The following is a 288358-nucleotide window of genomic DNA, read 5'->3' on the forward strand; positions in this document are numbered from 1 at the left end:
ATAGGAGTAATGCCCCAAACATCACTATGAATAATATCGAAGCATTTTTCAGCTCAACTACCATGTTAGGAAAAGATAGAGTTTTGCTTTTTCCAAGTTTACAAGCAGTACAATCAAAAGACATGCTGTAAGAAGAGAACTGATCTTTATTGCCCAAAAAACCATGCTTCACTAAATGAGACAAAACAAGAGAGTTAGGATTGCCTAGGCATTTATGCCAAACCTCACTCTCTGATTTGTTGCAGCAGTACAAGCCAAAGACAATAGGCTTGGAAGAGTAAAATGCAGAGGAAACAATCTTCCAACTTTAGGCCCCTTCGCGATCATTTTCCCCGACACTTGATCCTGAACCTGACAACCATTTCGAGAAAAATGCACATCACAGTTGTTATCAACCAATTGACCAACTAAAATCAAACTAGTAGAGAGTCCAGGTGACACAAACACATTGCGGAAAGGTGAACTAAGATCTCCAATAGCAGTAATAGGAAGATTACTTCCATTAGCAATTTGAATGTGTTGTGTACACCGTTATAGGACCGAACATTGTGCAGAAAATCAGAACAGCCAGTCATGTGATTTGATGCTCCAGAATCAACAAACCAAGGATGAGAAATTGTCTTACCGTTACCTTGAAGTCCCAATGCTGAAAAGGCTGAGATAATCATCTGTTGCACCATCTTTGGGGTAAGAACAACTTGGTTAGGACCTGCTGATGTGTCTGCAGCAGATGTGATTCTTGCGGACTGATCCACAGAAGCAGAAACTGACCGCAGCTTGAAAAGCATTGGCTCGGCGATTCTAAGGTTGCGTAGGAAACTCCTTAATGATGTGCCCGGACTGCTTACAGTAAGTGCAGAATTTCTTGTTGCAGTTGCGAGCAATATGGCCGAATTCCTTGTAGCAATAGCACTGGACCTTGTCCTTGCCCTTTCCCTTCCCTTGAGCAGCATATGCAACATTCACAACATCTGAGGACAGCTTCTCTTGTGCCATAACAGCCTGGGTAAGAGTCTGTTGCTCCTCACGAAGCAATTCACCAAGACACACATCCAAAGAGGGAACATGATCTCTGTTTAATAGCGCAGCCCTAGTAACTTCAAATTCTGGCCTAAGTTTCATCAAAAATTGATCATGTTTGCTGGTTGCATGAACCTCTTGAATAGCGGACAAGGCTTCTTTTGGCACCTTAGCATGAATGATTCCGGTATACTCGTTCCACAGATTAAGAAAACTAGAATAATACTCCTGAATGGAAAGATTACCTTGGCTATAATTTGCAATCTCCAACTCCAACTGAAACCGCCTTGCATTGTTGTCTTGGTTGTAGATGCGCTTCAAATAATCCCACATCTCCTTGGCGGTGCTAAAGGACCGCAGATTGTTCACCATATGCGGCTCAATGGACCCCAAAATCCAAGAAATAATCCGAGCATCCTTGGTCTCCCATTGAGCAAATTCCTTAGCATTAGTTGGTGCTTTCGAAGAGCCATCAATATGATCCCAAAGCTCCCTGCCTTTGATAAACATCTTGAACTGAAACTCCTAAGCAAAGTAGTTCTTCCCAGTGAAACGAACACAAAAGGCTTATGTAGACATTATGACCAAAAGAAAGAACACCAGAAAAAGAACTCCAAGAAAGCTAGAAACCAGAAAACTAGAGAACTAGAAGACATAAAGCTGTACCGAGACTCAGAAATCTAGAACACCGAGAGCCCCTTGGACTAAAACTAGAGAAAACCGAAAGAAGAAAGCGTTAATGACCAAATTCAGAACATAGGCTCTGATACCATGTCAAATTGACTGAATAATCTCTCATCTCTGTGAGAATCTCATTAAATAGAAAAACCGTGCAGAGAAGTTAGCTATAGACAGCTGTACATTACAAGGAAATTAGCTATAATACATAGCAACTAGTTATAGATAACTATACATAATAAATCTGCCAATTAGTTCTGCTAGCTAAATTAGGAAGACTAAGCTATACATAATTAATAGAAATAACAAAGGAAATGAGTAGATTGTGGAAATAAAGGTAATTAGATTTGCTATGGAAACCATATGTAAATAGGATCCTGCAGATCCTATTAACAGTAACTGACATAATGAGTGCTGGTGATTTTCAGGCCAGGGATTTGGGGAAATTAGGGTAGATTGGTCTTTATTCATCCTTGAGTACATGTGGAAGTGATGTCCTCCTCTGTATCTAACTAATGCCCCATTTTTAAGAAACTCATGTATAAGGTCACTCTGTTCCTTTGAAATCAATTCAGGATACATTGATGGACTTGGAGATGCTGTTGAACAGGGCCCCGTAAAGGCTGTTGGAGTCTCAAACTACAGCAGTAATTGCTTCACTTTAGCTTGTCTTCGGTAACTTTTTCTACAAGAAAATGTGTGCTTCTATGATAACATAATGAATCTGGTTTTTTATACAGTCCAGAAAAGCATCTTCGAGATGCTTATAATCAACTCAGAAAGAGGGGAATTCCACGAGCTTCAAACCAAGTAAATTACAGTCTCATATACAGGAATCCTGAGGAAAATGGTGTGAAGGCTGATTGTGATGAGCTGGGGATCACTTTAATTCCATATTCTCCTATTGCTCAAGGCATGATTCATATATTTGGAGTTTCTTATATTGCACACCTTATTTTACAATATTATAAACCAGTTGAACTTATTTCATTGGCTTTGACGCCTATCTTGAAGTAGGCCGTGCATGAAATGTATGCAGGGCTCGAAAATGGAGGAGATTATATCTTTGAAGGGAGTAGTGAGGAGATTATAGTATGATTCATGTTTCATGAAGAAGCTATATACTGTTTTTTGAGAAAAAAAGGAAATAACTTGCCAAGGAAAAATATTCCGACACTTGGGCATGAAGTTACCAAATATTACTAACTTTCATGCAGGTGTCAAGCAGTAGTCCAATCCCTATCACTTAACATGAATCGGAACCTTAGTGCAGCACTATGTAAAAGATGATAGAGTTTATTTATGCAAGGCCGAAACAAGACTTATAGTTTTCCCACATCCTGCAGGCTAAAGTAAAACTTCATACAGTCGTCTGCTTCTCATCAGAAATGAAAAGCGTCTGTTAGCAGGACAGGTATTTCTTCTTCTTCTTCTTCTTCTTCTTTTCACAGGTAGCTCTGAACTGGTTGACATGTCAGGAGAATGTTGTGCCCATCCCTGGAGCCAAAAATGAGGAACAGGCTAAGGAGTTTGTTGTTGCTCTTGGGTGGAGGCTCACAGATCAAGAGGTTGCGCAGCTTCACTCGCTAGCATCTAAATCCAGACAAGCTGTTGGATTACCTCTTGATAAATTGTAATTTGACAGTTATAAGAACATGGTATGATTCCAGAAAACCATATGAAATATCTTGTCCTGTGCATCATTGCTTATGTATCACTCCAATGAAACAACCATGACATGAAATAATAGATTCCAAAAATTGCATAAATTTACAAATGAAAGGACACTACTTGTGCTGAGCTGGTCTATTGCTTGTATGGTAGCCAGGTCTGAAACTATAAATCTTAGTTACATACTTGTTACCATCATAGAAATATTCAATTTCGGGGTTTCTGCTCTCCAGTGCATCGTGGTTATGTTAATAGTTTCTTCCCTTAACCTGATAATCTGTATCAATTGCCGCAAATTGAATATGATCAGCAGCAGAATGTGAGGTCTAAAGGATTAGGAATCACATACAATTTTAAAGGATCACTAGTTTACTTCATGACCAACATAGTTGTTGAGTAAAAATTTAGTATGAAAATGATGCTGGAATTCAGCTCAACACAATCCTTGCAGAATTTAAAATGCCATGCCCTTTGACCTTCATCTACACTTTAATTACCTGAATTCTTGTCACCATGCAGCAGTATCTTTGGCTGTGATGGGCACTGCAAATAAAAGCAGTAGTGAGCATTGTGCTAAGCCCTGTGGTCCCAGCACTGTGGATAAGAAGTGAGAACAAGATCAAATGAATCTAGGCCGCAGTTTTGACCCGGCACTATCTTTTGCAGCATTTGTTAGTAGAACACATCGTATTCAGGATGTGAACCTGCGATCGATAGTGATATGATATTGTTACTTAGGTTTTCTGCAAGCCTTACGGAATGGTATGGTTTGCCGACCGGTATGCAGCCACATACCAGATGACCATAACTATTATGGGGTCTTTAAACCGAAGTCCCAATCAAGGTCGACCATCGAAGATTAATAACTAGCCAGTCTAGATCATTAGCAGAAACTTCTGACTATGAGATCTTATTGGTTATGTGAACCTCAGCAAACTCTTATCCATTTGTACCGGTTGCAAAAGGATCATGATTAGTTCAAACGCTTGGTCTTTTATCAGCATGAAAAAAATAAAAGGTTTCAAAAGCTTGGCCATTTTGTCTAGTGCCCCAATTTGACTTGTTTAGTGGCTCAGAATTTCAATCTATGAAGGCTGCAATTCTCATTTCCAGTCAGCAAGGGGGGGGGGGGGGGGGGTTGTACAAGATCTGAGTCAAAGCAAGTAGGAACCCAATCAGTTCTTTCTTAGGTTGGCATGACTTTGTTTGGGCCTAGACTAGCATTGGGTAATTACATTGTATGATTATGTAGTGAACTGAGTGATGAAATAGTGGGATAGGTTTTCCCTTGCCTTCCATGCAGAGTTAATTGCACCTCTTTCAATTTAGAATCAAACACTAACATTTTTTTTTTGGTTCAAGATCCATCTGTTGGCTAGGTTCTTCCCTCTGTTTGCCCAACTAAAGCCAGTTTTATATGGCAATTCAGAGGTTTTGTAATGTTATTTAACTAGGTTAGCAAGCATTTTGGTGATGGAAAATATTGGATACCCATTGACCTTGATTTGTTAGATCATAATCAGCTTCTTGATAATGTGTTGACCGTAAGTTAAGAGAAAGATCTTGCACAAGTTCTTTCCTTCTCTCAAGATCACAAAAATCAGTTAAATGGCATCTCAAATACTATATAATCTTCTCCCTCCTGCTTTCGATCTCACATGCATTACGTATATTTACGTATGACCACTACAAAAATTAACATTTAGAATAAGCTATTCAAATTCTTAATTAAAAAAATTCATGATGGAAGATTTTAATCAGCCGACCCTAACTAGTTTGGAATGAAGGCTTAGTTGAGTTGAGCTGTATGGAGGACTTCGATCTCTTATATTACGTCAATGTCCGAAAAAGAAAGTTCCAAAGAAAGTGAAAAAATTTTATTTGCGCGGCCAATCATAACAAACTAAATACGAAAAGAAACTAATTAAAAAGGGACTTCCTATCTCTCCCCTTTGTCCTCTGCAAGAAGAATCCACTCGGCACCTTCTTATCTCATGAAACTATACTCGATGCATCAGGTCTACCTTTCTCCAAAAGGCCTAATATTCCTGGCAAATTCTTTCCTCTTCCTCTTTATAGACTTGGAGGAGGAAAAAATTGAATTCCAAAACAGTAGGAATCAACTTGGGATCAACTTGTATGTGCAAAGTAGCTGGATGATATGGAAAGAAAGGAATGCCAGAGTCTTCCTGAACAATCAGAATCACAGGAAATTTGTCTTGAAAATGTTGTTGAGCTATTCAAGTCCTGGTCAGTATTTGCAGAGGACAAAACCAGAAAGCGTTTTGATCAAATTTGGCCCAGAATCCGCACCTTGTCAGGTATATAACATTGTAATGCTCTTTGCTTCCCCCAGTTTTGATTTACAAGTTGTGACCTTGCTCATCTTAACAATTTTGGGTGGACTAATCCTCTTTTTCCTTTTTTTTTTTAAAAAAAAATGTCAAGGTCAGCAATGATGTTGTGGATCACCACTGAGTAGGATCAAGACAGTATTTATCATCTCATTCAAGCACATCTCCATTTCAAATTAGGGCATCAGCCAGAGCAAATTTTTTAACCAATCCATAGCTTAACACTATGGTCCAAATTGGGAAGCAAGCTTGACCTCTGTGTCAAAATTCTAGTGCTGCTCAAACAAATTTTAAGGCTGAACCTTGCAATATCTCAACACATCAAAAGAAAACTTTGGATTATCATAGATGCAAGCTAGATGCGTGACACCTGCACCTTGAATGCCTTGGATTATGTGATTCATGTCCTTGTAGCCTCCAAGCCTCAACCCCTCTCATATTTCTCACAAGTGAAACCTAATCCCTCTCATTGTATGCAAGTGGATGTAGCAGCTGTGGGACCTGTTAATACTGCTATTTTGGAAAATGCTCCAAGAAAACAACAAACTTGTAGTAAATAGATGCATGAGACGAGTTAATCCAATGAGAACATGCACGTCATATGAAACTCATACAGCATTCCTTCTATGGGGTCAAATCCGGATTGGTAATTTATTGCCTAAACCGCCTACCCAACCGACGGTCAATCTATTTTAAGCGGGTTCAAGTTTAGCATAAATAGGTTCAAGTCGTACAAGGTTGACTTGCTGGACTCGTTTAACAACAGGCCGGTTTCGGTTTGGATCTTTAACCTATTTAATAGGTTATGACCCATTTAATAATCAGGTCATGTCATAACTTGAAGAGTCGTTTAAAACTTGTTTAATGCATTTGAACCCCATTTAACCCATACAATACTGGCTTAATTTGTTTAAGTTATTTAACTTTTCAACACACTTATTAAATGGACTGTAGGTTAGGTCGGATTTACCGGTTTAGTCAAGTTCGAGTTTGAATTTTTGACCCATTTGATAAATGTTTTGGTTTGGATTGGATTGACAGATTTTTTGATCCGATCTGCATCCGACCCGATATACTCGACCCCACCCAATTCAATTGCCACTCCTAGGTTAGATTATGCTAATTTATGATGATTTGAAATCTAGCCAGACTTGGCCCAAATTTACTTCATTGACAAGGAGAGAAAATGACTATAAGAGCACAAGTTGCTTTCTATGCCACCAATTTGCCTCAACAAAGAGAAGGGAAAGAGGATAGAGGGGGATTTTTTCTTTTTTGGTTCAAAAGAGTTTAAGATTACTTATTAAAAGAATAAAATATTTTGTAAATATAATCTTACAAATATAGCTTATTATATGTATATGTACTATTTGAAAATTGCTATTTGTATATATACCTATCAAATCATGTTGCTTTAGCATGGATACCCTCCCATTAAACCTTTGCCTAATGATGTTACTTATTAACTACTTTACAATGACTTTATTACCCATTTGTATTAATAACTCTAATATATATATATATATATATATATATATATATATATATATATATATATATATATACAACTCTATTCAATACAAACTAAATATTAATTTTTAGAAGTCTTAACATAAAAAGATAATAGTATCAAATGACACTCTAAAAAGTTATTTATTAATGATTAATCAAAATTAATGGAAGGGGCTTCCATGCAAAAGCAAGATGATTTGTACATATCTAAATGATGAGTTTTCTAAGGCAAATACATAATATGTTTTATTTGCAAAATGAAATATAAAATAATATTTAAATATATTATTTTATTCTTTCTCAAAGCAAAGATTATATATATAGATAGATTATATATATATATATCACTTCTCCATTTATTCCTTTTGTAGCCATGAGAAAGCACTAACTAATGCTAAATTTAAAATAATTACATACTCAGTTAAATTAAATCTCCTTCCTAATAAAGAGTAAACATGTTATATAACGGTTTCTCTTAGAAAATGTTATAATGATTCTTATAGGACATCCCCTCCTTTTAGCTAAATTATTCCCTAGTTCTTTTATATAGATGCTATCTTCTGTTGGATAGAAAGAGAGAGAATGAACAAGAAAGGCATCTAAAGAAAATGACACAAGAAAATAAATTATAAAATTTTGAATAAGAAATTATATAAGTGATTTGTGTAAAATATAGTTTCTTGATAATTACGGTCTAAGCTTTTTACGCAAGGAAGTGACGTGACGGTGCAGGACATATACAACAACATGCTTTTAATATATGAAGATGCATAGTCATGCAATCAAGTCATAAAGGATATGTCTAAAATTATTTGACTATAATGGGATGGTCCAAAATTTCTTATGGCTTGATAATCATGTTTTAAGCCCAATAATTTAAAACTAGTACTTTCTTTTGGGTTAGACATAACTATGCATTGCTAATTGAATCAGTCTATACCATCTATGCAAGTCTTCTTTAGTATAAGAAAGCTTTTAAATAAGGAGATTAACCAAGTTTAATTTAGTGTTTGAATAATAGTTTTAACTATGGCATATATCTTAGAAAATGTTTTGAACCATATTAAAATTCTTACATAGAACCAAAGAGGGAAAGATGAACTGGACTTGCTCTAGTGGCCGCACTTCCTAGCAACTAAAAGTTCTAGATTTGAATCTTGGATGGTCCATCTTTTAAGAATTCAAACTTTGATAATTAGTGTACTAGGAAAAATAAAAGAACTGACAGAGAAACTAGTTGATTTATATAATATCTTCTCATGCTTTACATTCCATTTAGGATCAAAATTGTAAAAATAATGTTCATTGACTATTCAAAATAAAATTATCTAATTAATTTTAGCAGCAATTCTAGTAAAATTATGTTGATTTTAAATCAATATAATTTGAAGTGTACATATTATTTCAAAATTTTATTTTAATTTAAATAAATTGTTATTATTGTTGGGTTTGCATGATGCACATGAGAAAGTGCATGACTAACTTATATTTTTTTTATTACAATGTGATTTGACAAATGCACTCAATTATACAACTTATTGACTAATTGATTTATGTACAAAGAAAGAGACAGTAAAAAGTGAACCAAAGAGCTATAAATATTTTGAAAAAAATGGAGGTTGAAGGGTTTCTTCGGTCAGGGAGGTGGGCGGGCACGTACACTCGAGTAGTGTTTGATTGAGGGGTCGAAAAAGGCTCAAACCAAGCCACCAAGGTCGTAGCCTAATGGTAAGGGGGCGATAATTCTGTCCAAGTTGCCCGGGTTCGAAACGCACAGGCGTCGATTAAATTCGGGAACCGGATGCCCCACGCCCGATTGGTTCGTTGGCGGTTATGCTTTCCTTCCACCTGTAGCTTGGTAGTGCCAGGTGTGACGTACTCACCTTCGGATGGGGAGGGCGTGAGTAAAACGGTGTCCACCCGTATTAAACATTCTCCAGGCGGGGCGAGGGCTCAGTGCGTGGGGGCTGCTACGCGGGGGTGGGCTGGTCCTTTCCTCCCCCTACCTTTATTCTTTTAGCAACAAAAAAAAAAAAGAGGCTCAAACCAAACACAACTATACAATATTTCTGGTCACACAAGCCTTGCAATTGAATGAAATTTTCTTTAGATTGTAAATAACTTAAGAACATGCTCATGGTGAAACAAAACATAACACAAACAACACAACACCATAAATGAAGGGACAAATGTCTAGATGAATAGGTGGAGACTTCTCAAGTTTTAGTTGTCCCACCATGAAATTGCTAATAACCATACTAGTCGAAGTTATGCAATATTAGATGAGGCTAGTTCGTGACATTGTGTGAATAAGAGCTACTTGCATTAATGTTGTTTCAATATGCAATATTTATATGGATAAAAGTTGATCGTTAGATCTTATCATTCTTTTCTGAATATTACTAGGCATGCGTCATACAACAAAATCAAAGCGATACACACTGTTCTGGCAAGAGGGATATGTTGGTGGCTTGGTTCCATGCGATTAATGCTATGATCAATGTAGCTTGCACCATAGAGTATTTTCATAAAAAATTAAAAAGAACACTATTTAGAGATGAGTTCCTTTCCTTTTTTTAGAATGAGAAGGGATGGACCCTAAGGGTGGCAAATGAGATTGGCCGGGTCAAACGCATGTTGGATTGAAGGTAGGTTAGATTGGGTACTTATCAACAAAAATCCAACTCATTTATAAAATAGGTTGAAAATCTATGACCTCTTTATTAAGCAGATAACTTAACATGACAAGACAAATCCAGTTAAATAGGTTTTAAATAAATTAAATAGGTTGTATATGATTTAAACAAGTTATATGAGTCTTAAATGGGTCGGATCATAATTGTATTATAATTGTATCGGTCTATCACAACTATCAAGCAGGTTAAAATAAGTTAAAATCGCTCAGAATTTTAAATCTGAAACCAACCTATTTGGTAGATAGATCAAGTCAGGTCATTTATAACTCAATGATGTCAATTAAAATGTCGTTTATCTCAAGAGCCATGCCAAGGCTAAGCAATAAAGCATCATGAATGACTCTTGTGGAGCTTAGATATATTGGTGGTCAAGCACAACCATGTGGTGGTACCTAATTCATGAATGCTCAAAGAGCTCAAATGATTGTAATGATAGAATGAATCATTGCAATAGCTATCTCAAACATTCACCAAAAATAATATAGGAGAAATATCAAGATGAAACTATTTCTAACTTGTTCATTGCCCAGTAATCCTTCCGACACAAGTTGATCACGGCTATCAAAAGTCAAATGTCATAGATATGGTCGAAAACAAAACCTATGCAAGAACAGTCCATATCTGGAATTTGAATGTAGAATCTATAACATTATAGCATCATCTAATAGTGGTTACTGTGTAGCCAGACTTTTTTAGATGGTAGGAACTCTATCTTCATATCTACTTTGAATATGAGTCAACTTATGAGTAATTTGACAGCAATTGGGGTATAGTATCTTATCCAATGGCACGGAACTTACCATCAAACATACTATTATGTCTAAAACACCTCAAAGCCATGATAACAAAAGTCTTAGCATTGAAGCAATTTGATACTATTAGTGGATATGCTCGAAGCCCGGGAAATACTTTATAGTTATTTTATTTATTTGTTTCTACAATAATTATAACATTTCAAAAAAGAAGAGAGTATACTTGTTTTATTTTCTGCATTATAAGATTTTGTCGATCCTGCCAAGTCTATCAAAGTATTATCGAGCACCATAAGTTATGTTACTCGCAAGCTAATATCAAATCAAAACCCATTTAACTCGGTCTGGTTGCAAAATAGACTGGTAGGTCGGTTCATAATTGTCACACTTAATAGAACCTAAGTCTCCTACATCAGCACAAGATTTTTTTTAATTCTCTTATAAGAATATGGGATCTAACTATCTATTCATTGCTGCTCATGTTTCAAAGTAAGATATTTTATTATAGTAAAATACCAAGCAGCAGAGCTAATAGTTACTGCTCACCACAAGATTTTATCAACAGTTAATTTGCCTCCTCCTTGCATTGAAGAATATTTTATGAGAATAAAATATACATAATGAGATGATAGATGATGTACATGAGATTTAGATCCTCTGCAACAGAGCTCACATTGTACTGCTCCTGTGCTTCCCACTCCAAAGAGTGCGTGCAAGAGTTGACAAATTTGGCCGTTTCTTTTTCCGACCTTGCCGTTCTCCGTACGTAGACGTTGGGGTGGCGCTACTGTCAATGACGTTACTAATTATTTAACTCATTATTTCACTTTTCTCTTAATTTGGAAAGAAAAGCATTGAGCTTGGCTGCTGGCACGTCATGTATTCAAATTCTATAATAATAGGAGAAAAGTGAAGTAAATCATTCATAATGAAACAGGTAGCCACAACATTGCTTTTCTTTCTTCTTTTTTTAAGTTATAGGATGGTGGTCATAGCATTGGTCTGCCTATGGCATTATATTTTGTGCCAAAAGAATTTATTAGGTCTTTCTCTTTTTAAATTTTATGCAATATTTTACAGAGGGCAAGAAGACAGCATTGCTCTTGAAGATAAGGATTTCATCTTTAGATAACTTTCTAATATCTAGGCAAAGAATCCTACGAAACGTTCAATGCTCTTGCAAGCATTGGAGTTGCATCTTTCGTGCAAAAGAAGAATTCATCTTTTTTTTTTTATTTCGATCCACCATTGGATCGTTCACTACTCATCTTAAGGTCTGTGTAGATAGATGAATAATGGCATTTGGAATGCCTTTGAGATATGTTCAATGGATGATCAAATGGCGAATGGGCATGATGGAAGGTGAATCCTTCTTTCATGCGAAGGATATAGCTGCTCATGATAAGCTTAGTATTTTCTTGCGTCAGTTTGGTCAAAGGATCTTGCTGTTATTGTGGGGCTCATCTCAACAACAAGCTTGCTGGAATTGATTCCATCCAAAAATTAGCTAAGCTCAAGCCACATCTCATGCCTTGGCTTGTCACGAGATAAGCCAAAAAACCCCAAACAAAGCTGGGGTCAAGTTCAAGCTCAACCTAACCAACTTCCCCCACAAAATAACCCTAATCCAAAGCTCAACCTGTTTGTTGCTTTAACATATGGTAACACTCCTTTCATATGATTAATCTCAGCTTTGACTCAATTCATTTACAGTCCTAATTGCAGCACTCCTTGGCGAGGGAAAGCATTCTCATTTGCAAAAAATTTTCAACTCCATCAAATATTCCCCCATCCAAAATCTGTGTCATATGGTATACATGCTTTTAAGCCTCACCTCTATGCACTTAACTCATGAGAAAGGATAGTATTTGATAGATGACTGATCATATAAACATATAAATACTACTTAGCAATAAGTATCCCTCAGCACAAATACAGTTCTATCAGTAATTGATGCCCAGTGAGATGTAGAATAGAGACACATCACCAATTCAAGGACTATTTGATAGTTGTCACTCCATCAGTTGATTAAAAAGAAATATTAGTGCAGCTTTGTCATTAGTTAGCTAAATATCATGGCTAATTCAAGAGGAAGAGAAGTATGTTACAAATGGTTGTGACATCAGCATGCAATATGATATTAAACACACAAGATAGCTAATTTAAATCATAGTTTAATGCATGGTTGTACTTCAAGAGGAAAGAGAAATTTTTTGACTGATGGCACCAATTAAATTTTAAGGATTGATATTCTCATGAGAACTTTAATCATGTGCATGGGTAAAAGAGCCCTTATTTTTTATGATCCATGTTTTTTCTTCCTCCAACACTCTAGAGATAAAGAAAGAGTCAGTTGTAATGCATCCATTGAAGAAACCATGTTTATCAAGATATTCTAAACGTAGCTTAGGGGTTCGAAAGCAGCATGGTGACACCCCCTTGAGTTAAATGCACAATGGGAGAATTTTTTTTCTTAATATGGTTCTCAACACATAAGTTGCTTAGTTAAAGCCATATATAGTGATATCGTATCATTATACTTTATTTTATTAAAACACACGTGGGACTAGAATTTCAAGGAATTTCGATTTTAATGTGATCATCTTTCTAAAGAACCATCACATGACATTAAATATAATTATTAATTAATTTCAGATTAGTCAATCAAACAATAGAGTCATATCGTGAATTGAGGCTTATCTTAATGATCATATGCATCCATATAGTAAATCAAGGTTCTAAGTTTGAGTCTTAGATATGCATCTCTAAGTATTTAGACTTGAATAATTATGATGCAGACGGGTCACCCTCCCTTCTCTTTAAAGAAAATAATTCAATCCAGATCTATTTCAATTCTTGGCTGAGGCTCAAAATTTGAAAACCAAAAATCAATAATAATTTTTAAACCAAATGTATACAAAGTGGATATAAAATCAGATCTCACTAAATATAAAGTAATAAGACCTAAGTTGAATCAAATGTAAACATATTTACTCAAACCTATCCCAAGACAAACTTGCCAACAAAGAGGCTATTTGGATCCAGATGCAAAATACTTTAAATTTAAAACATTTTGGAATAAGTTGATAGATAGGACTCGAAAAAATTATTCACCAACTATTGGGTTGGTTAAATAATTTACATAAAAAAAAAAAAAGCCAACAACAACAAAGACCCAGTAAAGACGGCGGCAATGATCTTACATAAGTAAGAAATGTAAGTGGGTCCGGGCAATCTAAACTATATCAAACCCAATGCAATCTATTAGTCATAGCTAAAATTGAGACAAGGGGATGAGGGAAAGAGTTTTTTTTTTTTTTTTTAAGAGAGTGAACTAAATTTTATCTTATCTTGTTTGCTTCTAATTTCACAACTCGATTTACAATTTTTTGGCTATACTCTATAATATGGATAGTATTTATCAAATTATAGATTAAAACTTGCAGATAATGTTTCTTTAATAATTATTATTCATCTGATAGCACGCAGATAACACCATAAATATGGCATGTTACATGATATGACAATGATGTCATGGTCTCTTCCCAAATCCGAATACGAGTGTCGTTTAAGATCCAGAGGCTCACCGCAAAAACTAACCCCACACGCTCTTGGACCTTCAAAGCAAAGAGCTGGACGGAGACAGCAGCAGGAGGGAAATCTATTCCATTTTTATTTCATGGTCTCCACCCCCTATTCTCAAAAGCTGAGGAACAGCATAACACAAGAGTTGGAAGAGAAAGGAAGCACCTTGGAGAAAGGAAGGTTGGTCTTCTTTTGTTACCTCTCATCATTGTAGCCTTTCGTCTGCCTTTGCCGCATCTTTTCTCCTTCCTGTCCAGAGAAAAGAGTCTTTTTTTCCCCCTCTTTGAACAACTTTTTTTTGGTTAAACTTGTTTTCTTGAATGCGATTTTTTTTCACTCATATGAACTTTTTATATAATCATATGATGCTCCTTTCGACTTTCTAATTGTTTTTGACTATATGTTTGGAAAGTCCTATTTTTCATAGTTTTGGCACCTGTGTTCCTTCCTTGTTTCACTGTTGTTGTTTTGGTTTTTTATTAATAAAGGTCGATCTAATTACATGGCATGGAATCAATTTCATGTTATCGAATGATTGAGTTTGAGTACTTCTTTGAGGTGAAGTTGGATCACTTCTTCTGCATTTTTTCTCTTCTTCATAATATTGAAACCAAAAAAAAAAAAAACTTCGACTTATTTTGGTAAATATTGGGATTCTTCAAGTCTTGGGTTCCTTGTATTCTTCCGTTACTTGTGCTTGGGGAAAATTTTCTTGTCCTTTTTCTTCTCATATCATGATGTGGTGGCTTATTTGGGGACCCTTCCTTCTGCTCTGTTGTCACTTGCCCTCTGTGCTTACCCTTTGCCTCAGTTTTAGTTGGCCTTTTGGTGGCTTCTTTGGCGATTTCTGCTTTTTTAGTTGCGGAAGTTCTGTCCTCTTTTGGGCCTTTGTTTGGAATTCGTAGCTCTCAGCTGCTGAATTTCTCACACTGTCAACTTTTTCTATGTTTTCTGTGTGCTATGACTGATTTATATAGACATCATCTAGGATAACTGACTAGAAGCTGAGCTCTTTTTCTTGCAGTATTGAATCAAGCCATAATTTAATTATCTTTTTCTATGAGATTTAAGTTGTTATTTCTAGTTTTATTTATTTTTAGAGGCTACTCGGTCTTCATAATTCATAAAAATCTTCAAGTTCTTCTTCGGAAGATGCGTAGGTCACTGGAATTAGCTCCTGATCATAAGTTGTTCTTTAACTTTTGCCTTGCATGTCTGGGTCTCTGCTCTTTTCCCTGTGCTTACATGTGCTAAATAGTTGAACTTTTGCTTCAGTATGCATCACTTTGATCTTTGAGTATTAGTTATACTACTGTTGGTTTGGGTTCTGACATACTTTTGCCTCCTTTTCTATGCGAAAAGGAAGCTAACAGTTGCGCGATGAATCAATATGTTCCTGCTTGGAATTTGGAAAATAACTCCACATCTTTTAGTGGTCTTCCTGCGACAAATCAGAGAAAACCTATCAGGTCGGTATCTGCTCCCTCTCCTTCCTTTTTTCAGTTATGTATAAATCTTATGTGAGCAAATCATTGCTCATATTGGTAGTATATAAGCTTCTTCTCAAAAATCGATAGTATATAAGCTAGTGTGTATAATTCGATGTTTTCAAACTTATTACAGTTCAGACAATGAGCTTATAGAGCTCTTGTGGCAAGATGGGCATGTAATCATGCACAGTCAGACTCATCGGAGATCTAAACAAGCTCAGAGAGCTGAACCAGCACCGAAATGTGGGGGGGCTCTTGAGAATTCGAGCTGCGTAATTCGAGAAGATGAAACTGCATCATGGTTCCAATACCCTCTTGATGATTCACCGGAGAAAGAGTTCTGCTCGGAATTCTTCTGTGAAACTCCAATTGCAGATGCCATTGGTGCCAATAAGATGAGCAGGGACGCCACCGCAGAGGGAGAGAGATCCATAAAATTTGGTGCAAATGATGAAACAAGTGTTTTCTCTGGATCTGATCCAAAGCAATCCAATATACGTTTCCAGGAAAACACAATGCCACCTCCTAAATCACATGCTATTTCTTCTACCCAGCAAGCTCCTCGATTTGGACATAGCAATCTCAGAAACTTTCCACACTTCTCAAGGCCACTGAAGGCTGATTCGGGCTTGTTAAACGGTCGGCTGGGGAAGGAATTTGAGAAGGGGATTCAGGTAGGTGCGGGAGAGTCCTCGATGATGACAATTGGATCAAGAATCTCTGGGAGCAACCAGACTCAGACTCTAGCTGATCCCTGCCATACTATGAGCAGTGATGTGGCAGGTGTTATTGCAACAGGCTCAAAGGAGGATGCTCAGAGGACATCATTATCTGAGAGAGTGCAAACACACACACATGAAGCTACTGTTACTTCATCATCTGGTTGTAGCTTTGGAAGAACAGGACAGCAGACAGCCAGCAATCAGAGCCACAAAAGAAAGGGAAGAGATGTAGAGGAATCCGAATGCCAAAGCGAGGTACTCTACTTTTTGTTTTCCCTGGTCCTTTTCTTTAAATTTTTCAATGCGTTCCACCTGGCATCCCTAAAACATTGACAGCATTGAGACATTTAAAATTTGCAGGAGGCTGAGTATGAGTCTGGTGAGGCAAACAAGCCTGCTCAGCAGTCTACATCTACACGAAGAAGCCGTGCTGCCGAAGTCCATAATCTCTCAGAGAGGGTAAGAGTTGATTATTAGCCTCTTATTCTTGCATTCTGATTCATAACTTATGTTCCTACTGCATCATGCAGAGAAGAAGGGACAGAATAAATGAAAAGATGAAGGCATTGCAAGAGCTCATACCTCATTGCAACAAGGTACGATATTCATGTTTCTCGGTTTTTTTTGCAGATAATCCTAAGCATTTCATTATCTTACTAGGATTCTGTAGCCATTTTTCTGAAATTTTGCTCCGTGAATTGTAAGCCTCAGCTACTTTATTCTCAGGAACATTGCACATACTCATGATGTAATCAATTTTGTGATAGTAGATGGAGGATAAATTCTCTCTATGCCGACTTCAGCATATTCTGCTGTACTTTATTTTTATGTGTCTGCGAACTTTACGAGCTCGCACCAATGCTGATCGTATGGTAAATTTGTAAACTTTCAGACAGACAAAGCATCAATGCTAGATGAGGCAATTGAGTACTTGAAGTCCCTTCAACTGCAAGTTCAGGTCCTTAAGATACATTATACCTTATCATATGAACACCAATGCTGATTATACCTTATCACATTATCAACACTATCATTCTATTAGATCTGATCTCTATATATTGATCATCGCCCGTGTCCCAGATAATGTGGATGGGAAGCGGCATGGGACCAATGATGTTTCCTGGTGTCCAACAATACATGTCACGTATGGGTATGGGAGTTGGTCATGCTTCTATGCCCTCTATGCATGGTCCAGTCCAACTACCACAAGTTCCATTTGTCAATCAGTCGATAGCTTCAGCTTCAACAGCAAACCAGAGACCACCGTGCCCATCTCCAGCCTTGAATGCAGTGAACTTTCCAAATCAGATGCAGAATGTCCATCCTCCTGAAATGTACGCCCGATACCTTGGCTTGCATCACATGCAACCACCTTCTCAGGTGAGGCTTTCTCATATGCTCATCTCTCGTACCTTTGTTTCTTTCTCTTTGCTGAGAGAGTACCAGCATGATCTCATGTAGGCAATGAATCTTTATACAACAGCTGCACCGAGCAGCAGCATCATTCCAACTGCTGGAGAAGTTCCTTCTGAGAATAATCAAAATTACAAATCTGGTAAGCTAGTGCATGGCTGATGAGTTCAGTGTCACAGTTAATGAGTTTGGTGCACTAAAATTTTTTGAAAATATTAAATAGTAATGAGGACCTCAGTCTGTGGGAGGACAATATGTAATCGCCTTTTGTGATCTAATAATGGAACTGATGTTATACTTTCATTTACTTTGACCTATAACTGACCTATAATTTATGGAGTTAATATCTTGTCCACTACCAAGTATGGTATAGATAAATAAGAACTGGGCTGGTGCTAGAATTTATTATCATCAATGAGTTCGGACCGTTGGTGGATTCTTCCATGTTCATATCGCAAAATGTCAAGTTCATATAGCTTCACCATCATGTATTCCTTTCAGTGTCTCCAGTCTATTTCTTCCAGCGAAATCTATGAATCATCCAAGCAATTTAGTCACCATCTAATTTTTTTTCATATCCTTTTTTTTTCTTTTCTTTTCTTAATGTTGACAGGATGAATCAGATAGTTCAAATTTACAGGGTCCCTCCAGTACCCCTCAAGTCAATTCACGTACCACAGCATTGTGGCTTCTTCTAATGTTGCTGCAGCCGATCTGATCAGACAGTGTGAAGTGGATTGCCACCTTGTATACTCCCCTGCTGTTGGCCTAATAGATATTCTTATTACTATATGGAGGCCAATTATTAGTAAATGCCAAGGGAATACTAAAATCTGACCATTTTGAGTTGATCTCAAACTCAAGCTAATGGCATAGTGATTGTATCGATCTCATGTGATCTCATAATTTTTCTCTCTTTTTTTCTGTTTTTTTTTTTTGCATCCAGATAGATAATAGTCCATCTTGTTCGCTGATCACTGTAATCAGCAGCTGTAAATACATGGTCACCGTTCCACTATTTCTTTTAATGTACGAGCATCGCCAATTCCTCACATCCAGCTCTTCGTGCTTTCTTTTTGAAAGTGCAGTTCTGATTAAGTCGATTTGAAAGATCAATAGTCCGACAGTTGTGTAAACTTGTAACTGAACATTAGAAGTTAGAGCTATTAGTTTTAGAATCTCTTGTATAAGTGACCTGGGTGATCCCTTATCAATCAGACCCCTCCTTCAGGAGGAGGTTTGAAGTCCAAGTACTGGGGGTTGGTGCATCTCCAAGTATCTGAATCTAGATAATTTATCTTGAATGGAGTTCATCCTTTCTCTCAAAAATAAATAAATAAATAAATAAAAATAAAATACCAGAACAAAACTATTAACACTTGGACAATCCTCATCAACATCCTCATGGATTACATTCCAGGCATGGCGTAAATCCCTCTCAGTGTTCCATTCTCTTGCACGATGATTGCCAAGGAGGCCAGTTTATGTGGAACCCTGTCAGTGCTTAACTGATCCACTTAATCACAGCATAATTCTTCATCATACAATCATAAGTTGCTGAGATGAACATGTTGGGAATTTAAATACATGAGTTGTCGTTCAGATTTTTTTTTCTCTCTTACGTTTGGATTCCTTTAAAGATGTGGATTGGTTTGTCGCACTGGGACAAAGATTATAAGGGATACATACATATTTTTTTTTCCTATGTTTGCTATAAGGACCATATTTATCATTTCATGGAACTGTAGTGATAATCCTTTGGAATTTCCATTTTAAGTAGGGGTACAGAAATTTCTGAATTCTTATCTTCTTTGTTAGCTTTCTTCATGATCTCTATTGGAAAGAAAACATATGATCTCCTGATTTGAAAATTTTAATGTATAGTACCATATGTTTTCCTTTAAGCTAGTGCTGCCATAGTGGGAGGGACTTTCTTTCTCCTGATCATTTAAAATGTCATCAGATATCTGCAGGCATTTGCTAGTATCTATTCAAACTCCTGACCTTGTTCTGGTTATGTTGTAGGGGTTTGGAGTGTCTGCTGTCATATGACCAAGTAGGCAAAGTACTTACGGCAGGATTTATATTGGCCATCTATGGGACCGTCCATAGATACATTATCTGTCAAATCCCATCCTACCCACCTAAGATTCCCACCAACCACTTACCTTTTATGGAAAGAAACAGGATTCAAAAGATGAAACTGATCATCTCTCCTTTTATGAAAAATATTTATCTGCTCTAATGCTAAGCCTCAGAAGTTCACCATGTTGGTGCTGATGTGAAATCAGTGGGACCATGCAAGCTCTGATGTCTCAGGCTAGAGAATCAAGTAGCAAGTTTCTTTGTGGTGGCTTGGACACTCAGAATGTTTTGGAGGTCCCACTGAGAATCTGACCCTCAGCAACAGCCATCCATGTGTGGGGCTGTGGACAGCTCTCCTTGGCCTTGTTCTCTTCTACTCTCCTTGGAGTTTGAAGCTTGAAAGAGACTAGTGCCATTGGTAGGCCCTACTGCAAACATGGCCACTGCTTATGGCTCACATCTTTCTGAGCTTCCCCACTATCCACAAGTTGGATCCAGTGTGCCAATTGGCCCTCTTCAGTTTTTTCTATTACTCTTTCGCTGTCTAAATCTGCCTTCAGTGTTTACATATGATCTTGCTTCAGAGTTCAGAATTCTCCTTTATGCCGAGCCCCCTGCGAACAACCATAGCTGTGAAATTATTCTCCTGAGGTCTCCATGTATTAGTTTTTAACTAATTGTCTGTGGCGACCCAGCATCGACCCCTGATATCTTTGTTTATTCTTCCCTAATCATAGATTTTATGCTAACTGCCAGAATATTCTATTGTTTCTTGGTATAAAAAATGATGCTTGCTTGTATTAAATTCAAGATTTGCCAAAAATCTAGTGATGCAATTGGAGACAATCAATGGCAAGCGCATGCTATGCGGTTGCTTGCAATCACTGTCAGTCAACATCTCGTAAGAATGGAATTGGATGCAGTCTGGTTACATTTATAAAAAGGTGATGACTACAAGCTCCAAGTGCATGCATCTTTATGGCATATCACAATGACAGCCTTTCAGGGACCACATCCATGTCAAAGTTTCTTATCCCTGGACCATTAACTATCTACTTGTACTCATCTCTAACGAGTCGGTGAATAAGTTTAACGATCATATGATCATGAACCTTGAGAGTACAATGAAATGAATCACCAAGCATTTCATGTGAAGGTAGTTGTAAAAAAAGATAATTTAAATATTTGAGCAAGTGGATACAAGTGGGGTGATAAAGGAGGACTATTTATTTCCATACTTCCATTGATGGTCGATTTTCTCAGAGCTGAAGAACTCCGTTGTTACGTCTTGATGTTGATGTTTGAAGGATGATCTAAACTTATTCTGCTCGATCATTGGTGGAATATCAAGTTTGCCTCTTTGTTTTACAGACAACTGATGGTATTCTGTTCCCCTCTTGTAATTCGATCTTGCTGTAAATTAATTCTGTAAACTTTCTTACTTCAATAAAAGCCAGGCGGCTTTTGCCACCCGTTTTAATCCAAAAAAAAAGTATAAGTGGAATGATAAGAGATGAAAAAGTAGCTTCTCTTGGCATGTCATCAGTCTCATAAAAATAAGTAGAAGGATAAGATTACTGGTGATGTGCTTCATCCATCTTCAGTCAAAAGCCTGAAGTCTTTTGCTTTGGGCTGTTCTGGGATCTCAACCTCTGTTGCAGCCGGGGCTGTTCCGGGATCTTCCCTTGGCCCTGATGAGAGACAAAGTGGATGGAGATCTTCCTCCATGTCATTTCATCATTCAGTGCTTTCTCATGCATGGCATCACAGAACCGATCATGGCTGACATGACCAGGTTGGTGAGGGGGGGGGGGGGAAAAAACGTTGCTTTTAGAAGTAGGCTGTCAGCTTTCATTAAAATGTGGAGCAAAAAACTGGGAAAGAAATTTGTAACAGTGATATGAACATTAAGATATCATCTCATGCATGGAGATCCCTCAGATGGTGTATTTAGAAGGCATTTAAGTAGAAATCAGATTATTAGAAAAGGAAGGAAAAATAAATAATTAATAATTTGTAGTGTTATAAGGGGCATGGTGTTTCAGGAACTCATTAATCATAGGGTAGTATAGTATTAACTATGTTTGACCGAAGGTTATTATGTTTATAAGTCATTATCCAGCCAGGACTCTCATCCATCCCTTTACAAGGGGCTGCAAATATGCCCCCAAGTGGTGTCACAATATAATCTTCTCTCTATTTTTTGTGTGAAATGTGGTATTTGAGCTGCAACCAAGGTTGGGAAATTTGTTAACTGATCAGGCTGATCAACAAGCAAAATCCGAGCTTTCATTTATTTTTGCAAGTCAAAAGTGCTTGATTGCATTTAGTTTATGAGTCAGTCGAGCTTGGCTGGTTTTCGGAATGAACAAACTTGATCAAGACTATCATCAAACTGAGCCTTTTTTACTCGACTTCCATTACAAATATACTCTTTTCTAAGTACATACACCTCTTACCCACGCACTATTAGTAAAAAAATTTGTAAAACAATAAAAAGATAATTGCACCAGTGCACCCTTCTATGTGTGATGATCCTTTGTTATTACCCCATGTTAGTTTCATGGACTATGAGTGTGGAATGGGGTGGCAGTCAGATCAGATCGGATACAGGTTAAATTAAATGTAGGTTAGATCAAAAAAATTCGTCAACCTAAATCTGACCTATTTATTAAACAAGTTAAAAATTCAGATCTGAATTCAACCTATTTATTAAACAAGTAATCTGATCCGACTTGCATAACTCATTTATTAAACAGATCAAGTCAGGTTAAACGGATTAAGCAGGTTAAGTGGATTTTTAATGATTAAATAGATTTAAATAGGTTAAATAGGTTGGATAGTTCAGGTTAAACAGGATAGAACTAAGTTAAATAGATCTTAAACTGATTTATTGGGTCAGGTTATGACCTAACTTAATTATTAAAAGGGTCAAAATAGGTTAAGCATGTCAAAGATCTAAATCTGAACCTAAGCAATTTAATAAATAGATCTAGATGGGTTAATCTATTCATAATCTAAATGTAACAACTCAGGACCTCATCCAAAAATACTAGCCGGAAGGTAATATTTGGGTTTCTTGATTTTGTATAAGTACCCAAAATCTACCTAGCAAATAACCGATGTGGGACACGCCCGCACGGGTCCTCATATATTCTCCCGTTTAAGCTCTAATGTCCTCGTCAGGCTAAGGGTTTAAATTCATTCAAATCTAATCATAAATATCATGATCAGCCCGTGGTCAATCCCAATGAATCGATACTGCAGTATCCTTTAGTCCACATAGGTTATGGGCCAAGTCTACTCTAATAACATTTGTCACAACTCAGGACCTCATCCAAAATGCTTAGCCGGAAGGTATTATTTGGGTTGCTTGATTCTGTATAAGTACCTAAGATATACCTAACGAACACCGAATCTATTTATGTCAAATCCGATTCTATTTAAAATTGATTGTTCGTGGGTTGGGTTGATCGTTGGGTTATAAATTGCCGCACGAATATCATGTTCTGTACTAACTGATGCGAACAAAAGCATGGAGATATTTTCGTCTGTCTTTAGCCGTAACAACATTCATGTCAGTGTCTCATGTCGGCATATGTCTCATGTCGGCATAGGTCGGCAGTACAGATGGTAACCTTTAAAGGTATCTCAACCGGTCATAAATACAACAACAGTCAAAACCAAATGGCATAAAAGTATGGCCATGGAAGAAAAGGGGGAAAAACAGACATGCCCATGAAGCAACCAAAACACCATAATATACAAATATTTATCTCTCTTTCAAGAATGATGCATGTATGACAATGCAGTAGCAACTTATATCGTGATCATGCTCTCAAAAACTTGTATATTGATCAAATCACTCTCACAAATTTTTCGTATCCAGAATGAAAGTTTCTTGCATCACTTGTCTTGTACGAAAATAGGTTTGATATCTTTTTTCTTCTCATAAAGTCTCCTAATGATCATATACCACATGCTTGGGGCCAAATCTTATCTTTGTTAAAAGTTAGACTAATCTAGGGGTAATGGAGGAGAATTACCCCATTGCAGCATTTTTCTTTTTGTGAATTGAAGCCAATGGCTGCCTGCTCAGCTTATTCAATCAATTTATGAGAATACTCTGGTAGAAGTAATTTGATCAATTGATTAGACTCTTCTAGTGGAAGTAAGCCATGAAGTTCCTCCCCTAACACTACCTAGAAATAGTTGGGAAATTTGCTCTAGCTTCATAGTATCAGTTGACTAATGAGCCTTAGCTCCCTCGCAGCTTTGGGATAGGTCTACCATGGCACGTTAGACCATGCTAAATTTATTTCTTGATAGCTACAAAACAAACATTAATATGTTTGTGAGTGTGGAGGAAGGTTTTGGACCATTACTATGGCCCGACCAATTTATAAAAAAAGAAAAAAAAATCCAAAAACAAGTACTCTTATTTTTTATGTAAACTAGAATATGGCACATACAATGCACATGGTTGATTCCAAAGCACGTTACAAATTCAATCTTGACCATTTGTTCCGGTGATTATAAAATTCAAAAAATATATATATATATATATATATATGATTTATTTAGAAAAATATAAAAGAAAAAAGAAATGCTCAATATTATATCACATGACCATGTAATTCCATCTCGCCCACCCTTTTTACTATTTCATATTATGTATTATGTACTCTCTCTTTTTCAATGCACAACAACAGCAGCAGCAGCAGCAGCAGCAGCAAACTATCTATGTTGTAAAATTTAATAAAAAAAACTCTTTGTTTTGACCACCTACATAATTTTTGTGTTGCACTAAGAACAAAAGAAAAGAAGGGTACAATAAGAGAAGAGGATGATGCTGTATTATAGAATTTTAAAAAAAAAGGTTATTTGAAGACAAAGGCAAAGAGGATGAAGAAAAGGAGGTGAATACATACAAAGGAGTTTGAGGTCAAGCATTCAACCCTGAAACCCTGTGGTCTTGGCAAATGGTTGCCCATTCAAGCAATAGGCCAAGATTGTGACCGGGGATTTTGGAGGCATTGAGGAAACCAAATTCGAACTTGCTAGAGCGATAATAATAGATTGCTGGCACTACAATCCAGCCTTAGATTTTGGCATCGTATGAAGTCCGCCGCCTAAAACATGTCATAAAAACTATATACTTGTTGGAGTTTCAAGAGTGATCATTGGGCATATGCTTTTAGAACAAAATGTTTTCGCATTGCTTCATGTCATTAAGAAATCGAAATGAACAAGGAACAAATAAAATAGTAGCAAGAGCAACAAGATAGATAACGCTCCTCAAATATCTCTAGGCCCTCCAAATCTTAGCGAAGGCGAGATTTAATGCTAGGTCCTTGATCCAACTTTCAAGGACTTGACCTTAATTTCTTCTCAATATTTTTAAAATATTTTCAAAGTCTTATAATCTCCTCGCATCTCAAAACTTAAGGTTTCAACAATGTTAATGTTTTTGACAAACAATGATCAATGGCCAATAATAATGATAATGGACCTCATCCAAAATCTTGTGTATCGTTACTGTGGAAATAATAATTAGGATATCTAAAGTCAATGGAGTTTTGTCCAAAGGTCAGTGTGTGATTCACTTCAGTGTGGCTCAACCATTAAACAAAGGCCCAAAACCAGCACCACTATATTCATCATGTTAGGAATCTCAAAAATATTTTCACTAATTCCACTGAATGAGACAACTCTACAACATATTTGTGATACTAAACAACATGATGGTTTACTTTCCTTAAAAATTCAATGTTGTTTTACCAAAAAAAGAAAAAAAAAAGAAATTTAATGCAAAATAGAACAGAAAATAGTATATAATATTCAAGTAAACAACATATCATATTACATCATGATAAATGACATTTCTAACAGCCTGTTAAGAGATTTCGCATGCTGAAGAGCTCCTATAGCTAGGTTTCAAGTGGAATGGATATTTCTGGCTAATAGCTTGACCCAGCCCATTAACACAACTAAACATCGTACAGCAAGTAAGACTTCCACAAACAAGCATTTTTCAACATACTATTGTAACTTCAAATTTTTTCTAAATTTTTTTCATAGCATGTTAATTTCTTATTTCTTAAAAGGAATCACACTACCATGTTGTGTATGTCCAAGCTTAAGTAAAACATGCAAGTGATGGTTTTGGATAGTTTCACTTATTTTCATGGTTCAAGTTGCTATAAAATCTCTGTATGTGGAAGATCATTAGTTGTTCCTGCCAACAAATCATTTGGCCACCTTTAGGAAAATTATGATGACAGAATATTGTTGCCATCATTCTTGACATCCAAATTCTACAAGAAAGTTTCAGTGGGAGAGAAAAGCTTGTGCAATTGATAATGAGGTACAAATTTTATATCATGGTGAAGAAAAGCATTCATACTTCTGTTTTATGTAAAACACAATTCTCATACTGCACCAAACAATATTCCAAGCTCCTCTGTGTCAATGTCCATCAGAACATGTGATGATCTGATGCAGTGCTAATACTTTGATATCAAATTGAGATTCATGAATAACAAAACCATGTCCCAAACTCATCCCAAGGGCAAGCAGGAGAGATACCAACCAATCAAGGTAACAGTTGTTGTGATGCATGGGAGCTTAAATAAGCAAGTGTTGTTTTTGAATGGATTTCAATGTGAGATGATGCCATTGGACTATCATATGGTCCATGAGCATCACCCTAGACCCTAGGGATGGTAGGATATTGGCATGATCATCTAAAGACTTTCCAATGAGATGTGCTAGGATGGTCAAATTGGGTGTGAATGTTACGTTGCTATAGCCCATGGGTCCACTACCAGAAAACACGCGTATAGTGACGGAAATTAGTGACGGACCGTTATCAGTCACTATTGTGACGGATTAGTGACCGACAGAAATTTGGTCACCGTGGTATAAACTTAGTGACAGATTAGTGACAGACCGGTCACAGAATGCACGGGTAGGATGGGCGCCAAAACTTAGTGACCATCATAGTGACAGGATATCTGTCAGCAAAATAATAACCGAAATTGCAACGAGACAGTGACAAATTCAGCCATCACAAATATCGTAACCCAAGTGTTTATAAATTTTTAAAAAATTATTTTTGGCAGTGACGGGTGTTTGACAAAAATTTCCGTCACCAAATTTAATTTTTAATTCTAAAAATATTAAAAATATTATTTTTGAGTAATTTTAAATTTAAAAAAAATAAAAGGAGGAAAATCCAAAATGAAACTAAGTGTGCCCGCCGTTCCGCCCAAATTCTTTCGATAACCTAAATTCGGCCATGATCCATTTGCACCCCTACTGCTACTTTCATGCAATGGGATTGGATTTTGGAAGAAGGTGTGGGATTTTTTTTTTGTCCTCGTGAGTGGGGAGCTGGGAGACATTAAGTTCCGTCCAATCAGCTTTATAGATAAAAAATAGTTTCATATGAAATTTGGCTTGCAGACCGACTTACCCAGTCCCGATTTGGAGCCAATTCGAAGCACTTCCCTATCAGCCCGGTCAGTATAACACATTGGCGTCGCCTGATTGGAGGTTTAGGGATTTTAGCATCGCGGCTTCCCCTTTCTTCTCCCCTCTCCTCTCCTCCACCTCCGCCCTCTCCTCTCCGGCTCCCCCTTGCCGACCATTCCTGCCTACCCGTCGACAGCGACCACGGCTACATCACGCCCCCCGATCGGCCGATCCAACTCTCACTCGGGACAAGATCATCGCGATTACATCACCCCGTCAACGCCCCCCTCCTTCTTGCTTGCCGGCAAGGGTTTTCAGAACCCACATTTGGTTCTTCCCGGAGCGAGGTAATCCCTAACCTCGTTTCCTTTTACCCCATTATAACAAAATAAAAGAAACGAAGAAGAGGAAGAGGAAGGGGGAAGGAACCTACCGAGGGTCTCCGCCTGTGGATCCGGCGCCGCGCTTGATCGCCGCCGTGGCCGCAGTTGTCGACAGCCGCCTAGGTTCTTCTTTTCCTCCTTGAGGGTTCTTTCCTTCCCCTGCTGCAGGTAGGCAAGGCAGAGAGGGTTATTCCTCCCCCTCTGCTGCGGTAGTCCTTTTTCAACTTCTCTATCTGGAAGGGGAAAAAAGAGACAGAGTGACATTGGTTTGTGCTATGTATCTGATCTGATCTATTGTTGGAAAAAATAGAGTGCACGCAAATGGAAAAACAACTACCATGGCTACCAAGATATCATGCTCCTTCAGATCATCGAGAAGATTAACATGCACTAGAATGGTATCATTTCTTGAGCTTGCAAAGGTTTTTATTGCAAGTATAGAAGGTTTTATTGGATTTTTTTGAAAAAAAAGCCTCAGGAGTCTAGGGTGTAAATGATCCGAGCACAACGGAGCTAGGTTCAACTGAAGATTGACTCAGTTTGTAATTAGGGAGTTCAAGCCATATCATTTAGTTTCAGGATGAGCTTGAGATGTTCATGAACAACTCATTTGAGAGATCTAATGCGATCTTGAGATCTTTCAAGATATCCATTTTATAGTTTGACCTAATAATTTTGATTGTGTTTAATCTTGTAGTTGAAATATACTCCATTCCATATAATTTATGTTAACTTAACAAATATAAAAGAGTCACATATTAGTATTTTAAAGTAAATTAAGCTGAGCTAGTTTAACTCTAGCTCAACTAATTTGGTAATTGAGAGAGCTGAATTTTAGTCAAATTTTGAGATGAATGAAGCTGGCTTATGAACAGATTGCTTGTTTGATCGCCCTAATCGGATTGGGTCTTTCGTTTACACTACAAGTAAACTTGGAATTTAGTCAACTATATTAAATCACCAATATTTAATTAATCACTTGTGTCTTGATACTTAGTACGCTCGTGGATGGGTTGTTACAACTCATATAAGAGACTATATTTCGATGGTTGATTGCTCATATTAACTATATAAGAGAATTTATTGGGAAAAAGGGAGTTATTTACATAGATAACCATTGGGCAACCATCCAAGAGGGAGTTAACGAGACAAGAAGAAAGAGAGTTTCATTCACTCTCTAATGTATTGGAGACAAAATGACACTACTACCAAGCATTGTTTCCCTACCTGATATTGCATATCCTATAGAGCACTTGGTCCGGCAATTCTCTTAGAATTTTAAGAACCAAAATCTTTCTTAGTAGCGCCGAATTTTTTAACTATTAATAGCCATAGCCATAATTCCATCCATGGAGCAAAAGTTTAACCTACAAAGATTTAATTTGCTCACACATGAAAGTCGAGTGGCCCATAAAGTAGAGATTCGACTTGCTCATACATGAAGGTCCATAACTCATAAAATGGAGATTCAACCTGCTCTAAAGTTTAAGTGACTTTAAAAAGTTGATATTTGATGTCTTTCTACCTTCAAAGAAGCAGTTCTAGTCTTTCTTTTACATTAGGTTCAAGTGACAAAAGTTTGTAAATTATTAATATTCAACAAGCGATGAAATTCATTTTTTATCTCATTTTCATCTTTTTAGTTATTGATGAATTAAAAGTTATCGCTCAAAAGATAATGAGTTTGGATCCACTTCCATCAGCCACGTTTAAAATCTTGGTAAGATAATAGTGGCTGAAAATGATGGCAAAAAGTTTTAAAAGGATAAAATTATGATTCTACCTCCTCTACTTTAAGCAATTTGCACTCACACCTCCTCTGGTTTAAAACTTTTTAATTGAAGTCCTTCCAATTTGCGCATAGATCTAATTTGGTCTAGTCATTCGTCTCCATTAACATGATTTGAAGAAGTGGTGTCTTGTAAGTATCACATGATGAGGTCCTTAAGGTCTAAAATATCCTTACAATCTTTCTCACCATCCCTCACTACTCCCACATTCATGTAGCCTCTTTCCATTACAAATCCTTACCTATATTATCACTTCTGTTGCTACTCAAAATCCGGCCTGACGGGCTGGCGAGCTAATGAGTGATGTTGCTCTACTCGGTTGGGCTGGAGAAGCGTTGCACCATGTAGGGTTTGATCTGCAACTAGAGAAAACGACTAGGGGGTCATCAGAAATGTGTTTAGTTGGGGACCCTCAAATAGAGTTTTAAGAGAAAATAGAAGAAATGAAAGAGAGATAGTAAATGAAAGCATGATATGAAGATTTCTAATACTGGGTGATCTCAATGCTTGATATTTATAGAGGAGAGGCACCAATCTGTGCGGTCAGGATCGCAGAATTTGCGAATTAGCAGCTAAGCTCTATCCTTATCTATCGATCTGGGCGGTTATCACCTTCCTTTTCAGAAACGTCGAGACTACGCTAAGTTGTAACCGATTACACTGTTATTGTGCTAATCATTTGGAGATTTAATTGGCTGTGATTCCATGAGACACATGCCATTGTCTGATCAGTAAGCTGAGCTAGTAAGTGAGATTTTAGAGGATGGTGAATTCGAGTCATATCACTTGCCCCCCACTCTCGAGATCAAACTATGTTTGCTCAGGTCAGGCTAAAAAACTAGCTCAATCATTCATCAAGTGAGCCAGCTAAGTCAAATCGAGTTGTAAAATTAGCCCAGGATGCTTTTGGACGCTGCATTCGATGACCAGCGCAATTTCTGTGGCGCTGATTCCTTTCTTGAAGCATCATGCATACGGGTGGAAATTTTGTCTCTACAACCACTTCTTCTCAAAGCTCTAATAAGGATCAATCCATGGGAGCTGGCAATACCAAGCTTATACATGGCAGCTGATGAACGAGTGATCAAATGGACGCTGGGATCGCGACCATTTAGAGCTCTATTTAAGGGATGAAAACCTTAGTCGGATTTTTCCCTATTTAGTGAGTGCTCTTCCTTCTCCTAGTGGTTTTCGTCCGATGGAGGCTTCGATTCCTCTTCCTTTCCTTTTTCTGATGTTCTTCTGTTAGTTGCTCCTTCCAGCACACCTCCATAGGATGGCTCCTTCTTTCCTACACCTTCATCTCACTTGACTGTCATTGCTATTTCATCCAATAGTGATCTCCCCACCAATTGGTCAACCCATGCGGCTTCATCTCAATGTTCCAAGGCTTTGACGGCACCAAACCGGAGGCCTCCTTCGATCACATCACTGAGGAGTGATTTTTGGACCATGATAACCTAGATCGATTCTGGGTCAGCTATCATGTTCCAACCAGCTTCTCCCTCAAGTTGCTTGGGGCTAAAGAGAGGGTGAATTGCTGCTACCATGCTCAAATCAGCTTTTATGAGGAGATTCTAACGGCTGGTTTGAGGCTTCCTCTCCCTCCCTTCATAGTTTTTCTTCCCAATATTTTTTGGGTGGTACCTGCACAAGTGGTCCCTAATCCATAGTGGATTATCATTAGCTTTTTCTCCTTTTTGGTTGTGCATACTATTCAACCTATGGTAGATACATACTCAAGAAGCATCCTACCGAGCAGGGTTGGTGGTACATCTCAGCTCAGATGGTGTTCTGACTGATCCCAGATGGTCTTTCTTAAAAGTGCATGGCTGGAAGAGCCTCTTTGTTTTTGTGTTGTCAGAGCAACAAATTCTGGAATCCTTGCGCAGCATCAAGGCTCCTCCTATTTAGGAGTTGTTGACCAAGCAGACTCTAGTCAATGCCGAGCAGAGTACTGCTTAACCTCAAGGTAAGAATCTCTCCATCTTTATGATTGTCTGAGCTGTTACTTTCTATGACTTCATTTTTGTTCCTACAGATATGGTGGATAAGTCGATGGTGAGAACATCACCCGACGCAAGGTGGCACTGGAGGGCGCATCATCATCGTCCGCCAAGAAGCCCCATGGCGCTTCTCCTCTCGCTCGGTGGCTACGATCTCTTTGACCCCTTATGCTAATCAAGCTCCATCTAGAGCCTCCCAAGTAGACCCCAAGTTTGAGATCCTATCACCTCCTCGGCCTATTCCTTCTAAGACATTGAGGCCTCCCCCACGCTCCGTTCCCGAGGAGGAGGTCCACCACCCCAACTGGACCATGAAGTCTTTTGTCTCAGCTCTAACGGACCCTCTGGTAGCACACTCGAGAGATGGAGCAAGAGCAGAATGAGATGAAGAGGAAGATAACCGAGCTAGATGCACAGCTAAAGGCCGCCACCATGGAGCTAAAGGGCTTACAAGCGTAGTGAAAGGCAGCTTAGGTTCGAGTCACCAAGATTAAGAAAGAGTAGCAGGCGGCCGAGCAGCGAGTGGCTTCTATCGAATCCACTATGCAGGAGTATAAGACCTTCGCAGCAGCGGAGCCTTGCTTCAAACTCCATCGACTCCTACCTATACAACTTTACAACTGTCGGGACCAAGTGGTGAAGCTCGTGCCCGAGTATGACTTTAGTTCCCTTACTCTGCCCAAGGATGACTAGGAGGAGAACGCTAATGAACAAGAGGAAGATGAGACCGAGGATGCAGAAAAGGAGGGTACTGCTAGGCAGGTGTAGCGGCGTGAAGGCACCCTGTATCCATTGCCAATCTTCCTTAGTTAGCCGAGGTCCCTCCATCATGTTTTGAGGAGTAGGGCTTCGTGTACATCTTCTTCTTGTCCTTCTTCGAAGTTATTGGCTCCATAGAACTTAGCTCAGGTGGATCTTTTTAGTATACTTGTATTGCTCGATTACCAGCTGCTTTTGTCCTGTAATTTTTTGGAATCATAAATAAAAGTATGTATGTTTGTACCTTTATTTGTTTGCAATGATCATTTGGTGGGTTTAAGTTATATAGTTCACTTCTATGTGCCTTAGTTAAGCTTAGATCATACTGCCTTGGCAAGTCGTTACCTAGTCATCTCGTAGATCATTTGGATCGATATGTCGAAGACCGAGGCAGGGGCCGTCCGCGAAGAGCCAGGGCCCCACATTCTCAGCACTGCCATGCCAAGGTTTACACTTTGATTTTGTGAGCGTAGGCATGTAGATTGGAAGTTCTTGTAGGTTTGGCTCCCGGTAGGATGTATATTTGTAGGTTAGAGTTGCAAGCTCTATCAATTATTGATGAGACTTTTTAGCATTCTAAGATCGGAGATCAAAGGTCCTCTAGGTTCCCGCCTGAACCTGATGAGCTTAGGGGATTGAGATTGGCATGTCTAGGAGTAGATTCCTGGAGGTGTTTGTGGTCAACTCGGACCTTTGTCCCATGCTCATCTTTGCCTCTCAATTGGTGGGTCGTGCCCACTCCATCGTCACTTGTAGCTCGGCTTCTTACCCTGGTGCCTTCTTTCCCTACCCAAAGAGATGGGTTGTTTGCCTTGTCGGATCTTCAATCAATTAGATTTTTGGATAGCTAATCGTCCGGGTGATCAAGCCGAGCACGCTTCCTTCATCCAAGCCTAGGTCTTTCATCGGCTCTTGGTCGATAGCAAGCCCATGGCCTCTTAGGAGGCTTGCCTGATCTGTGGCACTCGAGTGCAGCACTATCAGTGGTCATTGCGAGACTCATTCGATATTTCATTCGTGGTCAGCAGTGGTCAACACTCCTCGACAGACAAGCTAGGTCCACGAGGATAAAAGATTAGTAGCCTCTAGAAAGCTTACCTGATTTGTAGTGCTAGAGTATGGTGTCATCGATGGTCTTTGCAAGACTCGCCCGACATTTCATCTGTGGTCAGCAATCTGTAACAAACTTGTCAGGCCCATGGCAATAATAGATCGGTGGCATCTAAAAAGCTTGCCTGATCTGTGGCACTCAAATGCGGCGCCATCGGTGGTCTTTAAGAGACTCACCCGATATTTTTTCTACGATCAGTGACCCTCGACAGATTAACCAGGCCCACAAGGATAACAAATCGATGGCATCTAGAAAGCTTGTCTTTGCAAGACTTTACGACCCTTGGTAGATTTGCCAGGTCCATGGGGATAACAATTGGTGGTCGGTAGGAGATGCATCCGATCAGTCATTTTTGGGGATTTTTTGGTCAGCGATCAATGCATCCGATCTGCAACACTTGGCTATTTTTGGAGCACTAAAACAAGCTTCATTCATCATTAGTAATAAAGGAGTACAGAGTTCAAAATTATAACTCTTACTGATGACATGCTCAGAGGTTATCAGAGTTTCATGCCTGAGGTACTAAAGTTCCATCAAGTTGCTTGAATCGGTAAGTGCCAAGTTGTTGATGACTTCCTTGATCCTGTATGTTCCTTCCTACTTAGCTGCAAGTTTTCTGTGATCACCTGTTGAGTCATCTCAGCTTTTCTAAGGATGAGATCCCCTAACGAAAGAGTTTTGTCTTAACTCAGGAGTTGTAGTACCGAGCTACATGTTGTTGATAAGTAGCCATATGTACTCGAGCTCATATTCTTGCTTCTTCCAGTAAGTCCAAGACGACACAGAGATCCTCAAAATTTGCCTACCCGTCGTACAACTCTACTCGATAAGATGGGAGGCTGATCTCCACAAGAATAACATTTTCAATGCCGAAAGAGAAGTTGAAAGGGGTTTTTCCAATCAGAATTTGGTGAGTAATATGATAGGCCCAAAGAACCCCCGAGCATCTCATCTACCCAAAGGCCTTTGGCTCGATCAAGCTTGGTCTTTAGATCCAGCAAAATAAAGCAGTTAATTTACCTCCGCTTCTTTATTGGCTTGAAGATGACCCATCAAGATGAACTAGTGGTCAATATCGAGTTTGGAGCAAAATTCTTTCAACCAGGTATTGTCGAACTGTCAGTCGTTGTCGGTGATAAGAATTTAGAGAATTCCGAACCAATAAATTATGGACTTTCAAACAAAACTCCGAGCATTCTCCTCGGTGATTTGAGCTAGAGGTTCTGCTTCGACCCAATTTGTGAAGCAATCAACGGCAATGATGAAGAATTTCCACTGCCCTGAGGCATGCAGGAAAAGGCCAAGAATGTTCATTCCCCACTAGACAAATGGCCAAAAGACGCTAATCGAAGTTAACTCTACGGCCGATTGGTGCTGGATATTGCATGTCTCTGGCGCTACTCGCAATTTCTTACGAACTGAGCAACGTCTTTCTACAACATTGGCAAATAATACCTCTGTCTCAGCACTTTATATGCCAAAATTTTGCCCCCAAATTTCTGCAGATGCCTTTAAAGACTTCTCGAAGGGCATACTCGTGCCCATGCTTGATTTGTTTAGGCTTCTTGGATCAGATTCTTCTATTGAAGAAATGGCATTTTGACGGAACTATGAAAACCAAGTCTTTCTAAAGGAAACTATACTTAAAAAAAAAACTTGTTCTTTATGCTGACATTTTAATTTATTTTTTTTCAAATCATCATCTTGCTCACTGTATCTTAACTATATGCTCATTTAGCTTTCAGACATAGATGCTTTGTGAACGCGACACCTTAAACAACCAGCTGTTGAAGCCTTTAAGTATTAATCTATCTTCCAATGGTAATTATCTAGAGATGGGTGCGGTCAAGTAGTTAACAGCATATAGAATCAACAAGCAAACTTAATAAAAGACAAAAGTGTGAAGCTGTAATTGTATTATGAGGAAGAGGCGACAAGCGATCTTACCAACTCTGGTATTGGCGCTTTTAAGGATCCAGAAATGTGGATGCATTTTTTCCGAGCAGAAAGAAAGACAGCGAGAGTGACTTTGGTCAAAGATCCTCGACTGGAACCAAGGTCCGCTCACCCCAATGCCCTGAACCCACATTAAAAGCATCCCCTCTTCCTCCACATGATGCTATTGCTCTGGGCGAAACCCCAATGCGCTATTGGGAAGATAAGAAGGGCTCGTCGAATCAAATTTTAAAAAGGAGGCGGTGAGCGGAACATCATCTTCCGTTCCATCAACTTTTCCAACTTTCCCATGTCCCAAAAATGCCTGCAAACAATCTTATCGCCTCCGCATACGGCCAAACAGAACAGCGAACAGCGTTAGCTGAATAATTACAGGCTACTATTCAACTTTTTATTTTTTTTCTCGGCTCCTAATTTCTCAATTTTTATTTATACGTAAGATAATTTTTTTGGCTTTAAAAAGACACCGACTTTACTTTCCAATTATGGGATGGGGGTACATAACTCCCTTCAAAAAATTTGTTCGTACTTAGATATCGAGGAGGTGGTGAAATGGGCCCATAGAAAAGACAAAAGAGCTATAGTGTATGTGTATAAAATTTATTTAGTTGATGGAAAAAGTTCTATCCTATTAAAATATGTTAAAAAAATTGATGCATGTATGATATCTGAAAAATATTTTTTATGTATTTGTTTGATAATCAAAAAGTAGCATAAAAATATATTTCAAGAATAATATATATTTAATTACACATCCACTTTTCTCAAAAAGTTATATAAAAAATCTATTATGCCATTAGGAAAGAAACCACCACCAGAGAAAAACATCACATACATAATTTTTAAAGTCAGATAAACAGCAGAAGATCAAAATATATTTTAATAGCTATTTTTTACTTTAATACTTGTCTCACTATTAAAATTACTATAATTCATAATATATATTTAAATATTTAAAAATAGCTATTAAAAATATTTATTAGGTTTAATTTTTTAACTAATAGCTAAACAACTACTTTATATTATAAAATTTTTAAATACTTATTAATAAATTTTTATATTATCAGAATTTTTATCAGTTTAAACTAACTATAAAATATTTAATAAAAAAATCAATATGGCTTAAAGATATTTTTAGAAATAAAATTTACTATAATTCCTAAAGTGATTTTTTCATATTTCCATATCGACTTTTGTTTCCATGAAATATAAAAAACATATTTCAATAAAAAAACTTTCTCTAATCAAATATGAAATATTTTTTTTATTTTTTTTGATTCACCACATTTATTTTCCCCTACAAGCAGATTTACTCTACAGGGAGTTGGCATGCGATGGGGACCGATCCTCTCACGAGACTGGCGAAGGCTTGTAAACACTTTAAAGCATGCCATCAAATACATTCCCCTAGAAGTCAGTTCCTGGTCCTGGATGTCATTGCCACACCAACAGCCCAGAATGATGTACAGGTACTGTCACAGTACATTCCGGCTCCCCCAGAAACTTGATTTCCTCCCAATTAACGAAATCAACGAGCATTAGATTATCGCAAGCTCTTGAATAAGGCCGATCGTGATTTGTGTGTGTGTGTGTGTGAGGACAAAGGTCTAGCGTTCTTGGCTATCATCAACTCTATTTCTCTCTCTGAGCATCACTATCGAAAACCAGGCATCCGAATTCTCACCGGCCAAGAACTCAGAAGACGCCAAAACAAAAGTTAAAAAAATAGTAAAAAGGAATCATGCTGGGTAAAGTAGGTAGCTTCAGGCTTTAAGTAAAGCCTGCCACCTGGCAGAAGCTAAGATTAGAAAAGATCATAAAAGCGAATCGCAACCATCAGATTTCACGTCCTCTTCCTCAATTTCGTTACTCCCACCACCACCAGCTTTGGTTCGATCTTTGATGTGACCTGAGAATCAATGATTTATTAACACCTCCACATCAATCCAGGAGCACCAAAACCGTTGTAAGTAATAATTTATTAGCCCCGTCTCAGACTCGCGTGCAAACAAAAACACGACAAAACTAATAAAATTATAAAAAAAAAAAGAGAAGACGCACCGGCGCATTTTAGCGGAGGGAACACCGGCCGGGACCATGCGGTCCATCACATGGGAACAGTTGTACCGTGGAAGAGGGCATTCGCGGCCGACGCTATCGTACGCATCTACGGAGGACTCTACCCAACAGCAGACAACGGGAGAACAAAAAACGTGGGACCCAGAGGCTATCGTGCACCGCCTCAGGGCGCATCTTAGCCGCACCTTAGTCACAAACCACCGAGTTTTTTCAATTCACATCGATCAAAACCCGAAGCGGAATTCATAAGAAAAAAAAAGACAAAAAAAACACTACAATATGCACGTACGTCTGTAGGCAAACACAAACGCGCACCAGAAATTTTTGGAAAAGAAGAAGAAGAAGAAGCAAGCTAATAGAATGTAAGAACAGTTGATCAAGTTTTTTCTTGTCAATTTTTTCACCAATTTTTAGGGGTTACCTTCCCTGCCGCGATCCCTCCCTCTCCTTCTTCTGTGGAGAGAAGAGCTGGCCGAAGCCGAACTTGGCCGAGCCACGAAGGGAGCAAACGGGGACGTTGAGCACTGGAGTTACCCTCACGTTGGCCGAGTAGGACCTCTCCATGCCCCGGTACTTGATCCTCGGGCCGCCATTGAAGCTACTTGGGCTGCTCGAGCTCCGCTCTAATCCCTGGAAGACCACCTTCCCGGATGCGTTCATCCGCGGGCTATCCACCGACGCCCCACTGGCCGCAGGCTCCGGCGGCCGGCGGACAGGGCTCCGGCCGATCCTCGCCGGCCGGTAGCCCTCCGGAACGGCGGATCTCGGCCTGGAGACCCGCACCCGGGGCGGGTTCCGGCCGAGGGAGAGAGGGATCTGGGAGGGCTTGTCGGCGTCGAGGGAGAGGCGGGGAAGGTCCTCGTGGTCGAGGCCGGAGGAGGATGAAGAAGAGGAGAGAGAGAGTCGGGAGGAAATGGAGACAGACTCGGTGTCGGAGGAGTCGCGGAGGAGAGGAAGGCTCAGAGAGGAGTCGGTGGAAGAGCATTTGGGATTCATGTTTCGGTGGAGGAAATGCCGGAGAGATTTAGCGTTGGGGTTCTTGGAAGAGGCGGTGGCACAAACGGCCTTCTGGGACTCCGGCTTGGGGCTCTGCTGCCTCTTGAGGCCGAGCAGCTCCCTCCAACGGCTGGAGCACCGCGGCGCCTTGGGGGACTCGGCGACGAAGGCATCCGATCCGAGTACGTCCACCGCTCTCCGCGGCGCCGCTGCCGCCTCCAGCGAGCGGATCCCGTCCGGGACCGCCGCCGCCGGAAGCGGAGCCGTGGCCAGCTGCAGAGGGACCAGCTTCCCGTTGGAGAAGAGCTCGTCGGCAGGGAGCATGGCCACAGGATCGTCGAGGCGGAACTCGAAGTCGGCGAGATCCTTGCTGGCGGCCTCCAGATCCGGCGTCTCCGCTTCCGGCTTCTCGGAGGCGATCGCCGGGGTGGCATCGTCGGCGAGGTCGCGGCTGAAGGAGACCCTAGGGCTGAGCCAGCCGTAGGAGGGGCATGCAGGGGAGCAGTCGAGGAAGGGCTCCGGCGACATTCCGGAGTTGTTCACGCAGGCGGAGGCCATCATCGGCGGTCATGAAGCGGAAGAGCTCGGACGGAGTCCGGCAAGGGGCGGCCGATTTTTCGATCGGCAACGAGGAAACTGGGAGGTGGGGAAGACAGGGACGGGATTTGGATTAAGATCGAGTCCAGGTTTCTATTAGGCAGAGAGAAGGTGGAGGACGGGGCGGAAACGAAGGGGTTTGGCGTGCCGGTTCTCCAATAAATAACCATCCTTCTGGGGATACGTACAAGAAACAGAGGACCACGTGGACGCCGACGTGGCTCTGAGACCTGATCGCTTTAAAGTTGTCCAGGTCACCAGATATAATGCTACCTACCCATTGTCCATGGAATTTTGATAAAATTTACAGCTCCTATGACGGAATATACCAAACCAAGGAAGCAGCATCATTTTCATTTGCTGGCCCTGAAGAGTCAAAGGGAAACAAAATTGATAGATCAATTGGTGTCTTCTCCAAGCCATATTGGTTTGGTACCCTTGAAGTATCAAAAGAGAGCATTTAATTGTTGTCTTACTGAATTTAAGGGTACATATAGGTGTTCATTGGAGGCAATATAGTTATGCATGGGTGCATATTCACAGGGTGTGGATGGTTGGTGAGGTTACAATGCCAATATATGAATTTGGCCATTTCGGAAATATCTTTTTCTACTTTTGCTACAGATAATTGTCACAAGAATTCTTTGAGCATTATAATTCTTTTGCTGCGCCTCCTTTCCTTGAGTAGGCTAGTTTCTTTGTAGTTACTATAGCCAATGGCTTGGAGTCACACATAGAGTCTATTTGAATTTTGATACAATGTTGGATTCACAATTCTACAAGATTTGTAGATTAGATTGCCTATTTGAGCATGGCTCTATCAACCAAACACCTTTTAGCCTTAAACCTGCGGAAAGAAAAAAAAAACCTCCCATAATCCAAAGGATAAACTTTGGGCATGCCCTAAAAAGATACAATCTAGATGGGCTAACAAGCCCAATTCCTAGAAAATTATCAGCCCAATCTATAGTAAGATGCAAGCAAGGCCTTAATGGTTAACAAACCTTCCAAGAATTTGCGAAATAATATTAAAAATTGTCGGTTATATAAGCCAAGGAACCAGATTATCGGTAATACCCCAATTCATCCCTACTAAAACTACCTACTGCATTTGCACTAAGAAGAAAAAGGCCGACATGTTGGTTTATTTGATTACATATATTACCTGGTAAAAGCAATGTTAGGTGCCGATACAACATGATTTACCGACTGATTTGGATTGCTGGTACTTTGGCCAGTTGGCTTTAGGTGAATTGGTTGGCATTTCCCTTTACATGGAAGAATATCTCGGTTTGAACACCAGTGGCATCCTCTATAGAGGGAAAAACCCTAACTTTATACACTCAAGTGGTAGTTGCAAAGCTTACATCTGTTATATAAGAATTTAGCATGAAACAGTTAAAATAAATGTAAGTAACCATTTTCATTAGAAAGAGCAACTTGATTCATAAAGAGAGTGGCACATGATGCTGGGCATAGAGTAGATTATAATAATGTTATAATCTTATAGTACCTATACTTGTTTTATGCCATAGATTTGACTATTGTGCACTTCCTTGTTGGCACATTCATCAAAAGATTTAATTGATTAATATCTTTGTCATTGAGGTTGTTACGTTCATATTTGATGTTCGTTCACATGCTATAAAGAATGATAACATGAGTATAGTGGAGCATAGATAGCCCAAAATTATAGGAGTAATATCTAACACTTGGCAGCTGAGAGAGAAGGCTAGGGCTAAAGTGGAAACACCACCTTTGATTCTTCAAAGTTGACCATGTAAGACTTGAATAACCACAATATTATGCTTTGCAAGATATTTGATGTATCTTGCATCAACATGGAACCACCGAAGGCCCAAAAAGTAAAATTAAATATCAATTTTGTTGTGTCAAGCTAAATAAAAGTTAAAGTGAAAAGGATACCACATCAAATATTCAATGAAAATTGTCTTATAAAAATTTTACCAGTAGTGCTTTCTGATAATATATCATGTGCTTAGATGACAGATCTGTGCAAAATTTACATTTTATGGATATATGTAAAGTTTCTTTATAAAGTTGTATAAATTATATTATACACTTATTTCTTGCAAGGGTATTTGGCAAAAATAACCAACGAATTTTAAATTTTGGTAGTATCAACTCAAGTTATTTAGTATTTGCAGAAACAATTGTTCCACCTTTCTCAGACCAAAATGTCCCTCGCTATGTCAACCCACTTTTCCTTCACACTAGAGAGGGAATACGATCAACGAAAAATTGTGACCTATATAAATTAACTACGGTTAAAAAGATAGCTTAACAGGAAAGAAAGTGAGAGAGAGAAAATCTTATTCTCTCTCACCATCACTACTGCCCACCACCATCTGCCATCCAATCACCATCCACTTCTACCAGTAATCTCAACTATCATTCACCATAGTTGGTGCTCTCTACCTTCTTCTACCAGCACCATTGATGTCCACCATCACCTCCAATCATCATCACTACCCACCATCATCAAAGATCTCCATTAACGCCCACCACTGCCAACGATCTTCACCACAAGCCACCATCACATACGATCTCCAATCTCTATGACTAGTTACTTTCGTCAACAATCTCTACCACCACCCACTATCACAAACAATCTCTACTATAGTCACCACCATCAATGATCTCCATCATCGCCACTATTGACGATATTCTCTATCATTACTCACCATCGACAATGATATCCACCATTACCCACCATTGACAATGTTTTCTAATATTATCCACCAATGATAATAATTTTCACCACCACCCCGTTGAAAATGATCTCTACAATCATCCACCATCACTAGTGATCTTTACCATCGTCTATTACCACTATTAGTCACCACTACTTACCACTGCCAATGATCTTCACCACTGGTCACAACCATCGACGATAGCCAGTGGATGCTCTTCATTGGAGATGACGCATATATTTTAACAAGTGATGTTATAAATAAAAAGTAGAAATCTATAGATTGATAGTAGGTTGATCAAATAGATAAAGTGTATTAAGGTAAGCAGATCAAGGCTTGAGTAAAAGGACTTAAAATTTCCAATAAAATGCAAACATTGAAAAAAAAAATACTAAGGGGAAGTAACAACTCAAAGGTAGAGAAATAATAGTAAAAAGATTGTTTACATAGAAGAATTATAATTGAATTCACTAACAAGTATTCTCTAGAGTGGGATGGCTATCATGCTGAAAAATGGGATGAGCTTATAAGAGTATGGGAGGCAAAACCTTCTCGACACTTAGTTATTGATCTCGTCCAAGGTAAAATAAGATGCTATGATGGATATCGTTAAACAAATTTATGGATGCAAAATCCTCTCTATGCTCATTGTGGTTTATAAGAAAGGCGTAGGAAATTTGTCCAATGTAAGATAATCAAATGTCCATGCGTGTTGAGTGTGAGAAAACAAATGAAGCATTCTTTCCCTTCTATGATGCAAATTAATAGTTATTCAATAACCCCTATTGTTGGTTTCTTGTCTTGCTAACTCCCTTCTTAGTAGTTCTCAATAGTTACCTGCATGAATGACTCCCTCTTATCTTGATAACTTTCTCGAAAAATTAATCCAGCAATTATCTAACCACATATGATTTTTGATATAAGTGACAAGTGGCCAAATATAGCTTCCTCAAATGTTATACACATAATTAATCAAAACTCAATTAGCCTCGCCATTTTAACCATTTATCATAGCTAGTTGATGACCAATTAATTTTAGGGTGTAAACGTAAAGACAAGTTAAAAACTACTAATACACATGTATTAAACTAAAAATCCGTTTTTGGAGATATTGATTTTTTTGGTGAAATATATAAAATATCTAGCAAGCAGTATTTTTTTATCATCAAAAATAAAAAAAGAAAACTAAGATATTTAAAAACTAAAAATTAGATATGTTTAAATGTATTCACCACCTATTTAAAATGTATGCACCACTAATCTAGCATGTTCTTGGGTTATCCTATTCAAATATGTGTACACCTTTTATAACATGTGCATTCATTGTTTATAATATATACTTGTAAATTTTTAATATTTATAATTTATGCATTAGTTATCATCATTTATTGATTTCATTACTTATTTAAAGCATATTCATCACCAATTTAAAATCTACAAACCAATAAATATTATGTGCATCATCTATTCAAATATTTGCATCATCTTTCTAAAGCACGTGTAAGGAATTCTAGTACATCGATTGTTTAAGATGTATACATAATCAATTTGATATATGTGTATCAATTGTCATCTAATATCTACATCACCTTTTAGAATACATGCATCAGTTATCTCCATCATTACCATCAATAGTTATGGATAGTATTGCAGATCATCAATAGTGGTGAATAGTAGTGGATATAGTTGCTGGTGGTGGGTGATGATGGCGATCGTCTGTATTGATAAATATCACTAGTTGTGGTGGGTGATCAACAATCTAGGATTATGGTAGGAGATGGTAAAGAATTTTGGAACATTGGACTATAATGGAGGTCATCCACTCTCCACTATGCTTGAATATATATCCATTTTTCTAAAAAAATGAATATTTCTTTACAAGATTTTCACTTCCATATATGTGCATTGATAGCATATAATATGTGCATTACTGTGATAAAATATGCACATCATCTCCAATTGTAATCGCTCATTCCATACTATCAGTGGTGGTAGGTGATGGTGGAGATTTGTCAGTAGTAATCGATAGTGATGGATATCGTCAGTAGTGGCGGTGGTGGAATATCATTGAAGGTGGATAATGGTGAAGATTGTCGTTAGTAGTGGGTGAAGTTAGAGATTGTCAATGATAATGGGTAGTGATGAAAACTATCGTTTGTGGTAAGCAATGTTAGAGATTATCAAGGATAGTGGATAAATAGTGGCCGATCATCGTTAGTGGTAGATGATGGTGGAGATCGTTGATGATGGTGGATGTAGATGAGATAGTTGGTGATGTTAAAAATTGTTAACAATGGCAGATAAAAGTGGAGATCATTATTGATGGTGTTTACTAGTGGTTGTAGCCGATGATGGAGATTAGTGGCCATGGTGGCTAGTGGACATCACTGTAGTGGTGGTCGGTGTTTGATTCCTCAATAATGGTGGGTGGTAATGGCAATTGGAGATGGTCGTGAATGATGGTCGGCATCAACAATAGTGATATGAAGGTAGGGATGCTTGTAGCGGATGATGATAGGGATCATTGGTGATGGTGGGTAGTAGTGGGATGGCCAGAGTGAAGATGTTCTCTTCTTCTCTCACTTTATTCTCTATTAAATTATTTTTCTCCAATTTATTTTATATTCATCCTATTTTTTTCATCACATTTCCTTTCTATCCTTAGAATGAAGTAAAGAATAGCAAAATATATCTTGATCTAGAAAAATAAAAAATGAATGTTGCCACTCAAAACCCAGTCCAACAAGTGGACGAGTTGATGGGCGAGTTGCTCTACTTGATTGAGATGGAGGAGCATAGCACAGCACTAGAATGGTTCTGCAACCATAAAAGACTATCAAAGGATCGTCACAAAGTGTCCAACTAGGCAACCTCCAATATTTAAGTCAGCACAGTTTAGAGAGGAAACATGAGAAATAAAAGAGAGAGAAGTAAAAGAGTAAGGTATTCGGATTTCTCTTCATACCTGAGGGATCGCATGCCAAGAATTTATAGAGAAGAAAATGCATATATGCATAGTTAGGATCACGTGATTCATAGACGACAGTTGAGCTCTTTTCATATCCATTAATTGGAGCAGTTAGAATATTCCTTTTCAAAAGTGTCATGATCGAGTGCTTTCCTTCTCTGCTAACCTAGTCGGTTATGGTATTCCTTTTTAGGCACATGGAGATCACACCGAGTTGTAACTGATCATGCTGATTGTTTGGATATTTGATTGGCTGTTGATTTTGTTGGATATGTGTTGTGGTTTGGTTGATAGACTAAACTATCAAGCAAGATTTTAGGGATAAGGTGTAAGAGGTTTTGAATTTGAAATTTGAAACGGTTGTGAACCGTTTCTCCCCATTTAAACTCATTTAAAGCCATCCTAAATGCAATACAAATGTTGGGCTCCAACGTTGATCCAGATGGGAGAGAGAGGAGAGCTCTCTCACACTCATTAATTCCTTCTCTTCACATCCGTTAGAGGGCTTTTTTCCTTCTACGGTTTTCCTTGCTTTTTCTGATTTTTTCTAGTTTTTTCAAGCGGTGAGGGGAGAAGACAAGGGGGTTATCTTGTGGTTGGCCTCCTCTTCGCCGATCACTCTTCATCTTTTGGCTTTGAATCAGTTTTGTACGAGCATACAGAAAAATCCCTGCGGAGTTCAAGAGATTTTGTAGTATTGTGCACGTCTACAAAATCAACGGTCCGTTGTATCTTGGGAAGGGATCGCCAGAATCCGGTGCATATAAGGAGGCGAATCTCTTTCAAAGACAGTGACTACATGCCTCGGACCGATCTACAGGTATTATCTATTTTATTTTGGATCTAAAGAAAACGACATCAAAGAGGTACGCATTGGAATCAGTTGTTTCAGTGATATTAAATTATTTAAGTTTTATTTGAGTTCTTTGAGTTGATTACTACAACATTTTTGAAAGAGATTCGTTTCCGAAACACAAAGATGGACAAAGTTAAGAACTCATTAAACGATATCCTGAAACCCGAGTCATCCGATGGAAAGAATTTTGTTAGATGGCAAACAAAGATGGAGTCTTGGTTGGACACATTAGATTTATTTTATGTGGTTTCAAACAATCCTTCAACTAAGGACCCAATGGATCATGAACCCGGCAGATCAGCTGCTAAATACAAATTTGATAAAGATGATCGTTTGTGTAAGAGTTTGATACTTAGTTCACTAAATGATAACTTGTACGACATCTACTCTAGAGCTGAGGGTACAGCTAAGACATTGTGGGATGAACTTGAGTCGAAATATGGTAAAGAAACTGAATCAGAAGAAAAGTTCATCATAGGAGAATATTTTTCTTACAAAATGGTAGATCAAAAATCAGTAATTGATCAAGCACATGAAGTCCAGAATATAGTGGCGAAGATCGTCGCAATGGGAATTTCTATAGATGAGAGAATTCAGGCGGCAGCCCTTATAGAAAAGCTTCCATCTTCCTGGACAAATTTTAAAGTCTCTTTGAAGCATAAGAGACACACCCTCTCTTTGGATCAAGTACTTGTGTCCCTTCAAATAGAAGAAAAACACAGGAATAACCATAAACAGGACTTGGGTATTGACTCAGAAGTTAATGCAAAAGCAAACTTAGTAGAAACGAAGAAAACTAACTTCTGGAGAAATAAACCCAAGAAACACTTTGAGAAGCCAAAACCAAAGATTCAAAAGGAACAGAGCAAGAGAACATGTTATGTCTGTGGTAAACCAGGACACTTTGCCAAACAGTGTAGACATAGAAAGGACAAGGTCAAGGGGCAAGGTGACAAAGTGACTCCTCAGGCAAACATGATAACCAGTTCTGGCTCTGCTGGAACCGAGGACAGGTTAGTGATCTCAAAACTTGAGTTAAATCTGGCCTACAATCCAACCGAATGGTGGATTGATACAGGAGCTACTGTCCATATATGTTCTGATATTTCCTCTTTTTCTTTCTACCAGGAGGTTAAAGGGAGAACTGTGACCATGGGCAACTCCAGTGTTGCACAAGTGATTGGAGAAGGAGAAGTAAAATTGAAATTCACATCTGGAAAAATTATTACTCTCCACAACGTGCAACATGTGCCAGATGTTCGCAAGAATCTTGTTAGTGGTTTTCTTTTGAGTCAATTAGGATTTAAATTAGTGTTTGAATCAAATAAGGTTGTAATTACCAAAGGTGGGACATTTATAGGGAGGGGTTATATTGCTGATGGGTTATTTAAATTGAGTGTATTACCATGCAACAATATGAATAAAAATGTTTCTTCTTCACTTGTTATGCATATTGACTCTTTAGAGATGTGGCATAGTAGACTTGGACACGTGAATAACAATACTCTCAAAAGAATGATGAATTTAGATTTAATTCCTAAATATAATTTAGAGAAGAACAAAAAATGTGAAATTTGTGTTCAAGCTAAACAACCTAGGAAACCATTTAAATCAACAAGTAGAAGTTCTAACCTACTGGATTTAATACATAGTGACATTTGCGAAATGAGCGGTATTTTGACGAGAGGAGGAAAAAGATACTTTATTACCTTTATAGATGACATGTCAAAATACTGCTATGTATATTTAATAAAAACTAAGGATGAAGCCTTAGAAAAATTTAAAATTTATAAATCAGAGGTTGAAAATCAAACCCAGAAAACAATAAAAAGACTCAGGTCAGATAGAGGAGGAGAATATAGTTCAATAGAATTTGGAAAATTCTGTGAGGAACATGGGATTATACATGAGACTACTGCCCCTTATTCTCCTCAGTCAAATGGAGTTGCTGAAAGAAAAAATAGAACTTTTCTTGACATGATTAACTCAATGCTTACTAGTTCTGGTCTTTCCAACAATTTGTGGGGTGAAGCTCTAATTTCAGCATGTAAAATACTTAATCGTATACCATTTAAAGATAACCAGAAAACACCATATGAGTTATGGTGGGGTAGAAAACCTAGTCTAAAATATTTTAAAGTTTGGGGTTGCCTTGCAAAAGTTAAAATTAACTCTAGCAAGATGACTAAACTGTCTCCTAAGACTTTCGATGCAGCTTTCATAGGATACGCGGAAAATAGTAACGCATACCGATTCTTAGTAGTACGATCAGATGTACCTGACATTACACCGAACACTATTAAAGAATCGAATGATGCAGTATTTTTTGAGAATGTGTTTTCTATGAAAGAAAAGAGAAAGTTAGAAATAGGAGAATCCTCTAAATCACAAAATGATAACACTGAAATAGAACCCCAAGTTGAACTTAGAAGGAGCAAGAGACCTAGAATAGAGAAAAACCTAGGAGATGACTTCTACACATTCCTTGTTGAAGATGAACCTTTGACTTATGCTGAAGCAATGAAATCTAGTGATGCACCTCTATGGGAGGAAGCCATTAAAAGTGAGATGGAATCAATCCTTTCACACAATACATGGGTGTTAACCGACTTACCTCCAGGGTCTAGACCACTAGGATGCAAATGGGTCTTTAAAAGGAAACAAAATCCTGATGGATCCATTGAAAAATACAAAGCTAGATTAGTTGCTAAAGGTTTTAGTCAAAGAGAAGGAATGGACTATTTTGACACTTATTCTCCAGTCACTAGGATAACTACAATTCGAGTGCTTATAGCATTGGCGGCATCTTATAAACTTGAAATCCATCAGATGGATGTGAAAACAGCCTTTCTTAATGGCGAGTTAGATGAAGAAATTTATATGGAGCAGCCAGAAGGTTTTGTAGTTCCTGGTCAAGAGAATAAAGTGTGTAAGCTAGTCAAATCCTTATATGGATTAAAACAAGCTCCTAGACAGTGGCATGAAAAGTTTGACCAAGTCATTTTATCATATGGCTTTAATATTTGTGACTTCGATAAATGTGTATATTGGAAAATATTTGATAGGTCTATTATTATCCTATGTTTATACGTAGATGACATTTTAATTTTTGGTAGTGAACATGTCACAATTTTTGAAGTGAAGAAATACTTAAGTGATAATTTTGACATGAAAGATCTAGGATTAGCTAAAGTAATCTTAGGAATCAAAATTAGAAAGACACAAAATGAGATTGTTCTAAGTCAATCTCACTATGTTGAAAAAGTGTTAAAAAAATTTGGGTACGAAAATTATAAGCCAGTTAGCACCCCATATGATCCTAGCATAAAATTAAAGAAAAATAGTGGGGATAGTGTTTCCCAATTAAGGTATTCTCAATTAATTGGAAGTCTTATGTATTTATCTAACTGTACAAGACCAGATATCTCCTATGCTATAGGAAGACTAAGTAGATACACTAGTAATCCCGATAAAACACATTGGAATGCAATAGAAAGGCTTCTTAAATATTTGAAGGGTACCATTAACTACGGGATATACTATTCTGGTTTTCCTACTGTACTAGAAGGGCATAGTGATGCTAACTGGATTTCTGATTCCGAAGACACAAAGGCCACTAGTGGATTTGTCTTTACACTAGGTGGTGGTGCAGTCGCTTGGAAATCTTCCAAGCAGACCTTGATTACTAGATCCACCATGGAGGCTGAGATGGTAGCCTTAGAGTTAGCTGGTGGAGAAGCAGATTGGCTTAGGGGTCTGTTATCAGATATCCCCATGATGGATAAGCCTATTCCTGCTATTCTAATTAACTGTGATAATCAGGCGACTATAGCAAAAGTGAAAAGTAAAAATCACAACTCGAAGTCGTCTAGGCATATTGAGCTTCGATATAAAATTTTAAGGAAGCTCACCTCTACTGGAGTTATAACTTTAAGTTATATTAAATCAGTGGAGAACTTGGCAGATCATCTGACCAAGGGCTTGTCGAGAGGACAAGTTCAATATGCTTCGAGGGGGATGGGTTTAAAGCCTATTTTTGAGTCACCGTCAGCGGCAACCCAACCTATCTGACTGGAGATCCCAAGATGTAGGTTCAATGGGACAAACAAGCTGACTGAGTGGTTGGTAGGAGCACCAGATTTAAAGTGAACTCAGTTCACTACCCATCTCTATGGAGCAGGTGCTCAACTGCACTAGACAGGAGGATGGCGTAATGCCTTAATGATATCAAGGCTATTATAGCAAGGTATAGAGTTGCAGTATACCCTTGGAGATATCACCGATGTGAGTGTGACTGTGGGGCCGCAGTCAAATAGAGAATTAAGGCTTGTTCTCTAAGAGACACTCTCAAAACAAGATACCTGCGCACGGCCGTAATGCGCTACCCCGATGGAACTCACATGTAGGGTCAACTCTTAGTTGTTCAGTATTTTAAAATCTATATATAAAGTCCAAGTTCAAGACTTTGTTCACTTCGGACCGGTGTGGATGGCAAAATACCAACTAGATGAAGGTTCAAGTCCGAAAGACACCTTTCATCGAAAGCTAAGTGTACTGAATGCTCGTACTTTGAATTTTTCAAAATTTTGACATTTTCAAAATTATCTCATTTTTTTTTTCGAAATTTCAAAATGGTGGGGAATGTAAGAGGTTTTGAATTTGAAATTTGAAATGGTTGTGAACCGTTTCTCCCCATTTAAACTCATTTAAAGCCATCCTAAATGCAATACAAACGTTGGGCTCCAACGTTGATCCAGATGGGAGAGAGAGGAGAGCTCTCTCACACTCATTAATTCCTTCTCTTCACATCCGTTAGAGGGCTTTTTTCCTTCTACGGTTTTCCTTGCTTTTTCTGATTTTTTCTAGTTTTTTCAAGCGGTGAGGGGAGAAGACAAGGGGGTTATCTTGTGGTTGGCCTCCTCTTCGCCGATCACTCTTCATCTTTTGGCTTTGAATCAGTTTTGTACGAGCATACAGAAAAATCCCTGCGGAGTTCAAGAGATTTTGTAGTACTGTGCACGTCTACAAAATCAATGGTCCGTTGTATCTTGGGAAGGGATCGCCAGAATCCGCTGCATATAAGGAGGCGAATCTCTTTCAAAGACAGTGACTACATGCCTCGGACCGATCTACAGGTATTATCTATTTTATTTTGGATCTAAAGAAAACGACATCAAAGAGGTACGCATTGGAATCAGTTGTTTCAGTGATATTAAATTATTTAAGTTTTATTTGAGTTCTTTGAGTTGATTACTACAACATAAGGAATCTAAATCATATTACTTGCCCCCCATTTCTAAGCACCCAGGAGGTCATTTCTTGGGGCAATGATTGGTGTGTTGCACTGAGCTATCCTGATGATCGGGTTTGCATGGCAATAGTTTGTTGGTTCAGGCATTGCATCCCTCAAATTGTCTTCATCAGAGTTCGCACTTGCTAGACAAACAGATTAAACTATTTGGGCATTACTGATTCAAGAGCCAATTGTGGAGTCAGAGATCGTTAAATGCTAGGTTGGGAGTTATTAGACTTTTACTATGGTTGGTTAGTGAAATGGTGATTATTCCGTCAGCACTTTATCTCTCTTGGATCTCTAGAAAAACCTCAAAAGAAGATGACTATTCCTCTTTCAATAATCTATTGCTTCTCAAAATCTGACTCGACGAGTGTACGAACTGACGGGCGAGTTGCTCTGCTCAATTGAACTGGAGGAACACAGCATGACGCAAAAGTTGATCTGCAGCCACAGAAGATGATCAAGGGATTGCCGGAATATATCCAGTTGGGGATACTTCGATATTTAAGTCAAGTAAAGTTTTGAGAGAAAATAGAAGAGATAAAAAAGAGATAGAAGTGTTATGAGTACAATATTCGGATTTCTCTTTATACTTGAGGGGGACCTATCTCTGGTATTTATAGAGGAGAGAATGCGAATCTGCATAATTAGAATTGTGCAATTCGCAGACGAGCAGTTGAGCTTTTTCTATATCTACTAATCAAAGCAGTTAGAATATTCTTTTTCAAGTGCGCCATGATCGAGCGCTTTTCTTATCTGCTGATCCGGTCGGTTAGGATATTTTCTCTGGGCATGTTGAGATCGCACCGAGCTGTAACCAATCACACTTATTGTTTGCAGATTTGATTGGTCGTTGATTTTGTTGGACATGTGTCGTCATTTTGTTGGTGGGCTAAACTGACAAGCAAGATTTTAAGGATGGCGAATCCGAGCTAACGGTCATTTTTATAAGTACAAATAAACTTGGACTAATGTTGTAAGAAAATAAAAATACGACTATTTTTTTTGCAAAACATCACTATTGCAATCTCATGCGTCGCCAATGATACAAGTAGAACCATTCAATGGCTATAATAGCTTCTGATAACTTGTATCATGTGACAATTAATTCCAGGACATATAGATATGTGCCAACAACTGCCATGTTGGCCACTGCCCATCCACAGCAACCAAGCCCATGTTCTCTTTAAATGCAAACACCAAAACGCCTGTACATCTACCTTCCACTCCATATCAAGCCTTTATACAAATAATTCTTAGACCAATTCAACGATGATCAGCCTCATATAGCTCCACTATTATCCATTATAAAGCCACAATGGTAGCTATCATCATCCTACACAACCAATTTAATGATTGATGCCCTCCAAACCACCCCTTCCCCTCCCTCTCTTTCTCAAATTTGATTTCATCTCTTTCACCTATTTCTTGCCGTACTTTTGCCCCAATTGTTCTCTTTTCTTTTCTTTTTTTTTTCAAGCTTTGTCCTCCATCTCCTTGGCATCAACCACTCCTCGAGATTTCATCTCCACCTCCCTTGTATATGACCTCTACTTCCCAGCTATTTTGATGTAATATAAGATGCAGCCAACATGTACCATAACTAGCTAAACCATGCTAAATGTTGGAGTAGCCAATGAATATACAGCCGAAGACTGTAATAAGTAAATATTTAATTTATGTTCATCACATAAATGAGCGTGCAAGTGACTGCAATTAAGAAGTTTTCATCAGATTTTCTTATAAATTTTTTATAAGAGATAGTATCGAATTTTGGCTAAGTCTCCATATTTGTAGTAGAATAATTCTAGCATATTTCTTTATTATCGAGTCCTATTTCGAGGATGATTCTCTATTAGATTTAATTCTCAAATTAAATTAGAAAATCATCTAATACATCATATGTGGTAGCCTTTTGAGATATTAATAAAGTTTTTTACGATATAATTTATTTTACCAAATAAAGGTTCTTCAATTCAGCTTGTTTTTCTTTATGCAAATTGATTTTAAAAATGTAACCTTGTATATCAAATCATCCCTCCTTCCATTCGACTACAGCGTATCCGAACCTATGGCATCTCATGTGCCAACTACCCATCACCCACTCTCTCCCCTCTAAGCGCCCGCTAAGTGGCGTCTCATCAACCACTCCACTATACTCCGAGGACCATCGATCCGACGGATTGGATGGAGCAATAGGACCCAGCATCTAATGGTGTTAAACGACCATCCTACTATCATTACTCCACCATCTTCTTCTGCCTAGAAGATTATTTGGTAATTTAGTCAAAAATCTCAAAGAAATCATATTATGAATAATATCACCTTTTCATGGATAGTTATTGGGCTCATCATTACAAGATTGCCCTTAGTATTTTATGATCAAAATGCCCCTATTCCATCTTAAAAATCACTAGGAAGAGATAAAAATGAACCGGATAATACCTGTCCAGATCTATTTTTATATCCGATTCTATCCGAATATGAATAGATATTCAAATATCTAATTAATATCCATATCCATTATATATATATATATATATATGACTATACGTAGATAACTATTTAATCTGTATCCAATCATTCAATTTTATTTGTTATTCTATTTAATTTTATATAATATTTAATTTTTTTTAAAAAAATATGATCATATTAATATGTTATTAATTTAATTTTCTATATACTCAGAGTAACTAATAAATTTTAATTATCTAATTTATATTTATATTTATAACTTTAATATTTTATTTGTATTTGTATTTATTTAAAAAATATGCATATAAATTTTTAATATCCGTATCCAATTAGGACAGTTAGCAGGGGCGTTCTGCGTTCTGGTAACGTGATTAATATATTCCAGCCGTACGATGGGATGGAACGGGCGGGTCGTTTCTACGCGGTACTTACCGTGTACCCGCGCGTTTTTGAATTTCGGTGCTCCAATTCTCGAGATCCGCGTCGTCCTCCACGGTCCCCACCTCGCCTTGGGAAAATCGCTCTGGACAAGACACGTGGTCGTTGAATTCCGCGCCAGGGTTGTCGTGTTTTAAGGAGGCGGGGATACGATTAAAAGATGATATCGGGACCGTCCGATTATTATAATCCAAGCCTGACGCGTGACGATAAGATTTGATATACGCTGCTGAGTTGAGCGTATTCTGCTCATTGGAAGATTATGGGAAAAGGACAAGGCTAAGGCTATGGGACAAAACTTGGGGGCCCATCAGAGATGGAGCAGGCCGATAACCTGCTGTGGAGCCCAAATAAAACAATGGTGGGTTGGGTGGGCCCACACCACAGTGCCCATGGTCCCCTTGTTTGATAGTCATTGTTATTTTACTTGCCGCTGTTCTGCATGTGAGATACTCCGAGGGAATCGTTACAATAATAATAATAATAATAATAATAATATTTAAAAAATAATTTTTACATATTTAGTTGATCGTAGAAAAATGATGTATTTCAACATAGTTTATATTTAGTTGAGCATGTATTTTGTTTGAAAAAGTTGTATAAACCATCTATTATGTCCTTAATAAAGAGAATGATCTTATCCCACTCTATTGAAAAACTTAAGGGCATTTTTGGAAAAAAAATTACCCTAATTTTTGGTCTGTGGGACTTAGATTTTCTTATATCCTACATAAATTTTTTTTCATAAAATGTATAAATCTTATTAATATGACAAAGCCACTTTTTCATGTCTTTAATTTGAAATTTTCAACCAAACATGAGGCTTTTTTTCTATTTTTTCATTGACCATATTTTTTTCTTCTCTTCCAATGAACCAAACGAGTCCAAAATAGTTGAATAGAGTAAAAGAAAAAGGAAGATCAAAAAGTAAATATGAAGGAAAGCATGAAAGAAATTGAGAGCTTGCTTGGTATGATTGCTATTTTCACATCTTTTATAATTAAATATAGTTGATGGAGATTGGTGTTGCAGATAACTTTTTTGGCAAAACTTCTTTGATTCTTGCCTAGTAAACTTTTGCTTTAAAATATTCTAATGATTTGAGGGAGAAATTTGAAAAATAAAAAGGATTTGTCGTGCATGTTGTTAGGTCTAATTCATTTATCTTCTTAGATTCTACACCAAATGGACCCTAAGCTTTACTTTCGAATGTTTGCATTACAATACTAGATTGCTTAATCAAATGTTCGGATTAATGGCCATGATCCTTGATGTAAATGTTGCCGATACTAGGTATATGAAATGTACTTGAAAAGGTTGATATATAGCTTTGATTCCATCTAAATATTTTTTTTCCAAATTGCTTACATGGATTTTTAAGAAACTATGAGAATGGCACAGACAAATCAAGTAGTTTGAAATTCATGAGTTATGAATACGCAAAAATACGCCAAACAAGAATCTCCATCCTTTCTCTTTCCTTTTGTATGGACAAAGGTTCATAGGCACCCGTATTTAGGGCTTACAAACTTTACGGCATCAGCCAACCCTAATAAGGCTTTTAACAGTGAGGAAAATAAATACAAATAATTATACCATTCATATAAATTAGAATATCTTTATTCTTCTGATCACAACATCTATCTTGATTCTTCTTATATGCATGTGCTCAATGCAAATGATCTGGATGTAAGTTTAAACTTTTTCGAAACAAATATTTTATTTCCACTCTAACGCTAGAAAAGTCAACATTTTTCCTATAGATCTCCTCTTTCGACTTTATCTTAAAGAAGACTGCCTTTGGATTATTTTCCTTTGCACTTCTTTGTTTCTTTCTGATGGATCATGGCTTGCACCATTGGCCTTTGAAAAAGATTATTTGGCCTAAATTTGTGTGTGAGAACGGAGGGGTAATTAGTACAAACCAAAGGAATCCAGTGGTCCTCCAACTCGAGAAGAGCAAAGGTGGCCATGCAGCATCTATATCAGTACTCCACAAGACATGGCCAGGCCTGAACTATCCATATCTCTATCTAATCTGATGTACATGACATCATTATGCTCGTGTTGAAGAGAAGGATGCTTGAATCCTTGACCCTTCTCCCTAGGGTACAGACCCCAAGCTTTTATGCCATGGCCCATGGAATCGTACTCCCTTCAAGACCAAGAAATTTGTACCAATGATATGTAGTGGATGATTCCCTTCGTGTAGTTTGTATGTTTGCAAGAACAAGGAAAACAGTCGCGACGTGATAAGTAGCAATCATTTGCCGACAATAGCCATGGGCCTGCAGAGTTTTAACACAGCCTCGATGTGATAGCTGAGTAAAGGCTTCAGTAAGTGACATCACCAACAGGTTGGAGGCTGAATGGATTGTGACAACCAACATGGGCAGAGCTCGTCGCTTCCATGAAGCGCTGGACTAGATCAAATAGTACTTCACAGTCACCTAATCTATCTATCTGGATGGACCTGCAACTAGAAATGCATCTAGAGATGCTGCAAGAGCTGTATCTAGAAATGTTGTATTGTATTTGTAATTGTATGGTTATATAATGTGAAGAGGGTGTGATCATCTTGCAGCGTATATTGTAAGATCACCACCTGACTCAACTTGGAGAACTATCTGTTTATAATACATCCGGACTTATGGCCACTCTTTGTAGATAAATCAATAGCAGGCCTAGGAAGGTTACGCAATATAGATCGAGTAATTGCAGGGCATCCTGTGCAAACTGAGTAATAAGAGGTTTTGTACGGATGTCATTCTTAGATCGAGTACTTGGATAGACTCAATACTTGATTTGTAGATCTGCCCACAAACCGAATTGAGAATCTACAAACCAAGTATCAGAGATGCAGACCAAATATCAGAGGTGCAGGCCAACTACCAGGGTACAAGCCGAACACCAAGGATGTAGATCGAGTACCAGAAGTACAGGTTGAGTACCAAAGGTGCAAACCAAGCACCAAGGTATAGGCCAAGTACTATAGGTGTAGATTAAGTACTATAGGTGCGGGCCAAGTACCAAATGTATAGGCCAAGTACTATAGGTGTAGATTAAGTACTATAGGTGCGGGCCAAGTATTAAGGTATAGGCTGAGTACCAAATGTATATGCCAAGTATTTGTGATCAGAGACTGTCTGGGCAGGCTGATAGCCGCTGGTGGTCGTCGCATGCCAGGGCTCACCATTGTTGGAGCATAGCTGCGGGCTGCTTGGAAGGATTTATCTTATGCGAGGAAGGTTCTCGGCACCGACCGGGTGCATCTTGAGGGGGACTCTTCTGTGGTAATCGACTGGATACAAAATGTGGACAGGTACGGTGACGATCACCCCCTCATCCTAGAGACCTGGAAACTGGCTCAAGAGATGGGTAATTTTTATGCTATACATGTGTACCGGAAGGCAAACAGAGCAGCTGATTGGGTTGCATCCTACGTCGCCCGGCACTCTAGGAAGCTTTTTTGGACATCTGTAGTTGATAATCTCACTTCTTTATTTTCTTTACTTTTTTTTGATATGATCGGATATACTCAAGTTAGAGTTATATGAATTACCGTTTTAATATAAAAAATAGAGGCCAGAATTGCAGACCAAGTACTAGAGGTGCAGGCAGAGTACAAAGGTGTAGGCTGAGTACCAAAGTGCAGGCAAGTACTAATATTGCAAACCAAGTACTAGAGGTGTAGGCAGAGTACAAGGGTGTAGGTCGAGTACCAATGTACCATAAGGTGAAAATTGATAGAGATGCAGTACCGAGTACCAAGGTGCAAGTCGAGTGCCAAAATGAAGGCCGAGTGATAAAGGTATAGACCAAGCATTATATATGCAGGCCAAGTACCAAAGATATAGACCATGTATCATGGTGTAGACCAAGTATCAGGATGCAAGCCAATCCCCAAAAGGACTATCAATGATGCAAACCAAGGGAGTGCAAGCAACCAGCCTAAGATAAGGCACTTATCGGACCAGAATCTAAGAAAGGTGATTAGCCAACAATTACCAGTATCCAAAACATGGAAGCACTACCTATAGGATTGGTAAGAGGAATGGTAACTACCATGCATAGCAATAATAGTGCATATGGCGCAAACCAGTAAGAACTCGTGTGAAAACTAAATAGTGACACCTATCCCAATCGATAGCGAAAGCCACTTATAATATTAGGTTGTAGCAATAGTGAGGAACCCTTTTCTAGATCATCAATAAATGAAATTTTTATCTTTATTTATTAATTAATATATGTATCTTAAATTCCATGTAGTTTAGTTCGTAGCCTAATTTATCACCATTGCCTTTTTTTTGAGTAGGCAACATCTTAAATATAAGAATATCATGATATTTATTATTGTAATTATATTAATATTGTTATTATATGATGATTGGAGAGAAAGGTAGTAATGATAATCTTGTAAGGCTACAACTAGACACTGTATCTTGGGGTATGGGCATCTTCTGCTACATCTACTGATGCATCAAGAGTGCCTTAGACCTAGTTACCTACATCTAGTCTAGTTGTAGGCAATCAAACATCTACATTTGCATGATTATAAATGAGATGCAGCATCTGAAGCCTAGATGTAGGCAACCGAATAGCCCCTAAATATGGCTAGAATCATTGGACTTTTGTATCTTCTTCCAAGATAGCTTGCTTTTGTATCTAGTCTTTTTAATTTTTTTTTTCTGTTGCTTGTTTTCTTCCCAGCTTTGGGATCGATTTTCATGTCTTATATAATGAATTTACGTAGAAACCTATGTATTTTTATGAAAAATAACGAAAAGCAATGACTTTGATCAAGATTTCAGAGTAATCCTTTGCTTTAAGAGTGACTTGGGTGGGAGGCAGCTCGCCAAACTTAAAAAAGGAGCGACGAGATTAGTTAGTCTTTCTACGGCTGGCTTATGATAGGGTCAAAAATAATTTTTTGATGTCTTTTTTATCTGTACCTATAGCGAGAAAAGGAAAAAAATTATAAGATGTTCTAAGGTGCAGAGATGCAACATGATAGAACTTGTTACTGTATATAAAACTTTGGAAGAAATTGATTTGCATTCAATGTAAATTTTTGTAGCTATTTTGGAAGACCTTGTTTGGCTGTTCTGCTAGTACATCATAGTTGGAAGGAAAAACTTTTACCCCACCAAACCATCTAGTACGTAACTTCAACTATGCTTATATGTGCAATGAATTGAGTGGCACTTGAATGGTGACATCCCTTTGCATGGAAGCAATAGATCGGGGTTTGAATCTTGGGAGGTGTTATCTCTCACATATTTCGTCCCCAAGGATTAGTGGAGAAAAAAATCTTTATTTAGGATGCATTTGGTTTACTAACGGAATCAGAATAGATTGGAATGGAAATCGAAACTGCCATACTTCTTGACACGCTTGGTTCATGACTAAAATTGAAATTAGAATGAGATTTAAATATTAGAAAAGAGTCAGAATTAGGTTTTAGGATATTGGAGCATTTTCGTTTTCTCCGAGAATCAGAATCAGAATGGAACTTCTTCTAACCAAACGGCTAGAATAAAAGTCACTCATTTTTATTCTCATTCCAAAGCCCCACTCTCCCAACCAAATATGCCGTTTATATTCTCTGGGCGGGTGGGAATTACATGCCTTCCAATCTCAAAAAACAAATGCTTACCTAGCATAGAAATTTTAATAGGATATCAAGACCTCAATTTATACTAATTTAAGTTGATCATCAAATTAGTGTGGCACGGGAAGGAATCCAAGCGTTGGTCTCTAACACCTTTCCAATTTGTGATTCGAAGGAGATTCTAAAACCAAGTATCAAATGGATAAATGGCCAAGGCAATCTGGCTCATGGTTACCTTCATCAACTCCGGCGTCTGAGAGACAATCTTGCCGTCTTCTCTACTATCAATATCTACAGAAAAAGAAATCAGGTTGCCGACCTAATTTCAATCTACTGATTGCATGATTTCTTTATTGAAGAGCAAACTAAGGGGTGTCCTTGGTCGAGAGAGCAAATGCCTTGGAATTTGACATATGTGATCCATGCGGTGGAGAGACGAACGATGTCCTCAATGGAACCTTACCAATATACTCGGGAATTTGCATTTAATAGTGGAAAAGATACACAACAAACAAACAAGAAATTTGAAACCACAACCAACGTGACTGAAATTTTTCCTCTTACATAAGAAGCGTTAGATGTCAATATCTCCATTTTGGGGGTTTAGACTCTTTGATTTGATTTGCAAAATCTCCATGGGCCTCTACAATGGCAGACCAAGTCCCCCACTTAATGATGTGAAACAGGCATCATTGGTCTACATATCATGGACCACCCTACCTAATTTTCTTGGGCAACTATTGATGAAGTAGTTGGGCTGTCAAGTGGTCCATTCAGATAAATTCTATCGAAGAGATCTTTTCCAATATCAACTGTCGATTTCAATCCACATCTCCGAATCAGACACTGATGAGCACATTGAACTATCTGTGTGGCTGAGATCTCTCACTTAAGTATCACAAGCTGCTTTAATTAAAGACAAACACCGTCGGCACAATTAACTGTAGATCATGGCCCATACCTGGACGTATGACATGGGCTACATTAAACTAAGTTGCAACCCCCTCATCTGTTCTCAAATGTACATTTGAACTTTAAAGTTGCCTAAGGCCTTGAGACCACCTTATTTCCACTAAGAGCCTAGTTAGTTGCCTTCACCATTGACCAACTAAACCAATTACTTGTTCAACACAGTAATAATGGCCTGTTCCCATTTCTCATTGTCTATGTTCTTCTTTCTCAAATTATGTACTGCTGCCACGGTTTCAACGACCCCTTCGACCAGTTCATCCGCAACTTCTACCTTCATGACATAGCAAACCCCCTAGTTACAGACTACCTGGATGGGATTCAAGGAAAGTTATAGACCCATCTCATATAGATAATGGTTCCTTTTTGTGTTCGAAATCTTATATGGATATCGTTCGGGTCCAGATCTAGGGGCATAAATCAAATTTGGGAACAATTGTTCCACTGCAGGCCCTGCATGAGAATGACACTAAGCTGAAATTTATCTCAACTGACAACTCTGGACCCCAGACAAATCCAATAGGGAGCACTGAATTTAGAACAACAAGTTCAGACTCAAATTCCAACTCTTCAAATGCTTAGGTCTTCATGCAAGAGCACTCAAATAACCACATGTGCACAAAATTCTTCTCCTGATTTATGAGTTAAAAGTGTTCTACACTGAAGCAATTAATCTCATTGCCAACTACATGGGCCAATAAAGCTGAAACCCACAATCCAATAAGAGAGTAAATACTCCATAGGAACATGATGGGGCATAATTGCATTTAGAAGCAATGCCAGACCCCACCATGTTCTGTATGGAGCTTTGGAAAGGATAAACCAAAAAAGAAATTGTGCGAAAAAAACTAGAAATATAGTCATGTTACCTACTATGGAAGAAAGAATGATTGGCCCTCGAGGAGAGGTGTCAACCAGTTCATGGTTGTTCGCCTCATCAGCTCGTCCCCGAGAGAAATTATATGCATACTTTGGTCTAAATTCTTATTTACGTACCTTCCTCTGAATCTCATCCAGCAATGTATCTAATGCTGATCTCCAATTGTTGCTTCCTGAACTACTGCAGAATATCTTGTGCATCATTCTTAATTCTTCCATGCTTGCCCTCCCGAACAGTCCTCCGAGCACATGCTGGACCTCTTCGGCCGATACATGGCTGCTTGAATCTGGTGGGTCCTTCTCCGACCCAGTTATATCTACACCAAACAACTTGTTTACTGTTTTTCCTGTATTTCTTGATTGAAGTAGGCACTTCTCTGGCTCATTTCTGGTAGCTGAGTTCTTAACCACCTCTATAGCTGGGTGATTTCTTACTTGCATCATCAGTTCAGATGTCAACCGTACGTTCGACTTCGATGCCCAGTAATCTGAACACCGGTGATAAGGATCAAGAGCCTCAATAGCCTGCATGCACTATGATCAGTATCAATATGCATCACTCGAATTAGCAGCCTCACTAACTCATACTAATATTGTGAAGGGACAAATAATTAATCGTTATGTGCTTGGTAACAAAACTATTTGCATGAAGGAACTTCCCTCTTTTACAATATGATATGAACTTTTTCAGATAGAAACCAAAGAAACCAAGATGGCATGGACAGTTTAAATAACCAAAAGCAAACTGGTTCATTTAAGGCTTTGTTACGAATGCATGCTGAATTCAAAATGGTCTAGTGAGCTGGATTTGAACTTTATGGCCTTTATTCTAAGCAATAAAAACAAAAACAGCAGTATTGTTTTATCCATTCAAGCTGATATATTGGTTGGCACCTCTCCCCTGAGAGCTTGCTCTTGGTGGAGGTCTAGGGTTTATTGCTCGAAACAACCTATGTGAGCTAGTCCGGAATGGCTGGAAGAGCAAGAGCTAGATGTACCTGAATGATTGATAGGGATAGAAAGCCAAACATTTCAAGCCCATCTATGCTCCCTGCTGGCTGCAATGGGGGGAGATTTTGCTTCCCATAGTTACATAGTCTTATGATCTCTTGGTTTAGCCTTTCTCGAACCATGTCCCAACACTGCTGCGCTGAAACATGCATAAAGGTCTGCTCCTGGTCCTCTTCTACTGTAACCTGAAATTCACATGATAAAAAGATAAAGAAATTCATTATAAATCTGGAATAACCACAAACATAGCCATCCAGCCTTTTCCCAACTAGTTGGAAAAAATAATTGAAAAATAATAGAGGGGTTTAGCAATTAAGAAAAGTTAAGTTATTAAGATATTGACGAACAACGATCACAGAAACCTCATTCACTCCGCAGCAGCTGATAGTATAGACTTCTTAGAGTATGGAAGTGGAAAACTTCTTAAATTTTCATTATGAACAGAAAATGCAAGATATTTTAAATGGCCTTGCAAGCAATAGAACCATTTTTATGTTGTGTTTTGACTTTTGACAGTATAATTGATTCTAGCATTACCTAAGGATGCATCATTTCTAGATCTAGCAGTGGTGGGAGAAGTTCAATATCAACTGATTGATATAGGATCTATAGATTCAAAAGAAACAGAATGTACCTTCAACAGGAATTTATATGGACTAAAACAAATTGGTTGCAGGTATAGTTACTATCGAATTTAAATTACTTTTTTTTGAAGGGGAAATTTAAATAACTATGTATGCGAATTAGATGTCATCCTTTATACGTTTTATGCACAAATGTCACATATTATTTTGTATACAGAATGGATGTTGCAAGTTAAAAGATTATATTGAGATGCATCCTATATGACCCCAACTATACCATAATGTAGCCGTTTTTCTTCCCCTCACACTTCTTGAGCTGATACCATAATGAGTTACATGTTATAGTTCAATATGCTACTCCATACATATACATATACATATTCATTTATACATACATGCATGCATCCATATATCCATCCATGCATGCATGTAGACATACATACATACATCTATGTATGTATGTAAGTTCATGTGTTTATGTATTCTTCTGTTTAAAAAGAAAAAGAAAAGAAAGGGTATACACACTGAGTCCATAAGCCAGCGAAATAAGCATTTCTTCCTTTTTTTTCCCTTTTTCTGTCTTTATATATTTAAAGGAAAAGCAAAACAAAAGGAAAGGAAAAATAAAAAGGTTACTTAATGGTGCTTTACGCACGCACACAATGCAAAAATATATTTCATTTGCTAAGTAACCCACCTTAAACAGAGGTCCAAGAAGTCCAGCATCCAGTACTTCTGAGATGTAGTTACATATCCTTGTAGGATCAAGCACGCTGAAAAACCTGACCCGGCTTTTGAATCCTGAAAGAAAAATATACATATATATAGATGTAATTAACAAACTAAGGTGTATTTCTCGACAAGAATGTACAAGTTATGCAAATTTCCCTCAAAAAGAAAAACTCATATGGATCAAACTAGATCTATATAATCAGCTAAGAAAGTTGGCAATGTATCTATTGCAATGTACCTTTTGGAAAGATTGCTTTCTTACTGCACCATCGCTTTCCCGGCATCACCATTCCAAATTTAAGAGGCTCAACACAATACTTCAATACCTGGTTAACCTTTTCAGTTTCATGACTATGTTGGTTCAATTCATTAAATTGAGACAGATCAGCAGGCACAAGTCGAGTGCCTTCACCATCTGAATGTGTGGTTAGGCATCGCTGAAGTTTCTGAAGCTCAATTCCGAATAGCTTTGCACTAGATTTGGAGACACATTCAGCACCTTGGGAACATGATGCCACATTCGAAACTCTGTTGATCAAATCACACTCGGAAACCAACTCAGAAGGATGGCTTGGTAAAACGGAGTATCTGTAGTCTGGACCTGATATCAACATACTATTGGTTATCTTAGACTTACACGCCATCTGAGTTCTATCACATGCATGATCATTAACACCCAAGGAAGATGAGGGATGTGACTTTTTTAACATATCAGAACTCCAGCCTTGCTCTTCTTCACTATCAAGACATGCAGGAATTCTAGTATTTGATTCTTTGGATGGTTGCCTGGTGTTTAGATCAGAACGCTGTCTGTGATGCTTTTCACCTGTACTACCATCAAACAAATTATATCTCAATGACTTGGATGCAACTTCAACTTGCTGCAGATCAACTGCATCTGATTTGGTAAGGAAGGGTTCTTTGTCAAGGTTGTCACTTCCAAATTCATCCTTTACACTGGAAGCATAAAACATTCCTGGACGTCGACAATTTTCTTCAATAACTTTTGAAGCATTTTTATGGTCAGATTTGCATGGCCAATTGATATCAGGGATTTCTTCTGTCGTTTGGAAACAAGCAGGGCTCTCGCTTCTTTTCTGTTCAAGATAGACATCTTTGCATACCTGACTTCCATTATCCTGATCAGAGGTATCTGCATCTCCAAAATTGTTGCTGATAAATTGTTTCTGTGATTCATACAAGCTTTTATCTGAGTCCTTCGTATTTGTCTCTCCAGATTTATCCTGCATTTCCAGTTGTGGAAGTTGGACCGGTCCTAGTATATCTAATGCGCAACGTCTCATGGCATCCAAATCCCCTTCCAAAGCTTCCAGAAGGGCATTTAATTCTTCCATGTTATAGCGAAAAAGGGAAAACCTCTTCCTCGGATCACATGCGCAAAGTAGTTCTGCATGGGTCAAACATGCAAAACGATTTGGAGAGCACACACAACCTGAAGCAGAGAGATGCAGATCATAAAAGCATGAGAAGCATTCTCTTTCTTTTGATGCATCAAAATTCTTGTCCATTTTCCTAAACTGTGATGTATTACAAAGAGACTCTCTTCTTTTCTGCTCCATCCAGACTCTTGCCTATGGGGAAAAAAGAAGAGACAATGACCAAAGTTATTATCAGCTTTAAAAGAGAGAGAGCTTATGTAACAAGATAATTACCTTAATAGACTTAGTAAGCGTTCCATCCTTTCCGCAAACTCTTTGCCATCTCAAGTTATCTGGGCTTTTACTCCCTAAGAATGAAAGCTCCCAGAGTGCTTTGACAGCTTCCTCTGCAGCACCTAGCAGCAACTTGTCATGGGACACAGATGTCTTCCGGCATTGCTTGCTGTAAAGCTCAACGGCGCACTGTCCATGTGGTAACCAGTCTAAGGGAGCAACATTAACAGCCTCTGCACAATTGAATCCACAATTGAAACCAGAGTGGTATGCTCTTGGAAAAGTAAGAACAAATTCCCCAGGATTCTGAATAGCACGGTAAACTGGAACACCCTCAGATTTTAGAACTGAAGGAGACAATTGAGTTACCTGCTCCAAAATAATAATGAAGATGTCTCAGCATAATTGTATGATGATTTTAGGGGGCATCATTGAAACTCACTATGATCACGAATGGATTTACAAATCCATGAGATAGTTTACGAGAAGAAAAGCTTTTTAACCAACATAACACAAGCACAAGCTGATCAGTCGGTAAGATGAGCATCAGTGTGGTACATGCACCACAATTATGTTTTGAAAATTCAGCAATATAAAATTATCTAGAAAGGACTAATTTGACGAGATCAGCAGAATGTAGATCATAAGCACCTTCCCTTGTCAAAGACAAGCCTACTGGTTACCGATAAAAGGTCATTTGCTGATGATTTTGTCATTAGGAGAAAACTTCACAAATAAAACTATTTTCTAGTAAAAAAGTGCACATGGTGCAAGTTTAGTTGGAAGTGGAGATATAAATGGTGATCACACTTCTGGACAAGTGGATAGTCGAGATAGTCCAATATGACTGATCGCATGATCTTGGCTTCACTCTTCAACTTGGGTTAGTCATTAGTGGATGAGTGGGTATGTTATGAAAAAAAATAAAACATTATAAGAGATGGAATAGAGATTTCCATTTAATAGTACTTCGATCATTATGTGTTGATGGGGTATAATGGAAAACTTTCTGAAAGTTATAAATGTCATTGATGCATGGGCTAAGGCACTTAAGTGACAAGATAATTCCTACGATTTACTAGATAAAGAATCTCCATTACTACAGAGATGTCCAAAATTAATCCTCAAGTTTCAAGAGACAAATTGGCCACTACACAAAGAAAGGGTGAAACACAACCATGTGTTCTGTCCGATAAATAAACTCCACCAGGCAGATATTCAACCCTTATTTGGAAAGAAAAAAGATTAGGTTCAAGTGAAATTTTCCAGAAATTCAACAATCTTTGAGAGAGATAAAAGGTACAAAAAGTTGTTTTTGTATCCAAGAGTTTGCGCTGCTTGATAGACAACTTGTGATTGATGATGGGTGAGGGCAAGCAAAGCAGGAAACATTTTAGGGTCATTTGAGAAAGATGGAATTTTCGAGAATATTGGAAGAATGTGATGTTCAAAAATAGCCAATCATAGGAGCCAAAGTGATGATGAAAAAAAATTGTACTGATGATGGTGATGGCTCTGCTAATGGCCTTCCATGTCATACAATGTATCCATCCATCGCTAATCAACAACCTAGTCACCCGCAAAAGTATGCATTCTGTTTCGGTTTCCCAACAGTGAGTAAGCATGGTCCAGAATGATACAATGTTTTCTGTTTGCCAATTTTTCATGTATGGATCTTTATGATTTGTTCTTTGTAGTGCTCTGATTTGCTTATAACAAATATACTCGCTCCACTCTCATCAAAATGAGTGATACTGCCAATTAGGACTCAGCATCATGTTATATGTCTGTGTTAATGCACAAATAATCTGACTAATATGGAAGTATTGGTTTACAAATCTTATGTAATGAATGCCATTTATTACTATTTCAAAAACATAATGTTCTACTGTTACCATACTATGTTGCATATGCACAATAAATCTCAATTTTTTCAAATCTTTTATAATTCTATTGAACACTTAATATAAATAGATACTTGAGATATTCTACCTCAATCACAGATGAAATCTGAGCTAAATTCTGAAATTTTAAATTACAATAGCAGGTATGCAAAAATGATAACATGCTAGTATAGCAGTATCATTGACCGTTAAGAAAATCACATTTATAAAAGAAGCCAATAAGTATAGTTAATTTTATTAAATTATATAAGGATACCAAAAAAATATCTGAGAAGAAATAAATTATATATTACAAGTATATACTGAATGAGAGTTTCATCATCTGCAAAATGGACAGATTGACGGGCAAGACAAAAATTGAGGATAAATATCAATTCTAATATGGTACATTAACCACTCACAGATATTATGTCCAGATAGAAATCAAGTAAAAGTATCTATAGCCAAAATCATTCTAAGGTACCAAAAAAACACTAATAACCTAGGTGCTCTTTATTGCCTACAAAATTGTTCATTCTAAGTTAATCTGATAGCTTTTCTAAGATGATGATGATGATGATCTCATAGCATGCATAGAAAATGCATGCACATATCTTAAGTTCAATAACAGCTAAAGAAAATAGATAAATTCTGAGAGAGATATGAACTTGCCAATTCGTGCAGCAAATCAGGTTGTTCTTTGAATAATTCTGGTAAATGCTTTCTCATGGCATCTTCCAATTTCACAGCATCACTTCCAGGGACCCCATACCACATTTTTGGTTCACCCCAATGCAAATAGTTCAGAGAATAAAGGTGGTGATCTTCGACATGCTATTGCCACAAACCAAGAACAATGACACATCAGCTGGCAGAATTTATACTCTACGAGCATGATTAAAAAAAGAACTGAAGTAATATAAGGTATGTTGAACAAAAAGTATGTCAAACAAATGAGTGAGAAGAATGGCTATCAATTTAGATTACAAAAATTAAATGAGAGTGCAAGATCTCAATTTGGATACAGAAATTGCTTTTCTTCCTAGAAACAAAGAAATCCCATTTTAAGGGGACGTTCTTCCTCATTTTCAAGGTTATTTATCTATATTTAACTGCATAGCACATAAGTTACTCAAGTTCTTAACCTTTTTAGTGTATATCACCAATCAAGGAAGTTCAGTGATAATCATGGTTTTGATACACAGAGTGGGTGAAAAAAGGACAAGATGTTAAAGTATCGACTCACCCAACAAAATGATGAAAAACACATCCCTATGTATAGCCAAGGCACTAGGACTCCAGAGATATCTCCACTTTCAAAAGAAAGTACAGAACCAGGGAGTCGAGGAAAATTGTTCAAGTTCCAGCCTGACAGCGCATATTGATCTGAGTAAATTTGATTTGATAATGGTGCTTTAGGAAACCCACTACCAAATATACCAGTTTCCAAATCAGCACCATAGAGTACCTGAATTTGAATAAGAATGTGAATATAATTGTTGAATATCTTAATGTCCAAAAACTTGTTCCACCAAAGATTAGAAGATATTACCTCGACTTCTTCTGTTGGTTTTTCAACTATTCGCCAGTATTCCCCTTCAATTTCCTCCACTGAGGGTTGCCAAATCTTCCAAGGACCCTCATTACAGGAAACTAAGGTTTTGCTAGAATCTTCTATGCCAAAATATTTCACCTTGAAGTCATTAGCATATTCCTGGAATTGTTTCAGTGTGAAGTCTGCGCCAGAGTGGAAACCAAACTTTTCTTCTGTGTCTGAGGCAGCACAGTCATTAGCATCTGAACTATTGGAGCTGTTACGTCTGCGAGTCATTCCAAATCTTATGCGTCTTCTTCTCTTCCTTTTCCGATTCCTGGATCTTTTTCTCATTGGCTCTCTATTTTGAAGCATGTTAACTTCTTGAACTCGAGTAGCAAACTTGGCACCCTCCCAGAAGCTCTTTTCTTTCAGAAGGCAGGTAGGCTTCCAAGAAGGTGGTGGCACAATGCGACATATACCATATTGTTCAGCTTTCTGGCGTATGCTAGCAATATAACCAAGAGTGTCTTTGAACTCCTAAGAGGAAAAAAAAAAACGAGCGTCAACAAAAAAAATAAATAAATAAGTGATGAAACAGATGCTCGACAAAAACGTAATATATTCTGATAAGTAATGCAGAACTCATATATGGTAAGAGAATAGCTTACCTCTTCATTGGGGTAGAATATAGGAGCTTCATCAATAACTGGTCTACACGCTTTTTCTGGAATCCATCTAGCAGTTTCCTGTTTTCAGAATCTCAGTGTCAGAAGAGGCAGATCAATTTAGATGGATAAAAATAATAAAACCTACATTTTCTAAGCATAACAAGTTGTGCGATTTAGAGTAGCCTGACGATCTGGGATAGTCATCACTTTGCAGAGAACATTTAAAAGAGCAATCCTTTGAGCAAAAAGGGAAAAAAATCATCAGGAGGTCTGATCTCTCATGTAGAATATAGCATCAAACAAAAGAGAGAGCACCATCGATATTGCAGATAGTTCCTACTTTAACTTAAATAGATGAAATTTTTCCTCCATTTATTCTTTACACTGATAGTTCATGTTTAAATTTCATTTTTAACCAATAAATTAAAAGTAATCAAGTGTAACTTCAAGTTGCAATGTATTGACTGTGGCTCTGACACAAGATTCACTTTGGAATATGGTTCAAGGAAACAGATGAGGCATGAACAAAAAATGTGGCGATGGTTCCTTCCATTTAGAGAATGTCAGGTAAAAGCACAAATATCAATGGTAGATATATACACAGGATAATAGATAATATGAACCTTGATGAGCCTTTCATGGTCTGATTCCCCTTCTGAGCTATAATCAAGCATACAATAATCTATCCCATTTCTGCACTGACGAGAGCGTTTAACCTTCACTTCGTTGCAACCACCATGCTCAGCATTCATTTGTACCGGTGGTGTCACAGTAACTTCCATGGAACAACCATAACTCTCTGCAGCATTACCTGGATCCTTTCTGAATTCAATAGGAAATTTTAACGAATTAGTTCTTTCACTTGACATTCCCAAGCTATTCTAAATGAGTTCCGTCTCCATTGATTTTTATCTGCAAAAAACAGCAAACAATATCACTGCATGAAAAAAGAGATAGTTACAGATGTAACTGGCACAGGTTTAACATGTTTCTAATCTTGAGACGGAAATCCAAAACAGAGAATTTGATATTGCAATGAAATAGCCAGAACGTTTCGTAGCATGAAAGAAGAGTTGGTGGTGCCTTCTATTACGGCAACTGAAAAGGCATGCTTCCTTTTCGCAGAATAATTTCAACAAGATAATTTGTAGCCGCCACATATCAGAACATGACAGCTTTGCCATAAATTTGTATTGAAGGCATGGTATGCCGTATCGGCTCGAACCAGTCGGGATGGGGCATACCGTACCTTATCAGTTCAGTATCGGTATCCAGTACAAGTGGCATACCGACACTCGGTACGCCAAAAAAATTTCATATCGTATCATACCGACACTGTGCTAGTGTGGCACCGATATGGGGTACGGTACCGAGATGGCGAACCTTGATTGAAGGCTTCCCACGTATAAAGATATGCAGAAGTTGATTTGTTCAAGAGATATAAGTATAGAAACCTATTAGCCATGCTGGCATAGTAAACATGTTGAGAGCATATGGGGACTATCAAACCTAGGTTTCCTGATTATTAGACAACCGTAATATCGGATCAGGTTTGAAAATCATGATTCATAAAATTTCGACAATCAAAGTTCACTGGGGGTGTGGTCAGATGATTGTTTCTAATGCAGTCAATTCGCTCTTATCTTTATTTTAAATGATGGTAAATATAAGAGGATGCAGAAAACATTTAAAGAGGCTGATCTGTAAACTTATGACCAAGAAGACTAAGGTAAACAGGTTGACACCCCTCTGCTGTTGCAGAGGGTAGGGTCCTGGAACCCATACATACGTAGATACGTATGGATGTCCATCTGTGTATATATGTGTCTATATATGTATACATGTATGTATATATGTATATAGGCATATATATACATCCAAAAAAAGCAATAAAACATCATATTAAGAAAGTATAACCATTTTAAATCCCGAAAAAACTTGCAAAAATATGAAATAAAAATAAATTATCTAGCTGGCCTTTCTTTAATTATTATCAGCCATCTGCAGAAGGCAAAATAGCAAAAGATGAGTTTGGCATGAAGCATGTATGTGTACTGCCACAAGCCATATTGTAGCATTGCACTGCCATGAACAAATTTCTAATAATAAGACAAATTCAATTCATTTAAGCTCAATTTTAAGAATTCTATCTAAACACCTGTTACTAGTACTGGTCACATCATCTACTGATGCAAGATTTTTAAATTCATCATTGGAGCAGCATACAATATTTTTCTAGTCAGCCAAAAATCTCATGCCTGTTTTCTTAATGGTCGGTGCTAGTCATCAGCGACGGCAACCAGATGCAGTTCTAAAGCTTCTATCAAGGTACCATGTTGTCCTAACTTGTCATTCTCAGATTTAGGCACAGTCACCTGAACAATTCCTGTCAATTTTTTTCATGCTGATCTAGCAATTCACGACCCCTAGTTACATCAAACAGTATAAATTGATCATGTAATCTGAATTTTGAGAAATACTCGGTACCCCACAAGCATGTGCACTCATAGATTTTCCAACAGTGGCTTCTCAAAATTTACAGAAATGTATGCATCAAGATTTACAGACATATGCAATAATTGCACTATAATTTCATGCCCCATAAATCTTTACTGCATCTGCCATGCTCTACTTTTGTTAAGGATGCCCTTACCAATCTTCTAATCCTTACAGATGATATGCCTGACACAACAAAGAAATTTGATCATAATCCCTTGGCCATCAATTTGACCAAAGCCCCACAGTTAAACCACTAAAAGTGATGTTGCACCTGCTTTAGGACTGACAGAATGGGTTTTATTCCTTGACATCTAAAGTCGATTTGACCATAAATTTCAACATACGCACGCTCCATGTAGTTCACAATTTGCTTACATCTTATCATAAATAATACATCATTTGTATATTTGAAAAGAAAAAGCTATTGTCCCTTGATTTCCATTATTGCATGCTCCATATTATTCATGCTGTTTTTTCCTATAAATAAACACTGTACCATTTGTGCCAAACCAAGAAAGACCAGAAAGAAAGAAAGGTAGATGTGTTTCCTAAATATGCATATTTTAAGTTACTTATTGCAAGTTCAAGTTATGCAATAGGGTTTTTTGCATGAATACCCTTCTAAATATTGAATTTCGCATGGATACCCTCCCAAAATTGATATTGGCATGTATACCCTCGTAAAACACTTGTTTTGCTATTTTACCTTTTTTTATCCTTGTTTTTGCATATGTACCCACACCATCTAACGCCGTTAAAAAATTAACGGCTTTAAATTACAATGATTAAAATACCTTTAATGGGTAGATGTACAAACACAAACATTTATAAGACGATTGCGATGGGGGACAAAAAAGTAATTTCAAAATTTTATTTTATTTTTAATTAAAATAAATATGGTTTTTATTAACGGTGTTAGAAGAACCGTTATATTAGGAACATTTATGCAAAAAAAGTGTTTTATGAGGATATAGAAATAAATACAAATTTTAAGAGGGTATTCATGCAAATTTGAATTTTTAGAAGGGTATTCATGCAAAAAAACTCTACGAAATATTAAATTCAATCCTTAGTTTAGGACAGTTACTACTACAATCTCAATAGTCCCAGTTAAACTATTTCTCATAGTTGCAATATTTTCATTAGAACATGTATTTGGACTAGTTGAGATCAAGGAGGTACAGAAACCATTTAGCTGGTATACATCAGAAGAAATATGAGAGATGCAGATATAGAGAACAATGCATATTATGTTGAATACTTAAACGAGGAGGTCAAAGACCTCAGGTAGCACAGAAAAAGGAATAAATGACAATATATCTACTATATAGAAAAGAAATGAACTGAAAACTAGAAAGTTAATCATGTCAGATTTATATAATTGGATGAAATTTTTCATTGATGGTTACAGTCAAATGTTCGTTGATCTGTGGCAACATACTTGACTAAATCTATGCAAAGACAACCAACCAAGAAATTAGTATCTGATTGTCCTAGTAAGTAGTAAAAGGTTATCTTATTATGACTATGCTATATATGGCACACCTGAAACCAAAAATTGCCTGAAGGGTTTCCTTTGAGAGGAACATAGATCTTTCTAATTCCAATTGCAATTGTTGTTTGAACAAAGAATTTTTCTGCATCTGCTATTACTATTACTTGTGTATTAAAGCCATTTTGTTCGGAGTTGTCGCTCGATCTTCAGTGCATCTGACAGCTTCAACTCTTTTTAATTTGCACCACAGGTTCAGTCTATATCATGGTTGCTAATGCTAAAGCGTGCCTTAATTTTCAAATTCATGTGGCTGCTGCTAACATGGATTTTATCTACCACCAAATCAACTTGCTCAGTTATATACTGTGGAATTCATGATTTCTTCAATAAAAGATACGCAGTGGGCAATATCTCATCCAACTTTGTGCCAGATGCTTAATTGCATCACTATTAACACTTTGAATATAATATCGAGTGACTATAACTAGTACATTTTTTAAGAAAAAAGAAATATTCTATAAATAGGCAAACTGTCGACACAAAATTAAGACAGAAGGTCACAAAACTATGGCAAAGAGACAAACCAGTCAATCGATTGAACCATGCAACACCATGGTGTCATAGGCATAGCAACAGTTCATGAGATGTGCTTCAATAAGGCATACAAACAGAATGCATCAACACTTTCTATGTTCAGGAAACTAGCAATGACGTTTCTCTCTTGAGGAAAAAAAAAGAAAATGGAGTAACTAGTTACTTCATGTAACGCTAGAGATGCCTACACTCAATCCAAAACAGACTACCAAGCACTTGCGAACAGGAAGACCATTATGGAAAACCATCCACTTCAAAATGCATTTGAAAAAAAAAAAAAAAAAGCCAGGACTTGTACATCTTCAATTCCAACAAATACTGATCAGAAGAACAAGAGTTCCTTACACTTCGCAAAGGACTCTAGCTCATATCGTTATGTCTATTGAGAGCAGAAGAAGGGCTTTCTTCAGTTGCCTTTAATGTATTACCTCTATATGTATTCTATGTCCTTATCAATAAAACATACTTACTAGGTCCTCTTTGAAAGAATTATATGAAAACAAAAAAAAACCAGATCTTAAAGATAGGTTCTAATTCAAACATGAGTGCTTAGAAAAATTATAATAAAGAATGGCCAATGAAGATTAAAACCTAATTCTACAAAAGGACTGAGATCCAATTCCTATTTCACATCTAAATCCTAAGACTTTGGAAATCAAATCTTCCATCTAACATGCCCCAAGATGCACATAAATAAGAGATTATCATATTCTATATAAAACAGAAACCCAACCATAGAGAACAGAATGAAGAACATAAGCATCAATTCATTATTCTCAGACAAGAGAAGAAACCCTAACCTCCATGAGAACTGTTCTATAGATTCCAAAAGATTCAATCTAGGCAGATAACCAATTCCTCTAACCTTTTTGGCAGCATCAACAATAGATTTAAGAAAACTCTTTCACCAATCAACCGAATTCAGAACAATGCCAAGACTGGAGAAGGAGAACCAAATCCTAATAAAATCTCAGATCAAAGCCACCTTCAATTCTCCGACCAAAATTATGGTTAATTGGATGAACTCTGATGTATTCCTAAAAGGAACATCAAAAGCCCAATCCAACAGAGATCCCTAAACCAGCATAATTCTAACCAAACCAATCAGAAAACTGCTGTTGAAAAGAGTGGCATATCATAACCCCTTTACTATAAAGAAATCACAGAAAGGACTCATCCACCATGCTGTAAAAGAAAATCATAACAATATTAAACACATAGAAACAAAATATCTACTAATAACAAGATAAAGCAATGATAACATTAAGAAAAGGATAATAACCTAAATTGACCCTTACCCTTTTTATGGAATTCAGAGATGTGAACGCTACAATGGTGTGGGAGGCAATAAATTAATTTGATGGGAGGAAAACCCACGGACTCCCAAAAAGATACCCTAAAGGGACAGCTATAAGAATAATAAAATCCAATTGAAGCAATCAAAACTTTCTCTTTTTTCCCCTTTTGATTTAAATTCTTTTTCTTTTGTGGGAAAGAATTTGGTTTTGAGAAGGATTGGAACTTTCTTTTAATTTTTCTTGTTACTTTTTTTTTTGGCTTTTATATTTTACAGCTAGGAAAAGAGAGGGTCAAACCAACATCAACTCGTAACTGCAATCCGAATCCAACCTTCCATCGGAAAAGAGTTTGTAGATGCTGCGTGTTCTTCCGCGCGTCGTATTGGATTTATCGGTTTATCCTTGTCCTTTCCTGGATTTACGCATATATCCTTCATACGGTTTCCGTGGGGAACGAGACCTTGGGACCTTGGCTGAGCTTGCCGCCTTGGCTGCTTCCGCGATGGCTGTGGAGTTGTATGACCCACCTATCAGCCATGGAGTGAGGTTTGGATATGGTCAAGGGACTATTTAGATATTCTTATAGAGTTAGGCTAAAAATTCTATAGCCATCTAGCTTATATTTTCTAACAACTTATCCAAATTCAGCACAGATTCTAGCCTTTGGACTGCATGAAGAAAAAAAAAATGAGTTAGGTTAAGCTCGGTTGATGTAAGGCTATTTTTAAATAAATGGCATAATCTACAAATTTTATAGGATTTTCAGTCCAATCTTATAGGAATAGACAAACAAACTCTTAAGAATTTTAGTATAATATTTGGCCAAAACCATGCTCATCCTCAACTAAGTCGAGTCCATGTCGACTTAAGTCTGGAATTATAAAATCCTATGGATCTATGGCTATGCTATGGATTGGATATGAATCGAGCCTGGTCTAAATATTAAATGAGTTTATCTATATTAGAAAAGGAAAGGAAATAAGAGGGATAATGAAACTTTTAGATGAGATAAGAATAACACGACCATGGAAAGTAGCAACAGACAGAAAAAGACAGTAACAAATTTTTTTTAAAAAAAATTTAAAATTAAATATTTAATCAATATATTGTGTAAATCATTGAGTTTTGATATGGTTTTTATAAATTTTTGCTTCACTTAAATTTTATCCCAAAAAAAAATCATGGTCTGTTTCAAGACTCATGTGTGACTCAAGATCATATAGTTTATGATCGAGTCCAGGTTAGATTGTAGCAAGGATTTAATGAGTTTGCATGTTTGAGTTATAGTTATCCCTCATTTAAAGTCTTAATCCAATAAAAGAAACTTTCAAAGTGTGCAAAATATAATTTTGAATCCTAATATATGATTCATTTCATAACATATTCATAGCTATTTTAGAAATTATGAACTTTGCATGAAAATAGTGTCAGTAATTGATTTTTAAAGAAAAATTTAGTTTTCATCATAGAAGCAATATATTTGGGAGTCTCTCGACAATTTTGTCCCAAGATCTATGTATGAGATGGGCAATGCATCAACTTAAAACATCCAATATATAATTATCAAACGCTTCACAATTTTTAAGTGTGCTCGAAATTTCTTTTATATATATATATATATATATATATATACATACATATTATTGCTCAATATTTGATTTAGGAAAAAAAGTTTGAGTAAAAATTTTTGGATAAATAAATTATGATTTTATATAAATCTATTATGGACCACAAGACAATATGGAACTCTTCATATCCTAAGGTGACCCACCGCTGGTGGTGACGGGAGACTGATCCTTTAATTTCTTCTGGTTTTTTAAAGGTCATAACGTGCGTACAAAGTGGACTAGAAGAACATCTCACAACCAAGCATCTCACACCGTCCAACCCCACCAATCATGAGGCATCTAGCAACTTTTCTTGAGATACATGCAAGCCTTCTTGAGTAGACTTTCACGAGCACGTGTACAACCCTATAAGCACGTTGGGCGAAGGAACAAAAATAATACAGGGTGGTCATTATAGAATATCTAATAGGATGGGACTTTTCTTTTGCCATATTTTCTCAAGTGTCCATATTAAAGCACACATCTTAAAGAGAGCCTGAAAATCAAATAAGAATAAAATTTCTACTAATGACGGAGTCTATCAATCTTGTAACTTAAAAAAAATATAAATGCAAAATGATTAATTACTTCTGACTATATATTGTGTTATGATAAAAAGCATGTTCTAAAAATACGAATCGATTTATTTGAAATTGTGTATTGGATCACTGCTAGGTATGTACCAAATAAGCTTATAGTATGTATCAAAAGTCGACGAGTGTGTATCACCAGTTATGTAATGTATATTAGTAGATATAATATTATGGAAACTATATATTAATTTGCTTGAAATTATGTATTAGATTACTAAATGACTAATTTGTTAAGTATGTATTGTCTGACCGTGTACCGTATAATGTGAACACTATTCTAAAAACTATGTATCAATTTGTCTAGATGTATGTATTGACTTGATAAATAACTAATTTGTTTGTTATGTATTATTTATCTATATAGTATATACTGCATTTTTTTTTGGGGGTGGGGTTTATCACGAAATTGACAACTCCATTAGTAGAAGAAATATGTGACTTCGGGGCTTCTTCTTTAAGATGCGAACTAAAAAAAACATAGCAAAATAGAAAGCTAGTCCAATATTTGTTTTTTCTGGTGCTCGCCCCATATGATTTTTGTTTGAGGCGATACGGCACGTGCGAACATGTGACATGCATTAGCTAACTAATCTAAAGTGGGCTTAAAGCCCCGGAAGGAAATTGATAAGGTCATGTTTTAACTGGGTCCAGCTTGCCCCGGGGTCCATTAGCTAACTAATCTAAAGCTAGACCACAATCACCAAAAGCCACTAATGGAATCATTACCCAAAAAAAGCCACTAATAGAATTGCCGCTATTGTCTTATCCATTCTATGCTCATTTAGTTAGTGCTAGGGGGTTCGGGTTGTATCTTTGGTACGAAAAAATGTTTGATTTTCTTTCACGATGTCAACATTTTTCTTCTATCTGCCTATATAGATTTTGAAATAGCTATTGCGCGATCAAATGATTAACACCATGAAAGAAGGTGAATTATTCTTCTGCATGAAAGATATAACCTGAACCAGTGTTAGGTCAACTAGACATGCCGGATGGTCATACCTCTTATGTTCGAAATTGAGATTCTGCATTTCAATCTTGAGCTGTGCACTTAAATATTTGCGTCTATACATCTTATCTTGTGTGGATCTTCCCCCCCTCTCTTTGAGAGAGACATGTAAGCATCAGCGAGCATGAGAATGGCTTCAGTCTTAGAGATTGTTTAGTAGATCCTTAAAACTTGTTCTTATGCCTTGTTTTTGTGTAAAGACTTATTTTTTTGAGTAAAGACTTGGGGTAAAGTTGTAAAGACTTGTTTTCTTTCCCAAGTTTTATGAAATCAAACAACCATTTTTAAAGCTCCTTCGTTTTGATTTTTTAAATATATTTTATTGAAACTTGTCATCCAAACAACCATTTAATGTCAGTAACGAGGTTTGCTATTAAGAGGGGAGTCCCTTTTTTCTAACTTGACACTAATTATTAATTTATTATGCCTTCACAACTTGTGAAATTTTTACGCTGGACATCTTAAAATATATTTTAACCTCATTTTAGTAATTTATTTTGCATTGGTTGAGTTATAAGAGCATTCACGAGTTCTATCAGTTTAAAGATCCAGAAATCTATGAACATCCTTTTGTACTTGGTTTTGAAGCATTGTCTGCATCTCTAGTGTACTCTAGATTCTTACAGTGATTGGGTTTATATTCTAGTTTCCAATTTCATGAGTCAATTTTTTTTAAAAAAAATTTATGAGCTAAATCCACTTTTCTTGTTCTTTTCAAAAAAATAAGGTGGGGCAAATTTTCACCTGCTTCTATAGTGAATGGAAAAATATACAATGAGCAAATTCTCAGCCAAAAAGGATCAACTTTTTATAGAGATTAAGCAGTAGCTGTGGTCATGAGGAGGGCAGACAGAAGGTTGTTGTAAGATGTAGTCTTCTTCAAAGCAACCACTTGTTTTGATGATAGGAATAGAGAGGGCTTCATTTAAAACTTCCTTGTTGATCTTTAATTGTCAACAGAAGCTTGTTTTATTTTATTTTTTTTCTTTTCAGAGTGACCATTAAATAGTCATCATCAACAAGTTTCAACTAGCTGAAAGTGATTCGATACTCTATTCTTTGTCCCCTAATGCCAAGTTGCTTTGAAAGTGTGAAGTCTAGGCCAAGGCCAAGTAATCTTGCATCTAAGTCTGACTTGGTGCCAGGTAAATCTACCAAATGGGCAAAGCAAAAGTATATAATCAAGTATGGGGTTCGAGACAAAGAAAGATCAAGGGTGCATATCAGTATTTCCTATATACTTCACTTGGATCAGTTTTTATGCTATTAGCTATTCCGTTGATTCTTCTCCAAACAGGAACCACCGATTCACAAATCTTATTAACCACAGAATTTAGTGAGCGGCGCCAAATCTTTCTATGGATTGCTTCTTTCGCCTCTTTCGCCGTCAAAGTGCCTATGGTACCAGTTCATATTTGGTTACCCGAAGCCCATGTAGAGGCACCTACGGCTGGATCCGTCATCTTGGCAGGAATTCCTTCAAAATTGGGAACCCACGGGTTTTTAAGATTTTCAATACCCATGTTTCCCGAAGCGACACTTCGTTCCACTCCTTTCATTTATACTCCAAGCGCGATTGCTATAATATATACTCCCTCGACCACTTCAAGACAGATCGATCTTAAGAAGATCATTGCCTACTCCCCAGTAGCCCATATGAATCTGGTGACTATTGGTATGTGTAAATCAGGGCGTGAGAGCTAAAGAGGGCGGTAAAAAGGATGGAGCAAACATTTCCCATTCGAATTTTCACTTAATGTTAAGCCTATTTTCAAAAGGGTCATCGTTTGGTGCAATGGCAAAGGATTGCCTCCCTCTTTGCCTCTCTTATTTACCTTCTCCGCTCTTCTCAAGGTTTGTACCACTACCTTCTCCCTCCTTATGAGCATCCGAGTCTACACCCAAACCCTTACCACCAATAACTTCGACATCAATCTCTTTATCTAGAGCATCTTTATCTCCAATATATGTCAAGTGCTCTGGCTTGATGTTTGCTCATAAGATGTTTGATGAAATATTTGTTAGAGATACCATATTTTGGACTTCATTGATTGTCGCCCATGCCAAGACCAATGACATAGGCTTAGCCGCAGGGCTTTTTAAGAGGACCCCGGCGAAGGATATAATGGCGTGGATTGCCATGGTCATGGGTATGACCACACCCCCTTTCAATAGAGCATGAAATAGAACCCTTAGATTTAAACATGCAACACAAAAAAAAAAGTAACTCTATATCTGCCTGTGTAACACAATCATTAAGTTCTTGAAGTATAAAATAATTTACTATGGCAATGATGCATGCTATGAAGAGAGAGGATTTGAACTATGATCACCACATTTGCCTATCATCTTTCAAGGGTCTCTATCCCCATTTACCTAACCATGTTTTATTAAATTTATTTAGATTCGGGCCACCTTCTCCTTTTTAGACTTGTATACCTAATTCAGATTTATCAAGGAGGCAAAAGCATATGGTTGGGAATCTTTTCGGAAAAAAATCCTTCTTAAACTATCTCGCTTAAGATTAGCCAACTTGGATAAGGAAGATAAAGATATATAGTAAAAGGGACGACGTGTCAAAGCTAAGTTACTTAGTGTTAATCTCCCTTTAGGAGAAGGCTTTTCAACTGGCTAATTTAAAGTGTTAGTTTGTTAGCTAAAGTAACAAAGTACTTTGTTAGTTTGTTTACCAAACACATGTTAAAGTGGTACAACACTTTAGAAATGTATTACCAAATAACAAATATCTTTTTATAAAAGCTCTACTTCAGAAAGCTCTAATTTCAAAAGCTCTACTGCCAACAGCTCTTCCAAACAGAGCCTTAGAATCAAATCTACCAAAAAAAATGTTGCTATTGGATTTTTTTAAGAGTAAGGATAGAGGCAGGCCCAGATAATCAACACAAAATGAAGAAGACTTGCAGTCGAGTACGTTAGCTAGATGAGCGGCTGAAGATGGCTTATCTCCAAATGAAGACCAATGGCAGTTATCAAAATTCACCCGTAAACTTGTAGCTAATTAAAATTCTAAAAGGATAAATTTTGGATGAGTAGATGGTAGATCTTAGTGCAATAGTAAGGTCGTTACATTATGAATGTGATAAATTCGAGTTATGGAAATAGCCTTTTCTTTTGGCGCTCTTTTTTTTCTCGGATGTTGTATTGGTCGGAGCCTTGCGCGCGCTAGTAGTCCTCGACAAGCGACCAAGTCGTATCTACTTTTTCAGTCTACCATTTGATCAGGCCAATTGGGTTCAATTTCAACTTGGTTAGGGTCAGGTCAATATATAGAGAGTAGAAACCATCGCCTTCCGGCATTTTCTATACCTATTTTTTTTCCAGCCCCCAGACTCCGCGAGACCGGGTCCGGGAAGCGGGAGTTTCGTCCATTGTTCCTCCTGACCAAGATTGGCGCCTCCGCAATGGCCGCTCCCCGTCGCAGCTTCTCCTGCGAATCCGCCACCCAAACCCTAGAGTGGATGAACGCCATTGCCGTTTTCCTCCGGCCCTTCAAGCCGCTCCTCGACGCCCACGTTGTCAATTTCTTCAAGGTCGCCTCAAAAACCTATCTTTCCTTCGATACTTCCTCGAAGCCACCGCAGTTTCCGGTCTCACGCCGTTGGATTCCGCAGGATAGGTTGTGGGAGATGGTTGATGAGCAGTGGATGGAATGCCTTCGGAAAGAATCGGTAGAAAATCTCTTGAAATTACCCTCTGGATTCGTCCAGGTATGCCTACTCCTTTGGTTCCATTCTTTTTTTCAAGATTTATTAGTCTGAGTTATAAAATAAAGTAGTCTTTGTTTAAATTTTGAAACTAGTTCTGGTTTATCAGGTACTTTGATTAGGTATGTAGTGTATAGTGTTCCATTCCTCCTTTCATATCTTTTTAATTATTTTTTGATGGTTTAGAATTCTCCTACTCTACACCAGTGGTTGAACGTAATGTGATATAGCTGCCAAAGTTGAGCGACTCTTTTGTTTTGTCTTAATTTTCATGCTAATACTGGCAGAACATTGGAATTTAGCTGGAAAAAACCGACTTTTATTGAAAAGATCCAACTTGGATTTGAGACGCTGTATTAAGCGATGCACTGTTGTAGATTTGGTGCAAACAATGAGGTTGGTGTTGGCAACACAGTGTTGACTTGAGAGAAAGTTAACGCGGCGGGTAAAAAGAAAATTGTGCCAGTATATTAGTGTCTTTACCTTTCTTGATTCACTTTCATGTTGATAGGCTGAAGAAGAAATATTGGTTCTGTAAAGAATATAGTGAAGGAGCTTAATGTACTTGTAATTTATGTTTTTGCGTGAAGATTGTACTTTTTATGATACAACAGATTGATTATTTAGAGCCAAAAGAGGAAAGAAGAGGTAAAGATAGCTTGATAGCTGATTATGTTTGATTTAGAATATCATCTTTCTATCTATGCATGTGAATATTTATGCATTGAATTTTATGCATAAGGATCTAATTACTCAAGTTGTATTCATCTATGTGGCAGGACTATTGGCCCCATTCCCTTCAAGAATTTATATGCACTTTGAGGTCTCTTGTCTTTGCTCGAGAACCAAAATTGTCACATCCGGTAGGCACCTAACCAATCTCTTATCTTTGCAAACTGCGTTGCAGTGTATATGACTCATATCTGCTCCAAGTATCAACAGAGAAAAAAGAAAACAAAAAACAACTTTGCAATATGTAATATTAATACAATCATTTTATTTACCATCAAGTAAATATCCAGGAGAGCAGGCAATAGGAGTTGAATGACAGATAAAGGTTTATTGTGGCAGATGTGGGTAGCGTTGGAGAATAAAAGCTTAATAGTGGAAGATAGTGGAAAATTAAGGGGGAGATTAAGGCTTGCATCCATCTTTACCTAACAATATAAAAACTAAAGGGTTTGCATCCCTTTTCACCTTCTAGAAACTTCACCAAAGTTTTTGAGAAACAAGGAGTTAGTTTATCCCATCTACAAGTTTACAGGTTGTTGGTTAGATAGATTTACTGAAATTGTTCTATTTCAAAATAACTTTGATTATAATGTTGTTTGCCATTGTAAGTTTGTAGCAATCACAGAGCATTACTGCAAAAGAAAGAACTTTTATGGTTTGTTACTATTTAGTCAGTTATTCATTTTCAATAAATGCACCTTTCTTCCATACCATTTTTTGTTTCTTGCTTTTTTTGGAAATTGAAAAGGAAAACTTTATGATGTGATATAACTGTAATTTGACCAAAAATGCTTCTCTTCCCTCTTACTTTTGTTAGTGTCCACGAAATAATTAGAAACTTACATTTTTTTTTTTGCATCAAAATATTTGTTTATCAATACTACAATTTGGTCATCAGTCAGGCTCAAGTTTATGCATGTATTCAAGTTTTTGTGGTGGTAGTTGCAAGTTGTGCAAATCCTTGGCCATTTAAATGCAAAACGGCCCCTTATAGGTAAATATGTGCCTGCATGCATATGGATTTGCATGTTTTGAGGAGGTTGGCAAAGGATTTTCACCTATCAATCACAAGGTATCATAGTGTACCATCTGAAATGAATCCAGTGAAAAGGGGGAGGGGGCCCTACGTCTATGGGAGAAAAAAATTCCTATTGGTGACTCATACTGATACTTGCATATAACAATATACCGATCTGTTGACTTGATTAATAAAATGCATATATTTGTAAAAGCTCAATGTTTCTGAAATTGGAAGTCCCAGATTTTCAGAATTTGTTTAAGAAAATAGCAAATCATGTTATTCTGGAGAGATAATAGAATGCCACTACTATCCTAAGATTTAAAAGAATGTTGAACGTATGTGCTTTAACACTATAAAAGAATAATAAATTGACCAACTCTTTATGCTTACACGAATTGTAGGTTGGCCTCATGAAATCATTGGATCACCAGAAAAATTTGCATATCAGTTGTGAAAATGTACATCCATTCTCTATGTCATGATTCCTTGTGGGGTAACACTCACGGGTCCCAATATTAAGAATTCACCTTATGCATATCCTTTTTTTTTGTGGCCACCAGGTCTAAGAGCAACCAGTTTCGGTTCTAACATTTGCAAACTGTGATTTTGCTTCTTATGCATGATTTTTAGGTGTTTAGACCTGATATTGTTGTCTTCCTTATAAGCATTTGTGTTTCATTATCCAATATTTTGGAGCACTATTAATATTTTCCCATTGATTTGCAATTCACTTGTTTATTTAAAATGTCACCTTTGTCGTTTCTTGCAGTTCTTGTGTAATTTGCATGTGGCGTCACTTGGTAGTGTTCTTACTCAAGGCATGAGTTTGAAGAAAAAGCATGAAGTATGTAGATGCATTGTTCAATAGCAAAGTTCTTTCATCCTATGTAAATGTTTTAAGAAATTTTTGTTCATGTAGTCCTTGCAAGTAGTGATGTATGTCTGTATGGTTGGAGACTTTATCAAACATCAGTTTTGGATTATGCAATTCCTCATGGAACAGGTGGAGATTTTAGCTGCAGTCATCAGCAAAGTAGCCAGTGGTTCTGGAGCTCAGACAATTATTGATGTTGGTTCTGGTCAGGTATATCAATCTAAATTGTCTCATCAATTTTATCATAGAAGTTAAGAAAATTATGCCTACCATTTTCCACCTCCGGTATTCCATCTACTGATTTGAAGACGATGCTCTTGGCTGTGTTGTCCCCCCAATTTCTTCTCTCTCTGCTTTACCATCTCATGCCTCAGTTAGTTGGAGAAAATTTTTGTCTAGGTTGTGTGATGAATTTTGCATGGAATGCTTCTTCTTCTTCTTCTTCTTCTTCTTTCCAGGACATTGTTGTTTACACTTTTTTCACTTGGTTTTATCAGGGATATCTTGCACAGGCATTATCATTTGAATATCAGCTTTCTGTTACAGCAATAGATGCTTCTTTGCACCATGCAACTGTTACCAATGCTCGTGCTGAGAGAATCAAAAAGCATTATGCAGCTAAAATGTGAATTTCAGTATTGCAGTCATCCCTTTGAGATAAATTTAGTTTGTTGTTTTTGCGACTTATATGCCATGTATTTATAATGTCTCATTGATTTGTCAGTGCAGGAAGCCAACATCTCAAGGTTCCTCGAACTGTCACTTGCCATGTTCTTTCAAGTGACATATTGACAGCTTTAAGCACTGTCTCATTACATGAAGAAAATGTTGAGCAGTCAACAGACACTAATAATAGTCTAGAAAATGATGTTCTGGAGAATTTGAAATCACATATAGGAAAAGCAAGTTATTTATATAATAACAGAAAAATTGGACCTCCATTGGTTCTTGCTGGACTTCATGCTTGTGGAGATCTTTCCGTGAACATGCTTAGGTAAATTCTTTCCAAGTTGCTGATGTTTGAAAGCATGATTTGTTGGTTTAACATCACATAAAATTTGTTCATGATGGTTATTTATCCTGTAACTATCATGTAGTATATTTAGAGTTTTGTAATCTAAGTTTGATATTCATGGATTTTATAGTTTTTAATTCTTTTTATATTCAAACTCTTATCAATTCAGGACCTTTGTGGACTGCGAACAAGTGAAAGCAGTTGTTGGTGTTGGTTGTTGTTACAACTTACTATCTGAAGACCATGCTGAGAAGACCAACACCCCATGTGGTTTTCCAATGAGCAGGGCTGCTAAATTATCTGGGTTAACCCTTGGAAAAAATGCACACGATCTTGCTTGTCAGGTATGTGTAGTTCAGTAATGATGTTTACTTCAGTAGGAGTTTAGTGCTGTTTTTTACTATATCATCGGACATCATTTTGCTGTTATCTTATATCTCCTTAGATCATGTGAAATTTAGAGGGTGAGCCTTGGCATAATGATAAGGTAACTCCATTGTGACCTAAAGATTATGGATTCGAAACATGGAAACAGCCTCTTCGCATGCCTCCACCCAACACCCCTACTTAAACCTATGTAACATTATAATATAGGTTATTGCTTATAAAATTAATAGAAAGTGTATTGGAGTGACAAGGAAGATAAGATTATAGAATGAGGGCATTGGGGAATCTTAAGAGCTTAATAGAAAATAATGTCTTTGAAATAAATGGCGATTGTTAGGTCAAGTGGTAGAAAATTTAGAGATGGACCAATAAAACAAGTTCATGATAATGTTGAAGGTTTTGGCGGGGGGAGGAAAACATGGAATATTTGTCAATAGCTATATAAGATAGTTTGATAAGTATTGGATGATACAATGCATTTTTTTTTACTGTTTTTGGTCTATGGGGGTTAATAAATTTGACTTCATATTGATATGACCAAGAGTATAGGTTAAGTGGTTATTGTTATGGTTACAGTATGCTGTTATGTAGTTCAGCTTTCTCGACATTACCAATTGAAAATTTTCCAATATATCTATCATAGAGAGAATATTTATTTCATAAATTTAAAAAATTGAACAAGTTTGTTCTGGAATTTGGAGCATTCTTTTGCCACCCATGTTATATTGGTGATAGGGATATATGTAGCCTTGATAAGTTTCATGAAACAATTAAATTACGGATGCAAAAAACTTTCTTGTTCCTTGTACTTAATTGGGTGAAAGATTTGTTTGATCAAGACTCTTATTGAATATTTGTACCAACTTAATGGAGAATCCTTTGTGTTTGGACTTTTCTTTTGTGGCTAAATGCCCTTCTGTAGCTGGAGACTCAGCCACACGTTAGGTTTCTCCTATTGAAATAGTAAGGAAATATTGTGTTCTCCCTGCCTAATGGCAGTTGATTGAGGGAATCCCATTCTTAGAGTAATAGAAGAGAAAAAGGAAAATAAATGCACAAGTTACTTGGGCATAAGAGTGTGTGTCCATCTGCCCATTGACATGTAATAGTGGAATCCGTCCTTTCTTTATTTTAAAATTTTTCTTTTCTTTTCTTTTCTAATTGATATTAACTTGGAAAGTAGGACAGGACTTCATTTATTAAGCACGATTTGTATTTATTATTTACTATTAGAAGTTCTCCTGACAAATGAAATTGTACTTTCCCTCTTCCTTATTTTTTGCTTTCTACAGTTGGACTGCCATGGAATCTTGTTTAGAATGGAAACAACATATGAAATTATAATCACCATTAAAACTATTTCCAACTTTGATAAATCTTCAAAAAGAATTAAAATATAATTTTTTACATAAATATATCTTTATTAGCATGCATATCCCGTAACATTCATTTATTTAGCAAATGACTCCTACCATGACAGTGATAGGGTCATTGACATCCATCAAATGCTACTTTCTTTGAAGAATTCATCTGCATTGCACATTCTTAATGCTAGTTTTACAAATAGAAGAAAGTGTTCTTGTGATGCGGTGGAATGTTTTATCTTTCCAGACTACTTTTTCTATGAGTATTAGATGTTAAAGAGTTAGGTCAACTTTGTACCTTGCTGCATTGGAGCTATTTTGTTCCTATATGGAAGTTGCCAAAATATTGTCTGGTTTTTGGGTTGTCTTTTTTACTTCAGTGCTTTTCAGTTTTTATCTTCTCCAGTTCAGATGAATGCATCTCTAATTCCAATTAGCAGCAAGCTTTTATATAATCAAAAAAGAAAAGGAATCTCACCCTTTTTTTTTTGCGCTAGAGTGCAGAGCGATGGAGAAGTCTTACTAAAGATGATGCACTTCAAAATTTTGATGTACATACCTTTCGTGCTGCCTTCCAAATGGTGAAATATCTTTAGTCTTTACTAGCTAGATGCAGTTCGTGATGCTTACTTTGTTTAAGTTGATTGTCATTAATATTTCCAAGTTATTTTTTTTGTTTGCTGAGCTTGTAACTGTGAATAAACAACAATTGAATTATTTCATTACTAGCTTTATTTATCTTGCCTCTTCTTTATTCTCCAACTTGTATTGCTCATTTTTATAGACCCTAGGAACAAGTTTATGCTCAGGAGAAAAGGATTGCGATCGTGTTTATCATCAACGATCCTATGATGATTCTTACATTTTTTGGCTTCTTGCTTTTCGTAGCTAAAACATAGAACCAAATTTTTTGTCAGATTTCTTACCTAGCTTCCAATGTGTCCGCATAATGAAGGCAAGGATTGTTCATGTTTGCACTTCTATAGTATGCGTATTTTTTCATCCCAGTATTTTTTCCCATGTTCCTTCTATTGTTATCTGCATTACAATGTTATACTCATGGAATGCCGTACCGGCCCGTACCGGCCGGTGCGGGCCGGTACGTACCGGTCCGGTCCTAGACCGGTACCGGAACGGCAAAAAAACCGGTATTTCCGATTTTTTATCCGAACCGGCCGGTACGGGCCCGTACCGGCCGGTTCGGAGCCCGTACCGGCCGGTACCGGCCTCGTACCGGTGCGAATCGGCCGGTTCGCACCGGTACGATTTTTTTTTTTAGAACCACAGCGCGCGCACCACAGCACCGCGCGCTGTGGTTTTTGAAACCACCGCGTACCGTACCGGTACCGGCCGGTACGTACCGTACCGGACCGGTACCGTACCGGTCCGGCCGGCCACCGGTACGCCGACCGGTACCGGTATGGCGGACCTTGGTCCTATTTAACTGGCAATTAGTCATAATGGACTAAGATGAAACAGCAGGAAACCACAGTTCGTGAATCAGAAGAATTATGAAAGTATAAGTTATGATGTGTACTTTGTTTGTGCTTATAAAATATATGTTGCTTGAGATCTAACTTTTTTGGGCTATTACATATCGATGCTTCATATTTTCTCACTTGCATGAGAAAAATGTTTCCATGTGCATTGCTTTTTCTCGTTAACAGCTAATCTGTGTCTTCATAGGTTCTTGATAAATACTTTCCAGATGTCTTAACATCAAGCCCATCAATTGGTCGAAAAGGGAAAGCTCTACGTCGCCAACGAATGAGACAAGTTATTGAATCTAAGTTGGGTACAAAAGGATGCAATACCGTTCCTTTCTTTACGTTCAAACAACAATGCAAGTCTGCAGCTGGTTCATTGACCATGAAGACTGATGAACTTGAAGTGGTTGATGGATGTTACAGCAATATGGCACTAAGAGGTTTCTAAACTTATTCATCTCTTGAGTTTCTACATATATGTCCATTGATGCTTGATTGTAGTTCAGAGCTAAATGTCACTTAATCTAGCATTTTTGATATATGCTGCAGTTGATGCATGTACCACCTTAGAAGAACTTCCACAGTCCAGCTCTAGCTCTGATGTCAGATGCCTAGAAACTACTGTTGAGAAAACTGATAACTATTTGCTTTTTAAAGAATTCAGCATGTCTGGACTAAGTCGCCTTGGCTGTGGCCCTTCAGAAGACATCAATCTCCTTGAAATATGGAAAGAGGCTCAACCTTTCGCTGTATGTTGCCTATCTTCTTTTGTCCTAATATTTGTCTCTAATTTCTAATTGTAGTTCTTATTATATATTAACCTGTTTTAGTGCACGAGCATGCTGTCATTTGTGATCCATCAGCTCTTTCTTCTTCATTAATTCTTATATAGTGAATTGGGCTCCTCATGGCTGGATTTGGAATTGGATCTGGTCAGCCTCATAGCCGTAGGATGTGCACTTACCTCAAAGCGTTGGAAAAAGTTGTCGTCTCACTAAACGTCCCTCTCTCCGGTACAAGCAGATTTGATTAAAAAGAAAAAGTTAAAAAAAAATGAAAAACATCTCATCGATCAATTTGAGGAGGCAGCAACCATATCCCACTATCCCACTCCTCCTCCCCCCCCCCCCCCTCCTCTCCTAACTTTTTTCCTCTAAGATTTGTCATCAAAAGCCATATTTCTCCTTCTCTCTGCCTCTCTTTCCTTCTTCCTCCCACATGGCACCCACATGAGAACATACATCCATACAAGAAACACCTGTGTTTTCCTGTCTTCACCTTTCACCTGTGAATGTGGAAGCCCCGGCTTGACACTATACTCCCGACTACTGCTGGAACACCAGAGTGATTATTGTCTCCGACTCCCAATTGTAGCTTGTTGCCAAACTTCTCAGAGGTCTATCTCATCTCCCCGCACCAAACAGGTCATTTATTTCTCTTTTTGTTCATATTAACATCTGCCATTCTCATTTAGGTACAGCAAATCTCTTTTTATTCTGGCAGGATTATCCTAGATCACAATTTATCTGAACTCCTTCAGTGATACTGGGTAGTGCATACAATAAGTAGCTTGTAATTTGTATAGATAGTAAGATGCATGATAGGCTGAATTTGTCACTTAAATTCAATATCTCAGGTAACTATAGAACCTTACTTCTTTAATCCATGGACTGATTGTTAGGTTATCAATCCTTACTGCATAAAGTTCAATTTGGTGATTTCAATTGGTAAAAAGGTTGAAAAATGGCTGCCGATGCAGTTTTCTTGGAGTCAGCAATACAAATCAAATAGCTCAATGTAGCGAAAGGGGGTACAAAGTTATAGCTGTTAAGAAGTGTATATGTCAAACCGTGCCTGAATACCCAACCTAGACATAGTGAATTTGCTCCATGTAATTTATGGTGATCTTATTAGTTCTTTTATCTGTACCAAAACTCAGCTGCCAGCTGTCTCCCTAAAAGAGTCCACTGGAACATTTCTATTGAAAACGAAATTGATTTTAAGCATTAGTCTCTCTGATGATATTCTTGACTCTCTTTGATGATAGCAAATCTCATGTTCTGCCGGAAATTTATTATATTTGCATGACTACCTATTTTTATTCTGTAATTGGATTTTGCTGTGGAATCTCAACTGCCAAGTAAAACTGGATCTGAGAACATTAGAAAACCAGTTAAACATCTTTCATAACTGCGTGTTAAGCCCACTCGGGAGAATTGTAGTCGCTCTCTGTCTCTCTTATCATGTCTGCTTTCATAACTGCGTGTTAAACCCACTCGGAAGAATTGTAATCGCTCTCTGTCTCTCTTATTATGTCTGGTCGATACTAGTTTCATACTTGTAGCTGATCACATTCCTATAGTTTTTCACTTCTAAAATAGCATGAGATTAGTAGCACATTATGGATGGTAACTGGACAAATATAAAATTTAGAAGCAAGTGATCAAAAGTAGTACACATTAAATTCAGAACATTTTATTAACTTCTCCATTTTTTCTTCCAAGAAAATGATGTCTATATTGTATTGTTTATTCAAAATGACTGAGTATCGAGGCTTTTGTTTGTTAATTTTCTTTGGAAGAATATGCATGCATCTTTGGTGAACCACAGCACATGCTATATATTAATTTTAAAATTAGTGCTATATATGGTGTGCATGTTTCGCGCCTGCACTGAAATTTATATTGTTTGAAGTAAGATGCCTGTGGATGTGTTCTAAATAGCATGTGAACTGGGTGATTCCCCAGTAATGACACTCCTCTCCTTTGATGAGTTTCCAGATTTGAGTCCTAGGTGGTGCATCCACATGGAGCTGGATAATTTTAGCTTCAGGTGGGTCTTGCCCATCGCGCTCTCTCTCTCTCTCTCTTTCTGAAGTAAATAACTGACTGTGCCTCTTTATAGTGCTTTCCTATGGAAGGTTGGGGTCTGTTTGATCTTTTTTTTTGCCTTTTCCCTATCTTTTATTGAATTATGTTACTACATGTTATATTAATGAAAAAGAAAGGATCACTCTATGAATTGGATCCATGTGACATACATGGCAAAGAGATACTTGAGATTCAGAGTGCTTGAAGATTATGACATTGCATAATGGAAAGAGAAGAAAAATGAAGGAAAAAATTGGAGCCATGTGGGCCTCTTGGTAGTGCTTCAAGGACTGTAGAAAGGGTAAAAAATGAGAACAGGTGGGTTTACTTGCTTTGGAATAGGTTGGGAATTTATCAGATTGTGCAGTCATTTGAAACTAGAGTCCTACCCTCTATAGTTCCCATTGTAACAGTAGAGGTGCAGATATGTCTTAAGAACATAGCAGTATTTACATGTCTGCTTATTTTATATGAATCCTGAGATTCTTCCATGTTTCTCCCTCTGGCTCATGTACATTCAGGAAGCAAAACATTCTAACATACTATGTGGCAGGCTTTTGCGTGGCACGTTGGTCCTACTGGTGTAGTGCTAGTGCCTCATTATTGCTTTAACAATATGTGTACTCCTCCTGCTTTAGGACAGGACTAGGAATAGAAGTTTCAAATTCCCCTAGATGTCACTTTTTCATCCCATTGCAGATATCTAGGGAAGAAACATACCATCAAACAAGTCAATCTAGTAGGCCTTCATTGGGCTGATCATGGTTGAAAATTGATTAGTGGCATCTAACCTCCCTGCTAACATGGCCATGTCATACTTCTATAGGGTCTCCTCTTTCTGTCCGCTCTTCCCACTTGATCCACTGATCGCCTTCCTGAATTGACTGACTTACTGACTTCGGAGCTGCCCTTTTACGTAGTTGCCTTGGTCTAAAAAAGGGTGGATCCTCATTGTTAAAGGTCAAGGGTCGACAAAACAACCCTTACTCGCTTGGTCCTTTCTTAATCTGCATGCTCAGCTTGAATGCCTGTAAATTAGCTTACATGAAAATTCTAGTCAATATAAATTTGCTAATACTATAGTTGATACATGATTTAGTCTTTTACTCATGCAGGAATTTGTAGGTCCTTTTTGGTCTCTGCGAGCTGCTCTAGGGCCACTGGTAGAAACTTACATTTTGCTTGATAGGTTGTTGTTCCTTCAAGAGCAAGGCAATTCAGTGGAGGCATTCTTGTTCCCTCTATTTGATCCTACAATATCACCAAGGAATGTGGCTATAGTTGCCCAAAAAACTGGTGCAGATACACTTGCAACATGACATGGTAACAATTCTTTCTTTGCATCTCCTGAATATGGACATGCATATTCTTGTATGTTGTTCATGCAGTTAGGTAGTTACTTTGAACCACTTCACAAAAGAAATGGTAAGTGGTCCCTCAGTCATTAAAAGAATATAAAATGTTTTCTTTTAGTTAGGACTTCTGGTAAACCCAATTATTATTACTGCGATATGTAATCTGAAATTTGTATACATGATAAAGCCAGAGCTAGTGGGTAGAGTCAACATCTGTTTTATATTTATTCATTTAAATTTGCAAGATGATTGCGTTGAGAGGGCACGCAGTTTTCAGAAAACAAATTTAGGCATTTAACTGTGATCTTCATTTTCTAATTGCTTTTGAAACTGCAGATATGGAAAGGAGCCAGGTACATGAGTTTGTTGATCCGTTAAGTTATTTTTGAGCTCTGTAAGTCTCCAAGTGCAGAAGATGACATCAAATTTTGTTTCCTCTTTGGTTTTTATTTCCTTGAAATATCATTTGCATTCTCAGAAATAAGTATCTTCAGGTTTTATCACCTGATCCACTCTGCTATATTTTGAAAATCCATAGGTGCTTTAGGTGCAGCCACTCATTTAGGTTTTAAGCTCCACTATTTGTCAGATGTGGAGGATGAGTTCTTTGTTCGAAAATAAAATAGATGACCTTTGACTGATCGAAAATGGGATATCTATACAAAAGCTTACTGTACATAACTCCACCAATGGCATTTTGCTCTCATTGTGCTCGGATTTATCTATGGCATTTTGCTATCTTTTTGTCAAGATTTACCCATGGTACTTATAATTTTTTCAAAACTGCCATTTCTCTTTTTGATGCGTGTTGGAGAAACTTGCTTAAGTACCTTCTTTCACCAGATTTTTGTGGCTATAGTGGAGAGCAAATTGTTCTCGTCGAATTTTACAATGATGTTTTTTTCCTGTATTGTGTTTGACCATGGTATTCTTTGTGCTGAAATGCGGTGAGTTGTGTTTGTTCTTCCTTGTTTCACCTCTCTGTATGACCTTGAATATGACTAGACATGTTGATTTGTTTTTGGACTGGTCTTGACTTAATCTGTAAGTGATATATTTTACCCAAATTTCAGTTTAGATAAATAAGAACCTCTTGCATGATATACATTAAGAAACTTGCAGCCTGTTCAGGTCCTAGGATCGAGTCCAGGGATGTTGTTTACCTGTTGGTGTTGGTGTAGGTGCAGTGTGCCTGTTGGATTTGTCCAACTTTACCTGACTCTAGATAAGTAAACATGGTAATTCTACTTTATCATTGGAAGGGGCCTGTTGAATAAATTGCATTAGTGACTTGGGCAACCTCAAGATGGATAACTTTTGCTTCACAACATGGAAGAAATGACACCTAATCTCTTGCAGAAAAAGATTAGGCAACACATCATCAGATATCTTCCAGTCTTGTTGCCTGTAGCAATGTTTATGTCACTTGATTCTTTCATGATTACTTTGTAAAGTCGTGCAGGAATTTCAAAGTTCCACGTGCAACCCCTAAGATCCACTTTCTCATAAGTAAGCCCCTATACCAACAGCCTTTTTGGAGTTATTTGCACAAAGATGCTCCGCCATCTGTCTTGAAGAAACTTTGGCATGAATAATTCAAGACTTTGAGGGTTTTGGGTGGTTCATGTTGGTTGGTGATCTTGTTGAATACGATTTGTACGTTTTTAGTCATTGCAGATTATTTTGATCATGGATAAAGAAAAGAAAATATAATATTGCCATTTAACTTTTGTTTTCATGTGGACCTGTGTTCTTTTGGTAGTTGTGTCTAGCTGTTCATAATTTAATTATTTTCAAAACACAGTTCCACCACTTCAGTTAGGTACCAAGAGTCCCTCATATTCAAAAAGGCATTTTAAAAAAGATATAGCACCAAGAGCCTGTATTTGACACTACTCTAAACATGTCGAGAAATTTCTGCAAGACCTGGTAAAACCTTTCTATTCAACTGTTGGAGTGGTGATGTCATGATATTACTGCCAACTTACACACTGAAGGGCTCCTGTATTAAATATATTTTCTTGATTTGACTTGCTTTTGTGATTCTGATTGAAGTCCTCTTATCCACTTCCACGAATTGCCTCGACTACCAAAACTTTGCCAATCTGTAATCCTTGACAATGAATGTTAATGATGGGTTTGATATCAATAGTGTTTATAGAATGAAATAGATTCAATAAAAGTATAGATTCTCTGTATACCTTCATATAACAAATAATTTTTATGATTCCAAAATGTCTAAAAGCATAAGGTTTCAGATATGATGCCACTATTGCCTTTTCCACTTGACAATTTACTGAACCTACCTGGTATGGTTAGTCAACCAATTTGCTGCAATCTTTTCCCGCAATGCTAAAGGCCATTGATTTAATTTTTGTATCAGCATTTGCACCTTGAAGTTTCTCTCTAATAAAGCATCACTCTTATTCCATGCTTGTCATCCAGAGCCCTCCCCTGGTGGTTTTTTTTATAAATTTTATGTCAGCTCAGAGTAATAAAACTAATTATTTAGATGTAGTTAACCATTTTAATGCACTTACAACCTTAAATGATTTAACAATATATTCTCAGAGTAATACAAATGTAATATGCTTTTGTTGCACAACCACTAATATAAGTGACCTCTCCAAAAAAAAATAATAAATAATAATAATATAAATGACACCTTTCTGAATTATGTTTAGCAAGGAGTTTTTCGAGACAATCAGGCACTGTATTTATGAACCTATGTTGATTATGGGAAAAATATCATCCTGGGAGATTGAGTACCATCTGCAAACTCTGTGTGTCTAACTTTTAGATATAGGTAAATTATCCTATGGACAAGTATGACCTGATTCATCTCCCTCTTGACTGAAAGCGGGGGCCTGCCCTTTTCAGCTTTCCAAATGTAGTAATTAAAATCTCAATTTAGTGGGTTGGGATGAGTGGGATAGTTATATGCCCATCCAGCTTGAGCTACCTAACTATAATGACTGTTGTTCACAGGTCATTATGAGAGGTACCATAGAGGCTTTCGACCACACAAAACCAGACGAGCAATTTGGCATCTCATTATTTTATAAGAAAGGATTTAAAGGTTGACAATGATTTTAACCACAAAGGTCGACAAAGATGATGGAACTATATTATACAAGTTTTCATACTTGAGTAGAATGAGATGGTTTTCCCTTCTGGTATTCAAGGCGATGCATCTTTGCATGTGAATTTCTTTTCAAGAGAAGTTACGCTTTTTACAAGGTCCAAGTGTGTTGGGCTTATACTGGGCTGGGGCCTCGTATGGCAACTGAGCTGTGGCCCTTACCTGCTTGTTTCCATTGTCACGGGTCCTGTATGGGCATGTTTAATGCTATCCAGTATTAATTAAGCTCTGATGACTTTATATCAATTGTGCTCTGATGGCACGTTGTTGTGGCCCTTTTGTTTCTGAAATTCACTAATGTTTTCTGATGTGTGTTTTTTAATTTTTGGGGTACAAAATGTTGTGTTGTGTTATGTTACTGAAGTTGTGAGAAAAATGAGTAGTAGCACTCTGATCTATCTAATGGATTATGTCATGCATGGTAGCTGAAAAAATTCAAACTCTGTGGCTAATGACAGGTGCAATAGAGGCCTAGACAGCCTATTGAGTTACATCATGGCCTAAGATCAAGGGTGGAAGCAATCCAATCTGGTGCATCGTTTGTCGCCATGTGGCGCACGCTGTATGCTATGGTTGATTGCCAGCTGTCCTTGCAATTTCCTCCACATTAGGATGCCTATGGCTTCTCTTTCATCTTCTTCATTGGTGCCTTGTGCAACATAGGGCCTTTCAGGTTGGTCTCATTGGATTCTCAGCAAGATGACAGCCATTGGCGGAAAAGGATGGGGGCTGTAGCTGTGGAAAATTTCAAAGTTCAGTAGTCTTATCAGATAAAAAGAGTTTCTTTGCTCTCCTTACATCAAGATCTTGGCACTTGCATTCGTACATCGGAAGGCATTCTGATGAGTTTCTTCTCATCTTCACTTTTGAATGATGGAGCCCTAACTTATTGAGACTACCACCCAACCAGGTGATAGAAATTCTCTTCAGTCTTTCAGGTGTTTTCATCGCAGCGCCTGGATTAACATCGAGCGGCTCCTGGTTTGTCATAAATTCTGCTTAGTCTTGTAATCTTGACAGCTTTGGCACTGTTGGATTGAGGTCTTGTCATTGTTAGCCTCCTGCTCATGATTGGATAGCCATGATTGCGATGGATGGCGGCGCGAAAATGCAGGCCACTTGGAATGGCCAGAGAGATGACGGCATTGTGCTGCAACTTGTATGCCCATGCTGCCTGTCCATTTCAACTGGTTGGAGCACTAATGGAGTTTCCACCCAATGCTAATTCTTGACCTTCAAGTCTTGTTGGAACCATGTATCTGACTCATATCACCAATCTTCTTGTTAATTTCAATGACACTGGATATAAGCTGCTGTATTTAGTCAGCTCCATTCTGGAAATCAAGGCAGTGGAAGTTAAAACCTTCCATTGGATGATGGGACAAGGGATTGGTCGTAGGGCTACGATGAATCTAGCCGTAACTTGGGAGTCTTGGACTTTCTTTGCTATCCTTCAGGTTCAGGCTCTTTGTTCTTGGAACAATTCATTCGAAGCTGTAAGATTCCAAGGAACAGTTTGCACCTTGAAGAACATGTTTAGGCTCATTAAACTGGCGCACTCGCACGCCAAGCATGAATAGAAATGATCCAAATCAAGTCAAACTTGAAACAAAACTCAATTGCAAGTTGCAAGTATGACAAGATTTGCCGGTATTGGTTTCTTCGTTGTTTAAAAATGAAGAATTAATAAAAGTCACTTTCCCAACCATGACTCTGGTGGTGGTATCACCTCTGATGAGCTGTTGCAAATTGCAATGCTGGGATTGATTGGGGCGAGACAATGGCACGCTATGATAACAAACAATTCTTGCTATGATAACAAACAATTCTCCTAAACAACCCCCCTCGATAAGGCAGGTGGCCTCCCCTACCTAGACTGCGCAAATTATATTTTAAAAAAAATCCAGAACCAAACCTAACTGCACTTAGATCCCAAGTCACACTAGAATATGATCTATGTATCTACCATGGTTGCTAATTTAGTACTCTATTTTCAATGTATGGACTTTCTAAAATTAGAATAACTTGATCAACTAGGAATGGATCTGATCTGACATCAAAACGATAGTTCAAAAATCTATATATAATTTAAGAAATATAAAATTTACAAACCAGCAAAGTTTGTGGTCAGTATACTAAATGATTTGATATCAAATCCTGCTTTCATCATGGCTCAAGGAGTTAGGGTTATCCAGGCGAGGGCTACCATGTATTGCGTAGTCCATTGGCAAAATAGACTCCAATTGATAATTAGATTTAGACTCAAGCCAATTTGTAGCCCTAGAGACCTATTGGAAGATCATCGAACTAATTTGGACATTACCATTCAATAATTAGATTTAGACTCAAGCCAATTTGTAGCCCTAGGGACCTATCAGAAGATCCATTGAATGGTCCCATGAGGGAAATTAATTCTGGTCAGGGCCAAAAGAGCCAACGTGAGCAAGGGCGGGGTCCAACCTCTCTTCCATAACGCCGGAGGAGGAGGTGAGAGGCTGCCAACTCTATCTAAAAACCCGGCCGGCCACGTGTCGCCCTCAGGGCTGGTCGTGATGGGGGTTGGCGGGCGACGACCGCTATGCCGCGTCATCACGCCACGTGGGAAGCTGAGGACTGGTGCCGTCACATAGTCTCGAGAGACCAAAAAAACGTGACCAGTGTTCCATTCCATTCCATCCTATTCCTCACCACCTTCCCCCGTCGCCCTCTCTCTCTCTCTCTCTCTCTCTCTCTCTCTCTCTCTCTCTCTCTTTCCCCTTAGAAGTTGACTTGTACTTCTATTAATACACCTTATAATTCCCCATGGTTTGATTGAATACCAACACCCCCCTTCTCCTCTCCTTCTCTCTCTCTCTCTCTAGTTTCTATCTTAAGAATAGCTTCATGAGCTTCTTGAGCATGGTGGAGGCTCAACTGCCTCCAGGGTTCAGGTTCCACCCAAGGGATGATGAGCTGATATGCGACTACCTTGCGGCGAAGGTCACCGGAGACCGCAGCGGTGGCGGCTTCTGGGGTAGCCCGATGATGGTCGATGTCGATCTCAACAAGTGTGAACCATGGGATCTCCCTGGTAAGAACCAACCATCTCCAGATTTGATTGCTTTGTAGTTCGGCATAACACAACATAGTTCTATACTTTCATGACATGGCCGGCCTTGTTTCTGGGTAACATGAGTCCTAGCTACCTCTGTTCTCTTTACATGCTGTGTGTATATATGTATGCAATAACTACATGTAGTCATCAGTGCTCCATATTTTAGGAGCCATTTCTTATCATGGTATTACCATGGCAAGGGTATGTATATATGCAGTTCTATTCCGATTCTTCTGACATGGAGACCCAGTGTGAGAAGTCCAGGACTATAAGCAAATTATTGTAGCCTCAAGTAGTTATCTCAAGGATTTGGTATTGGATGTTGAGAATTATTCTTATATGTCCTTCCTCAACAAAAGAACAATTTCTTTATTGATGAACCATCGTTGGCTTTTTTTTTTTTTTTTTTTTGTTAATCCATGGAAGGTAAGGTCGCAACTATATTAAAATGGAATAGCTGAAAATATTATTATTACTTTGATATGATTTGTAGCCTTGCATACTTTATGGTCCGTTATATAAATATGTGGTATCTTTTACGCTCTGGGTTTGCAATTCCACTTTAGGTTTGGGGCATGACAAATATCATGTGCTGCCCTCTAAAATATAGAGGAGAAACAACACTTGTGTTAAGAATATTACTTGAAATTCTTATTCCAAATAAGTTGGCCTGTACATGCTAACTCCCTAGAGCATTCTATCTTTCTAGCCAGGCACTTATGCCCTTCTTATAAGTTCTATTTTATGGATTTTACTCACTTCTTTTGTTCAAAAGACTTGCTTTTCTTAAATTAAATATCCTGGTCTTAAACTCGTATATGTATATATTACTTTAATGTAAATGAATAGTTGAAAAATCTTTTGTTTTCCAAATCTCCATCACATCCCAACCTTGAAACTGGTTTTCTTGTTTTTTTTTGGCTTTCCTTCCACGTAACGGAAAAATATTCTTGGGCCAGAATTCGGTGTGTCTTATCCCATCCATGATGGCTTGTCAGCTTTCCACAGCTTATTCCTCCTGCTAATGTCTAAATTATTATACATGAAGCGAAAAAGAAAAAAGAAGGAACATAAAGACATTGCCTAACTCTAGACTCTCTTTCTCTCTCTACTAGGGGAAAGAAGTAAAAAAAAAAGGGAAAAGAATCCAAAGTGATTTTGGAATTAAGAATAGGGGAAAGTAAAAAATAAAAGGAACAGAATACAAAAGAATTCTGGAAAACGAAGCCAAAATAATATTGAATTGGCGTCGCCCGGACTCGAACCGGAGACCTTCAGTGTGTTAGACTGACGTGATAACCAACTACACCACGACACCGTGTTGTTCAGTATCTTATCATTTATCTTTAGTACATGCATCTCTTCGGAGTAGAGAGCGAGGGAGAGAGAGAGAGAGAGAAGGGTGGTGGTGGTGGTGGGAAAAGAAAGCAGTCTTATATACATCAAAGAGATTTTCAATCTAAAATACACCTCACACGTATTCGTGCAGCTACAAACCATCTTGATCCCAATTTTCCACTGATAGCTCAAATAACCAACTTTATAATAAAGTGTGGATCAATTGAGATATTTGATGTTGATGCCAACACAGTCCTGGAATCATCGATGGGTCTCTGATGTTGATGTGCTATTGAATCAATCATCGACACCATGATAAACAATCAACGTCATGGGATTAGGTTACATGCTGATGCTAACAAAGACATGGAAGGTTCGTTGCACGACACCAACTCCACAAAACCTTTCACCCATGGGTCAATTTCAATAGCAAACATAATAGACAAAATTTCACTATTGTTTGTTAGCACTTGTTTCATAGATAAAAGTTTATGTGACGCCATTCGTTGATCTTCTAAAGGTTCCACTTGAGGAGTGCAACTTTATCAAAGTGCATTGAAGATGTAAAATGCTAATATCTGGAGAATATGGTTGGAGGTTAAATTTGCTCCTGATTATTACTTAGTTCCATGAGAATCTCAAATTAAAAACCAGCCCTTGATGATCTGTTCTTCAGATTTCACTGATTGCTGTTACTTTTGCATTACTAGTGCCTCCCTACGTTTCCTACCTTTGCATGTACTACAAAGTTGACATCCACCTTACTTTTGACCTTTTGTTCCCGCACTGAATTATTGTTGATGCTAAACTTGTGGCTTTGGGCACTGATGCAACTGAGAAATTTGTGAGACAGAAATGGCTTGTGTTGGGGGGAAGGAGTGGTATTTCTTCAGTCTCCGAGACCGCAAGTATGCGACCGGGCAGCGAACGAACCGAGCAACCTTGTCGGGCTACTGGAAGGCCACCGGAAAAGATAGGCTAGTAGCTCGAAAGGGAATGCTTGTTGGGATGAGGAAGACCCTTGTTTTCTATCAAGGGAGAGCTCCCAAGGGAAAGAAGACCGACTGGGTCATGCATGAGTACCGCATGGAAGGACCTGGGGATCCGTCCAAGTTATCCTTCAAGGTGATCTTATGACATCAAGTTTTCTACTTGCAGAATGAGTTCCTGATCGCTTTGTTTTCATTTTGTTCAGGGTCAAAAAGAAGTAGTGGATTAATATTATGAGCTATTACAATAATGATTTCTCCAATGTTTCAAAAGTTTGTAGACAGAAAAAGAGAAACAACTTGCTCAAAGTGATTCAAAGTTTCCATGGTCATATTAGAGAAATATGATATATAGTAATTGGCTGACAATTTTATTTATACACAAAGTGACAAAAACATCTATAATGCGAAAACTAAGAGATGTTTGGCAGAGGATAGGGACAATAGGTTGAAAATTTCTAAAAGGTAACAATGAGATTGATTACATGGGAACCAGTCATCTTAGACATCCAGTAGATATCTAAATTGGTTTCGACAACTTAATGAAGCAATTGATGTCGACTAAAAGGATCAAATTCCCACTTCTGTGAAACTAATTTGACTAGTTCTAGACTTCATAAACTATCTAGATAGTACATATATATATCAACATGTGATTTGTGAATCCAAGAGCTGCTAATGTTGTTAAATAAGGGATGCTTCTTGTGAATATTGCAGGAGCTATTCTATTAAATCCTAGCCGATAATGAGCTTTTTTCTGTAGAAAAGTAACCCATTATTTGTCTAGATTTCTGTTTTGTTCATGCTATGAAATTACCGCAGCTTGTTCCTCAACGAGTACCAACCTTGTGGGCTATCAGTTGCTTTCATGACTCCTATCTATCCATACTTCAGACATAGTTTTCTCCTAACTATCTACAGAATATGGGACTCTATGTTGTTCCCCATGATACTTTTATGTTTATTTTTTTATCTTCCTATTCTGTCTCATTCTTGTCATGCCTAACTTTTTGTCACTTTATGCTACAAAACTCAAACTTTCCCACCATGCTAGTACTAATATAGTTTTCCATTAAAAAATCAATTTAGTATCGTTTCACTAAGACTTGTCTCACTTGATTTTCTTGATTAAGCTGCATTCTTTTTCACTTACAACCATCATCACTTTGTGCAGCAGGCTGAGTACAAAATGCTAAAAATTACACACAAAAAAAACAATCATAACCTAAAGATATAACCAAATTTGAACCTTAAAACTATGTATTTCAAAAATTCATTGGCCAACTGCAATACCACTTGAGGACATAATTATCCATGTGTCGCAGTCATACTCATCTAGTGACCAAACAAAGTTTAAATCAACTTGAGGAAAAACTTCTAGCAATAAAGTTCCAAACATTGATCTCCAATGTAAAGATGATCACAAGATTTGTTAATGATCCAATATCGAAATCTCCATGCTCACAAGCCATTGCAAGTGCTTACTGATCAAATATTCCACAAACTACTTGTCATATTCCAAACTTTCATGATTAACTACTCCTCTAACCATGCATATTATCATATGACTTCCATGACACTTCGCTCTCTTTCTTTAAACAGGAAGATTGGGTCCTATGTAGAGTGTTCTACAAGCACAGGGGACTCTCCACCAAGCCAAGCATGGAAACAAGCTATGATGACACAGGATCTTCCTCACTCCCATCTCTCATGGACACCTACATCATCTTTGACAAAATCCCACGAAACTTTGAGGGGTTTGAGCAGGTGCCCTGCTTCTCCAGCTTTCCTCCAAGCCACACATCCCTGCCCCCAAACCCCTTGGCCCCACACCTGCCCCCAGCGGAAAGAAGCCTGCCCTCAACCAAAGGCTTGGCCCAGTTGGGGGGCTTGCCTGACTTGAGCTCTTATCTGAACCCACTCTCCTGTGATAGAAATGTCATAAAGGCAGTCCTAAACCAGCTCACCAAGCTGGAGGGCAATTCAAAGGGGGAGGTACCACAAACTTTGGCCGAAGGGAGTTTGGGGGGTTGCTTCTCTGAGATGGGTCTACCCTCATCTTGGAACCCCTTCTGAATTCTAGGAAAGATTGGTGACGCTTGGGAGGTGAAGGTATCTTCTATTTATAGTGAGTTACCTACCAAAGTTGTATCATATTGTCTATCTACACATATAAGGTGGGAGATTGCTGATCTTTTTCTTTGTCATTGTCCAAGAACTTGTTTCCTATAATGGAGAGTTGTTCTTAACTTTTTTCTGAGTGAATGCACCTTATGGGCATGTTGAAAAGTTCGACGAATGCGACAAAAAAAGGGTGTAAGATTGATGATTGTTGATGACAAAAGTCTCTGGATTTTGATTCAAGGGGCACTAGTCCTGTCTTTTTGTTGCAGGTTGAGAGTCAAGTGCATTGGATCACGCAGGACGGTGCAGTTGCGTGTGATTACATAAAATATGGAGTGTGTTGGTCTTGCATGTGAAGTCAATTTTACGAGATTGTGCAACACTAAATCTCTTCCATGATATTATAGTGGCATGGACCATCTTATATTTAAATGATATCTTCGATAAGGAGTCTGTTTGTCAAAATTTCTTCCATCATCATTAGGTCAGAATCTTCGGTTTCTTTATTATCCATGTTCTCTTGTGTGCACTTTTAAAAAATGTTTGGAAAGCTTCTCATTCTTTCACACTAGTAGATTCTTGATATGAAAATCATTAGGAGGAATTGTCCCTCGAATGGGGCAATGTTTCGAGTTTTACAAGAACTCGAAATATTTCGATCGGCAACTTAGGCTGTCAAAAAAGGATACTCTTATCTAAGCTGCATAACTTCTTAGTGTCTTCCAACTCTAAAATTAAACCCATGCTCTTATTCTATGGGTGAGAGTAGGTATGAGCAAGGTGTAAGTTATGAAGCCTTCTTACTTGGCATTAGAAGAACTATAAGATCTCCCGACCTAAGTCATTTGTAAGAAAGAAGATAGTGATTTATATATGAATGAAGGTTACTCACTTTTTTTTCGTTTAAATAGGTGATGTTATCATGGAGTACAAGGAATAAACATTTAAAGCATGAATAATCATATACTTCACTACATAACAGCAATCAGGTATTAAGATTCTTCAGAAGCTAGGAATTTTGTCTAGTTTAGATTGCCTTCTTAATCAAGTAAGGACTCTTATCGATAAAACGAAATTATCTCTGCTGTATATATTTAAATTTCTCTCTCTTGTAGCTTCATATCTCTAATATTTATATCTAGGTTAACTGAGACAACATTGCGATAAAGTTTTTCTTTACAATTAGAAAAACAACTAATTCTCCACTACATAGAGCATGGAAAATCTTGGTATTGATGAAATAAATAGTTAATTATTACGCATGTCATGCCTAAAATTCAGGCTTTACCAGTTTATCAATGTATCCACCCATCAATTTACAAACCGAGGGAATGAAATCAATATATGACTGAGCAAACATTAACTGATCTTGTCATTGGTTATATGACTGAGTTCTATTATTTTCCATAGGAATGCAAAATATTATTTTCCAATGGACAATAATAAATAACAAAGATACTGCAATCTTTGCAGTCATCATTGGGCTTTCCTAACAATCTTTTTTTTATTATTGTTTTTAGTAAAATGATCTGTTTTATAAATAAGCTATTAAATATTATATGATCTGAGACTAGATTTGCTGACATGTAAAATTGACAGATTACATGGTCCACTTCATTTGTTTAGCAACATCACCCTCAATAATCCAACAGCTATATATTTACTTACACTATTTTGGATGTTAATGTGTCCATACTCCAATCACCCATATATATAGCCTTTCGCAGTTAGGTTGATATGTTGAACCAGATAGCATTCAAATCCTACTTGCCTCAAAATTTATTGACTGGGATTCTTGAAAGCAACACTCTGCCAACCTCCAAGCTGTGGACTCTTTCATCCACTGCAGTATAAAAATCCCATTCATAGCGTTGAAAAAAATTTCTATAGGTTAATCCTAACCTGACCAACTTCAGCATAAAGAAGTACTAATTTAACAATTAACAGCGCATGGCTACTGTTGGGACTGATAAAGATCGAATCGAAATTATTCTCTCCAATAAGAGGAAGATGCCAATCAATCATAGAAGGGAGTTCCAGTACTTCTCCTTTTATGAAGTGACTAGATAGCTAAGATATACCTTCACAACTAGTGTGTGTGTATATATATATATATATATATATCCTTTTGGACTAGGCTAGTGGGAGAGACACAGCCACCCAATTTATTAGAAAGAAACTTCCAACAAACTATGAAACATAGCTTTAGGCTTCTGTATCATAGCCAGCTATAGCACAAGGTGACGAAGGGAGTGGGAAGATAGTCTCTGTCTTTCTCAGACTCTCCCTTTTGTTTGTAACTCTTTTTCCATGAGCCACCAACAAAAGCATACACGACAAACACTTCAAGACTAGACATGGCAATGCTTAAACATGAACCTAGCTTCCTTCCAATAGGCCTTAGAAATGGCCACTGCAGAAAGGCTAAGCTGGTACTAGCGGGGGACACAATTCATCAACAAAAATTGCATGCGAACGTGAACTGTGAGACAAGGCACTAATCCTGGCTAGCTGTATTAATTTTTTCTTATAGGGCGTGACGGTGGACACTGCATCGAGGAGAGCAGCTCCGATGAAGGACGTACGCAATGAGAGTCACGCCTCTGCAGTAGCCGAAGGCATCGAATCTGTCGCATGCTGGGTTCCACCTTGCATGCAAGTTTCCATTCTTTCCCACCTCAGCCATTGCAGCTGCTGCAGCGGCACCACACTCACCATCACCTGCCCACCCAACCACCCAAGGTCTACGTGCCACTGCTTTGTGATAATTTGTGAATTGATGCTCAATATATAGTTTCTGATGTTGAAATGTGGTTATGACCCAACTAATAGATGTTTGGTCCATGGCCTTAGACAGAATATATAGCGGCCAAGGATTATTAACGACAAGCTTAATTACTTCAGTGAACTAGTGATCGAAAGAGTTTTATGTGAGAGGGGAAGCTTGATACCATGCCTCCAAGGTTCTCTAAAATCTCGATCGTAAGCCTTGAGCACAGCATGAAGGGCCCGAGCACCAGCACAAACAGATTATATAAGCTGGCTATAGCATAGTCCATCCCACAAGATACTGAGAAGAGATGACAACATGGTCAGTATTTCAAAATATGAAGACATACTTGCTTGAATATCCCAGATAAACCAAAGCACAAATTAGATAGAAATTTTATAAGAAAATTAGTTCCTGACTCAAGGAGAGTAACAGAAACTAAAGGTATACACGACTACATGCATATGAGAAGGCTTACACAAAAAATGCAGGAGTATATATGCTGGACCTGGAGGTGAGGTTTTGGATGATGGGAGTAGTACCCACTATTGCAACGGTCATGCTTTTGGTCTGCTTGTTGAGTGTCATTAACCACAGTTGCTGTGGCTGTGGCCGATAGAGCTGCCATGCCAAGCACACCCTAGCTTTCTGCCTGTAACTCTCTTCTGCTTCCTAGGCATTCTCCATAGCCAATTCTGGAGATAGAGGAGCGCAATGGGTGGACGAAGGTTTTATGGAATGAATGCATGATCCCATGCATGGGTCAAGCAAGTTGTGTATTGGTAGCATTTTTGAGACCTCGCGAAATATTGCTTCTAAGTTTCGAACTTAATTTAGTGTTTCTTGCAAAAAGAAAAGAAAGAAAAGAAAAATAAAGTTTTACTGAACCATCATGCCGACTTGATCAGATTGGCCGATCAGCAGCACAGCCATGTCTCCAATAATAGCACACTAAAGACAATTAAAGCCCTCGAAGATACGATTATGATTCTACTATTTATGGGGCAATTATAGCTTATCCCGTATGATTGAGTGGTGACGGCATGGTTTATGCCATTATCCATGGTGCATGTGACATGCAGCCTGTTATCTAGCAATTAAGGCCCACTTCCTACTAACTCATTAACCAACAATAATCCTTGCCTTGTATAAGCAATGCTTAAGAGGGACTTCTAGGTACACTTTCTATCGTTCCTTCTATTCCGCAACTCTCTCAATTCTCTATGGGCTCATTTGGTTCGCGGGAAAAGAAGGGAGGAAAGTATGGTCAACGGAAAAGTAATGAGATGTCTCTTGTTTGGTTGGAGTTTTCAAATGAGAGAGATGGGAAAGTTGTATTTCCATGGGAATATGATTCCCACATTTCATGGAAAAGTCTTTTCCATGAGAAACATGGGAAAGTTACCTTCCCATGAGGTGAGAATCACTCCATTTTTATTTTTTCTCAAAAAGGCCCTTCAGCATTAAAGAAGCATTAAAAAAGCATTAAAAACCTAATTTTTATTAAGGGTATAATAGAAATTATACATAACTTTTCCAGTAAAGTGGATGACCAACCAAACATAAGCACTTTGAAAATTTGTCACTTTCCCATGGTCAACCAAACATGCCAAAAGTACTTTCCTAGGCATTCTTTTCCTAAGAATTTGTTTTCCAGAAATCATATTCCTAGGAGGAAAAATGCTTCCCACGAACCAAACGAGCCCTATAGTTTTCCTAAAATTCCTACATAACTTAGGCATCGAAGGAACTTTTATAGGACAAACTTCAGCAAGTGGACTTTATTTTCTTGATTTTAGGTCAGATCGTTAGCACTAAACTCTCCATCTGGGCTCAGCCACCAACTATTCTCTAGCTCATCTTTTCAGCTTGGATCACGTCCAACCTCACCGCATTCATCTCAGAATTTGTTAGCAGCAGCACTAATCCATATTTTGTGCCTATCATTGGGACTAAAATGGAAAAGAAAAATGTGATCTCCATCGAAACAAATTCTAGAATTGATCGATGCACCTAGCAAGAAGTGACTGGGAATGTTCTTGATTATCTGGATTGTGCATTTGGGTTTTAGTAAGAAGTGGATCAATAGATATACCATTAGCAAAAGTTTCCTCTATTTGGTTGGAAGCATAGCAAAAATGGCGTTTTGTGACAGGGTTGGGTTTGTTGAGGGAAAGGATTTATGTATGCTTGTAAGCCGAGAGATGTCAACATGGGGTGGTGGCGCAGTTGGCTAGCGCGTAGGTCTCATAGCTTGTTGAGTTATCCTGAGGTCGAGAGTTCGAGCCTCTCTCACCCCAAAACAATACTGGGACATGGAGCGATGAGGACAACCGCGCTCGAGTGATGCTGGGCGCATCACAACCGTCTGATCATCGGACGATGACAGCGCTCCTGAGCTCCCTTTCCGGTTATTTTTTTATTAATTATAACCCTTATTATAATGCCATTTTTATGTTATTCCAGTATTACTTTCAACCTCTTTTTATGTTATTCATAAATAAATGCCAGTATTTTTCCCCCGCTTGTATTAATTTTAACACTCTTGCTGTCAGCTTTTTTATGTTAATTCCACACAAAAAAATGTAAGCACTTAGCAAAGAATTAAAAAATTGAAACCAGTATTTCTCTGACTAAATCTATATTATCTTTTGGTTGCATTTGGTTGCTTAGCTTTGACATTCATGAGATGACTATCTGCGTGGATAGAAATTGTCTCTGAAAATTGAAATGGCAAATCGACGGGCACATTTAGAAATTAAGTAAAAATTTGCATGAATAGTTTTCTATTTGGCTCTTAAACCTTTTAATTATATTGAGTATCCAATACGCACTACTTTCCCCTTCACTCCTAAAGTTATTTTTACTAATTATAACCCTTATTACTTTCGGTCTTTTTTTAGGTTAGTTCCGGAATAAATGCCCCCTCAATGCATCTAGTCTCTTCTCTCTCTCTCTCTCTCTCTCTATATATATATATATATATATATATATATATAGAGAGAGAGAGAGAGAGAGAGAGAGAGAGAGAGAGAGAGAAAGAGATGGAAAGAGAGGGAGGGAGGTAACAACCTCAAGCTTTCTGAGATGCACAATCAACTTCCAATACCCTTCCATTGATCATCTCTTGCTACACCAACCTCGTCCCCCTCATTTGACCACCTTTATGGCTTTATAGTACCATGGATAAGAACGTTGTACGAATAGCTATCCGGGCTCAAATCTCGCTGAAGCACTCTATTGCATAGTTGGTGTGCCTCCATTGGAAAGGAGATTTTTTTGTTTTACTACAAAAGAAAACACTCCATTACCCACCCTCGGAAAGTTGGGGGGGAGGGGGGTCACAATGTGAAATTATGTGCTAGAGGTAGCCCACCGGCAGCAATTGTGGGGGGGGGGGGGGGGGGGCACCAATTTTTAAGTCACAATGTGAAATTATGGGGTGGAGACAGCCCATCAGCGGCGATGAAGGGGTGGCGGAGGAGCTGGGCGATGGTGAGCACTGACAGTGGTGACTTGGGCTTGGGTGATGAAGGAGTGGTAGAGAAGCTAAGCGGCGGCTAGTCGAGACAGTGGGCAATGCCTCCAACAAGATGAAGTAGCATATGCCGCACATAAGGCTGGCCAGTCCCTGCCCTGCCACCCTAGCTGCTCTTCGAAGGGGAACCACCCCAATTAGAACTCGGACCATAATGAGGCCAAAGCTCCAAAGGCATATTCGGTTGGGAAGAGTTAGAACTCTGAAATGAGAATGAAAATAAGTGACTTCCATTTCAGCTATTTGATTAAAATATTCTATTCTTATTCTGATTCTAGGAGAGATGAAATACCCTAATCCTCCAAAACCTAGTCCCTACTCATCTCTGGTATTTAAATTTTATTCTGATTTTGATTTCGGTCATGAACCAAATATGTTGAAAGATACGGTCATTCTCATTTTCATTCCCCCTCTTCGTTGAAGTCGATGTTTGACGCACTGGGGGCTCATGTAAGCTGGGCCAATATCTGACCAACCATAATGTTCATGATTTTGACCTAGCATGGATGATAAGGTTAGGTTGGATGTGCTCATGATCGACGAGCACTGGTGATGGAGGACTACTACAGGGAGAAGAGAGAAGGAAGAAAAAGAGGAGGAAGAAGAAGAGAAAAGGAGGAAGAAAGAAAAGAGAGAGGCTAGGTTTCTTATTCAATTCTTCAAATCCCTAATTTATGAGAGGGGTGGCCTTTATATAGGCCCTACATAAGGTCGAACAATTGATGACATACTAAAATTGAACCCTCAATCAGTTGACTAAGTCAACTGATTACATACCAAAATCAATCCAATTACTTGACCCAATTACATAACTTAACAGCTAAGCCAATTAACTTGTCTAATAACAAATAACTAGCCAAATTGACTCGATTAAACAAAAGCAAAATGCAGAAAACAAAATGACTCAATCTGGTGGCTCAAGATCATTTTCCAGCCATAATGATGTCAATCCGTGGTGCGAACACAAACGAGTGGCTCTGATGTCCCCATTACTTATCTATGGTGATCGATTAGATTCTGCATGCTGAGCAACGGGTCAATGGTCATCCTCTCCTTAGCAATATACAATAGATGAAAAGAGACTGTGACTTCTTTCAGGCTACTCATATTTACTGGAAGGCGAACAGGACGGCGAATTGGGTTACCTCCTTTATTGTTCATTACTCCAAAGAGGTCTTATGGACATGGGTTGATATTGTACACCTACCTTTATATCACGTATTATATTTTAACTCGGTTTGTTGCACTCACGCTAGATTAACGTGAACGACCGTTGTACCCAAAAATATATATGTATGTATATTTTTTGTTTGTAGCAATTGTAGAGGAAACGGATTTCTATAGTTTGTAAGCCAGTAATTTTCAACATGGGGTGGTGGCGCAGTTGGCTAGCGCGTAGGTCTCATAGCTTATTGAGTTATCCTGAGGTCGAGAGTTCGAGCCTCTCTCACCCCAAAAATAATACTGGGACAGAGCGATGAAGACAACTGCGCTCGAGTGATGCTGGGCGCATCACAACCGTCTGATCATCGGACGACGACAGCGCTTCTGAGCACTTTCCAGTGTTATTTTTTTATTAATTATCACAGTATTGCTTTCAGGCTCTTTTTATGTTATTCCAAAATAAATGCCAGTATTTCTTCCCGCTTGTATGAATTTTAACGCTCTTGCTGTCAGCTTTTTTATGTTAATTGCACAAAATAAATGTAAGCACTTAGCAAAGAATTAAAAAAAAAGAAACCAGTATTCCTCTCACTAAATCTATATTATTTTTAGGTTGCATTTGGTTGCTCAACTTTGACATTTATGAGATGACTGTATACATGGATAGAAATTGTTCCTAAAAATTGAAATGGTAAATCGGCAGGCACATTTGGAAATTAAGTAAAAATTTGCATTAATAGTTTTCCATTTTGCTCTTAAACTTTTTAAATTATATTTAGTATCCAATACTTACTGCTTTTCCCTTCAATCTTAAAGTTATTTTTATTAATTATAACCCTTATTACTTTCGGTCTCTTTTTAGGTTAGTTCCAGAATAAATGCTAGTATTTCTTCCCTTGCTTGTATTAATTTTACACTCTTATTGTCAGCCTTTTTTATGTCAATCCCAAATAAAATGCAAGTATTTAGCAAAGAATTAGAAAAATAAAATGAGTATATCTCTCTCTAAATCAATATTATTTTTAAATTGCATTTGGTTGCTCATCTTCGACATTCATAAGATGAGCACATGACAACAATTGTCCCAGGAGGTTGAAATGGTATATTGATAGGCACATTTTCGAAGTTAAGTGAAAATTTGCATTAGTAGACTCTCAAATACATACCATTTTCCACTTCGCTCTTAAACCTTTTGACTACATCTAATATCCAATACATACTGCTCTCCTCTTCACTCTTAAAGCTTTTTTCCTACATTTAGCATTCATATGCAGGATATATTAATAACTGACCTGTCTGAGATGTATGAGAAGTAGATAACCTAAATCTATGGCTACTCATAACAACTACTATTGCATGTACTTTGTTGGCTTGTTGCTACGTGACAGATCATTTTCCTGTTACCTTCTGGTAGCCCAATCAATGCAACTGCTAAATACATGCTTAATACAATAACATCACAATGGGAGGCAACAAGAGGGACAACATAGAAATTAGCATTTCAATTGCTTAGAAGTCTTGAAATACTTTCCTTTTTTTTTCTGTTAGCATATCAAGAGAAGCACTGATTACTCAAATGTTCACTCTAGGTTGGCCAATGCTTGAGAGGAAGCAATTTAGGATGGCCAAACAGATTAAGATCATCAACTTCATCACTGCACTATATGTTATAGTTTTCATTTATTACTAGTTTAAAAAATATTTTGCATTGATTGATACACTGCCTGACAGCACAAGAAACATGAAGTACATGGCCATCCTACCAAAAGAAAAAAAAAAAGGAAAATTTTAGAAATATCCCCCTTGCACTTACTCCGGTTGCCTTTAAAAAATTTTAATTAGATCCTATAAGTTACTATACTAGCCTAATATATTCCTCCATTCATCTTCTTTAAGAAAATGGTGTCACGTACTCATCGTATGATAATTTGTTTGACCAAAATACTTCTAGTGAACAATTAACTAGTTTTGTCGATTCTAGACACACCGATGGCGTCAATTTCTTCACATACTGTTGCCACAATTACAGTGGGCTCAAGCCCTTCATCTAGCATCGAACTAAGGAAATCCCCCTCAACACATCTATCTATCTATCTATCTATCTATCTATCTATCTATCTATCTACCTGTCTAGATAGATAGATAGATAGATAGAGGCAACAACCTCAAGCTTCCTGAGATGCACTATCAACTTCCAAGGCCCTTCTATTGATCCTCTCTTGCAACAGCAACCTCGCCTCCCTCATTTGACCTTCTTTATCCATGGATAAGAACGGCTATCCAGACTCCATAAGAGAGAGTTTTTTTTTACTACAAAAAAAAAACACTCCATTATCCAAGAGGAGGGGGGGCACCAATTTTAAAGTCACAATGTAAAATTATGTGGTAGAGGAAGCCCACCGACAGTAGTGACTTGGGCTCGGACGATGAAGGGGTGGTGGAAGAGCTAGGCGGCAATGGAGAAGGCAGCAGACGATGAGCTCCAAAACTCTGCCTTTGACAAAATGAAACAGCATATGGCGCACATGGGGCTGGCCAGTTCCTGCCCTGCCACCTTAGCTGCTCTCCAAAGGGAACCGCGCCCATTACAACTCAAGACCATATTAAGGCCAAACCTCCAAAGGCATATATAGTTAGGGAGAGTTAGAACTCCAAAATGGAAATAGAAATGAGTAACTTTCATTTCAGCCATTTGATTAGAGTATTCTGATCTCATTCCGATGCCATTCCGAATTCAAGAGAGAAAAAATACCCTAATCCTCCAAAATCCTTCCCTGCTATTATTTAAATTCCATCCCGATTTCGATCCTATCACGAACCAAACATATCGGAAGATATGGCCATTCTCATTTCATACCAATCCAATTCTATTCCAATTCTGTTGGCGAACAAAATGCTCCCCCAAATATCGCTGGAGTAGCTATTGCAAGGAGGCATAGATGGAATGAAACGGTATGGTTTAGGAAAGGGCGAAAGGATTTCGTAAAAGCTTAACAAAGAAAGGGTTTTTTCGGTCTTTCCGGACCAGTGCATCAATCACGTTTAAGACAAAAAAAAATGATGTTGGATGGGATCGATACGCAAGATCATATTGGGTCAGTATCGGCCACTCAAAAAATTCAATAAAAATATGTTTAAACCCAAGAAGGTATAAATGCAAATCGAACAAAGTAGAAAACATGTTTCTATAATTTTTCAAAAAAAAAAAAAAGTTTCAAAACAGGGTAATAACCTTCAGAAACAACAGGCTGCTAACAACCAAATGCCACCATCTGGTTAGCACTGTCACAAACACAATTAACAACACCTTGCCTTACAGATAAATCCACAGGAATAGTTATTCATTACAGGGATAATCATTCACAAGCCTGACTGGGTATCAACATGGTAAACCCAATCATGACACCACTTACTACTTTCCTATAGTATTATTATCATGGGAACCTGCACATTAAAATTCTAACACAGCTCATATACAAATGAAAAGAATACATGTATTTAGGCTAGAGTAAGCATCAATTGTTTTATAAAACATGTCATCATGCCTTGCATTCATAACTGTTCTATCAGACAGCAGAGCTCCAAAATGGAGATCTTAATTATATCCAACTTTACAACAATTTATACCACTGCCAACATGGGTAGAGCATCATTTTTCCCAGTGGCGACTCCAACTACAACATTGGCTCACCCCTGTGTCATAGAAGATGAACTATCACTTTGTTCAGCAATTTATATTATCTTTAATAAACTTAGCAGCAGAGCATACTGATACTGCTGAAAGGGTATATAGGGTTTACCAGTTGCCGCTTTCATCCACGTCATCGGTTCTCAACAACAACAGGTCTGGGCCTGAGAAGCAAGTATGACAACAAAACAGAAGTTTAAGCACATAGCATATGAAGAGTAGTAATTCTCATAACCTATAGGTTAACTGGGGAAAAAAAGAAGGAAAAAAAATAATAGAGACAAGTTAACATACAGCTGAAGTGGATGATGGCATGACTGCAGATTCATTAGGCCTACGCGCTGCAGGGATTGGAACTTCTCATATTACTTGCCTGCACGAGGGAAAGAGCAAGGAGAAGATTGAATTTTGTAAGATTCTTCCTGTAAAATCGATATAAGATGTTGTCATGAGATAGTTGGAAAAAACAAAAGAGAAGAACCGTTTGGAGATATCAACATACTCCTATGTTTGTAACATAATGACATATCGCACATTTGACTGATGGTGCTCCATATGGATACATCAGTGTTGAACGACACTGGCCACAGTTCACATGAGCAACCTGATTTGCTGCATGAGCAAACCTGATTAGAACATAATATTATAGGTAGCTCCTCATTCTACAGGTGAAAATATCAAAACTAAATTTCTACTGAACTGAAAATGATTCCAGAGCTTCCATTCAGATGTACATGCAACGGTATATATAAAGTACTTCGCAACTCTCAGGAATGCAAGGTCAGCTCTAAAATGTAATGTAATGCAGGCAAGTAATGAAACTTGCAACCATCGTACAAATGAAACTCCTACAAAAGTGGTAAATCTCCTGGTAAGCAATCCCCTCAGGAAGGGTAAAACAGATTAAATCTCATGACACCAAAATTTTAGATACCAGATTGCCCTCATCAAGTCATACATGTACAATATATAATAAAACATATAATTTTTCTCCTCTAACAAATTTTACAAATGGTCATGATCCACTTCAAGAAGCAACCCCCTCCCCCTCTATATTTTTGGTGTTTGCGTGCCGGTGAGTTGGTTTTTTTTTTACCGGGGGAAAGAAATTAGATCGTCCTATAATGTGGCGTATAATGTGGCATCTAGAAAGAGAAAACATGCATGGAAATAGTGCAAACTAATGACGTGCATTTGGTTCTTTATATTATATTGAAAAAAAGGCAAGAATCTAGACCTAAAAAATATTTTTAATATCATGTTAATTTATGAAAAACAAGGAAAATGCAAGCATAGCATATATGTACACAATTGAGAAGAGCTCCTTAGTGGAATATTGACCAAAGCATCAGGAGGATCATTTATAATTAAGCTAATTAATTTCAAAAGGAAAAGTCAAGAGACTTCTTTCTTGATCAAAGTGAGAAACAATGATACATGATCCATTCACATATATAGCCTCCAACATACAAAAATGACTATAATGTTGTCTGAGAACATAATAGGGAACATCCATCCATGGTTTCAATTGCCAACACACGCTCGTCCGTGCTATGTTAGTACTAGCACTCGGCGTCAGCTTGATATGGGGTACCGGCTGGGACACCTGGTATAGGAGTAGTATTGGCCTACATTGACCATGTCAGCTTAGTAAACTCCTTATTGAGATATGTGCTCTTAAACCTTTATTGTTCAACACATCATGACATGGCATGTGCCATCATTTACTGTATAGGCCACTCTGGTTGGCGTGTGACAGTTAGACCAGTTAAATGGGCAGACCGGGCCAAGTTCAGGCTAAGGCTCAGCCAAAAATATAACTGAAATTAGTCAGGCCCGAGCCCAACCTGGCCTGGTCTTCCAACTACTTCCTAGGCCTGAGCCATACTTACTCAGGCTTCAGACTTTGAGCGGGCCTCGGGCTTCCTGGACCATTTTTTCAGTTTAAAAAATGTGTAAAAAATATTTACAAAGATTAAATATTTTAAAGGGATTGGTAAGGGTCATGAACTTGTGTTTATGGTAGTTCATAAGGAGAGTTGGCGTATAAAAGAGAGCTATTTAATATTTTTTTGGTTACTAAAACCGGATTCCTAAGGCATAAGCATACATTATATAAAATATAATATTCCGACCGGCCAGGCTAAACTAAGCATGAGCTCAGCCTGCCCTCTTGGACTTAAAATCCAGGCACAAGCCCGTCCAAAATGCTTCCAACTTGAGCAGGCCATCCAGCCCATGAACATGACGATGTCTCCAAGCAAAGCTTACCACTTCCAAATAGAGAAGACTTAAACGACAAAGCTACAATGAAAACCTAATTATATACATTTTGTAGATTACCAAAGGGGTGTAAATACACCAAAGGACTGTTAATAAGAATCATAAATTAAGCTTTGTTAAAAAGGAATAAGAAAGGTCAAATCTCAGTTTTATATAACTCTAAGCAAAAGAAAGATGTTGATTAAGTAGTTTTGGGTACTGTTAGTTAGCAATTCTCACATGTGAACGATTTGAGAGGCTGGAAGCTTGATATCCATAAAAATAGCATCAGTAGAGAAAAGGAGGGAGGAGAAAGAGAGAGAAAGGGGGTTGGTGAGTAGGGTTCGTGCAAGTGAGTTTGGTTGGACCAGATAAAAGGGTTGATTCAAAAAAATGGTGATTTATTTTAGCACTAAGAGATAATTTTTACTTTCACTGTGGAAATTTCAGGCTATCTTTACCAGGCGGGCATCGGAAAGAGGTGTAGAAAACTTAGGCATGGTTGTTTAGTATTTCCCTACAAGGATTTGTTTGCTTTATATATAATTGTCCGATACAAACATATGATTGTTTCAACTTACTCACGTCATTAATATGGATTTTTTTCTCTTTAGATAAACTTGGCCTATAGGTTTCTTTGTATAATATTAATTTCTTTAGACTTATTATATGTACATTATACTGTTTGACCTATGTCAATATATTTCCTAGTTGATTCGCCTACTTTATCCTACTTCCCAAATTTGACTATTTTTTCAAAGGTGTATCCATCTTTCATAATCCAATACTGTCTCTAATGTCAATTCTAGCAAATATAGTGGAAGGAAAATTCTGGAATTGCAACCACCTCTATCTCAAATTATTTATCTATATATTTTGTAAAAGAGTTATATTTTTCCATCATAAAAGTAAGTGTGGCATAAGCAGAGAAGTAACTGTTCCATTCTCCATTTTAATATTACATAACATGTCAACTAATATTTTCAGTTATAGGCAGATCTTATTACTCCACGAATAAATGCATTTCCAAAACAGTAAAGAGGTGCCACTGACAGTTGATCAACTTCAAACAAGATTGCTAACTTCTGGTGCGACATTTTAGTACACAAGGATAAAAAATGAAGAATTCACAAGTTTTTTTCAAACAATATGCCAGCAAAAAATAAGGAGCAAAAGCAAATACCCTTTGCTCTGCTAGAACAAGATATAAACTCCAAAGGCAAGATCGCTGAAGTCCCAAAATGACCTACTTAACCCAAAAAGCTAAATAAAACAGAAAGTCACAAGCATGTATAGAAGGCGCTCTACAGTCTCACAGTACAAAAAAGTTTCGGTGCATAATGCTGTTCTTCACTGTATTTCTTGAATCTTCTATATTTCAAAGTAGCAAAGATGAAAGAATAAATAATAACAGCACAATCCAAGAAAAAATGTTTAACAGCATGTGGTTTCTGGAGTCATGATAAACAATTTCATCCAATAACTTTATAATCTCATACTTTGAAAATCCACATTGATTTTTAACTTCTGTAAATGCAACTTCCACATGTAAAAGTTAATGGTGTAAATAAATAATGCATACCTGATCTTGCAAGATTAATTGTGTTACAGCACGCACATCTCACACCGTTTGCGCCACGGGTATACATTAACAAAGTTCGGCAGCCTCCACATACAAGCTGAGACATTTCCATTCCTGCAGAAGTTACAAATCAAACTTCTGAAAACACAATCTTATCAAATACATAAATCCATTTTATTAAGTTGCACTAAAGTTAGCTAATGCAAAATAAGCAATGTATATAGACATATATACCCAGGAAACCAGTTTACGAAGATCCAATATAGCCCTCAATAACTGTTAATATGTCCACACACAAGCCTTAGTCCCATATGGTACAGCCTCTTGCCCTCTAAGCAAGAGGTTGAAATTCAATTCCGGGCGGCCTCGGCCTCCCCTTTTGACCCCTGATTAATTAATTTCTCCAACTCTCTGTGCAGTGGCTCAGCCTGCCCAGGGCCCAGGGCTCTGACCTAGGTGGGGGTGCGCATAGGGTAGCGGGTGCAGATCACCCCTGCTAGTTTCAAAACAAAAAGGGTCCCTGCTTCTAAACAATTTTTCTACTTAAGGTTGCCTGTACAGAAAAAGAGAAAGCTCTGGTCTTAAGAAACACACAATGCAGGAAGAAGAGAATACTCTATATGTTACATCTGAACTATAATCTCTATCTCAAAGTTAAGATATATTAATCAACAGTCCTGCTAAAATATTTACTTAAGGTTCCATCTTCATCATAATTACGTAATTCACAAATGTTCTAAATTAGTTTGCATCACTTAGACCAGAAGGAATGATTGCTTAAGCCAGGATAGAATAATAAGACTGATGCCCACCCTAAAGGCATATTCAAGAATTATGTTTAGAATGAAATTTCTATTGTGTGATCAGCATTGCTTGACTTGCCCACCCTAAAGGCTAATCAAGAATTATGTTTAGAATGAAAATTTCTAAAGTCTGTTCAGCATTGCTCGACTTTCGTAAAAGAACCTTTTCATGTTTTTGGAAGTTCATATGCATATGTTGCTAAAACACTTTTTGATGGGTTAGCACAGAATTAGAATGTGTACACTTAAATGGATGAGTCAGTTTTGCATCTAAGCCTAGCATGACCCATCCATAATGCAAATTGAATGTGGGGTCTAAGATCTGAATAAAAAAAAGGCTAATTCATTGGTCTGGATAGAACTCTTATGGATGTATTGGCCTGACATAACAGCTGCACCATTTTAGATCAAGTCCTATCAATCAATTATGTTTCAACCAGTTCCCATTTTCCCAGCTCTATTCTAAACCCAATTGGTTAATCCACCTCAAAATTTGGGACAGGGCCCAATTTTCCCATCCCCCTACTAAGGTAGGTGCCAGGTCATATCATTGTTAGACTGACCCAGTTGAACTATATGAGAAGGTAGAGAGCAAAAGAAGGGACCTAGCTTAGAGAGGGGGGGTTGGGGCTAGGGGAGGGAAGGGGGGCAAGAGAGAGAGAGGAGGAGAGAGAGAGGGAGAGAGGGAGGGAGGGGGAAGGAGAGCAAATAAGAAAATAAACATAGAAGCAAGCACCAAAAACAAGATTGTCTAGCTTCTCCTAAAGTCATTATCTGATATTTGCTTATGCAAGAAAGTAGTCCAATCCACTATTACCTAAATACGCATCTACTTTTACAAAAAAAAATGCTTTTGTTTCTTTCAAGTAGACCTGCTCAACAGGCAGGGCTAGGTTGGGCTCCGCTTAAGGTAACCCTTAATTTTTTCGGGCCTGAGTTTGGCCCGACCCGCTTTTCGGGCTTACTTCCTAGGCCCGAGTTGGCTATTTATCAGGCTTCAAGCTTTCGGGCCAGGATGCAGGCTTTGCCAAAGAATCGCTCTCTTAAAAAAAAAAAGCACTCGAAGAGGGGTGCGGGCGAGGGGGGCTGGTGGGCAGGGAGGAGGAGGAGGAGGAGGAGGGGAGGTGGGATGGGGACGCCGAACTGGTGAGGATGAGGAGGAGGGGGAGGAGGAGGATGAGGAGTGGAGGAGGAAGTGGGACGAGGGGTAGATGAGGCAGCCGTAGTAAGGGGGAGGAGGAGGAGGACGGGAGGGTGAGATGGGATGGGAGGTGGCCAGAGCAGTGGAAGGTGGAGGAGGAGGAGGAGGGGTGGGGGAGGTGGAACAGGGTGTGGCTAGGGCGGCCGGATTCGTGGGGAGGAGGAGGAGGCAGACATGAGAGGGAGGTGGGACGGGGCCGGTGGGAGGAGGCGGAGGGAAGAGGGAGGTGGGACAGGGGGTGGTGGGAGGAGGGGAGAGGGAGGTGGGGGGAAAGAGACAGAAAGGATGAGGTGAGGAAGAAGATAAAAAAATATTATATTTTATCTTATATAATATACAGTTTATGTTATATTATATTATATATTAAATATATTATATACATATTGGGCTTAGGCCGAGCTCAGGCCGAGTTGATGTAGACCCGAGACTAGCCCGTTTAATGGGCAGGCTTAAATTTCAGGCCCAGCCAAGCCTTCAGGCTTAACAACCAAGCTCAAATTTGTCCGAAATGGTTCGAGCTTGGGCAGGCCATCCGGTTTTTCAACAAGTCTACTTTCAAGTAAGGAAGAAATTCTTAAACAACAACTCTCATGTAGTAATTTTGTTGAATTCATTTTCATTACAATAAGTCAGGCCTCCAATTAAATACAATATTTGTTAGTTACACTTCCATCCCTATGATACAAGAAACCAATATACCCAAAGTTGTTAATACAAAATTACTCCAACAAAACATACAATTTCCAAAAACATTAATGACACCAGAACCTACTAATTGATGTCCAATCTTTTAAATTGGGGCACCCTCATATTCACAAATTCAATGAACAACAAAGGAGATATTGATATCATTAGGGTCAATTGTATTTGTATTCAGATCCAAAGAATATTGGCTGACATGCCCTAGATATGGCATGATAGCAAAAGATTGAACCTCAGATACTTTAGGTGAGTAGTTACTCTATCAATTACCCATGCCTCCACACATTGTTCATCTTTTTCTAACTTATTTTGCTTAAAGCAAGACTTTCTTATAGTCAAATGATGAAACTGCATCTTGGAATATCTAATATAAATTTCATCTAATACTTTAACCTTTATATTCTTTCAAAATACTTTATAGAGACTAGTTATAGCTAGAAAACATTTTACTTTAAAAGAATGGTAATTTGGTAGCAAATAAGATCATAGTTAGTTGTGCATAACTGTATGCACAATTAGTGATCCAATTTAAGTTGGGAATGATTGTTATGTTGTCTTATACCGCATACATGTCCACTACATATCTTTAATGAATCAAGGATAGGAAACTCTATTTGAATCAAAAATAAATACCAAGTTACAAGATTTGTTTATATTTTTCCAAGTTGGCTGGCTCTACCTTGTAAGTGAATACATAAAATTGAGTTAGCACTGCTTGCAATAGTCAATAAGACTGCCTTTTGCCACAAATAAGCATTTTCAATGTTTCCATAAGCCAATTGTGAGCATCTCGGGATTACAAAGTGCCTATGTTTTAAGCAAGTAATTAAAAATTTTCAAGCATCCAAACCCCCAAAAGAATTTCTAAGGCATTATTTGTAAATAGTGAAAAGATATGAGAATAAAGAAAAGAATTAATGGGAAAATGATGATGATGAAATAAGCAAGAGAGAAAACAAAACAAAAGAAGATGACTAAAGAAAGGTAAACAATAAAAAGATAAAGAGGAGAAAAATAGCCTTTAATAATGATTGCAATGGCATTGCAGAAAAATTAAAGAAAAAAAAGATGACCTTCTGCCATACAACAGAATACCAATTTCCCCTTCTTAGACAACTCAAACGTGAAATCTGAAGGGGGATGTGCAGTTTTACAGAGTTGGGGGAGGGTGGGGGTAAGGCTATGCGAGTTTTCAGCCATGTAATGGTTCACCTAGGGCCTTAGCAGCATTCAAGGGCATCTAAACAGCCAAAGTGGCCATCAGGACCGCTATTTGGAACAAAGTACTGTTCTGCAGTGCACAACATGCAATAGAAACAAAAATACATAATGCATTGAAACCAATTAATAATGATTCTTTTATGCTAGCAAAATACGTGCTTATCCTAGTCCCATTTATCAAGCCAATTTTTGTGAACCCACCAGACTACCCAATGAGATAAAACTTCATATATATGATAAAACTAATAGTAGTAATAGTTTTGATAGTACAAAAATAATCATTAATAGTACTTTTTAATAAAAAAATAATTGACTGGCACAAGCAGAAAGCAAAATAGAATAACCTGGAGGAGGAACTGAAGTTATAGTGTTGCATATTGCACAGCATACATTAGTGGCTCCCCTAGGGTAAAGAAGAAGATTCCTGCAGCCGTTACACACAAGTTGGCTCTGCATGCCTGAATTTCCAGTAACTCAACAGTTAGATCAAATACAGCTGACTGGTAAAAATTCAGTACCTTGTTAACACAACTTACTAACATGAATAACTATCATTCACATAGAAAGTACACTTAATATAAGTATAATGACAATTTCCATACTATCTCAACAGAGGTTCGATGTTACATTAATTTGTTGATGCAACAACTGAAAAGTGTATATACATCAAACCCTAGAATCAGCAAATAGTTCATGGAATAGCAATTCCTTCTTCCAGCTTCATGCATATATGGCATTCCTGGCTAAAGAATCATTTGCAAAGGCAAGCAATTCCAAACTACAAGTCCACACCCTCTGGTATGCAAAGCAATCGCTCGAAAAGCATAATCTTATTCTTCTAAAGTGAACCCCCTAATGAGTTCAGAGATATCTACAGGACCTCACTTGGAAGCAGATCATACAATCTTACACAACTCTGCTACAAAGTATTCGAATAAGAAGCAAAAGCAATTGCTCATGGGAAACTGAACAAATTGGTGCAGTGATCTAGTATGGATTGAAACCTTCAAATAAAACACCAAGAAAACAGGGGATTTGAAATTTGAGTGCAAATTCGTACACATCCCAATGTAACAAAAACGAAGAAAAAAAGACATCTTGATGGATAACAAAACCAAAACAATCAATCTAAATACAATAAAAAAAATCCTGAAACAATAATAGCTTATCTCATTCCAATGAATAGTATAATAACTCCATCCTGCATTTCTCAGAATGTTTACAATATCCAATGCGATTAATTAAATAAATAAATGCAATGATACACAAAAATTCAACAAAAATATCATAAAAAAGTAATTTCCACGGTCAAACCATATCACAATACCAAAATTCCCTTTTTTTAACATAAATATCACCAAAAAGAATTTTACGACACGTCCGGCATTAAAAGAACTGATTTTGATCATAAATCCGATGAAGAAAAATCCAAAAAAACACCGGATTACCTCCGATCGAGCCGAGAAAAGGAGAAACCAAGAATCCAACGATGGAGGAGAGAGAGAAATCACCCAAATCTCGGCTCCGATTTAATAAATCCGGATGGAAACCCTTCCGCAACGAAACGCCACCCCTCCACCCCCCCCTCTTGGGAAGTGAATGATCTTCGGATAACTGTCTCGAACCCAACGAACAATTTCTCCTTCCGATTCTTTTCTTGTGGGGGATTCGAGACGCCTCTCCGGAGGCCCGCAGGGACGACGAACGAAGGGAATCGATTTCGTTTCTTTGTGGTTGATTTTAAAGGAAACCGACCAAAAAAACGAAAAGGAAGAGCGAGAGGAAGGAGATTTCGTCGGTTTTCGTCTAAAATTCCGCGTGGGATTGTGAGGTTATTATCGTAAAAAGATATATAATATAAAAATAGATCTATCAAATTTCGCTTTCAAGATTCTGACGCGTGGGGTCTGTGGGCACCGCAGGTGAGAATAAATGACTGTTGTTACTTAGGGGTGTGGTTCAGATCACCGATCAAGATGGATAGCTTAGGCCTTAGCTGCTTAGGCACGAAGGCTTGATTGACCTTGCCGCGTGTGTGTGTGTGTGTGGCTTTTTTTTCTTTTTTATGCGTGTGTGGGAGTTGGACCTCTTAAGAAAAAAAAAAAAAAAAGGGTCTTGATAAATAAAAATTGAATTTCAAGAATTCAATTGAAAACCTTAAGAGGGTTTAAGCCATCAAATTTTTCAACCCATGCTTGATTCTCAACATTCACCTCCTTCATGTATGATCTAATCTAATTCCACTCAAGTCCAGTCCACAACTCTCAGATCAAGCTCTGCATGCAATTATTTTTCTAAGTGCATCATATGTTTCCACTTCAGCCAAGAGCCCACTCTTCAAGAGTTACATGGCATATCATCCGCTATGTTTGGGGCTGGAGGCGGATCGGATTATATCTGACCGTATTTATTTCCGTATCTGATTTAGATTGGAATTAAATACTTTTTTTGGTCCGATTGGATCAGAATACAGATTCAGACAATGAGTTCAAAAATCTCTCGAACACATATATGGATGTGGATACATCTGATTTTTCTGGATTTGGATTTAGATTTGGATATTCATATAACAAAAATAAGTGAAAAAAAATGTTTATGTTAAGTTAACTCAAGGAACCAATTAAGTGATCAACCAAATCTAAACTAAAAGAAACCTACATGTCAGATGACCGTCACTTAAGACAGTAACCCGAATATGGAATATCCGATTCAAATAAAATCTTTTGAATCACTCTGCATGCCTGAAAGGCTTCGTCCATTTCGTCCATTTTTTTTCTTCATTAACTTAAAGCAACTAGGGTTTCGAAAATCCCACTTTCTTTTTAGTTTTGATCTAGAGATTGCAACCGGCAGCGACAGCCATAAGACGCCTTCGAGACGTTATAGATTCTGTCTACTTCGGTAACGAGCAACCTTAAACGATATATACTCAAACCTCGAGTCCATATTGAGGGTTGTTGTACCATTGATCAACCATCCCACAAATCAAACATCGAGCTAAATAATATAGCTGCTTTCTCGTTATCTTTGATCATGACTTCAACCACTATGAACTAGTTGATTAATATATTAAACCGATTCAGGTACTCTTGCAATGAAGTTCTCTCCTACAGAAAAATCTTATTTGGTATAACTTTTGACAAACATGCTTCTCACCTTTTTCTATAATCCTTTAGCAGCAGTCTTCAAGGAAACCTTAAACTAAACTGACTCAAGTATTAAATGAAGATTGGCCGTCGTCATCTTGCCATTCTAGGCGAACTCTTCATCCATCTAGCAATTTTTTTCTTTTTGCCTTAAGTACCATATCATATACTCTAGCTACCAACATGGCATCCATCTTTTAACTTCCATGGTGCAAAGTTGGTACTATTAAATCTCGAAATTTTAAATTTGGTTCAAAAGGCCCGCCATTATGGAAATCTATTATTTTTTCTGACTCAATTCTAAGCTATGATACCACTTATTGGAGAGAAACAAAGGGCTAAAGTTCGACCTAATGAAGACCTTGATATACAACTTGCAGCCCAATTCAACTTAAAAGCTTAAGCCAGCTTAGTTATTAAATTTTTGGACCAGTCATCTATATTAACCATCTACCTCTCACTAATTATTTTATGTAGGACCAAACCTCACACACGACTCTTAACAAGACCTGGTTGGATATGGGTGAGCAATATTGACGTAAATGAGCTGAGCTTAAGTTAGTTCATTTGTCTTTGAGCCAAACAAACTAGCATGAATAACTTATTTAAGACATTAAAGCCTAATATCTCTGAAAGATTCTCACCAACAACCTTGAACAATTTTTTGTTATTATTTTTTAATATATTATATTTATTTTAACAATAAATTTATTATTTATTTATATTTTCATTTTTTTTAATTGAGCCAAATCTAGATGTGGCTTAGGACATTTAGTCATCGAGCAGGCTGGTAAATTTGGAGTTATTTAAAATGACATCAGCAAAAAGCGACGACAGATTGTACATCCCAACATGATATGACCATATGAAGGGGCTAACTTTATCATGTTGGTGGGGCCTTTAATGGACGTATCATCTGAGAAGATATTTTGCTTTGCATCAACTTTGAAGTGCTATGGACAACTCTGGGATTCTCCTCTCCCTTCTTATCATATAGATTTAGACATACCGGAGCATAAGTATGATCTATTATATATAAATATATATATATATTTCAAATTGAGTATGAGTTTCATCTACTAAATTTTGAATGAAAAGAAAAATAATGGTAGGTGAAAAATTGATTAGAATTAAATTTTATTTTTTCCCCTATTCACTGTCCCAAATTCTGGAAATTGGATTATCCAAATAAATGTATTTTTAGAATAAGTTGTTGAGACAAAGCCAAGAAAAAAAATGTAGATATTCCAACATATAGGACTCGTTTAGTTGGCGGAAAGAGAAAGAAGGAAGTGTGGTCGATAAAAAAAATGAAGAAAGGTTTTATATTTGGCTAGAGTTTTTAAAAAAATGAAATAAAAAGATACGAACCCTATATTTCAAGAAAAAGAAAAACTCACATAGGATGATCGGACATGAGAAATGAAAAAGTTATTTTTCTGTAATTAGGAATCGAGTAATTTTTTCCAAAAGCGCTCTTAAATGTTTAGATAAAATGGGCAAGAACTTTCATTTATTGTAGGTATAATAGGTATTTTAACATGATTTCAGCAGAAAAGTAGATGTTCGACCAAGTATAAGCCACTCTGTAATATGTTACTTTCTCATAGTCAACCAAAATATACAAAAACTACTTTTCAAAGTATCATATATTCAAGTATCAACTTTTCAGAAAAAATATTTCAACAAGAAAAAAAAATTTCTGCGAATCCAACGAGTATAGAGTAAGGCTGGTCAATTATGAAAGATAGCATAGGGTGAGAACTAAAGAAGAGGCTTCATGATTCATTGGGCCACAAGGGCCAGGTATTTATTGTTTTGTTGGGGACCTCCTGCTGCATCCTTAGTGAATGGATGAGAAGTCCCTTTCCCCCACTGCATCTCGAATAGAAGGCATGATTCTGTTCCCTTAGCAAATGGATCATGGTGGGTTCTTTGCTTTTTCCTGGTCTTCTTTTGTCCTTGACTGGGTTGAATCGAAGAAGAATATACTACTGGGTGGCAATGTTGTCATGAGCGGGTCGCAGAGACAAGATATCAAATGACTATTTCCATGGACATAAATTTAATTGAATGGAAAGCTAGCTTTATTGTTTATTTCTTCCTTCAATCCCATGAAGTGGATCTTTTATCAGTCAGATTTGTTATTTCCACTGGACTTTTGAATGGTCGATGAGAATATAAACATCACCACCGGATCCATGATTGAAAGGATCGGAATGTGCTATTCTGTTATTAATGCATTTTTATATTAAAAATTACTGACAACTTCTTAAAATTATGGTAATTTTTAGTAGTATATTTTAATAGTTTAAGATTAACTGTTAAATATAGTTATTAAAAGATCATGACAGCCTTAAGACCATTTTTTAAAAAAAAAAATTACCATAATTTTTAACCTATAGAAAAGTGGCTTTCAATGTTCCACATGAATTTTTTTTTCCATAAAATATAAAAAAATTATTCATATAGGAAATTTATGCGAGAGACATATCATATAGTTGATGACTAATTAGCTAATCAGATCCAAGATAGATGTCAATTTAGACCAAAGAATATCTTTCTTGCTATTTTGTATCTCTGCCATGGATGATGCTTTTGTCATCGCTAATATTTAAAACAAAATAGCTATCATTTTCTTTTCTATTAAAAAAGTGTAGATTAGTGAAGCATCTCTTTTGGAATTCTCCCTGGTTTGGAGATAATAAAAAAAAAGGGGGTTGGGGGGGCGGAGGAATTCTCTATGGGTGGTAACAGTTAAAGAGATCAAAGGAAGATGAGATATTTAAGTAGCAAATGAGGGAACCAAGCATCTTGCAGAGCCACTTACCCAAGAGGTGGTATAACAATATGCCGTCTCACCAGCCCAATTTCATCTCCTAAACACATTGAATGCCTAGACGTTTGCCAGTTTACCAAGGCTGCAAATGGGGGTTAGATTGACCCCTGACCAACCCAACCTGCTTAGACCCGACCGACGCTCTTAAATCCAACCTAACTCATTTTGGAGAACCCGCGGATCTAGGTCAGATCCTCAAAAATTGGACTCGTTCTATTTTCTGGATCGGATCTGGATTTATTGAATTTAGACTGACCCAATCTGACCTATTTGAAATTGAATAATTCCGAATTTTCAATCCTACAACCTGCGCCGACCTAAATCTGTAAAATTATTTGGGCCCGCAGGATGCAAACAACTTCTGAAACCATTGATGGGTTGACCTGATCCACTTCTGAACCGGACCCGAATATTTTAGGTTGGGTCTGAGTTATACATGGACTCGACCCGACCCCGAATGACTCATTGAGTCAAAAATTGTAACGTTGGACCCGACCTGATCTTCTATTGGGTTGGATCTGGATCCAAAATTAGGATCTGGATAAGAAACCGAGTTGAATCGGGTCACTCATGACCCAACCCAACACGACTCATTTGCACTCCTAATTTCAACTGATCCGCCCAGTCATAACCTAAAATAAAATAATTAAGAAGAAATAAGTAAATCATATATAAATAAAAAAAGAGACAATGAATTTTGTTAATCCAAGCAAGTATGCAAACAAATTCTGAAACCATTGATGGATTGACCTGATCCGGTTCTGAACCGGACCTGAATTTTTTAGTTGGGTCTGAGTTATACATGGACTCGACCCGATCCGAATGACTCATTGAGTCAAAAATTGTAGCGTTGGACCCATCCCGATCTTTTATGGGGTTGGGTCTGGATCCAAAATTAGGACCCGGATAAAAAACCGGATTGAATCGGATCACTCATGACCCAACCCAACGCGACCCATTTGCACCCCTAATTTCAAACAATCCGCCCAGTCATAACCTAAAATAAAATAATTAAGAAGAAATAAGTAAATCAATATATAAATAAAAGAAGAGACAATGAATCTTGTTAATCCAAGCAGGTATGCAACTTCAGTTGGTCGGAAGCCAGAGCTCAGGAATGGATAAAATAGATGGATATGGTTTCTAGTAATCAGGTAACAAGCTTTCCAGGCAACAAGTAATTCCACATCAGCCATGCAAGTGAATGGAAGCTTCATGGAGAAACAAATCAACTTAACAGTAGTTTCTACATGTCTCTTGTGCATAGCCAGGGTCATTTCCTATGAATTTTCCCACTGTTTTTTTTTTATGTATTGCATGAACATGTAAGAGCAACAAGAGTAGGTAACTGTATTCATGGCTCCACATGTGTTCCAAGTTCAGAGTTCCAAATCTACTAGTAGCAATTAGGAAAGATGAGAAGGTTCATATCTTTGGTACATATACTCTAGGATTAACTAAAAGAATACTTATAGCCAGAGCTTTTATCAACAATAATAGGAAGCCTTTCATGGTAACCAGTTTACATACGAAGGCATATATTCCCTTTTAGCCTAATCAGATGCGCCGCAGGGATGCCAACCTCTTCTCCAGATCATCAACTTCAGGGTTCACTGGATTTGTATGAGCTCTGCAAACACATCACATAGTCTCAGAAACAGATGCAAATTGAGGAGTAGAATGAAAGAGAAGTCCTAACTTGTAATCAGTAATTTCATATTCATCTCTGTCTCTCTGAGACACATCTCATATTATGTACATACTATGACATCATTTTTTCCTCCCCAAAGCTACAATCTCTGCCTCCTATAACTTAGTTCTTTTACTGCTAATTACTTTGCTTTGAGCACAATGCATGAAACAACTTCCTTGCAGCAGCAGAAGGAAAGAGATCTGAAGTCATCTTCGACTTCTACATACTTAACATGAGCCCCCCATAACCATATGATTTGCTGTACAGTTGTGATCTCGTAGTGCCCAAGATATGATGTGCAGAGAACTCAATAGAAATTCTTCTTGATGATTTGATGTGCAGAGAACAACTATAATCTCATAGTGAACCATATTACTAATTTATTTTAGACATGGAACATAGATAAAAATCACTTCATCGAATAAGACATTTTATACTTGACAACTTCAACTTCTTGTAGAGCAAAAGTACTATGCTTGTTGCATTAAACAAGATGTCTTAAATCTAAAGAAAATATAGTAGAAATTTGATTCCTCCGCATTGGGAATCTTACAGGGATTACATTGCACTGACTTCCAGATACTTAAATTTGACATCAGCATAATCAACTTTCATAGCTGTAGCAATTCCGAAATTTAGGCAAAGAGCGACTAATTTCTATTAGATATTACTATCTTGTTTAAAGTGAGCATGAAGCATAATTACATAAACGTCATTTAGTGAACAGTAAAATCAACATATGTTTTGTACCTTGCAGCATTGTCCACTTTCTTATTGTTCATTGCAATCCGGCCTTTAGGAGCTGAAGATAACTGCAAAAATCAAGAAAAAAGGAGAATAGATTAGCATCAAGCAATTAAACATGTACATGTTGTTTGAAACTGCATCCTGATGAAATTATTTGGGGGGGGGGGGGGGGGGGGGGGGGGGGGGGACCTGTGAGGCAACATCAACACCGATTTCATCAAGCACCTGAAAAGGAACATCATGTGAAAATGAGATTGTCGATTCAACTATGTGATATGAATTGAAGAGGAAACTGAGGGTAAAAGGGATTCACTTGCAGCTGCTTTAAAAGAACAATTCCATGGTAATCCTGGTCTAATTGAAAAACTGCAGCAGTTAGTCTACCTGATTAGTGAGCTCTTCCGTTTCCTCTTCTGCCTCATCTTTATCCAAAGTTTCATCTATAGCCTCTGACATCATCTCAATCTGCATTGGAAAATCATATAGTACTTCTTGAAAGAAAGGCTTTATGAGTAACTAATGCAGTTACTGTGGAAACAGATATGACATTGACGACTTGATCGAGAATATGCTATCTTCTATCTTTTGAGTTTCAGTCCTCTATGGTCTCAAAGACCCACCATGGACAGCTGCAACCTTAAAAAAGCAAGTTGTTCCATCACTCAAGTTCAGTTATCATGGTTATCAAATTAAGAGTCTGGCTCCGATAGAATTGAACAAATGTGGTCAAAGATAGTGCTGGGGTCAGAATACAGAGCCCTAGTAATGGTACCCAAACTCAAATGCTAATTACCTTCTCAGAAAAGACTTTATGATCTGTAGTTCGAAGCAAATCCAATTCAGCTTTCTGATGAATAGCAGACTTCTAGAAAAGAAACTACTGTTCAAAAAATCTATATAGATTGAGATGTATCGATAAGTTCGTCTCTAAGATTGAAAGTTTCTAGTGCGGGAAGAAAATACATCATGCTGTGGAAATGGTTAGGCAATGATGGTTCTTGTCACCTAACACCCTTAACTAACATCACCAACTTCACAGAGTTTCAGATCAGTAATCAACATAATGCAGCAGGCCAGCAGCGTATAAAGCAACCATGTGCTATGTGCAGACAACTCTAAAGAAAGTTACGTATGCAACAAAGCCCATGATCAAAGGAACCAAGATATTAAAAACATCAATTTTTGTTGCAGAATAGCAACTTTAGACTAGTCTGCTTTGGCCAAGATGACATTTTGAACAAAAATTTAGTAAACCTCTCTTCAAGCCACACCATTGCATTCATCAAAAACAATTAATATTTACTTATGAATCACCACAATGGACCACTTAGATTTCTAGGGAAATATATTAGATTTCTAAGGAAGTGTATCACCTCGCCACAACCTGCTACTGCAAACTACCTAAACAATATCACTTGAGTCTTGAGTTTAAGTGGTAAAACCATCACATCCAGGATGGTTCATATCTGCTTTCAAAATTAATTTATTAAAATCACACATCAAAAACTTAATGGAAGATGTTCTATGACGTTAGAATTGCATATATTCCTTCAAGAAATGATCGCTCTTCATTCTAATTTTTTATACTGCAAGAATTAAAAAAATTGTTTCATGTATCCCAATTTTCATCTCCAAGACCTTTTTCCTTTGTAATATCGCTCAATGATTCATCTAGACCTAACCACGGTCCAGTTCTAACGGGGGAACCGGACTGGAACCGAATCGGAAAAAACCGGATCGGAACCGTGTCTCACGGTTCTTAACCGAACCGGAACCTTGAGAAATACGGTTTGGTTAAGGTTCCAGGTTTGATGGAACCGAACCGAAACCGGAATCGGCGGTTCGGTTCCGGTTCGAACTGGAAAAAAAAAAAAGAAATGAAAAGAATGGCGCCATCTCCCTTAAAATTCAAATGGTCACATGACCATTTGAATTTCCAAATGGCCAACAACCATATGGAACCTAAATTTTTTTTTTTTACTTTTTCATCCAAAAGACAATTTTACCGCCTCCTAACAACTAAAAAATGGCTTGTTTGAGGGACATTTTGGGAAACAAAAAATACCCCCAACACTATATATACCTCTCCAAATCAAGTTTTTCACCACACCACTCAATCTTCCAATCTCTCTCTCTCAATTTTTCACTCTCTCAATTATTCAATCTATTCCAATTCTCTACACATTCCATAACTTAATTGTTTTTCTCTCAAAATTCAATCAAATTTTGAGAAAAATAATTACTTTCCATATAATTTTTGTCATATAAAATTTCTTCCCATATTTTCATTTTTTCCAATCCAATTATCAAAAATATCTTACTTCCGCTCAAATAAAGGCAAGAAAAAAATATGTTCCAAACCCAAATTCTTGGGATCCAAATTACATTCCTCCATCAATTTCCGAATTAGATCTTCCCTTTAATATTGAGTGCTATAATATGCCAAATACTTTCGATCCAAATTACCGACCCCCCTCTATTGATGAGTTCAATTTAACTCAATCTTCAGAAGATATTGATCTAAATTATGAGGCAAATCCACAAGAATTGCATCCAAATGCAGCTACTCAAGAAGTCATTCTATAGTTCCGCCATCAAATCCACAATCAAAAGGAAGGGCTCCAAAATCCGACATATTTGTCAAGCATTTCAAGAAAGTGCAACTTCCAGATGGTTCATGGCAAGTAATTTGCAACTACTGCAGTCACACATTCAAATTTAAACTCGATGGTGGATATGGATCGTTCACCAAGCACCTTAACAGCAAGCATGCAGCAGAAGTAGGCATCGATCGTTTACAAACACAAATGACCGGGTACACTACATCTAGTCCTTCTCCTCAATTATTTCAATATAATGATGCAAAATATAGGAATTCATTAGCAAAAATGGTTTAAGCAATGCATTTATCATTTTTATTTTCTGAACATCCTGAATATGTTGCTGACTCAAGAAGCTTTACAACCTACTGCTAAACGAATTTCTAGGACTACACTCGTACGTGCCATAGTTAAATTATATAAAAAAGGCAAGCATGATTTATCTGAATTTTTTTCATCTTTTAATGGAAATGTTTCTTTGTGTTCTAATATATGGAGTGATCATTGGCAAGTCCATTCATACATGGGTATCACATGCCATTGGATCGATGATGAATGGCAAATGTAAAAAAGACTTATTGCTTTTAGAGGTTTTGATGAAAGACACTGCTGAAAATATTTGGAAACTAATAAAGTATGTTTTGGACGAGTATAATTTAGTTTATAAAGTATTTTCAATTTCTTATGATAATGCATCATCAAATACTGCTTCAATTCCTCATCTTGAAAAACTTTGCAAACCCTCATTTGGTGGTAAATATTTTCATATACGATGTGCATGTTACGTTTTAAATTTATGTGTTCAAGATGCTTTAAAATCTCTTGGTCAGTATCTTCAGCCCCAATTAAAAATGTGTTAGAGTATATATGGTTACGTCCACAAATTATGAAGGAGTGGTTTTCTTTTTGTCGGCTTCATAATATGAGGCCAAAAAAATTTCCTAAAGATGTTCCAAATCGTTGGAATTCCACGTATGAACTTTTAAATGAAACTTTTCCTTACAAAAAATTATTATGTACTTTTATTGCAAATAATGTTTCTAGTGTGGTTTTATTTTTCCAACAGTGGATGTTTGCAAAAAAATTATGACCGTTTTAAAAGTTTTTAATGATGCTACTAATAATTGATCTGGTATTTATTATCCTACTGCTTATTTACTTATTTTAGAATGTGTTAATATTGCTGATGCTATTAAAACTTTTGAGAAAGATAATGATTTGCAAGCTCCTATTTCTGCGATGAAAGTGAAATGGCTTAATTATTATAAAAATATTCCACCTCTTAATCTTATTGCATCTATTTTTATCCACGTAGCAAAAGGACCTAAACAACTATAATATGCATGAAAATAATCTGTCAAACCATCTAATTTACTACGTGGATCAAAAATAGATGCAACAAGATTAAGAGGTGGAATATTTTTATAATAATTAAGCCATTTCATTTTCATCGCAAAAATAGGAGCTTGCAAATCATTATCTTTCTCAAAAGTTTTAATAGCATCAGCAATATTAACACATTCTAAAATAAGTAAATGAGCAGTAGGATAATAAATACCAGATAAATTATTAGAAGCATCATTAAAAACTTCTAAAACGGTCATAATTTTTTTGCAAACATCCACAGCTGGAAAAATAAAACCACACTAGAAACATTATTTGCAATAAAAGTACATAATAATTCTTTGTAAGGAAAAGTTTCATTTAAAAGTTCATACGTGGAATTCCAACGATTTGGAACATCTTTAGAAAATTTTTTTGGCCTCATATTATGAAGCCGACAAAAAGAAAACCACTCTTTCATAATTTGTGGACGTAACCATATATACTCTAACGCATTTTTAATTGGCTGAAGATACTGATCAAGGAATTTTAAAGCATCTTGAACACATAAATTTAAAACGTAACATGCACATCGTATATGAAAATATTTACCACCAAATGAGGGTTTGCAAAGTTTTTCAAGATGAGGAATTGAAGCAGTATTTGATGATGCATTATCATAAGAAATTGAAAATACTTTATAAACTAAATTATACTCGTCCAAAACATACTTTATTAGTTTCCAAATATTTTCAGCAGTGTGTCTTTCATCAAAACTTCTAAAAGCAATAAGTCTTTTTTGCATTTGCCATTCATCATCGATCCAATGGCATGTGATACCCATGTATGAATGGACTTGCCAATAATCACTCCATATATTAGAACACAAAGAAACATTTCCATTAAAAGATGAAAAAAAATTCAGATAAATCATGCTTGCCTCTTTTATATAATTTAACTATGGCACGTACAAGTGTAGTCCTAGAATTCGTTTAGCAGCAGGTTGTAAAGCTTCTTGAGTCAGCAACATATTCAGGATGTTCAGAAAATAAAAGTGACAAATGCATTGCTTAAACCATTTTTGCTAATGAATTCCTATATTTTGCATCATTATATTGAAATAATTGAGGAGAAGGACTAGATGTAGTGTACTCGGTCATTTGTGTTTGTAAACGATCGATGCCTACTTCTGTTGCATGCTTGCTGTTAAGGTGCTTGGTGAACGATCCATATCCACCATCGAGTTTAAATTTGAATGTGTGACTGCAGTAGTTGCAAATTACTTGCCATAAACCATCTGAAAGTTGCACTTTCTTGAAATGCTTGACAAACATGTCGGATTTTGGAGCCCTTCCTTTTGATTGTGGATTTGATGGCGGAACTATAGAATGACTTTCTTGAGTAGCTGCATTTGGATGCAATTCTTGTGGATTTGCCTCATAATTTAGATCAATATCTTCGGAAGATTGAGTTAAATCGAACTCATCAATAGAGGGGGGTCGGTAATTTGTATCGAAAGTATTTGGCATATTATAGCACTCAACATTAAAGGGAAGATCTAATTCGGAAATTGATGGAGAAATGTAATTTGGATCCCAAGAATTTGGATTTGGAACATATTTTTTCTTGCCTTTATTTGAGCGGAAGGAAGATATTTTTGATAATTGGATTGGGAAAAATGAAAATATGGGAAGAAATTTTATATGACAAAATTATATGGAAGGTAATTATTTTTTTCTCAAAATTTGATTGAATTTTGAGAGAAAAACATTTAAGTTATGGAATGTGTAGAGAATTGGAATAGATTGAATAATTGAGAAAGTGAAAAATTGAGAGAGATTGGAAGATTGAGTGGTGTCGTGAAAAACTTGATTTGGAGAGGTATATATAGTGTTGGGGGTATTTTTTTGTTTCCCAAAATGCCCCTCAAACAAGCCGTTTTTTAGTTGTTAGGAGGCGGTAAAATTGTCTTTTGGATGAAAAAGTTAAAAAAAAAAATTTAGGGGCCATATGGAAATTTTTCATATGGGCCGTTGGCCATTTGGAAATTCAAATGGTCATGTGACCGTTTGAATTTTAAGGGAGATGGCGCCATTCTTTTATTTTTTTTTCTTTTTTTTTTCCGGTTCGAACCGGAACCGAACCACCGATTCCGGTTCCGGTTCGATTCCATCAAACTTGGAGCCTTAATCGAACCGTATTCCTCAAGGTTCCGATTTGGTTAAGAATCGTGAGACACGGTTCCAGTTTCGATCCGATTTTCCGGTTAGAACCGGACCGTGGTCAGGTCTACTCGCGAAGGATTTCAGTTGAAAGATGCAAAAAAGACAACCCCATCTCTCTTATACCTAGTCCCCCAAGAACCCTATTCCATGCAAAGGATTGTCAAATAGAACTAACACTCGGTGAAACCTTCATCTAAAATACAATCTTAATCTAGCAATGGTAGAATTCTTATGCTTCAAAATGCTATTTATGTCTTCGTTTTTTTTTCCCTAGTGTCTTCTAATAGCATATCTTTCTAGCAAATGATATTCATATCTATTAGTTTTCAGAACACAAGTGCATGACCAAAATCAAATGATGTGGATAAGTGAAAGGAAAAGCACACCATTTGCATCTCCTACATAAGGAATATATGAAAGATGAACCTGGGAAGCATGTGGTCAATCTTGGAAAAAAGGATACGCAATGCGTGAAGATATGGAATCAGCATTTTTATTATTTTTATTGGTCATTGCTTCAGCCAGTCCTCACAAGGAATAAATGGTGAACCAGCTATAAAATGTCTGAGACAGATGGTAACCCAATAGGTATAATGGATAGAGCACCAAATATCATGATTCTTACTGTGTACAAAGTGCATGTTTAGGTTTGCAGCAATAAAATAATGGGAAGAATTGTGCCAAACATGCAATATTTTTCAAATATATATGTGCATGTTGTGGGTAGAGGGAGCACATGTCTGTGTGTGCACAATGATTAGGCGCCTAATTTTGGCTGGTTTCAGTTAACATTCACATTTCAAATCAATTAGTAGTGAATGAATCATGGCAGAGGGAAACTAAACGCACATTTCAATAACAAAGAGAAGAAAAAAGAAAAGGTTGAGAATTTTGCAAGAATCCACTAGTATTCAAAAAATACATCAAAATTTAAATCAGATACTAAAGAGCTCTACCGTCATGTCCATTTGGGCTGATTGCTTCTGGAATTCTTTCATCACTTTTGCCTGTTTTGCTGGTTCCATTTGCTGAAACATGCCAAAAAATTTCCATGTCCAAATCCCAATAAGAATTTTTTTTTTAAAAAAAAAATCGAATGGTAACAAAACAAACTACCAAACTTCTAAATTTTTCATGATGACACTCGATTTGCTCAACCAATATAAATTTTGAGCTTTCAGCCTACCTTGTTCATGGCTGCCATTGCTTTACTTGCACCTTTCATGCCAGCAGAAATTGAGGTACTTGCATACATTGCCTGAGAAAACAACAAATTTAGTGTTCACAAAAAAAAAAAAAACTTAAAAGCATTGCTGCAGGTATTGTCAGGATTCCTGACCTGTGTGTGAGTTGCTACACCTCTTATTTGTGCACGTGTTCCCTGTAAATTAGTGATCTGCTGCCTCAGACGAATAAGTTGACGAGCTAAGATCCGAGTTGCAGGCTGGAAAAAAAACAGAATGCCAAATAAGTGTTTAATGCATATTGGAGTAGAAAATAAGATAACACGCCCAAGATTGAATTACCAAGTAAATTTTAAAAAACCTATAGAATACAATATGAAAGAACAGGAAGAACCTTTTGATATCAAGGAGAATTAAGGAAAAAATGAAGATATATGTATCAACCCAACAAACTTGCCTCATTTCCAGTTTTTGCAGTCTTCTTTATCTCTGCCACCAGCTTTTTCTCCTGTCATGAGTCACTTCTGAGAAAGAGTGCAAAACATAACTATGTGCAAATTTTGCATTCAACTGTTTGGGCAGGCAAGTTTACCTCCATTTGCAGGGCTGCAATCTCCCGTTCAACACCTGAAGACATAAAATGGAATAAATAGCACAAGCTTTTTAGTACCAAAAAACAGAATCTGTTACAATTGATTCAGAGACCTCACATTGTGTCCTATTATACATAACAGGATTATAAATAATAGCCAATTATCCTACTTTGATGGCCATTTTGCAACAGAAAATAGTGGCCGTAGTGGCAATTTTCATTGTTCACCAGCATAAAATATTTTTTATAAAATTTCAGTTCCTTCTATCAGCAGGAAAAATAAATATTTATCCAGCAAGCATAAGCATGAATAAATAAGATGGTCGGTTTTCTGTTACTGTCCTTATAAGTTAATTTCTCTTATAACAACTAAATAATGGCCATTATAACAGTCATCACTTTATTCCAAAAATAAAACTTAATCCACCAGACCATAACAAAAGTGGCCAAATAACAGTCATTATTACCAGTATAATGGGAAATGACAGAGAAGAGAGAGGGGGGAGGGGGAGGGGGGGTTTGGGGGAGAATAATCCCAAGACACATCTGAAAACAGGAAGCTGACCTCTTGTGGCCACTGACATTTCTCTTTTGCTCGTCCTGAGAGCATCTGCGGGGTCGCAAACAAGATTAGATTCTCATATGGAGTGGAGTAGGAAAACACCAAAATCTAGTGGAGAAAAGCAAATTGACATCTAAAAATCACATAATACACCTACAATGGCAGCAAAAATCCAAAAAAAATATAAATATAAACCCCACCAACAAAATTTTAGCAGCCAAAAGCAAAAACACAACCTTATCGGCTTTTTCAAGTCAAAATTTAATATTTTTAGGCCCACTCGAATCCGATCGAACGTATATAACGGAAAACAGCAATGCATGACCAATCCAACGCAGATGGATGAAATGCTTGACGGAAAACCCTAAAGAAACACCAAGAAAAGCCTCTAACCTTTGGCGGAGGTTTTCTTCTTGAAAATATTCATGGCTCCACCCCTCCAACGCGACCGCAGAGACCCAGAAAAACGAGAGCGAGATGCGCTGGGAGAAGGGAAAACCCCTAATTGGTGTCAGATCTAGAGAGAGAGAGAGAGAGAGAGTGAGATCGCTGGGGTTTTAAAGGGCGTCTTGGGAATCTAAAAAAAGTTTGTTCGGGAGCTTCTCGCTCGCTCGCTCGTTCGTTCGCTCGTGTGAGAGGAAGGCCCAAGTAGCCGTTGCAGTATGGACGGTTCCTTTCGCTTTCCAATGGCTAACGGGTCTTTCCTTTTGAAATAAGAGAATATGCTCCTAGCTTAGGTTTTTGTTTATTTCAATAACTAGTATTTAGCAAGTGTCATACAAACCAAGTTAACTACTCAACTAATAGAGTGAAAGGGTTGGATCATAGTTGTATCCTTAGCATCATATAAGGATTTACCACCCTTTGCACCCATCCACCATTTGATCATCCACTATATGCTTTGAGAACTGTGTAGGTGAATGGACAATAGTATTCGGAGTACTTTGTAGTGGGTGATCCAACAACGGATAGGTGTAAAGAAAGGTGAAACCTTCTTCTGTGCGAATGATACAATCGCATTCCAAAAAAGTAGGGATCTTATTTCTCTATGGATGTTGGTTGAATCAGTGTTGCACAACCCTAGCCATTAATGTGATATCATCTCAATCCTTGGGAAATATAAATAGACAAATCTTGAGATTATAGTCTACAAAATATAAAAAATTATATATATTGATCAATATTTTATGATATTGATTATATTTTAAATTAATATATGATATTTATATATAGTTGTTAATCCTGAATTTACCATATAGGAAAAGATTTTGAGATATTAATCCTAAAATATTGATTGAGATATTCAAATCTAAATTCTTTCTAAGTTTTCCACCTTCCATATTGCCCAGAGATGCTATGTTGATCTCTCAATATAAGTAGGGTTTTGAGGAAAGGGATATTGATAGGATGGCCTTTTAGTTTACTACAGATGATAGGATGGTTCCTCCTTTTTAAAAATTAAAAATAAGGTAGACCCAGTTTAAGTACCTACAAATGCTAGGTTATTCTCTGGTATTCGGTATTTTCAGTCCCTAATGTAAAAATAAAAAAGATGAAGGTGTTAAGAAGATTGTTTTGGTGTAAGAAAATACTTCAATATAGGCTGCTATAGATCCTTTAGTGCAGTTATTAGTGCTAAGGCATTCGACCCATATCAGCAACATTAACCCTACCAATTGACACTAACGGCCTTCACCGATCATGGTGATGCTAAGGCTACAAATGGGTCGGGTTGACCTATGTCTCGACCCATCCCGACTTGTTTAGACCCGATCCGACCCAATTTAGAGGACCCGTGGTGTCGGATCGAGTTGTAAAATTGAACATATTCTATTTTTCGGGTTGGGTCTGGGTTTACTAAATTATGACCTAACCCTACAGAGCAATTTTGAGTTTCCTACCCTATAACCCAACCCGAACCCAGTACATTGTTAGGGCCGGCAAGGGTGCTTAAGGGTCTCTAACTCTATATTTCTTTAATCTCTACTTGTGTTTGAGGATGAGAGAAATGAAAGAGACTATTTTTTGTAGTATCGAATGACATAAATTTTACATTAAGGCTTAGGTTGGTTATATTAAATAGAAACACCGTTGTTCTAAGAAGAAAGTTCAAACTAATGAAGGCAAAATAGAGTATAACTTTACTCTGAGGAAGAAGATGGGTTCATGATGAGTCCTTTGCAGTTGTTGAACTTTATCATGTATCATTATCAAAACTATATTCCTCATTTTGGCCCATATATGCTTTTCTAGTAGTACGTTTAGAAAAAATAGTAGTAGATGCATTCTAACAAATTTAGGGGATATCATTGCTGAGTAAAAAAGATTCTAACAAATTCTAACCCCACAAGACATACCAGATCTACCTTTTGATTCATGTCATTCCAAACTCAGCCAGTGATAGAAACAAATAATCTAATGCATTTATTCAAAAGAAATCATCCATAATCATTAATAAGAAGATTATGTCCAAATCAAATTTATTCAAAAAAAGCTAATTAAATATTTTCTAAATCCTAAGTGCCTCGTTGCTTAGTCCCAAGCTCCATCTATTCTACTGCATCTATACAAAAATCGAAGAGAGATGATGAGTTTTAGGGTCTAGTAAGTTACCAAATCATCTAGTTCGAGCAAATATATATACAAGAAATATAAATTTTTAGTTTGCATGATTTTTCATAATTGAAAACATACTAATAAATATATCATGTCTATCAACATAGATTGAAGATATATAATGCATTTGGCCAAAATAAATTTTTAAACCAACCATAGACGGATCATTCACTCTCACTCTTCTAGTATTTACGACTATGGCCATGATTAGCCTATGGCAAGCCCTGAAAGAGACTAGATCCTGGCTACAACAGGTCGTCCATTAGTCATGCATCAATAATCGTCCCACCGAAGGCTCGGAAGGAAACTAGCTTTAAAATCATACAGAAAACATGCTTACATCGGCATATACCAACGATCAACCCCGATGGCTAGGTCCGAAAGAAAACTAGCTCCTCACTAGAGGCCTAGAAGAAGACTAGATGTGATCATATTCGGACTAGGGACTAGTAATCAACACATAACATATACGATATTAACATATTTATCAATATAATAAAATATAATTCATGCCCAAATAATTCATATCATACTTGATCCAATATTTTACAATTCATTTTTATTTAGAGCACATAAGCTACATAAATTAACATAACATAATAGCAATAGATTAATTTCCAAATAATGTAGATCATGCCATGTGCATGATTAAACACTAGGGGTAGAGGTAACTTACAATTTTTGCTTTGAAATCTCTCCAAATTCATCACTCAAGAAAATTGTCCAAAAACTTAACATAATCAAGTGTCTTATTAGACTTCTATAAGGCATCATATAACTTGAAATATCCTATGGTAGGATCCAGTCTATGTCCAGACCACCGAATCTAGCCAATGTTCAGGGGTCTCAACCATTCCTTGGATCTAAGAATTAATTAACACAAGTATTTCACAATGCGATGGCATTCGTGGTTAGCTGAATCTAAAGAAATCAATCTCAATCCCGCCTCCTTGCTATCTGGATCCGGCTTTCCACCTGATATTAAAGTTTTTGAGTTAGATCTAACTTATCAATTAAAAAATAGACTAATTAAAGAGATTTTCACTCGATTTGCATCAACCAACAAGATGGAAAGAAGGGAGACAGACTTGACCTAGGTTCAATCAGGGCCTGGGTTTGATCCATCGGTGTCGTGGATAAATCATTGTATTTGGTCCAAGAAGTAGGAAGAGAAGAGGAGAATTTATAGAAAAATGAGAATTGGGAAGAAAATGAAGGAATTTAGAAGAAGATGATGAAGATGGAAAGGAAAGAAGAAGAGAGGGAAGAGGAGAAGGTGGGAGAAGGTAATAGAAGCTGCATTGTGATGGTTGTAGAGGAATTGGTGGTGGTAGGTGATGCTCAACGAACTGTGGATAGCAACAACCAGCGGAGATGGCAAAATATAGAAAAAAAAGTCTCAGTTTGCCCCAAAAATAGAAAGATGGAGTTGAGTTCGGGTCCATACGAAGGAGGTGAGAAGAGGGAGAGGGAGGGCCAGGGTGGCATGGGTTCCTAGTGTGGTGGCCGCGACCCTTGCTCTGCAGAGCCCATATGGAGGAGGTGAGAAGAGGGAGAGGGAGGCCTAGGGTGGTGCGGGTTTTTGGCATGGTGCCTGGGGCCCTTAGTGTGTAACGGTGCTTTGGCCGCATATACTAAAAATAGAACAAGGGAGGAGGAGAGGGCAGCACCCCTAGCTGCCCCGGGGAGCAACTTCCTCAACCAAAGGGGGCAATGACAGAGTGAAGGACTCATCAGCAAGTGGTGATGATGGCGAATCTCGGCCAATAATGATGGATTCTGGTGAGAAAATGAGCAGCAATACTTGAATAGAAAAAGTGGGACAATAAAGAGATTTTAGAGAGAGGAGGAGAAGTTTTGGGCGGCGATGCTTGGCTGTGGTGGCATGGTGGCCACCGAAGAAGAGGAAGAAAGGGAACGGAGGATTGGTCTTGATCAATCGTAGTGGATGAAGGATCCACCAAAAAAATTGCAACGGATGAAAGGAATTTAAAAAAGGATTTTTTAGAAAAGATAGACTTGGTCTAACAAGTGATAAAGCTGGTCATTCGTCGGTTGCCAAGGGCCTAAATAGCCGGCGTCCATTTGTATCGACTCAATAGAGTATGCACCAGCCACAATTGTCGTCTGTGGTCATCCTCAATGACCACCGCTCTACCAAGAGATTGCAATCGCATCCTCTTTTTCTATAGCTTATCATCTCTTTTTTCTATTTTTTGAATTTTAAATGGAAGTCAACTAGGCTTACCAACTTTTGTTCAAAATGAGCCCAATTTGGGCCATGTTGCCATTGGGAACTGGCCTGCCCTAGGCATCAAGTGAGTGATGCGACGATGCTGGAGGACTCGGCAATCGGCTGCTACCAGGGTCTGGTCCAATGGCCGCGCTCCGATCTGAAACAACAAAAATGAAGAAGTCCTTTTGTCAGAGTGTGTCTGGTGAGGGAACCCCTTATGTCTAAGTTAGGATGATGCTCAGAAAATAGAAGGAGATTCTCCACAGTCCATTAGGGCGTCCAGCACTTGCCTAGAAGGTCCTCTTAAAAAGTTGGTTGTATAGGCGAAGGAGAGTACTTATTGCTGTGGTATTCGGGCACATATGTTGGTTAGGATTGGTTGGCCTTTGCACATCCTAAATATTAGGTGTGGACATATCACATGCAGATCACGCCCTGCCTGTTAGGTCGACATGCGGATCATGCCTTCGGTCGACAGGATTTCAGAGATTGCCTAGGATCTCGGCTAGGTTATCATCATCTGTAAGAAGCTTTCAAAATTCAAACCTGGCTGCACACATTTTGGTACGCCAAATGGCTACTCCTAATCGATGGTGCGCTAGCTTCATAGCGAATTCTGATTAAACAACCCTTCTGGTGAGCTGGGGTCGATCCTGATGTGCATTAGGCTAGTTCCGCAAGTGCCTTGGATTTGGGTGAGAAAGGATAGTATTAATCCCAATAACTATTGGACTATTCTAAGGATCTAAACAAGAAGTTCTGCCAACAAGAATAATTAAAAAGAGATGGCTTTGAGATTCTTTTAAGAAAATTATAAAAAATAAAATCCCCCAAAATCAGCTTTTCAATCACTTACGAGCAAGAAAATATATTCTATACCACATGCACCACATCAGCAGTGCATCACACCAATCCTATTTCAACACATCATGCCTTAATGCAACCCCTCTAGGTCCACTCTCTCGATGAAAAAATTTCTAAAAAAATCTACCAGCTCTCCTAGGAGTAGCGATTGGATCAGTTCGGATCAGATATAGGTCGGGTTGGATGCAGGTCGAATCAAAAATTCACCAATCCAAATCTGACATATTTATTAAACAGGTCAAAATTTCAAATCTGAGTTCGACTTTTTTATTAAATAGGTAATCCAACCTGACCTACATAACCTATTTATTAAATAAATCAAGTCGGGTGAAACAGATTAAACAGATTTCTAATGGGTTAAATAAATTTAAATAGGTTAAATATGCTAAACAGGTCGGGTTAAACAAGTCAGAAACTGGTTAAACAAATTTCAAACAGGTTAAACGGGTCAAAAGTTTAAACATGAACCCAACCCATTTAATAAACAGATTTAGACGGTCAACCTATTTACGACCCAAATTTATTTATGTCAAACCCAAACATGATTAAAGTGGGTCATTCATAGATCAGATTGACTAGTCTGATCATAAATTGCCACCCTTACATTCTCCTCTCTAAAGAGGTTGCATTAAGACGTGACATATCAAAATAGGATACAATTTCTTCTTGTGGGTAACACATATAAATATTCAAACGTACGCGAAATTCTATCTAGTTGTGAGCAATCCGTGACTGGATTTGAATCGGTTGAAATATAAATCAAGATTTTATATCTCGTTGCCCTGACCTAATCTCATCCAAATCCAACCGGACCCAACCCTGCCACCTTCCAAACAAAATAAAACAAAGCGGAGGGCTATCTAGTAATTACAAGCAAAATCAGAGCGGCTTTAGCAAGAGACCCAACGAACACGGCAGCGGCAAAATCGCCGAACGGATAAACCTCGTCCTGCAGCCGCCAAGTTGGCTTGGAGTTCATGTCTCAAGTCCAACCCCGCCGGAGACAAACCGACGTCAATGGAAAATCGGTAACTATTTTCCCTTTCTATTCTTTTTTTCTCAGTCTCATCCTTAATTGCGTAAATGTTTGTTAACTTGGCATGGAGAGTGATGTTGGTCTCAAAATCTCTTGATGCGATTTGATGGCAGTTCGTTATGATCATCAAGGGGCTGTTTAGGAGGTATGAGAGGTGGAACCCTGTGCACCCGACTCTGGGGACCTTCTGGGGCATGGGGATTGGCCTCGGATGCGGCGTCGGATGGGGGCCGGGGTTTGGGCCGGAGGTCGTTGGCTATGTTGGGGCTGGCTGTGGTGTGGGATTTAGCGTCGGCATTACTCTGGCTGGCGTTGGTATTGGCCTTCCAAAAAATGGCCTCATCCAAATCCCATTCAATGGTATGGTCTAGTCTCTAGCATCAGTTTTCTTTTTCTTTTTCAATGTTGTCTAGATGGTATTTGAAGTAGAAAATGATGATTTAGTTGTGCATATGCATAAGAATCATGTAATGTAAGTTAACCTTCTCTATTGCAAATTATGAGTCCACTCTTATGGTGATTATAAACATGATAAAAAGAATAACTTGAGGATGTATAAGGCTCAAAAAAAAAAAATCATGGATTATCCATTTTTGGCCAATATGTTTGCTGTGCGAATGCCTTGATGATTATTTTCTTTCATTCTTTGGGAAGTAATGAAAACAGTCAACATGCAACCTTTTAAATTTAAGGTATCCAGATAACATTGTGTGGACACATAGGATAAGATATCGAAATTTTGCGACTGTATTGAAATATGCAAGCAAGCATCTGCATTAAGACAATATAGAATGACCTTTTGATAGGACATTAATTTGCAGAGGTGCAAATGTATAAAGGGGTTGGAAGAAGGCCGAAAAAGAAGTGAATAACAATAATTCTATGTTGGGTTACTGTTGCTGTGTTGGTAGTCTATGGCATACGAAAGAAGAAGCATGATTGACCAACACAATAAGAGAAGAGAAATGGTTATGAGACTTTTGAACATATTATCATTCTTTCGGCCCCTTGTCAAAGAGATTTTGTTGGTTGCTTTTGTTTCTTCAATGCTTGTGGCTACATAATTATTGTGGAGACACACTTGGTGGAGCATGAATTTGATTTAATATGAAACCCATCTTTGAAGGTCTTAAAAGTGTATGGCTTTGATTATTATCTCTTCTTTGCGCCGAGTATTCCCTCTACCATCAACATAATTAGAGCAAGAAGAAGAAGAAGACAAGGTTTAGCATAAGCCACTGTTTTCCCTATTTTAATGATGACAAAAGCATGTTTCGTTTACGGACCAAGAAAATCTCATACTGTAAGCCAGTGGATCTTGCTTTATATGTAAATTGCGACAAATGGTGATAGGGGTCCTCAATTTAGTAGTTTCCATAATCAACAGGCGAAACATGGAGCAAGTGCAGTGCAGTTCATCCTATTAGACTAGTGATTTTTTTTAATATGATGAGCATGTTGCTGGCTCAGCTAAAGACGTGCAAATTTGAAAACTTTGAAATGGGTGCAAATCTGTGGTTGAAGGACCTTCATAATGTGTACTAGGTCTTCTATGAATCCATAGATGAGCATCTGAGCATTACTTTCTGGATTCAGCAAGTCATAGCTTACATTTGAAAAATGTGCTGAGGGAAATGAGATGTGAATTCATAGGACTCCTCATTTATGGTTTCATGGCAGTGCCAGATTTTAAATCCCATTGTAATAATTTATGTCAGAATATCAAAATTTCCAAGTGCTAAACTTAGCATTTACTGCCTTGTAGTGCTGGATAGATGCAATGCACATGAGAGGAACTGAGGAAATATGGGTGGTTGTGGTTCCCCACAAAATCATTTTCTGCTATTTACGCAACTTGATGAATATATTCCACTTTTGGTAGATGATCTTTTTTTTTTTTTTTTTTTTTTTTGAGAGTAAGGAGTGAACTAATTGTGGTTTTATACTAAAGAGTGTAATAGCTTTACTGATGGGGAAAGTGCTAAGAATTCAAAAAGTAAAGAGATGTCGAATTTTACGCAAAGCTGGACTCAAAGACTTTCGCATTAATTATTAATGTAGAAGAGGTTTTGCTGCTGATCCGATGATGTGCTGCTTTAAGCAAAAGTGAGGATAATGTTCATTCCTTTGATGTTGACCACATGTTGCAGCAAAGTTCAGGTTGACTTAGGTTCTCCTCTCATTGATATGACATTTTCTAAAGCATTTCAGTTGTTTATCCAAGAATAGTGGAACATTTGATTGCTTGCAGATGCAAATTCAGGATGAATCTTATAATACTTACACCAGTCCTTTATGTTTGGGCTATTGCATAACTTAATCTTGGAAATTATTTCTGCTTTTCGGCAAAATGTAAATGGTTACCAGAAATTGTAGATAGAGAGCAATGTGCCCAAGGGTGAGTAGCAGTGGAATGACTGGAGTCAATTGACGTGGAGAGAGGTGTTGCTAAGAATGTCCATAGGGAGGGGGAATTAGAGGAAGACAATGCTGCTCATCAGTTTTTTGGGGGTTGAGGTATAGGAATGGCAAGTTGGTTCAGATTGGATCCTGTTCTAGGTCAAAAAATATCCATATTGAATTAGGTTAAAGCCCAGGATGTAAGCATAAACTTGGCCTATTTACTCAACAACGAATTAGTTCCAATATTAGGTAACATTTCAAGTTTATGGGATAACTTGTTCTTTCCTTTGTTTGTGTGTTAGATCTGTTTGAGACGAAGCTGAGTACTACATATTTACTTGCTTGGATCAAGATTAGGATTTGGGACTTGCACCAAACAATGGGCCAATATCGCTACTTTATTCCAGATCCTAGTTGCTTACATACAGGGTGAATCTAGGTCTATCCAACATGCCAACGCCCCAAGCGGATGAATTATATTTGCTCACTTTGTTATGGGATCCCACATACTTAAAGTTTCCAGTTAATTTAGGACTTTGAATGTAACCTTGTATAGTGTGTGAAACTGTGAATGTTTATTTTCACATAAGTTTGCTTATTGTTGGCATTGCCAGATTTACATGAGACTATATGCAATCTGATGAAGAGGCCCCTAAGAATTCATCTATAACCATTATAAAGGTGGGAAGGTTTGGGGTTGGTTTTTTTTTTTTTTTTTTTGGGGGGGGGGGGGGGGGGGGGGGGGGGGGGTTACAGTTGGAGTGAAGGGAAGAGAGCATTGTGTTGATAGAATTTGTTATCAGCTGTATCTGGAAAAATTAGAAGAGCCCCGAACAACAGTGGCAGTTTTAAGCCATTGAAACTATCCTGTTAAAAATTGAAATTATTTGTCTACTTTAGTTCAGAGGGTTTTCTCTAAGTGATTGTTCCAGTTGGCAAGATCTTGTGGTAATCCCAATTTAAGAAAAGTGGGAAAGAATTTCCTAGCCACAACAGTTCTGCATATAAGCTATCATTTCTGGTGCAAGGCCGTAAAACTTCACAATTTGGTGTCAGCTCCTTGAAGATGTCCTCAGAACACAATTCTGAAGGTTTGATGTTCTCTATGCAGCAGTGCATTCTCTATTTTGGGTATCATGTCCTTTATTAACAATTTAATGCCTACTTCAATAATGAACCTTAGCTCTATGAACAACCATGACTATAAACATAGCATTAAAGTACCTTCTATAGAAAAATTTCATTAAAACAAATATCAATAAAAATCCATATATAAAGTTGTGTTTGGACTTTGGACTAATGCCAACTGATGTGGAATGGTGGTTATATTTGAACTTAAGCTTAGGAAAACACTTAAATGCTAAAATATTCTCAAAACAAACCTTCAATTTAATGTATTGATATTTCTTTTTGTTTAGTTAGAAATGGAATCAACTCAGGTTGTCAATATCTAAACTAACTATGACAAAACTAATGTCTTAGAAACTCGCAGATAAAAAACATTTCAACGGAAAAAAAAGAAAAAAAAATATTGAAGTGCAGGACTTCCACTTTTGAATCAATTCATCACGTCTGTTCAAGAGCAACCACTACTTCCGACATATGATGCATTTTTATGGTCTGCTTAGCACTCACCATAAATTATAATGTTACAGGGAATTTGATACTATATGACTGCTGTTGACTGACTATGCTTTATCTCTTTTTCTGTAATTTTTAATGCATTGATGTTTGCAAAATGTATAGACAACAACTTGTGTGACATGTAATCTGGATATTAAAAAGTAACTAATTTGCCACCCTCTTTGTCGGCTTTTATAACAGGTAGCGGTTCTTTGGAGTCTGCAAGATCATATGCACTTACAACTGTGAAGAGTGTGGCTGAGGATGGTATGAACTATGTTGCACCTCATGTATCTTTTTGGAGGAAGGAAACTAGTGGAAGGCTCTCAAGATTTAAGACAAATATTCACTTTGAGCACGGAGTTGAATTAACCAAGCTGAGCAAAACTTTTTCTATGCATATTCAGTCAACTTTGGAATGTTTTGAAGCTTTCAAAGATAAGTGCTGGCCTGCTAGGAAAGATACATGAGCAACTTAATAGAATTTTCATACTCTGCTGATTCCTGTACCATTAATTAACTAACAGTTTTTTTCCCCTGTGACACCACTTACTGTAAAAATGGGACTTCAGTGGTTGTCCTCCAGCCGTTGCTTAGTTAGCATGATTTTTTTTCCTTCTCCAATACTAGGTTGTGATCTATTTATAGATGAAGTGGGTCAAGCTGAAAAGAACTTCAGTATTGTGTGCATAATGGAGCACAAGTGGAATTGCTTCTGATCTGTTGCCTCAAAAAAATATTCCTAGAAGGTCTGCAATATTAGTACCGGACCCCTATTGAACCGATACATCCCGTACAGGTTTTTGGTATGGTACATACATTGTATGGATACTCGATACTGAGGCTGTACCAAGTTTCGGTACCATATCAATACGTATGGTGCTACTCGTACTAGGTGGTACTGTCTGAGATAGCAAACCATCTTTCCTATATTAATCCTCCATCTGCCAAAACCACCTTTACTTATAAAGGCAAATGATACGAAACATTTTGCAGGCTGGGAACTTAACCTAAACAAAGAAAAGAAACATTACCAAATATTTTTTGGGTCTATACTCTATACTTTTTTCTTTGTAATGTTTCTCTCATTCCCATTTCTCAATTTTCTATATCACACTCACTAGCATCTCTTTTGAAGTTAATCTAACATTCCAGTAAAATATTTTTTGTTGAACTGAGATATTTGCACATCACTGTCTCTACTTGTCTCTTTTCTGTATGACTCTATGCAAAATATAAAGATTATTTGATGAAGCAGCTGGGTCCTCCTGCATTATAGAAAACACAGCATTGCTACATTTGCTGCTGTTGCTTCTCAGATGTTGTTAGCATTAGTATCAACAGGTTTTCTTATCAAGTCTGGAAAAAAGTTAGGAATTTTAAGAAAAATCATAAGATCTGCAGTTGTTCTCCACCTGTTCTTTCTTATGTATGCATTAACTAATTCCCCTCCATGAATATTGTTATATGCTATGAATTTCACATTTCGTGCATGATGTTTTTGGATCAGTGATCTTGCTCTCATACTATTTGGGCTTAAATGGGGTAATTAGCCACTGCCAGATTTATAAGCTTTCAGTTTGTATGCTGCAATCAACACGAGGACTTCATATCTCATAAAATTTCCCTGTTACCTTTTGGAGAACCCATTATAGAAAAAAAACTCCTTGTAATAATTTTTACCATCATTGAGCAGAGGCATAATTTTTTCTCATGTACTATAAAACCAAAGATGGGAATGTAGATTGCAAATTTTCAAGCTGCCACTTGTTCCACTAGAGCACTATTAACCCTGTTCCTCATGGTGGTATCATGTGGGACTGCATAGAAGTCTAGGTTATCTGCAGATTGGGAGGATTAGTGCAAAAACAGAGTCAATTTACTATTTCCAGCTCCTTAGAACAATAACTTTACATCATCCTAAGCATGTTAGAGACTGATGCTTAATTTTGTCCAATACTAGTTTGAAACTAATTCATTGTAAAGTTGGTAGCCAGACATAAATATTGTGTGATGCAAGGAGCAAAAGCTCTTCTTGGAATTTTGCTGTGGAAGGATTACTTTTTAGATTTTGTTTGGATCCAAAAACAGGAACAAGGTTGTGACAGTAACAAAATTTCAATCATCACAGGCTAACAGGAACATTAAAACATTTTATATTTTTACAATCTTTTCGATCACTAGATTTGAAGCAAATACTGCAAATTACTGCAAAAATGTTTCAATAGAAGACCAACATCTTACCTAAATATCATGTTCTAGTTGGGAAATATTTGCTTCGTGATGCTCGATGTGCACCTGCATCTGTACCAGATTAATGCCTGTTCTTAAGACCACCTGCTCTCTTTTTTTTGGTATTAAATCATTGAGATAATATGTCGACAACTTGGTCATGAGGGTATCTTTTTTTTTTGTTCGAGTGAAAAGAAGTAATCAGCTTATACCATGATATTTTCTCCATCAGCACCTAAACCCTTCCTCCTGAAAAGCAAAACCACCCTTGCTGAACATCGCACTGGATACATCAATATAAGTAAGCTATGTCAAAGTTACTTGGATAGTACAGTAGAGCTAGAAACATCAAATCTATTAAAGCCTTCCCAGGAGCTCAATCAACTCACTCTGTTCCTGATCTCTGATAATGTTAAGTAGTTCAAGGTAAATCAATTAATCTCCTAGGAAATAACTGTCAAGGTGAAACAACAGTAGGAATCCAAAGAAATAGAAAGTAGGTTCAGTCACACAAATCTAGTATGAATACATCCAACATAATTAAAAAAACAAAACAGTAATACATCCCAGCCTTCGCTTTGATCTCTATGTCATCGTCATCGTCTAAGAAAACCTTTCCATTAGCATGGCAGCTTTATTAAGCATGTCAAGGACTACCAAGAGCTTTAAATTATTTGACAAGGGTTAAGTAACATTGCAATCATACCATCAAAAAATATAAACTAAAATGCCAATGCCAATATAAAATCACCTACATCTAAAAAGAGGTTTTTGATTGTATCTTTCGCACGAAGGAATGATTGCCGTTCTTTTGCAACGTTAACCATTGGATCATGCTTGCACAGATCTTAAAAGTTCTAAATTTTTTTCATCAATATGCACAGATCTCAAAGTGGCTATTGCACGATCTAATGGTTGAAGCCATAAACGGTGGTAATCATTTTCTATGCGAAAGATAGCACCCAATTCCCTAAAAAAACCTTTATGACCACCTCTCAAATTCTATTTGTTTATCCAATGCGAGTTCAAGTACATCTTTGGAGCCCATTGGATGGAACTTGAGTACGTATTGGATTGTTGGATCCAACGGGCAGTCAGACCATATAACCGAGATGGCTAGTAATTTGCTCCATCCAAACCCAACCCGTACCCGAAGACAAAACCCAATCATTCAAACCCAAAACTTTAATTCGAGGTCTAGCTTAACTAAGGGCAGGTCAAGTCCAATTCGTTCAAGTTCAGCGTCGCAAAGTATGGGTTTGGTTCGAGTTTGATCAGCCCAAACCGCCTCCGTGGCTGTTCGAAGAGTGGGTTTAAAAAAAAAAATCTTCTGTTTTTTATCCATCGCAAACCAGTACCATCTCGAGGGCGAAGGGAAACCCTAGGAGAGAGGAGAGGAGAGCCATGGACGACGAGTACCAAGGAATGGAGCGCTTCGGCATGGAGAACGACTTCGAGGGCGGCCAGTGGATCGACGGCGAGTTCTACTACCAACGCCGCAAGGAGCGCGCCCCCCAGACCCGCGACGACGCCATCTACGGCACCTTCGCCGTCGGCTCGTCGGATTCCGACTCGGATGGCGGAGGCGGACGGCGCTCCCGGAAGCGCCGCCGCGGAGACCTCATCTCCAAGCCCGACCTCTCTAAGCCCGTCCATTTCGTCTCCACCGGCACCGTCATGCCCAGTCAGGAGATCAACCGGAATCTCGAGGAAGACGCCCGCAATGCCTCCGCCGACAACCCTAATCCTAGCCACGGACTTGGCTATGGGTTAGGGTTCGGCGCCGATTCCAAGGAGAGGGAGAGCGGCGCCGGTGATGTCGAGGAGGAGGACGAGGAGAATTTCCTCCCAACGGCGTTCGGGAGGAAGATCAAGGAAGGGGCGCAGCGGCGGCAGAAGGAAAAGGAGATAGAGAAGGAGAGGGAGAGGGAGAGGGAGAGAGAGGGTTCTAAATCGATGAGAAAATCCCTCGGAAGGAGGGATGTCACTGGCACCGACGAAATCGGTAAGTTTGAAAGCCACACAAAGGGCATCGGACTGAAGCTTCTCAAGATGATGGGTTACAAGGAAGGAAGCGGATTGGGGAAGAACAAGCAGGGAATTGTTGCTCCGATCGAGGCGAAGCTCCGGCCAAAGAACATGGGAATGGGGTTTAATGATTACAAAGAAGCGAAATTGCCTGTTTTGGAAGAAGCTGTGCTGCAGGAGAAGGCAGCAGCCAACTCTGTGGCTGTCGGTCGCTCCAGGGAGAAGAGGTGGTTGAAGCAGAAGCAAGGGAAGAAGAAAGATGAGATTTTGAGTGCCGAGGAGCTGCTGGCAAAGAAGCAGGAGCAGGGGATTGAGGTTTTCCAGAAGGTGCTAGATATGAGGGGCCCGCAGGTCAAGGTGCTGACGAGTTTGGAAAATTTGAATGCGGAGGAAGAGGTGAAGGAGAGCGAGGTGCCGATGCCTGAGCTTCAGTATAATGTGAGATTGATCGTAGATACTACTGAGGTCGACATACAGAGGCTTGACCGGGATTTGAGGAGGGAAAGGGAGAAAGTAGTGAGCTTGCAGAGGGAAAAGGAGAAGATTTTGAAGGAGGAGACCCGGCAAAGGCAGCAGCTTCAAGTGCTGGAGATGATAGCTGGTGTTTTGGAGAGGGTGAGGGAGGAGAACGTTTCGGGAGCCTTGACGCTGGATTCATTGCTGAAAACGTTCAGCAATCTCAAGGAGAAGTATGAAGAGGATTACAAGCTGTGCAACCTTTCGTGCGTTGCCTGTTCATTTGCATACCCATTGCTGATCCGAGTGTTTCAGGGCTGGGAGCCGCTGCAGAACCCATCACATGGATGGAATCTCATGTCCTCTTGGAGGGATTTGCTGCAGGGGGATCAGCCATTTGATTACTCGGACAATGCATTAGCTACTTCACCCTATGCCCAGCTGGTCAATGAGGTTGTTTTCCCTGCAGTGAGGATATCGGGAACCAACACTTGGCAGGCCAGGGATCCGGAGCCAATGCTTCGGTTCTTGGAGGCTTGGGACCGGCTGCTACCTCCAGTAGTTCTTCAATCGATTTTAGAGAATGTGGTCATGCCGAAACTGACAGCCGCTGTGGATTCGTGGGATCCTCGCCGAGAGACTGTCCCCATCCATGTTTGGATACACCCATGGCTTCCACTTCTGGGACAGAGATTGGAAGCTCTCTATCACACAATACGCTACAAGCTGGGTAATGTTCTTCATGTGTGGCATGCAAGTGATGCATCAGCTTATGCTATTCTGTCTCCATGGAAGGATGTGTTTGATGCAGCTAGTTGGGAGCACCTTATTGTACGCTACATAGTACCGAAGTTGAAGATTGCATTGCAGGAATTTCAAATAAACCCTGCTAATCAAAGACTTGATCAATTTAACTGGGTAATGATGTGGGCATCTGCAATCCCAATTCACCATATGGTTCATTTGTTGGAGGTCGAATTTTTCAGCAAGTGGCAGCAGGTTCTATACCACTGGCTATGCTCGAGTCCTGATTTTAATGAAGTTATGAAGTGGTATATAGGCTGGAAGGGACTTTTCCCTCCAGAATTACTTGCCAATGAGCGGATTCGCATGCTACTAAGTGCGGGTTTGGACATGATGAACCAAGCGGTGGAGGGTATGGAGGTTGTGCAACCTGGTGCTCGAGAGAATGTGAGCTATCTAAGAGTGACAGAGAGGAGGCAATTTGAGGCCCAACAGCAAGCTGGGACATCTTCAAACATTCATGCGAACGGGGTAGGCAGTGCACCACAAGAAACAAGCTTTAAAGAATTTATTGAGGCTTATGCAATAGAACAGGGGTTGATTTTTGTGCCGAAAGCTGGTAGATCATACAATGGTCTTCCAGTCTATGGATTTGGCAACGTGAGCATTTGCATAGATTCTGTGAAACAACTGCTTTTTGCACAAGTACAAGAAGGTGAGAGGTGGAGTGCGGTCTCCCTCACTCAACTAATGGAGATGCACCGAATTGCTGCTCGTCGCTGAAAGTAATTCTTCAACCCATAAATATGTACCTATGATTTTAATTTTGTGCTGTCTAGAAGCAGTTTTTGTCTATGTAATCTGTAGGGAGCCATGGGGCTTTGGGGGACTTTGATTCATTTCTGTCACAACATGCTTCTTGATATGTTAAATCATGGACTACATTGATTTTGGTTCCTTTTATGTATCACTTTATGCTAATGTATCTATAAATTTAAATATCATGTCTTGATTGTTGAACTGGTCATCTGATTGGTTTTCACTTGAAATTAGCAATTAGTCTATTGCGACAGAGAATGGTATCAGTTTGCATCATGCTGCTTGTTGCTGAATAGTTCTAGATAAATGTCACAGCTATCCATTTGGTTCGTTAGCTTCTTAGAATACTTCTCTGGTTGTTTTGCGCCAGGTGCTTATTTGTCTAAATCTATTGGTGTTGTAGCATGATTTTTTGTTTCTGTACTTTGAATTTTCTATCTTAAAAGTGGTCTTATGTCCATGTGATATTTAACATATTCATATATTTATATATATCAAATTGCTAGAGTTAAGATTTTTTCTTTTTTTTCCTTGGGAATATTTTGTGTCATTAATAAATTATCTTCTTGAGTCAACTTTGTATATTGATGTCAAGATATAGCAGTTAGCAGTATGCAATCTCAAGCTAACTTCTATCTCAGTTGCTTTTACAATCTTGAGATGTTTACATAAATCTCATATGATTCCAGGCTCTTTCCTGTTATTGGTTTCCATAAGTTAAAAATAAACTCTTTTTTGGTACAAATTTATATAATCTTTCACCCCAGTCAAATCCAATCAATGAAAAATGTGATCTGATCACAATCATGATCAGCATTATGGTATAAATATTTTCAATTATAATTCCAACTTCATCCTCTCCTGATCTCTGCTGCATTGCTATCTTAGTCTTAATCTTGGTGTTCTTTGACCGTAACACATCCTTTTTTATTGCAAGTATCCTAATCATGGCTATATTTTGATGATTGATTCTGCAATTCTTAGTATTTATTTTTGTCAGACAGGACTAGTCAACACTATAGTCTGGACCTTTGGCATCAAATCCTTCTCACTTAATTACTGCAGCTGAGGCAACAGGGCCATTTGTGGTACATGGAATCTTCTTTACTGAAGAAATTGAAGGTTTGATGTGAGAGAAGGGCCTTAGATCAATCTGGAACCATTCCAAAGGCAGCAGTTGCAAAGCTGGATGGACCACGGAAAACCTTCATATAGATAAAATGGAAGAGGGGGCAACAAGTGGGCCTAAATGGGATCGGGCAAATGGGCATATAATGACGTAAAATATGGTTTAGGCAAGACAACTCGCTGATATGGGAAGGAGAGGCATGTGCACTTAGCAAAAAAGATAAGCTAGAATCTATTTTATCCGAGGATGGTCGTAGAGGGAGGGGATGACCATTTAACCAGAAAATGATGTTTGGGCACTTCATCATTGATAACATAAGTCTCAAGGGAGTGGGTGCAAGGATTACACCCTGAATAATTGCTTCTGAATAGGCTATCCTTTGAATAGCTGTCATCCTTTGTTCAATGACTAACATACATCTGTTATTTGTTATCTTAGAGTATAAGAAAAGCAAAGTACTTTCTTATCCAAGGATAAAATAGATCACCGAGAAGGTGATTTATCTTATTCGTAAATATATTATATTTCAGAATAGAGGACCTATTGGGATAGACTAGAATTAAGATTGGGCCTTGTTCCCTTCCTGGCTTTCCTTCTTTCATTTTGTCTTCTCCTCCTTCTTTTGCTCTCTGCCCTCCATCTCCAATGTTCCTCCACCTCAGGTGGCATTACCACCAGCAGTCCTCTCTACCTTCTTCCCTCCTACCTTTGTCTTTCTTTCTCTCGTCTTCCTTGGTGTTTTGCCATTCACCTCTGGCAGAGTTTTCACTGGCCGGGGAATTTTGTTGCCCCTCCCTTGTGTCATCAAAAATTGATCTCCACCTCGAATAACCATGCGTAAGTCTCCATTCTCTTCAACTATTGTGCATTGAACTTCAAAGCAGATTCAGCCTCAGTATTGGCATTTTTGATAGCTTTCTTCCGTGCAATCGGTTTGAAGGTGCATCCTTAATATCCTAAATCACTAATCTCTTGATCTAATCTTAGAGACATCTTCTCATATTCTTCTTTTACTTATATATTGTCCTTATGCTATTCTCTTCTGCAAAAAAGAGCCAAAATTTAGCAAGCTTTAGATTTAGTACTTTATGGTGTATAAATTTCATTGTTGTGATCAGAATTGATAGAAATCATGATACACTTTTTTGGCTCTATGACCTGAGTTCACTCTATTAGTTTTAAATTAGTGGAGGAGTTGTGATGGCCTAAAATTGGTCTTTTAGGCCCCTGTTTGGATGGCCAGGTGTGCTATGTAGTGGATATGGCCCAGTTGGAATTCAGAGAAATGTTTGTAGAGAAGGAAAGTGTCCAGGATCGAAACCAATTGGAGCCCGTAATCCATGAAAAATCATGATATGTGTTTGATTTCAGAGTTCTTTGTGCCAACTGTTCTGAATAAAAGTTTCTCATTACAGTTGAAACTTCCTCCAGGTTGCACAACTTCTCCTCAAACTCTTAAGTTTTTGGTTATATAAAGTTTAGAACAGAATCTTATTGCTGGAGGGTCTTGTATATGCTAGAGTACACCTGGGTGCCCGACGGATTCTTCTATAGGGTGACTCGACCACAGTAGTGGACTGGATTCGCTGCCGACAGGCCAGGTCGGACTTGCATCCATTACTCTGAGACTTCCGGAGCATGGGGGAGGAGTTAGATTTACTTCGTGTTTCGCATGTGTTTCGGAAGGCGAATAGGGTTGCGGACTGGGTCGCCTCCTATGCAGCCCACCATTCTGGTTTTGTATTTTGGGGTCCCTCCGATCATATGCTGCAGGCATTAGATCGTGTTTTGCTTTGCGATAGTTCTGGGCTCTCTCATCGTCGTATGTAGTGTGAAGCCGGTTTACCAAATAAAATAAAATAAAATAAAATGCTCTGGCATCCAAACAGGGTCTTCGTGGAGTTACGAACACAATTATTGTTGCATTGTCACATGGGAAGTTATGTTATTTGCTATTATTTTATGATATATACAATGGTTTAAAATAATAAATTTTTGATTATGTTTTACATTTTTTAGTCGTTATATAAAAATATTAAGTTGCGGAGCTCATTTTTTTTGGCAGACAGTACTGATCTAGAATATTTGTAAGAGTTTTCAAACTGTATTCCCAATCAATGTCTATAAGCCATCTCAAAGCTTGTGTCTTATGATACTCACACATGGAGTCCTTGAATGTAAAAGGTTATATAAATTTTTCATCTCTCATTAAATGATTATATAAAAGGTTAATAACGGGTGGATGGCATAAGAATCTTTTTATGGAGAAGGTAACTACATTATGAAGTTTTCATACAAATATAATAACAATCAAAATACTCCTGCAATGCAGGGGAAGGAAAAACGCTAAAATAATATCCAAATAAATACATAATTATTTTTGTACATATACCCCAATTATTTCTGTACAGATACTCCTATACTTCATAATGATTATTTAAGTCAAATGTAAAGTTAATTAATCTTTTTCAAATTTACCTTAACAAGTAAAGATAAATTGATGTGAAGGATATCAATTTTAAAATAAGGAAAAAGAAGATGAAGGAAGAATTTTTGATAAGCATGTCTTTGTAAAACTTAAATTATGAGCTAAAGATTCAGTGATCAATATCTATCATAAGGTTAAATCGGAGTAAGGTAAATAATGGTTTGAAACAGAATAGAATCATAAAGATAAATAATTGAAAAATCGGTGTGGAAACAAAAACAAAGACAATGGAATATTTGAGGAACAAAATAAATAGTCTGCAAGAAGACTAAATAAATTAGTATTCTTAACAATATCAATGAAAGAATTTAACCAATCCAAATAAATATATAATATTTTATTCTAATAAGAAAATTCTAGGGAAAAATCATTAGGAATGTCTACTCAGTATATTATATATCTATTGGGGAATATGTTTAAAAGCATTAGTACATGGGAATTGGGCATCCAAACACTCACAAATAATAAGGTTTCTTTAAAAGCAGAGTATTATAAAAGTAATGTAAAATAATAAAGAATAACTTAAACTATAATAAAAATTATAACAAAACATGCTGAATGCTGATTTGACAATAAACAAAAAATAGAACATAGCAAAATATTTATTGATTTAAATTGAAAATATTTTGCATGAATAAAAGACCCTCTTGAGTGCTTAGGTTGAGATTCACCGACCTAACTTGCTAATATCTTCCACATGGAATCATTACCCAGTATGGCAAACCTAATGTGTTTAGGTTGGGAAGCCTCTCTGGCCAAACCTGACCAAGAAACATGATCTAATGCATGCATGCACATTCTTATATGCATAATTTAGAAGCTTTATATGGATGTTCTTTATAACAACTATTTTTCTAACTTCAAGAATCTAATGATGAAACTATTATAATCACAAGACATAGAAATGTTGAAAAAGAAATGCCTAATGCTTATTGACTACCAAAACATAATTTATAAGCTAATTGTAATATATCCTTAGTCCAAAATTTAGAAAACAATCTAAATAGGGAAAAAAATGCAGTTCCTCTAATTCAATTTTGAGACCCTCCTTATCTTTGCTGAATATTACCTAACTAAATTTTAAGGAATATTTAATTTCAAATGCGTGGAAATTGGGCATCCAGGCACTTACAAATAATTGATTTTCTGTTTTAGGAAAAAGAGGTTTTTTTGCACAATGTTGGGGTAATCTGTCGCCACTAGGGGTTTTATAAAGGTAATGTAACATTAAAAAAATGGCATAACTACAACAGAAAATATAATAAACTTCATGAAAAATGAAAAATCACATCATAACAATATATATATATATATATATATATATTGATTTAAGTTGAAAATATTTTGTCTGAATAATAAACCCACTTGAGTGCTTGGGTTCAATCCACCTACCTAACTTGCTAATATCTTCCATAGTGCAATCATTACCCAATATGGCAGGCCTAATATGTTTAGATCAAAGCCTCCCTAGCCAAACCTAAAATTGGCAAAACCAGCATGGTCTAGCTATTCATATGACTATACACATGTATGTATATTTTATAAGCTTTATGTGGGTATCTTTTCAAGGTACTTTTTTCAAACTTCAAGATTCTATTGATGAAATTATTATAATCAAATGGATGTAAAATATTGGAAAAGAAATGTATAATACTCGTTTACTACTAAAGAGAAAAATTATCAACTACCTATGTTAAAAATCTCCTAGTTCCAAAATTTAGAAGGCTTAAAAAAGGAGAAACAAATGCAATTCCTCATTTAAACTTGAGACCCTTCTTATCTTTGTCAGTTTTACATAACTAAAATTCAAAGAATATATGGAAAAAGCCATCATTATGTGAAGAAAACCGTCTTAGCACCCTTTCCACCTAACTTCATTGGAAAGAGAACACAACCAGTCCATCCCCATTCACCAAGAACTTGTTCCCATTTGAACACGGATCCTTACAATCAGTTAGATCTTTTCCTTACCTGCACCTTCTTGGAATGGTCTAGTATAAAGCTGTCATATAATCTTTGGTTGTCATTTTATTCTCATCTTGAACAGATCTGTTTGTGCTTTTGTCTACGTCATTCGAATCAGGGTTGAAATCTGATATTCATATTCTTTCAAAATTGTTGCTATTATACTTATTTTCTGCACTCTTGTTCTTGTATTCTGCAGTACTATTTAGTTACAACCTTTCTGTTTAGCGCTGATATTGAATTGTTCTGATTTGCCTTAAAACTTTTGTTCTGGGGTTTCAAACATTTATTGCAGTCTTCTAATAGTGAGGGCAGGCTAAATCTTCTTTTATCAGCCAGTAATCCTTTGATTTTACGCTTCTTTCCTGTTTATTGAATCTGGATAGCAAGAGTAAAGCTGAGCCAAACCCTAAAATCTGCTGGCTTTTTAGGTCCCCCACATATTTCAGGTCATCCATACTTGGTCTTGCATCACTCATGTAGGTCATGATGACTTCCCATTCCCGTGAATTTCATATTTGTGAGGAACTTGGATGGTGAATCAGTTAAGCTTTCAAAAGTTTCTGCTTGCCCGTAAAGTAGTTTAGTTGGAGGATGGAAATCAAGATTAATATGTATAAATCTGGGAGTTACGTAGCATACTCTCTAATGGGCTGCACAGCATACATGGAGATAATAGGAGCTTGCTTCTTGTCATAATTAAGCTTTTATTCAGGTATACACAAGAATCGCCGAACTGGTACTGGTAGGTATACCGATTGGCTACCGGACCTGTACGGTACCGGTTCGGACCGGGTCCGAACGGGTACCACTGGTTCGGTCTAGTTCACGCATCCAAAAGCCCAAAAAAATTTGGAACAGGTGCGAACCGACTGGTTCGCACCGGTTCCTAGCCGGTACGAGCCGGTGCCGAACCGGACCGGTCAGAGACTAAACCGGTTTGGTACGGGCTGAACCGGCCGGTATGGGCCGGTTCAGCATTACAACTTGATTTCTAATCTTTAAAGGATTACAACTTGATTTGCTGATAATCATTGGACATGTAAATATAATTGTAGCAAACATAACACTTCAAATTGTATATGCTTTGTACATTATCTAGAAGCCTTATTCATGACTTTCCATTACAGAACCATACTACAGCCATTCACACTAGTAATGGTTCAGAATTCATCAACTTAGTGGCATAATTCTCAATTGTTCAGTTGAATCATCAGAATATTTTGTTTTGATCGGATGATCAAGGTTAAAAGAAAAGGAGCTTGTCCTAACATCTGCTTTTGTTGATGCTCATGCAACTTGCTCCTTGCTAAGATCATAAATACGTTTGATAAGTTGGAACAGAAAAAAAAGATGGTGCAGCGGAATGGGAGGTAAAATTTATGCCATCTCTAACTTATCATAATTACATAGAGGAGATTGCAGGGTTTGGAGGTGGCAAAAAATCATAGCAAAAGACAGATGAAGCCTGGTCCTGACAGAAGGTTGAAATGTACAGCAAGAAGATAATTTGAAGAAGATTGAGGAAGCTAACAGTGTTAAAGGTAACATGAAATTATCTGTTCATTCTTGATTTTTTTTAATTGTGTCATGGAAGATTTGGATCTTGCAAACCAAGAAGAGGAACTGATCAAGAACATATTGGCTTGGAAGAAAATTAATTATGTTCACACTTCACAGTTTGAGTGACACAGGAAATAGGAGTGAGATCTGCAATGAAGTTTTGATCTATAAATATGTTTAACATCATGATGTGCTGGGGTTGGGAAATAGTGATCCCTGCTTCTGAGGCTGAAGAGAATTGTTGGATCTCTAAGGGTGGATAGGCAATCAATAAATGCTTTTTATCTAGGGATGGGGTTAAAATTGTTTCATGAACAAGATCGACATTATAGAGGATGATTCCAACATACATTGTGGGTCTTGTGGAAGAAGTATAAGAAAAAAATTTCTCTAAATGATATCTTAGATATAATCTTTAGATGATTTCAATGTATTGAACAATTGCAGCTAAGAGGCTGGACATTAATTCTAAAATCCATGTGATTTAGATAGGTTGAAAACAGGTTGGATGAAGTCCATCCATACCCTGTTCCATACCAGCATATAGGTGCAAATTTATACATCTGATCTATGTCCAGGTCCAAATATGGATCAAGTTCTTAATAAGATTTTGAATCCTGATATGGTTTTGGGTTTGGCTCCTTTCCTTTATTCCTTAAATTTGCTTAGCCCTCTTTCTTTCTCACGTGCCTAGAGATGCCCCAGCTGTCAATCCCACAACTGATCCCAGCACCATTCTGCCAAAACCTTGAACCAACACTGAGTGGTAGAGCCTGCCAGTGCAACAAAGGGAAGGACCCGGGTTCGCTAGTTGGGAGGAGGAGAATTGCTTGGAGAGAGAGGATAAGGGAAGATAGAGGTGAAAGAGGAGATGTGGTATCAAGTATTGATGGACATGATGATTTGAGTGGGAGAAAGCAAGATGGGTAAAGACTCAAAACTTAAATTAAGAGCAATATGAAAGTTTTGGAGGAGCTTATATGGATTAAGGGGGGGTTAAATTATACGAAATATGCTACCTTTTCTATGTTTCTAATGCATACCTTGAAAAGTTGCTTTCAGGGATTATATCTTCATTATATTGTATTTTGCTTGCTCATTTGTCAGCTTTGGCTATTAGATATCTAAATATCTTTTAAATCAGTTTTTTCATCAGTACTCCTTTAGATGATAATCAAAATGTCACAGAATTCCATCAGAATGGCCTTGTGAGTGAGATAGTATGAAACAGATGCATCTGATGGCGAAAACCCTGCAGGGAAGGGGCTGAGCATCATTCTTAGAGGGGGAAAAAAGATGGGGTTCTATGCCTTGATCCATGTGTCTCTTTCTTTTTGGTGGCTAATGGAAGTCTTTTGTGATATTTCTGAAATTTTCAACATGTTTACAGACACTTGTAGTCTCTACAATGGCATAGAACAGCAGAGTGATTTCTTAGCTATTTCTTTTTTATTAATGATAAATTCTAGTGATAATTTGATCTATCTCGGGTGTATCATACCAAAAATGTAATTGATATATTTGAGAAATTTTTATTTTTGACCTTGTAGGTTTTATATAGCTTATTGATGGTCTTGTTGAACTATAAGTAATGGCAACAGTGATGATGCCTAACTTGTTGAAAAGACATGGCTTGCAGCAGAAACCATGTAATTATGGAAGCAGGAAGCATAATTTCATGTAAGCTTCTTATTTGGAATATTAGTGCCAGGGTGGAAAACAGTTTTTCATGCAGTAAGTAAAACAGTGTGACAGATTTCCTAGCTTGAATGAGTCTCATAGCCTGGTTGGCAGTAGTTTGTATCAATTTAGGAAGTCTATTATGCATACACTAATCTGCATTAATGAAGTACTATGTTGTTGCATATTTTTGTTATTGGGCCTTTAGGTCAAGAAAGGAAAGAAGGTCCCTCTTGTTTGTTTGTCTGTGTTCGTCACCTAAGCTCTTCTTGAGGCATTCCATGATTGCAAATAGTGGAGGCATCATCGTTCTATAACATTTCATTAATTTGAATCATTCTTATATTTTTGCTATTTTTTTTTAAAAAAATGTTCTTCCTTGTGACCTTTCATTTTTCTGAGTCCTTGTTGCTCGACTTGCATTATGTTTGTTGGTAATAAACCAAATAAGATAGTGAGTGTATTTTTTTTTTTTTTTGGGTGCACCGGCGTCTCACGACATTTAGGTGTGAGTACGCCACGAGGAATAGTGTATTTTTGGTATAGGATCAACGAGACATACTTTTGTTGAAACAATTCAGGGTTTTTTTCTCACTTTTGCTGATTGTCCAGGTCACTCATAGTCAAAACCTGGTGACAAGTTGAAAACGAGTTCCTTTTTATCTACACTGGAAGAAGTTTAGGAGACTCCATGCATTTAGCCAAGAAAATACTTCATGATGGAGCTATAATTTAGAACTTTTTGCAGCATGGACATGGTGATATTTCCTTCTCATTATGACCTTTTCTCACCTGCAGCATTTTTTTTGTCTCTGACACATGGATGGAGGATGGTGCTCATGCTATTTCGCTGTGTCGCAGGATCTTTTACACAATGCATAATTAGCACAAAAATTCCTCCTGGAGAAGATACCTTGGAAGAGAAAGAAGACTTTTTTTGAATTGCAGCATATCAAGTTTTATCATTGGTCGGCTCCTGATAGTAATTGGAAGTCTCCTTAGGTTAATCACTGCAATACACAAAGATCAGAAGTTGCTCCTGGAATTCGTTCTGTGCATGCAGAGATTGGATGGCTGGATCAAACATCGTAAATAAATAGTTACAAGAAAAGGAGCCCTGCAGTACTAGAGATCAGCTAAACTTTCTTTAAATGTGATTGCATTCACTATGAAGATTTTGATGAGCAGGATTCTAACAATGGTTACAACATTGTACTTGGTAGATTTGGTGTTTTGTTGCTGTTGCTTCAGTTGCAAACTGCAAGCTAATTTGATATGTAGAATATTACATCAGTTCGGCTGTGTTTGATAAGGTTTCAGAATTGAGAACCCATCTGATTTTTCACAAGAAGTAATTTGACAATTAAGTTGGTTCAGATGGCCTCCATTCCCTGCTCAAAAGTCAATTTACCGTAAGATATCCACTCAGAAGGACACCAAAGTATGAGCCAAATGCAAACTAGATTATATGGGCAATCATGTACTTAGGGCTTACATGTAGTCGCCAGCCAAGTCGAAGCTGCTGTAAGATGCACCATTCTATCAAGTCAAATAAGTGCTTCAACACCAAAGGAGGTTTGGTGCTCCTGAGGATGTTATTAATTTGGGCTGGCAATTTATCAAGAATCATCTTTCATTTTGGAGTAAGAATTCTTCGAAGAAAATGGCTGCTTTTATACCAAAAAAAAAAAAAAATACACATAAATCCAGCAAGAGGATTTTCACTTGGGCAGAGATCATTTTTCTCTTCTTTCTTTATTAAGATCGCATGGACACATTGGATATTATGTACAAACAAAGTAATTCAACTTAAAGATAGTTTTAGTAAAGAGCAAATCATTGCAATTATGGTTACAATTAGTATATTAGCTTTGTCTTTTTTTTTCCTTGTAATAAGTCATTAACATGTCTTAGGCAATAAATAAGCAAATAGATGGGTAGATAAATAAATAAAACAATTTTCTCACATGTTAAGGATTCCCTCATCAATAGCATTCATTTTGACCATTTTAATTACTTGTGTCCATTGAATATTAGGTCCATTAGATGATAATAAATAATTTATGTAAAATGATCGAGGTAGTTTATATCTTGGTTCGTCTACCTGTTCCAAAAAATATGAAGCGGAATTGATTTGGCTTATGGTCGCATTAGCTTTGTGAAATACTGCATAGAGTCGATGTCCAGTAACAATAGGTGCATGGAATAAGCCAGTAAGGAATGATGCTATGTATCAAGTACCACAGAAATTGGAACTCACCAAAAGATGTTTGAAGGGGCGGAATCAACAGAGTGTAGGCAACTTTTTTAGGAAACTGGAGCAGGTGAAGTTTAACCATTCAGACCTTTAGTGTAAAGAAGAATGGTTAGGCAGCCTATATGTAAGACCGGCCTGGTCCACTCGACCAGCCTAGTTATTTTAGCCTAAAAACAAGTGCACCTGCTGCACGTGAGTCTTTTTTCTCTCGTGCTCATCAGATGGAATCCGACTCCAACTCGGATTTCGGTCGCGATCGAGCTCGATGTAGAGCTCCTCCCCATCCTCCCTTCTATCTCCACCGGAGAACCAGCCCCAATCGGAGATTAGTCGCCAAATTCCTCTTCATTTTCTTCTACGATTGTCAACCGTGTCAGCGCCGTCGCCTCATGGCTAGTAGGGTCACCCTTATTAAGACCGTGCTATATGCTTGTCCTAGTTTACCTCATGGCTAGTACTGTTATACCAAAATCCATCATTCATGAGCTGGAGGAGATCTTTGAAAGCTTCCTATGGGTTATAACGGGGATGTGAAGAGAGTGCATTTGCTTTCTTGGGATAAACCATAAAGTCTACCAACCTTCACAGGAAGGTGGTTGAGAGACATCAATCCTTGGTTGCTAGGAGTGAGTCTTTAATGGCTAAGCATATAGCTCAATCTATTATGGAGCCCGATAAACTATGGTGTTCTTAGATAAGAATTCGATATAGCTCTTGGGTAGCATTTTCTTCTCTCCCAGCCACCATAATAGCTCTCACATTTGGATAGTTGGAGATAGCAAATCTATTAAGGTGCTGAGTGACCTCTGGATCATCTCTACTCCATTGTTCCCAATGGCTTGCCGCTATCAATCATCTGATGCTGAAGAATTTGAAAGTTAGCGACCTACTAATAGAAAGCGAAAGGAGATGAAATGCCTCTCATATTTCAGGTCTTTGATGAAAGCTTGGTTAATGGGTTGTTATCAATAGACGTACCAATTTATGATACCCCCAAATAATTAGGCATGGGGTCCCTCCAATTTTTTAGAATTAAAACCAAGGATTTCTACAAGTTATATTGGGCAGGCCTTTCATCTGTTTAGGATGTTGCTCGAGTATGGATGATTTATGTTCATCTCCGAGTTGCATTGTTTCTTTGGAAAGTCGGTTGGAATTAGATTTTATGTCGATGTGTACCAGCAATAAGGCTGCATATGTCTTTTTGTTGTGATTGCTGCATAAGAGTGGAGGAAACTGTGATTCTTGTTTTATTTTTATGCCCAAAGGTGATGTAGGTACTGAGGCTCTCTGATAGTCCTTCAGTTATATATTTTTCTTTCTAATTTGTATTTTTTTAACATATTTGAAGGGAGGCATGTATAGCGTTCACTCAGGATGCATATATTGCTCATCATATTTGGTAGATTAGAAATGGATGCGTTCAAAAGTAGGAATCAATCACCTAGAATCATGCTAAATGAAAGTAGGAATCAATCACCTAGAATCATGCTAATGAGAGGCCAAGATTATTTATATAACTGCTATTGGAGATTTTTTGGCAATTGGGACTCCACCTTGGTAGTCTCTGTGTTTCTTTAAATGATTTAAGTCACCTGGGAACCCCCATCCCTAATTACCTCAAAAATAAATTCGATTGCAGTATGCTAGAGGGTGGCGACGATACAGGCTATGTAATTAGAGGCCCAAATTTGTGCTTTTTGGATGTGGGTGGATGCCATCTATATGTTGCTCAATACCTAGTAGTAGATTTGCTGAGAGCATGGGAAGAGATCAATTATGCAAAATCAATTCTACAGGCATGAAGCATAATGCTATTACAACAGTGAGGTGGGTGAGGAAGTGATTTTATTCAACTAGAATTTATGCGCTTTTGCTAAATATTGAAGGATCACAAAAAATCTCGCTTTTACTGATGCAATTTATATTTATCGGAAGATAAATAGTACTGTAGACTGGATGGCTACCCTTAGAGTACTATCTAGAAGAACATAAAACTAAAGTTGTAAAATTCGACTAGGTTAAAAATAAGAATATTCCACATAATTATTTTAGTATAAACAAAAATATAAATTTAAGCCAAAAAAATATTTTTATTTATTTTATTATAAATAATCTCGATCCACCAATCACATCCATCAAATTAGTTTTCTGTTCTCAGCACCGCGACTCAGGCCCTCAGAACCCCATATCATGTGTGTAGCCTGTGGAATTCCATATGCATACCCTCCTTCAGGCACCCTTTCCCGCGCCGCGATTTCCACTCCATTTTAAATCTCTGCTCACCGAAGCTCGTCCTCTGAAAACCTTAGATATATCGTAGGATTTTGAAAAGAAGCCAAGGGGCTTCCTTTCCTTCCCTTGGCCGTCGAGGAACCGGCGCCGGAAAACTAGGGTTTCGCCGACGAGGATTGCTCGTAGCTCGGAATCTAGGGTTTCGATCTCTCGTTCTTCGTTCTTCTCCCACCGATGGAGGCGGTGGTGGTGGACGCCGGATCCAAGCTCCTTAAAGCTGGCTTCGCCGCTCCGGATCAGGACCCTGCCCTGGTATTCCTTCTTTTCCCCTTCTTTTTCCTTGATTAGCCTCATCTCGCGCTTCTTTGTCAAATTTGAATTTCTTTTTTTTTTTTTGAATTTTTTCTCAAATTCGTTCAGTTTCTTAAATCACCTTGAATTTGTTGACAAAAAGGGAGATTTTTCTGAATTGCTTGGAGATTTTGTCACTTAAATCAGATAATTCCGACCAAAATGAAACGTGTGTTGGAGGATGGAGAGCCGGCAGATGGTTCGGCGGTTGAGGAGGTGATGGTGGATCCGGTGGTGAGGGGTTTTATCAGAGACTGGGATGCGATGGAGGACTTGCTACACCATGTTCTCTACACAAACCTTGGATGGGAGGTTGGAGAAGAAGGGCAAATTCTGTTTACGGACCCACTTTCCACTCCAAAGGTTTGCTAATTGGGCATTCTGTCCTCTGTCGTTTATAGAATAAATTGATGTTTAGTATTTCCATCTGCACATTCTTGTGCAGCTTATCGACAGATGCTATAAAAAATTATTTTTCAATTGCTTAAAAAAACGACATTATATGTTAGTCTAATTGTAGAACCTTCAGTCCAACCTAGAGTTAAACCATTTGGCTCAAAAACTCATGCTTTATAAGTTCTTGGCATGAACTACATGTGACAAGGAGAGATTTCCTTTTGCGAATGTGCTTAAAGTCTTTATAACAGAGTTTGTTTTGGGTTTCCAAATCAATCAGAATCAGAGTAGTTTGAGAACAATGTAGATCATGAATGGATTGACAATTGGGATTTTTAAATAAAAAGTGTTAAGAAACTGTATAATATTTGAGCATCCAAGCATGTAACTAGTCTAAGTTTCATTTAGGACAAGTAGATTTTTCGCTGTAGTTTACTTTGACATACAACTGTTTACATGTGAGTCATAAAGATGGAAACGTCAAATGTCCATACATCATCTATTAGTGATAGGAATAATTAACTAACAAGGAGAAGACATATGCTTAATCAATGCATGCTTGCATTTTGAACATGTGTGCTAGCTACCTCAAGAAATATGCCAGTTTTAAGTATGCTAAACAGACTTAGTTCTTCGATGCATCCAGCAAACAATATTGTATTCTTATGATCAAACATCTTCTTCTTTTGACATTTATATCTCCTTTCCCTGATTTATTAGTATCTTCAAATGACTTTTCTTTCCAAATTTTAGTATTTCATAAAAGAATTTTCCGTTAATAAGATTATTTTAAGCTTCATAATGCATGCTGAATCAAGCAATCCCACCTCCATATTTTTCTCCTTGTATTTCTCCTCTTTTTCTTAGTTATTTTCCTCTTTTTGTATTCTTAATTTGAAAAATCATTACCTTGTTCCGAGGGCTCCATTAATTTGGTATATTCTTCTCAGGACGATCAGTTACAATATTGGCATGGTCAAACAATAATTTCTTGGAACACCACAACCTAGAGATGTTAAAGCATGAGTTACTCAAGAGAGGCTACAGTGCCACGGGGTGATGTAGAGGCGATCTAATTAAATCAACTAATTCATGCCTTGGAAAAATGATCTGTTGCTAATGCCACCTGTACAAGGAATCTATCTTTTGGCTTCCAAAGGAGAGGTTCGATGCATGCAAATGATGGCATCGAAGCAATAGATATGGCATCTGAAAACCTTCTGTTAGATATTTCTTTAATAATCATCCAATCACAAGTTGCCTAATTGACTTAAGTCATTAAAGACCAATTAGCTGATGGTCCAACAATTGATGACACAAAAGTTGAGAATCCTATGATTGAGAATATATTCTCTAAAGGACTAGTCGAACATTGAAAATCCTCTAATAGAAGATCTGAAGATGATGATAGATTGCCACTTATTTAGTTTTTCAGATTTATCTAGGAGATGACAATTAAGAAAACGTATTAAAGAATCTTATTTAGTTCAGCAATTCTCAGAATTAGAAATTTGAGTTTTAGTTGGTTAAGAAGTCATTTTACATAGAAAATCGATAATTTGTTTGACTTGGAGTCTTTTTTTCTTTTAATTAAATTGTTGAAACGAAACTGATTTTGATAATTGGTTAGGTTTAGAAAGCTTTAAATCTATCAGAATTTTCTTTGTGTGTTACTAAAATGTCTTTATGTATAGGACTAAGGTAGATTCGAAATTTGTAATATGATGATTGTTTTTTTGTATGAATTTCCACCTTCTAATGAATGCCATGCCACCTTCCTTTCTCTTCTTCTTCTTTTTGCTCTTATTCCAGGTTCTTTGCCTCTTTCTTTCATCTTAATTCGACATCTCTTAACATCATCCTTGTGCCTATGTTCAAAGAGGTGAAACACTAAGTTTGCTTTCAGTTCTAATTATTCTGGACCAACAGGGTGAATTGATGCTGTCACTACGAGTAAAATCTATAGCTTTGTGAGAATAAGGGCACATGAGCGTAAGCAAACATTTTGGCATGGCAAACTTTTCATTTGCTGTATATAGCTTAGTAGACTATTCTAAATTTGTCTAGTTCATTATTCTTGTTTCTGTTTAATGGAAAGTCAATGTAGTATGTTATACGTTATGGCACATAACATTCCTAGTGTATCACTTGCAAGTATTCTTTCATCTTCTGCTTCTTTACATGAGTTATTTATCATAAAATTTGTATACTTATGCTACACATGCAGCCTTAGTTTTAGATCCTATTCAAGGTATCCTTTCTAGTTGTCTATGTTTTGATTTATTCTTTTATGATAATTGCACACATGTAATCCGAAAGTCACATTGTACAAGAGTTTGGATTTGTTGTTTTAGGACCTTCCAGAAGGAAAAAAATGATGAGAACGCATTATACATGATCTGACCACCTAATTATTAATTGTTTGTTGTTAAATTCACATACTATTCAACACTTCAACCACCTATTAGTTATCCTCCTACCTTTGTTCATATGCTACTCTTATCTTCTCCTAGAAATCTTTTGGTTAATTTATATTTCTCTTGGAAAATTCTTGATGGAAGTGGATTTTTATAAGGTTTTTGTGTTTTGGTGGGCATACATTATTGCTCATAGATGTCTAGTGCACTGTCTGCATGACTTGCTCCTTATTATTCACTTGTATATGGATTATATGCTCTATACATTGCTTACATACATTCAGCCCTTTATGTTGTGTCTTGCTTTTAGGTTGTTAGGTGACTTTATGCTTTTGTACAAGGTTTGGGTTTCCAGATTTGGTTTTGATTGAGTTTGTAGAGATTCAGTTTTGTTGCTTTTGGAAGTTCTAGGACAAGGTTCAGAATTTTGGTCAAAAATTCAAGAGCAAATTCAAGAAAATAAAAAATGGAAAATAAAAGTAAAACAAGCCAAGAAAAATAATTTTACAACATTTTAGAGTATTTTGTATTTTAAGTTCTTCATTTGTGTCGTTTCAACAATTTTTAGATGAAAATTAATATTGCATATAAGTATACTAGTATTTTGTAGTGTGTATATACTTCTTGAGCTTCAGCTGCTTAGAAATCCATATTATTTCATTTTTAGTAGAACTAAAATAGATTGAAATTGGACATTTTCCCCATACTTTTGAGGTGAAGTCTTTATTTAATCAAATGCACTTTTCTATCAAATACTTATGCATATGCAGAATGTTATAGTTATCTTATACAAACAAAGATATCATTTTTGCAAAGTGTCTTGCATCTAGTTGTTAAATTTAGTCTTATATAGCATCGTGACAAGGGTTTTTTTGGAGGTCTTGGTCCATCAAAGGTTAAATTTATTATCTGTCTCCTTTTTAACTAAACAAAAGTATGGAAAAGCATTGAAAATTGATACTATGTATCCTACATAATTAAATATTGAAATGACTCTAGCATGTTTGTAAACACTGAAATTAAACTATATAAAAGTCATCTATGGCTAGTTTCATGTATCTTTTGCCGAAACTAGCGAAATCCATTGAAACAAAAGTTTGGCCAGAGCTGTGTGAGACTGCAGAAATTGACTGAAAGTCGAGCTGGGGGGTCAGTATTGGTTTGTTCTCAGCCAAAACTTAAAGCCCAGCTTCTGTGTAAATTTTGTTAACCCTAGAACTTTTTCCTCAAGTTTCACAATACTTTTTTTTATCTACTTAGAACATGGTAAATATTAATCTAATTGTTATACTATTGCTCATTTTTTAGTTATTGCCTTGACAGTCTGTCAGAGAACAACTGGTGCAGCTAATGTTTGAAACATTCAATGTTTCGGGCTTTTATGCCTCCGAACAGGCAGTATTGTCACTTTATGCAGTAGGTCGCATCTCAGGATGCACTGTTGATATTGGACATGGGAAGATAGGTATGCATTTTGGGTAACTGCTGTTTATGCTTTGTCATTTGGTGATATTGACCGTATGCTGTAGAATTGGATAATTTAATCAGATTAAAATACTATGTTGGATATGATTAATTAATATTTCAAGATTTTGATCAAATGTTGTAATTGATAGCATAAAAGTACTGGGCATAGTTTTAAGATTATATGTAAGAGATCACATTAATGAATTATGGTTTATGTGAAAGGAACTATCATGGAGAACATTGATGCATGAGTCAACAAATTGAAATTTAATGCCCAACGCCTTGTATGTAGTTGGGGCATACTGTTTTATTTAATTGTTTAGTATTTTGATGATCTTTTTGTCTTATTTCAGTTAATGATCGGTTTAATGTTGAAGGAAAAAGTGGATGAGGGATCCTGTTAAAGCAGAATACATACCTATTAAACTATTTGGGGCTTGTTTGGGTGTCCATGTTTCGTATTCACCGGATAACTTATGATCTATAGTTGTAAGCATCATAACAGGATCAAAAAACCGAGGACTGGTTGAAATTACTTGAGTGAGGCTCTCAAACTCTCCCGGTTAGTCTTAGGACTCCTATTATTTCAAGATAATGGGTTCCACCAAAAAAGTGGCTTCCCTTATTCGTGAAATTGAGGGATTTAAAGCTTTCCCTGATCAGAAAAGAGTACCCCCCTGACAATGATAACCTCTTCCCTTTCTCAGCTTTTGAAAGAATATTCCATGTTTAAGTTAAGTGGATACCCAAACAGCCTTTTGATGTGCTTGTTCTTCAGAACATTTCTTTTGTCATAATAACATCACAACTCCATTAGCCTACTCAGTGCAATTCCAAATTGTCTAGGTGCTACAACTCTTTCAAGGGTTTGCTTATACGAGGTTAGATGCCGAATCATTGTTCAAGAGTAGAGTGTAACTTTAAGACATAAATCTTTCTGGAGTGGTGCTTAGTATTAACAGGTCCTCAACAGTTCATATTTATATTTCTCTTTGTTATTCTTTTAGTTGGACACAGCTTCATGTTTCAGGTATAGATTATTTATGTTTTTCATGTGGTTTGGCTGGTGATGTCAATAAAGGTCTGCACTCGGTGAACTTAGGGGCCCATGCAACACAAAAAAGTAAAATTGAAGGACACCTGCTGGTCATTGCTATACTCGGCTTTTAATGATAGCAATAATAATGACGCCAATATTGCATTCATGAAGATAATTCTAGACTTCAATAGGCCATTACATGTATCTCAATATATGTTTCTATATTCATAGATACAATTCATTTGATATTTATGGAACCAGACGACTTTTAATGGTGCTGTACTATTAATTGGATCTGAGCTACCAGTTAAGACATTCAAGTATGGGAACTGATGGGGTGACACTGAGAAGGTGACTGCAAACTTGGCAAAGCCCAGCAGTTTCAACCCTCCATTTATGGGAGGTTCCCGGTTGAAACCTCAGGGATGCTTCCATGAGGCAGCATTTGATTTGGAAATAGAGCAAGCATGAGGTCTGAAATAAGCCTGATGCCTGCCAAAGCTTTCCTGTGGACAAAAGTCTGCATCTATTCCTGCCTCCTCATTTCTTATGAACAAAAAGTCTCTTGCCTATGGTTATTCTGGAAATTTTAGCCAGGAATATATTAGTAACTTATGGAATAACTATTCCAGAAGGAATATCTATTTGTGGTGGTGACTGCAAAAGAAATTACTATTCCCATTCTACTTTTTCTTATTTCTGAACTAATAACAATTTTAACTATTTGACCCAGGAAATTCTACCAACATTTCTTTGAATTGATTGGTGGTGCCTGCAGCTTCATTCTAAAGAAAAACTGAAGAAAAAAAAGGGCTAGTGATTGAGGAAACCATACATTCAATGGTTGGATGATATAGACATATACATGCATGCGTGCATGTATATATAATGTCAATATTATAATCACTTTTACATCAAATATTATATTATCCTGTGCATGTTGTAGTTTTCTCTAAGATCCATTTGTAAATCATGCCTCGATTTTTTTTCTTTATTATGTAATGGCAAAAATGTGGAGGGTGAGCTTTGGCGCAATGGTAAGGTTGCTCCATTGTGACTTAAGTGTTGCTATAACATGGAAAAAATCTCTCTGTATGCAGAGATAAGGCTGTGCATATTTGACACCCCCCACACCCCCCTCCCCCTGCGCAAAAGAAAAAGAAATAAAGACCTTGTAGTGGCAGGAGCCTCGTGCACTAGGCCGCTCTTTTATGTTATGGCAAAATATATTCAGTTCCATATGAGTTGACAGGCTGACCAGTGCTGTTGTGGTTATGAAGTTGTGGATCTGATGAGAATTCGGGGAATTAATATCTTATGCATCTTTTATTTCTTATACTTAAATTCTTTTTTGCAAAGTCTAACAGTCTTATTCTGTTAACAGAACTGGCATAATTGGCTTTTTGAACGGATTGGAGTCTGTTACTTGTTATTTTTAAACCTCCTGTATGGATTTGTAGTAACTCTTTGAAATTGTTTTGCATAGATTAGCCTAATTCTATGATTAGTAGACTTGTTCAATTATTCAACTTTTGCTTGATGGAATTAATCCTGTAACGTGGAATCAAACACATAGATCCATGAACCAATAATTTACATTAATAAATTTTGTAACATGCCAGATATTGCACCAGTTTGTGAAGGTGCTGTTCAGCACATTGCTTCAAAAAGATTCGAGATTGGTGGAATTGACTTGACAAATTTACTTGCTCAAAAACTTCATAAGTCCAATCCATCAGTGAACTTCGACATTTCTGAGGTTGAGAAGTTGAAAGAGCAATATGCATGCTGTGCAGAAGACCAAACTGCCTTTGAAGAGATCCAAAATTCATGCCCGAAAGAGCAGCACACTCTTCCGGATGGACAGGTTTGCATTAGTTGTTTTATAGTCTTATTATCTTGAATATGACATCTAATCTTTTTCTTGTGCATAAGTTGTATTTATGCCTAACCCTTTTGACATCATCATGGGCTCATGGCATATCAGTACATACATATGACATAGATCCATATATGTCTATACTAATGTCCATATATTTGTAACCTTCTTGATTACAAATATGCATCGGATGTTAGTTGTTCCAAGATACAAAGTGAGGCTTCTTGTGGTTACTCATTTGAAATGTGCTGTCAAGCGGCTCGAAGTGGTTCACAGGCTTCTGGCTTGCCTGATTCAGAACTCATTCAGGTTGCATGGGTTCAGATATAGAGCCAATCTATAAAACCCTAACATTTTTATTGTGATGTGGCTACATCCCTGTCAGATGTCAATTTCTAAATTTCCTGCCTTTTTTCCCTAGAAGGTTACAGTTGACCATCCTATTTTTTTCTTTTCTTTTTCCTTTTTTCCCCTTCTAATGGTATCAATATCGTAAAAGGCAACCTAGCATTGAACCACGGCTTAAGCCTAAGTTGTCTATTTAGATTGGGCTGAAATCTTGCCTTTAGATTTTGATTTATTCTGAGGCTAAGCTGATGCTTATGCCAGATAATTAAAGTCAGGCTGGGGATGGTTGGCATAGACTTACACCTATTAACAGCCCTAGATCTGAATCTTTTTCCTTGTTTGAAAGGTATTATGCTCTTTTATTGTAGAGAGTTCCATTAACAGGTCATATCTACCAGTAGTAAATGAACCAAACTAGAATTAGTAGCATGTCTTGAAAAGAAGTTTATTTTAAGCAATACCAGTGCTCGAGCATATCCAAGCTACCCTCATTGCTTCTTGGCCCCATTCAGCTAAATTGCAGTCCTATAATTTTGGTTGAGTTGTCGTCTTTCACCCAAGAATATTTTTCTCCTTTTTAGGAAAATAGGAGGCTGCTGATTTTATCAGAATTCTCGTTAAATAGGAAACTAAATTCAATTGGTTTCTCTGTACAAACGAGCTATTTGTTTGGGTCAGGAGAGGTTGGGGGTGGGTGGGGAAGTTATGCCCGTACACTTAGTTGGATGGGAAAAAGATGCCTTCACTGTGCAGCATCAACTCTTCCCAACCCATCCTTTTTCTAGCCATTTACCATCATGCACCAGCTCTCCTTTGATTTCACCATATTCTCCCCCTTAGTCTTGGCCACATTGCCCTCCTTTGCCTTTAGATTGGCTCTGTTGCCCTTGTGCTCTTATGTGTTCCCTTACGATGACCACCTTTCTCTGTTTGCTTTTTGTTTATTGCCTTCTAATACTCTTTCTTGATCTCATGCTCTCCAGTTTTACCTTCAATCCTTTGCTTTCATCACTACATTTGACTTGTTCTAGGAATTCTAATTCTAAGTGAAATAACCACTGTAGTTTGATTTTTTTTCTGTTCTTTTGAACTGAATTAGATCTTGCAGCTCTTTTCATGTAATTGATTTTAGGGAATAACTGAAGGATCTATAATATCTACACATCAATTCCCTCGATTATGTATTAGAAAAACTACTGTTTAACAATAAAAGGAGTTAGTTTCTCAATTAGATGATTTTTTGGCTAATAATTTTGTTCCCTATAGGTGGGTATTATCCTGACCTTGTTATTTATATCTTTGTTTCGGCTACTTTCAAGTTTAGGAGGATTGCATATGGTTTCTCCTTGGCTGCAAAAGCTTAAACTATGATTAGTAAGGCAGGTCTCCTATCTGCCATTTGGCCTTCTAAGTTACATGTCAGGCCTCCCTTGTGTCTTAAGTTGGTATGAAGTCAGCACCTATTCTTAAGGTTCATAGTAGCTTTCCCTTGCATCTCAAGTTTTATGGGAGGGTTGAGCAGTCATAAAGATTGTCCTTTCATTGAGTCTTCCCAAGTTAGAGTTGTACTTCACCAATCGACATCATTTCAGTGGGATAATGTTTATCATAATATGATCATAACCATTGGGCCTTGTCTTAACTATCTAGGGTTGGCTTAATGAATCTTTTTTCATTAATTTTTTCCTTCTAAGGGCAACCATGGGTTCTATTGCAAATTTTCCATTTCTTTCTTTACTACTTTCACCCATGTTAGTTTACGTCTTCTCTTTTTAGAACCATTCATGCAGATTTGAGCATCTCTCTTAACTAGAGTTCTCTCAAATTTCCATTTCTCATGGCCACTTTCTTGTAGTTGCGCTGAAGACTTAGACATGGGTATGGGTATGGCACTTGGTATGATTGCATAGGAAGGGTATGTGACTATATGTAACCATTATGTTATCCTTGCACCCCAAGACTTCCATTAAAATTGTATTTTCATATGCTCAATAATCAGGTTACCAATGACCTATCCTGCAACTAGCGAAGAAATTAACGTAATGAATTAATTGGCATATTAAACCTGTTCATATTTCTGAAGATAATGAAGTGTTCTCTCTTTTTCTGTCTGCAATATGGGCAGTAATTGTTAAGTCATGTTTTCAGGTGATAACAATTGAAAGGGAAAGATACATCATTGGTGAAGCTCTTTTTCAACCATCTATCTTGGGCTTGGAGGAGTATGGGATTGTTGAACAGCTGGTTCGTATCATCTCAAGTGTTTCATCCGAGAACCACCGACAGCTACTCGAGAATATTGTTTTGTGTGGTGGTACAACTTCTATGATTGGTGTGTGTTCCTTCTCAAACGCACCTTATTTGATATTTTTCTTTAGGGTACTCATAAATATCGCTAAGCTGGAATTCTATTTGGTTAAGCAAATGGCTTCTTATTTATTTTTGTTATACTAGTTTACAGTACATGTAGATCTTTGAGTTTGTATGCTTGTATTCATTTTTGTAAAATTACATATATTGTGTATAGATAAAACCAAAAGAAAATGCACATATTCTAAGTAAAGATTTGTCAGTTCGTGTTGGTTCTGATACTGGTAAGGGAAGATCCATTATGGTTGGGGCATTTCATATCATCAAAATGTTTATGATTTTTCTACCAATGGAATGAACTGGATTTTTCTTTTATTGTTTTTATGCTTCCATTTACTTATATAATTCATATATGTTCTCCAATGTACCTACCATCAAGGTCCGCAATTTTGGTGTTGGGTATTGACTAGTATCTTACCGGTTTGGGATGGTATAGTCAGTACAGTATGATATGCACCCCTTACTGAAATAGCGCTTTAACCATTTCTCTTACTTTTGATCTTGGTATGTCTCGGTATGGGGCGGTACGTCTTGGTACAGGACATTATGGGATGGTATGGGGCCTGTACTACTTGAACTTGAGTTTTGTATGGGTTCCCAATGGGTGCGGTACAGGGTAGTGTGACAGACCATGCCTATCGTAAATCATGAGTGATAGAGTTGATTAACCTTGTCCCATATTAAAGTTTTTATTTCCATCACGAGAGTGATGGAAAATCTCATTCTTTAAGGCCAATGTGCTTAAATTTACATCATGAGTTGGATCCAAGGTTTCAAATGCTAATATCGGGCTTGGTATTGGTTTTTGGTTGGATCGATATGATACTTGTTCGTTACGTATTGGTATGTGGTACGGGGCTTCGTGCTAGTCCCATATTAGGATAGCTAAAAATGATTTTCCTAATTTATTTTCCTTTTCATTGTTTTTTTGGTTTCTATTCATGATAAGGATATTTGGATCATTTTATTTTGTATTTCAGTGTTTAAATTGTGTTTCTAAAAGATATGTGATAATTGAGTATCATTATTGGTATCGACACATGATGATCAATTAAATAACAACATTTATAAGTGAAGAACAATGAATACAATATATTATTGTAAAAACAAGATCCATAATAACCTGCTTTATAACTTCAATCCCATATAGAGTGTTGATGTCTTTTATGTACATTTTGGTTCTTCCTAGTAGTCCAAACTTTGAATATTATATCAGCATGGGTATTTTTTTATACTTATTGGCAAGGTTCGCCATCTCGGTATTGGATCCCGTACCAGTGCCACACTATCTCTGTGTCGGTCGGTACGATACAGTCTTCTCGACGTACCGATTGTCAGTACACCTCCTGAACTGGTATGGTATGGTACTCTCCGTACTATCCGGTTCGGGTTGGTATGGTGAACTGTGCTTATTGGTTATAAGATGTTGGATAATGACCTAGTTGTGGCTCTTGATGGATGGATGTATGTACATCTGGTACTCTTAGAAGTTCAACATCCCTATGCAAGGTAGTAGGAAGCAGCACCATACGTAGTTCCCTGGCTATACTCATATCCACAGGTGGGTTAAGGTGCAAAGTTAGATCTCGTGGGATATGATGAGCGGAAAAAACCATATGGACCATATGTGGATGGAGCATAATGTTCCCTCATACTAATTGATGCACTAGGAGATCCATTTTCGGCAATATGATGAGTTCTGTTGTCGACTCTAGTCATTTGATGCACTAGTATATATGTTTATTTATTTCCACTCTCTCCAGTCTACGTAATAGCTCTTAAGTCTCTTGATACTGCTCCCCATCGCCATTTGTCTCCTGTCTAATCTTTTCCATCAACTTAGCTTCTAGCTTGCTAGGTATGTATATAATCCTCTTATCCAAGAATATAGCTTCTTGCAATTGAGCCTATGATATCTCCATGTATCTAACCCCATAATCTTGATCTTGTGTACCCCTGGCTGCACCACCTTGGATCCTCTACTCCTATACGATAGCATCTCCTTACCAAATTTGGTTTTCGTCTAAGTCAGTGATCTCTATTCTACGTGGCATGCATCAATTCTGCCTTATCCGTGAATGGGTTGAGTATCTGAGAATGACCATGCCACCACCTCCAGATTGGCCAACTTAGCCTCTAGACTTAAAATTTGATATGAATTTCCCTAAATTTTTTGGTTTTGGCAAATTTTTTGGCTAGAGTAATAGAGGACGAACAACCTTACTTGAATGGAGCTTCCCCTCCCTGCTGAGAGCTTCCACAAAGGTTTATCATATCGATCGGTATAGTACCATACCGGTATCGAACTGGTATGCAGTCTTGTATCGTACCAACACTCGGTACTTCTTGCCATCTCGTACCATACCGTGTACCGACACAGCAATAGAATGGTACTAGTATGGGATCTGGTACCGAGATGGCGAACCTTGCTTCCACCCCTCCTTGTCGCTTCTTCCCCTCTTTCTTTCTTTTTTTTCTTTCTCTTTCTCTCTCCCTCTCTTTGAAAGAATGGTCAAAAGGAGCCTCAGTTAGCTTTCATGAGATGCCTAAAGGCATCAAAAGTCCCAAGCTACCCCTTGTCCTCCCTTGACCTTGTTAAAAATCTTGAGAATTGCTTGGGTTGGAGCTATAGATGGCAATAGGGCAGCTATACCACTATCTGCACTTGCCCTACGATGGGGAGCCACACTTGTCCCCAATCTGTACCCGCCTCAAGGTTGGTCGGGCCACCTCGAGGTGGGTTGGGGCAACCCGAATCTGCCCTACCCTTCCTAGAGTTAGAGAGGGTTGGAACGGATTAAAATAGGTAAAACTACAAAAAGTATCTTCTTTTTTTTCTTATAAATTTCAGCATACGAATCAAACAAATCAAAAGATTGTAGTATTAAATCTCAGTATCTCACCTAACGTTAAACAAACTATGATCCCAAGACATAGAACGCAACAATCCAAATATTCAATACTAATACAAACAACAAATGGAAATATTGTTCTTTAGGAAATCAAAGGCATCTTAACTAAGAGAAGCAAACAATTAGAAAAAAGGGCATTTTAGTAAATAGCCCTGGTCGGGTTCAGGATGGCTATGCCTTTGCCCACCTCTGCCACGGACATGCTACTGATTTTGTTTTAAATACCCATCCCTGCCCCCAACTCTAAATGGGTCGTGTAAAAACCACTCCATTTGGGTCGGTGGTGGAAATTGCCACCCTAGTTGGAGCATCCTCGAACCACCCCTATTGGGTTTGGTATTGGTAGAATCGGCCCATTTTGGCTAGGTTACACAAAATGTGCATCATATTGGCCAAACTGTAGCTGTTCTAGCCAATACTGGTGTTTACTAACCTGACCCACTCTAGGGCGCCTCACTTTTTCTAATTTCAGAGACTCGGGCATCTTGGTGGCATAATCTTGGCACTACGTATGGTACCAGCCAAGGTTCGCCGTACCGGTACCGAACCCCATACCGGTGCCGCACTAGCATAAGCGTACCGAATGTCGGTACGGTACGGTACGCGGTACGTCAGGCGTACCGACACTGGCGTACCGATACCGGTATCCATCGGTACGGGTACGGTACGCTCGGTACCGACCTGTACCGATCGGTACAGCATACTACCAGCTGTACCATCCTGTTCTGGCAGTTTTTAAAACCATAGTTGATTCATATTAAAATGGTTTTGTCATGTTCGGAGGACCTCTAATACTACAAGTGCATGTTAGTGTTGAAATACATGAGTAGCAGATGAAACACAATACTGCATCCAGTGGAGGAAATGCAATTCTGCATTTTTACATGTAGGAAACTAGGAACATTGGAAACAATCTATGGACAAAGGTTGAATGGTCTGTCAATCTGGATAAGCTATCAGTAAAAATAATTACTAATACAAGGATCATTTATTTTCTTGACATTTTAATATTATGCTATTAAATAGGCTTTATATCTCAAGAAAATGTCATGTTTTTTCAAGACATAAGTTTTAAGGCCTGAATTGACATGTCGCCAAATAGGAATAATGGAAATAAAAATTGTTAGCCTTTTGAAACTTAGGTTTTGAATTAACAAGTCCTATAAAATAGGATTCCAAGGCAGTGAAGGGAGCTCAGTTTTAGAATTTTCATTTCTTAAAGACTTGGAAAATATTTGTAGAATTAATTTGCTATATATAGCTGGATTGTCAGTACTTGTGGTTATACTTACATGTTTTACTAAATGCTCCTTTGCCCTTTTGTAGACTAAGTGTGTTGTAGCATTTGTATACAGCTTCCCTTGTTCCCAGACTGCAACTTGATTTTAGTGGATCTATATTCGAACCAGTTATGATGATAGCATAGTGCCTTTGCAGAATTATAGGATTATGTTCTCATTTTTCTCTATATCATGCTTGTTTGACAAATGTTTGATGTTAACCAGTTGATTATTTGCAGTCGCTTTAGATTATCTGCTTAAACAAAAGGCTTCTTATATTACATTTTATAATTGAGGTAGTTAATTGCACGATTTAAAATGTTTTGTCCCTTCTTTTTTTTTCGGCTGAGGTATAAATCTGTCTAGTATGCTGGTAAGTCTCAGACACTTTCCTTTAGCAGTGCACACTTGTGTAACCCAAGGATTTAGGTGCTGCTTGCATGGGGTGGGGTGACCAATGCCTGGGGGAAAAAGAAGACTTTTGGCTCTGTATCAAGTGTTACCAAGTCATATCGAGGGATCGATACTGGCTGGCATGCCTGGTACCTGATACCAATGTAGTGCTGCGTGCTGGCATTGGCCTAGCATGGTGTTTTCTGGCTAGCACTTAATCCTTGATGTAGCCTTCAATTCCTTGTGAAGTATGTTACCCTGCATGTTATTAATGGATGGAAATTCCAGTACCATATCATGTTGTCTTTCAAGCCAGAGAAATTAAGCCCCCATGTGTCGTGTCATGTCATATAACAGTGACTGGAGAACCAGTCCATTCTAACATAAAATTCCAGTACTATATCATGTACTCTTGCAATCCAGATTAATTATGCCTCAATGTGTCATGTGTCATTGCATCATACAACAGAGTGACTGGAGAAATTATGCATTCTAACATGTTCAGCTGTACAGGTTTTGAAGAACGCTTCCAAAAAGAGGCAAATCTGTGTCCTTCATCTGTTCGTCCATCTCTTGTAAAGGTATCTAGTACCTCCCAATAACATGGCTTCATTTTCAACTAGGGAACATTTCATAGCTTCAGGGATATGATGCTGATTTGGTATTATTTCATTCAGCCTCCGGAATACATGCCTGAGAATTTATCAAAGAACTCAGCCTGGATGGGAGGTGCTATATTGGCTAAAGTTGTTTTCCCCCAAAATCAGCACATCACCAAGGCAGACTATGATGAGACAGGACCATCTATTGTCCACAAAAAATGCTTCTAGTACTTACCAATATGGTATATTCTCATTTCCATTGAACCGACATGCTAAGTTCTTCTTTCTGAATGTCATCAGTATGCTTAAGGTACTCTTTCCTGTAATCTGATATGCCTACATGTTACAGGAAGAGGATGCACATGGTTAATCACCTGGTTTTCTCTTTGAGTTAGTAGTTCATGCATGTTGGAGAAGCCTCTTTGAGTGAATTGGGTCTGCTTTTTGCTTCGCTAATCCTCTTACAGTCACACTTCTTGCCATTTTCAATTTGAGTCTTTTCTTTCTTAATCCAAAACTGGAAGAAGCAAGTAAATATTTTTCTATTATGATTTATATTCTCAGACACTTTTGAGACATGCAAATCCATCAATGCATAGGAGATGTTCTATATACTGGTTTGATGTTTCAAGCAAATAATTATATTATTATCTTCTTTTCTTTCATAAGTACATCTAGTTACGCAGATGCTAGCTTACCAAGCATATAATGTCTTTGGTAGTTGTACCAAATGAGCTGGGATGAAATCCTGCATTCACCAAGGTTTGGGGTGTTATGGTATTGGGGGAGGACCTGTTCTGTACCCCATTTCCTACAAGCCTTTTCTACTGAAAAAAGTATTTCGAGTTTCTCTCTTAGAATACTCCAAATAGTAGCCACCATACTTGAAAACATTTTTCTTTTCTCTGATTCCTGCTAATATATTACAAGGCCAATGCATTAATAGTTAGAAATATTTAAGCAAGTTAATTGGTTTATAAGGTGAACACTGTCCGCAGCTAATGCATTAAAAATACCTATAGCTATGTCTCAGTGATGGGATGATGGATAATGATGAAGATACATCCAACTATTTGGTGCCTAACTTATGATAGCATGAGAGATGACCCTTTATATCACTAATTAGTAAGAGTTTGGAAGCTGACCACAAATATAGTTAGGACCGGAGTTTTAAGTACAGAAGTATACTGGAAAGTGCGAGCATAACATACTGACCCAGAAGGGTGCCAAGACTGAGCCCCCATATTGAAATATGGAACCTTTTGTTGTGCTGACTCCAATGGTGTGCCATGTGTTGGTACCAGCGGATGTACCATGCCATACATTCCCAGTAAGATATCGGGTATGGGGAATGGTCCAAGTCATAGTGCTGGATTGTTTTGATACTATTAAGTATTCCCTTGGTTTTAGCTGTAGAATTGGAAGGAGCTCAAACTTTTGAGATCCAATATGTTTTGCAAGCATGCTAAATTTGACAAATTTGAAGAACTGAATGGCATTGCAACTGACTGGAATTCTATCAGAGATATGAAAGTAATGTGTGAAATATTCCAGTGATGGGTATGAAAACTCAATTGGATATGAAAGTAATGCATGAAATAAGTTTAGTTTATTTAGTTACTCTTTGTCATAAGTCCTTGGGAGAAGTTTCAATCTACCAAGATGGCATGAGGATGACTGGTGATGGTGGTTGCTGTTATTGGAAAATTCATCAGTTTGGATGGGATGATATTGGTTACATATCTAAGATCTCAGTTTGGTGTTTTGTCATGAGAAAACCTGATTTCATTATCTTACTCAATTGTAGAAACTATGCTGTACCTAAATGTGAGATAAGGTGTTTAATACAGACTATTGGGATATATCCGCATGCATGTGCTTATAGGTGTATATGTGTATGTGTTTGAGCATGTGGTCTCTATGTGATTGATGGTGAGTTAGTCGTGGAGATTGTTGGGATTTTTGTTCTTAAAATTTTCATGGTCATGTTCAGCAAATTTGAATATCTTATTGAGATACATGGTTTTACAGCTGGGGTGGATCATGGAATGCAGCTAAAGAAAGAAATGAAATTATTCAGTGTGAAAATGGAGGAAATGTGTCAAACATTATGATATTCTAGTAAGAGGATTATATTTGGGGCATTTGGAGGATACTTAAATAAATGATTTGGTTGGTGCATTTGACTTGACAAAAGAATTTTGGGGAGATATTAGTGGTGAAGCAATTTAATTGAAGTAGATTTTTGCTATTGCCATTCATATTGATTATTATGTATCAGTAAGTCTATAAAATTGTATAATGCAGGTCCATTCTTAAGATTAAGTCCATAACAGGGGCTAGATCTGATTTAGAGATCATGTATGAGTTTTTTCTTAGGTCGGAATTTCTTTTCATATCTTTTTTGCTGAAAGCTAGTCAGGGGAAATGAGTAAAGAACAATAGCTGATTGTTTTTCTATGTTTCAGCCTGAATCCTCTAGCTTAAAAGAGGGAGAATATGATGGAAGAAGTAGGGTAGTGACAAAGATCAAGAATCCTTTTGTCAGCTCAACTCAAAATTCTGCATTGCACTACTTCTTTTATAAATCTACACTTGACTAGAATAATTTTAAGTGTGATATCCATACACATGTCAAAATTTTTCAAGCAAAGAATAACCAAAAGCTTTTAAAGATTATAAAATTTGGATTCAAATGGTGACCTGTGTGGGAAGCCATTAAAGTAATTTCAAGAAACAAATGCAATGACTTTAAAACTTTTAGAATCCAACTTATACTCAATTTGGGACTTCTAGACAATAATCTTACTACACGCAGGAGTCAAAAACCCATAAAATATATAACCCTAGAATTCCTTCATGAAATATTCAGTCTACCTCTGAAAGAAGAATAGAAGATTTTTTGTAGCATCTAAATCCTGTCACTGAAACATTGACTCCTGAAGAATAAATTCAGCAAAAATAATTGGAAATAAATACATAAACATCATCTGAATTTAAACTGCATCCCAGTATAGAACATAATTAACAGGGAAATTTGTATCTAGCAATTTCAATTATGAAGAATATAATTCTGATTGTGTCAACAGAGATGTAGATACGAATTCAAGTCGGAATTGGTCAGGGATTCACAGCCACATCTGTTTCGGAATCTTTCAGTATCTGGCTTCATGAATCTGCCTCCTAAGTGCTTTTCTAAATCTGTTGAGAGTCCCCATCTCCCTCATTCCTGAATCAGGTAACTAAGGGGTAGAAGTCAAATTGATTTTCTTGTATGTTGAATTAGTTTATCATCAAATTTAGCCATTGAAAAATGAATTGATTGGTTTTGTCATATCCAGCAAAGAAAAATATTTACCTACTATGCAGGGAATTTGAAGGGAAAAAGGGATCGTTTTAGAAAGGTGAATTTGGAACACATTACTGCCGACTAGTGGATCCTATTCAACATGGTTCCAAAGGAGTAGGAAGCCAATAATGCCATCGCCATTTCATGGCCCTCTTCCACTCCATTGATGGTAACAATTTGAATGCACATTTTACTTTAAACTGCCAAGATGGTGCTGTTGGAGAAGCCTAATCCTAATAAAACAGCTTTATTAGGGGTCTTGCTCTGTCAGTTTCCGATGGGATAATTAGTATTCATCATTTGAAAGCTTATCTGACAGATTATCAATATCATGAGGAACTTGGATTTGTTCAGCCTTGTTCTTCCTGTTGCGTTAAAGATCTCATAGGAACGCAAAAACAATTGGAGCCATACATGCTCAACAAAATTAAGTTCTGAAGATATTATGGAGAAAAACTTAACTAGATGTAGCTAATATACTAGTCCAAAGTGCTGGTTTTGCTTGAGGGTGAATCTAGTTCAACGGCATGTGCCGAATATCTTTTCTCGGCAAGCATGTACATAATATTTTGAAAAGCTCGATGAATGAAATAACTTTCACATATATCCTCTCTTTTTCCATACTCTGAATCTTGGAATCAGCAAGCCCACATAGGTATTAATAGTAGAGGGTGCCGATGGGCCGTAAAAGTATTTGATAATACTGAAACTGAGCATGGTATATCTCAATGGGTGATTAGACAAAAACTGGGCGATCCATCTTTGCATTTAGCTTTTAGTTGAGGTTGACATTTTGTGCAATTGATATTGTGCTATCATTCAAATTGCTTTCGGCTGAACTAGCTGTCTGTGTCTGTGAAATTAGATTTATTTTCATTATACTCCAAGCATGACATTTTTTTATGCGACTTTTTCACTTGGGCGTTTTCTTAATTGGCTGCTATCTGGTTCTCAGCCCACTTTTGTTGAGGATTTGAAACCAAGACGTCTCCCAAGATATACCAGATGCCTCATGTTGGCTTGTCAGTAACACATTCAGAGCAAATTTGCTGGGATTTGAATGCTTGGAGAAAGATGCCTTGGTGTCTTGGTTGTCATCATCATAAGATATCCTAACGTACTAGCTATATTATCCATGCAACCTATGTGTTCAAGTTTTGATGTTTTCATCAAACATGAATTCTGATATCCTTGGAGGTTTGTCACCCTGCTGGTGGATATCAGGAGCTATAGGAAAGGACCGGTATATGATAAAAAGGCAAAGCAAAAGCATACAAAGTGAATGAGGTCGTAAGGAGAGTAGGAAAGGTCAGCCCATTTGTTTGCAGCAAGTGGTGTCTTACGGTATACAACATTTTCTAATATTCATCTGATTACTAAATATTCAGTAAAATATGAAAGCTATATTTCGACTTCTAAGCATGATTTGCTTCGCTCAGAAATTTTAGGATTTTTCCTGCATAAACTATAAACTATAAAACAAAATTTTCTTTGGGTTTTAGCCAATTGGCAACCGAGCAATACGACAGTAGCCAAACTTTTAGGCGCAGCAATAGGCTGAGGTGGGGCTAGATCTTGCTCCTTCTTGACCTGGCTTCTACCTCAAACTGGAGGCTCAAAATCTGATTCAAGCCCATGGCTCGCCTCTCTGACCTACTGGAAGTCACCTAGGCCATCCAAATAAAGTTCCACACTGTAGATTTAGCCTGGCTCCTGTAATTATTAATACCTTAAAAGCTCACTTTATTTTTTTGGACATGGCATTTGTGCTTAACATGATGATGGCTTATTTCAATTGAAAGCATTGGCTAGTTTCTGCTTTGTAACATCACTTGAACCATGACAAATCAAGTATGATATAGTAATAACCACGGCAAAAAATTTAATAATAGTTATCCCATAGTTGTCCAAATTGAGTTATTTCACTTATGTTTAGTACTTTCATAAATCATGCATGTTGTTAACATAACAATTAATAAAGGTGGTTTGATGGGCAGCTGCTGAACAGGTGAATTAAGTCTTCTGATCTCACTTAAAGCCCACTTCTCTTTCCTATATATCAATTTGTTCATCTGACGCGACATTTGAATATCCCAGTCTTACAAGGCATTCTACAGCGCAGTTTTTGATGGAGCTTGCGGTCTACCAAGCCTCATGTGGACGGTTTACCCACTTCTAAAGGCAGCATATCAATTTCTCGTACATGCAAAATGTGGCTTGTAATTGTCCGTCGAAAGAGTTCAGAAACTTCCTCAGGAATTACATCCATGGTTGGCTGCTAATCTTGTAGTTTTCTCAAATTTCTGGTTGGTGTTAGAATGCTCGTTATTGTCTTTTTTTTCTATTTTTCTAGCATCATATTGCGTAACTGAAAAATAATTTAAGTATAATAATAATAATGAAAGAAAATTTAAATGTAATGCCAACTTTGGAGATGGTGATTCTGTACCTGAGTTGGACTTTCTTTCTTTTTTTTCTTCCTCTATTTATTTTTTATAAAATATAGATATATTAAGTTCTTAACTACTAGTATGCATAAGAAAATTCTCAGTATCGTGCGTAGTGGAGAGACCACTTCAACATTTTTCTCGTGAAGAGAGAATAAGACTAAGGAAGGATACGCACGGCATTAAGGAAGACCTGGAAGAGTCAAGTATATGTTCGACTTAATGGGTGACAGAGGAAAGAAAGTTTCACCATGTGTTCCATCGCACCGCACTTGGGCCGCCGGGGATTGCGCCACGCCTCCCTCCCGATTCGCTGCTGCTTTTATTCCCACCTATCGGCTTTTCGTTTTGTCATCACCCGACCACAAAGAAAAGTTGATTTTATACAAACAGCGACGAATGAGCGGACAAATCTTCAGCGGCGCCCATCCAGGAAAAGAATATGCTGCCGGCCCCCACAGCTGTATGCATGCAGCGGCTGCTCATATCCACGGGATCCACAGGACCAACTTGGGTCGCTGTCACTTTGCCTTTTTGAAGAATCTGGACGCATGGTTTCCTTTTCTTATTCTTTTTTTTCTTTTCTTTATTTTTCTAATTATATATATATATATATGGTTCATTTTTTTTTAAAAAAAAATTAACAATGTGGTCAAAGATGAGGGAGACAGAGGGAGGATGGTGACGTAGTTAGGAATGAGAGAAAACTCGACGTTGGGTGGAGAGGCAGATGAGGGATGGGGCAGATATATGAGAAAGCTTGATGTTGGACGAAGAAGAAGATGGTGAGACTTGGGGAGTCAGCACAGTTAGGCAGGGGCAATGAGGTTGGACTGAAGAAGAGGGGTAGGGAGGAGATGAATGGGAACTCGCTTTTGAAAAAGTAAAAAGTAAAATTTTTTTACTTTTACTTTTTCAGAAACTCACTTTTCAACTTATTTTTTACATCAAATTCTGTATTTCTGTTAAAAAAATAGAAAATAGAAGTACCAAATGGAGTGCATGATTTGGTTTGATATAGAAAAAAATATCAAAAATATAACCTGCACCTAGATTATTAAAAATCGGTATAGCTAGGATTGCAGAAGATTTACTGGTGATGATGCTCGGCCCTTCTTGTGGCCAGTTCTCTTAATTTCATTAATCACATTCTATCATGCGGCATATAGTTGGGGCATAAAATTTTTTGTTATCAGTATGTGCATCCCCAATTCACTTGTGCCACATGGCATACGATGGGTGCACATAAGTTTTTTCATTTAGTTTGCACATTATAAGTGTCCATGGAGTTCTTAACTGCCTGAATGATTTTACACTTCTTAGCTGAATTATTTTTCTCATATAATATTCTACAGGTTGAGATTAAGAAGCAAGCCTAGTTAGTGATGACTTATATGCTCTCACTCATTGCTTTCAAGCCGAAATCCTCAAATCGTTTTGTTCTTGGGAAATATGATTAAGCACTTCATGCTCTATCTTGCTCCTACCCGGTTGGAAAGAAGAATGGAGAAGCTGACTTGAAATAATGCTGTGCTTTTCATTTCCTTTTTTTTTGTTAAAAGTAGCATTCATATAGTTCTCATATGAGTACAGCCTGCCAAATCAAAAGAAAAAAGATAATACAGAGGGTAGGTCATACATATCTCTGAACCTGGTCCAAATCAATCCACCTGAATGCTGGGCCACAAAGGAGGCAACCCAGTCTGCCGTACTGTTTGCTTCCCGATAAACGTGTGCTACCTGGAAGAAACCTGTCTCCCTGCCTCCCTGGAAGAAACGTGTGCTTCCTTGGTGTTATTTATCTAAAGATATTGCATAAGTAGAGCTACATGCAGCCAAAGTTGTAGTAATATAATTGCATGCATGCTCCCGCAGTTGTCCTCAATGGCCATAACATATTTTTCACTATCAAAAAATAAATGACCATAACATATTTTGCTCTGAGACGTGGAACAAGTAGCACTACAATAGCATTTAGGTTGTTCTACAAAAGATTAGTAACATGTGAATTTACATCGAAAAATGAGATGCTGTAAGAAGTAGGCTTGTAAAGGGTCTAATAATTTGTAATGAAACCAAGGACATTTTTGTGATGGATATCCTACGAGCATAGAAAATTAGGTGGGATATCCTACTAACGATGCATTGCCTCATCGCTTAAATTAGAGGGAGGGAGGGGGGGAGGATCTCCACCAAAGGAATTGAACAATGTGTGCTTCATGATTTTGCATAAGCTTAATTAGATCTCTGCCTAGTTCACAAGATGTCTGGGTGTCAGAAGGTGAGAGGATTATAATCAAATTTTACCGGTACAAATTCATGACCTAATCTTCTCCAAATACTAGTTTGTCCTCTCCCCAATCATGTACCATGGTTACAAGTTTCAAAGGCTGTAGGCATGTTTGATGCGATTAATTTTGGCTCCACCAAATCCTCGCCCTATTAGGAGAAGTTCTTCCATCAACGACCTGCAATTGTGAATTACCCTAAAACACCACTACTCTATCTTAAAATAGGTCTCTTCATAACTTGTATTGCTTCAATCCATTCCATAATCAATTTTAGACATGGGTTTGCTTGAACACCAAGCATTTGATCAGATGATATCATCCCTTGCCACTTGAGCAAGAGGATAGGGGTTCGACTTCGGTTGGAGTCAGCATCCCAAGGTTGGGTTCGACTTCGGTTGGAGTCAGCATCCCAAGCTACATGAAGGTTAGGGATTAGTCCCTTCTAAATTTGAGAGAGAGAGAGAGAGAGAGATATGGATGTGGCAAGCATTTTTCTCATTACTCATATGAACACTGTATGTTGGCTGTAGCAAAAAAAAAAAAAAACACTGTATGTTGGCAAAAATGTAAACATGTTTGCGATTGCATTTATAGTCCAATTAAACACTATTAAGATTCAAGGGTTTTGTTAGAATTAGAGAGGTAGATTCCCTGGTCCACTTTTTAAGTCTAATATAGATGCTTGTTGGGCAACCCTAGATCTCAACCAAATGGCATTAGTATAGGGATGGGTCCAATGGCCACCTGATCTCCAATGCTCGATTAAATTATTGCACCTCGTATGGTGCCATTTGGCTTATCATCTAAATTTCAGTTCAAACCTTACCTTTAAGACTATGGTATCATGCTCATAATATAATATGCTTTATAACGGCTATGTCGCTGTTAGCAAGTCCTAAAATGAATGCTACTTGTGGCCCCATAAAACGGGACGGTACAAAAGCCCCACCGCAGGATGTTATTCAACGTATATGTTGTCTCAAAGCTTTGGGAGCCTGCTGTGTTTCTTGGCTCAATTATTTCACATCACATCACAATATACATTAGAAAAGGACATAGTTAGGCGATGAAAGCAATCGATACAATAAGGGAGCATGCGAAAGAGATTTTTCTGTTAATTAGAAGATCAAAAGATGATAAACAAAAAATGCTGTAGATCACCTTTGAATGCTTTGCTCTTTGATCGCGAGCAATATTGCCATTCTGGTCATCACTACACCTAGGGTGCATTTAGTTTCCGATCGGAATCGAAATCAGAATGAATTGGAATAAGAATCGGAACGGTCGTATCTTTCAACTTATTTGGTTCGTGACTGAAATCAAAATAGGAGTTGAAATGATATTTGAATACTAGGGAAGAGTCTTTTATTTCCATTCCAATTTCAGAGCCCAACTCTATCTAACCAAACATGTTCTTAAAATATTAAGAAATATGACTCCTAATTTATACTTGTTATTATTAGGAGAGCCAATTATTCTAGATGCAACAGCTAGTAATTTTGCATCAAAGTCCAGATTTAGACATGATTTTAATTAAATAAAGAATTAATATTGCGGAAGATAAACCACTAGCTCTTAATTTGCAAGTATTGTAGGAAATTTGCCCTTGGAAATATATGTATTTAAGAAAATTAGTAAAAAGCACAACACCTATCATTATGACACTATCATCGAAAAGACAAACAAATGACCTATTAAATTATCTATTTTATATTCCTAGTTAGCAAATTAAGCTCCACCAACTGGGTGCACCTCTCTTGGGATAAAGGAGTGCCTATATCCAAATCTTGAATGGAAATATTTCAGCTATGTAATATGGATAATCTTGCTGTATTTCTTTAGTCACTCCAATCACTTTTTTTTCAAAAGAATATTACTTTACCCCTTTATCACTTAAGATATCATTGGCTGCAAGGAAATCTTCAAAAAGAAAAAAAATAAATTTACTTTATACGTGAAAATAAATTCTAAAATATAGTGATAAAACTTTCTAAATTTGTTAGTTTTTTCAGGAAGTATGTTTTATACATAATTTTTCTTGCGACCAAACATAACCTTACTATTTTATTTCTATCAGATGGATACTCATTTTTTTTTTAAACCATCTCTCATCTTGATAAAAATTTAGAATGTATAATTGATTGTAGCTCTTGTCAAAGCAACTAGATATTTGACAATGACCATTTTTGGATAATATGATAGGGACATGCCTTGCAATTAAATCATGATGTTAGGTACATTCCTTATTATATCACAAATATGTTGTATGCATGCACATCAAGATGCATTGATGAAACTATCATCAAATATGCTGCATAAAGAAACAAACTAAAATGGAAAGCTAGAATGCTAGATTATGGTTGGAGGATACAAAGCAACATTATTATGTCGAGGAAAACAAAAGGTCCTTATAACATGATATTTGCAATATACCTGTATTTGAATATCAAGAAAAATATCATTGTAGGCAAACGATCCACAACTTTCAATTTGCTCCATCCCCTATTCGCATGATTCACAAATGCATTCATTATTTTCAATCTTCACACATCCCTAGAGTTTATCCTTTTCTAAATAATCTCCAGAAGGAGAATGATGAAAGAAAGTTTGTCATCTAGTAAAATGAAAAAATATATTCAAAAAATCCCCTTATTTATAGATATATTGAATCTCTTCATGATCGCCGTCCATTTAATAGAATAATTTATCACTTCAATATATATAAACTTGTTTACAATAACTTTAATCTTTCTATTCTAGTAAAGTGGTATTTCTTATCAAAAATAGGTTGAAGCAATATTCTAAATGAAGGCTTGCTCTAGTAGTCACACCTCTTTACTTAGCAACTAAAGATTTTATATTTGAATCCTGGTTGGTGTACCTCTATTATTTACGCCAAAATAATCATAATGTGGATGGGCATTTCTCATTTCCTCTCAAAACAATCTAAAAAATGATCTAAAAAAAGCAAGTTTGGAATTAATTAATTTCAAGGCAATGCAGAAATTGCCCAAACTCGATGAAGCTCAGCTTGATAGGGCTCCAATATATTTATATTATATATTGTACATTATATAGATAATGGGTCATTAAATTAAGGATTCAATTAGCATCTTTATTTATTTTTTGAATCAATTAATTGTAATACATACTTGAATCAAGCATGAAATCAAGCTATAGTTCAAGAATAATTTAAGCTTCATCAAAACTTGAATTGATTTCAACTCACTTCCAGCTTCAAGATTATTAAGCTACTCAGTTAGACTCATGTTCGATTATATCCAAAAGTAAGCTTAAATTGAGCACAAAATAATAGTAATCTTAACTCAAAATTTAAGATAAAAAATAAATTTCAAGCTGTTTGATCAGACCCAAGTCTTGATGAAGCTCGTGGGTCAATTACACCCTCCATGTCCCACATCCCCCTATCTCCACAAAAATGAAAAGCTGAATGATTTATTTAATTGCATCTTCATTAAATGCATGGAATATATTTTTAGAGAAATTTTAGGGACATTTTTTTTGAGAATTAATATTTTATTTTCATAGAAGAAACTTGACCTCTACTTTCCATCGATTGCTAAAACAAATCTAGTCCATCAAATGTAGCCTCCAATATAGGCTAATTCATTTTAAATCTTAAACTTTAATTGTTCAAATATAGCAAATCTATTTATACTCTAATCTTACCTACAATTAATATAAGGCCTTTTCAAGTCATCTAGTTAGCCTTCCTAAATATCCTTTCCCTCCATTCTCACTCACTTCTTCCCCATTAAATATCCATCCATTTTTCAGGAGAAGGAAAAGATAATAATATATATATATATATTTTTAGGAGGACGAGAACTTAGGATACTTGTAGCAAGAAATCTTGTTGAACATAAAATAACTAGCTTATATTATTTGTCCTCTTTATAAAATTACTTTGAACATATATTTTATATGTTACGTATGGAGTATCTTTTTTTTTTTTTTTTTCAATAAGAGACTTCTAGTCAACCCAAAAATAATCCTTTGACAGTTATGGCAGGGTATGAAAACCAATTGTTATAACCTAATTTTATTTAAAGGACAAGAATATTGACATCTGAAACTTTTTCCAGAGAAGACCTATATCTAAACTTAAATAAAATGTATCCAATATATATGTATGTTAGTATGTATATGTGCGTATATATGTATACATATATGCACGTATTACATTGACATGCCAAGGAAGGCACTAAAACAAAATATAATTAAGGATAGAATCTACCATAGGTGATCTGTAATGGTTAAAAAAAATATTAAGCTTGATTCTTTTACAATACAATTTGGCACAATATTTAGGACAGGCATGATTACCATGCATTTTATAGCTAGCCAAGTGCCTTTTTAGCAGGTTCAGATACCAGAAGAAGAAGAGTTGGATAATTTAACAGCTAAATTCTATTTCAAGCAATCAATCCATGTAGCCTTGGAGCAGCCATGCGCAGTCGAGAGGCCAGATGGTGAGGATGGCCAGAATACATAGAAAACTCGGCATGTGTAGTCCTCACATGGGAAAAAGCTACGGATAAACAATTAAAAGGTGAAAAGAGAGTAGAATATGGCCCTTATGTACTGTGATTCGCGGGTAAGGTCGGCACAGAGAATCCCAGTTAAATCCAAGCACTCCGGACAAAACCCAGTCCAAAAGACACAGAGAGAAAGAAACAAAAGCGAGAAAGAATTCCAATTTCCTTTGGAGAGAGGGGGAGAGAGAGAGAGAGAGGGAGGAAAGCTCTCACTTTTCCTCCTCCTCCAAAGCCAAAATATATCTCTTTTATTCTTCCCCTTTAAAGGGAAACCCACCGAGCCAGCCTAAAGCTAGCAAGAGCTCCACTCTACTTGGTTTGGAGGGCAGTTGTTTTCTTGATACTCGGGGTCGGGTGGTGGGCGGTGAGTTTAAAGCGCCCGGGGTGTCTCTCTTTAACGTGTCCTTGGGAATATCTTTTCAGAGGGTATGAGGTGGGGTTTGAAATGAAATTCCTCTCCTCACGCCTATAAGTTCTCCATCACCACCTCAATCCTTGTCCTCCCTCCCCACCCCTCTCTCTCTCTCTCCGTGTCTTTGTGTGTGTGTGTGTGTGTGTGGGTGACAAGGTGTTGTAGGGTTTAGGAAGAAGTGGGGTTGGGTTGGCTGAGAAAAATGGGAAGGTGGAAGAGGTGAGATGAGTTGTGCCTGGCTCCCTGTATGCCACTGGCTTGGAAACTAATCTACCAATAGATTAGCTACGGCGGGTGGCGTGCGAGGAGCCAAGCATACTCTCGCTCTTTCTCCTCTCTCTCTCTCTCTCTCTCTCTTCTCTCTCTCTAAGTTTCTTGTTTTACATCTTATGTGTTTCTTAGAATGCTTAAAGATCGGTTGAACTGGATATGGTGGATCTTTTTATGATGCTTTTTTGTTCTTTTTTGAGGATAACCAATCTTTGTATGGTGTTTTGCAGCTTTAGAAGTGATATGGCTTCCACAGCTTATCAAAGCAGAAGAAGAAAAGGTTTTGGCTACAAGAATCTTTCCCTTCTTGTTCTTCTATTCTGTAGAGGATCTATGTGTCCATGCTTGTGATTTTAGCTGAAGGAAAATGATATTATCATTTACTTTCACTTGATGGTATATGAATTTTGAGTACAGTGACCCATACATTAAGATATCGATGTAGAGATGGGAGGCTTGATTGGTGCAATACATCATTGCCTAATATTCTTTTGGTATGTTGGTTTTTACATGCATCCCATACAACATCTCTATGAGCTAGCGAAGGTCGATTTCAACCAAATAAATGAAAAAAGGGTCTAAGTTTCTTGATATGTGCTTGCCATGTGGCTAATGATGCACCAATAATGATGTTTTATGGAAAATGATATCATAGATTTTAGCTTCCTTTTGTTTCTCAGTTTATAGATCACGGAAGCATTCGTTTTTGTTAATTATAAAGAAAATCAGGAGGAAATCTTTCTCCTTCTCGATTTCTTTCATGACCATGACTCATTCATCGACAGGTTTTTGTGTTTCGTTCAACTTCTCGGTGACTGAAGGTTGATGGTTCATCACTTCTCAAAAAATAATTAACTAGGTTTATTGAGAATGCTTACCTCTTGGTTCATAGATCAGACAAGTATTCTTACATGGTTTTTTTTTTCTTTTCACAAAGAAAATAAGGTGGAAATCCCTCTCCTCCATTCTTAATTTCCTCGACAGATGGAACCATTCAAAGATGGTTTTGATATCTTTTATGAAAATTATCAGAGCGGAAATTGTAGTGATTTATTCATGACATCGATGTGATCTTTGTACAACAACTGGAATCTCTTAAAGCTTGGGACAAGACAGAATGAAAAAATGGAAACAATAACCAAAAAAAATTCGATAATCATGGGAAAAATATAACATATACAAAATAAAACAATGGGATATATCCAGGATTTTGGGAATTGATTTGGAAACATATCGAAAAAGAAGTGAGTAAGAAATTCATACAAACTAGGATATATGGAAGATTTCTATTGGTTGTGCAACTTAGCTTCACATCTAATACATTGGGTGATTGGTTTTATATAAACAGTGAATTTTACTAAGATTTTTGTTTAGCCTTTTCTAGCCTGCATTGTAGAGTATACAAAACATTGATTGCTGTGACATGATATTCCTAATATAAAACACATGCTATTCTTTTTTTTTTTTATGATGGAGAACGCTATCCTTGAGCCACCATCTCATTGTACATTCTAACATTCTAACTCTGTGATCACTCCCTAAAAACTCCAAATCACAACTTGATACCACTGTTCTCATTTTGTTTGGACCACCATGTGCCTCTTTGCAACTAGTCTACAAAATGGAGTCAGGAATTCTGAAACCATAGTTGTCACCGAAAAATTCAGTGGCACATTACCATATCTCTATCTACCACTAGATCTTCTTCTTCTCATTCAACACTAGTTCCTCCTGGCACTGTGGCATGGTCTCCCTTACTACTTAATAGGGTGTTTGTGTGTGTGTGTGTGTTTTTTCTGAAAAATTGTGTGGCTATCAGAAAGAGAACATGTCTACGGGGACCCACTAAATGAGCAGGCTCCCATTTGAGCCTGGCAAGCTGCATTTTGTTGTTTTGCTCCCGAACCGAGACGTAAAGAATTCTATCTCCGGGGAAGGGTGTCAGCTTTCTATTTTTCCAAGGTTTGATAGGATGGTGTCTTCCACAGCCACAAGTCTCTCATATGCGTCTCCATGGCGGTGTGAAGACTGAAGAGTATACTGAGCTCGTGACTCTTTTGCACGGCTGCATGCTCCCACCTGCGTTACTCCCACCCTACCCTTCTCCTGATGCTCTAATGATGCATTTGAGGTGCAGATTCTAAAATAGCGGCAGCTAGAGGAAGTTCAATTTTAACATCTCAGTCTATAAAGCAGAGTTGAGGATAGCTTGAGTTGGCCTTGACCATACTCGGCGTATATTGAGAACCAGTACCACTTTGTTGGAAGATGACTCGGCCACAGTAGCTGGATTTAGCGGCATGCGAGAGAGGTACGGATCTATCTCCTGCTTCGGGACATCTGGAGTTTAGCGAGAGGATGTGTTTTCTTTTGGGCAAAACACATCTATAGGAAAGTGAACAGTGTAGCGGATTGGATGGCTTCCTTTGTGGTGGATCGCTCCAGTGGAGTTCTCTGAACCGATGAGGCGCAGTTGCTAAGGATCTTTCGAGACTTCTTGTTTTCTGACTTTTTTGAATGTATTCGTATTAGAGATGTATGAATCGCCTAATGTAGCAAAAAAAAAAAAAGATTAATCAACAAATTGCTTACATGCTAATGATGGATTATATTGTGAGGATTGTACATGAATCAAGAAAAATTTTCCTAGTTCTTTTGTGTGGCCTGGGGGGATTGTTCTCAACTTGTTGTGCTAGGTTGGGAGCAGTTTTTCCTCACCATCTTGGAGTTAGCTTTTGCGATCATTGCCAATTATCGTTCAATTAACATGCATGGAGAGTTTGCTTATCATTTTTTTTACATGTGTTTTTTTTTCCGATAGCATTTTATAATTATCTAGATCCAGATTTATGGGAATGCACCACTTAATAGTCGAATCTTGTTAAATATAAGAATGCGACCATCAGGGCAAGCTCTAGTTCACTATATGAAAATTTCTCTATGAGTCTAGTATCTGCCAGTATTATCCTTGCAACTTATCTCATCTGCTCATTCTTTTACAACTAAACATAAATTAAACACAATTTATGGATCAAATCTGGCAGCTAGATGCGAATAGTTTGTCAGCACAGTCCAATTAAATCAAGCAAAGGTTAATACAATTCGGTGACAGATGAAGAGGCTCGTCATATTTTTGCATGGTTCTATGTGATCCGCGAGCAGAAATTGTTCAAGGGTAGACTAGCGCTAATTTAAGCCAAGTATATATAGCTAGTTTGTATCTTGTGATAGATTATGAGCTCTTTTCCCAAGTTCATCGTCACACCTGAAAAGAGGAAAAGAGACCTTATGACCTCACAAATTCTCTCTGTCTTTCTCTCCAGACGCCCCAAATCCGGGACATTAAAGGGCCATGCTACTAAGGATACAACCCATGATAACATAAAGCCAAACATTTTATTTAACTTCCAAATTCATTTTAAACAAAATATAATAAATACAAGTTCAATTTCATTATCCATTAAATGTAACCACTACTTCTTCAGAGCATCTAAATTCGAACATAAATACTAAACTCATAATCCTTAATATACAGAAAATCATTAACTATAAATTCATAGTTAATTTAACATATTAAATTTTTTCTATAAAATCATCAAACTTGCTAGCGCGAACTCCAAGCTTGGACCATCCTTCGTTCCTATCGACTCTATTCCTCTAAATAGAAAAAAATAAAAATAAAGATATGTGAGGGACATGGCACAGTAAGTAAACCTTTCAGTACCTTACCGGATCAAGTATAAGTTTTTTCATTTCAATGCATCATTTAAGAAAAATAACAGATATTACAAAATAAAGCATTTCATAATACAACATATTAAAACAAGTCGTAAAGCAAATCATCCATCTTTCATAAATATAGTTCCAAGTTTATATTGTAAATAAATTCATAAATCATTCTTCATATTATTTAACCCTATCATGAATCAAAATATTGCTCACAAATATTCGTGCTATGGTCACTATAACCCATGGTAGGGCCATCTTCGTTATCAACAAGATATCATAGTTTGTATTCGTTACCAACTTTAACCTATTGGTAGATGATCGTTTTTGTTGGATGCTAGCTTCAAGACGTCGATTTTTTCAATTCTAAGGATCATACATAGCTATCTGAGAGCCTTTAGAAATTACTTGTATCTTTTTCTTAAAACATGTACATAAATAGATGAAAAATACTAAATGACATGATCAGATTCATATTTAATAACAAAGCTATTTTTATTAAAACATTCATGCAACTATTTTTCATAATAAAGTCTGATTTTCATAACCCATATGCTGATCCATAATTTTTAAAAAATATGACATTTCCACGAGAAATCTTATGCAGAAAAAATATGATAATTTGAAAGATAATGAGGAGTATAAGATCTACTTCTTTTGTTATTAGACTGTCAGACTTCGCTGGGCCACTTCACTAGACCTATTTGAAATATTAAAGTGAAATTAATTTCTAATTGATGACTTTAATAAAATAATATGACAAGACTTGATCGGACGTACGGTGGTTTTAGATAGTTTAAGTTTAAACAATTCTCTCAATGAATAAGACTCAATCAGGGCCAAGATTAATCCACAAGGTTCATCAATGAGGATTTTAGGGATGTTCAATATGGCTGGGGTGATTGATCCAGCAGACGGCCCAGACACCAAGATAATTCAAAGCCTCTTTCTAGGGGTCAACTCGGATTCATAGATTAGATCGATAGGGCTCGACACCGGGTTCCATAGATCTTTTAGAGAGAAAAGTAAAAAGAGAAAGAGAGAGAGAGGAGAGAGGAGAGAGGAGAGAGAAAGAAGAGAGACTCTCTTCTTTCCCAAAATAGGGGAGAGCCGATCTCTTCCTCTCTTCTTAGATCAGATGGTGGCGGCCACCAAGGTGGCACAACCCCAGCGACGACGGCCGGCGACTGTGGTTAGCCGAAGAAGAGAAGGAGAAAAAGAAATCATCACGATCAACCCCTTAATCAACCTTTACCATGGTTGTTTTCCTCACCCACAAGCACAAGATCACAAAGGTCCTAGACAGCGGTGAAGCTCGGCCAAACTTGGCGGCCAGCAATGACGAACTTGGAAGAAGGGAGCCGAAACAGGATGCCCTTATTTCGAAAGGTATTCTGATGATTTGCTGGCTCAAATCCAAGAGAATGAAGGCCAAAACACCAAGGAAGAAAGAGGAGGAGATAAAGAATTCATACCTCGATCCGGCGAAGCTTTTCGATAGCTCTTTCTGATGATGAATCAAGAAGGCTCGGAGAAGGATCGTCGAGATTAGTAGCGATTCTCGGAGAATTGAGGATAGCTTTCGACGAAGGAGAAGAAGGCCTTAAATAGATGAATCTCCGGTGTTGGGATTACCTTAAGACTTCTAGAGTCCAACGATATCAGAGAAGGAAGAAGACTCCGATCGGGAGTCTTCTCCTCCATCCATCACGTGGAATAGGCACGCTCGGTCCTTAATGGGCCCTGGTCATTTCGAGCCGGTCCACATGCCCACAGGCTGGGCTGCAACGCGACATCAGCTTGGGCTTGACCTCTTCGGGCTGGCCAATAGGCCTAAATTTATATGTGGGCCGGTCAATGAACCGGGCCCACACACACTCTCTCTCTATATATATACACATGCACGTATATATTAAGTTCTTATATTGCGACTTATTCATTTTTGGGTAGCATTAGTTTGGAGGAATTCGACTCTGAAATGAGAATAGAATTAAGTGACTTCTATTTCAACCATTTGGTTGGAGAAAGTCCTATTCTCATTCCGATTTTAGAGGGAATGAGAATGCTTCAATCTCCCAAGACTCAATTCCAACTCTTTTCTAGTATTCAAATTTTATTCTGATTTCTATTTCGATTCCAGTCATGAACCACATGCTTTGGAGAATATGGCTATTCTGATTTTCATTCCAATATATTTCGCTTCCGATTCTGATTGTGAACCAAATGCACCCTTTATGTAAGCTAAGATATTCATTGTGAAAGTCTACAGGCTCTAAAAATGGCACTCATTTTCTAAATAAATATATCAAATGTTTTTTTAAAATGTCCATTTCTCCATGTCAGCACAAGGGCGTGCTTCCAATTTTGACAAGTAAAATCTACGACTACTTCATTATTGTTGTTGTTGTTAGCCTTAATTAATTTTTGTAAAGAATCTCAAGCTACTTGATAACGGATGGCCCTGTACCAATTGCATATGTGATAGAGCTAAGCTTGATTAAGTCTAAGTTTGATAAAGCTTGGTTTGAAATTAAAAATTGAGATCAAGCTTCTATCATTAGTTATAGGATAGAGCAAAAGTCAATCTTAGGATATATTTGGTTACGAAATCAGAATCGGAATTGAAATAAATTAGAATAGAAATTGGAATGGCCATATTCCTTGATGCGTATGGTTTATGACTGGAATCGGAATCGGAATCAGAACAGAATTTAAATACTAAGGGAGAGTTTGGATAATGAGGGCATTCCTATTTTTCTTTGGAAACAGAATGGAAATAGGACTCCCCTAACCAAAGGGTTGTGATGGAAGTTACTTATTCCAATTCCCATTCGAGAGCCTAACTCTTTCCAACTAAATATGCTCTTGGTTTTAAACCAAGCCAAACTTGAACATTCTATTGGCTGACAATCTTTATAAAGCTGTATCAAAGTTTGAGTTTAGCTTAAGTTCGAGCTTGATCTGAGCTCAATTCCGATTTCCTTCGAGCTTGATTCAATGGTTGACTACATTTTAACTAAACTAAATGTTGTATCAGATCCAACAATTGATATTTAACTAATCTATGTTGCAATATAACATATACATTACCGGTTTCAAGCATTACAAGGCTGAGATTGATTGAGTTGTTTTTTTTTCAGACTTGGCTTGAAATTAGTTTCAAGCCTATGATGGAAACCTATAATTCAGAAGACTTACACTTAAATTGAGCCTGTTTTGGGCTTCGGAATGATGTCGAGCCGTTTGGACTAATTTGACAGTCCTCCACCTCCCAGCACCCAAAGCCTCAGCCAAATCTGAGCCATCCAGATGTTCAATCACCAATCGTAAAGCAGCATCACTGCCGCCCAAGCATTCACAATTGGACGTGCTATGTGCTTAGAAGAAGCGAGGAAGGATATTAGAAACCAAGATTATTAATGACCCACAAAGGCTCTGAGCCTTTGGATGCCATTTTACTGGCCCATGGGAATATATTTTTATTATTTCGACCAATTTTATTAAAATTTAACAAATACTTAATAGGGCTTGAAGCTTGTCCTTTCGAGATCTGAAACCTTGGTGGTTGATTGATATCAAAGTTAACTTCAGCTAATATATGGGGACTGAGACATCTATTTCTTGGTCACTATAGTAAACTTCAGATTAACCACTTTTTTAGCTATTGAATTTATTTTGTCTTTCTGATTTATGTAAGTCGAGTTTGGTTAAGTATACTTTATGATAACTAAGATCTTGCTTGGAGAAAATTTGACCAATTGAAAGGGTGTCTCTATATTCTTCGAGTAGCCATCAACAACAACAAAAACAATAACTAGAAGAAGATGGATTTGGCTGGGTATCTATGTTCTTGGATTTGGTTAGGGCTTTATGGACTATGTCGAGCACCAAAAATCAATATTGTTGAATGTCTCCCTTTTTTCCTAAGAAGTCAAAATTATTGAAACTCCTTAAGAATCCAAGCTTTTAAAAAAATCATAGGACCACATTCTATGGGCTATAACCCAAAAAACCGCTTAGAGTAGGTTTTCCCATCATCACCATCATTGTTTGATGGTAAGAGAATGTATATAGAGTCGATAAATAGAAACTTTAGAGAATTGTGAAGTGGAATATGAACTTGTGTTACATTATAGAAATATATGCATGGTTAGAGGAAAAAGATTAAGTACAAATTATAATTTTTAAATCTACTATACAAGCCAATATATATCAGTCGAACTTAACCAAATTATGTAGTTCCTACGTAAGAGGGAAAAAATATAGTTTCGCCAACTTCAAAATCTAACTCTATAAATATGCCTATTTAACCTCATTGACATGTTACGAAACGTTTGGCCCAGACTCAATATTGATAAGCTTTGCTCTTCAAGTTGTTACTAGGAAAGAAAATATTGCTATATTAAAAATACTATTAACACTTCATAATGTCTATGCGAATAATGCTCAAATATATATAAAAGAAAGGAACCATAGAAACTAAATGAACAAAATACTGATCTATAAAACAAAAATTATAAGAACATAAATTTTACTGTGATATAAAGACATTTTCTTTGACTCTTACAATCATTGCGATGGTATTTCATATAGATCATTTTAACTTTATATAATACTTTATGAATCATATATAAAAAAAATCCTAGGAAAAAATTAGTCCACTTGAGTTGTTACACTAATAGGCAACGGTTACAATGTCACTTCTTGAATATAATAGACTTATTTCCACTGTTAAAAGGACAGGATATGTTTAATCTTCCATTGTAACTTACCAGACTTTAGCTTAGGCTAGCTACTATTATCAAATCATATCTAAGACAACTTTTCGATCTCGCAAGTTTGTCAAGGATATATTGCCCTAGATAACAGAGATTTTTGGCTGGATTCTCCTTGCATTTTTTTTAAAATAAAGATTCTCTATGCATTTAAACAGTTTGAATTAATTACCGAAAAAATAGTTTGGATGTAGGAAATGGAGAACCACTTGGAAACCTGGTCTCATTGTGAGACAAAAAAGATGGATGACTTTGACTTGATTGCTGATTGGCTGTGGGTGTAGGAACCAGTGGTGCATGGATAAGAAGTCGTCGTAGCCGTTGAACTGGCATGCCACAGGTGTAGGGCTCAATTCAAGAGGAAAAAGGGGGTGGGGGTCCATGGCCACAAAAGCTTGTGAACAATCTTTGTGATTTTGCAAGACCTCAATTTTTAGCTCCAATTACTTTTGAAATTAAGATGAATAAATTGGAAAAAAAATTATTTTTATATAGCAGTTAAGAGTTATGATGAGTCTTGACTGCTTTCTGGCTAGAGATTTGCAATTGAGACTGATAACCAGCTAAGCTGCTTACCTGACTCAAACTCAACCTTTAAACCTGTTGTTATTATAAAACGCTTTAATCGACCCACCAGCTGGAACGAATATCTTCAGAAGACGCAAGAATGGAATATGGATTCAGAAGCATGAGCTGCACAATGGTTGCAAAATATGGTTTAACATTGCAATTATGAATAATATTTAAATATGGCTGTGAGATGTTTTAATCTCTTAATCTGAAGAGAGCTGAGAGAAATTCTTTTTCACTTCTCTTTTAGAGAAATGGAGGGGTGAAAGCTCAGTCAAATATGAGAATGTGGACGGTTTGTTTTTGCAAACTGGGAAGTTAGAATCAATAGAATGTCAGAACAAGGGCAAGATCAGAAAAAGAACAGGCTTTACCAATTCCACCAGTTGGCACCCTCCAAAAATGAATTCAAAATTCGCTATCCAAATCATTGCACAAATCATTATGGAGCAATAGCCAATATTTGAACCATGGATACGAAGGGCAAGCCTTTTGAGATGACGTGCCAACCAACTGTAATAGCAGCATTGCAGAAATCATGGAACCCTAGAAATTTTTAGGGAATCAGAGAATTTGTAAGACGGTTGCAGCAGCTGCATGCTCACAACCCCACTGTCCTCTTGGTCCACAACATCCTCAGGAAACTTCCAAGGTAATTAGCACTTACAAACATTGTCTGCCATCCTACTCGCAACAAAATCTGCAGCCAACATTTAAATCAAAATCTTTACCCGAAGAAAACCAGGATCTAAAAGATTATTAGCTTTGGAATTTGCAAACATGTGCCACATTTACCAAATCCGTCCACAATTCAAAATCTAATATGAATCTTTATCTTCCGTGCAAATGATACCCATTACTTTGGCATCTTCGAGTCAGAACTGCCAAACCACATGATTAACAGGATAATCAGTAGTCATATAAATCAATGAAAAAATTAATGCATATTTCACTAGTATTTGCTACTAGTTTTCCACCCTCCCATGAGTTTCTCAGCTCTAATTCACAGTCTGCATATATACAAGCTTGCATACGTACCGATACACAAGAAACAAGCAAACAGAACAAAATTGCAAGTATTACATGAGACGTATCAGTAACAATTGATACTAAAAGGATCTCTCTCTTTTTTCCCTTAATTTTTTTTTTCTTTGATCCCTTGGTTGATTCAGCTATGATCTGTAATTGCAGTGAAGGACATGGTTGCATGTGTGGTGCTCTCTGAGGACAAGGGTGAGCCCTCCAGTGCAGTCAAGCAAAGGGATGTGTTTTCTTCATCAGGCTTCTGCTTTTTTACTTTGAGGTCCATGAAGTCTGAGATTAGGCCAGGCTTTGTGATCTCCAGCTCGACATCTCTCTCACCCCTCAGCATCTTGACAACAGTAGACATAGAGGGACGGAGTTTTGGATCGTCTTGTGTGCATAGGAGGCCGACCCTCAAGAACCTGCATGCCTCTTCAGCATTAAAGTCATCATTCAGGGACGTGTCTACAATTCTCACCAGCTGACTGCGCTCATATAGTGTCCATGTCTGCAAGGCAAGAATCCCATATGTGCTTTTAGCGGACCATATACTGTGTTCTCTCTCTACCTCAGGACAAAATAGCCAGTAGTTTTCAGAAAAGCATAATGGACTGACAGGATTTTGATGGTAAAGGCTTGATGGTCAAGAGTGGGGGAAAAAGAAGCAATCTTTTTCAAAGTGAAAAAAATGGTACGGATAAATTTCATGCTCGCTAAATAGTGCTTAGTATACAACAAGCAAAAGATGTCGGTGTGCCCATGATGTGTATAAAGATAAATCTTGCAACCAGTATGTGGGTATTACAAAACAGTGTTTGTACTTTAGTTAAAAGTAAAACCAATTAGTCATTTATGTTCCGTGCTTCTTTATGATTAGCATGTTATCTATTAGACAGAACTGAGAAGAACATACAACATAATAATGGAAAATGTAAGAACATCTACATATATGGATAATTTGTGAATATAGCCTGCAGGTCCACTACATGATTAACAGATCTCTCAGTAAGATTAGATGCTTCATCTTCTCTAGCCGGCCAATCTACTTTAATCACATATCCAGGAGTAAGGCAAAAAGGCAAATTACACCCCTTCTTCTAACGAATCTAAATCTATATACATTAGTGCTAATGTTGAAGCGCCCCTACATCTGCACCAGCATATATTTCACAATCAATTATATAAACGAAAATAAACTGTAGATCAAGATTTCGTTTTTGTGGGCAAATGCTGAGAACTCCTTTTTATTTGCTCCAAACCATGCTTGGCAACTATTTTTTTTGATAGAAGTTGGAATAAGTCATCCATATCACAGTGCTCTTCCTTGTCTAATTTTAATTGTCTTTTTGATCAAGAACTTAATTTTGTCCTCTCTATCGATATTTCTGGAATATTTGTTTTAGAAAAGGTGACCCTTGAGGAGAAATGATGCATGTTTCAAGTTTAACATGGAGATTCCATAAAAGAAATTGCCAGTCATGAGAACAAGAATGCTTGCTGTCATCAGGCAAAATTTCCTATTTTTGAACTAACAAACAATCAAGAAGGACCTACGAGTGATGGCTGCAACCGAGTACAAGAGAAGACTACTTGAAGTCAACATTAATATAATGAAACAATGTAGAATCTGAGCCCAAGCAAAATTATCTTTAAAAAATACTTGTTTATTAAGCATAATGTGCCCACAAATTGCAGCTATAATAGCTGGATATGTTAAATACAAGTCAAATGTTAGTTCTGTTGAGCAATGGGGTATCCCAGCTATCCCGTCCTGTTCTTGAGAGAAAATGGTATAGGGATGGGATCGGGACTCTGAAACCCATCCACGTGGAGAGAGAAGAAGAAAGAGAAAAAGAAAAAAAAGGAAAGAAAGATAAAGAAAAGAAAAAAGTGAAAGGAAAGAAGTAGGAGAAGAAAAAGAAAGGAAAAAAGAACAAAAAGAAACAAAGGAGGGAAAGAAGGAAGAAAGGAAAGAGAAAGAAGAAGACAAAAGGAAAAAAGAAATAAAGGAAGGGATACGAGAAAGAAAAAGGAAAGGAAAGAAAGGAAGGTAGAAGAAAAAGAAAGAAAAGAAGGAAGGAAAGAAAGAAGAAAAAAAGAAAGAAAGAAGAAAAAAAGAAAGAAAGAAAGGAAAGAACAAGGAGAGAGAGATGGAGGATATTTATCGGGATGCATGACCGGGACTACTGCCATGATAGGGTGGGATAGTAGGGCATCCCGTTCCATGGAGAAATCGGGACACCTCCATCCCATGGGATTTAAAACCTTGGAGCAATCTTGGAGATTGACATTCCAAAGAGGCATAGAATAGTTTTAACACAATGATGGGCTAAAAATGAAATTTTGGTAATAGTTATTCTTTGTGACAAAGGGTACCTTCAGAAATCGTATACTAAATATGTTAAACTGATGAAATATAACAAGGACCTGTAAGAACCTATAATAAGATGTAGATGAACAGCTGAGTCCTAGAAACAGGTATAATACTTAAGCGTCCAGTTACTGAATTTGTGAAGTCACCTACCCCTCTTACAAAATGGATTATACTGTTTCGAAAGAAGTGATTTCTAAATCCTGGTATCCAAATTAAATATGGAGATGGACGGATGGACCAATATTGGAGCTCAGCCCCTCATACGATCTAGTTTGCCTGCTTGAAAACCATCTATTTCTAGCTTTAAACCACTTGTAAAGCCAAGAGTCCAAATATCAATTTGATTCCATTCACAATATTTTCACGTTTAATTTGCCACCAGAACATCGCCCATGCCTTGTAATAATGAAAGCCATACCTCAATCCTTCATAATGTACCATTTCTCATGTTTTTACAAGGTCATATTAATAGAAATTCAGTAAAGATGTCATTTTGCAAAGATTCAAGTAAAGCGACAATGATTGAACTGATTAGGAGATAAAGGATAAAAGTTTCCAAGATAGATGGAAGGCCAAATCTAACTCCTTCACAAAAACTGCATCAGACAATAGAAGTCATAAGAAGGGCATAATACCTACTTGAAAGAACAATCTAGACTGATAAGAACACTTATCTCAGTGATATGATAGAATGTAACTTTTATCAGCATTTCTAAGTGCAAGCTCATTTTGTACAATGTAACATGCGATATTATTAAATTCAATGACACATTATTTTTTGCTTTTTACTACAGAATGGTAGATGCATAGAATTGAAAGAGAACATAGGTGCCACAAAACAAGAATTTAAATTACAATAGAGATTACCTATAGACAGATTAAATCAACTGAAAAATGAAGTTAGCATGCATCCATAAGTTAAATTTTTGTTACCCTTTCAAGGAGAAATTGATCTTCATAAGGTAGTCTTGTGTTTGTGTTACATCTTCCACTGACTATCTCCAATAGAAGAACACCAAAGCTGTAAATATCAGCCCTCCTTGTCAATTGTCCACGTATTGCATACTCAGGTGCCAAATAACCACTATTAAAAAAGAAAAAAAAAGTAACCTGAAGGTTAGGAAAGGAGAGAGCGAATTATGTCAATGAAGTTGCACTGAGAAACATAGCTACTGCACTTCTGGGGTCATGTAACATAAAAAGTTTAATTTCATCATCAAGCCTCTATCAGTCAGACCTTATGCATAAATATACAATACACTCAAACAACGATCCTGCTCCATAAATATCCATAAAGACCATAATGTCAGGTGAGATACACATTTTTAACACTAAGAATAAATTTGTACATTTTAAATCCAAACAAATTGTACATTGGAAGAAAGACATATAAATGAGTTTTCTCACAAAAAAAGGAGCTACCAATGAGTAAAACAGGAATAGCCAACACAAAGAGATGGAAAAAAGCCAAATAACCAGATAAGAAAATTATGTTCACTCACATTGTCCCTGCCACCCTAGTGCTGACATGGGTCATATTTGCCGGCAAAAGCTTTGCTAAACCAAAATCTGAAATTTTAGGTGTAAGATCCTTATCAAGAAGAATATTACTTGCTTTAATATCCCGATGCACAATATGGGGCCGGACTTCTTCATGAAGGAATGCAAGCCCTCGAGCGACACCAATACAAATATTACATCGTGTTCTCCAGCTAAACTGGATGTTACTGCAGCCTCCACCTGAGAGTAGGCAAGAAACGGAACAATTTAAATTGTATCAAAGACGGAAACTAACTCATCATGAATAATATAACAAGATAAGTAATCTTTGGTCAAGTTGGAATCTAAATTTACCAAGAAGAGTTTGTGCAAGGCTGTTATTCTCAAGGAAATTGTAGACCAGAATTCTTTCCCCACCCTCCACACAGCAACCATACAACCTAACCAGGTTTTCATGCACTATAGTGGAGATCACTGTGAGTTCATTCAAAAACTCTCGTACTCCTTGTCTTGACTCAGAGGAGAGCACCTTTATAGCAACAACTGTCCCATCTTTAAGCTTTCCCTACACAAGTTAATTCAACAAGTTAATAATCACAAAAATGTTTTGCAAATGATGGTGTTCACATGACATTTAATCCAAAGCATGTCCCCTTAACCCCCCACCTCATCCCCCTCCACGCCCACGCACCCCCCCACCCCCCCTAAAAAAAAAAGAAAAACAAAAAACAAAGGAAGAAGAAGAATAAGATCCAAAGCATGTCAACTTACCTTGAACACAGAACCAAAACCTCCCTCACCAATTTTATTAGCAGAGCTAAAATCTTCAGTGGCACTTCTCAACTCCTTGTAAGTATAGATCCTCACATTCTCAATCCCGGGAATATCTATCATGAAAACCGTTTTCATCATTAGTTTATGGTGAGGGCAAGATCAATCCTCCAGCTATGTCACATCACTTGATAGTTGAAAGAATTGGATTGTATTCCAATATATGTTGTAACATGAAGAGCCAGTACAGCACAGTCACAGATTACATCATGCATCCAAACTTTTGAAGCACGTACCTCCATGATCCCGAACAATCTGTTCCCCTGAAGTATTTCTCTTTTTAAATATACAAGAAAAGCAATTCATCCCCCGGCAGTCAAACCAAATCAACCTTTTGATGTTGAATAATGCTATTGATGAACCAGGAAGACACTGCATAAGATGATCCACATGATGGAGACCAATATCATCTAATACTTCAATAACTCAAACAAATGATCATGTTCACTAATTTGAAAAATATGTTTATATAAATAAAAGATATCATATCAGACAGATTTTTAAAATTAAATATATGGACTTCTTGTTCTGTTTGTTGGATATTTGATACATTTTTGGCATAATCTACATGCAAATTCATTGTTTGGTGAGAATTTACAGGCAACGTTATTTGGAGGAAGTCATGTTTCTGATAAGCATTAGGGGACTCAAATGTTCAATAACAAATGATGTATTCATCATTATATTAACTTAACTATATTACTATAATAGGTGAAGAAAGTTCTTGGCAAATAACTTTAGGAAAGGGAGTAAGCCACTGATGGATATACCGGAAATAACTGTGACAAACTCCTTGTGTCATCTTTTTAAAAAAAACTCAAATCTCCTTATGTGCTTGCAGCAGGCTAAGAACTTTTCTCACAATGTTAACATCATCAATACACACAGTTTTGCATTTTTTCTATTTTTTTTACATAATTATCAGCAGCACTGGAAAATATTGGACCAACAGTTAAACTGAAAACTATTCTAACTTTTCCCCTGCATCATGGATCACAGTTTTGAAGGGTTTCAGACCACCAAAAATAATGTCTCTAACTTCATATCTACAGGTAACATCTGCAGATTGCAGAGGATGATCATCATGGGAACATCTTAATGCTCAAGAATTTTAAAGTATGGAAATTCAAACTGAGATGAAGCGCTTGCCTTGTGGCCTGGCTTGAGATGCCAAAGAGGCATATGGGGATCGGCATATGGGGATCCAGTAGCGATTATCATGTAAGCTTGTCTTGACAATAGGAGTGTCAGCATCCTCATAAATATATAAAATACAGAAGGGAGCAACATGACTGCGGGGTTGTAACAAGGCATCAGGCAAACCTTGTTAAACAAGTCTGGAATTTCTTAGAAGATTTTGTATGCTAAGAGTGATATTAATTTGGAGATAAATTGAATTGCGTGTTTGCTTGGAAAACAGAAATATATGATCATAAAAGTACAATTCTAGTTCTGCCATACAAGAACCTTAATATGTTCGTATCTGAAAAATTGAGTACTTTGCCCTTTCTATCACCCAACATTTAGATTTAACATAGTCAGCCTTACTGATATTTTTCATTGGAAACGCTTCTTGTTTATCCATTCATTCTTAAGTACGATAAATCCAAGACAGCATAATGAAACACAATTTGTCACTTAGCTATTAATTTTATTGCAAGGCCTTATTCTTAGTTCTGTTCCCTAGTAAATTGCTCTTATATTTCTTTAGTTGATTCTGTCCATGTTTTTAAATTCATTATTAAGCAAATATTTTCATCTTATTTATTAGCACCACACACAAAAGAAGCTATCTGAGTTAAATCCCCATGCTTTAAATCTGCAACTACCATTGTCAAACAATTAGGCTGTGCACCAACCATCCCCCACTCTTTCTCTCTCTCCAACTAAATTTGGATAGTTCATATGCGATTAGTTCCTTGTAGTAGTTTTTGACCCATCTTATTAGAAAATCCTTCTCTCTCAAACCTCAACAAGAGTTGTTCTCTCTAGAAATCTATATAATTGCTCTTAAGGAGTGTCTGAGGTGTAACGCACAGCAAAGACCAGGTCCTGTGCCTCAGCTCCCACAGGCCACAGGTGCCACCCTTTTGCTCAGCTACCTAAAAGTTGCTTGAAGCATGCAACTTACCGTGATTGCTGGGCACATGCAAGCACACACATACATACACAAAAAGACAGAGAAGGAAAGATCACAGGTTGTTATTGCATGAAGTCCTGGTAAAAGCTGATCAAGCTGATGTTGAGGCATTTAATAAGTTTATAAAAAAGAGTTTGTCAAGAGAGAGGTAGCAAAGGATTAGCATAAGTCCTCCGCTGTTTCTTCTGGAAGGGTCAAACAATGGAACCATCGCCACTGGTTACTCTATACTTTTCTTCTTCGGGCTGGGTGAAGCAGGGAACTCAGTCTTCCTCCTCCTCTTCTTCTTCTATGGGCTAGGTAAAACAGTTGATCAAGGACCCTCCAAGTCCAAAGACCTTCTCTCCCTCCATCACTATGACCAATATGAGGGGAAGGACAATAGATTTATGTCCCATCTACATTCTTTACGTGATTGTGTGATTTTCTGTATGTGTGTCGTATGTGTTTGTGTTACTAAAGGAGTATCATGTCTCTGATTAGGTACATATGTACATGGTGGACATACATACTAAGACATGTGCATCCTTGCTTCTTGTGCCCAAGTGCGAGCTAGGCTGAACCGAACCGAACCCATATGGAACTGGATCGGTTCGTCCATTAAAATTGGATTCGGCTCCAAACCGGCTGGAATAAGTTCCGATCTGACCAGAACCGGTCGAAAAAGGCCCGAACCGGACCAACCAGCCGGAACCATTCGGAATCGGCCGGTTCCATTCGAACTCAGTGTGTACCGTCCCGTTTGCACTGAGTCAACCCGGTTCGGAACAGGGCCCCCTCCCCCTTTCCTTCTTTTGTTAAAAGAAGGTGTCCGAAAGGCTTCTATTTCGTTTAGCGTCTTAAGGCTTAAATGGCTTCCTTTTCTCCCAATTTGCGAAATGACACCGATTTAGTGCGATTAAAGAAAAATCCAAGCCTAAATAAGGTATGCTTCCTCTTTCCTATCTCATTTTCTCTATTTTTTTAGGCTTGAAAAAATAGCTCGAAATTTGCAAAATAAGGAGAGACGTGCCAAAATTTTTGATTTGGGCTTGATTTTATTCTATGTTATAGATATATGGATGATCTAGACGATGAAATAAAAAAATTTAATTTTGAAATTATATATAATTTTTTTAAATTAAAAATATTTTTTTGGATAAAAAAAAATATATATAATAAAATTAAAAAATTGTAAACTCAGAAGCATATTTAGCATCATGCAAGCTACTCTGAAGCAAAATTTGATGCCCATTTATTCAAGTTTTGATGCGAACATGCGCACAGTGGCCTAAGCCTAAATTTGAAAAAAAATGAAAAATAAGTAGCCTTTGATACATACCCACGAGACTAAAAAATATATGTAGCATCCATTATTAGGTTTCTATATATATTTGAGCTGAAATTTATTTTTTAAAATATTTATATTAAAAATTATTTTTAAATTTAAAAAAATAAAAAATATATAAGTAATACCAAAAATTATGAAAAATTAGTAGTACATATTACATAATTCAGAAGTATTTTCTGAAGTAGCAAACATATTTTTCTAAATTTATGATATTTAAATATATTTTAAATTTAAAAATTATTGAAAATACATAAATAAAAAAAATATAAATTAGTATTATGTTTAGATAAATCGGACGCATTTTCTGAGGTAAAAAAATTATTTTCATCGTAACGAAATTTTTCTATTTTTGAATAATTGATAAATAAACATACTTGATAATCTGACGGGAATGGAATCATCAAAGAAAAAGAAAGAGCTAGAGCATTACATTTGTTGGAATTATGAGCAAATGCTCTCAGGTCAGCACTATTGGAAGTGCAATTGGAACAATACAGAGTTCAAGAAAGAAGGGATAACTAGGTTGAAGCAGCACTCAGTTAGTGGTTTTTCCGATGTATCTATGTGCCGAAAATGCCTATATGAGGTTCGACAGCTGATTAAGAAGTATTTCACCGATTTCAAAGCAATGAAGGAGAATGTTTCTAAGAAGACAGAGGTGGACTGCCGAGTGGTAGAACCACCTTACTAGCACTTCAAGGAGTCAGAGGAGGCATTTACCCCAAATGAGGAGGCACAGATCCAAACTACCATGCAGGCAAGCCTGGATGATCAATGGCAGCAGAATGAGGTGGTCAGATATGGGGCTCGATTTGGGCCCTCATACTACGAGTCAGGCTTCAGTACTGTAAGCAGCAGGGCAGATATAGAGTTCAAAAGGACCGCCTCAGTCAAAGAGGCCGTCAGCAGAGGCGGTGGCCGTATTGCATCTATGCTAGAGACTTTTGGTAGCAAAAAGAAATCATTCAAAAAGATTCCACCAGAAGCAACCATCCATTATTTAGATCCATATGCCTTCTCCAGCAGGAATTCGAAGCAGCAGAGGCTTGACACAATGCTGAAGAAGGATAAGAAGGATATATGGTGAGCTATTAGATCTTAGTTTCATTTCAGCCATATTCCAGCAAATGTGGCAGACAATACGTACTATAGGTCCATCATTTTCTCCATACAAGCTGTCGGTCCCGATGTAAATCCTCCAGGACCGAAGGATATCTACGGTGAGCTTCTTAACAATAATAAGGAGCTACATAAGTGGATTGTCTCATACAAGAGCAAGTGGCCCACATATGGACTGACGGTGATGTGTGATAGTTAAATTGGTCCTACCAGGTGGAGCATTATCAACTTTTTAACATATTGTGATACGAAAATTTTTTTCACTAATTGGTTGATGCTTCCGATTAGATGCACGACGCCACGTACATCATTAAATTGATGGAGAAGATGATTGATCAGGTAGGAGAGCAGAATGTTGTGCAGGTCATCACTGATGATGGGCTACAATATAAGGCCGTCGGAGAGATCTTGATGGAGCGGCGGACACATATTTTCCAGACCCTATGTGCTGCATATTGTATTGACTTTATGTTAATGGATATTGCGAAAATTCATAAGGTGCAGCAGACAGTGGAGACAACCCAAACCATCGCCAGATATATTTATAACCATTTATGGACCCTTTCACTGATGAGAAGGTATACAGAGGAAGAGATCTTGAAATCAAATCACATGATTTGCTACCAACTATGTTGTACTTGATAGCTTGTTTGAGAGGAAAGTAGCCCTACGTTAGATGTTTGCCAATCTCGAGTGGCATGAAAATAGATATGCGAGGGCCGACAATAAAGGAAGCACTGTCGTTGTAGTCTTATATATTCATCCCATAAGAAATACGAGACGTATCGCCACTCAATGAAATTTTAGATGTTGGTATGTATATTGTGCTTTAAATATATATAATTAATTATATTATTTTATATTTTTTATCTCACTACTTGATTTGAGGATATTTCATGTTTTTTTGTAGCATGCAGCATCTCACTACTCATTTTATATTTTATATCATTTTAAAACAACAAAATGCATTATTTAGATTAAATCGGGATCATAGAAACATTAAAAAAATATTAAATTAGACTTAAAATCATTGAAAAAAATAAAAAAAGATTGATTACCAATTAATTGAACTTGAATACCGGCGCGCCTAAGCATACCGTGTGTCAGTATGGTACCAAACCAGTACCGTACAGACTCGTCCGCCGATCGGTACGGATCCCGATGCTGGTTCAGAGGACCTTGGCGAGCCAACTCCAGTAAGACTTCAAGTGGCACCATTATGCAAACTATGTGCTATCTTCATAAGTAGCTCTTACGCTAGTTTAGAATTCAAGCATGCAGACTTGTAGAGTTAGTAATAAAAGGGTTGGATTTGGGAAAGGCAGCAGTGAATTTTTTGAAAGTGAACAGATAAACGATGAAAAATGAGGCAACCAAATGTTTCTTGAGAGTCATTGTGTATGCTAGTCATACTAAGAGTATTATTTTATCTAGCTAATTCCTAGTCAATGGGAAAATTAATCCTTAAGTTTCATGATTGAATATTGGAGTTCGAATTTTAGTCGAAGTTAATCTATTTTAAACTTTGGGATAGGATAGCTAAATAGAATCCTAGTTCTAGTAGATTGTCTCTCCAAAAATTCGATGTTGGATGGCTAGGTTAGCTGGGGAAGGCTTTTAGTTTGTCCAATTTGTTACAGAGTAAAAGCTTTGGTCAGCAACACTTAGAAACTCTATGTCCCACTAAGCTTAGAATTCAAATATTTGAGGGGAAGAAAAACTCATTTAGGACTCGTGGAAAGAATTTTTTCTCACTGGAATATTTTTTCTGGAAAGATGATTTCTGAGAATATGGTGTTTGAAAAAATGGTTTTGATTTAGTCGATCATGAGAAAGTGTCACATTCCAGAGTAGCTTATGTTTGGTTGAGCATCTACTTTTCCAAAAAAGTTGTATGACATACCTATTATACCCTTAATAAAAGAAAAGACCTTACCCATCGTTTTTGATGGCTTAAGGGTATTTTGGAAAAAAAGAACTCCACTTTCCAACCGGTGGAAAAGTAGCTTTTCCATGCCCACTATAAGTTTTTTTTTCGTGAAATATGAAAATCTTATTTCCATAGAAATGCTATTTTTCCATCTTTTTTCTTTGAAAACTTCAACCAAACAAGAGGTATTTCTTTGTTTTCCCGTTGACCACATTTTTCCCCCCTCTTTTCTCGCAAACCAAACAAGTCCTTAAGGGTTGGTCAATGTCCTTGACTAATCCAAGATGATCACAGGACGTGTTGTTGACCTATTTAGCCAATATGGGAAGGTCTAAACAAGATTTGGGAGCAAAATCTACCATATTAGGAGCCAATCACGAACCATAACTTTTGGAGGCCATGACCATCTAACAAGGTATCCATTTTTAGCATTCAATGCACTAAATGAAGCTCTCGCCAAGTACTACAAGAGTGTGACTATCCCTAAATGATTTTTCACACTTCATTATAATAGGGGTTCAACCTGAAACAAGCTGGACAAAATAAAACTTTCCTTTCAGGGTTAGACTTGACCGAGTGTTTCTCCAAATATAGGAGGAATTAGTCAACACAATAGAAAATAAAGTTAATGTAAGAGTCAAGATAACTCCTAGGCTAGTTTCATCTTAATATAAATTCCTTACTATTTTACGAAAATTTTCATGTCTTTTAACTACAAGAGGAATCAGATTTAGATTTAGCGACTTAGACGCCAATAGTAAAAGCATTGGCTTCATATATACGTTCTATTATCAATTAAAAAACGCAAAAAGGACCGAAATCGTACTATTGAAATTCTTTTTATTTTCTATAAAAGGTTCGAGTCGAGCAGATTGAAGAAATTACTTCTTATTCTGTTCAATTAGATCGTTGACCCACAAGAAGTCACTCTCTTTTCTTTGCTTCTTATAAAAGAACACGGTTGCTGACCCACAATGTGCTTAGAATGACTCAGCAATGTGTCTTGAAGTAGTCGCGAAGCTTTGGGAGAGAATAATTCATGTCTAATAGCTGCAAGTCTTGAATAGTTTTTAGTAATTTTTCACTCTAGTTTCATTTCTTGCAATATGCTTATATGTTATAAATTTTATTGGTGTTTCTTCACACCTCACATGATCTGGGGCATCATAAAATCTTCCTATGTAGTGATGGTGTTCTACAATGTTAGGCCACCCATGTTGTGAGGAGGTGTTGAGCTATATGCAAAATAATGTGTCATTTTACACTTCTGCATCCAGATATACTTATACAACCACATGTTCATTAGCTAGCTTGAGCTTCACAACTTGCTTGTTTAAGATTTTCCCCTTTATTTTGCTATGGGTGTGAAAAATTAGCTCACTATAGCTTTCATGGGTTTTAGCTAAGTCAACAAACTCCTACAATACCGAGATGTAATATAAACAGGTTATCTATAAGCATCATTCCTCAATATCCTCATCTTGGTTCATTCCTTTCAAAAAGGACTAAGAAGTGGCTTCTAAGATATGTCAACATCCAGTGCTCTGTCAAAAGTTATTTGAGAAAAAAAAAAGGCAGATGTGAAACAAATATAATAATTAGCTTTAAATTCTTGAAATATTAAACAAACATTGGTTTCTATTATGTATCAAAGCAATAGGGGTTTCCTCACCTTACAATAATGGTTGTCCATCATTATGAATCAAGAAAAAAAGAGAATAAGACCAACTGCCTGAATGTGGGAAAATCAAAAGCTTTTAAAGCATTGTGGCTTATATTGGTAACTTATGGCAAACTTTAATCACTTTTTTTAGAAGAAGTTGGCTATTCTATGATCTAAATTCATGCCTAAAACTAACTACATTAACCAAAATAAGCATGGGCATGGCACAAGTGTTCTAACCGAGTATAATGTTAGCAGCTGAATGCATAATAGAAGTTTAATGGTCCAGCTGCCAAAGCATAGAGCTACAAATGCCTGGTCATTGATTACAAACCTATTTGATGCCTATATGATCATAACCACCACAAATCTTACACACATGCACATGTGCACGTGCACACGAAAAAAAAAGAGGGTGCATTTTGATGTACTCCAAAATTGCATGCAATTTGTGACTTTACATCTTTTTCAAAATCACAAAGCATAGAGTATACTGCTACGCATTTGGTCATGTAGGGATAAGTTCATAAAATATTTAAAATCATCGAATCGGTCATTTTCCCTCTACTTTATGAGAAAATTTTCAAAGTTCATGATTTTTGTCATCTTACTTTTCTCCGTTTTAAACTGTCTTTTTTCTTTTTTTTCAAAAGCATAACAAATCCGAACTTTCAATATTCAAATAAGATATAAAAATTAATTAAGAAAAAGAACATAATTCTAATTTTAAACAAACCTTCCAAACAAAGACGAAGGAAAAAAAATATCATTGGAGAAAAGTAATCCCATGCAAATTCAACAAGTGGCATCGAAGAACCCACAGAAAAGAAACGAACCGAAACAATTAATAGGAGTAAAAAGCATGCCAAACCCAACAGTCTCTTTCACAAAAAGCCCATCAACCAACTAACAAGGTCACAAGCATCCCGCATGGCTACATATAATTTAGATCTACCAGTACTAACAAGCCTCCTCCAGATCTTTTCTTTTCTTTTCTTTTTTTCCTTTAAATCGTATGGTTAGCAACACCATCCCAACAACCAATTTCTTATTAAAGCATTCAAACTCCCCAAACTCTCTAGTTTCAACAGCAAAAACAAATAACCAATTGGACTGGATGCCACAAGAACACAAACTTGGAAAACCCCCATCCATCAACCACCAATCAACTTTCAAACATAACAAAGATATAATTTGGAAGGCAAAGGACACAGATATGCTCGATTTTAGCTTTTTCATTCATTCTTTCTTTCATCCATCAAGAATTACATATAGCTAAAATTTGGCATAATTTAGAAAGGAAAGTATACGCATATAACGAACAGACAGATTAATACTCGTAAACAACTAACAAATTCTCATTAAAAAAAAATAAAAATAAAATGGGGGTATGAAGAATCACCTAATCGAGGGGCACGTTAGCTGCAGCAGCCAAAGCTTCCTTCCAAAAACACTCCTTCCAGAACTATTATCTCGAAATCAGTGATCAAAAGGAGAGATGGATCTACGTTTTCGAACCAAAAGATTCCTCCTCGTTTGGGAGAGAGCCGAGAAAGAGATGAATTAAAGGAAGAGGAACGGTCGGAGGAAGGCGCGCACGTCGGCGAAGGGCTCCAATTCGTAGGCGAAGAAACCTAATTGTGAGGGAAATATATCAGAGGGGACGGGAAGACCGCATACGGGACCCACTGTCTTGCAGCGGCATTGAACAACTGGCTTGATTTTTTTTCTTTTCGGGTACAATATTAGGTTTGAATCTGGAAGAGACAAGTAATCGCTTGGTTACACATAACATCTTCGCATTTATTATGTCAAAGTTTCAAACTTCCAACTAAGGCGCGTTATTTTCATTTTGCAGCATAATATATATATATATATATATATATATATATATATATATATATATATATATATATATTTATTATGAATGCCTTTTTAAATATTAAATTTTACATAAATATTTTTATAAAACTGATATTTACATGTATACTCTCATAAAATACTTGTTTTGCTATTTTATTCTTTTTTAATTTTTATTTTTATGTGTATATTTATATCATCTAACGCCGTTAAAAAATTAATTGTTTCAAATTAAATAAAAAAATATTTTTAATGAGTAGATATACAAAAAAAATATTTATAAAACGATCGTGATGGAGGACAAAAAAGTAATTTCAAAATTATATTTTATTTTTGATTAAAATAAATATAGTTTTTATTAATGCTGTTAGAAGAACCGTTATATTAGAGTATTTATGTAAAAACAGTATTTTATGAGGATATAGAAATAAATATAAATTTTAAGAGGGTATTTATGTAAATTTAATTTTTTTGAAAGGTATCCATATAAAAAATTCTAAAATGATCTCTCAAAGTAGATATAGGGTTTTTGGTTCCTATTTCTTGGTCAACACCTTCCTATCTCATTTAAACCGGTCTAATCCAGTTTAGACCCGTTCCTTATTCCAGCCATTATGAGGTGAAATGATTGGTTTAACCCTCCTATGTATAATACTAAAAATATAATAATATCATAAAATTTATTAATAATATTTTATATAATAATTTAATATGCAATAATATGGATTAGAAAGATAATATTATTAAATAATATTTTTAATTAATATCGAAATAGCATTTAGGATCTCCCATTAGCGTCCAAATGAAAAAATAAAAATAAATTACTTGAGACAACATATTTTGACCCCACAACCCCATCCCCCCATAAAAAAATAATAATAAAATCCGGCTGTTAAACGTGACCAAATCTAAGTCATTTAATTTAATTATTTCTCTTATCCCAAAAAACCCATCTCCATCGGAAACCATAGTCATAAGTTTGGCATTTAGAAAAAATTCGATAGTATGTAATAATTCAAGATTGGAAACGAAAATTTAAAAGTTTGGATGACAAAAAATTAGAAAATAATAAAATTAGCAAAATATTACTTAAAAATAAATCAAAGAGAGGCAAAATTAGCAAATGATAGCAAAATAAAAAATTACCAGCAGCAATGTTATGTCGTACCATTAATTTCTGAACAAACTAGTTTTCATCCCATTCATTAATTTAAAAAAAACAATAATTCTTAATTGTACATATTCATGCTCATATATTGATGAGATTTCAAGAGGGGAAAAAAAAAAGCAATAATGATGCCATCACTGAAACAAGAGTCATGAGTCAGCTATGCATATTTTTTGCATGAAACTTCCCGCTGAGTCACCGAAGCATCCCTGTTTTACTATCCTATCTCATCTTCACGATTCACTGATCCAAACTCCATTCTTAGGTCAATTTAGAAAGGCGGCTGGCATTTGTTTGGATTTCAAAAAACTAGAGACTCATTTAGTCCACCGTCAGAAAAAGTTATCTTCACTTAAATATTTTTTTTGCAAAGATGATGCCCAAATATATTTGGTTAACTATGAGACAATCATATATTCCAGAGTGACTTATATTTGGTTGAACATTTATTTTATTTAAGATAGTTAAGTTTAATAAAGAGAAACATCTTGTTCTATTTTATCCAAAAACTTAAGTGCATTTTTTGGAAAAAAAATTATTCTAATTCTCATTTGGTGGAAATTAAACTTTTTTATATCCCATATAATTTTTTTTTCATAAAAAATATTATATTTATATCTCTTTCCTGAAATTTCTATAACCAAATCTAATGTATTTGTCCATTTATCCGTTGACCGCACTTTTCCGCGTTGTTTTTGGACAAACCAAACCGGTTCTTAGTGTAAGCATTCTTTCACGTTGATCACATTTGGTCGTAATCTGACTCTAAAAACATGGTTGGAGGACTTCCAGGCTGCTTCGTGGGGTAGCAGCAATCAATTGAAGTCACAGAATGTGAACGTGTGTTCAGCGGAAGAAATGGCACGTTCTTTCCTCGCATTCAGACAGAGCCCAAAGAAGACTGGGTTAGGTGCACAAACGCGCGTGCAGACACTATTTTTCCTGAAAAAAAAAGAAGGATCAGAAGTGGATTTTTTTTTTTTTTTTTGAAGTTCAAATACAAAAACTCATCCCATTGGTTGTGATTTTGTTACATTAAAACTAAAGCTGGACGTCCCACTGGATTTTAAAAAAGAAACCCTGACTGTGATTGTGTCATGATGGGGCCGGGTTGCTTTGTGTCCTTTAAACAATTCATCCAGTGTAAGAGGAGAAGGACCTCCTTGCAGTATTATATATTGTTTTCTATTACATGAATTCATCTGCTTTCACTTTTCAAACTTATAAAATGAGTATCTTTCTGGTTCGTTTTCTCCTTTTTAGAGCAGACATGGGGAATGAATAGAGAAAAAAATAACACATAAAGTGACCAGATATTAGATTAGGACTGAATTTGAATCTAATACGGATCGATATATTTATATCATTTTTTTTATTTGATGAATATGAATACAGATATGGATATGAATGCTAATTAGATGCCGAAATTCATATTCATATTTGTTTTAAACAGATAGAAATGCAAATCGGATACTAGAAGTATATGTATAAATACGGATAAAAGTTGGATAATTAAATTTTATAACCATAAATTAAAGATATAACTAAGAGGATGATAAATCAAGTTAATAGCATGTTAATATGATCATTTATTTTTTTAAATTAAATATGATTAAAAATAAAATTTTTATATTAGAAAATTATGGTTTCTACCAAAAAAAAAAAAAAAATCTAGGCTTTAATTTGACCTCTATCGGGCATTGCTCTTGACAAATATTCTAGGGCATTCTTCAAAAGGAACCTAATATAATATAAAACAAAATCCAAATCATGATTCAAGGTTAAGCTGAATTGTTCTAATACGTTATCACATTTAAATAGCTGAGATTTGTTTGTATCTTAATCCTGGGACGGTTCAAAGAGTAAGGAATGAGTTTCTACAAGTATAATGTTTTTTTATTTTAGGAGATTAAAATGCTGCAAAACACTCAACTTTTTATTCGTGGAAACATCGGCTAATTTGGGATTTTAGAAACTTTTGTTAGAATTGAGCAAGCAATTTCTATGTCACACTCATTCATTCATTATTTTCAATAAATCTTTATTCTTTATAGCACGCATCTATGGCTTTTCAAGTCCAGTCAAGTTTCTCCAGTAACACGTCAAGATATCTAAGGTAATTAAAAGCAGCCTTCTATGTTGTTACCTCATCATGATGCGGTGGAAAGATTTATTTTTTATCAAAATTATACTTCACTTAAAAATGAGACTTGGTCTTCCAAGATTTTAGTAAAGAATTTAACAAAAAAAAAACTTGCATTGAATATCCTCTTAAATATTAAATTTTGCATGAATATCCTTCCAAAGTTAATATTTGTACGTATACTCTCGTAAAACACTTGTTTTGTCATTCTACTTTTTTTTATTTTTATTTTTGCATTATACCTATGTTAACGGTTTCAAATTAAAATTATTAAAATATTCTTAATAGACAGATGCACAAAAAGAAACATCTATAAAGCAATCGTAATAGAGAATAAAAAAATAATTTCAAAATTCTATTTTATTTTTAATTAAAATAAATATGAATTTTATTAACAGTATTAGAAGAACCGTTATATTAGAGGTATTTGTGCAAAAATAATGTTTTATGAGGATATAGAAATAAATATAAATTTTAAGAAAGTATTCATGTAAATTTAAATTTTTAAAAGGATATTCATAGGAAAAAAAAAACCCAATGCAATAAAATAAGGCAAGGATCCTCATTACGTTAGCATAAAAAGTGCCAAGTAACCTGATTTGCTTAACTCAACTTGAACTTTTGCTCCTCCTAATATGTTCTGAGGGAACTTTATGACCGGTTCCTACGTGGACCAGACACTTAACAAAGAAATCTCGTTGATCAACTTTTTAACATCCGGTCTGCCGATCACCTTTCTTTCTTTATTTTTTTTAATTCCCGGTCCCCCTAAAAGGCTAAAAGCATGCATGCTTTGTACGACGACGAATGAGGAAAGGGAACGGAAATTGAAAAATCGGTCCACAGTTCCTTATCGTCACGCATGGAGCCATGGGAAGGGACCGCATGTTAAAAAGGTCTATATTTGTATTTTATAATTAATTCTATTAGAAAGAATTTTTTTATTAAAATATAATATTTTAAAAAATAATTTTGGCATGTTTGGTTGATCATAAGAAAGCGACACATTGCAGAATAGTTTAGGTTTGGTTGAATATCTATTTTTTTAGAAAAGTTGTATAAAATACCTATTATACCTTAATAAGGAAAAAAAATTTTATCCATGGATTTTGATGGCTTAAGAGTATTTTTGCAAAAAAAAACTCTAATTTCTAATCGGTAGAAAAGTAAGTTTTTTATGTTTTCCATGGATTTTTTTTTCATGTCCTTCATAAATTTTTCTTTTCCATAAAATATAAAAAATTTATTTATTAAAAAAATAAATAAGTATTTCTTTATATTATTATTATTACTACTACTATTATTATTATTATTATTATTATTATTACTATTATTATTATTATTGAACCAAATGAGTCTTAAGGAGACGGAAAAAAAAAGGATACATACTTATTGCCTAGGATCCCGTTTTGGATGTTGACTTTTGGCACTTGTCCACAATGGTGGCCAGAAGGTCCAGTCAACGGCTTTGCGTTTCCATGCTGCTAAGGAGAACTGTACATTGACCAATCATTTTTTTTTTTTTGGTAGCTGCAACTTCGAGTAAGTTTTCTAAGGAAATTTGTCGATGAATCAGGATATTGCTCATAAGGTCTCCATCTCTTCATGTCTTTGGCCCAATATAATGCTTGATGAGGACTTGCTTTTTGTTAGTGTTGAGACTAATTTGGTTGAAGACCTGGGCTTGAAACAGTTCTAAACCTTTGAGAATTGGTGTAGCTTGAAACAGATCATGCAAGATGATGGAAAATAGAATCACAATATGTTGCATCATGGTCACTGAAGGCACACTCACCCTGTCTTGGTCCTTAGCCACAAAAAAAAAAAAAAAAAAAAAAACTATATAGTTTGTTTGTCTTGTTTATTTATTTATTTATTTATTAAGATCAACTGCAGGAAGTGTGTTGCAGAATTTGATTGCCTCTTTATTCCTCCATGCAAGTATAAACTCAATTCAATCAACTTTTATCCTTACTTGGCTTAGTCACACTAGACCGGGAGAAGGATAAATTACTTTGGAAGTTAAGCGATAAGGGAGTCTTTCCCACTGCTTCCCTCTATAAATTTATCTACACTAGGGGCTCGTTTGGTTCGTAGAAAAAAAAGGGAAAAAAGTGTGGTCAACGGAAAATTAATGAGATGCCTCTTATTTGATTGGAGTTTTCAAAGAAGAGAAACGGAAAAGTTGTATTCCCATGGGAACATGATTCCCACATTTCATGAAAAAGTCTTTCCCATGAGAAATATGGGAAAGTTACTTTCGCATGAGGCGGGAATCACTCCATTTTTATTTTTTTCTGAAAATGCCCTTCAACATTAAAGAAGCATTAAAGAGGCATTAAAGACCTAATTTTTATTAAGGATATAATGTGAATTATACATAACTTTTCAGAAAAGTGGATGGTCAACTAAACATAAGCACTTTGGAAAAAATGTTACTTTTCCATAGTCAATCAAACATGCCAAAAGTACTTTTCTAGGCATTCTCTTTCTAGGAATCTGCTTCTCATGAATCATATTCCTAGAAAGATAAATGTTTTCCGCAAACTAAACGAGCCCTAGGGAAATCAAATGCAAATTTGCTACCTCATTATGGTTTCTTTAAGTGCCCCTAAAGGTTAAGTGCTTCTTGTGGTTATGCTGGAAAGGAAAACTCAACACTAGAGACAATCTCAGGAAAAAAAACTTGGTAAGAACTTTGGAGGTTGTGCCCTCCAGTAAGTTATTTGCCCCATATTTTGGATCACGATCAAAAATTTTGGATCAAAGTCTGGTTCCATTTGCAAAATATTTGTTCCCAATATTACCACCTCTATCAAACACTCTTAACTTGTATCAAAGTTGATGGATAAATGGATAATTACGAGACAATTCTATAATAGAACTAGTGTTTGACACAAGTAATGCACATAAAAAGAAACATGAATTGATGAAATATTCACTTGTTCTTGCACTTCTTTTATTTCTGTCACTTAAGTGAGAAAAATTTGAAGTGGATATGATTGTGCAAGGCAAGAGTATGTATGGTAGTGGAAAAAATAGAATAACTAAAATAGTTTAGTGTTATGAATTTATATTCATAATGTGGGTGGAGACCTTTTTCTTGGGTAGGAAAAAAAAAAGGTAGTAAGGAATGAACTAATAACATGGGGTAGCTCCCTTTAGATTTTCCCCAACCTCACAAATCCTTATAAATACTTCTCCGGATGGAGTGGAGAGATTAGAGGGAACTTGAAGTTCTAACAAGTCAAAAGGACTAAAAAAGAATGCTAACTTCAATTATTTGCCCCATATTTTGGATCACGATCAAAAATTTTGGATCAAATTCTGGTTCCATTAGCAAAATATGTGCTCCCCATTGCCACCTCTATTAAACACTCTTAACTTGTATCAAAGTTGATGCATAAATGGATAATTATGAGACAATTCTATAATAAAACTAGTGTTTGACACAGGTAATGAACATAAAAAGAAACATGAATTGATGAAATATTCACTTGTTCTTGCACTTCTTTTATTTCTGTCACTTAAGAGAGAAAAATTTGAAGTGGATATGATTATGCAAGGCAAGAGTATGTATGGTAGTGGAAAAAATAGAATAACTAAAATAGTTTAATGTTATGAATTTATATTCATAAAGTGGGTGGAGACCTTTTTCTTAGGTAGGTAAAAAAAAAAAAAAGGTAGTAAGGAATGAGCTAATAACATGGGGTAGCTCCCTTTAGATTTTCCCAACCTCACAAGTCCTTACAAATACTTCTCCGGATGGAGTGGAGAGATTAGAGGGAACTTAAAGGCCTAACAAGTCAAAAGGGCTAAAAAAGAATGCTAACTTCTCTTGATATAAAGTCTCTTTGTGATTATATCAGCAACTTAGATTCCAATCCCATCTTCACCTGTTTAGATCCGATCCCACCTGATTTAAAAGATCTGTGGGGGCGAGTCGGATTCTAAATTTAAACCCGTTCAATTTTTTGAGTTAGATCTGGGTTTACTAAACACTGAACTGACTCGATCTGACCCAATCTATTTGCTTTTTGGGGCAATTTTAGGTTTTCTACCCTACGACCCAACCCGACCCGAACCTGGTACATCTTTAGGGCCTGCAAGGGTGCTTAAGGGTCTCTAACTCTCTATTCCTCTAATCTCTTCTGGTGTTTGAGAATGGAAAAGACTGTCTTTTGTATACTACCGAATGGCATGAAGTTTACATTAAGGTTTAGGTTGTTTACATTAAATGGGAACATTGTTTCCCTAAAAAGAAAGTTCAAACTAATGAAGGCAAAATAGAGTATAATTTTGCCATATGAAAAAAAGATAGATTCATGATGAATTCTTTGTAGTTGTTGAACTGTCGTGTATTATTATCAAATCTATATCAAGACCCGTGCATATTTTTCTAATAGTATGTTTAGAAAAAACAGTAGTAGATGCATTGTAGCAAATTCAGGAGATATCATGGCTGAATAAAAAGGATTAGCATAGATGTAATTTTTTTCTACTTAAAAAAAAAAGTATTGCATACATGAACAGAAAATTTATCTTGTAGTAAACAAGGTTGAGCCTATCGGTATTAAGTTAGTTTGTAATGGCATCAATCCAACGATCAATCACGGTCCTTTGCTTTCGGCCGAGGAGTAGGTGCGCAAGGGTAAAGAGGGCCGTGAGAGATATTTGTTTGCACAATAGGCGACGTGGCACAAACTAACTATATCTATATTACTACTATCCAAAATATGGAAGGAGTGAGATAATTACACTTAGTTTACCACTATCTATACCACTATCCATGATGTAGTAGTACAACTGCTCAGAATATAGCAGCCCACGTGGTGCAAATCAATAAGAATAACTGTCAAAAGTTAAGTAGGCACACCTATAGCAGTAGTTAATGTGAGCTACTTATAAATATCAATTTGTAATCTGAATAAAGGGCTCTTCTCCTACCAATTAAATGACCAATTTATTATCTTTATTTTTAAGTTATCCTTACTTTGACCTTTCAAATTTTCTTTTGTTTTTTCTTTATTATAGATTTTTCAAATTTTATGTTTTAGTTTCTTAGTAGAACTCTAATTTACCCGTAGCAGTAGAGTATCTCGCATCCCCTACCTTTTCTTTTGAGGAGGCAGTGTTATGGTAGCGAAAATTTTTGAAGATTAAGATACTTGGACCCATGCTACTATCATTTCCACCTCCTTTTTATCTCCTTTCTAGCAATCTGATATTGGTAGTATGTCCGAATGATCACCAAACCTAGCTAGAGGACTTATAAACCCTCTCGCGATTCCCTGCGAGACATAAGGAGCCAACAAGTTTGTCTAGCATGCTTGATGGGATATTGTTGCCTAGATATTGCCATGCCACCAAGAAAGAGGATTGATAATTTCTAAACAACAGTGACATGTTTGCTAGCCCATCTACAAGATAATAGCCATACGGGTCAAATTCTACATGGAGGGCGGCCTATTGGAGATGTTCAAATGCTAAGTAGCTATCGTGCTAAGGCCACTTATAAAGTGAAACAGAACAACTCTGGAGTAAATAACTAAACAAGTTTTAAGGTTTGCTTCTATTATTAAGAATCAGTATTATGCGTAGCATGCGCTAATGCATACTGTGGTGAACTTGACCGACCATGCCCCTACAAAAGGTAGATCGACCTGTTAGTCTTTGAATGGAAATGTCAAAATCCTCAGGAAGCCTGACTTTGGGATTTCGATCTGAAAAATATCTCATGGAGTCCTTGATATTTATAGACCAAGACATAAGGTCAGGTAGCATCAATGGCTGGGTCAATCCTAGGCCAACAATCGAATTGAGGCTTAGCCATCCTAACTTAAAGATGGCCGCCAGAAGAAAGATAGGTGGAATAGCGCCATCATAGATCTCTACAATTAAAATCGATCATCCCCTAGAGATAACAGATTGGGGGCACCATTGCTATTACCCTATAATATTGTCTACCTCCATTGCAAGGACTGAGGAGGCAACAATGTCAATGGAAGCTTCCATTTTCTCTTCATCGACAGTCACATACCCCAAATCCATTTGCTGAGAGCAAACTACTAAATACCAATAGTATTCCCAAGGACAAGGCATCAGCCATATTAGATGTCTCTCCCTCCAAATCATCCTTATCCACGAAGTACGACTATAGATCTTACCTCTACCAAATCTTCCACATTTTCTACCTGCAGCTCAAGTTTGAATCTCACCTCTACCAAACTCACCATCGTCTTCAAATCGGCTAAGTTGAATGATATTAAGTTCCAAATTAGGTTGATAGATATGGTGTCCGATATATCCCATCACTCTCCTAACCATCAGGCTGATAGGATAGGGAAGGTATTGTTTACACTACATCCACACCGATGATTGTGATCTAAAGGCTGATACATCAAGAAAGGTATAGGCCGAGTGAATGTGGTGTAGACCAAGAAGGATCAGAGATATCGACCTAGGATGAGATCTTTTATGGACAAGGTCTTTGATGAATAGTAGAGCTATCCAGAATATGGGAGTAGTGGAGGAAAATGATGGTCATGCATAATGGGCCACTTGGCACAAACTAACTAGAAGACACGCCTATCTTACCATTATCTAAATTATGGACAAGTGATCCAACTACTTAGAGTATAGTAGTGGAGGGAACATAATTGCCATGTATGATAATAGTGACCTACATAGCGCAAATCATCAAGGACAAGTATCAAAGGTAAGTAATGACACCTATCCCCACAATTAATGGGAGCAGCTTACAAACACCAAATTATAATCTAAACAAAAGCACTTCTTCTACCAATCAAATAATCAGCTTATCTTTATCTTTAGGGTATCATTGCTTTTATATCTCAAATTACATGCCTTAGTTTCCTAGTAGAACTCTAATTTTATTTATTGTAATAGAATACCTCATATCTCCAGTTGCATCTCACCTCCTCTTTTAAGCAAGCAACGGTAGCAAAAATTTTTGAAAGTCAAGACATCTGAAACCACACTACTATCATTATCACCTCCCTTTTATCCCTTTTCCAGCAATTTGACAACAGTGGCACGCCGCGATTACCAAATCCAATCGTAGAACTTGTTGTCCGTCTTGTGATTCTCTATGAGGTGTGAGAAGCCAATAGTCTACAAATAGCATGCATCAAGAAATATTGTCCTGAATATGCCTAGTTAGCTTATCCAGAACTAGTACAAAAAGATAAGAGCTTAGCGTAGATCCTTGATATAATTTTACTATAATCGAAACTCAATAGTATTACCATCAGTAGTTTTTAAGCTAATAACCATTCCATTATGCATGACTTTAATCATATTAATATAACTAATAGAAACTTATTTCTTTCCAAATACCATACGGTAACAAAAATTCTTAAAGATCAAAACATCTGAAATTACGCTACTATCATTCTCACCTGCCTTTTATCTCTTTTCTAGCAATCTAACAATGGTGGCATGCCGCGATTACCATATCCAACCATAAAACTTGTTATCCATCTTGCAATTCCCCATGAGGTGCGAGGAGCCACCAATCTACAAATAGCATGCATCAAGAAATATTGTCCCGAATATGTCTAGTGAGTTTATCCAAAACTAGCACAAAAAGATAAGATCTTAGAGTAGATCCTTGATGTAATTTTATTGTAATCGGAACTCAATAATATTACCATCAGTAGTTTTTAAACTAGTAACCATTTCAATATGCATGACTTTAATCATATTAATATAACTAATAGAAACTTATTTCTTTTCAAACACCCCTATATGACTTCTTTATAGTCTCTATTACATGTTTTTTATAAATTAAAAAAGTCATACAAAGATCGCGTCTCTTTTCTTTGTATTATATATTAACATCCGAAGGAGAGAAAAAACTTCCATAGTAGACCTTTCTAGCATAAAATCAAATTAGTTCTATGATATATTTGCACCATCTCAATCTGTACTCAATCCACCTCTAGCAAAATTTCATAGTATGACCTGTGCGTAAAACCATAATAGTTAGAATAATTCTGAATATCACTTTCATTCTTATAAATTAATACTATAGTGCTCTTCCTCTATTCATCAAGCATCTTCTAAATCTTTAAAATCTTATTAAACAAATAATTTAATCAAGTTTCCACATCACCTAAACACTTCCAAACCTTAATAAAGATGTCAAATCCTATCGCTTTTCATCTCTCAGCATCTTTTTGTTAGATACTCTAATTTTACATATATATTTGATATTTCTATCCTTAATGAATCTAGTAAGCTATTCTAAATGGATTACATGACTTTCATTAAATAGCTTAGCAAAACAAATCCCCCATCTTTCTTTCATCTCATCCTCCCTAACCAAAATATTTTGCTTATTCACGATCCTAATTAACCTCATATACATCCAACAAATTAAAAAAAATCAAAGCCTAGCATAGAACAAATGGAGACTAATTTTTATGCATAAGGAATTAACTAAAATGAAAATGGAAGCTGTTCTTCTCAAAAACCAATAATGGAAGCTATAGACATTGTGGGACTTAAAAATCATACGATCAGTCAGCCAACAAACACTATCAAAATGCAATCCTCTTTCATGATAGGAATATAATAAGACAAAACAGGACGAACAAAAATTTTAAAAGTCATATGATTCTTGGTGTAGCCTACAAGTATACAGCTCCCAAAAATCACCAATCATACATCAATTGATGGTAGAAACATAAAAATTACTATCCTTGGTAGTTAAAAGAACCTGAAGCTTCATAGTTTATAGCCTCGTATATCTAGCTGTAAACTTGTCCTGAGGCCCTCTTGGTGGAGAAATGAAACCGGATGCTGATCCCTCACCGAAGCCAACTGGCTTCTGTTGCTGTTGTCTGGAAATCAGACCTCTAAGGAATACTGTCATCCACTACCTATCAAACCAAAATAACGGGAAGTGAATCAATTTGCCAGAATCACCAGGCTATTCACTGGTGAAATAACGCTTGTCACAGGGGTAAGAATTGAAGTACGAAGAATGCATCACTCAAGAGCAGGCAAACTTACAATTTCAATATTAAGTAGAATACAAGCCTAAGATGAACTCATAAAAGATCTTCCTGGCCAAGCATCATCAGCATTATCCTTTCCAGAACCTCCACCATAAGTGCCAAAATTGCTTGCACCAGATCCACCGAAGCCACCATTTGGGCTGGAGTTGCCACCAAGACTGCTAGAACGGTCAAAACCAGAGTTGCCAAAACTACCAAAATGTCTTGAGCTTGAGTCACCGGAGCTACCAAAATGCCCTGAACCAGAGTCACCAAAACTACCAGAACGCCTGGAAGCGGAATCTCCAAAACCACCAGCACGCCCTGAACCTGAGTTACCAAAACCACCAGATCTGCCAAAGGAAGAACCACCAAACCCACCATATTGACCTGAACTGGAACCACCAAAGGAACCAAAACGGCCTGACCCAGATTCGCCATATCTAGTGCTGCGGCCAGAGGAACCACCAAAGCCACCAGAACCATCAAAACTGCGAGAACGGCCAAATCCAGAGCCACCATAACCACCTCCACGACTAAAACCTGAGCCACCCATTCGGCCACCTCCGTAGGTGTCAAACCGACCACCCATGCCACCGAACATGTCTTCACCTCCACCCTCTACTGTAATTCTTGGAAGCTGAAATAAACAAAAAGGTTATAAGGTAGCAGTCATGTTAAACAAGTTCCCCATGGATTTCTAGATACAAAGAAAAAGGAAAATGACTATAATACAAATGTCAAAGGTAGCATAATAAATAAGCCACAAATCATGTATACATTCATATGTATATGTATATGAATGTATGTATATGTGCATATGCATATGTATGTATGCTTATGTACGTGTGTATATCTATGTATATGCATGTGTACCCACACACACACACACACAAAATAAAAGCATCGGTCATTTCCATTAACCATATCCATTTGGCATAATTGTAGGTCGAGACCCAGGCCACACAGGCTTTTATATCACTTTCATCGGGTCAATGCAATCGCCATATGGAGAACTTGATTAGCGTTTTGGCTTCCAGTAAAATTAGTATGCACCTTTAAAGAATCTGATAACCGAAACAAGAAATACATGATTATATTTGAAATTATTACAATAGCATAATGCCTTAAATATATATTTTTAGCCTTGAACCAGAAATATTCTATAGCACAACCTCAACACTCTGCAATTTTCTGATAAATAACCGGTATTATTGTTTGGCATGTGCCAGGTGGATAATATTTAGTGTGTTGTAATAAATGAACCTTGAGAGTAAAATTTAATTTAAAAAAAACAACTGTACCTCGGTAAACTTGCATCCAACATCTTGCTCAATGCCCCTGACAGCTCGAGTTTGCTCATTAGTGTAAATAAGAATGGCACTTCCTTTCTTCCCAGCTCGCCCCGTTCGACCGGATCTATGAACAAATAGCTCAGATGTGTTCGGTAGTTCATAGTGTAACACCTGGGTAAGGAGGGGCAAATTAGTGAAAAAGTCTAGTAAAGCAATCTCCAGTAATGAATCAGTATAATAGAAAGGGGAGAGGTTGGGGGGAGAGCAAATAAAGGTGTTCCTCGACAGGCCACAAAGGATGTAAACAGACACCACATCAGAGACATTTACTAATCAATTTCAAGTTTAAACAAAATTTAGTCAATAAAGTAGCATTTCTTCCTAGGACATAAACAAGTGCCATGTAAATAGATAACGCTAGGCATTCATAATATCCATGATACAAATACAAACAAATCATATGCAACTTTATGCGCCTTCCCCTTCTACTAAAACCATTGGATTCAGTAGAAACAAAAAACAACAGACATCATTATGCCCACGAATAACCAAGAACATCACTCTGCATTTTTGGTACTATTGTACCAGCACCAACCAAACAATTGTAAGCTTCAGAACCAGCCTCTTCAATTTGAAAAGATGCATTTCCAAAACTAGGCCAACCAACTGGAGATTTGTGTTGCTGATCTTATTTGTCCGTAATCAGGAATGAAGTTCATGAAGTTCTTTGAATAATATTCCTTTAACAACCATTTGGCATGCATTTGGTGCAAATTTTTTGACATAGAAAGCATTCAAACTCAACCCACTGCTACGCAAGATGATTAAAAGGCATCTTAAAGTGCAACATAACCAATGCAATTAGTAACTTGCCCCATAAGACGATTAAAGTATGTCCTTATTGCTGAATCAAGTTCCTATCCTTTGCAAGATAGTGAAAGAAAAGAATTATACGGCCAAGAAAGCATGTAAAATTTTCTTTTCCAGACCATATATAAATTGATAACAAAACGAGGCTTCAATAAAAATTAGTTTATGGAAATAATGAAATGCTTTTATAAGAACAAGTATATATCATTAGAACTCCAAATACAAGTAGATAAATTCCGTTTAAACTCATGACTTTGAAAAGCAAAAATACTTACCAAATCAACATTAGGTATATCCAATCCACGAGCAGCAACATCCGTAGCTATTAAAATATTAAAGCGACCATCCCGAAAGCCAGCAAGTGTTCTCTCTCTCTGATTCTGTGAAATGTCACCATGAAGAGCCTCACATCCAAAACTCCGACCCATAACATAAGCCAGCCGATCTGCATCACGTTTTGTTTGAGTGAACACTATGCATTTGCCTCCTTTAGCATGTTCCTATAAAAGAAACATCCAGAAGAATGAATTTTACACGCTGTGCTCAACAAAGGTGAAGTCAAGTTGCAAAAGAGACCAATTGGGCAAATTTTCCCCTTTTTTCTTTCATTTTTTTTGGGAGAGGAGGGGGGAGGGGGGTTGCCAAACATGTACCTTTATTAATGGCCCAAGAATTGATGGCTTTGAATAATTATCTGAAGCAATTGAGTAAAGAGTAATTCCTTCCGCTAATTTTTGGTCAGAGTCACCAACCTGAAAGGGGAAAAAGAAATCCTCAATTAGTTCCAGCGATAAGATGCTTTTCTCAATAAATATCAAATAAAATTAAAGATAACAAAGTACTTATTATAAAATAGAATAAGGTTTAATAAGCATGTATCTGCCTGTGAGGGTTTTGCGATGTTGCACTAGGGGGGCCAGAAGTAAGACATTTGCGAGCAGATGGGATTTGTGGTTGAACAATTGTGAAGAGAACTCTGATAGATGAGTATTTCATCATTCAGAAATAATTTAAATATATTATAAAATTTCTATATGTTGACATGTACTATTTCGTAAAAGTGTTTCATGTAAATCTCAAAAGATGATGTTATATACATGCTTTCTGAGCCACACCACTCTTTTATAGTGAACCCTGCATCTAATTCTGATCAGTACATAGACATGTTGAATTAGCCTTTCTCTTCAAGCAGGGAAATCAATAAAACAGAGTATTTATTTCAATTTGAATCCATAGACCCAAAAAAAAAGTAGAGTTTGAGTAATCAGATAAAATATTATAGCATGCGAGTGGTAGTGTGCTAATCACATTCCAGCATTGTCAGGTAAATATTCTACTGTATGACAAGAGGTTAGGCCGTGCAATTTATGTCAAAATGGTGCACATATAATATGGTGGAGTAGCATTATATGATCCAAGCAAAAGAAAGAATGCAGCGTGAGTATATGATCTAACATGGAAAGTTATTGAATCTTTTAGAGAAGTTCAGAAGTTCCATCAATGAGGATAGGGCAATAAAGAATCTATAAAGTGGTAAGGTGACTTGCAACCAAGGACATATGCAAACCATGAAGCAAGAGTTCGGGTTTTTTCCTTGAACAACAAGCAAGTTGGACAAACATTAAAACCTAAAATCCAAACATAGAGTATCATGCAGGACCCGGCAAAGCTTGCAATGACTGGAGACTCCTAAAATGAAGTGAGTGGCAAAGAATTAAAATAGGCAACCCTAACTAATGGTGACAAGGTCTATAAAATATGGCTAAAAAGGCAGCTATGAGAAACTCAGCTAAGTCCATATTCAAAGCCAAAAAGAAAAAAAAAAATCTTATCTTCTCTTCTTGCAAGGCATTGCTTAATCTGGAGATCATTTTCCTTTGGATAAAATGGAGATGAAGCAAAAGCATTCAGAAGGATACAACATTTTAGAAATATTTCATGAAAAAATGACAATGTTCCACATTCATTAACTTGATTCCAGATAGAGATGAAAGCATTCATGTGAGTGCTCTAATAAGCTAACAAAAACAATAGATGACTTATAACACTTACAAGGTCAATAGTAACTGGATCTTTTAGGTATTTCTGGGTAAGCCTTCTAATCCAACTTGGCATTGTTGCAGAGAACATCATGCTTTGACGGTTCGGGGGTAATTTTTCTAATATTATCTCTACATCTTCATCAAACCCCACAGCAAGCATCTGATCAGCTTCATCAAGAACAACAAATTGGACTTCTGACAAATTTAAGGCACCCCTCTTAAGCAAATCGATAATTCGTCCAGGCGTTCCTACTACAAACATCAACACCATAATCAAGTGTTCTCATTTGACTTTGAATTGGTACACCTCCATAGACACAGAGCGTGTCCAAGGGGGAAGATTCCCTGAATTCCTTCTCCACTTGTCGAGCAAGTTCTCTAGTAGGTGCCAAGACTATGGCCAAAGGATTCCTACCTCGCCTGCAAATGTCGATGGAAATGCATAATCATTACAATACATTTTCTTCATTAAACAGATGAAAACTAGTAGTATTACTTGGCTGCATAAGACTTCATATAACTAACAAATTTTTGCATGTTGTCATCAATGAACTAACCCATGCTTAGCATTAAAGCGGACAATTTTATCCATGATAGGAATACCAAAAGCAAGAGTTTTCCCCGTCCCAGTCCTCGCCCGACCAATCATGTCTTGTCCTTGCATTGCTGGTTCAAGGACAGCTCTCTAGACAATAAGCCAAAACCAACGTTAATCAAAATAATGGTAGCATCTCATAGTTGAGGACAATTTTACATGCATATACAAATTTGGTAACAAAAGAATAAACAATATAATTCTGCATAAAAACACAAAATAATCAAAGTCAATGTATTCAAACAAAGACATAAATGTGCCTGATTATGTGTTTGGGCTAGGAGTATCCTGCTAAAGATGTTCATCACCACCAACAGGAAAAAACACTAAAGCAGTTGGTTTGGTTATTGCAGCAATCAAGGTCTTAAATACCAGTTTGGGTATCCAAATGGGTACACAAAATGTACAGTGTTCCGATGATGATACGACTCTTCATACCAACATTCATACAAGAGGCTTAACAGGTATCAGTTCCCTACAGGTACAGTATCGCAAGTCCAGAACAGACTGGTACAAATATACATGAAACTTAGACTACTATAATCTAATTTAATATAATCAATATTTCCTATCTAGATCCTCTAGCTTTGTCTTAGCCACATAAAACAAATAAATAGCTGACGTAGGTAATAGTAGAAGTACCATCACTCTCAGTATTGCACCAGTCTTCTCTATACCTTACATTATATGTTCTAGCAGGTTCCAACATACAACATCCTTGCAACTTGGAAGGAAGCTGATATATGCATGGAGTACATTAACATACTATGGAGGAGGACATCTAGAAAAGCAGTTACACAAGTCCAAGTCCTTGATGCATTTATGTACAGCAATTGAACAAACAGTGATATAGTACAACTAACAACTTCCTACCATAAGAGCTAGTCATCACATGGTTGATAAATCTTTTAAAGATTAGACACCATAAACATAGAAATTATATAATGAAATCCACGTATGTCTATTCTCCCTATTTATAAGCACTAAATGTTCACAATGGACTTATCAACATACTAAATATGTGTGTGTGTGTGTAGTAGAGCTAATATATAGGCATCCACATAACAACCCAAATAAGTTTGGTCCAAACTGGACAGGCCCCCGGTATGGACCAATAAGTGCATAAGTAATGCACATGCTAAGGATCTCAAAAGCACATGATTCTTTGATGGTAAGAAATTTAAAAATATTAAATCATATTCAACGGCTCAAATCATCGGTGTTGGGTCTTCAATTGTCCATCAGGACCAATCTTATTTGGCTTGTTGTGGGCGCCCACAGATTCCCTCTACTTTATACATTTACTATATATAATTTTTACTATCAAAAATCATGTGATTTAGAGATAGCTGGTTTATGCAATAAATGGTCAAAAAATGTGCATCATTTTCTGTTATTTATAATATCATTTTTTCTACTTTTTAACATTTGATGCATAGACTAGAGATTTCCAAATCATATGATTTTTTAATAATGAGTAGAGATAGTAGATCACATCCAACAACTCGGATCATCGATGTCAGACACCAGATCATAAGGTAAGGACCGACCTTATCTAGGCTGTTGTGTGGGCACCCACATATTAGCTCTACTCTATATGTATACACGCAAAACAGACATAAATGTAGGTATGCATATTTGTATACATATAGTTATACATATAAGTCCACATGTACATGTCCATCTATATGTACATGTATATATGTCTACGTGTCAAAAGGTTATATATTTTCTTGAAAATCTAATATTATTTATAACAATTAGCATCATGATTATATATTTAATCCTTCCGCAACACCTTTTAGTCTAAAGCGATGCTCCAAGGCCAACCCTTATAAGATGGTAAACGGCTTGGATGATGACACCTACAGCAATGACATTGACCATCAAAAAATATGATCTATGCCCATATCAATGGAATACATGAACAGTTCTTTGCAGATTTTGTTGAATAGGCTAGCACTGACAGAACATGCAACAAAACTCATGCGACAAACTCAGCAGCTTATTGCAGCCAGAGTACAATTACATGATAATAGGTGTCCGTATGCAACAACTGCAATCTGATGACTGCAGGCCCAATTGGAATTATTAGTAGTATAGCTAAACATATCTGACACAAATAAACAAACAAAGAGCCATTTAGCAATCTAATAGGTTCTGGCCATTTCTTTCTACTTGTCATTTCATGAATACAAGAAAGATCGGTCCCTCAATATTTCTACTTCTCTTTTCTTAAGGTTGTATGTGAGTATCGAATTGCTAGAAAAAGTTCATTAGAATGCCTTTTTTATTCTGCCTGGCAGACAAAGTACACTTGTACAACACTAGAGGAGTCTGCATCCATTGATAAGATCATTGAAACACCACAAAGGAATCTTTTTGCCAATGAAGAATTAGTTGGAATCCTGTAAACTATCAACATCTAGTAGCACGGCAGTTGACAAAGATATATCAAATCTCACAGAGTGTAAAACAATGCCATTGTCCATCATTTTTTGAACTGAAGGTTCATTGAGTTTGGTACATGATTTATACATAAACAACTGCATACTAACATGGACCTCAAATTGTTATTGACATCATTATGCAATTTCATATTCATATCCGTGGACCTGAATTTCTGCTAGATGTTCTTATGTGTCCTCTCTCATGTCAAGTTGCTAATCTGTAGCATACAAATGAACTAATTTCAACCACAAGGTTATTGGTTCTATGTCAGCCAGACTGCTCTTCTTCCATGATGTTCTAGTCATCGATTATTCAACAAGTTCCCTTTATGGCGTCAGCCCATATCAAAAAGCTGCCCAAAATGTCAATCAACACTTAAAATGTAGTTTGAACATAAAAAATTAAAAACCCTGTTAGGAATGTTTGCCAAAGAGAACTAATGAACAAACAGCTAATTTTCCCTAATCTGATTATTCATTTCTTTATATAAGTCATGGGAACAGAGTTTTAACACTCTACCCAAATGAATTGGCTTATTTGAAAGAAGCGTTGTTCTATGGAGGATCTATCTTGTGTCTAGTACTGCATGATTCCACCCCTCAAGAATTCTGAATCATTCCTCACTTCATCCTCTTCATGATAAACGACCTGTTTGCCTTGAAATGACGCACACTGATAGAGAAATCCTAATTTAGTGGGTTTTTTAATTTCAGTTTCTACAACTATATGATAGTTTTACCCATATAGTGATTGTTTCTTGGATATCGATAATACAAAGCAAAAAAATGGTGATTAGTTTATCTGGTTACTAAGTTCATATTAGGTTAAATAGAAGATAGTAAAATGAGGGAGCCAGCAAGTCTAGATTCTTATATCCACACATGAGGTACTCATCAATATGATACATTTAAGATCCATCTACCTAGATATCATTATAAATCTAGAGAACCATGTAGAAGAAGCTTTTATGGTTTGGGAAGAGGCTAGGCCCATAGGTTAAAAAAACCTACTTTCTTGTGATTCCAATGTTCATTTGAACATGAAATTTAATCCTAGAAATATATATCCCAGCAGACAAATGATGTAACTTATGAAGCAAACTAGCAAAGTAGGGAGAATTGTATTTAAATTGATCAAACTTATGTGTAATAATTAGGATTATAAAAATGGTCATGAAGTGAATGACTAGAGATGTAAACAACCTATGTTGCAGCTCTATCCTAGTTGCAAACATGGTTAAAACAATGTCCTCGGGAGTTTCACTCTCAATTTCAAACCAGAAAAAAAAAATCAAGTGATATTTTCTCATTGTGGACTTTCCCAAGTTCAGCAAGCATGCAAAGTTTCCAAGTTGATGTCAGTTTCCATGTCTACCTTTGTACTAGATGACATAATAGAGTTGTGTAATTCATTTCTCTGGATTACATATATAGAGATAGGAACAGATTGCCTTTCACTGATACTGTGTGTTGATGAGGAACTCTAATGCATCCCTTCCCATTTGGTTCAGCTAAAGTTTTCAATAGGAGCACAAGTAGATTAAGTAACGAACATTCCTTTTAGGTAGCGTTTGGTGATCAAAATAGGATCACCAAGATGAATCTTAGATCACTAGTCATTCTTACCTGGGTTAATCTGACTCCCATGATTTAATAAGATTATCACGTTTAGTATGCTATATTCCAGTGATAAAAATTTTCTAGCATCCACGAGTAACTTCTTGGTATTCTATGAGAATCCAAGATCACTCACCATATAATACCAAAATTATCGCTAATATACTTCATAAAAATATATTTATTAATCATATAAAATATATTATAATAAATATTAATATATATTTATATATTAATTATTAGTATATTTTATAAAATATATTTATTAGTCCTATAAGATATATTAATTGTTATTATAGAATTAATATTTTTATTTATAGTTATAATATTTTTTAATAAGGAAAATAGAAGTAAGATATTAAATAATTTCATTATCTAAATATAAAGTACAATAATATTTCTATTATAATTCAAAATTATTGTTGAATAATAATATGATAAATAATATACTATAATATAACATATCATAACTATAATACATATAGTATCAATATAATATAATATCATATATAATATATTGATATAATATATTAACAGTATATTGATATATCAATTCTTGTCATTAAACAGAGGGATTATTTTTGTCCTTAACTTTCAGCCCAAGATCACTATCTTGGGTGATCTTGGATTTCCGACCTTGAGGACGGGCAACCCATCACTGAGTTGGAGTGAGAATGATCTGGGAGGAATGTATTGATATAGTTAGCCAGGATTTATCTATCCTAGCAATGTCTCAGAATAGAACAACCAAGATTATTTATTGCCAGTATTTATGAATGTCCCGTGGGTTTTTTCTATCTAAAGGCCTCAAGGAGATGATCTAAACTAAAATTGGTTGAAGTGTAAATCCATTTTCTCGCCGAACCTGTAAAATCTACCTTTTGAACTACAAGATTTCTTGTTAAAAATTCTCAAGATCAATACTTGCATGTCTAACAGCAAACATGGGACTAAACCAGCTACAAGATCAATACTTGCATGTCAACAGAATTAAAATAAAAAAAAATATCTAAAATCCAGTAACTTTACAAGTAACAATACGTTAAATATTAAATTTACTGAAAGCAAAGGCACCACACGACCTCTTACTGTCCTTAAAGACTGGGATAAATTTGTTGTATTCGAGAACATCAATAGATTCATCCCCTTGTATTCCACCCATTCCTGGCCAATTAGTCTAGCAAATGGAGACTTCCAATTCCAAAGTGAATAACAGAGAAGAGCAGATTGTGCCCAAATTGTTCCAATTACACTCAGCAAATAACAAAACGTAAACCGCTCTAAACCAATAAAAACCTCCAAATAGAAGCACAAATACCTGTATAGGAAAAAGCTTCGTGATTCCCTTCCTCGCGAGATCAGAGACAATCTCCTGCGAGATCCCTAGCCTGGCGATCTCCAGCCCCTCGTCCCCTCCTTTGCACTCCCTTCTCCTCATCATAGAACTCCTCCACAGCGTACTCCGCTCGCGCGACGTCCGTAGCCCTGAACCCCAGCGGCCCCGCCGAGACATGGAACTCCCTTCTTCGAAGGCCACCAAACCCGAGCTTCTCCACGGCCGCGGAGCCCTGAAACGGATGGGATGGACGGGAAACGGCGGCGGGGGCGGAAAAGACGGGCTCCGACGGGATCAACGACGGCAAACGGAGTAATTCCGACGAGACGAGGGCGGCTAGGGTTTGCCTCGACGCCGAGGAGGCGATCGAGGCCCGACCTCCGGAACAAGTAATTCATCATTTTGGGGTAGAATCCTGGAAGAAGAGAGAGGGGAAGATAAACCCAAGAAAACAGCTAGGGTTTTGAGGAAAAGAGCGAAGGAGAAGAGAAGGGGGAGGCAGAATACGGTATAAACCTCACGGAAAGGGTTTTGCGAGGCGAGAAGATATTTATGCGCGAAAGACGGAAAGGGCTTGGATGGCCAGAATTGGGTCGTGAGCAAGCCCGCCAGCGAGGCTCCTGTTTCCTGTTCTTGGGCTGACAAATAGGTCTAATCTGAAATTAGCGTACGTCCAGCCCATTTACCAAATACAGCCTGTCCGTCAATAAAGATTGGGCAGGTGTGGCATTTTGTGATCAAAAACCATAACTCTAGACTGATTGCTGTTAGAAGACGTCGTTCCTTTGAGGCCTCGGCATTTGGGACGGAGCTCAGGGCGGCATGGGAGGAGCTATCTCATGCGAGACATGTACTGGGGGCAGACAGGATCATTTTGGAGGGAGATTCCGCTGTCTTGATTGATCGCCTCCAAGTAGAGGGGCGGGAGGAGGTGGAGCATCCAATACTGTTCGACGTGTGTCGAATGCTACGGAAGTGTCGGATTATCCAGGTCAGGCACGTCCTTCGAGAGACGAATTAAGCTGCTGATTGGGTCGCCTCCTTTGCTACTCAGCATTCCGGAGAGTTTTTATAATCCCAGCAGTCTTTAGTTCCTTCTGCACTCTGTAGTATTCTTGATAGTGATGTAGCTGGCTGTGCGGGGGGGGGGGGGGTGATTATTTAGATTCCAAAATTTTAAAACCATCAGTTAAGTAATGACCGTTGTTATTTCTAAGACATCCCTCTCCCTATTATGACTTAAAAGGATACAGAGATATGGTAAACCCTACCACCTATTGGTCTTCCATCACCATACCTACCACCATCAGTGGCTTCCCCTCCTCCTTTTCCTCAACCACCATTGCAGATCACCGTCGCCCAAAACCCTCACACGCTATCATGCAATCTTAGCCTAGATTGCAGGTGGACTTACTGTGGCTGGAATCAAAGAAAGTATCAACTTTAGCCTCAAAGTGCTAGTTCATTAGGTATGTGTTTCGACCACCCTTAGTTCGAACTAGGAATGCCCTATAACAGATTGGAATAGTTCCTAGCGCTTTGTAGAGCCCCTCAAACTCTTATTGGAGTCTTATAAGCTATTTTATCATATTTCTATATTTTGTAGTCTTACATCAGATATATGAACTCCAGACCTTGCTTGAATGCCTTGTATAAGCCTCCTCCAGACTCCAAGGTAACTATCGTCCTGGAATCTCCATAATAAGCCTCTTTAAGGAGCTCTGAAGCTTTTATGAGAGCAAACCTAAAGAGTCTAAGAGCACCCTACTTTAAGAAAATGCCAAAATTATGTGCTTTGGTAGATCCTGGAAGGTGTGGAGGACTTGACGAAATGGCTGCAAGAAGACTCAACCTAGGTTTGCATGTCTCGGGAAAGTTCCTAGTCTTTCTTTTCTTCTTTTAATTATTTTTCTCATATATTCATATAGTTAGGCATATTATACTGCCCTAATCCTTTATTTTTATTTTTTTTGAAAGGTTTTAAGGGGAAAGTAAGTTGTTCCAGTATCTTCCTTTCCTATCAAATTCTTAGATTAGTATCATTTCAATTACTTCCCTTCTAGTTTTTTGTTTAGACATACTTGCACTCAAATTAATCTAATTTTCTTTAATCTTTCTTCCCTAGGCATTTTAAAACCCTAGGCTAGGTATATCCTTATCTTAGGGAGGTTGAACCCGCATCGAATATCTTCCATGGAAACAATAAGTTATCTAGGTGGCTGTAGAAGTATTGGATGCAATCACAAGAAGTCCATTTATAGTAGTGGAATTTTGCTAGTGGACCAAATATCATATATGATAGCAACCTATCATCGAAGAGTCCAAAAGTGGCATGGTCAGGTTTTACAATGTGTCATTTAAATTTTAGGGTTAATTCAAAGTCCAAAATCCAATTGATGGCATAGTTTTGTGATGTCCAAAGATCAACTAGTGACAAGGTAGTTTTCTCATTTGCATTTCACTATATAGTTATTTTCAACTGGTTCAATCGACTCGACAATAATAACATTGCATGTCATAACTATTTTGTTCCAGCTTGATGAGGATGATTCAAGATGAGTTGGAAAACTAATTTATTGCGAGATGCAATGAGATTGTGTTCATATATTTACTCATTGTTGTAACATTACCTTAAAGACCTCATATGCATTAGATTGCTCTCTTGATATCACTTACCTATGAATTGATATAGGTGACAAAATTTTAGCATACAAGAGACCTGATTCTAATGTCACCTAGTACCCTCCTTTCATTAGTGTTAAGAGTTATAAATATCCAAAGACCTTATATCTGTTAAGAAATAAGATCAAAGTGCATCAGTGGGACTATATCACAATTCATGACTCTTTAACTTTAGTTCTAATCTAAAGTTAAAAGAATAAGAGAATTACAAACATATCATCACTTATATACAAATAAAGTTCCCGAATTGTGCTGATGAGAAGCTTAACCTCAATGAAACCAATGCAATGAGACTGCTATAGTTTTGCCCCCTTTGATGAAATTCCATATAAGAGAAAATAATAGTATCATTAAGCAATTTTACATTATCATATTTAATTTTAATTACGGACAGATTAATCTTTATCTAGTCTCATGTTTCTTTTCATTGTGTTTAAATAACTACACCATTACTAAAAATAAACAAGACTTTAAGAGTGTGAATGCATGCATCATGGGCCCAAATTTGGGGATAGATAATGATACTCTTTCTTTGGGATTTTGCTTTAGTATGCTTTGTCATTTATGAAATTTAGGCTCTGAAATCTTATCCTTTGGTTAAAAAATGATAAAAATGACATTTGAATGTGTCATTAATTTCAGTTGGTCAAAAGAACTAGGGCAATGTCATGTGGCATGCAATTAAGCATCAAAGCAATAGCATTGATCTACCACCACCAAGCTATTGAAATCATTGCAATAGAAATAAATAGTTGGATACCTCTAGACCCTATCAATTTTCTCCCTTTGTCTTTCTTTTGTTTGTTGTGGAACCTCTTGGGTTCAACTTAAGTAGAAACATGGAGAGGAACATAATATAGAGAAGTGAGAGATAATGGTAAAGCTAAAACAAGTATAATTTAATCAATCATCTCTCTCCTTTGTTTGCTTAGCCTACTCGATTATGTAAGTTTAAAGCTCTCCTTAAACTATAAAGAAACTAACCAAATTCTTCCAGCTATTGCGTTAGTAGCAACCAAGCATCCAATAATATAACTTATCTCCTATAACTCCAGAATCCTATTACTTATAAAACTCAAGATTAATCCTGGTCTAGGTTTAGATTACTATTTTCCATTTTGGTTTCTAGGTCCCTTGTGAGAAGTAGCCCAAATTGGGCCTGTTTTGAACCAAAGTCGGCAAGCCTAGCCGACTTTTGTAAGTCCCTTCCCTCACCCTCATCAGTTCTTCCTGAAGCTGAGCTCTGTTTTCTGATATTTAACCCAACTCAAGATCCTATTTTCTGCCTTAAGTAGCCTTATTCTCAGGCCACCATCGCCAACTTGCTACTAGAGACCCTTGGCCACGCTCGTCGTGCCATTGCCAAACTACCATCCCTCCTTCCCTCCTCTCCATCTTCCCTTTGAGATGATAAGAAGCATCCCTCTTTACCATCCATATTTTGCCAAAAAAAAAGAAAAAAGTGGAAGAAACCAATCCCCTAATGTGATCTCACCTATTTAGATTGGGCCCAAAACTGATTAGGCTTAAACTTTTCTCTGCTGGTCAACCTGAACCAAATAGACCAGACCCTTAATTAGACTCAAACTAAGCTTCTCTCTCTTCGTTCAAATCTCTTGTTTTTTTCCTCTTGATTGTGAGCTAATGGTGTTAGTTATTTTGATTAGAGTTTTCAACTTTCAAGAAGCATTAGGTCTAAGGATCGAGCCACATGTCGAAGGTTGTGGTTCGTCTTACCGAAAGGATTTTAGAATCTAATTGATTTAGGACAGTAAGTTTTCTTTATCTCTGGTGATTTTATAGTGCATGCTATATATTTTAAAATCGAAATTCATATTGCTTAGCCTTGAACCAATGAATGAGATGAAAAATATTGCAATATTTTAAAATTAGAAATTTTAAAAAATTATGCATGATTATAATTATTATGCTTGCTTGCATAAAAAGAGTAATTCAAAATTATGGATCAAGCATAAATTTTTTTTCCAGAATGATTATGACAACGATGATTTAGTTGCAAAATTGCAGAGTTTGAAATGAGATGATATCCCTATTTTAATACTGCAAGACATTTGAAAAAAAGATGATTACTTCTATTTTAATCCTGCATTGTATTTGAAAGGAAATGATTATTCTATTTTGGTACAGCATAGTGAAATAAAATGTGAAATTTGGTTGATACTACATATGTTATTGAAATGAGTCTGTTTACTTTTTATGTATGAGAAATTAGTTTATTATGGATATTATAAAAACTCTCTAGTTCGACTATGGTTCGGATCTAGCTAATGGAACTGATCGTTGGCCACATATCAGAACCTAATTTATTCTAGATCTAGCCAATCGGAGCTGATCGCTTGTAGAGCTAGTTCTTTTGGGCCTAGCCTGTTCGAGCTGATTACTGGCACATACTGATGATTCTCATGTTTTGCTCTCAAAACATATCTCTTTACCCTACCATGGGATGAATCATGGCTATGTGATTAAGAGCTAATTTTTTTTGAGCCTAGCCAATTGGGATTAGTATTTACTATGATATTTGTTTCTTTGAGACAGACACTAAATTTTCTTTCTTGAAAACCCTTTATTATATACATTGTAGAATTCTGTATTATGTTTTGCCTGCTATCTCCTTCTAATGCCTCTAATTTATCAAGTCATTGTTTTACTTCTTGATTATGTTATATGTTTTCACTTTGTCAATTTTTTTTAAAAAATATGGTTACTTATATCCAAATAAATTTTGCCAAGCATTAGGAATTCATTGTAAATGCAAAACTGGAATCTAACTGAAAACCAAATTCAGATCAAACCTATAAGATTAATGGTTTTTCCCTTTCTATAAACCCCCCCCCCCCCCCCCCCCCCCCCAAAAAAAAAAAAAAAAACCCAAATAAATAAATAAATAAATAAATAAAATGATACATGCATATATATTGCTCCTTTTGCGTTTATCAAGTAATGCGATCATCAACAGTTGCAAACTGCTAATATTTATTTGATGTAACAGTCTTCTAGTCACATACTTCCGTTAAAACTATTGTGCAACTATAACAAGGGAAAACAATTGATGAAATTGCCTCGATTCCACCTTCTGTATTGCAGAAACTTTAATTCTATTATATTACAGTAATCATAGAAACCTTTTAAAATTGATGTGCGGTGCATGAGATAAGGAATGCTACTTATATCCATCCTGAAAAGTAATCATAGATTATGTTAAATTACAAATCAACTTCTCAACCTAATTCTCTCTGATTTCTTGAATTATAGTCATTGGGTTAGAAAAAAAATCATATGTTCATAAGGTTAGAGCCTTAAAATTTTATATTATAATAATTTAGCCTGGTTTGGATTGACCCACAAATATAACTGCTGAAAAATGAAATGCAGTCGAATGGGTCACTCCGATAAAAACCTAATGAGACTTTACTAACTCAACCAATTAAAAATACTTTTATATTTATGAATTAATTAAATGAATTTTATACAAATTTTTATGTTATTTTATATTTTCTCATATTATGAACCAGCCTTGTAGTTCATGTCACACCAAATTATGAATATATCTTGGACTTAAATCAGGTCCTCAAATAATAGAAATATTATGATGAAATTCCTTATATCCTTGCTACTACCGGCTGAGCGCATCATCCTTCATCCTTGAGCAAGACTCGGCCACAATGATTGATTGAATATGAAAGAAGGGATGGAGGGCAGATGGAAGTCTCCTGCTATGCGACATCCGTCTAATGCTGAGAAAATATAGTATCTTTCAAATAGTGCACGTGTATCGAGAAACGAACAGAACTGCAGAAATGGATTGTTTCCACATCAGAGAGCACCCTTCTCGCATTTGTGTCAGATTGTAGCTGTTGATTCTGCTGGCTGCACTTCCATTAAAGTAAGATGAACAACCATTGTACCAAAAAAAAAAAAAAAAAAACCGCCATCCAAGAAGTAGTCCTCTTTATGATAAGCGCCATAACAAGCATTCTCGGCAATGAAAACTCTAATCTTGTCACGGATTCATTACTTCAGCCAAAGGATCTAAGGCAACTCATCAGACTTTAAAAAAATAAAAAAATAAGGGCACGCTAAATAAAGGTGACACGTGTCCTTATCTGGTACGGTCGGACGAAGGACTAATCTCTCGCCTCCGGCCGCCGCACGCTCCCGCCGTCCGACCAGAGAAATAAATCGCCTATCCCAGGGCAATCTCGTAAATTTGGCCGCCATCGCAACGCCTCACACCGAGCTCCGAAGTCCTCTTCGTTTCTTGAACACCACGACCGCCACCGACGAGGTTCCGTTCAGCGCCCGCACCGCCACCACCTCCGATGCCCTCAGCAGCGCCGCCACTGGCGCCGCCGCCCTCACCGCTCCCCCGCGCCGCGCCCGGCTCACCACCATCGCCCCGACCCGCCCCGGCCGCAGCACCCGCTCCATCTCCAGCACCACCTTTGCCGGCGCCCCGGCCCGGTCCAGCCCGGAGGAGAACACGAAGTCGAACGCCACCCGCCTGAACGGCAGCCCGCCGCACCCCTCCATCGCCTCCACCGCCGCGTTGACCCCCATCTTCCGCATTGCCGCGGCGGCGGCGGCCGGGCCGGAGCCGCGCCCGACGCAAAGGGCGCGGTCGCCGGGCCAAAGCCACTTCCGGGCCATCAGATCCAGGATCACGGCATCCAAAATTGGCGCCGGGAGGGAGGCGCCAGTGGTGACGGGAGCGCCGTCGCAGGCGTCGGAGGAGGCGTCGATCTCGCGGAGGGAGGGGAGGATGGGGAGCGCGGCGACGGCGGCGGAGACGAGGAGGATCTTGATGACGAGGGATCGAGAGAGCAGATGGTGGTAAATGAGCTGGAGTTTGAAGTGGTCGAGCTCGAACCTTCCCATGGGGGAAGCTGGGGTTGGGGTTAGGGTTTCTCACTCGAAGAAGTAGGGTTTCCCAGAGCCAAGAAGAGGGGTGAGGGTTAGCGAGTACAGAAGCGGGAGGAGGTGTGGTTACCGCCAACGAGGAGGGGGGACGGTGGCGGCGAGGGGAGCCAGACACGTGCCGGGACGCGGAGGCGGCACGTGCCAGCCATGCTCTCGATGGAGAGAAGAAGACGGAAGCGGGAGTGAGGGGATGGGCGTCGGTGGTCGACGGAGGCGTTTTCGTACCAGAGCTATCGGTGGAGAGTCTTAAGAACCGCCCCTCGATATGTCTAATTTTACGAAGCTACCACGGCTATTTTAAACGTCCGCGCAGGACGTCAGTGGCCCCTTCCTGCATCATATGCGCCATCTGATTTGATTGCTGGCTCTTTCATCGATGGGATCTGAGTGACTTCGTAACTTCGGCTCACATTCCATGCTTGCAGGTATGCGATCAGAGAGAGTTTAAGGCTGAATTTAGTTTTTATTTTAAAATCAAGATCCATTTGGAGCAGTGTTATTATCTTGATTAGTAAAACACTAGTGAGCTAATAGTTGAGCTTTGGAAGAAGTTACACACTTATGTTTAATTGTTTACATGGTCTGCTGCTTGTTACCTATTGCCTAACATAGTTTACATGTTAATTTTGCTAGAACTATATAATGAATTCTAGATCTCACTTATTTTTTGGTTAGAGCTTATATACTTTCCGCTCATGGCTCGATGGGTTTGAACTATGACGGTGCTGGCTTATGGTTATATATATATATATATATATATATATATATATATATATATTTAAAAAAATTATGATATCTTTATTGTGCTGTCGTATGGTATAGAAGACATGTCCAGCAAAATATTCTTTTGATATTTTCTATTGAAATAAAAAGAGATTGAATATCTTGATGCTTAGCTTTAGGTTTGATAACATGCAAGAACTACCATGCATCCAATAAATGTAAGGACAAAAAGTATGCTTAAATATTTTCTAATATGACCTAAATTATTGTTAGTTTGGATCTCCTTAGAACTTTATTTTAATCAAATCTTAACGATCTTATAAGATTTTCCATTCAGATTGGAATATTATTCCTAATTAGATGCCGAAGGAGCCATGATTTGTTAGAACTAGGGTAACGATGGCAAGTCCAATACCAGCAAGCATAAGGCCTTCTTCCATCTACTTAGCTCCATTAATCCCCACATTGAAGTCGGAAAATGAGAGAGAAGGTTGGAATGTCACGTGTTCTTTAGTTTTATACGTTACTGTAGACTAGTCCAGAAGGATTCCCAGGGAGGGCCAGCCCGCCCACAGAACCACGCAATATACCGGTGACAGCGCGGCAAAGTTGTAGTTTCTTCCAAATCGGAGGGGCATTAAGAAGAGCGGTGCTCACTCTCTCTCGCACCAATAATACCGACACGCTACGCCTGCCATTCTCCTGACGGCCCCCCTCCCTCCGAAGTCCCAACTCTCGGCTATCCGAAACCCTAAATATGTGATCCTCCCAGTTAGTCCCCGCCGGCGATCTCTCCGATGGCTCCCGTCCGCGTTCCCGCCCGCGTCTGGGTGCCACTCCAGCAAACGCACCGCCGTCTCCTCGTGGGTGGAAATCACACCTCCTCCAGATTCTGCACTCGCTAAACCTTCTCTCCTCCCTCCTCTCTGGTTTTCCATCTCCTCAAATTTCTTCCCTTCCAGAAAGGGAAAAACGCCTTCTTTTCCGGCAAAAACTCTCGTTTAGTAGCTTGCAATGGGGCCGACCAGATCGCTGGTCCTCAAAATCCTCGTCGCCTCCGCCGCATTGGTGGCGGCCGCCCTCCTCCGCCTCGACCTCGCCGCCAGGACCGAAGGCGGCGCCGGCTGCTGCGACGCCTTCCTCTCGGGATTCCCCGCCCCTCTCGCGAACTCCACTGATCTCGACGCGGCCTTCCGCGAGCTGATCGCGAGGAACTGGCTCTCCCCTGGCGGCCGCGCCCTGTGCGTCGGTCCGGGCTCCGGCACCGCTGCAGCCGCCGCGTGGCGGCTGGGCTTCCGTACCGTAGCCGTCGCGGCCCCCGCCGCGGCCTGCTGCGGCCTCCCCTTCGCCGAGGCGTCCTTCGACTTCGCCTTCTCGGCGGCGCTAGACCGGGCCCGGGTGCCGGCCCGGGTGGTTTTAGAGATGGAGCGGGTCCTCCGGCCCGGCCGCGTCGGTGCGGTGTTCTGGTTCCTGTCCGGTCCGGTCCGACCGGATGGTCTGATGAAGGCAGCCGCGCCGGTCGCCTCTTGGTTGCGGTTCTCGGAGGTGATCGGAGCGCGAGCAGTGAACGGATCCGCGATGGTGGTGTTCAAGAAGAGGGGCATTCCCGGCTCGGCGATCGCCGGAGTTAGCCGTGGCACGTCCGAAGACGCAATTACAAGACTGCCACTGTACTTTGACCAAATTATCGAGCACTTGCGCGTTGCCCTCGTTCCTGGAGGGTCTCTCGCTAAACTTCTGTAGGCACACGTGCCAACTCCTACGTATCTCTTGAAATAAAGCGCCGGCTCTCTCGCTTTCGCCGCGTTTCGGCGTCCGATGGAAGCTTGGGAGAAGCAAGCAGGAAGCAGGAAGTGTCGGGTTTTAATATTTTGTTTCGAAAGTTTGTTCGAAAAGATGATGCAGGGAGGTGGGGAGCGGCTGAGCTGGCCCCCGTGTTACCTGTTTGGTGTGGTGTGGGTTAATAAAGAGGGCCCCACCTTTGGTTGGGATCCTCGTTTGTTGTGGTCCGTTGGCTCAGTTGTGATTGGGTGTGCCTTGGATATGCCGGGCCCACCACCATTCCTCAGGTGGACTGGCTTCTTCTGTTGTCTTTGGTAGTGATTTGCTTTCTTAGGCTTTCTTTTACTTAAAATCTTTGATCCAGTGTAGTGTGTTTCCTAGTTTAGTTCGGTGTGTGTCACTTGGCTAAATTTGCTGATGCTAAGTTGCTAATATCGTGGCATGGTGGTGTGTTAAATTTTTGTGTGAGGAGGAGTCTGCTACTTTTTGCTTCTTGGCCCGGGTTGAGCAAGTGATATCTAGATAGAGAGTTAGGTTCGTTGTTAGTAGAAGGAGCTAATTCCTTTGGAACTGTGAAGTTTGGAATTGATGGTTCTGTGGACCCGATAAGACCAAGAAGAGAGGGACAACATAGATCTAAGATTGACCTGTGAATTTTAGCTTGGATGGTACAGTGTCTTGCCTCTAATTCAGAGATGGGAGATTCAATTTCTTATAGCCATGGCTTTTTTTTTTTCAATCCCTAATTAATTTTCCGGTTCTGCGAGCAGTGGCTCGGTTTTCATAGGGTTCTGTATTTCAGCTCAGGAGGTGGGGTTGCGGATATAAGTTAGACTGTGGAGTTGGAACCCCTCATCCTTTCAAAAGAGATAACAGAAGTGAGATTTTGGATTTATAATTCACAAACACCTTTCGCATGTAAGGTGATGTACAAGGGTGCTGGTCGAAATACCAAAGAAGGTGCAAGCTATAAGATTATAAGCTGAAACATTAAGAGGGCGTTTGGTATGGGCGATCATTCCAAGATCAATGGCGATGTGGGTGGAGTTGACGAGATCACTGCATTTGGTTGTACTATAGTGATCCTACATGGTAGTGCCTAAATCATCCTCACTTCTTAAATCACTGCCTAACTTAGTGATGGAATACCCATTGTTAAGATTAGGTATCCAAGATCGCCACATCTTGGACTAACATTTGGAAACAAAAATATTCTTTAGTCCAACGAAAAAAATTAATATATCAATATATTATTAATATATTACATCAATATTATATATTATCGTATATTATATTGACATTAACTTTACCATATAAGCTATTTATTTTGTAATTACAGATAAACAAATTGTAGCCAGTTTTATCACAGTTGTAATAAATTGTTTTTTTTTATTGATTGTTTGATGATTTGTTAAACATTTCTTTAAAGATTTCTATTTTAGTAGAGGGTTGTAGCCAAGTCCTGTTTTATTAAAGATGACTTGTTGGCTGTCTAAAATTATATTTAATTTTTTAATGTTTAAAATAAATTTATCAACAAAAGATTTTAGCTTGTTTACTTTTTTACTTAAGTTCTGATTTTCTTGCAGTATTGTTTGTTTTACTTTTAAAATATTTTCATTTTCATTTATCAAAGTTTGATTTTTCAATTTGAGTTCTCTACTCCTATGACTAAGCTTTTTAAATTCACCTAATAATTCATAAAAAGCTTTTTGAAGTTCATCAAAAGTAAGTTATTTAAGGTTTCAGAATTTACCTTATCCTCATGAACTATGAGGCATAAGTTTGTTGTTTATTTGGCTTTTTCTGAGCTTTCCGCAATGGTTGGCAGTTCGTTCTATAGTGATCTGGTTTCTTATATTCATAGGATATTAGCGGCTTTTTTCTTTTTTTTTGGTTCCGCTCACCATTAACCAAAGGAATTCTCCTAATTCCCTGCCTTCTTCTCATCAATCTTTTGAATCTTTTTGTGATGAGGGCCATTTCTTCATCATCCTTTGTATCATCAGATTTTTCACTCTCTTCTTCTTGTTGAGCAGTTGATTTGAGAGTGATGGTCCTTTTTTTCTTTGATTCCTCTTCTTCAAGCTATTACTTCATAGATAGCTTATGAGTCATCAACGAACCCAACAATTTTTTTAGAGGAAAGGCATTGAGGTCCTTTGCTTCTTGGATGGTTGTAACTTTGGTCTCCCACGTTCTTGGCAATGACCTAAAAATCTTTTTCACCAAATCACTGTTACAGTATGATTTACCAAGACTTTTAAGGCCATTTATGATATTTGTAAAATGAGTAAACATATTAAAAATAGACTCACTGGTTTTTCATTTTAAATAACTCATAGTTATATACAAGCATATTGATTTTAGATTCTTTAACTTGATTAGTGCCTTCATGAGTTACTTCCAGCCTATTCCAAATTTCTTTAGCAGAAGAGCAAGTAGATATGCGATTAAATTCATTAACATCTAATGAACAATACAAAATATTCATGGTCTTAGCATTTAGCTGTACTATTTTCTTATCAAATTCATCCTATTCTTCTTTGGGTTTAGGAAGAGACACACCATCAATTATCTTCGTGGGGTATGTGAGGTTCATTAATTATGGCACTCTACATGTCATAATCTAGTGCATGAATAAATATGGGCGTTCGAGCTTTCCAATAAGTGTAGTTGGTGCTATTAAATAGAGGAGGTCTGTTCGTCGAGTGACCCTCGAGGAGAGAGATACCAATAGGGGATGCAATAGATCTTTGACTTGTTGATGGTTAGGCCAATGAGAAATTTGAGTACCAAGCTCTGATACCAGTTGTTGCCCAGCTATGCAGCCCAAGAGGAGGATGAATTAGATTTTTCGAAAATTTTAGCTAACAATGAAGCAGAATAAAGTTTGATAAAAGAATATAAACTTTAGCAGTAGGCAGATAAGTAAATAAGCTCAAGATAAATGCAGATAGATCGAGCAATACATACACAAGAGATTTATAGTTGTTCGCTACCAATCCTACACCTACATCCACTTTCTAAGATTTTCTTTTGGAAAATTTTACTATAATCTATAACCCAAATTATAGCCTAGTTGTTTTTTTGAATTCACAACCAAAGCTAATTGATTTTTTCAGGTAAATCAATCAAAATCTACAATCGATTAATTTTTAGGTTAGCAAACAACCTAGTTGATTTTTTCAGTAAATCAACCAAAATCTACATCGATAGTTTTCTAGGTTCACAATCAATCCATCTGATTTTTTTAGCAATCAACCAAAACCTTCGCAATCCAATTTCAAGTTTATATGGAGTTTCAATCCTTGAAACTTGGTATAACAAAGAATAGAAAGAATTTAAGCCCAATGAATTTAGTTCCAATACAATAAATACAAAGTAGTAAATAGAACTAGACTCTGTTGGTTGACTTGATTGCTTTTGAAGGCGCTTCACCAACTCTCTGATGTTAAGTATGCGAGCGATCAGCTCATAATGAAAACATTTGAATGATATCTTTCTTGAAGCTCTCTCTTTTTGCTTTTTTTTTTTTTTTTCTCGCTCTAATGTATTTGTCTTTGGAGTACATGAGCTTACTTTTTTTCTTGGGTGTTCTCTTGCATTTATACTCTTTGGAGAAGATTGGAGCACTTTTCTAGTTGTTAGACAGTTAATAAAGCCATTGTGCAATGAAAATAGTCATTCTGATTCACAAGAAAACTAGCCATTACTATTGTCAGGCGCAAAAGAGTCGACTCGCTGTTTTCTGGAGTCGAATCAAAATTTTTAAGAGTCCACTCATGATCTCCAGGAATCGTCCTAAGCTTGTTTCTGTTTTTGCTGCACCCTATATTTCTTCTGTGGCACTTGTGGAGTTGGTTCTCTCAGTTCGGAGGGCGACTCGTCAGATGACTTAGGTCAACTTGTTGCTTTCAGGGATCGACTCTTTAACGGACTAACTTTCACTGTTCTCTATCTTTCACTATGGCTATTTTGAGGTCGACTCGATTGTTTCTAGAGTCGGACTAGAGTCAGCTCGTGAATTTCATAAGTCAATTGGCTAATGTGATGATTTTTTCGGCTCTCTGTCTTTTCTCTATGACCATTCCAGGATTGACTCGCTTTTGTCTGGGGTTGACTATTGCTAAAGTCGGCTCATTACAAGTTTGGGGTTGACTCTTGAGATAGCTCAGGATGTAATTTTTCTGTTTTGTTTGTGAGCTTCAAAGAATTGCTTTTATGGCCTTTTGGAGTTCAATTTCTTGATGTAGAACTTCATATGAATGATCTTCATTTGAAAGTAGTTGATGACTTTCTTTTTGCTTTCTAAAATTAATCCATAAACTTAAAATAATAGATTAGTCAAATTTTGACTCAACTATTTTACATTATTAAAACCAACCCTTTAGGGTTAACATAGACCAATACACCAAGGGTACAGATTGATACACCAAGAAAGTGCAAATAAAAACACCAAGGGTGTAGGCCAATATAGCAAGAGTGTAGGCTAAGCGATTGTGGTCTAGACTGAGGGAGGTGGAAGCTATTAGCCTAGAATAAGATGTTTAGCAGAGTTAAGTCTAAGAAGGATGGTTAGCTAGCAGCTATCATTATCCATGATATAAGAGAAGTCACACTATCCGAAATATGAGAAGAGTGGTAGCGCTACTTATTAGGCATAACTATAATGACTGGCCCAGAATAGCAAGGACGAGTATCAAAATAGAGTAGTGATACCTATGGTACCACTACTTAAGATGTGAGTGGAGGATAACACTGCCTATAATACATTGGTAATAGTGGCCTATGTGGCACTATGTCGATTAGTATAGTAGGGAAGGTGAAGAAGTAGATGAGGGAAGAACAACAAGGCACAGGGAGAAAGAGTGAGCGTGGACTTTATAATTTGTGTTTAGTCTAAAAAGAGTAAGACATCCACATGCACGTGCTTATTGGCCATGCATCGTGCACATGCATAACTCGATCAGTGAGCGAGCGAGCATGGGTGTGCATCTGTGGCGTAAATTCCATAGATCCACTGATCGAACCAGGGTCCACTAGTTATGGAAGCAGTCAACGCAATCATTTGTATTAATTCTTCTAATATGGGACTAAAGAATTTAAATAAATTGAAATTATAAATGCTTTAATAGTTGAGCTTTTTAACCAAAATTCAGGATTTTTAAAAGGTGTTTAAATATTAAATATTATATAATATCGCAACAAAAGCACAAGCATTAATGTTACAAAATGAATAAAGATCGCCTTTTTTATATTAGGCTTTGTTTATAAGTGTCATCTTAGATTCAGGCCTCCGATGATGCTTATAAGCACCGTCTTAGGCTGGCATCTGGTTTTCAACCTCCGATGACGCAGAAAAGCGTCGGCTAAATGGGCAGGAGTCCCACGACGCTTTTGAGCATCGTAGCACGAAAAGCGTCGGCTAAGCAAGCAGAAGTCCGACGACGCTTTTAAGCATTGTCTACTCACTCCCTTCTTTGATGCCTGCCTAAATAGTGTCGGTAAATTTTGGGGCCGAAGCTAAAGTTACTGACGCCTCTACGTAGCGTTGGTAGCTAGATATCGACAATACCCAATTTTTTTTGTAGTGGTAACATCTCATTTAGACTTGAACCTCGCTTAGTATTGATCGTATCAAACTAAAAGAGTCATAGTTGATTTGATCTTGAACTAGATTCTCTGCATTTAGATTTTAACGGATTGTACACGTTATATAGGACGCTATACATATTTTTAATTTCATGAAAGTTGATAGGGTTATCCAAACCCGTTGTTGCATCCATGGGGACCACTATAATTATTATTGCAATATTATGTGCAAATTATAATGGGAATCACTATAACATATTGAAAATAGTAATTTTATTAATATATTATAGTTAGTAATAATATAATAATAATTACTATAATATCATATTATTATAAAAAGTATTTATAGTATACATCATTAATAATTAATTGATATTGAGTATATTAATTTTATATAATATTAAATTGTGATTTAAATACAGCTAGTGAGAGGGTGAGAGGATACAAAATGGGTAGGATAAGATTATGACTTAAATTGGAATTTTAAGTTGTAGTTCAAATTGTAAGCATGCAAACAACTACATTAGTTATTTGTAAGAAGTAATTGCAAATGCAAGTTATCCAATTATATACAAATAAATTTTTTATGAATTAAAGCTTAGGTTTGATGATAGCTAGATTTCCTTTTTTTTTGTTTTTTGTGGAGTAGATGGTACAATTCTAGTATGGATACATCCAAAAAGATTGGGTGAAACTCTCCCAGCAAAAGTCTCGTGCATGATCAATAATATGGGAAGCCACTTGGTCAGTTGCACCATTCGTCTCTCGATTTGCATGAACTATGTAGAATCTAGTAAAGCTTGTAGACATTCTTCAAATATCCAATGGTAATAGGTGAGCTCTATATGTATGGAATTGCTTGGTCACACATCTAACCATAGTCGGTCAACGAAACACCCTCCTTCCTGGTGTCACAAAATTATGGCAGTGACCTTAATGGCCGGAGTAAGATCAAATCAAACGTTAATACATAAATTTCTACCGAAAAAAGTTCTGAAGAAAACTAAACTTCCTGATTGCAAACTGCTGATTAATTGTAGGCACCGTTAGTACGTTGGACGCTGCCAAAATGGACACGTCCGTCGCGATCGTCCGCCGCTCGATTCGGATCACTAATTACGGTCACCGCTCCCATTGGAGTACGGTGCTCCACCTTCTCCGCCTATCCACGCTATCGGTAACCTCACCGTCTCAACTCTCCTATGTAGTTCGCATCTCCAATGGCAGCTTGTACTCGCCCTCCTCTCTCTTCGCGTCATCTCCTTTCTCTCCGCTCACCATGGCAAACCCTTCTCGTGTAGCCGTTATAGGCAGCGGAAGTAATTCCTTCGGTCCCAACTCTCTCTAGCTTAGAATTAATTTGAAAATAGAGAGAAAAAAATTATGACTCCAATTTTTCTTGTTCAAACTTTTTTGATAGAAATCTTGTTTACTTTTTTGTGATTCAATGTTGATTTGATGCAAAACACGGGTTGTCGATGGATGGATGCTTGTCAGTTTCCGGGGCGGTGTGCGCGTCCCTGCTGGCCGGCAAAGGAGTTTCCGTCACCGTTTTCGAATCAGGAAGAGGAGCCGGTGGGAGGATGTCTCAAAGGAGGTTCGCTTCCTTCTCCACTTCTTTTCCTCTTTTAATTATATTTTCCTGACTTTTTAAAAAAAAGCGTTAGAAAAGTGTGTGTGGATTGCGCAAATCTAATTTAATAATTTATGTCTTGTTTAAAATGCTATCTGTCAGATGTATTCGGATTGGATGCTGTTCTTCTGAAATGGGGATCTTTTTCTTCTTCTTTTTTATGCATTGGAGTGCGTAGTTTAACTAATGAATGGGTTATTTTTGGTTTAAAAAAAGGAAAAAAAAAGAAAGAGGGAAAAGATTGTCAAGTCGGTTCTTGTTATTCTGCATTTCAGACTACAATTCTTATGAAAAAGGATGAAGGCAAGAAAATTAAGAGTTTCTTCGCTCATTTTAGCATGTTTTGAAGTTCCATTTGCATATTTTATAGAGAAACCATGGAAGATGGGAAAGAACTCTTCTTTGACCATGGCGCTCCATATTTTACTGTGAATCATCATGAAGTAATGAGCCTTGTCGGCTCGTGGGAAGCACAAGGCCTTGTTGCTGAGTGGAAGGAGATTTTTGGGTCTTTTGACCGAAACACTGGCAAATTCCTTGATTTTGAGAAGGTACGTGTGCAAAACTTGATTTATTAACATAGTTGATAAATATGCATCAATTTCGAGATTTTTCTCCAGGGAATTGTAAGGCATGAACATACTGTATAAGGTTAGGACCATACCTTGACTCATGAGATCTGAGATCAAACCTTGAAGAAATTCATTGCAACAGAAACTTGAAAATGATTGTCGACAATGAGATTCTTCGAACCTAACTACACAATAGACAGTGCTTTAGGCATGTGTCTGATATTTCTCAATAGATCAATCTTTTTGGATGCATAAGGATAATGGGGACTCATAGGCTTTTCTTACCTGCATTCTAGGAGACCAAGACCTTAGGGATCATTTATAGTTGTTTCTCTAATCCATCAGGATAAACTACTTGAAGGTGCAATAGACTTACTTTATCAGTTCAAGCCAACTTGTTCCAAGTTTCTGACTCATTTCCTGATTATGACGCTTTGTGCTCATTACAATTTCCTTTATGGATAAGATACTCATATCCATCATCTTGTTACCATTGGTTATCTTGGTATTATATGACCGAGGAAGTTGCATTTAAGTGAATTATGCCAAAACATCCCAGTAGCCTTGAGATGGAGTCCATAACCCGTAATCTCATGATAAAGTTCCTCCAGCAAACTTCAAGTGCAGAAGCCTTATACCATATAACTAACTCAGCTTTTATGGTTAGAAGCAACTTCTATCTTTTGCTTTATACCTCTCAAGATTACTCCACCAGCTGGTCAGATGACATAGTATGGCATTGACTTCTTACTATATGGACATTCTATGTAGACATAGTTGGAACCCATATATTCAATCACCTTTGGAAGATCTGCTGACTATATCTAAGCATGTAATCTCATGTTGATCTGACCAGAGAGAGAATCCTCAATCGGCTCAATTCAAGTCTAAACAACTAGGAATAAAGAAACTAGAATGAGTTTTTGTGGACAATTTGAAAGAAAGATTTTTCCCTCTTTATTTTCACAAAACCTTCAACAAAGTCCTTGTCAGAATTACAAGGGCCTTCTTTTATACTAGTGAGTTCTGTCTTCTGGTTAGGAGATACAACTTGGTGGCTTGGTTAAACTCCAGTAAATATATTTAACCAGTTTGATTAAGCAATTTGGGTAGCAAATGAAATCAAATTGCTGCCTAAATTATCGCCTGCTGATGATATTTTTGGACGAGGAGTGTTATTTCAACAGGTCTTTTTGACCTCAAATATAAAAAATTGACAGCACTTGAGGAAGTTTTGGCCTTCAAAAGTTAAGTTTCTTGATCAAAGGTTAATGGAGGCATGCTTTTCTCTCTAGCCTTGTCCAAACCTACTTGAAGGTCGCCTAGCCTAGCTGATTTACAATAATTTAGGCAATGGATGATGGATTCCTTGAAGGTGTATTGAAGCACTTTTTGCATCTATTGTATTTTGCTTCATGCTCCATGAAATGGTTCTACCAGCTAGTTAGAACATACAGCCTGATATTAAGTTCCTGCTATCTAGACATCCCGCAATCAAAATCTGTATGTTCAGTTGTCTGTAGAAGATAAAATGAAGCATATGTAATCATGTAAACTTGAGTTCCTTGAAGTTGGAGGTATGAGCACGTTTGTTGCAGTTGTTTAGACATCCATGCCAGGCTACTATGAAATCTTTCTAAAACTCCAACAACAAATGCATTTTCTGGTTCGGTCCAAATTTGGGCATTCATTTTACTCCCAACCATCTGGATGAAATAAGGATCTGTCTACTCGTATCTCCTTTCAACTTTATCTTTTGGAGATTATGTCATGCTTAGCTTGTTTCTTTTGATGATGGGTTCAAGACTTTGTTAGCAGTTCTTCATGCTGAATCTCTCTAAAACTTTGCTAATATGAAGCCCTTTGAGATGATAAATTTTTTCCCTAAGGCCTATCTCTGACACTAACATGAGATAACTGCTTAGTTAGCTTAGTAAACTCAAATCATTGCTAGCAAGTAGGATGTTGTCCATGTAATAGGAGAAATCTACTGTTGCTAATTGTAAGGTACATAGCAACGTTCAATAATATTCTCTATTAAACCATAAAAAGTGATAATGTTATTAAACTTGATACACCATTGATGAGGGAATTGCTTTCATAAATGTACACTTTCTTAACTTTCATACTGTATGAATCTTTTCTATTGAAACAAAATTTAAAGGTTGTTTGATTGTCTTAAATCTCTATCGAGAAATGAAATTCTCACACTTTGGTGAACCTGTGTGGCATAATGAGCCACTGCTGCCACAACTATAATCAAAGAGTTGTTCATAGACATCTGATGGAAACCTCCTTGTGATCAGTGCCTTTGTTTTGGGTAAATCTAATATCAGCAAGCCTAGCCTTTCTCCACCCTGACCTTGAATTCCAGTTTGGTTTTATAAATAAATCCATTTGAAGGTAGAAGTTTTTGTTCTTCAAGGTAGTTTAACAAATTCCAACACATAGAAGTACAAAAAGAAAACTAGGTTACAGACTTTCTTTCTATCTTGTAGGTCCAACTCTTCCTTCATGGCCAATCAGATAATGCCTATATAGTTGTCTCATCTGCTACATTATCATTAAAAATGGCAAGTGATGGGACCATCATCAACTCATCTGAAATGGGCACATAATCTGCCCTTAATTTGCTCAAAAAAAAGCCAGCAGGATAAGTCTCCAAGGTTGTCATTTTCAAGAAAATTAGCATGCCAAGACTCCACCAAATATTATTGGAATGTAAAGCTGAAAAGCTGAACTGTTTATAACTTCAGGATAACCAGTAATTTGGCCACTTATGGGCATTTGTGTCTAACTTCTCATGTGGCTTGTACACCCTGGCCTGACAACCCAATGTGCATAGATGTGCCAACTTGGGCTTCCTACACTTTCACAACAACTCAGTTGATGTTTCAGGAGTAGCCTTGTGTGAAACAAATAAATAGAAAACAGAGGCATTGGTAGTTTCCAAAGAGGGCATGAAGCTTTGGAGAGCGACTGTTAAACGAGTTATGAATCATCAAAGTGCACGGCAGTTACTGGATCAGTTTTGTATTGATATAGATGTGCTTGTTTCTCTTCGTTGTCCAATCTATGGGCCTTACAAACTGTCCTTTAAGCACTATCAACTATCAAGCAACTGCCTTTTTTTCAGGACCAAGTTGTAGTTGATGGTTATAGAAATGTATCTAGTAATCAATTCACGGCGTAGCTCATCCAACTTGGTGTTTGTATACCATACTTATGCACCTGTATACTTATTATTGGTAAACAGAGAGAAGATGGTGATACCTTAGTGAAAAATAATGTCTGTGTCACCTGCTTCTGTCTCTTCTTTCAGAAATGCGGGACATAAAGATGGATTACTTTTAAATTCAACTGAAAAAAGTGACCATACTCTTGGCAAATTGCTACTGCAGAGAAGGCTTAGACAGGATGCAGCTGTTCATTACATCGTTTTTTTCTTCTTCTGTTGAATGCATCAATGCATGCTTATAATTAAATTCTCTAGGTAAAAGAACACTACTATATTCTTTAGGTATCAATCCATGGAGCACTGTGGCAAGTTCCTTTAGACACATGAACTTACCCATCCCTACATTCATCTGCTAGTGTTTCAAATATACAATATATCACCATTTATGTATTTTAATCCTTCAGGAAGGGCTAACCAAGAAATATGTGGGTGTTCCAGGCATGAACTCAATATGCAAAGCACTATGTCGCGAACCTGGTTAGCTTTGAAGCTTAATGACAATATTTTCTGGTCTCTGAGAATAGATTCCATGTAACGTCTATTTCTGGTTGTGTTTTTCATTTCAGGAGTGGAGACCAAGTTTGGGGTCACTGTTGGCAAAATCAATTGGCTTCAGGATAGAAGTTTATGGTCGTTGACTGGTTTAGATAGGGAAGATTTAGGTCAGTTTGATGGTGTAGTGGCCTCAGACAAAAACATAACTTCACCAAGATTTACTGGGGTAACTGGAAGACCTCAACCTCTTGGTTTGTTGGCTTTCTATAATCCTCATACTATATGACATTAAAGTTCAAACCACCCTTCTGTTAGGATAATCTGTCACTTTCTGTTTCTATAAGATCAAGCTTCAATCGATTTTCAACCTGAACTAGGAAAACATCTGACTGATATTCGTCATTAGTGGTAGGATGGCATCTCATGAGATAGTTCCAAAAAAAAAGTGTGACCATTGGATGCTTACTTTAGCTTCTTTCTCGTTGGGCCCATTAAATGTGGGTGACTTGGACACGTACAATGAGATTTAATGTTTAAATAATTGAATAATGCAGAATATAAGGATTTGAGTCATAGATGAATAGAGTTTAAATACTGAGTCAGAGATTAACTAAACCTAGTATTGGGATTTCACATTGATTGCTTTTGGAGATAACTTTAATCTCTTAACACAAGGACATGTTCCTAAGTACACAAGCAATTCCGTCTTATGTATGTATATTCTTTAATATGAAGAGTTCATTTTATGGTCAGTTGCTATTAAAACTTGACCAGAGTTTTTCAAATAAAACAGAAAACTAGCTATACCTTATGTTTATAATGTTGGATGGCAATGCAAGACATGGGCATAATTGGACATATTGAGAAATATTTGACAATTAAATAGAATGATTTGGGCTGCATGAAGATGAAAGCTTCAGAGAAGGACCAAGAAAACTGTAAGAATCATTTGAAATCTACAATATATGCCACAGGTGGCCCCATTGATGAGGGGTCATAAATTCAAGTTAACGGGTGTCAAAAGAGGACGGGAAATAAAACCTGGATAGAAGCAGTCTCAAGAAATAAAATCCAATTTCTATTTTTGAATTCAGCATTTTGGAGGAATCAATGGACAGGTAGAATCCATAAGAATCATCTCTGCTGAATAGACCTAGGCCTGTTATTTAGATCTTATGTTTGTGTACGAGTGCACCAAGTCCTTGGTTATGGATGTTAATTCATTTGATTGGTTCTTTACAACATGTGGCATAGGTAAGCTTATTTAATGCAAAAGAAAAGAGGAAGAAGAAAAAGAAAGGGAAATGGACTCCATGCCTTAACACTTTGTCCAGTTACTACATGAAGACCTTTTTTTTCTAACTTTATTCCTTGATCTAGCATTTTGTTCTGTGTGATGCAATATGATATGACTTTGTAAACAAAAATATATATTTAATACTCTGATGCACCTCCACTGATGATCATGTCAGATATATCGTCATCTCCAGAATTGGCAGTGATGTCACAAGATATTCCTGTTCGTTCTTGTTTTGTTCTTATGTTGGTATTCCGAGAACCACTTTTATCGGTAAGATATTTTTCTTTCCTGGCATATTTGGCAAAATCATTATTGAAGCACCATAAACTGGTCATTCTGAAAATAACTGTCATTTGAACTGGACAAGTTCATTCAGAAACTTAAAAAAATTGTCATATCAAGACCTGTGTTGGCATCGACAATCGACTTAAATGGGGCAACTTGATTTTTTTCATGTTTCAATGTTTTCGTTTCTATGCTGTTATTTACACATTTTGTCTACATGATTTTCATTGGAATGCAACTTATGTTTAGATATCAATTGATTTGTTTTTATGTTTATAAACTATTAGGTATGTTTTCGTTCATCGGTTTGTCTTAATAATAATTCTTTCTGTACATCTGCATTTGCTTGCTCGCTCTTCCATGCTGTGTAACTGTGCTGCTGAGGGGCATTGAACCCAGGATCTTAGGTGCTAAATCAAACAATGACAGAGGATTTAACCCAATATTTTGTTTTCCTAACATCATCTTTGCAATTTGTGTAGTAAGTTAATCTATATGTTCTTGTAGAACCTTAGTTACAGAAATTTTCACGACTTCTAGTTATGGTGCTGTGCTCACTTTGGAATCTCCTGAAAACACATCCCTCCACCTGCTTCCTTATCAAAAGAGAAAAATATAAGAGATCTGCTATCTAGCACCCATCCCTGAATCTGCTCTTGCACCTGCACCTGCTTCTAGTAACCAAGTATAGAACTTCTCATTGCCTAAGAGTATGAGGGAATTCACGTATCTTATGCTCCCAATAAAGGTTACAAAATATAAACACAACCCGTATGTTATTTCTGATTGTTATTTCAGTTTTGACTGCATGAGGTTTCCATTTGATCTACTAATAATATGATTAATATGTGGGAGGGAATCTCCCACTTTTAATGAAAAATAGAACATGCTAGCTGAGTCCAATCTAGATGAAAATTACATGGAAATGATTCGCTTATAGAAACAGATTGTGGTTGATAATCCTTATAGTAATTGTGTGATTTATGGTTCATAAGTCAATTATAGATATAGTTCACCATATCGACCTGTACTACCCTATACTTGCCGTAGGGTACAATAGCTGTAACACACCAAGTTTGGTATGGCACAATAGTCTAACATGCTTATATCAACTGGAACTGACCAGTTTCACCCGGTTTTGTGTTGTATCCACATGTATCACTTGGTTTCGGGTAATTCCATGGCTAGGCATGAGAAAAGAGTCTCTGTCCCTATATCGGTATGGAACATACCATATTATACCGTGCATACTGTACTGTACTTGTAAGGTACTGATACAACAAATGTTGATCATAGAGTCTTATATATTTAAGCAATTGTGATCATTGCAACTAATTCAATATCTCAAGAGCAAGTGGAACTAATAGATGTTGGCTTCATTTTGTTTGAGATGCATGCAAGATTAAGAAGCTAACAACTTCGTTTGTGATCATGAAGAATGAAGATCAGTTGAGAAATTCTCTTGCAAAAACTACATTGGTATGAAATTAATATGGGTGATATATTCCAACATGGGTACAGGTAAATTTTTTTTCTGGCTTGTGGACCTATGAATATTTAACAAATTTTCAGTTGTCAAACTAAATTATATCGTTTTTTCTTAGTATTTCAAAAGTTTAAGAGGCATCATTTTAGATAAATCAAACCAGAAAATGATAGTTTGGTCCCAAAGGTCATGTAGTAAAAATACATGAATGGTAATGGCTTTAGTTAGTTTCAAATAATGGAAGTACAAAAGTCACAGTTTTTTGAGACACACACAAAAAAGAAAGATCAATTCTTGATGCTCACTGATCCATGAAATTGGGCTTGAACATCAAACGGCTCTAGATTGGGGGAGCTTATAGTTTCTCATACCGAAAAAGAGGTGTGCTGCTTCATCGGGTAGAAAAGTTTAACAGATATGCCTGTAATTAGAAGGACATGGGGACTTAAGAGCCATGGGTTCAGATTCATTGAAGCTGGAAAACATAAGGCATCTGACATTGCTGAAGGGTTGTAATAGGTGGTCGTTTCCATTGTTTTGGGACTAATTAACAGAATATAGAAGAAATTGCTGGACTTGAAAATGCTTGCAGTGATGTTGGATGTAATCCTTCATAGAATGATTGTCATAGAAGTTAGAGATACAAGGCTTAACGGACATGATAAATTGTGCTTCTTTGATGTCCTCTTGGAAGAGTGTTTTGAGCATAAGTTTCAGCTCCTTGGATGCTTGATTCATAGTGGGCTTTATGAACACTATTATGGTGCGACTGGTCCTACTTTCAGAGAGATTCCCAGTGCTAATGTTCTTCATTTGTTGGTTCATGTTGATATCATATAGGAAGTGCATTACTGTCCTATGTTGTGGGAGTGGTTTCATATCAAGCCTATCGGGAAGGAGGTCAAGCTAACATCCTCTATTGATGAAAGACGTCACATTTCGCATGTAGACTATTGTCATTTAAATTTTTGATCTCTCTGCTGTTCTGCTAGAATTCTTGTTCTTTGCTCTAAATCCTTGTTCATGCAAGTATTTTTGAACAACTTTCGTTGCATGTTATTATACTATTGGTAAGTAGAAATTTAGAAAATTGGTCAACACGGGCATATTATTGAATAGTCAGGCTTATTGATAGTCTGCATCATTGCTTTTTGTGTCTTGGACCTGTTCTTAGTTCCGGCGGTCTCTGTCTTGCATCCAGAGCTAGTATATTGGATTTTTAATTATTTCTAGCAGCTTAGTGACCAGTTAATAAAGGCTACAAGCTGGTGCTTTAATTTAGTAAGACTGAGTTGCACCTCCTCTTTTCTTCTTGCTTCTTTTCTTTTTTCTATCTCCTATCATCTATGTTACAAGTGCTTGTTCTGTTATAAGATTAGACTGTTCAAGGTTTTAATTATGATATGGTCTAGGTGATATCTTATGTTCACAGGAGTTGTTGATGAAGCTGTAGTATGTTTGAGTTATATATAGAATTGGAAGTATTGACGTAATAGAACTGGGGGGTGAGTTGGGATTGAAAGTTCTACAACAATATATAGCATGTTCACTAGTTGGAATTGTCGTACCATCCGATACGAGGCATATTGTACCGTACTAGAAGAAAACTGGTACAAAATACATATTCAAGTCGGTACGAGTGCTGTACCATCCGTATTGAGGCAAATCGCCCCGTACCAAGACGTACCGGCCCCGTACGGAGGCGTACCCACCCGTACCAAGGTGTACCCACCCGTATCGAGGTGTATCGAGGTGCGTAATGGCCCATACCGAGGCGTACCGAGATGAAAATTGAGAAATTAGGTAAGAGAACTATTTCAGCACGGAGGTGTACCGATAAGGTATCCGGTACCAAGATTGTAGACCTTGAATAGAAGTATTATAAATTTGATTGTGTTCCTATAGAAATATTTGGACATTACTATGAATATTAAATATTAATCCTTAATTTTGAGAAAGATGAAATTGCCAATTAATTGTGACATTACTATGTCTTTTTTTCCTCTTGATCTTGCCTTCATGGATAATTTGGGGTTTTCTTCTGAGAGTTTTGATATCTTGATGGATTACCTGTTCAAGTAGTGCGTTCAAAATTCCTTTCATCATTAATTCACTACCAGGGTGACCATGTCCACAATTCCTTTGTTGCAACATGTAACATGTCCAATATAATAAATTGATCCTATATATTTGGGAAGAAAAATAGTACAACAGTCATGGTTGCTTCTTATTTGTATTTGAAAGAAAGCACTTGCGGGCTTTTATTTTTTATTTTTCCTCGAAATAGTTTTATGTTTATGTCCTACTGTATGAAAAACATTTGGCACAATTAGTGCAATCTTGATCAAGAGGACTGAGTTTTCTTTCTTTAAGGCCATTTTTAAGGATTTGTATCCTAGAAGGGCAAGCCCTTAGGGCTGAGGTGCCAACCAACTATGCTAATAGTTGTTGGTGAATAGCGATGTTTTTATGAAGTCAAAACCTATTTTCTTATTGACTGGTTTTCTTTTTAAGAAAAAATCAAGTGAATTTTTGATGGCGGACCACTGCATGGAAAGAGAGGAGGAAGAAGAAGGGAAGGAGGAGGAAGAAGAGGTTATAGAGACACAGGAAGAAGAGCTTATAGAGACGCAGGAAGAAGAAAAGAGGAGGAAGAAGAAGAAGAAGCAGAAAGGAGGCTAGGGTTTTTATTCAATTATTCAACTCCCTCATACATGAGAGGACTGGCCTTTATATAGACCTTACATCTTGACCAAGTCAAGTTAATCAAGTGACGACATACCAAACTTGGATCCTCAATCCATTGACTAAGTCAATCGATTGATTACATACCAAAATCGATCCAATCACTCGATCTAATTACTTGACTCAATTGACTTGATTAATAACAAAACAACTGACCAAATTGACTTGACTAGGACAAAAGCAAATAATGCAATAAAATAAAAATGACTCGAACTCAAATGGACCCAATTTAGGTATGACTCAATCCGAGGGCTCAGGATCATCTAAACGAATGGCTCTGATGTCCCCATCAATTTTTTATATTTTTAATAATTTGTGCCCCCCTCCTGGGGACCTTGGCATGAGTTCTCACTCAACACCCTGATAGAGAGAAGGATACCTTGGAGTTTTGGGGAGAGTAGCACAGATGAGAGAATTGTCTCGCATGACAAACTCGATGAAGAGACCCACATATAGCAAGCCTTGGTTTTAGGGTTACTTACCCAGTTACCCCCAAACTGTTCCTCTCAACTCTACCTTGGTCGTATGACTGGTAATTGGTAAAAATGGAATATCTTATCCATCAAATTGACATGCATTTACAACTCAAAATAGAAAGGAAAAAAAGGTATTGAAGCCAATCCTGAGTACTACTTCATGATGCTTAATTTTGGTATTATAGCTCTCCACCTTATTACTGTTTGAGGTTACTTCATCTTCATGTTAATATTTTATCATTTTACAAGTTGAAATGCTGAATTTTGTGTATAGTCCTTCAGAAGACTGTGTCTCATTTTGCTTTTAATGTTTTAGATTCCTGTGAAAGGCTTTTCCTTCAAGAACTCTGAGGTTTTAAGCTGGGCTTTCTGTGACAGTAGTAAGCCTGGCCGTCCTTGTTTATCCCCTGATAGGTAAGCTACTTCCTTACCCACTATCTTGTGCTTTTATATATACATACATATATATTGCTACAGATTTATTTTTGTCAAACATTTACTTATTTCCTTCATATTCAGTGAACATTGGGTTTTGCACTCAACAGCAGAGTATGCAGCTAATGTAATAACCAGAACTGGGCTTCGAAAACCTACAAATGATACACTGACCAAGGTGGCAGAAGAGTTGTTCCAAGAATTTCAGACCACAGGATTGGCCATTTCTCACCCATTCTTTATGAAAGCTCACAGATGGTTGGTATATTTGTTCAGTTGTTTAGCTGATTTCAGCCAAGCAACCTAATCTTTTATATAAATGTGTGTGTGCATGTGTCTTTCTATACGTGTGTATAAGCATCTGGATGTGTGTGCATGCATGTGCACAAGCACATGTGCAATACAACTATCTGTATATCTTCGTGCATGCACACTCTATGCATGTAATGTAATTGAGCTAGAATCCAAGTGGAGCAAGCTTGAAATTTATTAGTTAAGCTTGAAAATTATTAGTGCAAATTTGATGGCCAGCTATTAAAATCAAAACTTGAAAATGCTAATTACGTTATAATTTAACGTCCCAAAATTAAAAAAAAATATGCTTTTAGGTTATTTTACTTGGGCAGCAATTGAGCACAAGACCGAGTATTTGAAATGTATAATGAGCAAGATAAATTAAAAATTCATCTGGTTCACTGTACTGGACCATACTGCTCTGTACCAGCATATATTGTACTGTATCGGTAGTGAACCAATACTTGATTTGAGGGGGTACTGAGTGTTGGTACCACGAACCTGAATGTACTTGTATCGATACTGAACTAGCATGGTACTAGTACACTTATTAGACTAGTACTACAAACTATGATCCACATTGTTAATCATGATCTACATATCTTGAAACATATAAAAATCGAAGTTCAGTGGCTTTGGATACTACTAAGTAAGGTACGCTGTCTCGGTACCGAGCCTCCTATTGGTGCTACCCTATCACTGTATCGGTACGCTTGGTACAGGGCCTAGTTTAGTGTACCAAATGTTGGTACGCATCCTGTACCGTGTATTGGTACTGACCCTGTATGGTACGGTACACCTTGTACCGTCTAATTTGGTACAGTATGGTATGGCGTACCATGCTACTAAGTAATTGGGGCGAATTTGTTACGTAGATGCTCTAATGAAACTCTATAGCAGATTCCACAGTTAGTAAGTTGTCCACCTCATGATAGATGATCTAGATTTATTAACTAATCATTTAATATAAAATCTTGTGACAAATCAATGGTAAGGTATTCATTACTTAATGGATTGTCTAGATTTGCTACTAAAACTTGTAGTAGATCTATTGTCTTATAAGTTATCCATTATCCAGTACAAGGTTTAGATTTAATTGGACAGAGTTCGAACTATGAATGGCTCTTAAAATTACCAATAATCAAGTAGCTGCCATTAATAACAGAAGTTACAACAAATCCAGTGGATATATTATCCATCATGTCTATTTCAAAGGCTAGGATTAAATCGACTCTTATGACTATTTGAGAGGTTGTCAAATCCAATGGTAATGCTTGTATATGTATCAAATCTAATGATTGAGATCTATTAAGATCTCATAAGCCTATAAAAAGACTGTCAAATTTGATGATAACAACTATGTTAAATCTAAGGGCCGGGAACCATAAAAATCTAGTGCATGAGGCTCCCACCACGTTGGGTTTTGAGGATAGTCAGATGCATGCAGCCTTATCCTCGTGAGCAGAGGGGTTGTTTCTATGTTTCGAACTCATTTCACCTAGATCATTTAATTATATGCCAACTTCATTTGACTGTTCAAAAATGCAGGGGCAGTGCTTTCCCAGCTATAACTATCGGTGGGGAGAAGATGTGTCTGTCGGACGATAACAGAAGGTTGGTCCTTTGTGGAGATTTTTGTGCTGGTTCTAATGTTGAAGGTGCAGTACTTAGCGGCATACGAGCAGCTTCAAAGATATTAGGAAATTAGAGCAACTTGTGATGGAGTTGCACTTTACACCACCTGTGGGGATATGGTGGGTAACAATGTTATGTTTCTGTGTAATGCATGTAAAATGTGTTAGTTATTATGGTATGTCAATGGATTTCTCAAAAAAAAAGGGGTTATGTTAATGTGCACTTGGTTAAGGGAGCTATGGCTTGTAATTATGGAGATCATGGTCATCTTTGGAAATTCTTTGCTGCAGCTAACCAAAAGGTTTGGATATTTATGAGCTACAGGAAGAAGGCTATGTGTACATTTTATCTCCCTGCACAATCCGCATCGAGATTTCTGATGGGAGAAAGTGAGAAACTTAATTGTTACGGCCTTCTTGTAACGTAGACATTGTTCTTTATTTATACACCAGATCTAGTTCTACATTAGCCACTCAAGCCCTCAGTTGTTGCGAATACCCTGCAGTATGGTATGCATACACTTATAATGAAAAATTGCACTTTTTGTTGCATCAAACTCTCATAAGCAGCTTTCTTCTTTCTGCTTGAGGAAACCATGTATAAAATCCTTTCAGATGTTAGTTCTTGATCTTTGACCAGCAATCCATGTTTCATCTACATGGCATTGATTGAACAGCTTTGGTCATCAAAGTTTCAATTCATATTATGACTGGCTCGTAACTTGTGTAACTTGGGAGAAGATTGGCTTGGCATGAGCTTAAGCAAGTCAGTCAATCGTAGGATGTATCTTCTTTTGTAGTTCGAGCTCATGTAGGAGAGAACAAGATGCAAAGTTCCGAGTATAAAAGGTTGTGAGGTAGAGGAAAGAGTGATATTTTGTTTGGAAAATTGTGTTGACCTCCAAGGTATGATTATGAGCAAAAAACTCAAACTAGAACAGCAAACCCAATTGATGTAGATCCTGATTTCAAGTTATTAATGAATGCATGGATGGCCTGGTACAAATTTTTACACATGAAAGGATGCAAAACAAGTTCATCTGCCAAACGTTTAGAAGGTAGTTTGAAGAATATATTACAATAAGTTCTTAATTAGCCGTGTGCAGTTAGGTGTATTCAAAATGGTTTTCCAAGTAGACTAACTTCATATTTCAATCAAAATATTTTTGGTGATTTTCTCACAAATGATTCATCAGAAAGCCGGAATTGCCTATCTAGCTTAGCCTCGGGATGATAGTATAATTATTCGATCAGGGAAAGCAAGACAAACTTTTATTCGTTAGTCAGTAAGGCCTATAGAAGCAATAAGTGGAGATTGAAAGGATGTAGGGGCTGCACCTCGTCAAAGGAGGATGGACTAATCTTTTTTGGATACTCCTCCAGCTCAGTCTAAAAGTGAAGAAATCCCTCCACATTCTCCTATAAACCTTGGAAGCTACGAAGGCTGTTTGGAGAGGTCCAAGAGCCAAGTTAGTGAAAACAAAATGGAGGCATGGTCCTTCCAGCTGACATGCCCGACTTGCATGAAACTTTCGACAAGCGCATCATACATTCTTAGTAATGTGGGGATCTTCTTCAAATGAGCCAGAATGTTTTACTATGTCACACTATAGTCCAGTGCTGGTTAGTAGGCTTTGAGGGCATGGCTTCTTCGTGAAACTATATTTCGGTTCCCTTCTTTTTTGCGGATGGTGGTTTTGGTTCAGGCAAGACTTTTCCCTTCCTCAGTTTTCTCTGATTTACCTCAAGGATTTCATCTTCTTGTGGAAAATTCAGCTCTTTCTCACATGAGGAATCACCTCCCAAGTGACCAATCTCTTCCATCTTCATCAAGAATAAAAAAGTTGAGAAAGGACTAAACTAGTTGAGAAATGGATGGTGCAAGAAATATCCTATCTTTCTACCAAACAAGATCTATTGAACTTATAATTCATTAGATACGTTTTATAAATGTTAACTAAGTATCATAAGTAAATTGATCCCGGTTGTTCAATCATTTGATAACAAGAGTCATTCTTTAATAAATGATCACTATGAGTCAGACTTAATAAAATTTGATTAATCCTTTTTCTGTTATTAAGGTGGAGACCTGAACTAAGAATTCTCTTTCTACATTATCAATCAAATCACTATTCGCAACCCAGGATTCTATTTTATCTTCAATTCAATCACCATTCAGATTTTTTTCTTTTTTCTTTGGCTTTGAATCGAAGTATTATTCAGGAAGAATAGGTTGTTCCAGCTCGATACCATCAAAAATTCCTTACTATTTATTACATGGGAACAAATTCATCTATTATTTAGTTCTTGAAAGGTTTTCTTGAAGATTTGTCACCCTGTGTGTAACACTCGGCCCAGCTAATAAGAAACTAGGCTTGGTCCACTTAATTGGTCCACATATAAGAGTTGGAGTAGGAGACAACAAATAAATAAATAAAGGGCCAAGCTCTATTTGACTTGGAGTAGGATACGGACTCCTCCTCCATTCCAATTTTCGATGGAGGCTAGATTTTCTAGCCTCCACCAGCTATTTAAAGACCTCCATACCCCTTCGCCTCACTGCTAATAGATTTTGCCAATCACCACTATTAGACCACCGCCGGTTCCTTTCTTCTTCTTCTCTTGACTTTCATTGACCTTGGCTCATAGTACTCATCAGAGATTGCAGTTAAGCACTTGCCGGAGTTTTAGATTCTAAGTGAAATTTTTGAAATTAATTAGATATGTAGTTTGGTTTCGTTCGCAAGATAAGTAATGTAAACCTTTTTCTTAGATTTATCGATAAATTATCAAATTATTATATTAATAAATTGATAAATTCCAAATATTTTTTCTTATAAATAATTATTTAATTTATTACTTGATTAATTTGGTTGAAGTATTCATTGCTTATTGGTCTGTTAAGCTCCTTATTCCATATCTTATTATTTTTACAGATTTTGAGAACTAAGATGGTACGGGATTATCATTGAAATAGTGACTAGAGGTTGAATTTGACATTCTCAATTTAAATTAAGATTTAGTTGTGTTGACCCTAAAGAGTTGATTTTGATGATGCAAAGCAGTTAAGTCAAAAGTTGACTAATATTTTACTTTGAGTTTAATTGGTTAATTTCAGAAAGCATGAAAAAAGTCTTCAGCCACTCTCAACTGAAGATCAAGAAGAACTACTTCAAAAAGGTCATTAAATATTTTTTGGAAGCTCACATACTAGTACAAAAAACTTCATCTTGAGCTATCTCAAGAGTCGACCCTTAGCTTGCAATGAGTCAACTCCGGCACACTATCACTGATTGATACGCCTTTACGAGCTGACTCCAACAGATCGCGAGTCAACCCCAAAACAATCTCAGAGTACAAACAGAAAGCCAAAAAATTCATCACATTGACGAGTCGACCATCATACTCAAGCCAACTCTAGCTTAGTCAGAGTGAACCCCAGATGGCCATAGAGAAAAGATAGAGAGCTGAGAAAATCATCGCATTGGAGAGTCGATAAATGGAATTCACGAGCCGACTCCAGTCAAACTAGACTCGACTCTAAAAATAGATGAATCAACCCCAAAACGGCCACAGTAGAAAGAAAGAGAGTAGTAAAACCTAGTTTGTTGAAGAGTTGACCCCTGAAAGCAATGAGTCGACCTCTAAACTGAGAGAGCTGACTCCACAAGTGCCACAGAAGAAAGACAAAGTGCAGTAGAAACAGAAACAAGCTTGAGATGCCACCTGAAGATCACAAGTTGACTCTTAGAAATCTCGAGTCGGCCCAAGAAAATAGCGAGTCAATCATTCTGTGCCTGACAACAATAACGACTAGTTTTTCTGTGAATCAGAACGACTGTTTTTATTTGACAATGGCTTTAACTATCTAAAGGCTAAAAAAGTATTCTAACCTTATCTAAAGAGTATAAATGCATGGAAACAACAAAGAAAAAAGAAAGCTCAAGCACTATAAAGACAAATCCACTAGAGCCAAAGTAAGTAATACAAATAATCACCGTTAGACCACCATAGGTTCTTTCCTCCTCCTCTGACTTCCAACGATCTTGGCTCACTGTGCTCATTGAAAATTTTAGTTCAGCAATCGCCAGAGTATTAGATTCTAAGAGAGATTTTTGAAATTAATTGGACCTATAGTTTGATTTTGTTCACAAAGTAAGTAATGCAACCCTTTTTTCTAGATTTACCAATAAATTATAAAAATATTATATTAATAACTTTGAATCATGCTATTCATAATGCATGAATTTGATTAATAGTATTTTATTATTGAATATGCTTTATTTTGGAATATCATGATGATGTATGGTCAAAAATATAGAACTAATTTGATTCGATTCCGCATAATTTTTTATATTTTTGTCGAATTGAGATATGAAACCGCATGATTATTTTGAACTCTTAGTCTCACTATGCTAGCATCTTGCCAATTGGGGCTAATATGTTGGCACTTAATTAGTTCCGAAGGTTTTATGCTGTAAGAAGATGCACGTCATATCGCAAACAGATACGCGGTCCTGAAGAACTTTGCTGCAAGATAATGCATAACACACCGTAAGAAGATGCACAATATTATGACCCTGCCAAAAAAAAATATGGTAATTGCTCATGGTTGACGAGGTAAACTTGATATTTAAAAGAATTTAGATTTATGAATGAAATTTGAATTTGACATATGCAATATTTAGATAATGCTACATATCTGAATTTGGTTTCGAATTGATGAGTTCCATATGCTTATTTTTGTAAATAATTATTTAAATTATTATCTAATTAATTTGGTTAAAATGTTTATTGCTTACTGGGCTATCTAGCTCATTATTCCAATAGTGAGTTCTCTTTGTTTTTTTTTTTTTTAATTTAGATAGAGGAGGGCAGTGCTACCTAGTGGTCCTACCCTCATGATGAATGTGGCATCTGTTTCCATTTCTGATACAACGACTAGGAGGGTCTTTTTATTGATTCCTTGGCACCTTCAGTTTAGCATCACCCTGTATGCTTCTTGACCTGATTGCTAAAGAGTTATTCGTTGCCTTTGCCCTGATGGGCTAATATGTGGAGAAGGCCTCTGTCCATGTGTACAACTAAAACATGCTTTGGCATTCCATTGTTGGAAGAATCCATATAATCCCTTTTTTTTTGTGCCTACTCTGAGGACATTTGGAAAGAATGTGCAATCTGATCATCCAACCAGGCTAGTTGTCTTCTCTGTTTGATAGTGTTGGAATGGATAAATGTATATATTGTTTATTTATGGGTTTAGCATGGGTCAAGCATCAAGGATATGCAAATTGGGTATGATGAGATTATACAAATGTATAACTAGGTTTTCATCGAACCATATCCGCCGACACTGATGTTGCATATTAATGTCGGCCTCGGTTTACCTTCCATCAAGATTGTCATTATTAGGCGCATTATCTAGCTGTTCTTTAGTTTCATACTTTCATTAGAGGGAGGAAAAAGGGTATTGAAATGCCTTGATAATATGCGTGTCTAACGAGTTAATGATATAGTTTTGTGACTTCAGAATAAAGCTAACATGGTCCCGACGCCATGTTTACGTAGGCCAGGCCCTAGTTTTGGGTATAGAAAATGTGAAATTTACATAGGCTTGGCCCGAAGCCCGACTAAAAGTGAATAGAGTTTAGACCCGAGGCCCAGCCCATGATCAACTCTACTTCAAAATGGGCTGAAATTGCCTTGAAGCTCCTCGGCAAGAAATTATAAGGAGTGCCCAAGCAGTTTAGTGTGCTAAATTCCAGTTACATGCATCAGTCGCAAAGGTATCTGTGATTAAGAACTCTTGTATGGCCATCCCTAAGAGTTGAACATTCTAAGGAGAGCACCCTACTTTGATTGTCCCATCTACATACAGGTATCCGCCAAATCACATGGAAGCCAAGAGGTTAGAGTATTTGATTATGCAAGTTAGCTGACCTTGTTGCAAATTGACATTTCAGATTTTAAGTTTGAGAAACTAAATTGACATGTTATTGAGTACAATTTTATAGGAGTTAGAAGCATCCATGTGACTATGTAATTAAGGCTAACAAAGAAATGAATTAGAAGGACCCATGCTATTGGCCTTTCTGAGAAAGTTGAGTTTATTTAGTTAATTGGGTTATTTTGGGTGTTTATATCTAGGGTTGTTTGATTTGGATCAAATTGTTTCCTTTCACTACAGAAATAAACTAAAAGCGATGACCAACTTTTCTTTATTCTACTTTCTTTCTATCTAATTTGTATTAACTTCAAGTACATGCTTCAATTGTGAGTGAGTGTGTAGAGAGAGAGAGAGAGAGGGAGGGAAGTGGTCCACCACCTTAAGAATTTCCATGGAAGGACCAGCAGACAAGCAAAAGCTATTCCCCAACCACTCTAAGGGACGAATCGTGAGCTTTAATTCAAATAATAGAAGAGCATGCAAGAAGATCATTTCTTTTGAAAGGAAGTGGAAAGAGAATGGAAGTTAGGGAACACAATAATGATGCAAATTTCTAATTTGAAAACTTGAACACCAAACCGCCAATAGCATCTATCCATCATGAGGATTCGGTGTTACCATCAGGTGGCCATCATTAACTTGATCCATTATAGTCGAACAAAGCAGAACAAAGGGTGGAGATTTGTTGTTGCACTTGAACTTTTTTTTCTCATGTTCAGGTTAGGACACACATTGGCCCCTGTACTTGCACAAAGCGTAAGTGTTCAGCCACTATATACAAATTTTCATCAAAACATAAACTGCATGCTTATTGTTAGAATAATATTTTTTTTTATTAGCATGATTCTATGTCAACCTATATTAGTTTTCTTTATCAGCATAATCTTGTTAGAGTAATTTTAAGGATCATATGACAACCTGTATCACCTATATTATTGTCTATGTATAAAGTCTGTACACGAGAAATAAATTCATCTCTCTTTCTCTCTCTCTTCTCTTATTTTTCTTTTCTTCCTCAAATATTTCTAACACCTATCATGATCAAGTTATTAAAATCAGTAAAAAGGTATGCAAGGGGTGCCCCAATGGAGTGTCAGCTCTGATTTGTTGCTAGCTTTAGCTTGTCCCACTCCCAAAAGGTTTGCTCCATGGGTCCCAAACTGTAACAACCACCATTCCATCACCTTTCAGTAAAAGTAGATGAATATATAAGTATAAGATGTTGGTGACTTTTTAAAAAACTTCAGACACCCTTCAAGTATCATGGCAACCTTAACTTTAATGAAAATGAAATAGACAACACGAACAAGTTTCATCAAATTCTTGTTCTCGAGAAGGGTTTTCGCTTGATAACTTGTGATTCAAATAGCACCGGGCAAATCGTTTGATGAGCTAAAATGTCACAGGAAGGTCGAGCAATCTCAAAGCTTATGTGTGGGGCTGCCATTCATGTGAACATTGCCCATGGCCAAACTGAGGGTCCCTAACCTTGAATTTGATTCAAAACTTGTGTCCATAACCTTCCAATCATGATCACACCCTATCAGATTCTCCAAAGGGCATGTTAGTTGCTTTAGACAAAAGAAGGAACGATATAATGAACAAATTACTAAATCACTATCTGGTTATTAGTATATCTTCTCTACTCTGCGATGTACATTCTTCATTTTTGGTGGAAATTTTGCATGTCATTTTATCAGTCATTACTTCAATTTTACTTCAATCTCTTTTCTTCTCTTCTATTTGAGAAATTACTTCAGTCTTTATTCCTTATTCTTTTTAAATTTGTAGTGTTCACACGCATGTATCTTATTTCAGAATAAAAATAAGTATATGATGCAATATGGACTAATGATACCTCTAGTGGGAGCACATAAGGGAGTAGCGGTCTCTCACTAGGAGAAAAGTTTGGTTGTTGCTCGACGAGTGCAGCTAGGCGCAATTAAGTACTCGCGGATTTATGTGCCATTAGGTATGTGTCCGCCATAGACCTAGGGTTCATTTCATCCTAGGATGAAATGATAAGATGGATTCATTTTATCCCAAATAGGGCTGAAATCGGATCGAATACAGATCAGATACTAGTATCCATATCCATATCCATATCTATATTTATTTTATCTGACGAATACAAATACAGATATAGATATTAATCAGATTTAAAAATTTATATCCATATTAATTTATATCCATATTTATTTTAAACGCATACAGATACCAATCAGATACCAAAAGTATGGACATACATAGGGATATAAGTTGGATAATTAAATTTTATGACCACAGAATCAAAGATATTACTAAATGGGAGGTACATCAAATAGATAGCATGTTAATATAGTTATATATTTTTCTTAAAAATTAATGCAAAAAAAAGGAAAAATAACCCTAGGGTAAATCATTTGAAAATGATGTAAGAGTTCTAGCTAATAATAGATTTTTTTGTTGTGAAACGTATAAAATAAAAAACACAAGAATAAAAGTTTGATCAAGTCGCATATAATCATAGAACTAGGTAATACGAATATTGATTAATATGCTTAATAAGTGCTCACATAACCATACTTTTTGTGTAGCAGCAAAAACAGAAAATTCATTTTAATATGTGGGAGCTTATTTTTAGTTAGAAAAACATGATGATTTCTAGCTTAGATACATGTGTTTTCTCAGCAACCGCACATCACCGTCTTAATAATGCAAAAATCGATTAGATGCTTGTTTGTGAGTCCCATCGCAAACAATTCTCATCTTTAAAAAGTTTAACTTTCTTATTTTCCAGTTCGAATTCTTTGCGGTATGACTTTTGCATCATAGACTTATATACCATCATGGATAGTTGTCATATCATTCATCTCGAAGATGGACGGTTCTCATTTATTTCTTTCAGTATGATACATGGTGCATTGTGGAGATAAAAAGAGTCATCCATCTCTAAAATAGATGATGTGATGGTTATCCACGATGAGACCATATCCTAGGATGTAAAAGTTGCATCCTTTGTTTCCTTTATATATAATGTATTTATTATCATTACTCCCTCCTCTTGTACCATGTGCTTGTAGTTAGTATTACAAACAGGTCAAAAGACTGGTTAGATGCTACAAAATTCATGGACCCCAAGATCCAAAGTACACCCAAATAAACTAATGAAGGGAATTTGTCTCTTAGCGGCATTTTTTATCACCTTGTTCTGGTATCTTTTATAAACTTGAGGTGAAGTAGCTTCTCATCTCCTTCCGGGAGGCCAACACCTCTGTCACAAAAACATTAATTTGGAAGCCAGCACTTGCTTGCCCTATCCTTATAGGTCTAGATCCTGTGTCATGTCTCCCACGAATAAAGTTTGCACGTGTGGACTATTACTATTGGATTCCTGGGAAACCGTGATTGACCATGACCTACGCTTATTCTAGAATTACTAGATCTGTTTGCTTTTACTCTAGAATTTAGGGATCGGGACCTCCATAAAAACAGGGAAAGTCGGCTGAACATCTCGGCCATTGGCAGAAATTTTGTCCGCATCCGATCTCCAATTCTTATTTACCCTGAATGACGATGTTGGGTGAATTGTGCCCTCCTTATATTCAAAAGAGGTCCCTTTTCTACACTTCACATGATTCAAGTTTTCCATTTGTTTGATGTAGTATTGCTTCAACCTTAGATATTGATAGCTCCAAATAAGCTATTAAGAGTGCAGGCAACTTTGCATTAATATCTTTTTTCTAGTGTAATCATGACCACTATGGTTACTGATGCGTTGCTACTTCTAATCATTTCTTGTATTGATTATCTTCTTCTTGAAGGTCTTGGAATACTATGAGCAATGACAATTAATCAGTGGGCTCTTACTAAAAGGAAAAGGTGGTGGTCTTGGGTGCCCGGATTCATAATGGGGTCCATGGAAACCATTGGCTGTGCATCTAGTAGTACTCCTACTCTAAGCATACAATGATGGAGGGATCTTCCCAAATTAATTTGGATGTGATATTTTGGTGCAAAAAGAAAGCTTTGCCCTCGTTTGAATTTTACTCAAAGCTTACTACTTAGCCCGAATAGGAGAAATGATGGAACCGCGTGTTGGGTTCAACTTTCAGTACATTCAAGTCAAAAGTGCCCATTTGCTGAAAAAGGCCTATAAAAATGTTGTCCCTTAAAGCTACAACCTTGCCAATCCTCTGCACGTGCAGCTATTTGTGTATGAGAATGGTTCGGTTGACAAGATTAGCAATAGTTACTACTAGATCATTTTGAAATATGTTACAATAAAGTTGTAGGCCGCTGGCTAGCACGTGTAGATATACATATGTGTGTTAATTTGCAGCGAATTATAAGTGCCTCGATTTCATCGCATTTTCATACTTTTAGGACTTGAGACTGAATAATAGGGTAAGAGTCCATAGTGTAACACTTAATTAGACAACATGATAACAGCTTAACTTGACATGTCCTAATTAATCTCTCATTGACTGTTACTACATCCAAGGCTAGTTTAACTTCTTTCCTCCTTCCAAGAAAGCCACCACCTTGATTCCAAATATTAATAAAATCCATCAAGCTAAGCTGCTAACTCTTATCTCCTTATAGGTACAGATTCTCTCACGTACCGGATCAATTATAGTACCATTGTGGCACGTGTGGACCACGGCTGCTGTTTGGATCCGGCCTTCAAGGAAAGTGGGAAGCTTAGGGCTCAAATCTCAAACCCACAGCCGTTGGGTTTGAATTGACAGCGTTGCATGACGACCGTCACCTCACGTCCCCCCTGCCCCCTGCGCACAGCTCATGCAACGCTGGGGATGCATGCCACCACACCGTCCCCTGGACCACTCACCGCCACACACTCTCACTAGTTCGTGGGCCCCACTATACCTGGACCCACGTTGTTATGAGCGGGTGCGGTTTGGGTGCAGCGCAAAAGGAAAGGGATGGTTACGTTACGGAGACGTGATGGGACCGCATCTCCGGCAATCGCGTCGGAAAGGAAGGGCGGCAGCGAGAGGAACGGGGTGGTGGGGCCCACGCGTCCGAGTATCTAGAAGTTGGAAATTTTGCTGATCCGAGGCTCAGAGAGAGAGAGAGAGAGAGAGAGAGAGATGGTGGTTGTACGGATCCCGGCAGGACTTTGACACCAGCTTTTTTTTTATATATATATAGTTTACAGTGCGGATGACCGTGCCAGCCCTACAGCTATGAAACGGTTTTAGAAAAAAAAGTTATGATCGCTGCTAGATTCCTTGTGATATCACCTACGCGTTAGTCTGATGTCTGTCGTCTATTATATAATATTATATCGTAGTCTTGATCTCCTGGTTTGGTAGGGGATGGTAGGATGACAATCGGATTGGATTGGACATAAATGGATCGGATTGAATGCAGGTTCGATCAAAAAATTATAAATCTGAATCCGACCTGTTTATTAAACAGGTCAGAAAATTACAATTTGAATCTGACTTGTTTATTAAACGGATAATGCGATCCGACCCGTTTAACCTGTTTAATAGAAAAAAAATTCTCTCATCTCGTTCCCCAGTCGGCCAGTCCCCACTGAACCCATTCTCCACCTGTTTAATCTGCTGGCCCTACTCTCTTCCTCCCATTCTACTGCAAATCCATACTCTCCATGGAAGAAGACGACGATCTCTGGCTCGACAATGACGATTTTTGGCTCAACAACGACGACTCC

The 288358-nt window shown here is 37.2% G+C and overlaps 14 protein-coding genes, 2 long non-coding RNA genes and 5 other non-coding genes across 58 annotated transcripts in view; 13 read left to right on the forward strand and 8 right to left on the reverse strand.

The window, feature by feature from the left end:
- The window catches only part of LOC120104053, a 6786-nt gene extending 3310 nt beyond the window's left edge, over positions 1–3476 (forward strand). For 2 of the 3 annotated variants that reach the window (XR_005506471.1, XR_005506472.1), the window contains 2 exons: positions 2274–2345; positions 2439–3476. This is a non-coding gene — a long non-coding RNA (uncharacterized LOC120104053). The remainder of the gene's footprint in view (positions 1–2273; positions 2346–2438) is intronic. The other variant, XR_005506473.1, reaches the window with a different exon arrangement.
- Positions 3477–14226: 10750 nt separating this feature from the next.
- Positions 14227–18951, forward strand: LOC103696683 (transcription factor PHYTOCHROME INTERACTING FACTOR-LIKE 13-like). 3 transcript variants are annotated; one of them, XM_008778371.4, is made up of 9 exons: positions 14227–14448; positions 15631–15737; positions 15892–16735; positions 16841–16939; positions 17011–17076; positions 17373–17438; positions 17561–17860; positions 17942–18035; positions 18507–18951. In XM_008778371.4, exons 2-9 carry the CDS (start codon positions 15649–15651, stop codon positions 18509–18511), a joined length of 1563 nt encoding a protein of 520 aa, XP_008776593.2. In that variant the 5' UTR covers positions 14227–14448; positions 15631–15648; the 3' UTR covers positions 18512–18951. The 3 variants fall into 3 exon arrangements, with proteins under 3 accessions (XP_008776593.2, XP_008776592.2, XP_026656792.2); XM_008778370.3 differs by lacking the exon at positions 18507–18951 and having other exon boundaries at positions 17942–18200; XM_026800991.2 differs by lacking the exon at positions 18507–18951 and having other exon boundaries at positions 17927–18013.
- Positions 18952–36721: 17770 nt separating this feature from the next.
- On the reverse strand, positions 36722–39586 carry LOC103696684. Of its 2 annotated transcripts, XR_005506474.1 has the most exons (3): positions 37960–39586; positions 37521–37723; positions 36723–37368 (listed from the first exon to the last, which is right to left on the reverse strand). XR_005506474.1 is itself a non-coding variant. In XM_039114375.1 (2 exons), exons 1-2 carry the CDS (start codon positions 39093–39095, stop codon positions 37714–37716), a joined length of 1146 nt encoding a protein of 381 aa, XP_038970303.1. In that variant the 5' UTR covers positions 39096–39586; the 3' UTR covers positions 36722–37713. The 2 variants fall into 2 exon arrangements, 1 of the variants encoding a protein (XP_038970303.1); XM_039114375.1 differs by having other exon boundaries at positions 36722–37723.
- A 21487-nt stretch (positions 39587–61073) lies between these two features.
- On the reverse strand, positions 61074–75632 carry LOC103696685 (lysine-specific demethylase JMJ18-like). 5 transcript variants are annotated; one of them, XM_008778374.4, is made up of 12 exons: positions 75312–75632; positions 74814–75198; positions 70049–70337; positions 69426–69503; positions 68773–69294; positions 68467–68688; positions 67893–68054; positions 65338–65706; positions 63903–65256; positions 63630–63733; positions 62336–62533; positions 61392–61862 (listed from the first exon to the last, which is right to left on the reverse strand). In XM_008778374.4, exons 3-12 carry the CDS (start codon positions 70292–70294, stop codon positions 61443–61445), a joined length of 3675 nt encoding a protein of 1224 aa, XP_008776596.2. In that variant the 5' UTR covers positions 70295–70337; positions 74814–75198; positions 75312–75632; the 3' UTR covers positions 61392–61442. The 5 variants fall into 5 exon arrangements, with proteins under 5 accessions (XP_038970305.1, XP_008776596.2, XP_026656791.2 ...); XM_039114377.1 differs by lacking the exon at positions 75312–75632 and having other exon boundaries at positions 61074–61862; positions 74814–75281; XM_026800990.2 differs by lacking the exon at positions 74814–75198.
- A 6217-nt stretch (positions 75633–81849) lies between these two features.
- On the forward strand, positions 81850–97866 carry LOC120104054 (protein RRNAD1). Of its 12 annotated transcripts, none has more exons than XM_039114384.1 (14): positions 81850–82071; positions 82153–82248; positions 83025–83108; positions 84768–84842; positions 85002–85082; positions 85370–85497; positions 85597–85866; positions 86057–86231; positions 88136–88219; positions 89325–89565; positions 89654–89874; positions 93111–93318; positions 93687–93744; positions 96951–97866. In XM_039114384.1, the coding sequence occupies exons 1-12, from the start codon at positions 81943–81945 to the stop codon at positions 93312–93314; spliced, it is 1788 nt and encodes a 595-aa protein (XP_038970312.1). In that variant the 5' UTR covers positions 81850–81942; the 3' UTR covers positions 93315–93318; positions 93687–93744; positions 96951–97866. The 12 variants fall into 12 exon arrangements, with proteins under 12 accessions (XP_038970312.1, XP_038970309.1, XP_038970315.1 ...); XM_039114381.1 differs by having other exon boundaries at positions 96339–97857; XM_039114387.1 differs by lacking the exons at positions 93687–93744; positions 96951–97866 and adding exons at positions 90018–90549; positions 91906–91957 and having other exon boundaries at positions 93111–93226.
- Positions 97867–99187: 1321 nt separating this feature from the next.
- On the forward strand, positions 99188–104277 carry LOC103717906 (NAC domain-containing protein 21/22-like). Of its 2 annotated transcripts, none has more exons than XM_039114391.1 (3): positions 99188–99562; positions 101778–102049; positions 103516–104277. In XM_039114391.1, exons 1-3 carry the CDS (start codon positions 99376–99378, stop codon positions 103987–103989), a joined length of 933 nt encoding a protein of 310 aa, XP_038970319.1. In that variant the 5' UTR covers positions 99188–99375; the 3' UTR covers positions 103990–104277. The 2 variants fall into 2 exon arrangements, with proteins under 2 accessions (XP_038970319.1, XP_038970320.1); XM_039114392.1 differs by lacking the exon at positions 103516–104277 and adding an exon at positions 102120–102282 and having other exon boundaries at positions 99190–99562.
- On the reverse strand, positions 100831–100904 carry TRNAV-AAC. The gene has a single exon. It is a non-coding gene; the product is annotated as a tRNA-Val (tRNA).
- A 4744-nt stretch (positions 104278–109021) lies between the features above and the next one.
- TRNAM-CAU lies at positions 109022–109107 on the forward strand. Its single transcript is given in 2 exon segments — positions 109022–109059; positions 109072–109107. It is a non-coding gene; the product is annotated as a tRNA-Met (tRNA).
- An 18-nt stretch (positions 109108–109125) lies between these two features.
- On the forward strand, positions 109126–109209 carry LOC113463442. The gene has a single exon (XR_003387676.2). It is a non-coding gene; the product is annotated as a small nucleolar RNA snoR114 (small nucleolar RNA).
- Positions 109210–111714: 2505 nt separating this feature from the next.
- Positions 111715–111800, forward strand: TRNAM-CAU. Its single transcript is given in 2 exon segments — positions 111715–111752; positions 111765–111800. It is a non-coding gene; the product is annotated as a tRNA-Met (tRNA).
- Positions 111801–111817: 17 nt separating this feature from the next.
- On the forward strand, positions 111818–111901 carry LOC113463443. Its single transcript, XR_003387677.2, has one exon. It is a non-coding gene; the product is annotated as a small nucleolar RNA snoR114 (small nucleolar RNA).
- A 2905-nt stretch (positions 111902–114806) lies between these two features.
- LOC103717907 (protein LSD1-like) lies at positions 114807–124753 on the reverse strand. 2 transcript variants are annotated; one of them, XM_039114393.1, is made up of 6 exons: positions 124417–124753; positions 123313–123426; positions 119042–119155; positions 115700–115809; positions 115492–115570; positions 114807–115373 (listed from the first exon to the last, which is right to left on the reverse strand). In XM_039114393.1, the coding sequence occupies exons 2-5, from the start codon at positions 123422–123424 to the stop codon at positions 115532–115534; spliced, it is 375 nt and encodes a 124-aa protein (XP_038970321.1). In that variant the 5' UTR covers positions 123425–123426; positions 124417–124753; the 3' UTR covers positions 114807–115373; positions 115492–115531. The 2 variants fall into 2 exon arrangements, with proteins under 2 accessions (XP_038970321.1, XP_038970322.1); XM_039114394.1 differs by having other exon boundaries at positions 124480–124747.
- A 5481-nt stretch (positions 124754–130234) lies between these two features.
- On the reverse strand, positions 130235–140446 carry LOC103717908 (vacuolar protein sorting-associated protein 2 homolog 2). Its single transcript, XM_008806467.3, has 11 exons — positions 140273–140446; positions 139883–139927; positions 139318–139352; positions 139183–139233; positions 138881–138985; positions 138728–138799; positions 138498–138569; positions 131778–131858; positions 131583–131618; positions 131397–131458; positions 130235–130583 (listed from the first exon to the last, which is right to left on the reverse strand). The coding sequence occupies exons 1-11, from the start codon at positions 140304–140306 to the stop codon at positions 130511–130513; spliced, it is 666 nt and encodes a 221-aa protein (XP_008804689.1). The 5' UTR covers positions 140307–140446; the 3' UTR covers positions 130235–130510.
- Positions 140447–146511: 6065 nt separating this feature from the next.
- On the forward strand, positions 146512–151347 carry LOC103717909 (cadmium-induced protein AS8). The gene is made up of 3 exons (XM_008806468.4): positions 146512–146623; positions 146745–146991; positions 150859–151347. The coding sequence occupies exons 1-3, from the start codon at positions 146573–146575 to the stop codon at positions 151125–151127; spliced, it is 567 nt and encodes a 188-aa protein (XP_008804690.1). The 5' UTR covers positions 146512–146572; the 3' UTR covers positions 151128–151347.
- A 2870-nt stretch (positions 151348–154217) lies between these two features.
- On the forward strand, positions 154218–167137 carry LOC103717910 (septin and tuftelin-interacting protein 1 homolog 1). Of its 4 annotated transcripts, none has more exons than XR_605742.4 (3): positions 154218–156902; positions 166374–166519; positions 166623–167137. XR_605742.4 is itself a non-coding variant. In XM_008806471.4 (2 exons), exon 1 carries the CDS (start codon positions 154294–154296, stop codon positions 156898–156900), a length of 2607 nt encoding a protein of 868 aa, XP_008804693.2. In that variant the 5' UTR covers positions 154218–154293; the 3' UTR covers positions 156901–156902; positions 166560–167137. The 4 variants fall into 4 exon arrangements, 2 of the variants coding, with proteins under 2 accessions (XP_008804693.2, XP_008804692.2); XR_003387668.2 differs by lacking the exon at positions 154218–156902 and adding an exon at positions 161884–165761; XM_008806471.4 differs by lacking the exon at positions 166374–166519 and having other exon boundaries at positions 166560–167137.
- Positions 167138–170175: 3038 nt separating this feature from the next.
- LOC103717911 (actin-related protein 7) lies at positions 170176–191432 on the forward strand. Of its 10 annotated transcripts, none has more exons than XR_005506475.1 (9): positions 170176–170565; positions 170752–170967; positions 174741–174882; positions 177546–177790; positions 180299–180482; positions 185619–185686; positions 185783–185949; positions 188797–188945; positions 191154–191432. XR_005506475.1 is itself a non-coding variant. In XM_008806477.4 (8 exons), exons 1-7 carry the CDS (start codon positions 170488–170490, stop codon positions 185933–185935), a joined length of 1086 nt encoding a protein of 361 aa, XP_008804699.1. In that variant the 5' UTR covers positions 170176–170487; the 3' UTR covers positions 185936–185949; positions 191054–191432. The 10 variants fall into 10 exon arrangements, 7 of the variants coding, with proteins under 7 accessions (XP_008804699.1, XP_008804697.1, XP_008804701.1 ...); XR_605744.4 differs by lacking the exon at positions 191154–191432 and adding an exon at positions 189049–189660; XR_605745.4 differs by lacking the exon at positions 191154–191432 and adding an exon at positions 189077–189660.
- A 7211-nt stretch (positions 191433–198643) lies between these two features.
- On the forward strand, positions 198644–201687 carry LOC120104055. Its single transcript, XR_005506476.1, has 2 exons — positions 198644–198984; positions 199266–201687. It is a non-coding gene; the product is annotated as an uncharacterized LOC120104055 (long non-coding RNA).
- A 7335-nt stretch (positions 201688–209022) lies between these two features.
- On the reverse strand, positions 209023–223725 carry LOC103717912 (cold-responsive protein kinase 1). The gene is made up of 7 exons (XM_008806480.4): positions 223419–223725; positions 214071–214206; positions 213775–213890; positions 213358–213568; positions 213006–213243; positions 212437–212587; positions 209023–209637 (listed from the first exon to the last, which is right to left on the reverse strand). The coding sequence occupies exons 2-7, from the start codon at positions 214138–214140 to the stop codon at positions 209275–209277; spliced, it is 1149 nt and encodes a 382-aa protein (XP_008804702.1). The 5' UTR covers positions 214141–214206; positions 223419–223725; the 3' UTR covers positions 209023–209274.
- Positions 223726–235725: 12000 nt separating this feature from the next.
- Positions 235726–246941, reverse strand: LOC103717913 (DEAD-box ATP-dependent RNA helicase 53-like). The gene is given in 9 exon segments (XM_008806481.3): positions 235726–236093; positions 236227–236850; positions 237515–237676; positions 238651–238875; positions 239029–239127; positions 240428–240673; positions 240675–240837; positions 240975–241102; positions 246398–246941. Coding segments are annotated over 8 exon segments (1815 nt in total). The 5' UTR covers positions 246593–246941; the 3' UTR covers positions 235726–236093; positions 236227–236253.
- Positions 246942–253345: 6404 nt separating this feature from the next.
- Positions 253346–253993, reverse strand: LOC103717927. The gene has a single exon (XM_008806513.2). The coding sequence runs from the start codon at positions 253991–253993 to the stop codon at positions 253346–253348; it is 648 nt and encodes a 215-aa protein (XP_008804735.2).
- A 9333-nt stretch (positions 253994–263326) lies between these two features.
- LOC103717914 (renalase) lies at positions 263327–277270 on the forward strand. 4 transcript variants are annotated; one of them, XM_008806483.4, is made up of 9 exons: positions 263343–263454; positions 263633–263732; positions 264139–264319; positions 267983–268055; positions 268145–268324; positions 269546–269643; positions 274682–274779; positions 274885–275058; positions 276643–277270. In XM_008806483.4, exons 1-9 carry the CDS (start codon positions 263415–263417, stop codon positions 276800–276802), a joined length of 1104 nt encoding a protein of 367 aa, XP_008804705.2. In that variant the 5' UTR covers positions 263343–263414; the 3' UTR covers positions 276803–277270. The 4 variants fall into 4 exon arrangements, with proteins under 4 accessions (XP_026664576.2, XP_008804705.2, XP_026664575.2 ...); XM_026808774.2 differs by having other exon boundaries at positions 268145–268240; XM_026808773.2 differs by having other exon boundaries at positions 263352–263454; positions 263556–263732.
- The last annotated feature ends 11088 nt before the right edge of the window (positions 277271–288358 follow it).

The sequence above is a fragment of the Phoenix dactylifera genome, chromosome 16 (genome assembly GCF_009389715.1).
Source record: "Phoenix dactylifera cultivar Barhee BC4 chromosome 16, palm_55x_up_171113_PBpolish2nd_filt_p, whole genome shotgun sequence".
NCBI lineage: Eukaryota > Viridiplantae > Streptophyta > Magnoliopsida > Arecales > Arecaceae > Phoenix > Phoenix dactylifera.

Bases quoted from the DNA above. Each gene is read 5' to 3' on its own strand.
- LOC103696683 (XM_008778370.3), top strand. From the start codon at position 15,649: ATGAATCAATATGTTCCTGCTTGGAATTTGGAAAATAACTCCACATCT. The intron at 17,077-17,372 runs GTACGATATTCA...GTAAACTTTCAG, and splicing joins TCATACCTCATTGCAACAAG to ACAGACAAAGCATCAATGCT. The intron at 17,861-17,941 runs GTGAGGCTTTCT...GATCTCATGTAG, and splicing joins ACATGCAACCACCTTCTCAG to GCAATGAATCTTTATACAAC.
- LOC103696684 (XM_039114375.1), bottom strand. From the start codon at position 39,095: ATGATGGCCTCCGCCTGCGTGAACAACTCCGGAATGTCGCCGGAGCCC.
- LOC103696685 (XM_039114377.1), bottom strand. From the start codon at position 70,294: ATGTCAAGTGAAAGAACTAATTCGTTAAAATTTCCTATTGAATTCAGA. The intron at 69,504-70,048 runs GTTCATATTATC...TTCTGAAAACAG, and splicing joins ACCATGAAAGGCTCATCAAG to GAAACTGCTAGATGGATTCC. The intron at 65,707-67,892 runs GCAAGTTCATAT...ATTTTGGAGCAG, and splicing joins CTGATTTGCTGCACGAATTG to GTAACTCAATTGTCTCCTTC.
- LOC120104054 (XM_039114384.1), top strand. From the start codon at position 81,943: ATGGCCGCTCCCCGTCGCAGCTTCTCCTGCGAATCCGCCACCCAAACC. The intron at 82,072-82,152 runs GTCGCCTCAAAA...TGGATTCCGCAG, and splicing joins ACGTTGTCAATTTCTTCAAG to GATAGGTTGTGGGAGATGGT. The intron at 84,843-85,001 runs GTATGTAGATGC...CTCATGGAACAG, and splicing joins GTTTGAAGAAAAAGCATGAA to GTGGAGATTTTAGCTGCAGT.
- LOC103717906 (XM_039114391.1), top strand. From the start codon at position 99,376: ATGAGCTTCTTGAGCATGGTGGAGGCTCAACTGCCTCCAGGGTTCAGG. The intron at 99,563-101,777 runs GTAAGAACCAAC...TTTGTGAGACAG, and splicing joins TGAACCATGGGATCTCCCTG to AAATGGCTTGTGTTGGGGGG. The intron at 102,050-103,515 runs GTGATCTTATGA...TTCTTTAAACAG, and splicing joins CGTCCAAGTTATCCTTCAAG to GAAGATTGGGTCCTATGTAG.
- LOC103717907 (XM_039114393.1), bottom strand. From the start codon at position 123,424: ATGCAGAGCCAACTTGTGTGTAACGGCTGCAGGAATCTTCTTCTTTAC. The intron at 119,156-123,312 runs GTTATTCTATTT...TAACTTCTGCAG, and splicing joins AACTTCAGTTCCTCCTCCAG to GAATGGAAATGTCTCAGCTT. The intron at 115,571-115,699 runs GTATGTTGATAT...TCCCTCGTGCAG, and splicing joins ATTATGTTACAAACATAGGA to GCAAGTAATATGAGAAGTTC.
- LOC103717908 (XM_008806467.3), bottom strand. From the start codon at position 140,306: ATGAATATTTTCAAGAAGAAAACCTCCGCCAAAG. The intron at 138,986-139,182 runs GCAAGTTTGTTG...TTTTTTTTCCAG, and splicing joins CTGCAAAAACTGGAAATGAG to CCTGCAACTCGGATCTTAGC. The intron at 138,570-138,727 runs GTAGGCTGAAAG...GGCATGTTTCAG, and splicing joins CAATGGCAGCCATGAACAAG to CAAATGGAACCAGCAAAACA.
- LOC103717909 (XM_008806468.4), top strand. From the start codon at position 146,573: ATGTCTCAAGTCCAACCCCGCCGGAGACAAACCGACGTCAATGGAAAA. The intron at 146,624-146,744 runs GTAACTATTTTC...ATTTGATGGCAG, and splicing joins CCGACGTCAATGGAAAATCG to TTCGTTATGATCATCAAGGG. The intron at 146,992-150,858 runs GTATGGTCTAGT...CTTTTATAACAG, and splicing joins CATCCAAATCCCATTCAATG to GTAGCGGTTCTTTGGAGTCT.
- LOC103717910 (XM_008806471.4), top strand. From the start codon at position 154,294: ATGGACGACGAGTACCAAGGAATGGAGCGCTTCGGCATGGAGAACGAC.
- LOC103717911 (XM_008806477.4), top strand. From the start codon at position 170,488: ATGGAGGCGGTGGTGGTGGACGCCGGATCCAAGCTCCTTAAAGCTGGC. The intron at 180,483-185,618 runs GTGTGTGTTCCT...TCAGCTGTACAG, and splicing joins TGGTACAACTTCTATGATTG to GTTTTGAAGAACGCTTCCAA. The intron at 185,687-185,782 runs GTATCTAGTACC...TATTTCATTCAG, and splicing joins TTCGTCCATCTCTTGTAAAG to CCTCCGGAATACATGCCTGA.
- LOC103717912 (XM_008806480.4), bottom strand. From the start codon at position 214,140: ATGAATTGCTTTTCTTGTATATTTAAAAAGAGAAATACTTCAGGGGAA. The intron at 213,569-213,774 runs GTAAGTTGACAT...TAACTTGTGTAG, and splicing joins GTTTTGGTTCTGTGTTCAAG to GGAAAGCTTAAAGATGGGAC. The intron at 213,244-213,357 runs GTAAATTTAGAT...GCCTACTCTCAG, and splicing joins CCTTGCACAAACTCTTCTTG to GTGGAGGCTGCAGTAACATC.
- LOC103717927 (XM_008806513.2), bottom strand. From the start codon at position 253,993: ATGGGAAGGTTCGAGCTCGACCACTTCAAACTCCAGCTCATTTACCAC.
- LOC103717914 (XM_008806483.4), top strand. From the start codon at position 263,415: ATGGCAAACCCTTCTCGTGTAGCCGTTATAGGCAGCGGAA. The intron at 263,455-263,632 runs GTAATTCCTTCG...GATGCTTGTCAG, and splicing joins AGCCGTTATAGGCAGCGGAA to TTTCCGGGGCGGTGTGCGCG. The intron at 269,644-274,681 runs GTAAGATATTTT...TTAATGTTTTAG, and splicing joins TCCGAGAACCACTTTTATCG to ATTCCTGTGAAAGGCTTTTC.